A 288,358-nucleotide genomic window follows, 5' to 3' on the forward strand; every position below is an offset into this window, starting at 1 on the left:
AGTGTGATAGTTAATTTATGTGCCAACTTGGCTAGATCATGATCCCAGCTGTTTGGTCAAACACAAGTTAGATGTTTCCATGAAGGTATTTAAATATATATATATATATATATATATATATTTAAATACAATTTTGTATCCTGCTTTTATAAACATCACATTTGGAGCACTTTAGCATACCATTAAGTATTCTTCGAGGAAATGATTTTATTTATTTATTTATTTATTTGGTTGCACCAGCTCTTAGTTGCAGCAGGTGGGCTCCTTAGTTGAGGAACACAGGCCCTTTAGTTGTGGCATGCAAACTCTTAGTTACGGTGTGCATGGGGGATCTAGTTGCCTGACCAGGGATTGAAGCCAGGCCCCCTGCATTGGGAGCGCAGAGTCTTAACCCCTGAGCCACCAGGGAAGTCCCCACTGTGAAGGTGTATTTAAATGTGATTAGTATTTAAATCAGTAACTTTGAATAAAGCTGATTACCCTCCATAATGTCCATGAGCCTCATCCAGTCAGTTGAAGGTCTTAAGAGCAAAGACTGAGGTTCCCCAAAGTGGAATGAACTCTTTTCAAGACTGAAGCATAGAAACCCTGCCTGAGTTTCCAGACTATTGTCCTGGGGATTCAGACTCAAGACTGCAACATCAACTCTTCCCTGAATTTACAGCCTGCAGGCCCACCCTGCAGATTTCAGACCTGTTGACAGAGATAGATAGATAGATGATAGATGATAGATAGATAGATAGATAGATAGGTAACCTCATACTGTTTTTATTTCCCCTCTGGAGAACACTGACTAATAATTTTACTATATCCCCCCAGCAGGGCTATAGTTATGTTTCACTATATCCTGGCAACAGGGATATAGTTATGTTTATAATTATAGTAAAATATATTGTGGTAATCATCTCATAAGTCAAATCATTATGCTGTACACCTTAAAACTATACAGTGCTGCATGTCCATTATATCTCAATAAAACTGGAAGGAACAAAAAAGAATTTCAATTCGGGAGACACAGATTCACGTAAAACTGAGTGTTCCGAGAGAGAGTCAGGGGCTTATAAAGACAAAAAGCCACAGGCTGACAAAAATTGCCTGATGAGAATTATGACTGACTCTGATACGAGTCCGGAAATACTTGTCCTTAAGGGATCACAAGTTATTTTAGGGTAGGGCCCAAGAAGTATCTTGAGTTTCTGGCAGATGTTCTGGATGACTTCATTAGGACAATAAATGGTCAAAAGGTCAGATTGCATCCAGGCTGAGACGTGCATATGTCACACCCCTTAATGGCCTCCCAGCTCCACTTTAGAGAGCCCTCTTTAGGGAGCATTACCGACTCCATTTTTATTTTTCTTTCACAAAAGGCAGTATGAAATTTGTCCCTGACTTCTGCTGAAGTGAACAACTGTACAATACCACACAAAGCGAAGAAACTTCGTATTCTATTACAAGTTAATCACTGAGGGGATGTTGCCTACAAGCTTAAATTATACACAATGGCCCATCTCTGGGAACCCTGCCTCCCAGGTAATGAGCATTAAGCTAAAGTACCTTTGTTTAGCTCCCAGGAAGCATGCTGACCAGGCCCACCTGTGAATGACTGCAGGGAGGAAAAAGAGGAAAACAGTAACACCTCCCCTCAGGAGGCTGATGGGAACCAGGAAGTGTTTGACTTTACTCCCTCCCCTTTCAGTATAAAAGAAGCCTGAATTCTAACTCAGGCTAGATGGTTCTTTGGGACATGAGTCTCCCATCTTCTCAGCCTGCCAGCTTTGCAAATAAGGTCGCTATTCCTTGCTCCAACAACTCGTCTCTCAATTTATTGGCCGGTTCTGCAGCGAGCAGTATGACTAACACAGTGACCCCACCTCAGCTTGAAGCCATTCAGGTGAGCCTCAACTCACTGGCTAGTATTGTATGGATAACAGAGTTTGCCATAGATTCCTTCCTTGCAGGCGAAGCAAAGTCTGTGCCACTTGTAAATTAGCATCGCTACCTGTACTAAGGTATGTGCTGTCGGGGAGAAAAAAGACCTTCCTCTATCCTTCTAGGTTCGTCTGACTGGTCTCAGGATAAAATTGATGTGAGACAGATTAACAGGAGAAAAACAAAAAAAAGCTTACTAACATGTTTACTTCCTGTATACATGGGAGAGACCCAGGAAAATTGAGTAACTCACCAGAATGGCTAAAAACCTCCCCTTAAATACCATCTTCAGCTAAAGACAAAAGAGGATGTTATGGGTAGTGGTTTGGGACTACAAAGTGGAGGAAGGCAATTCACATGGAGATGGAAAAGCAAATGTTTGGAACTCCCTGTAAAAATCTGGAGTGCTCTTTACCGCACCTAACCCATATTCCTTCCAGGTGTCTCTGGTGATGGCGGTCTTTTTGGACCAGGCCCTTTATCTAAACTCTTCAACAGTTAAGGGGGTGGTAAAAAGAAAGACTTCCTGAGTCTTCCACTTCTTAAAATTATTCAGCCTAAAATAATTCTCGTGCCAAAGAGACACGTTTAGGGGTGACCAATTTTGCTTCTTTACAGTGCCTTGGGCCAGATAGCAAAGGTTAATATGGAAACACAAGGAGGAAGCCACCTGCCTTCCCAAGGTCGTCCCTAATGCTTTGGGGGACTCGGCTAGATGCCTGAACCTGAGATTTGGGGGACTTCAGCTGAGATCAACTTCTTTTGCTAAGTCAGGGTCCTGCTGATCGTAGCTCTGATTAAGTGTTGGCTAAGACAAACCCAAAGGATTTGGTGCCCACCAATTTTAGCTGGACTGGTTACAGTGGCCGATGTTCGGGCTAAAGTTCCTTCCGGAATGAGGGGTGGAATCGTGGGGAAGCAAAATTTCCTGGGATTTCTCAGCGATCTTGTAAAAAGCCCTGGCCCTCTGAGACTCTCTGTGCAGTGTGAGATTCACATCTACAGCCATTTGTCTAGTTAATTGCTCTGATCTGAAAGGATTCATAAAGTCTCATCCCCCCAGGAGGACCAAATAGTTACAGCTCTGAGTAGGTCCCCGAAGGTGCACCATCTCCCTAGGAATTCACATTTCAAGGAGGAATGAGGCCCAGAAACTTGGAGACTCCGGGTCTGGCTCCTGGAGAGATTTCATCACTGGCAAAGCCCATTAGCTGTTCCCAGGAAATAAAAATAGAATCTGGGTAGTAAAATAAAGTCTAACCTTTTTTGCCTTTGTGCTTAGTCTGCTTTCACTGGCTTACAGGGGGCTTCGTGCAGAGGCCTCGCATCCAGCACTTCAGACCCGAGTTCCGGGTGTGAAATATCTGCGCCAATGCTCCAGCTGGGGGTGGGAGGTCCGACCGTATGCAGGAACGCTGCACACAACACCCCCAATCAAGATGGCGGTGGCGGGCCATGTGGGCACTGCGATGGGGAGCAGCTGCGCCTGCGCCTGCCCCGCGAGAACTCCACCCCCTCCCCTGCTGAGGGGATCCCTGTGAAGCAGCCCCGCCCACGGCCTCTTGAGCGGGAGCTTGTGCCTCTGCATTCTTTGATCTAAGAGTAAAGCTTTCTTTTGCTTCTGGACCCAACTCATTCTACTGGTGGGGGCGACACTGGGCAGAAGGACCCTTGTTGGGATGGGTAACAGTTTTACTTACATACCAAAGGCCAGAGTGAGGAGGAGATGCTTCCCAGGAGAGAAGGGCGGCTAACTCCCGCCCCTTCACAAGCAGCAGGGAAAACCAGTTTCCTCCCGCCCTTCACCTGCTGACTTAGAACAACTGACCTGTTCTCACCATGTTGCCCCAGGTGCAGGCCTGGGCGAGGAGGGAAGGCCTGTGTATTTACTGTGAGATATTAATAAGAACTCTGTCTGCGATCACAATACGCTGTGGGTGCATTCAGGATGAAATTAAAGAGTATTAAAAGCCCAGCCAAAAGGAGAGAGTGTCTCAAAGAGGTCAGTTATACTGAATGCCAAGAGGAATGAGAAATTCAGTTAGACAAGGACTGGAAAGGTGTCACTTTGATTTAGCGATGTGGAAGTCATCGGTGACTTCGGAGTAGTTTTGAGAGAATGCGGGAAGGAGAAGACAGCCTAGAGCGGGTGGGGATACAGGCAAATCTTTCAAGAAGTTTGTCATGAGAAATGAGATTGCCTGGTACACATGAGAGGGAAAAAACAGGGTGAAAAGTTTACAGAGAGAGGAGATTTGAAATCGACATTGTGAAGAAAGAAGATGCAAATTAGCTAAATATAAGTAGTAGAATAACTTTCTTCAGCAGCACGTAGATGCCTGGGTGAAGGTAAGGGGGGAGAATGATAAGCAATCTCTTATGAAGTTCTGCCAACTAAGTACACTGAAAGGACAGAAGAAAAGGGAATAAAGGATGTAAGTAAGAGTCACTAACATTTTAGCTCTTGGAATTGTTGGGAAGGAAAACACTTCCTCTACCCTCTTACGTTCATTAATTGGGAATCTGCAAATTAAATTGACAAAAGCAGATTACCATGAGAAAAAAACATTTAACTGTGGATGACTACATGCAGGGGTTCACAAAGAAACGTGATTTGAAGGGCTGGCTACAACTGGGGGCTTATATACTACTTAAGTGAAAGGGAGTAGGAGAAAGGCATCTTCTGAAAAACATGACTTCTTGGTGGGCGGAGGGAAGGGCACTTATGGGAGAACAAATGACATTTAGGAAAGACAAATGTTACATTAGGAGAATATACGGGAGATATGGTAGTTTTAGGAAAATGTGTGAGTCTGGTGCTTGGAACTCTTCTCTAAGACTGTTTCCAAAAAGTAAGTAAGTAAATAAATAGAAAAGGTGAAAAGTCTTAGGGGAATTTTATTTCTCCATGAGGAAAGATCTATGAATCAGTGTTTAAAGTTATATATACTAAGTTTTATGGCACTAGAACAATTGTAATACATCCAAACATTGACAATAAGGACTTCCCTGGTGGCACAGTGGTTAAGAATCCTCCTGCCAATGCAGGGAACACAGGTTCGCCCTGGTCCGGGAAGATCCCACATGCCATGGAGCAACTAAGCCTGTGTGCCACGAATACTGAGCCTGCGCTCTAGAGCCCGCATGCCACAACTACTGAAGCCCGCGCGCCTAGAGCCCAGGCTCCGCAACAAGAGAAGCCACCACGATGAGAAGCCCGTAGCCCCCGCTCGCCGCAACTAGAGAAAGTCCGCATGCAGCAACGAAGACTCAACACACTCAAAAATAAATAATATTCAAAAAACCCCAAAACATTGACAATAGCCATAGCAGCAGTATATCCAAATGATGTCTGTCTAAATCTTTAGGTCTGTATATCGTGATAAAATTGGAAATAGAAAAAAGCTATCAATCAACACCACTATATATCAATGACAAGTTTGGTTGTCTGGGTGCTGGTATCAGGGCTCAGTTTGAGTATGTAAAACTCAACAGTGTTTTGATTCACAAAATCTTATTAAAAGTAAGTTAGATGCAGAGAAACATGGTTTAAAATAGTATATACATTTTCACCATACACATATAATACAAGAATATTTTCCTTTAATCCAGATTTTCACGTCATGTTTAATGGGAAACAACTAAAATGTTATGCAAACAACCCAGGAGGGAAATTTTTACTATTTATCTTTTAGATCATATAATCTTTCTTCAAAATCTGTACATATTCTCGTGATGTTTTCAAAACTAGATCTTGATTTAGATTTGACTCATCAGTAGCTCCTAGATGAGAAGCTCTATAGCATGCTGATTCAATTCAGCAGCAGCTGAAAAGAAAAAGAAAGGATTATATTCTTTACCTAAAATACTTGAGTTAACTAAATATATGTTAGTAAAAAAAAAAACCTGAGACCTTTCTAAGCATTCAGAAGAATGAAAAGTATCTATACACGACATAACACAAAATACAAGATTACTAGTATATAATTTGCCTGTGGTTGCACGATGAATTAATTGCTCTTGTGGCTGAGTATCAGAGCTTCTGGCTTTCTCATTCGTCATTCATTTACTCAACAACCATCTGCTAAGGTGCTGTGACAAGCACTGAAATTACAAGATGAAGGTGACACAGTCCACCCTGAAAAATCATACTATAAACTGGAAAAACAGACAAACAGGCAATTTCCATACAGAGTCATAAATACTATGACAGGTATAAAAGAGGGTACAAGGAACACTCAGAAGTGACACCCAGCTTTGTGTCAATACTGTCAGCTTTTTGGTGGAGGTGGTATGTAAGTGGATACCTGAAGGACAAGGGAAAAGTACGGGAGATGGAGGGAAGAGGCAAATACAAAGACTAAAGGTGAGGAAGAGCACCTGTGGGATTGCAAGCAGTCTATTTGACTAGATGTAGAGCAAAGGGGCAGAGGAAGGTAGTAAAGAGATAAGGCTGAATACTATGGCAGGACCCAAACTGATTTGGGTGTTTTTATTCCATGATAAGGAATTTGGAATTTTTCCTGAGAGCGAAAGATAAACCAATGACAAAGTCAATGACAGGAAATTTTAATGTCAGCCACTAAGTGACAGCTACACGAACGTGACTGCTTGAGTCTGGGTTTTTTGGCCTTAATCACTGCCAGAAACTTGAGAAGTTGATAAACCCCATGTTTTCTAATAGTGTCAGTGTGCAGGTTGACAGTTCCACAGGGATGGCAGAAGTAGAGAGGAAGGATATAGCCAGAAATAAAAAGAAATACATAGACTTTTTGAGATTTTTTTTAAAGCTGTGGAACATGATGAATAAATGAGGAATCAGGATATTTTTCATTATGAATGTTCATTCTTTCACATTTTTTCATTAGATATGTATAAGAAAAGATATTTAACCTATCAGTAGTATCTGTCATCCAAACAATGGAAAGAGATGCCATTTACTACTGAATATTTACAGTTTATTTCAGAAATCAATGTCTAAATTTAATTCATAAATTTCAGCAACATACCTTTTTCTAGTACTCTAGTTATATTTTTTCCATCTCCTGCCACATCTGAAATAAGTCAAATATTATTTAAGTTAGACATTTTTGTAGGAATGATGTATAGCTTATGAAATGTGGCCTTTAAATAATACTTCTAGAGACTAGACCTAATTTGAGGATTGCTTAAATAGAAAAATAATCACATCAATAAAATAAAATAAATTCCTACTTATTTTGATTCTAGATAATAAAGAACACATATATGTAATGTTATTTAGATTAATCGGATAAAAAGTACAATAAATATCAGTCTACTGAATATACATAATTTCAGAGGGTGATGTTTGATCTTATTGGTACAAACAAGTTTAAACGATTAAAGTCATATATATATTACAATGAATGCATTACTTTGCAATTCTTAGAAAAATTGCTCTTTCTAAAAGTTTAATCAGTTTTTTACTCTAATGGATCTTTCCTTAAAATGAGTTTTCCTTTCTTATACTTCTATATAACTAAAATTTTAAGGTATGTTCTATGGTAATAATTTTTCAACATAGAATCTTAAATACATAAAATGGAGAAAATGGTTCCGTTGTAATGTCATGTCAAAATTCTACTGGCAAAAAATTAAGTAAAGGTATTTTGCTGTCTATATTAGGACTGAAACATTTATTTCAGAAAATCTGCTTGAAGAAAGGAAAAGTAGAGGCTAGAGCCAGTTTTCAAACTCAGTTTCTGATTCATGACTTTCTAGAATTAGAAACAAGGAAAACAATACATAATTCTTTAACTGTAACTTTGTTTCCATTCTAGAAATTAGGGCCAACTTTTTGAAACATTTGACTAATTATAGTTATCTACTTAATTATGAAATGTGTGGGAACATTTCAAACTGTATTACAAGTGTCTCCACCTAGAGTGTCCTTTTAAAAATCTTTCCTATAAAAGGCACCCTCTCACTAAACAGGGTCTCAAATAGTATACTGAACATGACAAACACTGTGATGATAATGATATCATGATAGCCAACGCCTTTGTAAACTTTAGGTGCGAAGACAAATTTTTTGGCTAGCAGGTTTCCCAATATTTTCAGAGACTGTTTTCCATAACACTTTTCTGACAACAGCACTGTAGAGAGGCCCTATGAAATGAATAATGTGACAACATTACTAGACAGGTTTTGTGAAATTAATAACTCATAACAGATGAAGGAAGAAGCCTTTACTGAAATAATTTTGTATTACCATTAATAAACACTGCAAAATGTAGGTCACGTTTTTACATGCGTTGAATTAGGGAATGACCCGTGTAGATTACTCTCTTTTCCCCCAAAAGCTCTTTTCCTTCCAAGAGCCTTATGTTGATTTCTAGGTGAAGATCATGTTCACCTGGGGGAAGTAGTTGGAAGTCGAACATTAATAAGGAGAACAGGGCTTCCCTGGTGGCGCAGTGGTTGAGAGTACGCCTGCCGATGCAGCGGACACGGGTTCTTGCCGCGGTCCGGGAAGATCCCACATGCTGCGGAGCGGCTGGGCCCGTGAGCCATAGACGCTGAGCCTGCGCGTCTGGAGCTTGTGCTCCACAACGGGAGAGGCCGCAACAGTGAGAGGCCCGCGTACCGCAAAAAATAAATAAATAATAAGGAGAACACACCTGCATTTTTCTTTAAACTGTTCCATTTAACAAAAACACAGAAAGGTGAGAAAATTATACACAGGAAAATAATATATCAGCAAGTTTTAATTTTAAAGATTTTTAGTTAGAAGGATTCTCTCACAACTGGTAGTTTCCAAACTATATCCCATAGTAATGGAAGGTCCCCCACTGAGGACACTGCAGGACTGAAGGAAAAAGAAGTCACAGCTTCAGGGTCTCCACCACTCCTTTAGCTAAACAGCTCTATATTTGTCTCTGTTTTATATCATACAGTTTCATGCAAAAAAAAATTTTTTTTAAAAAGAAAGGTTCTTTTCCTTGAAAGAAAATTTTTTAAGGTATGAGAGTCATTGATTTAGTCAAAGTCCCTAATTTTACAAAAGAGGTAACAAAGGCTCAGAGAGACTTTGTCACAAAGCCAACGTGTCACAAAGCCAACGGCCTTCTCACTGAGTCTAGAGAGAGTTCTACGCCAGCTACTTCCTCAGATTAAGAAAAAGAAACACATAGATTTTTAACTATAACTCAGAGAAAATGAATATGTAAAACTTTGTCATGTAGCTCAATAACGTTTGATGCATGAGACATGAAATAGTAGCTTTCTAACTAAATTATATGTTTTAAAGGCATGAACAAGAATAAATGATCATAACTCCTATTAGTAGCAGTCAATATATTTAATTTATAAAGCACAGATTTTTTTTTTTTTAACCACAGGACAGGGAACTTGAAGGAGAAAATCTTTAGTTGAATCACACAGGCCAAAATTGAGGAGATTCTTCTTCTTTTTTAAATTATTATTTATTTATTTATTTTTGCGGTACGCGGGCCTCTCACTGTTGTGGCCTCTCTCGTTGCGGAGCACATGCTCCGGACGCGCAGGCTCAGCGGCCATAGCTCACGGACCCAGCCGCTCCGCGGAATGTGGGATCTTCCCGGACCGGGGCACGAACCCGTGTCCCCTGCATCGGCACGCAGACTCTCAATCACAGCGCCAGCAGGGAAGCCTGAGGAGAATTTTCTTTAAAAGGATATTCGTTTCCTCCAAATAAAACTTGGTTTACCGAAATGAGTCAACAAATGAATTATCCACGTTGTGGGTTATTTATGGCAAAATTTAAAACACAAAACAGATTTCTCTTTACTATCTAGCATACTTCAATCTCTCATCATTAGTTTGTATGTACAAAAAACATGAGTGTAATCTCAATTGGAATTTAAATCCAGTCAGAAATTACAGGCTAATTCCTTGGCCTAAAGTTTCAACGTGAGGACTTACACTCCTACCCTCCTCATGAGAGGAGGGGAGATTTACCCAATGCGTGAATTTGGGAGAAGGAACTAAGAAGTGCTGGCTTGCTTCCGAATCTCTTCTTTGAGAAGGTGTGTGTGCCCTCAGCACCGGGAACTTGGGTCTGCTCTCATGCCCGCAGTAAGCAGCCTGCCCTGGGGCGGGGGTCAAGCATTTGCTTCCTCCCCTTAGGCCTAATTTGGGATGAAGTATTCTGAGGCCCACTGTGACTGCACACCTAAAGCACGTCCTCCAATTCGTTAGTTATGTGTCAGTAACAAAGCTCCTTAGTTGATCTCCAGCTGCTGACTCCCGCGTGCTGAACTCAGAAGGGGAAGAGAAGTGTCATCTGCCACCTACCCACCACAGCTCCAACAAGGCAGAGGACCACACGACACTGAGGGAACGTTTTCTTCTTCTTCCCTGACTTTATAATTAATGTACATTGTTCAAGACAACCCCCACTATAAAGTAGGGGAAAGGTGAAAGGAACATTTTAGAAAGAAACGTAGTGAAGCCAGTAACAATATGAAGCACAACAAGTATGTGCTCGTTCACCCAACCGTAATATATTACTGTTAAATTATATCTGAGACTGCAGGCTGGAAAATAATGTTGCACTCTCTTTTTAAGACCAATTTGATAAATATATACACACCACACACATACACATGCACACTCGTTTCCAAAGTTAATTTATTTTCAGTAATTATTGATACTTTTAAAATTTGATATCACTCATTTTAAATGTCACGAAAATGTAATAAAATCAAGTCATTTAAACCACTTTAATTCATTATCCAATTGTAAACAGGCTAAGGTATGAAGGAAATTACACTTGGCAGTCTGTAGATATTAAGTACATATATTTTGCTGCAGAGAGAAGAACTGAGGAAGAATTTGTAGATCAAAGAGCTGAAAAACTAAGTACAGGAAAAAAAATGAATGAAAGAAAAAGAACTGTTAAGAAGTTGAACTATTACCTCTATCTTTCAAAAGATAAAATGCCTACTCATTTGTCCATGTGGACAAAATGAAGTGGGAACAAGAAGGATTATACTGACATAATAAACTGAGACAATAAACAAGTTTATTGAACTCTGCCTGTGCCTTATGAGAAACTAGCTCAACTACTGTGGTAATTTGATTAGAGTTAAAACTCAAGAGTGGATAGGCACTGCCTTGGTGATGTAAACACGAGGCCTATTTTTTTTAAAAGAAATGTGACTCAATATTCTGGTGAGACACAAAATGTTGTGTCATATAAAAAGTCAAAGTCTTAGGAATATTAATTGTTTTAGCTTCAGTGCATTTGTATGACCACATTTAGAAAGAGAGTTGCTAAACTGAATGGACATTTGAGCAATTTTTTAAATTACTTAAATAAATCATTAGAAAAATTTTCAAAGTGTCAGTAATGCACCAAAAGTCCAAAATCAGTCAATGTAAAATGTAATCCTCCTACTTAAGACAGATTTAAAGGGCATTTATTAACTACTGTGGCCATGCATCGTGTTCGGCACACAAATACCTAAAAACTCTTGAACATAAAAAAATCTTTAAACCAGTGAGATTGTGTCTGTTATAAAGTTGTCTGGAATAGATTTTTAAGTTTTCAGTTCTTGAAAAAATTCTATGTGCAAGAAAATCTAACAGTGATGTAGCTATTTTGGCTAATGTTAACTTTTTGTATTTTATAATAATATAATTAAATAACACAATTGAAAAAAACTGTAAAATTACTTCTGATATATAGGACCAAACATCCCAGAATTAACTAGAATGTGAAAACTGAGGGTAAAATTAGCAAGACAGATACGCAGTAATCTCCTACCCCCACAATGGTATCAACTGCTAAGACTGAACTTCATGTACTGGTGAGGGAGGTAATAAATCTAAGTATTACGTACATGGAGAAAGCTTGCTGCTACAACCAGCGCAACTGAAACCACACACCTAGAGCAGTACTTTGCTATAATTATTTTCCTTAAAGTTAGGGGAAAATGCTGAGTAAGATAAAACTTCACAGTAGGAATAGTCCAAAATGTTAAAACATTGCAAATAAAGGAGAATGATAAACAAATGCAATCTTAATGCCATTTTTAACATTTTACTTTGTAGAATCATAGCTAAAACCTTTAGAAGGCTATTGTTTTATCATGTCCCATCCAAAAACCCACCTCTTTCTATCATTTTAGACAGTACGTTAACACCTCTCATAGTATTATTTTATGTTTTCCTAGTAGAAATAATTATATTCCTAGCAATTCCAGAAGGCACCTTCTTTCTGTAAGTCTTACTAAGAATTAGGTGAACAACAACTGTATAATAACTCTTCCGTGGCATTCTGTAGTCATTATGGAGACATGTCTTTGCACCTTGATAGAGTTAAGTAGTGCTCTTCAATCTCTCTTATTAAAACCAGCACGATTTGGCAAAGACCCCACAAGGGAACTGTGTATACCTAGTAACTACAACATTGAGTTTAAAATAAACGATTTTTCGATTTATCTAGAATTACTAAAAAAATAAACGCCTCTTTCCTCCAAAAAAATTAAAGGAAAAAATTCCCGCAGAAATTTTCTCTCACATTGTTTTTGCATTCACACACTCTTTCATCTTCATCTTGTAAAATGATACATTGTTTGATTTTTTGGGTGACAACCCATGAGAACATTCTAAGTTTACATCATGCTTAGTAACTGACAGAGGGCTTGACATGCATTTTCTTTTCGACCCTGGAGTCCAGTTTCATGGCTCTGAAGCACTTAGACCCAATTTAGCCACAGCACTGTCTAAGAAACCTTAGCTTTGCTCTTCTATGATTTCTTACGATGTGAAGCCAAATGAGAAAACAGGTTGAGACTTCATTTAACAAGGCCTACTGTTCTCTGCATCAAGAACATCATGAAAACACCATCAAAACCATAACCCCGTGTGCACTGAGTGAGATGCATATTTTAATAACAATGATACACAATGAAAACTAGTTGCAATTTAAAGACTCCCCATCATAGTCATCATTCATCCAGGTGATGGCAAGATAGAGACATAAGTGGACTTCATTTTAAAAATTTAAAGATTTGCTTTATTTACGTATTTAGAAATGTTCTACAATTGCTCAGCAAGACATTTTATAAAAATTCAATAAAAATGCTCTAAGTAAAATAGCAATTAAGGATGCACTCTCATGTACGAAAATGACAAAAAAATTGAAATTAAAAACAGAAATTAACCTATTTAGTGCTACAAGTCTATTTAATTCACAAAAAGGATTTATCTAGGATTCCTTTAAATAAAAAAAAAATCCATGTATGGTTAAGTGTTTGGATGCCAATCATTCACTTATGCTTAGGGGTAGAAAAACTAGGGTGCAGCAAAACTTGAACATGATTATGAACCATTGCCAAACTGAAATCAATTAGAAAGTATATCTTTGGTTATTAGGCAATAATATTTAATTTCTAAAATAGAATTTAACTGCAGTTTTTCGAGAAATTTAAAATTTGTCAGTTTAATTACATTTACTGAATAAAGTTAATGATAAATCTCTCTTGAAAATGAGAAATCCAGGGACTTTAAAAAATCATAAAATTTCTGTCTCTTTATTAGCACAATTAATTATGGCTTTTACTTCGTGTGTGTAAGTCAAATAAACAATTCAGAATTTCACAAAATTAAAAACAAGAATTATTATCAGAAATCTGAAACCCAAGGAAAAAAGGGTAATATAACTAACCTTGGTCCAGTAAATCTCCATGCTCGCATGTGAAGGGCGCCAACTTGAGGTAGAAATCCCTAAGTTTTCTCCTGGAGTAAGATATCTAGTGAGCACTAAACGATTATTAATATTTCCTACACAAGGTGGCTTCAGGACTGGCCTCGTAGTAAGAGTGCTGAGTAAAGATCTGTTCTGCTCTTTCTCCACCAGTAGTTTGGTACTGACCTTTGCCAGCTTCTTATTAGTCCTGGGAAGATGGCAAAACACCAATTTCATTCATTGCATTTTCCATAAATGATTTGTAAATGATTTGCATTTCTTAAATTGCCATAATAGTAAATGGAATGAACCATTAAACCACGTTTTAACACTGAAAATGGGTCAGAGCAGACCTATTATAATCAATTCTAGGTGTAAAATTATTCTAAAGAAGTATATATGTGTCTGGGGGATCCTTAACTAACAAGTCAGTCAAAGTCGGGAGAGGAGAGAAATGGCGTCAGAGATGGAGACGGCTTAACAGGTGACGCTTGCTGCCTTCTGCGATGGCTGCACTTAGACACCCACCTTTAGTAAACCAGTCCAGGGATGAAAACACAAACCATCCCTCAAAGACATTTTCAAGCATTTGCTTTCACCACCCCTGTATACACATTTCGCTCATTACCTCAGAGGAATTAAGCATTCGGCACTGAGGAATAATCTAGAGCAGCGGTCCCCAACCTTTCTGGCACCAGGGGCCAGTTTCGTGGAAGACAACTTTTCCATGGATGGGGGTGTATGGGGGTTGTCAGGATGGTTCAGGCGGTAATGCGAGCGATGGGGTGCGATGGGGGGGCGGCAGGTGAAGCTTTGCTGGCTTGTCCACCGCTCACCTCCTGCTGTGCGGCCCGGTTCCTAACAGGCTGTGGACAGGTACCGGTAACACTGTTACTGAGGCACTGGGGGTGGGATCTGCCCTTGCGGTCTTCCACGCACACCCTCACGCAGGCCACCATGTTATTTTTAGACACTTTGTGAATTATACGGCCCTTCGCCCCTCTGTTACTTTCCCCTTATTTCACAAGCATGCCTTTATGTAGAGCAGAAAAACTTCAGATACAGTAGTTTGTCTCAGGGCGCCCTCTAGCGATGATACCAAAGATCATAATCAAGAAAGTAAATTTACCAAATGCTAAAATGTGACGCTTTGCGTTTAAGCGGTAATCTTCCCAAAAATAATTAAACTCGTTAATATTTCTATTTACGGGAATTCCAACAAGAAATTTTATCTCAATTACAAAGTTTCAAAAACACTTAGCTTAAAGACTAAATCAGGTTAACTATTGGGTTGGCCAAAAAGTTCGTTTGGGTTTTTCCAGTAACATCTTACGGGAAGACACATAGAACTTTTTGGCCAACCCAATATATGAAAATATAAAAAATAAAGTTATGTAAAACCAACAAAAAGGTGGGGAGATGCAAACTGGACTCACATTTTAAAGGTGACTTCACTTACTAACATCATTTTCCAAAGTTATACTATCTAGTTAGCTTTCACTTCCTACTAATCTCATGAACCTGGCTCAATAAAAATTATGCTTTAGAGGCAAATTAATGAGCTAAATTTAAATTTATTTTCTATGATTCTACGTTTTGACTTACTTCTTTAGTTTATTTGCCAATGACTTTCTAACTTTTAGTTCTTCGAGGTAGAGTTGCTTATATTTTTCCAACTCTGCTTTAGTAGAATCTTCTTGAAAAGTTTTCATTTTGGAGAGTTCAGATTCCAGATCTTTAATTCTCAGTTCCATTGGACTTCTTATTGAAGCATTATGATTCTCTCTTAACTGCTCTAAGTTTTCTTGAGATGCTGCTTGTGTCTAAAGTCAAATAAAAACATACATGTTTAAAATAATTATAACCTGAATAATTATAGTATATTTGTTCCCTTCAGTTTTGTGTCAATGATTCAGAGAGCAATTTTAAATGTGAAAAAAAAGCTGAACTTTAAAAATATTTATCATCAATGTAAACTGAGTTAAATCTTAATTATAAAATTAAAGTTGGATCATTCTTATATTCGTACTCATGTAATCTGATAATTCAAAGAATAATAGGATCAATTTTAAAATTTTTAAATTGAACAATACAGCTAAGAATAATCCAAGAGTATAGTACAATTTCTAAATCATAATATTTTCTTTTCATCCTAATAGTTTTGTTTTATACCAGGTGGTCTTAAAAATAAAATGATTCCCTAGTGAGAATCGTTCTGAAAGATCAATTTAGTGAGAATAATGATGGAAACTGAAATATTTAAAGGGAGAAACAAATGCCACCTTCCTTCCAGAAACTTAGAAAACAAACTGCTATAAGGGAAGTAGAAGAAACATATAAAATGTATACATCCGAAATGTAATTTATAAATGTGAAGTGAATTAAAGCACATTACAGATCAAAAAATTAACCTGTAAAAATAGGTTGATTTCTTTTAATTTTTCTATTATATCCTGTCTTGCTCTTTCTTCAACCTCCCGTTTATACTGCTCTACTTGACTGTGTTCTATCATATTCATTTCTATATGACTTCTGAGGTTCACTACTTCTTGTTCCAACTTCTTTTTATTCTTCTCTAGTTTTTCACATTTCTTTTGCATTACTTTCATAGATAATAACTCCTGTTGAAGAACTTGATTTTTTGCACCCAGATGTAGACATTTTGAAGATGCAGTTTCCAGTTCTGCTGTAAGGTCATCAATCTTCATGAATAAAATAAAATCGCTTGGTAATTAGGGATGTAGACTGAGAATAGCCTAACTCAAAACCAGTATCCACTTTTAAAATAAATTCAGTTACAATAAAATGGTGTCTATATTGTAGCGTGTAGGACCTTGAATTACTAAGAAAATGAAGAAAAAAGTTCAAACCACCAAGAGCCACAAATATATATCCTTCACTGTCATCATTGTTACACAAAATTTGCATTTGATTTTATACTTATATTCTTCTATTGTTTCATGCCTTTCCTCCATAAAATGACTATAGTCACCTCTTAGTAGAAAGCCTCTTACTCCTTCCCCACGCCCATCTTAACCCGCCATGATTTTTAAAGTTTTAGGGATATCATATTGAGTTATTTGGGGCTGAATTAATAAATGCCTCCCAGAATAAGACTCGGAAAGTCAGACTCTAATGAGTCTTCTAAATATGGCTACTAATACCATAAGCCTGTTTTCTGAACTACAAATATTTTATGCTAATTTGAATTGCATTCCAAGGAGAAATGCTTCGCAGGGTTAAGGAGAAATCACATCTCCCAGTGTAATAGTTTAGCGAGATGATCCATACATTTTTCTGAACAAAAAAATACCATTAATTCTTGTAATGCTTTGTTACTTTCCACATAATAAGAGAACAGAGTAAACAAAACAAACAAAAAAACTTGCTGGAATTTCAAGGACACTGAGTTGGGAAGAACTACTTCCCTTTAGACAGAATGATTATTTGGTCAGACAAGGCAAGTGGATGTGGTAGTTTAAAAACATGTCTACATGTTTTGAAACTGGTGGCGCAGTGGTTGAGAGTCCGCCTGCCGATGCAGGGGACAGGGGCTCATGCCCTGGTCCGGGAAGATCCCACATGCCGCCGCGGAGCAGCTGGGCCCGTGAGCCATGGCCGCTGAGCCTGCACGTCCAGAGCCTGTGCTCCGCAACGGGAGAGGCCACAACAGTGAGAGGCCCGCGTACCGCAAAAAAAGGAAAAAAAACCCATGTCTACAAATTCTTGGACACTTATGTCACGAAATTCTCAGGGCTTCGCAAGACTGTTAATGAAGCCTGACGGCCCTTGAAGAGGCTGAAGGTGACAGCTTCTAGGCAAGGGAAGAAAATGACACTGCAACCTGGAGGAAGGGGGACTCTAGCTACAAAGCAGCTGAAAGTAAAACTGATGAGAGGGATAAGCTAAAAAAAAAAGACTATTGAATATAAAGGATCCAGGACTCATTGCGTTCAAATATCTGTATCCCATTTACAGCATCTCCCCATGCCCAAATAATGCTAAAACAGAGAAACAGCTTCTGGGCTAAGATCAGATTTAGGGTGCTGCCAGGAAAACATGGTCTAAAGATGAGGCCAAGACTGTAGAACCCTTTATTAACACCCTGGAAAGACTTAAGTTGGTGCCTCAAATTCCTTTAAGGATCTTTAAAAAGCATAAGAATTTTAAAGGCATCATCCTACAAAGTTTCCCATCCTACCGTCCTACAACAGCTTCACAAGAAGCCCAAGGGGAAGAGCTTATCTCAAAAAGATTTGGGAGGGTAGCTTTTCCAATGTCATGAACCCCAATAAAATTCACAGGACATTCAAAGCTTTAAAGAGAACTGTGGTAGCAAAAACACTGCTTGCTAGCTTGCATTAACAGAGACCAAGACAGTACAAAATGAGAAGAGGCCTCTGGGATTTTCTTAGAAGTTCTGTAAGTCCCCCTTCCTCCAGGTTTCAGTGTCATTTTCTTCCCTTGCTGGCTTGAGAAACACTACTCAGCTGCAAACACAGGTCATTTCTTATGAAAAGGACGGAACAAAGAGCTCAGAGGGTACAGCAAAGGAGAATCACTTCCATGGTCGGGACTAAGTCCTAATCACAGAGCTGGCAGCAGGTATCAGGCTGTATTTCAGAACTGCTATGGACCAGCATGTCTTCCATTTTCCATTTCTGAAAGGGAGAGTCTTTAGCAGTTTAACAGAATGTTGGTTATGTGGGTGACAGAAGATTTGTCCCTTTAGTTCTCAAGTCTTAGTACTGAGAGGATTGGTACTCAAGGGGCTATACTCTAGAAACCACACCCAGGAGCCTAATCCCCATCCATACCTGGTGAAAAATGGTAAGATCCTGGACTCAAGCCTGAGCCTGACACCGTAACAATTGAGACTTGTGGGGGAACTGAGTAGGGATAAGTGTATTCTTCATGTGGAAGGAATATAAAAATTGTGGCCAGTGGGTAGATTATGCTGGTTTTTAAATGTATCCATAAGTTTTTGAAAAAAATTATCCCATAACAAAAGGTAGACTATGGGCCAAGCATAAGTGACTTATTCCTAATGAACAGAATATGGTGAAAGAGATGCTGTGTGAATTGCAAGGCAAGGTTAGACAAGGCAACACGGCTTCTGCCTGGCTCTTAACCTTGGAACCCAGCCCCATGTTGTGAGGAAGCTCAGGCCACAAAGAGAGCCTAGGTGTTCAGGGTAGGTGTTCCAACTGAGGGGAAGAGAGGCCAGCTGTCCTGGTTATGCTTTTCCTAAGTATAGATTGTGAACAAAATAAATGTTGCTTATTTCAGCTACTAAACTTTGAGGAGATTTTTAGGAAAAAACAGATAGAAAAGTGGATGAAAAAAAGAGATAATAAGAAACATAACTTAGACACAGTAGAAATTGGTTTCCTATAAACTGGAATCTAATAAATGTTGAGATTAATTTAAAATGACAAACAATGCTGATGAGAAGAAGCAGATAACTAGAAGAAAGACCTAAGAACTATTCAGGAGGAAGTTTTGGGCAGGTTCCCTTCACTTACAATTTCTTACAAATAGGCAGGTATGCCTCTTCAGAATTTCCCCTCAAGTTTGAAGATAAGGAAGATTGGTAAGCAAGGAGACATATGAAGTATAATAGTTGAAAAACAACTAGAAATCGTCAGTTTAATTACCAAAATCAGACTTTTTTACCTCATCTCAATTAACTGAAATTCTAAGGGATAGGCAACTTTGAATATGTATTAATCTAGGACTCAATCTTCATTGTCCTTTCCTCAGAGAGGAAATAAAACATCATGGAAGCATTTTTAATCTTCTCAGTAGTAAAACAAATGGAATGTCCTTTGGCAGTATATAATTAAATACAATTTTTCCTTTACCTTACTTAAAGCTTGTTTGTAAGGGAAGGTAGGATATCTCATTTTTACATTGTACCACAGTGCTTCTCTATATCATACACACTGGCTTTGAAATTTTGAAATTCAAATTACTAATCTATTATTTGTCCCAGATAAATTATTACCTTTTTTAAAAAAATTTATTTTATTTATTTTATTTATTTTTGGCTGTGTTGGGTCTTCGTTGCTGTGCACAGGCTTTCTCTAGTTGCGGCGAGCAGGGGCTACTCTTTGTGGAGGTGCACAGGCTTCTCATTACGGTGGCTTCTCTTGTTGTGGAACACGGAATCTAGGTGCATGGGCTTCAGTAGTTGTGGCACACAGGTTCCACAGCTGTGGCTTGCGGGCTCTAGAGTGCAGGCTCAGTAGTTGTGGCGCATGGGCTTAGTTGCTCCATGGCATGTGGGATCTTCCCGGACCTGGGCTCGAACCATTGTCCCCTGCATTGGCAGGCAGATTCTTAACCACTGCACCACCAGAGAAGCCCTACCTGGTTTTTAACAGCTATACTCTTAAAATTTTTTCTTTGGATGGGTTGAAATAGTTATTCTATTCGTTATGTGTTAAGCTATAAAGTACAGCTATGCATCTCTTTCTTTTTCAATCAAAGAAGGTAGATACAGGGAACTGTGGTTTCTGAGAATGCAGGATCTATGTCAAGAACAAGATCAGCACGAGTGTTATACACAAGAACCACATCAAAAGATGATTTAATTGTGAATTGCAACATGATGGCTTAGAGAGACTTCCAACAAGGAAAGCTGACAGCCCAGACTTAATCTTCTCCTAGATGGTGAAACCTATGGATGAGTCTATGAATTATAATGAGCTAAACATAATGAAGCAGATAGCAGACGAAGTCAGCAGATCTCGTGACCAAGATGTGATGGAAACTGGAGTGAAGTGGGAGGCACTGGGTGAGAGACTAAAGGTCTGAATGGAGGGAGAAAAAAAGGAATGGACTTTACCTTTGTAAACCTACTTCCCATTGTGTCATGGGGTCAGTGAGGCATAAGCTGGCCACAGGCTCCTTCAAGAGGCAAAAAACCTCCACGGAAGTAGAGTTAAAGACATTCCACTACACTGACTTTTTATTATTACATAAAACAACTGGTAAGATGCAAGATGACGAAGAAAGAATTCTCATAAAATCTGACTTGATGCTGGCATAGGACAGACATATAGATCAATGCGTTACCATTGAGGATCTAAAAGGAAAGCCCCACATTTACGGCCAACTGACTGTAAGAGTGCCAAATAATTGAATGAGACAAGAATAGTCTTTTTAACAAATGGTACTGGGACAACAGAATATCCACATACAAAAGAATAAAATTAGACCTCTACCTCATACCATATGTAGAAATTAAGTCAATATGCAAGAGCTAAAACTACAAAATTCTTAGAAGAAAACACAGGTGTTTATCTTCATGACTGGATTTGGCAATTCTTAGATATGACACCAAAAGACAAAAATCGACTAACTGAACTTCATCAATATTAAAGACTTCCGTGTTTTGAAGGACACCATCAAGAAGGGGAAAGGGCAAGGTCCTGAGTGAGAGAAAATACTTGAAAATCCTATATCCAATCGAAGACTTGTATCTAGGATACAAAAAGAACTCTTACAATTCAATAATAAAAAGACAATCCAACTTAAAAATGGGCAAAAAGTTGAATAGACAGTTCTTCAAAGAAGATACACAGATAGACAATAAGCACATGAAAAGTGCCTCAACCTTATTAGTCAACAGCGAAACGCAAATCAAAACCACAATGAGATGCCACTTCACACCTACTAGGATGGCTATAATCAGAAAGACGGGTAATGACAAGTGTTGGCGGGCATGTAGAGAAACTGGAATGCTTACACACTTTGGATAAAAATGTAAAATGGTGCAGCCACTCTGGAAAACAGTACGGCAGTTCCTCAAAAGTTTAAACAGGGTTACCATATGATACAGCAATTCCATTCATAAGTATATTCCAAAAAGAAAGGAAAAAAATATGTTCACACCGAAACCTGGACATGAATGTTCATAGCAGCATTATTAACAATAGCCAAAAAAGTGGAAACCACCCAAAGGTCTATCAACTGATGAATGGATAAATAAATGTGGTATGTCCATACAAATGAATATTATTCAGCAATAAAAAGAAATAAAGTATTGAACCACGCTACAAAACAGATGTGCCTTAAAAATATTATGCTGAATGAAAGAAGGCAGTCACAAATTACCCCATATTCTGTGATTCCACTGACATGAAATATCCAAAATAGGCAAATCTATAGAAACAGGGAGTACAGTCGTGGTATTAGGGCTGGGAATAGGAGGAAGGGAAAACTGGCACAGGGTGATGGCTAAAAAGTATAGGGTTTCTTTTTAGGGTGATGAAAATGGTCTAAAATTGATTGTGGTGATAACTGTATAACTCTTTGAATATACTAAAAGTCACTGAATTGTACAGTTTAAATGAGTGGACTTCATGGTATGTTCATTATATTTCAATAAAGCTGTCACCAAAAAATAATGGATGCTTTGGGGTAATGGTGTGCTGCTCAGCTTCAGATCCCTAGCCATGGTTCAAGACACAAACAGTCAACAGTGTGCCCTTTTTATGGAAAAAATATATAGGAAAAAGCTGTCTTTTTTACTGGTATCAAGTCTAAAAAATTAAGAGACAAATCTATGTTTCACTGCTCAAAGCATGGAGTGATTTATATTTCCCCCAATTAAGTGGCTTTTTGGTCCCAAAACTGATTAAAAATTACCTTATGTTTTAGCATGTTAATCTGAATATCCATTTCACTTTGACTGGTTTTTAAATCTCCATGGAAACTAAGCTCTCCATTTTCATATTCATTTAACTTCCTTCTTGCCATTTTTAAGAGTTTCTTAAGTCTGTAGAAATGTCTAGAATGAATAAGTCAAGTTCTTTAAGAGTAGATAATTAATAACTATTTAAACAGATATATGTTCTATCATATAAAATAAACTCTATAAATTATAATCCTTTCTCATCTGTTCTAATCTAATATGGTTTGAAAGCATAATAACTAACTTATAATCTTAGGTAAATAATATGAAGAAAAATTTTATGACACATGCTAAGTAAAGAGTTAATATAGTATGTGTATACATATATTATACGGTTCTTATAAGGAAGCTGTTATTAGTATCCATTTTTAGTATGTTAATATGAAATACTAACTTATTATTAAATACTAGTTATAAACCAGACATCAGTATCCAAGCTGAAGAAGAAGAGCATATCATATATGAATGTTTTGAAAAGACACAAAAAGACATTTTGGTACCTACTGACCACAGCCTCTACAAGAAGCAAAGAAATAACACACAAAAAATCATCGACACTCACTCACTCAAAATAGAAAAAGAAACAAGAACAATCTTTGGAGTCTGAGCTGATGGAGAAGAAAACCAGGCTGAGCTTCATAAAAAAGGAAATCAGCAGAGAGAGAATGTGTACCAGTCTCTTCAAGCTGTTTTAAGAGATCTAGAAATCTTGCCCAGCACAATGTTAACAAAATGCCAAGCAATGTAGAGAAAATTAAATGAGAGAAAAATACTAATGAGAATCAGGGAAGAACCATAAGTACAATACCAAAATCCACAGATGCTCAAGTCCTCCTAAGCACATACTCCTGTATACTTTAAATCATCTCTAGATCACTTATAATACCTAATACAAGGTAAGTGCTATGTAAATAGTTATAAATACAATGTAAATAAATTCTATGGAAATAGTTGCCACCTGAGGCCAATCCAAGTTTTGCTTTTGGGAACTCTCTGGAATTTTTTTCCCCCTGAATACCTTCAATCTGAGGTTGGTTGAATCTGTGGATGCTGAGGGCAAATTGTGCTCAGCAAATAACCAGAAAGGAAGCCATGTGGAGGCATCACAGACATTGGGAAACACTCTATTTTTTTTTTTTTATAATCTGAGTGGTCAAAACATGAACATTAATTTTATTATTCTTTAAGTCATACATATGTTTTTGTACGTATATTTTAGAACTAAACTTTTAGAGCAGAAAGAAAACATAAGCAAAATCAAGATAGTTTTTGATGTTGTTAAACAGTGACACAAATAGGTTTTTAGATATTAAAATACTTGAACGCTGAAGGCAGGATTACCCAAAAAGAGCAAAGATATCTTGCAGACATAAAAATTCAAGGTAGATGATGAAGAGCAGAGTGACATTACTATATGCAAGGCACACTATTGTTATTGTTTTAGAAATCATTAAAGAGGAACTGTAATACTGGGGCACTCAAAACAGTTTCAGATTGTGCTGTGAGTTTCTAAAGTAAACTTTTAAATAGGATGGATGATTTGTTTCAGTATGAATATACACATATAAAATGAATTTGTATCTAAGGTTTTAATAAAACAAAATTATAGTTAAATCAATTAATTGTTGAAATTATCAGAAATATTAAAATCTTACCCAGCAATCTCTTTTTCTAATTCAGTATTTTTCTTCATTACTCGATCCAAACTATATTCCAGAGACTGTTTTAGCTCAATATATTTCTTTAATTGCTCCTTTTCATCCTCAAAAAAAATTAATTAGTTTTTAAAACCTAGAGACTTACTCTTCTTTCTTAAAAATATTACTTCTCATGAGTTCATGAGTAATATACGCTTATAGTGAAACACAGTTTATAAACCTGATGCCAATAAGGACAGATTTCAAAAATAATGACTTTTCTTGAAACAGCTTATATTGATTTTTCATTTTCATCATTTCATCATTTTTCTAGAATTTAAATTGCCAAAATTTATTTGTTAAAAACAGATGTTTTGGGACTTCCCTGGTGGCATGGTGGATAAGACTCCATGCTCCCAATGCAGGGGGCCTGGGTTCAATCCTTAGTCAGAGAACTAGATCCCACATGCAGGCCGCAACTAAGAGGTTGCATGCCACAACTAAGGAGCACACCTGCTGCAACTGGGGAGCCCGCCTGCTGCAACCAAGACTTGGAGCAACCAAATAATAATAATAATAATAAATTAATAAGTAAATAAATAACACAGAGGTTTTTACACGTTAATGAAATTTTTTTAAAGAGTGGTTATATTTACGTTTTAGTTTCTAAAGATGCCCTAGAAACATTTTCATCAATGGTTTAAGATATTCCAGGTTTTGTTAAATCACATCTTACTAATATAATCTTTGAAAAATTCCCACACAAGATAAAGCCTTTCATTCTCTGTAAGCATTCTTCCATAGGTTACAATTTCTCCATTTCTATTAACCATTCTTCTCTTTAAATAAAGTTTAAGTCTTCTGTACACTAAATAAAAATGTAACTTCAGGCTTCTCTGGTGGCGCAGTGTTTGAGAGTCTGCCTGCTGATGCAAGGGACACGGGTTCGTGCCCCAGTACGGGAAGATCCCACATGCCTTGGAGTGGCTGGGCCCGTGAGCCATGGCCGCTGAGCCTGCGCGACCGGAGCCTGTGCTCCGCAACGGGAGAGGCCGCAACAGTGAGAGGCCCACGTACCGCATAAAAAAAAAAATGTAACTTCTTCTTGATTCTTGTAGCTTTTTCTCTCATCCTTTTTCTCCCTCACTCCCGCTACTGGACTCTTACATTCTTTTTTTAAATTAATTAATTAAATTTATTTATTTATTTTTGGCTGTGTTGGGTCTTTGTTGCTGCGTGCGGGCTTTCTCTACTTGTGGTGAGCAGGGGCTACTCTTCGTTGTGGTGCGTGGGCTTCTCATTGCAGTGACTTCTCTTGTTGCAGAGCATGAGCTCTAGGCACATGGGCTCAGTAGTTGTGCCTTGCGGGCTCTAGAGCGCAGGATCAGTAGTTGTGGCGCACAGGCTTAGTTGCTCTGCGGCATGTGGGATCTTCCCGGACCAAGGCTCGAACCCGTGTCCCCTGCATTGGCAGGTGGATTCTTAACCACTGCGCTACTAGGGAAGCCCGGGACTCTTACATTCTTTAACGCATGGTCTCATCCATAATTCATCTTTCATCACTTATTCTCTTCTTTTACACTAAATTGACTTTCAATCTTGTAACTCCACTAAAAGTTTTGAGGGTCATCAAGAACCGTTTCTTCTTCAGTCCTTACCCTGCTTCACTTCTCAGCAGCAACCGCGAACATGACCACACTCTGCCTCTGCTCCTCTGAGCCCACCTCAGTCTGAATGACAGTAACCCTTGATGTTCAGTCCTTGACCCTTTCTAATCCTCTTTCTAAATTCTCTCAGGGCTCCTTACATCTCAAGGCTTCGTACCAGATTCCCTAACCTACCTTTGCAGCCTTGACCCCTTTGCTGAGATCACCTGTACTTTTCTCTCCCCCTTCTTGCTCCTCATAGACAACATCCTCAGCCACACTCATGAGCCATTACTCAGTGTGGATTATCCTTGTACAGAGCTATTCTTGGACACTTTACGTTTATTCTTATTGGTGTTACTTTGAGTGTAGTGTTATTTTCTAATCTTGGGGGGCACCCTCACCCTTAGGATGTTGACCAGCATACTTTGTCTTTATTTTCTTTTACAATGTGAAAGTTTTTCACAAGGATCAGATTATCAATTATTTGCCCTTGTTTTCTTCTTCTTTTTTTTTTTTTTTTTTGGCTGCATTGGATCTGCGTTGCTGCGTGTGGGCTTTTTCTAGTTGAGGTGAGTGGGGGCTTCTCTTCACTGTGGTGCGTGGGCTTCTCACTGCAGTGGCTTCTCTTGTTGCAGAGCACAGGCTCTAGGAACGTGGGCTGCAGTAGTTGCAGCACATGGGCTCAGTAGTTGTGGCTCGCAGGCTCTAGAGTGCAGGCTCAGTAGTTGTGGTGCATGGGCTTAGTGGCTCCCCGGCATGTGGGATCTTCCCGGACCAGGGATCAAACCCATGTCCAATGCATTGGCAGGCGGATTCCTAACCACTGCACCAGGGAAGTCCCTGCCCTTGTTTTCTTTTGAATGATTTCCTACTCCATAGAGACCTGACCTTATGGAAGTCTTCTGACACTCCTTTCAGGTGAATACTCAACTATATTGTTTGGAGTCTTGAGTCAGCTAGAGCTCTCTCTTCTTCCCAGCCCAGATTCTTCATCTCAACACTGTGTTGACCATATATCTTAACTCAGGTTGGCTCTGGCCTGGGGATTCCTGAGATGAGAACTTTAGGAGAAGCCAGGGCTACTGACTGAGTTGGTGAAAAGCTCTCTCATTAAATTTTTGATTTGTGTAGACCTTAAAGTGGCCAATAATTCTATGTCATAATCCTAACTCATTTCTATAGGAATCTACAGAAAATCCCTCATTATTTTTTTTAATACGCTTACTCAGTGTGGGGTATCCTTACAAAATTTTCAATTTCTGATACCCGAATAGATGTGTTTGACAATGTAAGGGGACATCTGGCACTCTCATTCACATGAGACTCCTTTTGTCAACATATTGTGTTGTCACTCGTATGAAAAGTATGCTAATACAATGTGACTAATGCATATCAAGTCTAGAAAAAATAATTTTCAATGTTTCTTTGAACACAAGAAGGGCCAGTCAATAGAATGTTCTAGTCCCCCTGATAGGTATATCTGTATAATGACACTGCATGAATCTAACTATTGTGATGGAAAGAAACGAGTTGATAGGCGCATCTACCTCATCCCTCCAACTTAGGGTTCACAATAGAATCTTCTGATTTTTAAATCATAGGTAGCTTCCCTACAAAGGAGAGTATAAACGGCAGGAGAATTCCCTTCTGCTTGGTAAATAAATACATAGCTTTCACTATACATTGATAAATTGGAATCCTGGATTACACATCAGTCTTTTCTGAGACTGGCTGTTACACCTTTGAAAGGCTGATTAACTCAAGTGTCTGGGAGAAAAATTGTTCCTGAACTTGCCATGCTAGGAGCACCTGTTACTATGTAAGGCCCTGATTGAGCAGCCATTTCTGCTTTTTCACTGGCATCTCTTTTCTTTTTTTAAAGAAAAAAGGGGGACTTCCCTGGAGGTCCAGTGGTTAAGACTTTGCCTTCCAATGCAGGAAGTTTGATCCCTGGTCAGGGAGTTAAGATCCCACATGCCTCCTGGCCAAAAAACCAAAACATAAAACAGAAGCAGTATTGTATCAAATTCAATTAAGACTTGAAGAATGGTCCACATCAAAAAAATCTTTAAAAAATAAAGTACAATAAAATCCAAGAAAGGAAAAAATACATTCCTTTCAGAAAAATGCTTGCATAGTGACCTAGTATTCCTTCTTGATAAAGAAAATGAACTACAACATTAAAAGTAATTCATTCTCAAAATAGCACTGGAGGGTTTAGATTACAAGGGAAGTTCAGAATTCTAGATCAAATCATTACTCAATTTTCTGGACTGAAACAGATATTTGTGTACCACTGTTCATAGCAGCATTGTTAACAATAGCCAGATGGTGGAAAAATCACAGTGTTCACTGACAGATGAATGAATAAACAAAATGTGGTATATATAAAATATTGCTTTTGGACTGTCACCATCTTTTTAATTAAAGTCTTACTATAAAAATCAGTTTTATTATTTCAGTCAACTTCCTCTATAAAGAGGAATTATGCTACCAGTAGCAAGTAGTATCAATATAAAAATAAACTCTTTTATCAATGAGACTTTTCATATTGTCCAAAATATTCTTATATATTACTAGTAAAAAAATTAAAATTCCTTTTCAGCATGACAGAAATTAAGAGATTGACTTACTGAACTTGTACTTAACAGGTTTTTCTGAAGCTCTTCAATTTTATCCGCTTGCTTTTTGACTGTAGGTTTTAACTTGGCATTTTCAATTTCAAGCCTAAAATGCATATTTTTAAATAATTACTCTCACATATAGATTTTAAAATACCACACATTTTCTGAACAAACACCTGCAGGTTCAATTACATACATTCTTAGAATTTTGAAAAGTAGATGATTTGGCAATTGTGCCGTTTTCTAGTTGTGTTCTGTGGATAATGTGAAAAATTTAGAAATAATGGAGAAAAATTATGCATTTCAAAATAGCTCAAAGCTGAAATGTTTACCCAGCTTTACAATGATGTATTTATTGTCATAACTGATATAATTCTCATACTATACTGCTTATCTGCTCTATACTTATACTTAAGTTATTTTCTATGCTGCTTTAAATTGTACTTTTGGATGTGATCCTGCGTCTTCTCAGCACATCTCATGGCCTCTGTACATCGATCCTGTGCTTCTTGCAACTAAAAGGAAAAAATTTTTTTTTAAATTACTGATAATCTAGCAAATCCGCCATCATCTGTTTTTATGTCTTTCATCTGCATATTGTTTATGGCTACTTTCCTGCTGCAACAGCAGAGTTGAGTTGCTACAACAGACACCTTGTGAACCACAAAGCCTAAAATATTTACTATCTGGCCCTTTACAAGTTACTGACTTCTCGTACTAAACCACAACATCATTCATGCTTTAAATTATATTTTATCAAATAAATACACAAATTTATAAATTGGCCAAATGGGGAAAGACATTTATATTTTTTACTCCACGCTCTATACCAACTATAATTTTAAATATCCACATATGTGAATGACCACAGCTCTTTCAGTGATTATGAACGTTCACACTACAGACTACTGTTGGTGACAACCAGATGCTTCAGGGACTAGTGTGAGAGGTAGTATCTACACAGGAGCCAGAATGCGTGGGTCTGAGTCCCAATTCCACCACTTATTTGCTGTATGTCCTTGAGCAAATTACTTAAATTTTCTGTGTCTCAGTTTCTCCAGCCGTAAAATGAAGATAATAATAGCACTTGGGCCTCCCTGGTGGCGCAAGTGGTTGAGAGTCCGCCTGCCGATGCAGGGGATACGGGTTCGTGCCCCGGTCTGGGAGGATCCCATATGCCGCGGAGCGGCTGGGCCCGTGAGCCATGGCCGCTGAGCCTGCGCGTCCGGAGCCTGCGCGTCCGGAGCCTGTGCTCCGCAACGGGGGAGGCCACAACAGTGAGAGGCCCGCATACCGCAAAAAAAAAAAAATAATAATAGCACTGACCTCACTGGGATGTCGGGAAGATTAATTTGGGGTGGGGTGTACATAACGTATTTAGAAAAGTACGTGGCACATAGTAAATGCTAAGTGTTTACAATCAGAATTATTACTATTGCTGTATTTTATGTTCTAAACAATTTGATATTTTAGGCAGATGGCATGCCAACAGAAGTGGTCTCCTGTAAAAGTCACACTGAAATCATTCTCCATACCATTGAAATTGGCAGTAAACAGGGAGCATGAGGACCAGAATGTATGTGCCCAGTACTTCAAAAACTTTCACTGATTCCACTAGTCCTTTTTTCCACTTATAATAATTTATAACTTACTTCCTCTCTGTACTACTCAGTGGGCAGTGATCATGGACTAATATGCAAATAGCACCTCCTGGATTGAGTGGTACATAACTTACATGACCATCAGAGGAAGGGTTAAGTCACTGGCATGGAAATATCACCCTACTGCTAAATCAAAGTTCTGAATCAATTCACTCCCAGCAACTGGTTATGTCTAGAAAACACTCGGATGAGAAAATTAAGGTTATGTGGTATGGATATTGGAGAAGCTATCCACAGAGCTTTACAGTTGGTGAAATGCTATCAATGTGAAAATCCCCAGTTCTGGCTGCATAATGAAGGGAGGCAAATTTAGATTTTTTTTTCCAGAGTGAGGGGAAAAAAAAAAGAGCATTTAATTGAACAATTCTCCTCTATTAGATTAAGAGCTTTTAATTGTATATTTAATTGCTTAAAATACATTTTAATAAAAGATTATATCAATATCTCCAAGAAAAAGTTATTGGTATGGTATAAAGTACTTAATTGTATCCTAGCAACTGTTAAGCTAAAATATTTTCAATTTATGCAAGACAGGTGCCGTGCATATCAATAAATATTCCCTGTTAGACAAATTTATACTTAGACGCGATTCTCTCTCATGAAAAAACATTAAAACAGTGTAAAATTAAGGGCTAAAGCGTTCTTCACAGACTAGATGACAGGGTCAGTGAGAGCTAGGACAGTCAGAGAGAGAGCTTCATGGAGAAGACTGGGGGCCAGGTCTGAATAAATGGAGGATTAGGCAGGAGGAAAAGAAACTGTAAAGACAGAAAGGACAGCATGAGTAAAGGCCAAGAAAAGGTGAAATCAGCCAATTAACTCAGAGGATAAAACCCAACAGCAGGGAGATAAAAATTATGTCCACACAGTAACTTGTAAATGACTGTTCACAGCAGCATTATTAACAGCCCAAAGGTGGAAATAACCCAAAGGCCCATCAACTGATGAATGGATGAACGGCTTAGCCACATAACGTGCTGTTCGACAATATACAGAAATGGAAGTACTGATATGCGCTATAACATGGATGAACCTCGAAAATGTTACGTCAAATGAGAAAAGCTAATCACAAAGGACCACATACTGTGTCATTCCATTTATATGAAATACCCAGAATAGGCACATCTACAGAGGCAGAGATTAGACTGGTGGTTGCTGGGGCTGAGGGAGATGGGGGCCATGGGTGATGGCTAAGGGATGCAGGGTTTTCCTTTGGGGGTGATGGAGATGCTCTATAATTGATGCCAAGTGCATGACTCTCTGAATATACAAGGAGAGATTGAACTACACATTTTAAATGGGTGAATTATATGATATGTGAATTATCTCAATAGCTTTTTTAAAAATACAATGGCAGGATGTAGATAATTTTCTTAATTTTCTATTTTGGGTGTACATACTATACACGATCTGAGTATCTCTACGCTTTTACAATATATCTAAAATGAAAAGAAAATGAAGGCAGTGCCTAACTTCAACTGGTTTGTATAATGACCTTTCTGCACAAGTTATTCTGAAATCCATGAAATAAATATACACAGATACTATATCCATTCACGAAAGTGAAGATGAAACATGACAATTTTATGGAACATTCCATTAAACATTATCCTCTGATTTTATCTGGCTTGCTTCATCATGGTAGTAGAGATATCACTAAAAAATACTGTTTAATAGAAAAAAAAAAGTCTCTCAACTTCTGTGAGGAATCACACACAATTCTCAACTTTCCTAAGGGTAAATATTGTAAGAAAAAATATATAATGCAAATGGCAGGATGAAAGTCAGAGTTTAAGAAACAAGTGCATTATAAAGACAACAAAATTATAATAAATTTACTTGTAACGAAAATACAAAAGAAAGCCATCCATGAAAATGAGTGTCCTAAAACACTTTATCCTATACATTAAGTATTGACACGTTAAATTTCATACATACCTGACTTGTGACTTGATGTAATTTTTTCTTTAAATCCTGTGCCTCATCTTCTAAATTAGTACGATAACGTGACGTGGCCTCCAGTGAAGCCTCTGACATAGATTGCTTTATTAGGGTATCAGCCAGTTCTTGTTGAAGTTGTCTCACAAGTGCCTAATAAGATACTCTGTCACTGATTTTATAAATTACCTTATTATTAAGTTATGTTAATAATAGATAACTCCAACCTATGTACTTTGAAAACTATCACCAGAGACATCAATTTGTCTCCTTCTTCTTGTATGTGCACCTTCCTGCTCACTGAATTTGGTTTAAGACACAGAAGGTGTTACCCTCCGGCCTTATCGCTATTAAGTTACTTAGACAATGGATTCAGTCCCACTATCCACTCCCCGCCCTTCCCGATCAATTTGCTGAGCTTGAGGACCTCCTCAAGTCTCAGAAAGAAATGGGTGTGTAGGTGGGACGAGTGGTGGGAACATCTTCCCTCTTCTCTACTGGAGGTTTCCATTAACTTCAGAGATCCTCACATATTCAATGCAGTGCTCAATAGATTCCTATCTCAGAATTAAAATGAGGTCATTCCCATTTTAATTCCTAGAATTAAAATGAGACCTTCAGGGCCTCCCTCTGCCTCCTGATAGCAGCCCCTATGACCCTGTCCCCCACCCTATTCCTGCTACTCATGAATCTGCCACCCCTCACTAGTCTGAAAATGGGAGTCCAATGCCAAATTAATAAGTCACAGAGAGCTACAATTCTCTTTGTATTGGACAGATTTATATCCAAATGATAGTAACTGAGCCTTAAAATGAGAATTATGAGCAAATTATTTGTAAAAATGTACCAAGTAAATTATAAATAGAAGTGGGAAGATTAAATCAAGTATAGTTTTGCTAAAGCTCACTACTTTAATCCCAAATTATGATTTAATGAAAAGTAGATGCCTTTAATGAGCTGAGAGGTCATAAGAATACATGGTTTGAGGCTGAACTATTTCTCAAATTAATTCAAATTGACATGAATAAAAATAAAATTATATCAACTAAGAAGTTATGACAAGCTACTGAAGGAAAAGTACTATGAGATATGGCATCGACACATCAGTTCATTTGGGAAATCTGGAATTGACTGTCAAGGTAATACACACAACTGAACCTTAATTTCAAAATAATTCATTTTAGATCTGAGCGTTTCATTTATCTGCTTCATCATGATACTAAAATGTGGTGACATAAAGATTAAAATTATTAGCTTAGCAGTAGAAGAGTAAATTACTAATACCTGTCTATACCCATTAACAATTTATAACTTAATCTCTTAAAATTTCATAGGTGACACAATGTCTCTACTCAAAGTAAAGCACCTCTCAGGTCTAATTCTTTATTTGCTGGATACAAGGTATGCTTTTAGGCTGATTTACAGTCTATAGATTTATAGTCTATATATTATTTCTATTCAACTAGATTCAACATTTAGCCATAATCAAAATCACTTTGAATTTTCTTTCAGGAAGTCTGAGAATTACTTCTCTTCTTGGATACTTACTTCTCTTTCTGTTTTCTCATTTTCATACTGATACATTCTCTCTTTTAAATGATTACATTCATTGATTAACTCCTTGTTCCTTTCCTCCAGCATCAGACCTTGTTTTTCACTTTCAGCTTGAAGTTTTTTCACAATCTCCTGAAACTGGTCTTGGATGTTAATTACTGTCTTCTCTCTACTGTCAGCTTTGTTTTGCGCATCATCCAGTTGCTGTCTGAGCAATATGTTTTCACTCTGGAGTTGAGATAATCTCTCTTCTAAGGATTCCTGCTTTCCAATGTATTTATTCACTTTGCCTTGTTCGCTTAGATACATGTGTTCAAGTTCCTTCTTTTGACACTGTGCTTGGCTTAGGTCTCTCTGTACACATTCTAACACCAAAGTCTTTTCTCTGAGAGCATCCCTCGTGTGATGGAGCTTGGTTTTTAGGCTACTGAATTTACTTTCAGCTTTAGAAAGTTGCTGGGAAAGCATCTCATTGTTATCTTTCAGGTTAGACACATCAAAATTCATTTTGTCCTGCAAGCATAAGCACTCATCTCTTGGTCTCTGGAAGGCAAGTTCCAGGTCTCTTTTTGATGTCTGACTTTGATGGTGATCATGTATGGCAGCAGACAGTCTAGAACGGTAGGATTCCACTTCTGCTTCCAGTCTTTCTTTGCTTTGTTTTTCATTCTCCAGCTTAGAGTTTAGCATTGTATTCTCAGCTGTCAGAACATTAAGCTGTCCAGTATATTGGAATATTGTCTTTGTTAATGTTTCCTCATTCAGTTTTATTGTCTTTTGAAGATCATCATTCTTTTCTTTTACAATTTCAATGTCCTCAACATATTTCTTTTCCTTTTCCTGGTTCTGACATTTTATTGTGTCGATTTCCAGTCTTAGCATGGCAACTTCATCCTGCAACATGTGGTTTTTATGTAACAGATCTTTTTCTTTTTCAGGGCTATCGGACACCTAAGTGAAATAAAGGAGATTTTTAGCTAGTACGCAATAAATTGACATTTCACGATTTCCTCTGAAAGACTAACCTATATGTTGATACAATGAAAAGGCTGCAATAAGTGGATATCCAACTGGAAAAAATAGGGTTGGATACAAACCTCAGACTTCTTACAAGCAGAAATCTTCAAAAGTTCAAAAATTTAATTGAAGAAAATGAATCTATGAAAGTAAAAAACAAACCACAGGAGAATTTTTAAGAAGCTCAGAATTGGAAAGGCCTTTCTCTAAATTATAACAAACCCAGAAGGCTTAAAATAAAAGATTAATAAATCTGACTATACTTAAAAATTGCATCTGATGTGATATATTTATACAGTGGAATACTACTCTGCCATAAAAACAGAATGAAATAATGCCATTTGCAGCAACATGGATGGATCTAAAGACTATCATTCTGAGCGAAGTAAGCCAGACAGAAAGACAAATATCATATGATATCGCTTATACATGGAATCTAAAAAAATGATACAAATAAACTTATTTACAAAACAGAAAGAGACTCACAGACGTAGAAAACAAACTTATGGTTACTGAAGGGGAAAGAGGGGGAGGGATTCATTAGGAGGTTGGGATTAATATATACACACTACTATATAAGAAACAGATAATCCACAATGACCTACTGTGTAGCACAGGGAACTACACTCAATATTTGGAAAAAGAATCTATAAAGGTATATATATATATATATATATGTATATATATATATATATATATATATATATAACTCAATCACTGTGCTGTATACCTGAAAATAACACAGTATTGTAAATCAACTATACATCAATAAAAAATAAAATAAAATACCACCTGCTAGCTTAAAAAAAAATTACATCTGCTATCTAACCTATACAGCTACCCCATAGTAAAAGCCTTAGCTCTGTATATATTTTGACAGATTAAATTTCCTAAAATTTTTTTTTCCTGAGAATATTCCATAAATATTCTATGTTTCTAATATTTATATAGTCCTGAGAATATTTCATAAATATTCTACGTTTCTAATATTTTTATAGACAGTTACAAGAATCACATCTACTGATAACTGTACTAAGCACTTCTACAAACATCAATTAACTCATTTAGCTATGACAGTCCTGGAAATGAGGAAGTCAAAAATACAAGCAAGCTGCAGGCTTTTCTCCAGGTCTTCTGACTTTACTATGAGTCCTCTTACACCAAACCACAGCTAGTTCTCTAGTACAAACATATAAATATGAAATGAGCCTTATATTTCACTATGGTGCATACACTAGTGGTAAATAAGGTAAAATTTATAGAGATCTTAGAAAATCGTGAGATTATTCGCTGCTGCAATAACTTTTATTCTCTCTTCATAATGCTTAAAATAGTAAGGTAGGGGGAAGTACAATGAACTGTTTCACTAAAAATAAAATACTTATCAATAAATTATCACTAAATAAATATTATGGCATATCTATCACTATTTTCAAAAGTTCCTTGTACTGAAATAGGACACCACATGGAGCGAAGTGTTAATTTTCTCACAAGTAGAAGAATGACATCCAAAAGACGGTCTCTGAACTGGCTATACCTTTCCTCCTTACCATCAGTGGAAGGGATAAACTAACCTCTCTATTAATCTATCAAGGAAGTGAAATCACTGCCAAAAACCATAATGTTGTTTTGTTTGTTTGTTTGGGGGTTTTCTCTTTTTTTTTTGGTAATTTTGTAAGTTTATTCTAAGGAAATAATTTTTTTTAAGTGCTCAAAAATGTTTTTACGGGCTTCCCCAGTGGCGCAGTGGTTTAGAGTCCGCCTGCCGATGCAGGGGACACGGATTCGTGCCCCAGTCCGGGAAGATTCCACATGCCACGGAGCGGCTGGGCCCGTGAGCCATGGCCGCTGAGCCTGTGCGTCCGGCGCCTGTGCTCCGCAATGGGACAGGCTACAAAAGTGAGAGGCCCATGTACCGCAAAAAAAAAAAAAAAAAAAAAAAAAAATGTTTTTACAACTAATGTTGCAGCTTTTACGATACTGAAAAATTGTAAGTGATGTGAAAATGTCATTGATGGGGTACTGGTTAAAGAAATGACAGTGAAGCCAAGAACAGACTCTGATTTAGGCACTGAAAATGATGAGGTGCATAGTGATTGACATGTTCACTCCAAAGCAGAGGGCAAGAACGTATTCAGTGCTGGGATTTGGTCTGGTAGTGTGGTCGATGGTGGAGCACACATGGTCTTCCCTGCCTAAACCACCATCAGGGTGCAGACTTTTCTAGATGGTAGCAATAGTTTTGAGATTATGAAAAGTTCATCAGTTCCTATGGAAAATATTAAAAGCCTCTCCTTGGATGAGGCTATTGTATGTCACTGCTTGACTGTTGCAGACAAATGGATTTGAATTAAAAATACTACTTGAATTAAATTTAGTCAAATATAATTCAATTATGTTTGAATTAAAAATATTAAATATCCAATGGACAAGAAAGGTCAACCCCCACCCCAAAATATACTTAAATAGGTTTTAAATATCCTCTACACTGTCTGTGATGTATAGTATTTGTTTTTAAAAATATATACATATACAGATACATACACACAAATATTTGAAAATGATTAAAGAAAATACCTCAGAATTAATTTCCTTATTAGTCATTTCTATCTCCTTTTGTTTGGCAAGGTGACTGGTCAGGATCCCATCTTGTAAAACGTTGGCATTCTGCTCTCGAGAAAGCTGCCTCTGAGCATCATTTCGCTCTTCTACAACCTGGAGACACATTTCATGAGGTTTTTGGTCTCATACCATTAAAAAAAAAAGTCAAAAGCTTAAGAGCAGAATTAAAAAAAAACAAAACTGTTAAAAGGAAGTAGCCTTTTAAAATAAACACAAGGATATTTATCCCACATGAATAACTTAAGATTTTAATTTAAATGACTGCTAAACTTATCACAGAGCAAAAATACAGGGAGATATAGTATTGTGAAAGAAAATCTTTTTACAAAGCATTTAACTAGTTCCATCACAGTCTCAAGGCAATTTACCCTGTATTTTAACATAGAAAAGCCAAAATTAACACATGGATTGGAATTAAGAATATTACTTTCGAATGGACCAAAAATGCCAATCATTATGTTAATCATTAAGCTCAATTTACCTTCCATTCCTCCATTCAGAAAACATACACAGAGCATGTAGTAGAAGCTAAAAATGGCAAGAAATTAATAATTTAAGCTATAAGTGTCATAGTTCATATTTAGGATGAGATAACACTTTTTATTTGTTTTAAACCTAAATAATATATATTAAATCAAAGAGATATTACAAATAATACTGAGGAAATACTGTTGGAAATTTGAAATTTTCACCAAAGATTAACTTACCTGATTCAGATTATTTCTCACAGTCCTCAGTTCCATGTCTAGTGCTCTGAGAGTGAGTTCAAGTTGTTGTTTCATTTCAACTTCTTTACTGTATTGCTCTTCTTTTCTTCTTAACTGCTCCCTAATTTTTTCATATAACCTGTCAGCATTTCTTCTCTTCTTTTTTTCTTGTTTTAGGGTGAATCTGCAGTTAAAAATGCTTACCTTAAAATGTGTTTTGTTGGAAAATAAAAAGTTCATTTTATGATCTGGCTCTTCACCCGCTGATTTAGTATCCTAATGAAATTTCTGTTCTCTAGTTTTTTTTTTCCTTTCTAGGTCTCATATTTTTAATTCCTCACTTCAATCTCTTCATAAAGATATATATACTTGAAAGGTAGCAATGAAAAAACATTCTGCCACTTAAGTAAGTTTTAGTCAAGAGTAACTCTGGTGAATAGTGTAGGAAAGAAATTTTGAAATTATTCAGTGAAGTTAGGCCGAAAATTACCCTGTTTTCCACACTGTCATAATTACTCCTCCTTTAGGACAGATAATTTAGTTACTAGTTAAAAAGAGAAGCTGTTGTTTAGAAACAAGTTTATAAGTTCACTAGAAATAAAATTTCAACTTCATAAAATACTACAGGTACCCCTAAATGACTTACAGTGCCAGATAAAATCTGCAGATGCCTTTTACAGAACATATATCTTCAGATACTATAATCCAAGACTAGGCTAGGGAGTCTAATATCTGTTGCCCCACACTTTTTATGTTTCTTCTTTTGCAACCTTTTCAACTTGTTGTTTATTATCTATTTAATAAATAATTTTAAATCCCGTAAGGCAGGATCCATATTAATTAATTAGAGAGTATTTTGTGCTTTCAGCACAAACCTGTGAACTAATTTTATCTCTGTATGAAAGAGATATTGAATAAACTAATCAGTAATCACCTTCCATTTTTACCTTTTATTTCATCCATGCATATGTTAAGAAAAAAACTACATAAATTTTTTAAAAATTTTGTCTTCAGAAAAATGGCCATTTCATACTTCTGTTGGTCGGAGTGTAAAGTAATATAAACTTTCTGGAGAACAATTTAGAAACATGGATCAAAGACCTTTTTAAAAAGTTCTCATACTTTAACCAAATAACACAATATTAAAGAATTTATTCCAAATAAATAATCAGAAATGTAGAAATGAATTTATAGAAGAGACATTCCTTGTAGCATTAAATATAATACAGAAAAATGAAAAATAACTGAAATTCAATTAGCTAAAAAAAATAATGACCATAATTCAAAAAGACACATGCACCCCAATGTTCACTGAAGCACTATTTACAATAGCCAGGTCATGGAAGCAATGTAAATGCCCATCAACAGACGAATGGATAAAGAAGATGTGGCACATATATACAATGGAGTATTACACAGCCATAAAAAGGAACAAAATTGGGTCATTTGTTGAGACGTGGTTGGATCTAGGGACTGTCATACAGAGTGAAGTAAGTCAGAAAGAGAAAAACAAATATCATATATTAACGCATATATGTGGAATCTAGAAAAATGGTACAGGTAAACTGGTTTGCAAGGCAGAAATAGAGACACAGATGTAGAGAACAAACGTATAGACACCAAGGGGGGAAAGAAGGGGGGTGGGATGAACTTGGAGCTTGGGATTGACATGTATACACTAATATGTATAAAATGGATAACTAATAAGAGCTTGCTGTATAAAAAAATAAAATTAAAAAAAAGAGAGATTACAAAAAAATGAGGCTTTGTATGGAGGACTTCTATATGGCCATGAAAATGATGATTTGGAAATATATACATTAAATAATTAGTAGAAGTATCCACTGTTAAGAACTTGTTGTATTATTTCCAAGAATTTCACACTCCACAATACTAATGAAGTTTTCTCCCCTGTAAAATCCCAGCAGGTAAGTTAGCAAGTATAAAACTTCCCGTAGGGCTTCCCTGGTGGAGCAGTGGTTGAGAGTCCGCCTGCCGATGCAGGGGACAAGGGTTCGTGCCCCGGTCCAGGAAGATCCCACATGCCGTGGAGCGGCTGGGCCCGTGAGCCATGGCCGCTGAGCCTGCGCGTCCAGAGCCTGTGCTCCACAACGGGAGAGGCCACAACAGTGAGAGGCCCACGTACCACAAAAAAAAAAAAAAAAAAAAAAAAAAAATTCCAATAGTATTAAAGTAAATACACATCTGTAGTATTACAGTAAATAGAAACAGTTCAAATATTTCTTTAAAACCAAGACTTTCAATACCTCAAGCTGCAGAGCTCTTGTTCCCACTCCACTCTTTGATGCTCTAACTGGGATTTCATTTCTTTTGTTTCTGATAGCTCCTTTGGTAGCCCAGTAACCTTACTTTCCATTTTGTTGTTTTTTCCTGTAAGTAGTTCACAGTGATCTTTTTTAAGTTCTATTAATCTTTCATATGAAAGAACTGCATCCTGAATTTTCAATAAGCTAACAGAATCTGCATTAGGAAGAAAACAAAGATAGAAATAAAATATATGAGTAATTTCTATGTATAAAAGCACTGTGCCTTTTCACCTTCACTCATCCATAACAAAAAAAATACATTTTTGGGGGGGCCATGCCGCACAGCATGCGGGACCTTAATTCCCTGACCAGGAATTCAAGTGGCTAAATATACAATGCCCCAAAGAGGTGGAGGAAAGAAACAGAAAAAAAAATATTTGAAGAAAAGAATGGCCAACAACTTTCTAAACTTAATGAAAACTACAATCCCACAAATACAGGAGGATCTGGCAAGGAGAGAAGAAGTGGAAGTAAACTATTTTGTAATATTCTTATCCTATATATGATGTGGTACAATATTACTTGAAGGTGGACTGTGATAACCCTAAGTAAAATACTGTAAACCCTAAAGCAACCACTAAAATAGTGAAACAAAAGAGTTACAGTTAATAAAACAAAAAAACAAAAAAGAAATAAAACTACATCATAAAAATTACTTGATTAATCTAAAAGATGGCAGAAAAAGAAAAGGGGAACAAAGAACAGATGGAATAAACAGAAATCAAACAGCATAATGACAGATTCATACCTACTGTATCAATAATCACATTAAGTGAAAATGGTCTGAAAACCTCAATTAAAAAGCAGATTGTCAGGGACTTCACTGGTGGCGCAGTGGTCAGGAACCCACCTGCCAATGCAGGAGACACAGGTTTGAGCCCTGGTCCTCCCACACGTCATGGAGCAACTAAACCCATGCGCCACAACGACTGAGCCCACATGCCACAATTACTGAAGCCCATGGGCCTACAGCCTGTGCTCCACAGCAAGAGAAGCCACCACAATGAGAAACCTGTGCACCACAACGAAGGGTAGCCTCCACTCGCCGTAACTAGAGAAAGCCTGTGCGTAGCAATGAAGACCCAACACAGCCAAAAATAAATAAATAAATAAATTAATTAATTTTTAAGAAAAAGCAGATTGCCAGACTGGATCAAAAAGCAAGACCCAACTGTATGCCACCTATAAGAAATGCACTTTAAACATACAGACATAAATTTGTAATAAGGTTAGAAATAAGATATACCACACTAACATGTGACAAAACAAAGCTAAGCTAGACTGGCTATATTAATACCAAACAAAGTAGACTTCAGAGCAAAAAACATTATCAGCAACAAACAAGGTCATTTCATAATGAGGAGTGTCAATTAATAAGAAGCATAACAACCCTAAACGTTTATGCGCCTAGTAACTTCAAAATATATGAAGCAAAACTTGAGAGAACTGCAAAGAAAAATAGACAAATCCACAATTACAGTCTGAGATTTCAATACCCCTCAATGAATAAGTGATAGAAAGAGCAGGCAGAAAATCATCAAGGATACTGTAGACTTGAACACCACCATTCTTTTCAAGTAGCCATGGAACACTTACCAAAAGACTATATTCTGGGTTATAAAATATAGGAGTAAGTCAAAAGGATTTAAGTCATACAAAGTATGTTCTCTGACCACAAAGCAATCAAACTGGAAATCAAGAACAAAAATATTTCTGGAAAATACTCCAATATTTGAAAACTAAATAACACACATCTAAATCATCCTTGGATTAAAGAGGTAATGAAAAGAGGAATTACAAAGTATTTTGAACTGAATAAAAATGAAAACATAATATATTACAATTTGTGGAATGCTGCTTACTTGCATGAAAATTTATAGCACTGGATGTCTGTATTAGAAAAGAAGGTCTCAAATCAATGACCTTGGCTTCCAACATAAAAATCCAGAAAAAGAGCAAATTAGGGGACTTCCCTGATGGTTCAGTGGTTAAGGATCTGCCTTCCAATCCAGGGGACACGGGTTCGATCCCTGGTCGGGGGACTAAAACCCCACATGCCATGGGTCAAATAAGCCCGCCCACTGCAACGACTGAACACGCAAGCCACAACTAGAGAGCCAGCATGCCGCAACTACAGAGCCCACACACGCTGGAGCCCACACCCCATTTGGAGTGTCACAAATACTGAGCCCACATGCCACAACTAGAGAGAGAAGCCCACGCACTGCAACAAAAGATACCACATGCTGCAACTAAGACCTAACGCAGCCAAAAATAAAATAAATAAATAAATATTTTTAAAAAAAGAGCAAAGTAAACCCAAAGCAAGCAGAAGAAAGGAAATAAAAAGCATCAAAGAAAAAAATCAATGAGAAAAAACAAAACAAACAAAAGAATAAAGACATGGAAAAATCAATGAGGGACTCCCCTGGTGGCACAATGGTTAAGAATCCACCTGCCAATGCAAGGGACACGGGTTTGATCCCTGGTCCAGGAAGATGCCACATACCGCAGAGCAACTAAGCCTGTGTGCCCAAACTACTGAGCCTGCATTCTACCATCTGCAAGCCACAACTACTGAGCCCGTGTGCCACAACTACTGAAGCCCATGTACCTAGAATCCATGCTCCACAACAAGAGAAGCCACAGCAATGAGAAGCCCTCACACTGAATGAAGAGTAGCCCCTGCTTGCCGCAACTAGAGAAAGCCTGAGCACAGCAATGAAGACCCAACACAGCCAAAAATAAATAAATAAATAAATAATTTAAAAAAAAAACAGTGAAACCAAATATGTTCAGAAGATGAATAAAAGTGATAAACCTCTAGCCAGGCTGATAATGAAAAAAAAAAAGACAGAGAGAAGGCACAAATTACCAATTTCACAGAAATGAGTAAAGAGAAATTATTACAGATTCTATAGATATTAAAAGACTGACAGAGTAATATTATGAACATTATGTAAATAAATTTGACAACTCAGATGAAGTGGGTGAATTCCTTGAAAGAGGGAATATACCAAAGCTCAATCAAGAAAGAACAAATAGGGCTTCCCTGGTGGCGCAGGGGTTGAGAGTCCACCTGCCGATGCAGGGGACACGGGTTCGTGCCCGGGTCCAGGAAGATCCCACATGCCATGGAGCGGCTGGGCCCATGAACCATGGCCGCTGAGCCTGCGCATTGGAGCCTGTGCTCCGCAACGGGAGAGGCCACAGCACCGAGAGGCCTGCGTACCGCAAAAAAAAAAAAAAAAACAAAAAGAACAAATAAACTAAATAGCCCTATATCTAAAAAAGAAACTAAAGTCCTACTTAAAGACCTTCCCACAAAGAAAATTCCAGGCCCAAATGGCTACACTGGTGAATTCTACCAAATATTACAACAGTATACACAAAAATATACATATTTATACCATGGTCCTACCTTTACACTCCATGCCAAGTTGTTCTATTAGCAACATGGAATTCTTATAATTAGAGTAAAGCATCTGGCAATCCTCCAAAGCTGTTTCAGATGACTGAGTTAAGTCATCAAGGTCATCCATAGAATTAATTTGCTCTTTGACCTACAAATAAAACATACTATTTCACAATGTCCCCAAAATACTTATAAAATATACTAAGTGTACAGAGGTGATAAATATCTCTTTATTAAAGCAAAAACACAGATACTTCTTAAAAGAACAGATGTTTATCAAAGGGATAATTTTATCAACAGTGTTTCTAAGTTATTTTTTCAAAGTAAATGTTTCTACAACAAAGGAAGATTTTCTATTTTTCCACTATACCTTTCACAAAGTAATTTTTTACTACAGGATAATATTTTTTATAATTAATTTTTTACTCTACCTTGTTCTTTTCATTAGATGTTTCCTTTGTAGCCCTAAAAAAACAAACGATTCTTTTCAGGCAAATATTAAATACTTAAAATACAAAGAATACCTAAACCTATTGTTTTTTACATAAAATTTGCATTGGTAATTAATTTTCTATAAAAGAGATTAAACGATAAATAGAAAGAGTAACATTAAAGGACAAAGAAAATACACCATAATAATATTAACAAAGCATTAAATTAGATTAAGCTGACAATCAAAGGAAGAGGAAAAACATAATGTTACTTGCATTATTTGATAGGAAGAAATATACCAGGGTTTTTTGTTATCGTCATTTTCAATAAAAACTAACTTTATGGCACTAAAACCTATTTGGAAAGTATTAAGTCCTATATGAAAGAAACCCTTTTTTAATAATCATGATATTAGCTTTTCGAGGACTTACTATGTAATTGCTATGCATTATTATAAGCACCTTACATGTCTTAAAGGCATTTTAATCCTCACAACAATTCTGGTAGAGAGGTAATACATTAGGTCCTTTTTACACAGGAAGAAATGCAGCACAGAAAGGCTAAGTAACTTGCCCAAGCCCATACAGCAGATCAGCAGCTGACTCAGAATTCAAACCCAGGAAATCTGGCTTCAACACTTGTGTTTCACAATATGATGAGAAGGTAATATTTATTTTTAAGTGTTTTTAAGTAATATGATAGCAAATGAATCTGTATTATTATTCCATTTCTAGTTATAACTATAAATAATAATTTCTGAATCTTACACATATTTTTCAAAAATAAAAAGACTTTAGACCCAGGCAATATTGGAATTCTATTTTCAATAAAGATTTGCTTTTGTAAAGAAATTCATCAACCCATTGATGAGGGTTTCATTCACCCATTCATTCATTCACCCATTCAGCTGTTTATTCATACATTCAACATATACTTAGCGCACAATACGTGTTAATGACACTTTTGGTATAGGAAGCATGACTTTTGTAATTTAGAACTTTATAATCCAAAAGTAATAATCTGTGATAGATTGTTAATAGTTTTTTTCCTATCAAATATAAACAAAATCTTACCCTTTTCCCTGGAATCTAAACCACTATGAAGTTACCATAACCTGTTTTAGAGTACCTTACAAAACCATAGCCACTCATGATGATACTGTCATCTAGAATTATCAAGGAATGATTAAATCCTTTTCAGTATGGCCTAAATGTTTGTAAATTTGATTATATAATTTTTAAAAATCTATGTATGATAGAATAACTTTTAAGTACTCATCTGCATATTCAATTATATAAGAATATTACACTTCAAAATCAATGAACAAGCCCTTACCATAAAACTATACATGAATAGAAGTATTATGTACAATTGTTTACTCTAATATTTTAAAGATAATGTAATACAATAAATAAGCTTTCTAATATTGGACATGCAAACAAGATTAAACTGAATAAATGCATCCTCTACTGGCTCATTTCCAACAGCATACAAACATACTCTAAAAACTCCCATCTTAACATAAAAAGAGAAAGGAAACTCCCTTGAATTCCACATTCCTCTTCAGTTACCATCCAGTTCTCTATTGCCTTTCCCAGTAAATATTCCCTAAGGAGTCGTTTATACTTATTCACTACAGTCCAGCTTCCATGGGGAATATTCATTGAAACTACTTCTGGTCAAAGCCACTCGTCCTCATCTTAACCTTTCAGCAGCGTTCATCTGGTATAGTTGAGAATACTCCTGTCATGGCCTGTACACTATATTATGCTGTTCTATTTCCAGAAAAAGTATTCAGTGCTAATATTTCTTGACCTAAAAGAATTTGTAGATTTTACCTGCCATCATCCTGATCTACTCCACTTGAACTGCTGTCATCCTTCATGTGTAGCAGACCACCACTCAGTGAATCAGCCTTCTCAAACATTGGTGTAATCACACATTCTTTTGATGTCCATTTTTCATTTTCATTTTTCTTTACTTCCTTCATGTGCACGCCAGGACCGCTACTTTAAAAAATCCATTAAAAAGCCAATGTTTTATAATAATTCTACTGATAAAGAATAAAAAACCAATTTTTGTAAAATTCCAACTCTTACCCATCATAAGTCATTTATTAGTTCACAAAACAGTTATGAAGTACCAACCATATGCAAGCAAATACAAATTCTTGCTTCAAAGACAGATACACAATTATGATACAATGTGATATGTAAGAGTTTACATATGAAAGTTATAAGTGAACATAGGAAAGCTTTACAGAAGAGGTTAAATAAACAGAGGAGGTCATGAGGAAAAGAAAATGGAGAAAATCATTTTACTTGGTCATTAGAATGTGAGCACAAAGATTAGACACATGGAGTCTAGGTGTTTCCTAGAAACTTGGAAGGAAAAGTACAAAATACATGGAAGGAAGCAGAGAGATGAGTCTGGAAAGACATTCTGAAGAACCTCAAGTGCTACAATGAAAAGCTGGAGTTCACTGCCTAAAAGCAATGACTCTTAGACATGGGAGTAATAATTAGATTTCTACTATATATTTTTGTTTTGTTTTGATATATAATAATGTTTAATTTGCATGATGTTTAAAAATAACATGAGGTACATAAAACACGAAAGAAGAACTCAAGGAAATATCTCGGGGGGAAAATTTACTTTTAAACACCCACATGTTGGGGTCATGTCAGCATCAGGGCTGAAAAATAGGTACCTCATAGTATCCCTCCACCACCAGCAACAATTTGGCATCTATCCACAGACAAAAGTGGCTTTGTGGCAGTTGCAGGATCCAGCACCATAAACCAAGGGACCTGGGAAGAGTCCTGCCCACCCAAGTGGTAACAGACATACAGACCACAGCCCAGCTGTGGACCCTGCATGGCCCATGAACTGGCTCCAGCCACTCTTAGCAACGTCCAGGGAACCCCTGGAAAACACTGTCTTAGACAATCACCCACAGACGAGAGAGCCTTTGTGGAAATCCAGGTTTCCAGCAGAGAAGTGCCAGCATACCACTGGAACCAAAAAATGCAAGTTGGGATACATTGGAGAGGGCAGTTATTAAAGACTGGAAGAGGTGACTGCTACTTCAAATTCAAAGACAGCAATGCAAAACTTCAAGTAGCATTAAAAAAATCAAGAAAACATGACACTACCAAAAGATCACAATAATTTTCCAGTAACAAATCCCAAAGACACGGAGATCTGCAATCTACCTGATAGAGAATTCAAAATAGTAGTTTTAAGGAAACTCAGTGAGCTACAAGAAAACACAGAAAGACAACCCAATAAAATCAGGAAAGTAATACACAAACAAGATGAGGAGTTTAACAAAGAGATAGAAATAATAAAAAATAACCAAATGGAAGTTTTGGAGCTGAAGAATACAATGAATGAAAGGAAAAATGCAATAAAGAGCACTGACAGCAGAATGGATCAAACAGAAGAAAGAATCTGTGAGTTAAGAGACAGGAGCTTTGAAATTATCCAATCAGAGGAGAATAAAGAAAAAAAGAATGAAAAAGTGGGAAGAAAGCCTACATAAATTACCAGATACCATCAAAGGAAATACTTCCTAAATCATTGCAGTTCCAGAAAGAGAAGATAGGGAGAAGTTGGCAGAAGCTTATTTAAAGAAAAAACGGTTCAGAACTTCCAAAACCTGGTGAGAGATTTGCATATCCAAGTTCCTAAAGCTCATAGGTCACCAAACAAACTCAACTTAAAGAAATCCTCGCCAGGAGACATTATAACAAAACTGTCAAAAATCAAAGACAAAGAGAGAGTCTTAAAAGCAGCAAAAGTAAAGAGGCTTGTAGATTATAAGGGAACCCCCATAAGTCTATCAATGGATTTCAAGAGAGTAGGATGACATATTCAAACTGCTAAAAGAAAAAACCTGCCAACCAAGAATACTCTATCCAGAAAAGTTGTCTTTCAGAAATGAAGGAGAGATAAGGGCTTTCCCAAACAAAGCAAAGCTAAGGGAGGTCATCACCACTAGACCTGCCTCACAAGAAATGCTGAAAGGATGCTAATTAATAACATAAAATATATTTAAATATACAACACACTGGTAAAGGTAAGTATACAGTCAAATCCAGAATACTCTAATACTGTAATACGGTGCTGTGTTAACCAATTAACTCTAGTATTAAGGCTAAAGGACAAGAGTATTAGAAATAACTATAACCCTAGAAAAATATAAAATTTGTTAATCATGAACATTAGCTCAAATGAGAACTTGTTTTATAGGAAAATAACAATTACCTATTGTTAAATACTGACATAGGCTTACCTATCAGAATCTTCATTCTCCATGGTAGGAAACTGTTGGTTATTAGTTTTTCTGCTCTTTCTCTGTTGAATTAATCCACTATCATCAGCATCATATATGTTTTCTGATACTTCCATTTCACTACTTTTGTGCTGCTTCTTTGCTTCTTCAACCTTTAATGAAAGTTTGACACTACATATAATTGTTACTACCTTATTCATTATAAAGACCTTTTCATTGTCATTAATTACTTGACTCAGAGTTTGCCCCGGCTTTAAGCAATAAAAATAGTTTTGTGCTTACTTTAATTTTTTTAATTACAAGTCATTGAAATTTTTGTAAAGTCTGCTTCTTTCTGTTTGAGGAAAAGAAATAAAATTTTAAAAATTTCAGAAAGGGCTTTCTTAATGTGGTGCAGCTATTCACATCCACTCCTCCCTGTCTGATGGCAGAGACAGAGAAATAAAGAGACAAAGACACAAAATTTGTCCTCTTTGGTCTTTACCACCTGGATTTTGCATTAAACAGCCAAATTTAGAGGATGGGACACCTTGGTGCTTCAGTAACAAAAAGGAAACATCCTTCTTTCTGCACTGAAGCTATTCTTCCCCCACTGCCTTTTACAATTCTTTTTTTCATTTGGATCCTGGGAATATCAAAAAAGTGACGGTGTTCACTAAAATATATGAACCAAAGTTTACCAAAAAACAGGAGTAGAGTGAAATTGATGAATTGTTAGTTAGTGTGGAATTCTGGAAAATGAGTAATGCCTCCCAATTTCACATTCAATAACCATGAAATTTTATAGCTAAAGGGTATAGAAGTAATTATCTACTTTAGCCCCACTATTTACCAATAATGGGAATAAAACCAAGAAAGGTTCAATGATTTGTCCAAAGCCCCTAAAGTGGCATTTCCTATCATTTCATGGCACCAAAAGAGATGATACAATTCTGTAACCCTGAATCTGATAAATTACCAAATGAACTCATCAGATTAATCAGATAAGTTAAAAGTGTGACTTTGGCAAAGTAATTTAATGCCTCAGTTGGGGGTAGGGCTCATCTCATTTTCTTTTAAAGGAGAATATCTACAGATTTTTGTCTATCTTTAAAACTCAGTCAATGCACCTCTTACACAAAAGAGCAAACAAACAAATTTAAAAATCGATTATTGGAAGGAAAAAAAACCTCACTGCACGTGAAAACTCAGTTTTCTCCTTTGGAGATAAATACTGAATGTTTTTTGCTGAGGGTTTATACTACCTAAATGATAAAATCATACATGTCAAAACTTACCACATTTTATTAAACAACATAATGTAAAGGTCTGACTCAACAGAAACATCTGAGAGTGGTGACTAAAGAATATGTGGGAGTACATGTATTTGTTATTAAAAATATCTTGAAGTGGCCATGTTGGAATTCTAAGTGCCAAGCGATTGAGTAAAGCAAAGAAGATCGCATACACTAAAGCACAATAAAGAGATTAGTTTAGCAGGAATACGTGTTTATGTCCCTTCTTTCAGTCACTGCTTCCTTCCCATACTATAGAGTGTAATTTATATTTAAAACCCAATAGATTAAAAAAAAAACCCAAAACCCTAGCCTATTATATTTCTTAAGCAATTTCCTTTGTGGAAATTCTGGCTCAGAAGGTCACATGGTATGTAGCTAAATGAGTTTCCCAGTTCATATGAAAGACTGACAGAGAGAGACTTAGGTTGATTAAGGAACAAAAGCCATGAAAATAGTTTCCTATTATTTAGATGGCAGAAGTAATCTATTTCTACACAATTACCTATTTAGCTGACCCCATTTTATTACTAAGTGGAAAATCAGAATGGATCAGATCATTGATAAAGAGAAAGAACAAAGTAGCAGCAAATGAACCTCTACCTCTTTTTGAAGTTGAATTTTCTCTTTTCTGAAAGCCAGGAACTCTACTTGTAACATGCCTATCTCATTCTTAAGCCTTTGCATATCTTGCTGTAATTCTTCATTTAGATACACTTTGGATCTTCTGTTACTATTCAGTGGAGAAGAACTCCCATTTTCTAATTCAGGTTGCATGCTTTTAGAGTTATTAGCACTGCAATTATCTGCAAGCAATGGCTTCTGGAACCAGTCTTGTATTGGTTTGGTTTTCTTATAAGTATTTGTAACAGCAGAAATATCACGACTTTTTATTTGAATCATGTGTTTCATTTCATTGGAGCGGGCAAGCCATAAATCAAAAAGTCTTTTGGGATCACTAGACTGAGGTATACATCCGATGTCTAATTTCCAATTAGTGGTATTTTGGTTCATATTTTGTAACATTTGCATATCAAGTTCTTGGTCTTCTTGCATTTCAAATGTAACTACTGGGTCCCTTACTTTTTTATTTTCTGTATCATTATAAAAACTCTCCTCATTTTTGTTAAAAACATGTTCAGTGTCTGGTTTATCACTTTTATAGTCTAATTTAATTTCATTTAAATAAAGCTGTGAAGATGACGGGCAAGCATGTCCCCAAGACCCAGAGGTTAAATAAGATGGAAAAACATTTTCAAGACTGGGGTCTTTTTGTTCAGGAAATGCTTGGAATGCTAGAGAGACAGATACTCCAAATGCAACTTTTGCCTCACAGTCAGGTATATTATTTTTCAAATTAGAAGGTATTTCCTTTATGTTTGCTCCTTCTTTAGGGTTATCATGTAGTGGCTCTTCCTCAGGACAAACAGTAATTTTGTATTTTCCAAAAGTTCCACCAAACTTCCACTTTAACTTATTTGTGATGCGTTTGAAGTTATTTTTCCACCCTAATTTGCCTCGTTTGATCCACATTTCCTCATGCTTTTGTACACAAGGAAGTCCTGAACATACAGATATGTCCTCTCTATCACATTCCTTATTCATTTCTGGTTCTTGAGGCATTTTTTGCAGATGCAAAAGCAGAAGATCAATTGGCTTGATTTGATTTTCAGATGTCTTTTCTGTCAGGGTACATGTTTTTAAAATAACTTTATCCTTAAGTAATCAAGTACGGACAAAGAAAAATTAGAAAATAATTAAAATTTAACCGTTAAACTTCTTCATCTATGTTTAGCTACTCACAAATCACTGGATTACAGCTAAGAAGTGAAAAATAACTTGCCTTAGCCTGAAACAGGAGAAAAACATGAACTCACAAACCCAATTTTGTCACTGTTTGTTTGAACTAAATAATTCATATATGTTAAATCTACCAAAAATGAATTAGGAGATGATTTTTAATGTTACAAAGGCTTCCTTACTTAAAAATATTTCACCTCACCGTACCTTAAAAAGTCCCTATGTGCACGTAAGCATTTTTTTTTTTTTTAGGACTAGTAACTGGAGAATAGACAAACCTTAAATTACTAGGAGCCAAAATCAATTAACATCAATCAGAAAGAGGAACAAGTTCCTAAATTTTAATGCAAATTATATACTATGATAGTATTATACATTGATATAATACCTGCTTTCATTCAGTTATATTATATTCTAATATCCACTAATGAAAGTGGATAAAACATTGTTTAATATTATTTACTGGTTTCCTACCCTGAAATGAAATAAATTAGAAAGTTATTGTTTGTACCCTAACAACAAAGCTCCAATTCTGGAAGGTCTGCTTCCTTAATAGGCAATTGGGTTGATTGTATGACCCCTTCTCTCCCTGAATGTAGATCTTTAGGTCGATTACATAGAGGTCACAAGACAGAATAAATCTTTAATCTTGGCATTAGTGACTGGCAATTTGAAACTGCAAATTTTGAACAGCTGGGAATGATTTCTCCTTCCATGAATCTAACTCATGGACCATCACTGATATACTGTTCATAATTTCAACTGCTTAATCATACGATTCAGTATTTGATTATCACCTTCTTTATCATGTAAGGAAGAAGCAAACAATATTCAAGAAATTTTTTTGCCTCAATTCCAAGTACAAAGTTTAACTATAAATTATAATAGATTCTAACAATATTTTAAGCTTTGTAATTAAAGCACTATAAAAACTAACTATTAAATTATTATCTATCAATTTTAAGAGGTTAATTTTGAAAGGTAATTTCATTTGAACTCTGTTGTTAAAGCATAGAAAACAATACTGAGCCAGAAATTTACATTTACATTTTTACATACCTGTGAGTGGTTATTTTCACTTCCATCAAGCCTTTCTTGTGCTTCCTCCGATGTTATTTCTAAGTCTAGTTCTGCTGACAAATCTATATGTTTAGTTAAAATTAACTACTTAGAACAGTTAGTTAAAAGACATAATCTTTATAAAAATAGATTTAAAAAATTTTATCAAATGACAATTTAAATTAAGCTTAATCTTTAGCTGAATATTTACTTCTTTAAGAAATACTTCTAATTACCTAAAACTCCAACAAACCATCTGGGAAATACCAGATGTCACCAGGTTAGAGGCACACAAACATCTCAAAGATTCATTTACAAATTCATCCACCAAACATCAATGAACAGAACAATCAGAAACCAAACAAAGGGTTTCCCTCGTGGCGCAGTGGTTGAGAGTCTGCCTGCCGATGCAGGGGACACGGGTTCGTGCACCGGTACGGGAAGATCCCACATGCAGCGGAGCAGCTGGGCCCGTGAGCCATGGCCGCTAGGCCTGTGCGTCTGGAGCCTGTGATCCGCAGTGGGAGAGGCCACAACAGTGAGAGACCCGTGTACGCAAAACAAACAAACAAACAAAATTTAAAAATACAGGACAAACATAGAAAGTCACAATATACTCTGTTCTCTACTTCATAATAGTACCTATTTAAAAACACACCAAGCTTCAACTGCAACGTTATTCATGGTTTCCAAAATTACTGTTACTTTTCATGCTTTTATCAGTTCCTTAATGTGAAATGTTTCCTCTACTCTTCTGACAAAGTTCTTTTCACCTTTTAAGACTCAGCCTGCTTTGTGAAGTCCTCCTTGATTACAGGTCTCTTTCCCCAAATAGGTATCTCTTTCCTAGTAGCTACCTTAGTACTTTATAGATTTTTCTAGTGTATCTTCATCACCTGAACTGTAAATTATTTCTTCACGTCTATCCTCTTTGCTTCTAGACTGTAGAGGACAATCTCTTGAAATCATCTTTGTATAAACAGTCTTTGTTTTACTCAATAATTATTTATTGAGTTCCTGCTCAGTATTAAACATGGAGTTTAAAGAAGAATGTAGATAAAAGGTGTCAGGGATGGCTTTTCTAGAGATAATGCCTGAGCTGAGACTTACACAGTGAGGTCAGTCAGATTCAAGGGAATAGAGGGCAGGAAAGGGAGAGAGCATGGAAAGCTGTAGCAAGACAGGCAGAGAAGCATACATAAAACAGGGTGAATAGTTGTCTAAAATACAGGGATAGATGAGAGAGCATCACCAGCAGTTCAGAATTCCAGAGCAAAGGACAGACAGAAAGGGCTAGAGAGGGAGAGTCAGGTAGAAGTTAGATTATGAAAGCCTCGTGTCATTCTAAGATGGCTGGACATTAATGTGCTTTAAAGAGTGGTTCACGATCACTGGTGCACTTGAGATAGATCACTCTGAATGCTGCGGGAGGGATGAATTTGAAGGCCATACAAATAAATAGAGGGAGAAGAATTTGATGGCATTATAATGCAAAAAAAAAAAGATGATGCAGGCCTACACTGAGGGACTGTTTCCAGAAATATTTAGGATATAAAATTACCAGGACCCAGCATAGAATAAATCTTTATTAAATAAATAAATGCATGAATCCTGGGCCCCTCAAGAACTAGACTCTGCTTATTACTTTATAAAAGGTATCAACTGAGAAGAGAAATGATCTGCATGAACTGTTTTAAGTTGCTTGTATTTAGTTTCCAGTTTTCCTGTTTCACACCTTCCTGTGTTGAAGGGGCTCGTGTAGGTGTTTCGTTTGAATTTGTGCTTCTTGGACCTACCAAACTCATGGAGAAATGAGAGCAAACAAGTCACTTGTATAGATAAAAAAAACTTTGAGTTTATAGCTTGTAGTCACTACTCTAGGAGATAACTGAGAATCTTTTGTAAATGTAACATTAATTCCACAGGTAAGGAAAGACAAGAAGATAAAACTATAGGACTGGAAAAAGAAAACAGTGTATGATTTATTACTATAGCCCTGATCATATGACTGATTAAGGGCACTAAATTAATCGGTATTTATGTAGAACATATATTAGATGTGGTTAATCAATAGACTGGGCATCCTAGTAGAATTAGAATTGATTTTCCTTACACTATCTTTAAATGATCAGCACTCCTTAAAACCAATATCCCTTGTGAACTATTAATTCATTAAAAATAATAAGTTGGTATACTATGTGGACGCAGCTAAGAAGGAGGGACTATGTAGCAATCCCCAATGACTCCCATTACTGCTGGGAAAGCCAATTCTAAAATATATAAACTCATAGAAAATACAAGAAATAGTTTATTATTTGGTTTTGGAGGTGCTTGTTTCGTTACATTGAATATAGTTATAACTAATACTAATGAATTCAGAGCTAAACAAAAATAAAGCTAAGAAACTACATTTTGAGAAGGGAATATTGAGATGTCTGCCTAGGTTTCCCAACTAGTCCCAAAATTCTAAATATAATCTTGCTACCCACTCTCAGGTGTATGCTAAATACTAGTCTAACGAACCTATTCTCTCTCCTAATTCCCTTTGTTATTTATTATGTTGCTTTGGTCAGAGGAAGAATGCAAACGTCTTGCTAAAAGAAGTTTGGCTGCAGGTTGAATAAAAGGAGTAAACACAAAGCAGATTTTGCCACAAAATGATTTTGGAAACATCAGGATTATGGTGAAGCCATGCCGAGGTGGCCTATGGTTGAGTGCTCTGTGCTTATTTATTACATTGTTTGCTTTCTCTGTTTTCTGGCAGTTGTGACTCACACAGGTCACGGAGCGTGTAATCCCCTAACAGAAACAACACTCCGATATTAATCTTTTCTTTATCTGTTAAGGTCATCTGTCCAAATTCTGTGGATACTGACTGATTTTTGGTCATTCATTGTGACACAAATGGATATTTATCATCAACTTTCAAATGCCCGGCTCTTCGACAAGTCTCATTATTGAGCCACAAACTAGCAGAATCCCAACCTGAAAAATCTGAAAACAAAGTTTTCGTTTATTAGAATGTGAATACTAATACAAATTTGACTAACCTGAACAAATTCCTTCTTCAGAGAAGCAGTCCAATGTCCTCCTCTCCCCCCAAACACACTACTCCCTCATGGCTTATTGTACCTTAAACGTCATTGCCATTCATATAGATACGTTAACTATTGCCTCTCATTTTTTCTAATTTTTAATTTTCTAGTGTTACTTACTTTGATTCACTCATCAATCTCTATTACATATTCTGTATACCTTAAGAGCTTTATTAATAATTACATTTCTTCAACATATAAATTTTTTCATTAACAAAATTATGTCTAACCATTTATTTTATGTTTAAATATGCATGACAGTATTGTGTGTTCCAGAGACATGGGTTTTAAAAAATCTTTTAATGAATGGTACTACTTTAATACAATGAGATGGTCTTTCCTCAATGTACCAATATCTTCAGAACTAATTTTTTAAGGCCTGGATAAATATCATAAATTTACAAAAGAAATGATAGCCTTGAGTGACTAATTGTTTCCTGGCAAAAATAGGGTAAGTCTAGGTCCACACTAGATCCAAAGAGCATACAGTGTCATGACACAGGAAATGAATACATAACAAAAATATTTTCCTTTTTTTTAACGAAAGTAAAATTGTCAGATTTCAATTTCTTAAGACAAATAAGAGCTGAACCAAGATGGTGGAGTAGAAGGATATGCTCTCAGTCCTTCTTGTGAGAACACCAGAATCACTAGTAGGTGCTGGACAATCATCGACAGGAAGACACTGGAACTCACCAAAAAAGATACCCCACATCCGAAGACAAAGGAGAAGCTACAATGAGACAGTAGGAGGGGCGCAGTCACAGCAAAATCAAATCCCATAACAGGTGGGTGGGTGACTCATAGACTGGAGAACACTTATACCACAGAAGTCCACCCACTGGAGTGAAGGTTCTGAGCCCCACATCAGGCTTCCCAACCTGGGGGTCCGGCAATGGGAAGAGAAATTCCTAGGGAATCAGACTTTGAAGCCTAGTGGGATTTGACTGCAGGACTTTGACAGGACTGGGGGAGAAACAGACTCCACTCTTGGAGGGCACACACAAAGTACTGTGCAGAGTGGGACCCAGAAGAAGGAGCAGTGACCCCACGGGAGACTGAACCAGACCTACCTGCTAGTGGTGGAGGGTCTTCTGCAGAGGTGGGGGTTGGCTGTGGCTCATCATGGGGACAAGAACACGGGCAGCAGAAGTTCTGGGAAGTACTCCTTGGTGTGAGCCCTCCCAGAGTCTGCCATTAGCCCTACCAAAGAGCCCAGGTAGGCTCCACTGTAGGGTTGCCTCAGGCTAAACAACCAACAGGGAGGGAACGCAGGCCCACCCATCAGCAGTCAAGTGGATTAAAGTTTAACTGAGCTCTGCCCACCAGAGCAACCCAGCTCTATCCACCACCACTCCCTCCCATCAGGAAACCAGCACAAGCCTCATAGATAGCCTCATCCACCAGAGGGCAGACAGGAGAAACAAGAACTACAATCCTGCAGCCTGTGGAACAAAAAACACATTCACAGACAGATAGACAAGATGAAAAGGCAGAGGGCTATGTACCAGATGAAGGAACAAGACAAAACCACAGAAAAACAACTAAATGAAGTGGAGATAGGAAACCTTCCAGAAAAAGAATTCAGAATAATGATAGTGAAGATGATCCAGGACCTCGGAAAAACAATGGAGGCAAAGATCGAGAAGATGCAAGAAATGTTTAACAAAGACCTAGAAGAGTTAAAGAACAAACAAACAGAGATGAACAATACAATAATTGGAATGAAAACTACACGAGAAGGAATCAATAGCAGAATAACTGAGGCAGAAGAACACATAAGTGACCTGGAAGACAGATTGGCGGAATTCACTGAGCAGAAGAGAATAAAGAAAAAAGAATGAAAAGAAATGAAGACAGCCTAAGAGATGTCTGAGACAACATTAAACGTAACAACATTCGCATTATAGGGGTTCCAAAAGGAGAAGAGAGAGAGAAAGGACCAGAGAAAATATTTGAAGAGATTATAGTCGAAAACTTCCCTAACATGGGAAAGGAAATAGCCACTCAAGTCCAGGACGTGCAGTGAGTCCCATACAGGATAATCCCAAAGAGAAACATGCCAAGACACACAGTAATCAAATTGGCAAAAATTAAACACATGAAACATTACTGAAAGCAGCAAGGAAAAAATGACAAATAACATACAAGGGAACTCCCATAAGGTTAACAGCTGATTTCTCAGCAGAATCTCTACAAGCCAGAAGGGAGTGGCATGATGCACTTAAAGTGAGAAAAGGGAAGAACCTACAACCAAGATTATTCTACCCGGCAAGTATCTAATTCAGACTCCACGGAGAAATCAAAAGCTTTACAGACAAGCAAAAGCTAAGAGAATTCAGCACCACCAAACCAGCTCTACAACAAATGCTAAAAGAACTTCTCTAAGTGGGAAACACAAGAGAAGAAAAAGACCTACAAAAACAAACCCAAAAGAATTAAGAAAATGGTCATAGGAACATACATATTGATAATTACCTTAAACATGAATGGATTAAATGCTCCAACCAAAATACACAGGCTTGCTGAATGGATACAAACACAAGACCCATATATATGCTATCTACAAGAGCCCCACTTCAGACCTACGGACACATACAGACTGAAAGTAAGGGGATGGAAAAAGATATTCCATGCAAATGGAAATCAAAATAAAGCTGGAGTAGCAATACTTATTTCAGATAAAATAGACTTTAAAATAAAGAATGTTACAAAAGACAAGGAAGGACACTATATAATGATCAAGGGATCAATCCAAGAAAAATATATAACAATTATAAATATATATGCACCCAACATAGGACCACCTCAATATATAAGGCAACGGCTAACAGCTGTAAAAGAGGAAATCAACAGTAACACAATAATAGTGGGGGACTTTCACACCTCACTTGCACCAATGGACAGATCATCCAAAATGTAAATAAATAAGGAAACAGAAGCTTTAAATGACACAATAGACCAGATAGATTTAATTGATATTCATAGGACATTCCATCCAAAAACAGCAGATTACACTTTCTTCTCAAATGCGCACAGAACATTCGCCAGGATAAATCACATCTTGGGTCACAAACCAAGCCTCAGTAAATTTAAGAAAATTGAAATCATATAAAGCATCTTTTCTGACCACAACACTATGAGATTAGAAATGAATTACAGTGGAAAAACATAAAATACACAAACACATGGAGGCTAAACAGTAAATTACTAAATAACCAAGAGATCACTGAAGAAATCAAAGAGGAAATCAAAAAATACCTAGAGACAAATGACAAGGAAAACACAACAATCCACAACCTATGGGATGCAGCAAAAGCAGTCTTAAGAGGGAAGTTTATAGCTATACAAGCCTACCTCAAGAAACAAGAAAAATCTCAAATAAATAATCTAACTTTATACCTAAAGGAACTAGAGGAAGAAGAACAAACAAAACCCAAAGTTAGCAGAAGGAAAGAAAACATAAAGATCAGAGCAGAAATAAATGAAATAGACACAAAGAAAACAATAGCAAAGATCAATAAAACTAAAAGCTGGTTCTTTGAGAAGGTAAACAAAATTGATAAACCATTAGCCAGACTCATCAAGAAAAAGAGGGAGAGGACTCAGATCAATAAAAGTAGAAATGAAAAAGGAGAAGTTACAACAGACACCACAGAAAGACATAGAATCTTAAGAGACTACTACAAGCAACTCTATGCCAATAAAATGGACAACCTGGAAGAAATGGACAAATTCTTAGAAAGGTATAACCTTCCAAGACTGAACCAGGAGAAACAGAAAATATGAACAGACCAATCACAAGTAATGAAATTGAAGCTGTGATTAAAAATCTTCCAACAAACAAAAGCCCAGGAGCAGATGGCTTCACAGGTAAATTTTATCAACCATTTAGAGGAGAGCTAACACCCATCCTTCTCAAACTCTTCCAAAAAATTGCAGAGGAAGGAGCACTCCCAAACTCATTTTACGAGGCCACCATCACCCTGATACCAAAACCAGACAAAGATACGACAAAAAAAGAAAATTACAGACCAATATCACTGATGAATATAGATGCAAAAATCCTCAACAAAATACTAGCAAACAGAATCCAACAATGCATTAAAAGGATCATACACCATGATCAACCAGGATTTATCCCAGGGATGCAAGGATTCTTCAATATACACAAATCAATCAATGTGATACACCATATTAACAAATTGAAGAATAAAAACCATATGATCATCTCAATAGATGCAGAAAAAGCTTTCAACAAAATTCAACACCAATTTATGATAAAAACTCTCCAGAAAGTGGGCATAGAGAGAACGTACCTCAACATAATAAAGGTCATATATTACAAACCCACAGCAAACATCATTCTCAATGGTGAAAAACTGAAAGCATTTCCTCTAAGATCAGGAACAAGACAAGGATGTCCACTCTCACCACTATTATTCAACATAGTTTTGGAAGTCCTAGCCTCAGCAATCAGGGAAGAAAAAGAAATAAAAGGAACATAAATTGCAAAAGAAGAAGTAAAACTGTCACTGTTTGCAGATGACATGATACTATACATAGAGAATCCTAAAGATGCCACCAGAAAACTACCAGAGCTAATCAAAAAATTTGGTAAAGGTGCAGGATACAAAATTAATGCACCGAAATCTCTTGCATTCCTATACACTAATGAAGAAAAATATGAAAGAGAAATTAAGGAAACTCTTTCATTTACCATTGCAACAAAAAGAATAAAATACCTAGGAATAAACCTACCTAGGGAGACAAAAGATCTGTATGCAGAAAAGTATAAGACACTGATGAAAGAAATTAAAGATGATACCAACAGATGGAGAGATACACCATGTTCTTGGATTGAAAGAATCAATATTGTGAAAATGACTATACTACACAAAGCAATCTACAGATTCAAGGCAATCCCTATCAAATTACCAATGGCATTTTTTACGGAACTAGAACAAAAAATCGTAAAATTTGTATGGAGACAAAAACGACCCCGAATACCCAAAGCAGTCTTGAGGGAAAAAAACGCAGCTGGAGGAATCAGACTCCCTGACGTCAGGCTATATTACAAAGCTACAGTAATCAAGACAATATGGTACTGGCACAAAAACAGAAACATAGATCAATGGAACAAGATAGAAAGCCCAGAGGGAAACCCACACACCTATGGTCAACTAATCTATGACAAAGGAGGCAAGGATATACAATGGAGAAAAGACAGTCTCTTCAATAAGTGGTGCTGGGAAAACTGGACAGATACATGGAAAGAATGATATTAGAACACTCCCTAACACCATACACAAAAATAAACTCAAAATGGATTAGAGACCTAAATGTAAGACTGGACACTATAAATCTCTTAGAGGAAAACATAGGAAGAACACTCTTTGACATTAATCACAGCAAGATCTTTTTTGATCCACCTCCTAGAGTAACGTAAATAAAAACAAAAATAAACAAATGGGACCTAGTGAAACTTCAAAGCTTTTGCACAGGAAAGGAAACCATAAACAAGATAAAAAGACAACCCTCAGAATGGGAGAAAATATTTGCAAACAAATCAACGGACAAAGGATTAATCTCCAAAACATATAAACAGCTCATGCAGCTCAATATTAAAAAAACAAACAACCCAATCCAAAAATGGGCAGAAGACCTAGATAGAGAGTTCTACAAAGAAGACATACAGATGGCCAAGAAGCACATGAAAAGCTGTTCAACATCACTAATTATTAGAGAAATACAAATCAAAACTAGAATGAGGTATCACCTCACACCACTTAGAATGGGCTTCATCAGAAAATGTACAAACAACAAAGGCTGGAGAGGGTATGGAGAAAAGAGAACCCTCTTGCACTGTTGGTGGGAATGTAACTGATACAGCCACTATGCAGAACAGTATGGAGGTTCCTTAAAAAACTAAAAATAGAATTACCATATGATCCAGCAATCCCACTACTGGGCATATACCCAGAGAAAACCATAATTCAAAAAGACACATGGAGATACACCAGAAATACAGCTACACGTGCAACAACTCCTACAGAACAACTACTGAACGCTGGCAGAAGACCCCAGACCTCCCAAAAGGCAAGAAACTCCCCACATACCTGGGTAGGGCAAAGCAGAGAGATTCCCGCACAGAGGAGCGGTGCCGAGCGGCACTCACCAGCCCGAGAGGCTTGTCTGCTCCCCCGCCAGGGCGGGCGGCGCTGGAGCTGAGGCTCGGGCTTTGGTCAGAGCGCAGGGAGAGGACTGGGACTGGCGGCGAGAACTCAGCCTGAACGGGGCTAATGTGCCACAGCTAGCCGGGAGGGAGTCCGGGAAAACTCTGGAGCTGCCGAAGAGGCAGGAGACTTTTTCTTCCCTCTTGGTTTCCTGGTGCGCGAGGAGAGGGGATTAAGAGCGCCGCGTGGAGGAGCTCCAGAGACGGGCGCGAGTCGCGGCTGAGGGCGCGGAGCCCAGAGACGGGCGTGGGACGCTGGGGCTGCTGCTGCCGCCGCCGGGAGGCCTGTGTGCGAGCGCAGGACACTGTCCACACCGCCCTTCCGGGAGCCTGTGCAGCCTGCCACTGCCGGGGTCCCGGGATCCAGGGGCTGCTTCCCTGGGAGGGCGCGCGGCGCGCCCCGGGCTGGTGCAACATCACGCCGACCTCTGCCGCTGCAGGCACGCCCCGCACTCCGTGCCCCTCCCTCCCGCCCGGCCTGAGTGAGCCAGAGTCCCCGAAGAGGCTGCTCCTTTAACCCTGTCCTGTCTGAGCGAAGAACAGACGCCCTCCGGCGACCTACACGCAGAGGCGGGGCCAAATCCAAAGCTGAGACCCAGGAGCTGTGAGAACAAAGAAGAGAAAGGGAAACCTCTCCCAGCAGCCTCAGAAGCAGCGGATTAAAGCTCCACAATCAACTTCATGTACCCTGCATCTGTGGAATACATGAATAGACAACAAATCATCCCAAATTGAGGAGCCAGGAGTCAGTGCTGTGCCTCTGAGGTGGGAGAGCGAACTTCAGGACACTGGTCCACAAGAGACCTCCCAGCTCCACATAATATCAAACGGCGCAAATCTTCCAGAGATCTCCATCTCAACACCGGCACCCAGCTTCACTCAACGACCAGCAAGCTACAGTGCTGGACACCCTATGCCAAACAACTAGCAAGACAGGAACACAACACCACCCATTAGCAGAGAGGCTGCCTCAAATCATAAAAAGTCCGCAAACACCCCAAAACACACCACCAGACGTGGACCTGCCCACCAGAAAGACAAGATCCAGCCTCATCCACCAGAACACAGGCAGTAGTCCCCTCCACCAAGAAGCCTACACAACCCACTAAACCAACCTTAGCCACTGGGGACAGACACCAAAAACAACGGGAACTACGAACCTGCAGCCTGCAAAAAGGAGACCCCAAACACAGTAACATAAGCAAAATGAGAAGACAGAAAAACACACAGCAGGAGAAGGAGCAAGATAAAAACCCACCAGACCTAACAAATGAAGAGGTAATAGGCAGTCTATCTGAAAAAGAATTCAGAATAATGATGGTAAAGATGATCCAAAATCTTGGAAATAGAATAGACAAAATGCAAGAAACAGTTAACAAGGACCTAGAAGAACTAAAGACGAATCAAGCATCGATTAAAAACACAATAAATGAAATAAAAAATACTCTAGATGGGATCAATAGCAGAATAACTGAGGCAGAAGAACGGATAAGTGAGGTGGAAGATAAAATAGTGGAAATAACTGCTGCACAGCAAAATAAAGAAAAAAGAATGAAAAGAACAGAGGACAGTCTCAGAGACCTCTGGGACAACATTAAACGCACCAACATTCGAATTATAGGGGTTCCAGAAGAAGAAGAGAAAAAGAAAGGGACTGAGAAAATATTTGAAGAGATTATAGTTGAAAACTTCCCTAATATGGGAAAGGAAATAGTTAATCAAGTCCAGGAGGCACAGAGAGTCCCATACAGAATAAATCCAAGGAGAAATACACCAAGACACATATTAATCAAACTGTCAAAAATTAAACACAAAGAAATCATATTAAAAGCAGCAAGGCAAAAACAACAAATAACACACAAGGGAATCCCCATCAGGATAACAGCTGATCTCTCAGCAGAAACTCTACAAGCCAGAAGGGAGTGGCAGGACATACTTAAAGTGATGAAGGAGAAAAACCTGCAACCAAGATTACTCTACCCAGCAAGGATCTCATTCAGATTTGATGGAGAAATTAAAACCTTTACAGACAAGCAAAAGCTGAGAGAGTTCAGCACCACCAAACCAGCTTTACAACAAATGCTAAAGGAACTTCTCTAGGCAAGAAACACAACAGAAGGAAAAGAACTACAATAACGAACCCAAAACAATTAAGAAAATGGGAATAGGAACATACATATCAATAATTACCTTAAATGTAAATGGACTAAATGCTCCCACCAAAAGACACAGACTGGCTGAATGGATACAAAAACAAGACCCATATATATGCTGTCTACAAGAGACCCACTTCAGACCTAGAGATACATACAGACTGAAAGTAAGGGGATGGAAAAAGATATTCCATGCAAATGGAAACCAAAAGAAAGCTGGAGTAGCAATTCTCATATCAGACAAAATAGACTTTAAAATAAAGACTACTAGAAGAGACAAAGAAGGACACTACATAATGATCAAGGGATCAATCCAAGAAGAAGATATAACAATTGTAAATATTTATGCACCAAACATAGGAGCACCTCAATACATAAGGGAAATATTAACAGCCATAAAAGGAGAAATCGACAGTAACACAATCATAGTAGGGGACTTTAACACCCCACTTTCACCAATGGACAGGTCATCCAAAATGAAAATAAATAAGGAAACACAAGCTTTAAATGATACATTAAACAAGATGGACTTAATTGATATTTATAGGACATTCCATCCAAAAACAACAGAATACACATTTTTCTCAAGTGCTCATGGAACATTCTCCAGGATAGATCATATCTTGGGTCACAAATCAAGCCTTGGTAAATTTAAGAAAATTGAAATTGTATCAAGTATCTTTTCCGACCACAATGCTATGAGACTAGATATCAATTACAGGAAAAAAGCTGTAAAACATACAAACACATGGAGGCTAAACAATACACTACTTAATAACGAAGTGATCACTGAAGAAATCAAAGAGGAAATTAAAAAATACCTAGAAACAAATGACAATGGAGACACGACGACCCAAAACCTATGGGATGCAGCAAAAGCAGTTCTAAGAGGGAAGTTTATGGCAATACAATCACACCTTAAGAAACAGGAAATATCTCGAATAAACAACCTAACCTTGCACCTAAAGCAATTAGAGAAAGAAGAACAAAAACATCCCAAAGTTAGCAGAAGGAAAGAAATCATAAAAATCAGATCAGAAATAAATGAAAAAGAAATGAAGGAAACGATAGCAAAGATCAATAAAACTAAAAGCTGGTTCTTTGAGAAGATAAACAAAATTGATAAACCATTAGCCAGACTCATCAAGAAAAAAAGGGAGAAGACTCAAATCAATAGAATTAGAAATGAAAAAGGAGAAGTAACAACTGACACTGCAGAAATACAAAAGATCATGAGAGATTACTATAAGCAACTCTATGCCAATAAAATGGACAACCTGGAAGAAATGGACAAATTCTTAGAAATGCATAGCCTGCCAAGACTGACTCAGGAAGAAATAGAAAATATGAATAGACCAATCACAAGCACTGAAATTGAAACTGTGATTAAAAATCTTCCAACAAACAAAAGCCCAGGACCAGATGGCTTCACAGGCGAATTCTATCAAGCATTTAGAGAAGAGCTAACACCTATCCTTCTCAAACTCTTCCAAAATATAGCAGAGGGAGGAACACTCCCAAACTCATTCTACGAGGCCACCATCACCTTGATACCAAAACCAGACAAGGATGTCACAAAGAAAGAAAACTACAGGCCAATATCACTGATGAACATAGATGCAAAAATCCTCAACAAAATACTAGCAAATAGAATCCAACAGCACATTAAAAGGATCATACACCATGATCAAGTGGGGTTTATTCCAGGAATGCAAGGATTCTTCAATATACGCAAATCAATCAATGTGATACACCATATTAACAAGCTGAAGGAGAAAAACCATATGATCATCTCAATAGATGCAGAGAAAGCTTTTGACAAAATTCAACACCCATTTATGATAAAAACCCTGCAGAAAGTAGGCATAGAGGGAACTTTCCTCAACATAATAAAGGCCATATATGACAAACCCACAGCCAGCATCGTCCTCAATGGTGAAAAACTGAAACCATTTCCACTAAGATCAGGAACAAGACAAGGTTGCCCACTCTCACCACTCTTATTCAACATAGTTTTGGAAGTTTTAGCCACAGCAATCAGAGAAGAAAAGGAAATAAAAGGAATCCAAATGGGAAAAGAAGAAGTAAAGCTGTCACTGTTTGCAGATGACATGATACTATACATAGAGAATCCTAAAGATGCTACCAGAAAACTACTAGAGCTAATCAATGAATTTGGTAAAGTTGCAGGATACAAAATTAATGCACAGAAATCTCTGGCATTCCTATATACTAATGATGAAAAATCTGAAAGTGAAATCAAGGAAACACTCCCATTTACCATTGCAAAAAAAAGAATAAAATATCTAGGAATAAACCTACCTAAGGAGACAAAAGACCTGTATGCAGAAAATTATAAGACACTGATGAAAGAAATTAAAGATGATACAAATAGATGGAGAGATGTACCATGTTCTTGGATTGGAAGAATCAACATTGTGAAAATGACTCTACTACCCAAAGCAATCTACAGATTCAATGCAATACCTATCAAACTACCAATGGCATTTTTCACAGAACTAGAACAAAAAATTTCACAATTTGTATGGAAACACAAAAGACCCCGAATAGCCAAAGCAATCTTGAGAACGAAAAATGGAGCTGGAGGAATCAGGCTCCCTGACTTCAGACTATACTACAAAGCTACAGTAATCAAGACAGTATGGTACTGGCACAAAAACAGAAAGATAGATCAATGGAACAGGATAGAAAGCCCAGAGATAAACCCACGGACATATGGTCACCTTATCTTTGATAAAGGAGGCAGGAATGTACAGTGGAGAAAGGACAGTCTCTTCAATAAGTGGTGCTGGGAAAACTGGACAGGGACATGTAAAAGTATGAGATTAGATCACTCCCTAACACCATACACAAAAATTAGCTCAAAATGGATTAAAGACCTAAATGTAAGGCCAGACACTATCAAACTCCTAGAGGAAAACATAGGCAGAACACTCTATGACATAAATCACAGCAAGATCCTTTTTGACCCATCTCCTAGAGAAATGGAAATAAAGACAAAAATAAACACATGGGACCTAATGAAACTTCAAAGCTTTTGCACAGCAAAGGAAACCATAAACAAGACCAAAAGACAACCCTCAGAATGGGAGAAAATATTTGCAAATGAAGCAACTGACAAAGGATTAATCTCCAAAATTTATAAGCAGCTCATGCAGCTCAATAGCAAAAAAACAAACAACCCAATCCAAAAATGGGCAGAAGACCTAAATAGACATTTCTCCACAGAAGATATACAGACAGCCAACAAACACATGAAAGGATGCTCAACATCTTTACTCATTAGAGAAATGCAAATCAAAACTACAATGAGATATCATCTCACACCAGTCAGAATGGCCATCATCAAAAAATCTAGAAACAATAAATGCTGGAGAGGGTGTGGAAAAAAGGGAACACTCTTGCACTGCTGGTGGGAATGTGAATTGGTACAGCCACTATGGAGAACAGTATGGAGGTTCCTTAAAAAACTACAAATAGAACTACCATATGACCCAGCAATCCCACTACTGGGCATATACCCTGAGAAAACCATAATTCAAAAAGAGACATGTACCAAAATGTTCATAGCAGCCCTATTTACAATAGCCCGGAGATGGAAACAACCTAAGTGTCCATCATCGGATGAATGGATAAAGAAGATGTGGCACATATATACAATGGAATATTACTCAGCCATAAAAAGAAATGAAATTGAGCTATTTGTAATGAGGTGGATGGACCTAGAGTCTGTCATACAGAGTGAAGTAAGTCAGAAAGAGAAAGACAAATACTGTATGCTGACACATATATATGGAATTTAAAAAAAAATGTCATCAAGAACATAGGGGTAAGACAGGAATAAAGACACAGACCTACTAGAGCATGGACTTGAGGATATGGGGAGGGGGAAGGGTAAGCTGTGACAAAGTGAAAGAGCGGCATGGACATATATACACTACCAAACGTAAGGTAGATAGCTAGTGGGAAGCAGCCGCATAGCACAGGGAGATCAGCTCGGTTCTTTGTGACCGCCTGGAGGGGTGGGATAGGGAGGGTGGGAGGGAGACGCAAAAGGGAGGGGATATGGGAACATATGTATATGTATAACTGATTAAATTTGTAAAATAAAAAAAAATAAAAAAATAAAAAAAAAAAAAAAGACACATGCACCCCAATGTTCACTGCAGCACTATTTACCGTAAGCAGGTCATGGACGCAACCTAAATGCCCATCGACATACGAATGGATAAAGAAGATGGGGTACATATATACAATGGAATATTACTCAGCCATAAAAAGGAATGAAATTGGGTCATTTGTTGAGACCTGGATGGATCCAGAGACTGTCATACAGAGTGAAGTAAATCAGAGAGAGAAAAACAAATATCGTATATTAACGCATATATGTGGAACCTAGAAAAATGGTACAGATGAACTGGTTTGCAGGGCAGAAATTGAGGCACAGTTGTAGAGAACCAACGTATGGACACCAAGGGGGGAAAACCGCAGGGGGTTGGGGATGGTGGTGGTATGAATTGGGAGATTGGGAATGACATGTATACACTGATGTGTATAAAATTGATGACTAATAAGAACCTGCTGTATACATTAAAAAAAAGACAAATCAAAGAAGAAAGCAAGAAATGTAAAAGTGAAAGTTTAAAGCCTGTTTCATCACAAGCGTCCCTTTATCATTTCACATCCATGAGCTCTGTAAATGGTTTAAAACAGTGGTTCTCAAGTGTCACCTGAGCATCCCTGGAGTGCCAAGACTCAACCGTTCAAGGGGTCCAAGAGGTCAAAACTATTTTCACAATAACAGTAAACGTTATTTCCATTCTCATTCTGTTTTAAGTGTACAGAGCAGTTTTCCAGAGACAAGATATGTGATAACATCATACTTCTAATGGCTAATAGAATGTATGATTGTGTGTGCTTGTATTTTAAATTTTTCAGTTTTATTTTCCAATACAGTAAACATCAGTAGATACAACCTACTTAAACAAAAGTTCCTTGGAATTCTCAATAATTTTTAAAAGTATAAAAGGATCCTATATCTGCATCATAAAAAATAACAAACAAATAAATAAAAGGATCTTAAAGCCCAAAACTTTCAGAATTACTGTTTTACAAGATTGTGTCTATCAAATCGTCATTAAGGTATGATTACTTTCCCCCACTTTTAATAATCAAAGACCACACACACACACACACACACACACACAGAGTCTGCTAATCAAAACATCTGGTTGGCTTAAGCTCATCCGTGTAACACCACTAAAATGAAATAATTAAATTTGAAATACAATTGACACGTTAGCAAGTGAAGCTTTACTCTAGGTTAAGGTCAGAATTCAAATAAGCATTTTATAAAACTGGAAAAATCTTAGAATCTAATAATTAACCTCTGAGAATCCCTAGGAAGTACAGCTATTCCAAACTGAGAACCATAGGGTATTGAAACGTACATAGAAATATCTGAGTTAAAGCTTACATTTTAAAAATATCTTTTTATTATGCTTGTAAATATCTTTTTTTCAAAACATGGATGCCAACAATAACATGTGCCTTATTTATGTCAAATCCTTCAATTAAACTTGCAAAAACAAAAGAAAAAAGAATTAGGAATATGAAGGCTGTGAGCGTTTCAAATATTTTAGTGTACCTCTTTCCAGAGTGAAATTTGCACTGCAAAATTTACCTGATCTGGATGTTTGTAAATCCTTCATTCCTACTGCTTTATTAGGAACAGAATCTTTCACTCCAACTGCAGGCTGAATGGGTTTTGAAACAAGTTGATTAATAAATAATGTACATTTGATACAATCTGTAGTTAATAATTCAAGACAAAAATATAAGTTTTTACCTTCAAGTGAGGATATTTTTCAGGAGAATCTAAAAGGCAAAAGGGACATAGAATCAATTACACGTAACTATGAAAGCCAAGTATATATTCATGCAGTTAGTACTGAGCAGAACCCTCATGCTTGGCCTTGGCAGTGAATACTTTAGGTTTTGGTGTTTTGTTTCTTGGGGGAAGTTAGGACTGCAACAAGACAGACATATGAATCCACTATAGATACTGAAGAAAAAATAGGAGTACAGGTTTAACAAAACATGCAGTTAAGATTTCAAAAGTAAGATTATGTTCCAAAAGCCTTTATAAAATAGAAAAATGCACATGTACCAATGTGAACATGCTGATTGATGAGGAGAAAAGTGATCTTTAATCAGAGGAACAAATCATGACCCCGAGAAGGTAAATGTGAAAGCTGATGGTAAAATGCAACAGCATATCTTGAATGCAATACAGCAGCATCATTTACACCATTATATTACAAGTATTTATCATGTTCTTCAATTTGTCCTGTAATTTAGGAAGTGCACAGTTGGGATGACAGTTCAGTTAAATGTATAATTCATTTCTCATCAGAGAAAGTGTTATGAACTGATCAGCTTGGATATACACTTGTAGAATAATAGTTCATAAAAATATTCATGTTTTTCCATACCCATGTGGGCTACTGGTATGCCTACATTTCTTGGATCCTCTAGTTTAGTCATCTTAAAGTTTCTCGATCCACTCATGCAAGAAGGTATATAAGGCACATCTAAGAAATAACGTATTATAAGTTTTCAACATCGAAGTACGATTATCAAAAAGGAAAAAGTAAATTTTACTGCCACAGAATTATTAGATATTAAAAATCTTTCATATTTCAAAATCAGTGTAGTATTTACTGAAAGTAACAATTTTAGCATTTAGGAAATGAACCCTATTAACTTCTTTTGTTTCCAAAATTAGTTTGGTTCAGTATATCATGCTAATGTTTAAAAGGATTTTTGTGAAACAATTATCATCAAAAAATTAGCTATCTTAGGGACTCCCCTGGCGGTCCAGTGGTGAAGACCCCATGCTTCTACTGCAGGGGGCACGGGTTCAATCCCTGGTCAGGGAAATTAAGGTCCCACATGCCAAGCCAAGCAGCCAAAAAAAAAAAAAAAAAAAAAAAACCTATCTTAAAAAACAAAAAACAGCCAATGCTTCCATATTCAAATTAATCTCATTTGAATAACACATACCAACACAACATGTATCTTTGATGCCTGATAGTTACAAGGAGGAGCTGGGGTTTACCTCAATTCTAGCACCCACTCCTGCTTCCAGTATTCTCTGGAGCAGCAATGACCTAACCTTGTCTCAGTGTAAATACACTGAAGTCATCTAACGAGAGTTCTCTCAAGTTTCCTCATCACCTCCACAATCACCTCCCTAACACCCTTCTTTCCCCCCTCTTTCCTTTCACTATATTCTTTCCTCTTCAAAGGTAGTCTCTGGATCTGTGGTCTTAATTCTCCCCCTTTGACATTCTTTTTATGGATCATCCCCACCACTTCTTTTTTCCTCTTTGCTTAGCAGTGGCACCTTACCTCTATAAGTTCTACTTCAACGCTTTGCTATCCTCTGGCTATAAACACACTCAGAAAGAAAATCAAAATAATGCTTTTCCTTGATCCTGTTCTGTCTTGAACTATCCAGTGGCTCCTCTTCCAGATTTCTCTCAATGCAAGCCTACACCCTTGCTACTCTGAGAGCTTGTCAGAAATGCACAATCCCAGACCTGCTGCTCAGCATGTGCACTTTTCACAAGGTCCCCAGGGGACTAATTAAAATTTGAGAAACTCTGATCTATCAGTCTGCTTCTACATTCCCACAGTAAGAGTGGGAAAGCTTTGCTGTTCGTCTCTGACAAGTTTTGGTGCTGGAAGCTCACTTCAAATTTGTCTCACGTTTCAAATACTCTTCTCTACCCTTTTCTAAAGACCTATTTTACTTTGCCCCCGTCCTCCACAGACCCCTGCTTCCTTTTCCTTCATTTACTCCCTGTAACTTCTGCCTCTCTCATTCTTTAGTCCTTCTTTCCTCTTCCTCATTTCCCAACTTTCCTTAGGTTGTAGAGTATCTTGAAACGGAACTAATAATTTAGCTCCTTAAAGGGGACTCTCAATTTAATCTGTGGCTGACACCAGATAAGATACACAGCTTCCCTCCGTTTCTCGTCTTTTTCCTCACTATGCATTTGACAGGTGATTTTCTTTTCTTTTTTTTTTTTTTTTTTACATAAACAGTGTTATATTTTTTAATACTTTTCAGAATATAAGCTGCATAGCTTTTTAGAATAAAAAATGATATAACTTCAGGTACATGCTTTAGGAAACTTGGTTATACAACAAGCAAACTGTGTCTTTGAGGACCACCTCAAAAGGGTGGCACACTTCACAGTGTAACTTGGTAACAGACATGGAGATAGATGATTATATCATGGCATGCTGTCTACAAAAGAACATCTGGACAGTCAGAACTTAAATAGAACACAGCACACAGTTAAGTATTCAAGCACTGCTTTTTGGCCAAATAAAAACTGCCTAAAACCTGCTGATGGATTTATTTATTTATTTATTTTTTCTGCGGTACGCGGGCCTCTCACTGCTGTGGCCTCTCCCGTTGTGGAGCATGGGCTCCGGACGCGCAGGCTCAGCGGCCATGGCTCATGGGCCCAGCCGCTCCGGGGCATGTGGGATCTTCCCGGAATGGGGCACGAACCCGTGTCCCCTGCATCGGCAGGCGGACTCTCAACCACTGCGCCAACAGGGAAGCCCTGTTGATGGATTTTTGACGAGAAAAAAAGATGTAGCTGCTTAGTTCTTCTGATACAGCACTTCTTTTCCAGAATGAGACAGGCTCAGTTCAACTTGAAATCAGTGTGAGGAATGATTCTTCCTCTTAACCGACAGGTGATTTTCTTTGGCTATTAGAATATATCAGAATTCCCATTTTAAATCAACATGCTGTCAAATGACTTTTTCATAAAAATATAGTTCTTACCTTCTACTTGTCCATTTAATATATTTTTTCCTCTTTGACCTGCAGCTCCAGATAAATGATCAACATACTTCTCTGGAAGACTCTCAGAGATACTCTGTTAAAATTGATATTAATAATGAGTTGCATAAAGCTTTCCTAATCCCCTTCTAATAGCTGAAAATACCCTACTTTTTAAAAATTTCCTACTTTACAAGCAATTAGATTTAAAAATAAGAGAAGCATGCATTGAAAACCCAAACATTGAAATAGAAAACTTCATATACACTCTCTAGATCAAGTCTATCTTTTATCCTCATTTGGCTACTGACTCTGTAAACTGAGCATGGAAAGCCAGAGGAATTATTTTCACAGACAAAATATGTGCCTGACTTACAGGCACATTTCAGCAAAGAATTAACTTCAAAACACCTAACTCTACTTTACACTCCTTGTCAAAAGAAGAGAGTATTTTTAAAAAATATGTGTTTAAATAAATGCTTTAATAAGTACACTTGCTATAAATTTAAAATATTTCTAAGGACAAAAATTTTTTAGTATTAAAATAATATACTTGGCATGAAAAAAACCCATGAAGTATGTCATGTTGAGCATAAACAGAACACTGTAGAAGCTGCTTCATTTAGGTAAACAAGGGCTTATAAGAATCTGTTATTTGATAAAATTTTTATTGATAGGAAAAATAGTTGAATAAAATAGCGAAGTAGTAAGAAAAACTTTTATGTTTAAATCATAGCAGAAAATTTAAATATAGTTATGCAACGCTTCAAAAAAGTACAGCAAGCTTTAATAAGAGAAGAATAAGAACTTTTATTTATTAATCATCTAAATGTGCCAAGCTTTTCTTATGCACATTTTATTTTCTACATACAACAACAAGGATAAAAGTGATTGTAAGGACAGTTACCCCACTTCCTGTTTCCTGGTCATTCCAAGATGCGAGAGTGTAATGACGAACAGGTGGGATCCGCTGCTCTCTCTGTCCAGAATGTCCGTCCCCTGGACCCTCACGTGACTGGCTCCTTCCCATCCTCCCCTTGGTAGCTTTTCTCACATGCAGATCTTTTCTGACTACCTAAATTCCACTCCCACCCCCATCCCCATCCTAACTACGAACTCTCTCAATGTTGTCTGACCTAACATTCTCCATGTTCTTTGCCTCTCACTGTTGTGGGCTCTCCCGTTGAGGAGCACAGGATCTGGACGCGCAGGCTTAGCGGCCATGGCTCACAGGCGCAGCCGCTCCACGGTACGTGGGAACTTCCCGGACCGGGGAACGAACCTGTATCCCCTGCATCGGCAGGTGGACTCTCAACCACTGTGCTACCAGGGAAGCCCTCTCCATTTTCTTTACATGAAGGACTTAACAGTGACTTATAAAGGATTCCTGTTTGGTTTTATGTTCCCACCACTACAGCCTAACCCCTCAATTGGTACAGTCAGTGTCTAACTGCCCAGTACATAGTTGGTATTCTATAACAGGAATTTATTTAAGATCAAAACATTTAAAATGTCGAGAGGACCTCAAGTACCAAAGCACTTGATACCTATAGGAGATCTCCGATAACAGTCTATAGAAACTTAACATACCCCAAGCTAGAAATCCACATGCCCGTTCTAATTTTCCTATTCTTAACACTACTGTCATTTTATTGTCCTTCAGGTTTTAAAAAAGTGCCCCAGCATTTAGTGAGTCACTAATTGCCACTGTGATCATTTTTGTCTTACATTTCTATAGCACCCTTTCCAGTTTACAAGGTGTGTTCACAGCTGTTACCACATCTGTTCCCTACACCTACCTGAGAAGTGGGTACCAGTACCATTTTTACGAAGGAGGTCACTGACGCTCAACCAGGGTAGACAAGTTTTTCCGAGATCCCACAGCTCGTGACAGAACCAGGATGCTACCATGTCTTTTGACTTTAAACAAAGTGCTGTATCACTGCAGCAGCTGCCTATATCTAACAGATCAGGCCCTTCTTATCTCTTTCCATAGCTGTCACCTTACAACAGGTCATCATTACTTTATATTTACGTTACTTCAAGTATGGCTGCCATAAAGGTACTCAACGCACACTAGTTTATCCAAAATGGTGTGTACTTATTAAAACATCGCTAAACCAAACTGTTGTTATTATAACGCCACGTACTTATTATTCCCCATTCTTTTGCTTCTCTTGAAACGTTCCTTGCAGATCTATTTGAAAATCCAAATGTAATAATACTTTCAAGTCTCAGGCACTATCTTTTTCAGGTCTAAGTGGTAAAAAACTACATTTCAACCTGTTTCTCTCTGAACCTCACTAGGAGTTTTACACATCCATATGTACCAAAGAGACATACATTTGCTTGGGAGACTGGGACTGACAGATACATCCTACTATATATAAAATAGATCAATAATAAGGACCTACTGTATAGCACAGAGAACTCTACTGAATACTCTGTAATGGCCTATATGGGGAAGGAATCGAAAAAAGAGTGGATATATGTATAACTGATTCACTTTGCTGTATATCTGAAATTAACACAACATTGTAAATCAACTATACTCCAACAAAAATTTTTTAAAAAAAGAAAAGAAAAAAGAAACATACATTTGGCCATAGGCTGACCTGGAATAATGCTTCAGTTTTTAGATAAATTTAACTTCAGAACCCAAACTGATTCCTTATGGCTTCTAAGCCTTGGTTTTTGCTCTGTGCTACACTGGTTTCATTAGGTGAATCTTGCAAATTAACAAAAGTGCACTATGTGGTAGTTATTATACTTAGCACACAATTATTTAATTAATTACAGGTTAAAAATGTAAGGAAAAACTTTTGATGGGCAAATGCAAAGGTGAGAAAGTAAAGTCAAAGCACCCCCCCTTTTATGTTTTAATATCACTCAGTGCTTATATTTTAAAATAAAAAAAAAAATAATAACAATAGAAGCCAGTACCTCAGAATCCCAAGGTGATTCTATACCTTCCTCTTCTCCTAATCCTAACGCTGACATCATATCTGTAAAATGCAGCCACAGATACATTAATGAGAACATTTACTACTATGAAATTTAAATACATATATGTCTATCTCCATCCACAAATATTTAAATAAAATAAAGTAGCAGAAAAGAATTTCAGAGGGTTGAGGCATTTTCAGGAAGAAAAAGTTGGTAGTAGTTGGGATACTTCTGAAGAAACGGAGCAAAAGAAACATACTCAAAAAGAAATGGAAAAAAAAAAAGGGCTTCACTTGTGGCGCAGTGGTTGAGGGTCCGCCTGCCGATGCAGAGGATACGGATTTGTGCCCTGGTACGGGAAGATCCCACATGCCGCAGAGTGGCTGGGCCCGTGAGCCGTGGCCGCTGGGCCTGCGCGTCCGGAGCCTGTGCTCCGCAATGGGAGAGGCCACAGCAGTGAGAAGCCCGCGTACTGCAAAAAAAAAAAAAAAAAAAAGAAAGAAAAAAATGGATAGTATATTTGGATCTACACACTTTAGATGTTTTTAGACTAGCCTTTAAGCATAGAAAAAAATTCATAAATATTCACTAAATTACCACTCCTATTATTTTTCTGAGCTCCATCAAAAGAAGTCAAATTGGGCTTCCCTGGTGGTGCAGTGGTTGAGAGTCTGCCTGCCGATGCAGGGGACACAGGTTCGTGCCCCGGTCCGGGATGATCCCACATGCCGTGGAGCGGCTGGGCCCGTGAGCCATGGCCGCTGAGCCTGCGCATCTGGAGCCTGTGCTCCGCAACGGGAGAGGCCATAACAGTGAGAGGCCTGCGTACCGCAAAAAAAAAAAAAAAAAAAAAAAGAAGTCAAATTGTTATGATCTGTTTGCTCCTGTGGAGCACGTTCAATATCAGTATCATTTTCTTTTTCTCCAATTTCTGGATTTGTTGCTCCTTCCTATAAAAACAAAACAAAACAAACACCTCATTCCAGAAAACATCATATTCATACATTTGGTCATTCAATCAATCAGTAAGACCACAAACATTTACTGGATCTGTCAAATCATAGGCACTATCCTGGGAGAAAAGCTGGAAATATAAATAGAAGACCGCTTCTGCTCTGTATTCCAGGAGAAGTAGAGCTACATGAAAACAAGTAAGAACAGCAAAGTATCATTCAAAAGCTCTACAACTGATGTGACCAGAGTACAGGAAGGGCACACAAGAAAGAGGAGTCAGCTGTATCTGGGTAGCTCAGGAAATGCTGCAAAGACAGGTCTGTGTCTTAAAAGACACACACAGTGTAGAGCGGGGATGTGAAGGGGATTCTAGAAAAGGCAGCCTGAGCAAAAGGACGAGGCGTGAAACAACATAACAAGTCACATGGAAAACTAGAACACAGTTACCGGGAATGGTATGGAGAGACAAAACTGGAGGATCAGAGCCAAACCAAAAAAAGCAAGTGTCCTCCTAGAACATGAACTTTCTCCTTCATGTGATGGGGATCCACTACATAAGTAGAGGTGTTACATCTTCACAAATATACTTTAGAAAGGTCACTCTGGCAGCAACGTAAAGATGAACATCAGGGGAGCAAAACTAGAAAAGAGCATTTCAAAATTATAAGTGAGAAAGTAATAGGAAATGAAAAATGGTAAGCAGGTAGAAAATACTGAACTTGATGAGCAACAGGATGTGGTGATTTCAGGGAGGGATGGAGTCCAGGATTTTTCCTGCTTTGGTATTTCAGTGATGTTATCTACTAGGATGGGGAAGACAGATGACAGAGTAGCTTACAAAGAGTCAGGAAAGAGGAAAGCATCAGGGACAATGTCTTCAGTTTGGGGCATAACAAATTTGAGGCACCCAGGGGACTTAGAGGAAAGATTTGGATAAATGCATTTGGATTAGTAATAGATAAACTTATTCAGGAAAAGCATATGATGTTAAGATAAATATCTGTAAAATATACTAACCTGGTATAATTAAATGATACAAACCTATGCAGAGTTCTGAACTTTTGAAAATATAAACAAGACTGGGGAAGAAAACTATGAGATTCAATTTTTTGATTATATATTGCAACATTTGTTTAAGGATATAAAATATACTCTTTCACGAATATGCGCAAATATTCATTTCTGGGATATTATAGCAATAAGCATTTTTAAGTTTAATGAAAAGATTTAATTGTAGAACACCAACTCAAGAGACTACAGGAAAACTCCTTTTCAAAAATTAATCGTAAAAGATAAGTTTTAAATTGTAGAATAGAATGTTTATGTGATTATGGAATTATAAGGCATTTTTAAGTACTACTATGATGTACGAAAGAAATATAAAACCCTATTTTGAGTGTTGCTGTAGATCAAAAAATTGTTTCTTAAAGTCATATAAGACATTCTGGAAGTCTAGGAGCAAATAATTTGAATTGGTAAACTTGAAAATATTTTTCAAAAATTAGTCGGGGACTCAAGCTTTTTGTGTCAGGTCATCTCTTCCTAACTAGAAAAATTAATATGAAGGTATGTAACCACAGATGACTTGGTGATTTATTCTTAACACTTTTATTGAAGTGCACTGGCATTTTAAGAAAACAGTTAGAGATGCCTTATCATTTTGGCCATTAAAAAGATCAATCCCTTTTCTTTGCTGTTAGTAAGATTAACGATAAACAGTTTTGCATAGAACATTTCTACATGTGTGCTGTTTTAATTTTCAATGAAAAGGTCCTTTTTTTTTATACTAGTTTTAAGCCCAACGAAGGAGTTATCATCATAGGAGCCACAAACTTCCCAGAGGCATTAGATAAGTAAGTATTAAAATTTTTGTGATATATTCTAGAATAGTGATGAACTTTAAAAATATTGTGCTAAGTGAAGGAAACCCATCACAAAACATCACATATTATATGATTGCTTTTATATGAAATGTCTAGAATAAGCAGATCCATAGCAACAGAAAGGAATTTAGTGGTTGCCAGAGGTTAGGGAAAATGGGGAATAACTGCCAGTAGATTTGGGGTTTCTTTCAGCTGGAGAAGAGAGGGAGGGGGTAAAAATTCTCTAAAATTAGATTGTGGTGATGGTTGGGCAACTCTGAATATATTAAAAACCACTGGGTTACACTACCAAACGTAAAATAGATAGCTAGTGGGAAGCAGCGGCACAGCACAGGGAGATCAGCTCGGTGCTTTGTGACCACCTAGAGGGGTGGGATAGGGAGGGTGGCAGGGAGGGAGATGCAAGAGGGAGGGGATATGGGGACATATGTATATGTATAACTGATTCACTTTGTTATACAGCAGAAAATAACACAACATTGTAAAGCAAATTATACTCCAATAATGATGTTAAAAAAAAACAACACTGGGTTTTCAACTTCAAATTCTATGATATGAAAATTGTATCTAAGTAAAGCTGCTAAAAGAATCTTCTCACAACTTAAACATCACAAAGCTTTTGGGTGGGGGGTAGAGAGGATTTTTAGAATAAAATTTACTATAGTTTAAAATTTTTATTGGTTTTATTATATAGAAGTTATTCATACTTTCATTTGATCTAATAGTTGGTTCTTGCCTAAGACTCTAGTTTAACATTTTGTACTTAATAGCAGTAAGATGCATGTGTAGCTCTCATAATAGGTTGCTGTAGAATTATTTGCTCCTTGACTGGCTGACTTGCATGTCTTTGTCTCTGAAGGGTTGTATGCTATCTAGATGCACACATTTATCTATATGAACCTTTGTTCTGCCTTCTGGTTATTGAAACTGTTTTTTGGGCCACATTTTATAAGGAACTAATCTGAATACTTATGTTCAAAATAAATATTGGTTGCCATTGTCTTTCCATCTTCTCTTTAGGATGTCAGTCCTGTTTAACTTGACCTTCAGCACAGTCAGCTTATTAATTTATATTTTCTTTTTGTATTCTCCCTTTAGCGCCTTAATACGTCCTGGTCGTTTTGACATGCAGGTTACAGTTCCCAGGCCAGATATAAAATGTCGAACAGAAATCTTGAAGTGGTATCTCAATAAAATAAAGTTTGATCAGTGTAAGTCTTAATTCGACGATACAGACATTATCTCCATAAAATGGTAATATATCAATCCACCCTGTTCGTGGTCCTTACTCAGGATGGCTTAAAAGACAAATTCCTTTAAATGTCTATTTTTCTCTCCTCTTGTTTGTCCATAAAGTCCATTTCTCAATTAATGTGTGTCCAGAGATTCTGTCATTTTGAATCCCGATTCTAAAGAAAGTTTTCTTTTGAGTACTTAGATAATACTTGATGAAATCTATGTATAAATGTTTCTTTAGATGAATGTAAAATATAAAATCATATAAAAAGCACTTGTATATTATGAGCATAGTACCTCATGATATAGTCACTTTGGGGCCAAAAGAGGGGAAGCAAACTATAAAACAAAACACATGGAAATATTATGGAACTACCTGAGTAATAAAAGCAGCTATGAAAGCTGCAGTATTTTCAAAGATACCTGAATCAATTCTTAAAACCAAATATGTTTCCGATAATAAGGGGGGCTTTTATGTCCAAAGTTATTTCAAGATGAAATTCTGAAAACAAAATCTCTATGAATGTGCTTTTTCAGTTTGTGGTTAGGCCATAATTAAAGGTTTGTAAATCGTTATCTGGCAACTCTACCTTTCTCTGTTTATCACAAAGTTATTTAAATATAAGAACTTTTGTGATTTGTCCCAATGACAATTTTAATGGTGTGTTTACTAGCAGTTTTGGCTTTTTCCCCTTAGAATTTAGTGAAGTAAGCTTTTGTAAAATTACAGTTCATGATGGCTATCTTCTTTTTTCTTTTGCAATGTGAGTTCATTATGAAGAGCTTCTTATTAGCTCTTCTGAAATTTTAATATTGTGTCCTGTCTGCATATAGCTGTTGATCCAGAAATCATAGCTCGAGGTACTGTTGGCTTTTCTGGAGCAGAGTTGGAGAATCTTGTGAACCAATCTGCTTTAAAGGCAGCTGTTGATGGAAAAGAAGTGGTAACCATGAAGGAACTAGAGTTCTCCAAAGATAAAATCCTAATGGGTAGGTTTTCTTTTTTTTCCCCCCTATGTTATACTGTTCATTATGTTACAGAAAAAATTCTCTTTTTTTAAAATTGCCACTTGGTAATTTTTGGTTTGGTGGTAATTCACTCTTTTTTAAAATTTTTTATTTATTTATTTATTGGCTGCATTGGGTCTTCGTTGCTGCATGCGGGCTTTCTCTAGGTGAGGCAAGCAGGGGCTACTCTTCATTGCGGTGCATGGGCTTCTCATTGTGGTGGCTTGTCTTCTTGTGGAACGTGGGTTCTAGGTGCGTGGGCTTCAGTAGTTGCGGCTTATGGGCTCTAGAACTCAGGCTCAGTAGCTGTGGTGCATGGGCTTAGTTGCTCCTCGGCATGTGGAGTCTTCTTGCACCAGAGCTCGAACCCGTGTCCCCTGCATTGGCAGGCGGATTCTTAACCACTGCGCCACAAGGGAAGTCCGAGAAAAAACTCTTAATTTTGAGAGAAAGTTTATAAAAAAGAAAGGTATAGAAACATGCAAATATATACTCTAACAGAGCAACACAGTTTGGCCTGTTACAGAACAAATATATTATAACTTATATTACACTCTTTGCGGGGCATGAGTGCCCATGTCTTTCCTCTTGTCTGATATTGCTGATAAAAGAATAGTTAATTTTACTGTTTTTCAGAATTTAATTTTTATTTTAAATCTTGAATTGCCTTCAAAACAGCTTAGTTATGATATTCCTGTTAAATTAGAAGTTTATTTTCTAGAAATAGAAAAAAGCTTTTCCTTTTGATATAAGGATTAAGATGATAGTTTTTACAGTTTGGTTTTCAGTTGACAAATTATGGTTTACATGTGTTGTAGAGTGGAATCTACTCATTTTTTAAACTTTCAAACTTTTAAAGTATTTATTAATGATATTAAATCATACGACTCTAAGAATGACTTTGAGACAAAGGAGCTTCATTCATTTAAATATACCTTCTTAATGGAGTATTTTACTTAAGCAAATTTTTATTCTTAGGGCCTGAGCGTAGAAGTGTGGAAATTGATAACAAAAACAAAACAATCACAGCGTATCATGAATCTGGTCACGCTATTATTGCATATTACACTAAAGATGCTATGCCTATCAACAAAGCTACAATCATGCCACGAGGGCCAACACTTGGACATGTATCTTTAGTTTTTCTTTTCTTTCAAATAGTGCTCCCCAGGAGCTTATGTAGGAAATTGCTGATGAAAACATTTCAAAAGAAAATTCAGCTACTTCCTAGGTGTGTTGATACTTTCTTCTTGAACTTCCTCAACTGTCTTGAAATCAGACATACTTGTGAAATTTACCTGCTAATAAAGGATATCCTTAATATTTCAGATAATATATTTACATTATGAAATGTAATTCAGGAATGACAGCAAAATATAATTCTTAAATATGTAGTTGCTCTTTTCCCCTCGAAAGAAATTATGTATCATAGTGACTGGTTCAATAGTTTTTCTAAGTTTTTTCTCATTGAGTACAAGTTTCATTTTCATACCTTTCTAATTATAGACGTTTATTTTTATTTATTTATGTTTTAAATTTTATTTTTGGCTGCGTTGGGTCTTCTTTGCTGCACGCGGGCTTTCTCTAGTGGAAGCGAGAGGGGGCTGCTCTTCATTGCGGTGTGTGGGCTTCTCATTGTGGTGGCTTCTCTTGTTGCAGAGCACAGGCTCTAGGTGTGCGGGCCTCAATAGTTGTGGTACATGGGCTCAGTGGTTGTGGCTTGCAGGCTCTAGAGCACGGGCCCAGTAGTTGTGGCGCACAGGCTGAGTTGCTCCGCGGCATGTGGGATCTTCCCAGACAAGGGCTCGAACCGTGTCCCCTGCATTGGCAGGCAGATTCTTAACCACTGCACCACCAGGGACGTCCCTATAGACGTTTTAAACATTTTTGTGCAACGAGGGACAAACAGTTGTATTGCAACATTAAATACTTATTATTTATAAACTTCACTTTTGCTTTCCTCATTTTATACATAGCTGGTTAGGTAATCAATCACCATGACCATCTCTATTAAATGCCGCTGAGCTTTCAGCATCATGGTATTAAGTAAGGTCATGAGAGACAAATGATAATTCAGGTTATTAATGTAAGTGTTTCAAAACTGTGTCTGAATTTTTTCTTTGTTTTTCAATTGTCTGTGTGTACCTGTTGCCTGAAAATGATCGACGGAACGAAACTAGAGCTCAGCTTCTTGCTCAGATGGACGTCAGTATGGGAGGAAGAGTGGCCGAGGAACTTATATTTGGAGCTGATCATATTACAACAGGTTGGCTGTAAAGAACAGCTTTGGTTCAAATTTTGTTTGTTGGTTTAAAGATTTTTTTTAACTTGAGTTTTATGTATATTTCAAAATTTTAGGTGCTTCCAGTGATTTTGATAATGCAACCCAAATAGCAAAGCAGATGGTCACCAAATTTGGAATGAGTGAAAAGGTAATGGCTAATTTTAATCCTTCCTCATGTATCAAATGTTGATGTGCCAAGTGTCTCTTTGTGAGAGAGGATTCTCATTATAAATTGATAGATTTTCCCCTGTCTCATTCCAAATGGATTTAACAAAGCTGACTCTAAACTAAATGTCATTTTCTGAGAAATGTAACATACTCTTTCCATTCCAGCTGCTCAAACAGTAAGAGTTATTACTTCATGAATTAACCAAATGATAATATAAATTCTTTAGCATTTTTTATTCATATGACATCGAAGACCTACTTGTTGAGCTTGCTTACTTTGTCCTTTCCACATACTTCACGTTCTTACATTATCACTGTGGCTCCATAAAGCAATTCCAGTACTCTGTGAATTGTGGATTTCTGGACTAGAATAGCTGCTAAGGTTTTCTAAGAAGGTACTCAGAACGATACTTAGGATTTAAAATTTTCCCTCTTGCTCACACTTTTTAGTATTATACTTTCAGAAGAAGAATGAAGTTTTTTTGCCCTCAAGGGCATTTTTATATTGTATTTTTTCCTTGCCCCCATGATATTTATTTTCTTATGTATAGGATAGTACTTCCTCTGTTACATACATTAGTGTTGGAGGTTTTTCTGTTGGATTTCTTTCTTTTCATTGATTTTAGCTTGGAGTTATGACCTACAGTGATACAGGGAAACTGAGTCCAGAAACTATATCTGCTATTGAACAGGAAACCAGAATCCTTCTGAGGGTAATGATCTTTTTTTAAATGTTTATTTATCTATTTAGTCAAAATGTGCCTAAATATTTGGGTGCTTGCAAAAACACTAAACTTCCTCTGTTTTATAAAGTTAATAGGTGCACCGTTGCTGCCGTGATTAACTATGTCATAGACTGGATCTTTGACATAGACTGGAACCCCTGATCATAGACTGGATCTTTATTTTATTCTGGCCATAGGCTAAGAACAATTTATATATATATATATATATATATATATATATATATATATATTTATTTATTTATTTATTTATTTATTTATTTGTGCTTCTCCTAAGGTTTCTGCCTCTTACATATCTGCTTTGTATTTCAGGATTCATATGAGCGAGCAAAACATATCTTGAAGACTCATGCAAAAGAGCACAAGAATGTAGCAGAAGCTTTACTGACCTATGAGACTTTGGATGTCAAAGAGATTCAGATTGTTCTTGAGGGGAAGAAATTGGATGTGAGATGATAGCTCTTGATGCATTGCTGGTTTTATTGCAAGACCATAAGTAGCACTGCAGTAGTCGTATTTTGCAACACTTTTCTCCCATTCTTGGTATCACTCAAGGGTGTGAAACACTTTGTCAGTCTTTTGTCACATTTATCTAATTTTGATTATTCTCATGATGGACACCTACTGCAAACAGCAATTTATTAAAGAAAATAAAGAACTATCAGGATTGAAAACAGCTTGTTTGAGAAATGTCAATCAGTTATTAAGTTGAAAATAAGTAATGATTTTATGGTTGGTTACAGTGCTAGACGTGAATAGAAATTGTGCCTTTAGCTCTTGGAAGTATTTTTACTTAGGAAAATAAAATTCTTGAAGGATTGTCTTTATTTCTAGATAGTACCACTGATCTTTGATAAAGAAATGATGCTATTTGGCTATTGGTAAATCATATTTCTACATACATCAGTGGAAACTTCATTAAGATGCACTTAATTATGATCTAGATTGACCATATATAAAGTGTTTTTTTAAAAAAATCTAAGAGTAGAGAATTGTGAACCTACAGATACAATCGGAATTTAAATGATTATTATAAGCTTTTTAAAATGCAGCTTGCATTTTCATGTTCTTTTTTTTTTAACATTACTATCACTCTGAAAATGAAGTTTACTTCAGAGCAGCAGTATTTTGTTAAATAAACAAGTAACACACCTCAAATTATGAATAACTATGTAATTATGCTTTGCGTTAAAACCAAAATAAAACCAAAAACCCAGTCCCATTCAAAGTGAACTTTTGAATTATGCTGTGTTAGAAATGGAAAGTTGTGTTTATTTTTCAGTCAGATTTTGTGAATATGAATGTGTTGTTACAGAATTTACAGATGACTTTATTTAACTCAGTAGAAAAATTATTTTAGAGCACATTGTAGTGGTTTTACAACCATACTATATTCTTGAAGTGATTTTATTAAAATTACCTACAGTTTTCTAGTAACTTTTAAGCTGTATATGGTCTTCGTTGAGGTTGGTAGAGGGAGCTTGCTACATGATATTCTTGCCCTTTATTTGGGTAGTTTAAAATTTTGATGTACTTTCAAACTTAGAGAAACATTACCAGAATAATACAAGGAATTCTCATATACCCTTGATTCTGATATACCAGTTATTTTCATTTGCCCGTTTTTTATGGCCTCTGCTTCCTTTCTCCCTTCCTCCTCTCTTCCCTCCCTCCCTCCTTCCCTCCCCTTCTCTCTGTGTTTATATATATATGAGTATACATGTCTTTGCGTGGACACGTTTTCATTTGTCTTGGTAGACTTCTAGAAATTGCTGTGTGATGTGGTGAGTTTCTGTTTAACTTCTTAAGAACCTGATGAACTGTTTTGAAAGTAACTATATAATTTAATGTTCCAACTACCAGTGTATGAAGGTTCCCGTTTCTCCATATCTTGTACAGTGTTTCTTATAGTCTTGTCTTTTTGACAAAGCCAATCTAGTGGGTATGAAGTAGAATCTCATTGTGGATTTAATTTACATTTCCCTAGGACTAGTGATTTTGAACATCCTCTGCTAGGCTTTTGGTCATTTGTATATCGTCTTTGGAGAAATGTCTGTTGAAATCCTCCCTCCCCTCTTTGGGTTGTTGTCTTCTGTGTTGTAAGAGATCATATATTCTAAAGACATGTCCTTTATCATATGGATCTTGTTTTTTTGTTTGTTTGTTTGTTTTTTGGCGGTACACGGGCCTCTCACTGTTGTGGCCTCTCCCATTGTGGAGCACAGGCTCCGGACATACAGGCTCAGCGACCATGGCTCATGGGCCCAGCTGGCCGCGGCATGTGGGATCTTCCCGGACCGGGGCATGAACCCAGGTCCCCTGCATCGGCAGGTGGACTCTCAACCACTGCGCCACCAGGGAAGCCCAATCTTGTTTTTTTTAAATCCAGTCTGAAAATCTCTGTTGTTTGAGTAGGGTGTTTAGTTCATTCATATTTAATATTTATGTAGTTGCTTTTACATCTGCCATTTGCTATTTGTTTTCTGTTTTTCTCATATCTAAAGAGATCCCTGTGTTCCTCTTCTTCTTTTTTGGCTGCACAGCATGGCTTGTGGGATCTTAGTTCCCCAACAGGAATTGAACCCGGGCCCTTGGCAGTGAGAGCACGGAGTTCTAACCACTGGACTAACAGGAAATTCCCTGTTCCTCCTATTGTGAGTTATGTCTTAGCAGTTGCTCTGGGGATGACAGTACACATTTATCACTCTTAATCACAGGCTCCTTCAAAATAATACAAGTTTAATTCTGTCACAATGCAGTCAGTTTGTTCCAGTATATCTCCCTTTCTTTCCTTTGTGCTATTGTTGCCATGTTACATCTGTACGTGTTACAACAACTTAATACAATTATTAACTACTGGTTTATATAATCTTAAGTCCTCTGTCTTTATCTGGGGATGTCTTTATTTTGCCTTGTTTCTTTGTTTGTTTTGTCTTTTTGCAGTACACGGGCCTCCCACTGTTGGGCCTCTCCCGTTGCGGAGCACAGGTTCCGGACGCTCAGGCTTAGCGGCCATGGCTCACGGGCCTAGCCGCTCCACGGCACGTGGGATCTTCCCGGACCGGGGCACAAAGCCACATCTCCTGCATCGGCAGGTGGACTCTCAACCACTGCGCCACCAGGGAAGCCCAACAGTTTATTCTTTAATCACTTTGAGTGTGTCGTCCCACAGCCTCTGATTTCCATTATTTTTGGTGAAAAGTCAGCTGTTAATGGTAATTTTGGTCTCCTTTTCCAATAGGTTTTCTCTTGATGCTTTCAAGAATTTTTTCTTAGTCTTGTCTTTTAATAGTTTGACTATGATGTGTATAAGTGTGGATATCCTTGAGTTTTTCCTACTTGGGATTCGTTGAACCTCTTGCATCTGTAGATTAATGTTTTTCATCAGATTTGAGACGTTTTTGGCAATTATTTCTTCAAATATATTTATTTGCCCTTTCTCTCTTCTTCTGGGATTCTCCTTTCACATATGTTGATCTGGTCTCTGAGGCTTTGTTCATTTTTTTCATTGCTTTTCTCCCTCTCCTCTTCAGATTGAATACTTTCTGTTCATTCAGCTTCAAGTTCACTGATTCTTTCTTCTTCTTTCAACTGAATTTTTCATTTCAGATATTATATTTTTCAGCTCCAAGTTTCTATCTGGTTCTTTCATATACCTTGTATCTCTTTACTGAGATTCTTCATGCATTGCACCATTTTCATCATAGCTCTCATTAATTCTTTAAACATGAATTCCATTAGTTCTTTGAACCTGTTCATAATAGCTGCTTTTAAGTCTTTGCTCATTCTAACATCTGGAGATACTCAGTTCCTATTGAATGCTTTTCTTCCTCAGTAAGGGTACACTTTCTTCTTTCTTTGCTTTGTAATCTTGTTGAATTTCAGATAATGTAGCAATTACTCATTCTGAATTTTTCCCCCGAGGGTTGTTCTTGTTTTATTTAGTAACTTGCCACCAGTAAATTTGTGAAATCTGTCTCCACGGCAGTGTGCAGTCACCGATGTCTCTACTCATTTTTTAAAATAATAAATCTTGCTTCCTAAGCATTGCTGCTGGGTTGCATAGCTTAGCATATAGCCAAAGACTGGACAGAGGTTGTGTTCAAACCCCATCAGTCAGGCCTCCACTCTGCCAATGGATCTGTGTGGGCTGGCAAGTACATACAGTGTTCAGGTCATTGTCAAGTCTGCTCTGGTCTGAGCTTTCTGATGGGCTTTTTTGCTTCTCCCTTGTGCATATGTGCAGGCTTTGGCAACCATGGGTATGTGGGTGGCCTGAATCAGCTTCAGTTTCCGCTTTGCATGCCTGGACATCTGGAGTATATAGAGTGCTTATCCAACCCAGATGGCTGTCTTACCTCCTAGAACTTCCAGTGAAATCCCTAGCTACTCTGTTGTTTGCCCCAAACAGGACTACAACCTCACTGAGCCTTGTTTGCTTACCACTGAGCTCCCAGGTTAACTTACAATGCATCATATCAAATGAGTCCCCTCTGGCAGTGACAACAAGTCTTGTTCCCTGGGTCTGTTGTTGCCCTGGTTGAACTACTGCACCCGTAGACCTGGCCCGGGATGTGGCAGCACAGTAATCCCACAGGCTCACAGGTTCTTTCCCTAACTGGGTTTCATGAATAAGCACTTCTTAGTTTGTTGTAGATCTTCAGTTAATTTCCAGAGTGCTGAAATGGCTGTTTTATTAAACAGTTTATCCAAATTTATAGCTGCTTTTTAAAAAATGGAGATGATTTGTCAACCTCCTCCCCTCATCATGCCGAAAGTATATTTCCCCAGCTTATTCTGAATCACATTTCAACCAAATCAGTTTAATAAGGATGGACTTTGAGAGGACTTGTAAACTTTTTAAAGCTGTCCATTGAAAGCTACCACAATGCCAGAGTTTTACAAGTAACCTATACCTATTAAATAGATTACTTGTGGTCATTGATACATGTTTTATTTTTAGATATTCTTTGTTCATATTCATTTTAAAGTAAATACGGAGTTACTATAATCTGGCTAGTTATAAGCATTTTTCTTAATGTAAGTATGTAATATTTTAATAAAATATGTTGGAATGTAGATTTGATCTTTGAATTGAAAAAATAACACCTATTCGTGGACATAAAATTTGGAGAGTTGGGCCTCCCTGGTGGCGCAGTGGTTGAGAGTCCGCCTGCCGATGCAGGGGATACGGGTTCGTGCCCCGGTCTGGGAGGATCCCATATGCCGCGGAGCGGCTGGGCCCGTGAGCCATGGCCGCTGGGCCTGCACATCCGGAGCCTGTGCTCCGCAACGGGAGAGGCCACAACAGTGAGAGGCCCGCATACCGCAAAAAGAAAAAAAAAAAAAATTTGGAGAGTTGATACATTTGAACTGAGGATTTTATTTCTATGCAGATTCTCCCCTGCCCCCATTTTGTCACATGAATCCCTATTCTTTTGGGCAAGAATGTGATTCCCCAACACACACCCCTCCCCACCTTTTAAAACAGAAACTTAATTTAGTTATGTATCAATGCTTCATATGGGAATATAATGGGTAGCTAATCTGTTATGAATTTGAGAATGTATTTCATGAAAAAAGAAATTACAGAGCTGCCAAAGACAGAGGGTGAGAGGGAGAGAGGTTGTAAAACCTGGTTTGGGGAACTCGATATGAATCTAATCTCCCGCAGTTCTGGGAGCAGGTATGTAACTCATACCCAGGGAACCTGGAATCTGAAGGAACTCGTAGGTTACTTTGGCTCAGGACAGGAGAAGAACTGCTAATGTGTTGAGACTGTTCTGCACTCTCAGCATTTGCTTTGACAAAGACTGTTTGAGTGCTTATCGAGGACCAGATGTTAGTCAAGCGTGAAAGAGAGAAAATGAGCCCTGGTGGTGGATCCACATTGGATACCGCACAAAAAGCCACTTAGAGGCGTGAACAGGCCTCAGAACAGGATAGTCCAAAGTGGGGCTCTGGATTCCTTAAGAGCTAAGAAGAAAGAATGGATTACATTCACTTAGGTCAAGGGAGTTACAGGTGAGAACAGCTGTGGGCACGGAAATGCCCCTGAGAGAGAGAGTCAGCTTTAAAACAATTGCCAGATCCAGACTGCTCAAAACCATCTCACATAAGAACTCTACCGCCCCCTGCAGTTTTGAACCTGGCAGCATGGGAAACCATGATTAGCCAGCTGGAGGAGGAAGGATGGGATGAGGCAGGAAAGGAGGGGACCATGCCTGCCTTCCACCCCTACTGCAGGTGGTCTGCCTGTAGCATGGCCTAGCTGATTAACTCTGACTTGGCATTTTTATAGTTCTGTATGTTATGTGGGGCTGGACATTGTTTTTCAGTGCTTTGTGAGTTAAAGCAACTCTGGACTTCTTATTACTTGAGAGTAAGGGTTTTCAACCTGGGTTGGGAGAAGAACCTCTGAATATTTAAAAGGGTAGTGGGAGATGAAGTTGCCTTCTAATTATATCCCATGAGTCAAAAATAGTGGTTACATATATTAACAGATTTTTGTTTGAACACTTTTCTGGGTGATCTAATTCTATTCATACGATTTTTCAAAATTGAAATATTTGTGTAATTTCCATCATAATCATGTATGGGATATGTGTGTGAGTAACTATTTTAACAAAGCTTCTAATGTCTTGGTATTTTTTAAAATTTTTATGGAAGTATAGTTCATTTACAGTGTTGTATTTCAAGTGTACAGCAAAGTGATTCAGTTATACATATATATCTATATATATTCTTTTCCAGATTCCTGTCCATTATAGGTTATTACAAGATATTGAGTACAGTTCCCTGTGCTATACAGTAGGTCCTTATCTGTTTTATATATAGTAGTATGTATATGTTAATCCCAAACTCCTAATTTATCTCCCACCACCGCCCCCCTGCTATCCGCTTTGGTAACCATAAATTTGTTTTCTATGTTTGTGAGTCTGTTTCTGCTTCGTAAATAAAGTAAGTTCATTTGTATCATTTTTTTTAGATTCCACATATAAGTGATATCATGATGTCTTTCTCTGACTTGACTTCACTTAATATAATCTCTAGGTCCATCCATGCTGCTGCAAATGGCATTATTTCATTCTTTTTTATGGCTGAGTAATATTCCATTGTATATGTATGCTACATCTTCTTTATCCAGTCACCTGTCAGTGGACATTTATAGAAAAGATACATGCACCCCGGTGTTCATAGCAGCACTATTTGCAATATCCAAAACATCATGGAAGCAACATAAATGTCTTGGTATTTTTATATGATTTTATTTCCTCTTCCCCCTTATATGATATTTTATTGTACTATATTATGGTTCAGTATTCTTTCCCCTTAAAATTCCTATGCAATTTAGTCATGTTATATTTCCATAATCATTATCAGTTTAATACTTTTAATATTGAAATAGCTAATCTAGGGATTTAGTAGAATGATCTATTTATTGTTAAAATGGGGACAAGAGAAACTGCTTTTAGTTGATTACAGCTCTTATTTCCCCCTTTATTCTGTTGATAACATTTTTATGATTATGTTAAAATTCAGGAATTATTTTGTGGGATCTTATTCTTTGCTCTCCATTTTATGTTGGTAAACTCTAAGGTTATATATCCTTGGTCCTTTTAGCTTCTCTCTATATTTTTGTATCATCTGTATGCTGATGACTTCTTAGTCTTGCTCTATAGCCCTTTTCCATTTAGGCTACGTGTCCAACTGTTTTTCTCCATAGCATTTGATTTGTATGTTCATAAGAAGCTGTTATTGGGGACTTCCCTGGTGGTCCAGTGGTTAGGACTCCACACTCTCAATGCAGGGAGCGCAGGTTCAAACCCTGGTCAGGGAACTAAGATCCTGCGTGCCACATGGCGCGGCCAAAAGAAAAGAAGAAGAAGAAGAAAAAAGCTGTTCTCTAATTTATTGTTTCTGTGTCTGCCTTTTCCCACCTGGTGTTGAGTTCTAGGAAGGAGTCTTGAACACTAGTATCTCTAAGACTAAATGCAGTGCTTTATAAGTAGACAGCTAAAAAATCTTCAATGAGTGAAAGAATAATAGGCATTCAGTAGATTGATCCTAATTCCCCCATCAGGCAGAGCACTGGAACAGATGGGTCAGATTCTCCATAGATGGTTAAATAATGCCATAGAGAATATGAGTAGTAAGTGTTTTTTTCGTCTTTGAAAATATCGCAGTGACTGTAACAATAAAGAAGATGGAATGTCTTCCTGAGGAAAATCTGCCTTCTTTTTTGGAAGATAAAATGTGCAAGGTGGGACTGAGTGCCAGGCTAACAGTATCTTTTACATAGAAGGATCTGTTAACTGGATAAAAAGATAACTTTAAGACCTGCAGCATGTGAAACTCCTTAAGTATTCTGGATTGATTTCATACAAGATGTGTTTTATCTTTGATCAACCAGTTGCCTCCATTCACAGTCCTGAGGCATGTTAAAGACCAGTTGTTGGTAAACTTGAGATGTTAGGAATGTCCGTATAACTCTCCTGGAAGTTCTGAACTAGGTGATGAAAGAGACAGAGGTGCGAGAAGACAGAGAAAGAAGAGACAAAATATGGAGGATTGGAGAAGATGGTTGCTAAAAGATTTCCAGGAAGAACAAAAGAGAGACTGTTTATATTATTTGGAAATAAGCATCGTTATCTAAAAAGAAACCTAAATCAACTATAACCAAAATATCAAATGACTGAATGATTATAAGAAATTTGTGAATCAAACTATGCAAAGCCTGGGGCTTCCCTGGTAGCGCAGTGGTTGAGAATCTGCTGCCAATGCAGGGGACACGGGTTCGATCCCTGGTCCTGGAAGATCCCAAATGCCTCGGAGCAACTAAGCCCGTGTGCCACAACTGCTGAGCCTGCACTCTAAAGCCTGCAAGCCACAACTGCTGAGCCCACGTGCCACAACTACTGAAGCCCACGCTCCTAGAGCCCGTGCTCTGCAACAAGAGAAGCCACCGCAGTGAGAAGCCCACGCACCGCAAGGAATAGTAGCTCCCGCTCGCTGCAACTAGAGAAATCCCGTGTGCAGCAATGAAGACCCAACGCAGCCTAAATTAATTAATTAATTAATTTTAAAAAAAACTATGCAAAGCCTGATGCACAATGTTTCCTGGTGGAGGGAGCATAGCTCCCACCAAGTAGAAGCATCTTGTCAGCATTAACTCTGCTAGGCCAAAAGGTTCATAATTTTTTATTTTTAATTTTGCTGGAAGATAATGTTTTATACTGTTATAGCACAAAGAAAACTGACTTCAAAATTTATCAAAACTTAATGTGATTTTTTTTCTTCCTGTTTGGGAAGTTGATAGGAGGGCAAGTGCATACTTGTACCCTGGTTCCGCTTTCTGTATGCTTCTTCATCCTTGTTAGATTTTAAGATTCTTAGGTTCATGCTTCTTCTTAGTGTCATAAGATCTCAAATCCTCTCATATAAAATTTGAAGAAAGAGTTGTTAAAGGAGTACATATAAGGTAAAAAGAATGTCTCTCTTGGTTGGGTTTTATTAAAAGTACACCTGATTTTTAAATATACCTTTTCTAAAAGTGAACTGTTACTATGCTTCTCAGTACCCCGAATCACAAATTTCATTTATCCACCAAAGCTGCTGTTGGTCACTGTTAGAACTGATTATATGGTTAGCATTACATTTTGTAAATTACCTGTGATGCCAAGGTGATGTTTAGGATTTGTGCTTAACTCTGGGGGAAATATTTCTTTAAATGGATAATGCTGATTTTTTTAAGAGGGTTAACATAAATCATAACAGTGGGAAAATAAATTTTGACCAGAACTTTCAAACTATCTCCTATTTCCTATGCACCTAATACCATCAGCATGAAGTCATCCACATAATGGGTAAATTTGATGTCCTGTAAGGTAGTGAGAACATCAAGATCTCGGTGGATTAAATTACCACAGAATTATCAGCATTTGATGAGCAAATGTTGTCTTGAAGCAAGATGATGAAGTTGAGCCCCTATCCATATCAAGTAAGAGTAGAAAGCTTCTGGTACCCATGGTTAATTTGTGAACTGATTGTATCCTTTGATCATTAAAAAAAAAATTTAGGGGACTTCCCGGGTGGTGCAGTGGTTAAGACTTCGCCTTCCAATGCAGCGGGTGTGGGTTTGATCCCTGGTTGGGGAGCTAAGATCCTTCATGCCTCACAGCCAAAATAACCAAAACATAAAACAAGCAATATTGTAACAAATTCAGTGAAGACTTTAAAAATGGTACACATAAAAAAATCTTTTGAAGGGGCTTCCCTGGTGGCGCAGTGGTTGAGAGTCCGCCTGCCGATGCAGGGGACATGGGTTCGTGCCCCGATCCGGGAAGATCCCACATGCTGCGGAGCAGCTGGGCCCGTGAGCCATGGCCGCGGGGCCTGCATTCCACAACGGGAGAGGCCACAACAGCGAGAGGCCCGCGTACAGCAAAAAAAAAAAAAAAAAAAAAAAAAAAAAAAAAAAAATCTTTTGAAAAAATTTAGTTCCTTGATTGTAAACAATGTTTTATTAATTATTACTATTAAGTATTTTATTATTTATTAATAAAATTAATTAATTTTATTAATTATACATGTTAATGCCTTATCTGTATTTGCATTTATACTTTTTTTTTTTTTTTTTTTTTTGCGGTACGCGGGCCTCTCACTGCTGTGGCCTCTCCCATTGCGGAGCAGAGGCTCCGGACGCACAAGCTCAGCGGCCATGGCTCACGGGCCCAGCCGCTCCGTGGCATATGGGATCTTCCCGGACCGGGGCACGAACCCGTGTCCCCTGCATCGGCAGGCGGACTCTCAACCACTGCGCCACCAGGGAAGCCCCATTTATACTTTTTGTGTGTGTGTGGCTGCACCGGCCCTGGCAGCGAAAGCACCAAGTCCTAACCACTGGACTGCCAGGGAATGCCCTATACTAAATTTTTTGGTCACAAATTTTATGTGGCCAAATGTACTGATATCTTCTTTTGACACTTGCATTGTTTTTGTTTGAAAAATCTTCAAAAACTTACAAATAATACCACTCATCCATATTTTCTTCTAAAATATTTAGTGGTTTCATTAAAAAGACTAAACATTTTTACTAACCTGGAGTTTCTTTTGGTGTATATGTTGAGATATGTAGTTAACTTCTTATCACGAATTGATTTTTCCCAAACCATTTATTAATAATCTATATCATTCTCATTGATTTGTATAGTTTCTCTTATGTTAATACATTCTCACCTCTTACTGTTTTCCAGTAATATGCTTATTCTTCTGTAGGCTAGTATTTAATAATTATATTTTTATATTTACTAATAATATATTTTATAATCTAACAGAAAATATTTATCTTAACTTTCTTTGAACATATTTAAAGCTATTTTATTTTAACTAAAAACAAATCACTATATGTCTATGCAAAAGCAACATATGTTTATTGCTGAAAAGTTAGAAAATATAAATAAGAAAATAAATATGAAAGAAGGAACACCTTAGTAGTGAGTGGATGTAACTATGCCTCATTCCCCTAACACTGGGTCCCCCACGTGCAAGGTTCTGAGGGGTGATGTTAAGCTTTTGCCCTACCTCCTTCCCCTCTTAGAACCCACTTGGGTCCCAGGTTGGTGACTGAGGTGCTTAATTTGTTTCCAGTGAAAAAAGTTTGGCCACAAAGGGGATGGCCATTACACCTTTCTTGGTACCAACTCCCTATAAAACTAAGAGGTCCTATGTTTGCCACAGACTCTGGAGCAAAAAACGGCTTAAGACTTTATGAAGTAGAGATGCCAACTCATTTTTCTTCTAGATGGAAGTGCATTGCTGGCTGACTGTAGTCATGAGAAAATAAGCTCAGTACCAATAAGAGAATAATAAGAAGAATAAGAGAAAATAAGCTCAGTGCCTTCTCCTCATAGGAAGCAAAGACCCTCATTGGAAGGGCTAAAGTAGGCACGTTGCCAACTGACGCTCCATATCCTCACAATGCTGGGGGGTCAGGGACACAGGGGATAGTCTGGATTCTATGGGAGAGAAGTATGGAAGTAAAACAGCTGAAATTTTAACTTGCATTCCTAGTGAGTTTCAATGTTTGAGAGTTACAAAGAAAAGTTACAAACACCCCAGTCTGCCTATGGAATCTCAGGAGTCACAGATGGTGTCTACTCTGGCTAGGTAGCGAAGGTAGGAAGAGGGTGAAAACTTTTTCCAGCTATAAACTGCCATGATAAGCAGAAATTATCCTAAGGGGGCCACAGAGATGAGGGGTATGTTGGGCACGAAAATGCTCAGATCAGGTCTCCAGTGCTAGGGACAGGGTAACCAACCATGCCAGTTTTCCCAGGGCTGTCTTGGTTTTATCACTGATAGTCCTGTGTCCCAAGAATGCCCCAGTCCTGGACAAACTGGGGAACCTACTTGGGACACATAGTAGACTGACAGCCCCAGCAGCTGTCCTTCTGGATCCATGTCTGCGTCTGTCCTATGCCCATGCTTCCCACGACTGCTCCCAGCCATTGTACCCACAATAGGGGTAAAATACAGGCCCACTCCTGGAAGATGCAGGATTTATTTATCATATGACTTTGGCTCCAGGATTCCCCTTTGGCCTGGCCAGAAATGTTGTTAGAACTGTGCTGCAGTTTTAGACTCTCTCTACCCAGTCCTCTTTGTTGCCCTCTATCTTCACTTCTTCCATTCTTCCTAGCTCCCTCCCTCCATAATTTGCTATGGCCACTTAACATATTACCACAAATTTCGTGGCTTAAAACCACACATATTTATAGTATAGTTCTGGAGGTCAGAGGTCTGAAATGATTCTCACTGAGCTAACATCAAGGCTGCATTCCTTTCTGGAGGTTCTAGAGGACAATTAGTTTTCTTGTCTTTTCCGACTTGTAGAGGCCACCTGTATTCCTTGGCTTGTGGCCCCTTCCATCTTCAAAGCCAGCAATGACCTGTCGAGTCTTTCTCACATCATTCTGACACTCCTGCCTCCTCCTTCCACATATGAAGGACCCCTGTGATTACACTGGATCCACCTGAATTTGTTAAGGCATCCATAACATGTTTTTCATCATAAAACAGGTATTACGCTGACATTATTAATTCCATTAACATATGTTAAATAAATATTAAATAAATAATTATTAAATAAATATGCAGGAAACCACCAGGGCATTATTTGAGTCTTAGATAGGCATGGGAGCTCTAAGCAACAACTTTACTTAAAAACTATTTATTTATTTATTTGGCTGTGCCAGGTCTTAGTTGGCAGCACTTGGGCTCTTTTAGTTGCAGCATGTGGCATCTAGTTCCCTGACCAGGGATCGAACCTGGGCCCTTGGCACTGGGAGCGTGAAATCTTAACCCCTGGACCACCAGGGAAGTCCCCAAGCAACAACTTTCTAGAGGGCATCTGTTTGCAAAGAAATCTGGGAATCTTAGCTTTCAAGTGCTTGGGGATCCAGGTAGCATTTGACAAGGACATACAGAAGTTCAGAGTTGGCCTAGCATATACTCCTTGAGTATCTCTGGTCTATACAGAAACACTAGAGTCAACCAAATCTTGACAACCTACCTGGAGTCCTGGTGTGTGGTTCTTATCTCCCTACAGCCTGGTAGTGTCTTTGACCCTCATTCCAGGCTGCATCAGCAAGTGTCAGAGTCTTCTTCAGATGTCACAATAGGGAGCCTTTACTGGTCTCATAGGTCACACTGGGGAGTACTGCGGAGACAAATAGAGGACAAAAGATTATTCTCTGGTTGGGCTATTATAGGAAGAAAATTGTGGGTGATCAGAGTTGAAACCAGTCACACACATCAAAACCATTTGGTGCAGCTAAGCTGGATAGACCTGAGAAATGTTTTTTTGTTTGTTTTTTGTTTTGTTTTTGTTCATTGCTCTTTCACCAGTGAAGACACTGTCCTGGAACCAGCTATCACTTCAACAGGGACCCTGCCTCCCTCCAGAGTTTTTCGGCACAATTGCTTGCTTTCTTTCTTTCTTTTTATTTTTTGGGCTGTGCCGCGTTCCCCAACCAGGGATGGAACTCGTGCTTGCTGCAGTGGAAGCGAGGAGTCCTAACCTCTGGACCTCCAGGGAATTCCCCCAGCAGCAATTTCTGCTGAAGGTCTGGACACCTGACTTCTGAGTCACTAATTCCAAGCAATTTGTTGTCAAATCATTCAACCTACAAAGCACAAAATGGCATTAAACGGCCTCTGAAGAATAAGTACCTAAATTAATATCTACGCATTTGTCTTGCTGTAAAATATGGCTGCCAAACTTTCAAATTTTGCTGGTGCATCTTGTGCAATGGTGGTTAATCAAAATTTGGTTAATCAAAATTCTTAAAATCATTAACATGATTTTGATCTTGAAATCATCAACAAATGTAATAGGAACCTGCTGAGTTTTGGGATAGCTGGTTTTGTATTAACTGTTGTTGTGAGCCTGCTTCTGCTTCTGTCTGTTTCACCCACAATACCAGGTTTGGTTTAATTGTATTGTAACTGTATAATTACAGTAATTGTATAATTACTGGATCAAGTACTACATTAAAAGGAGTTTCTGTATACAGTCGCCTGTTTCTACCAGTATGGAGTATGGAGTCAACCTATTTTGCTTTATTCCTAAGAAATGGAATAAAGATGGAAACACAAATTGCAGATAGAGAAAGATGGAAGCAAGGGAAAAGATTATTTAAAGTTTGGGAAATTTTAAAGATATGGGACAAGGATAAAGCATAAGAGGTTTCATAACAATGGAGATGATAAGATTCCATAAGGTCACTATGATGATTAGACTGAGGAGTGGGAAACAGATTTGGGTGGATAAAGCAGAGGAGCAAAGAGACTATTAAGAGGAAACACGAAAGTTAGATGTCCCTATTAGTTAGCTAATTACTGAAAAATTTGGCTAATAGAATTTTAGGGAAATTTAGCTATATTGATTTTTTAAATTTGTAGCAACGATCTTATACTTCAATAAAAAACAGAGTACTTGTTTGCATTCTACTTGATTTTTTTCATCTGCATACTATTCTTCAATATTCTTCAATCTATACCAACCAGTTTGTGCCTTCCTTAAGTACTGCCAGAAACTATCAACTCTTTCTCCTGTTACAAAATTATAGCTTAAAAAAGTTCTTCACTCTTGTTGTCAAACGAATACACAGATATCAAACAATAATCGTTTACAAATTAGAATGAAAGAATAATATACCATTACAGAAAAAAAAGCGCCCAGATACAGATATATCAAGAAGTGTACAGGATTTACATAATGAAAAAAGCTACCAAAGGCTAATGAAGGACATAAAATAAGACAAATTGAGAGACATAACATGTACCTGGATACACTGATACAAGAGACTGATTCTCAGTTAAAATTCTCTTCACCTAATTACAATCAAAATCTCACTAAGATCTCTCTTTAGCTTGGCATAGTGATTAAAAATTCATCTCAAATAATGTAGAGGTAAACATTTCCAAGAGAATACTGAAAAGGAAGACTAAGGAGGGAAACCTTGGACCTGTAATAGGTATTTATATTTTACAGACTACTGACGCTAGAAGAAGCAGACCAGAATGGAAAACCCAGAAACAGAAAAAACATCCGAGAATTAAATGTAAGATTAAGGGGTAAACTAGGTGAGGAAAGATGGATTGTTTGGGACAAGTGGATAACCATTTTTTAAAAAGTTCTCATATGGTACACCATGCTCCAAAATAAATCTTGAATTTAGAGACTTAATTAGGGGAAAATAAAAGCAAACACTAAAATATAGGTGAAGAAAATGTGCAGACGGAACGCTGGGCCACAGGGGAGGGTCAGGAGGCACGCGGAAACGCGTCTTCATTTCATCTGGAGAAACTGCGTTGGTTTCTCCTAAGTTTGCACTTGATGACACCTGTCGCCACAATCTCTGGAACCATGAAAACAGCTTTCTGTAGTTACATCTGTTAAATTCCATGGAGAAAGCCTGGGGCCCAGAGGGATGTGGAAAGGAATAAACTGAGGGATAAGGAGATTTACAGAGTATTTTTAGGGGAGCTCTCTGGGGGACGAGACCTTCTGCATCCTGAAGCTCCACGCCACTCTAGCCCCAGTCGCATGCGAAGACGACTCTCTCGCGGGAGATTCTAAAATTTCCAAATGTCCAGAAACGCCCAGCCAGCTCGCACCATCGTTGTGTTTTCCAACCAGCGCGTCCCACAAACAATCGCAGAGATTTGTGACGGTTGGACCTCGCACATGCGCACTGGGCACTCCTGCGCTCCGTGCCTCTGTGCGCAAGCGCAGTGACGCCGTCTTACAAGGCGTGCACGCGCACTGTGTTTAGCTGTATCGCTTGGCTACGGTTATTCTGGGCTGAAAGATGAGAAACCGCGGAGCTTCCCAGCTGGGATGTTGTGGCTAGACCGCGTTGGCTTATCTGTACCGCTAGTGTTAGGCTCAGGAGACTGTGAGAAGCCGAGGGGGAGGTGAGGTGTGTCTGAAGCGTGTAGGCTCTGCGATGAAGAAGATTTTTGGCTTCGGAAGTAAGAAGGGCGAGTCGCTCTTCGGCTCCTCCACCAGCCCGCGGAGAGAGAGCGGTAATCGGGTCAACTCCCGGCCCGAGTACCACATCCGACCCAAGGATCTCGGGAAGGTCCACAAAGCTGCCAGCGTGGGCAACGTAGCCAAAGTGCAGCAGATTCTGTTGCTTGGGAAGAATGGCTTGAACGACAGGGACAAGATGAACAGGTAACCGGGGCGGGCGGGAGGAGGCGGGGCGGGCCTGGGTGGGGCCCCTGCTGTCAGTTTCCCCTCCGAGGCTCGTGGACACCTACGTGGGGTCCCGCGCCCCGCAGACTTTATAGGCAGCAAAAGCCTTAGCTGGTTTCGGACCCGCTCATGATTCCCCTTATAGAGCACTTTACTGACAGTTTTAAAGTCATTTGGCTGAATGTCAGTAATCACAGAAACGAAATTAAACATGAACAGCATCTTATTTTTAATGTACACATTTTTATACCGTAATGTTATATGTTACAGAGAAGTGCATAATGAGGAAAATAATTCTCATGACAGATCAACTTCTGGACTAAAAATCCTTCAGATACAATCCCGTATCTTTAAAAAAAAATAATTTATTTATTGCTGTGTTGGGTCTTCATTGCCGTGCACGGGCTTCTCATTGTGGTGGCTTCTCTTGTTGTGGAGCACGGGCTCTAGGCGTGTGGGCTCAGTAGTTGTGGCTCGCGGGTTCTAGAGAGCAGGCTTAGTAGTTGTGGTGCACGGGCTTAGTTGCTTTGTGGCACGTGGGATCTTCTGGGATCGGGGCTCGAGCCTGTGTCCCCTGCATTGACAAGTGGATTCTTCACCACTGAGCCACCAGGGAAGTTCCATAATTTATAATATTATACATCACCTATACTTAAATTTTAAAAAATGGCAACTTTAGGCACAGAGATATTATGATAATTAGACCAACAGGAAAAATGAGAACTGAACAAACAAAAAATGCTACCAATTATAGTTGTAAGACATCGTGAATTATAAATTTCATTCCAATGTCAGAGATGTTAAAATGTGAGAAAGTGAGCATATTAGAATCATTGAAGTACAGTGTTCTCTCTAGTCCTCAAGACATATCTTCAAAAGAGGTATAATATCCTTTTACTTAATTGAAATGTTGCCCTTGTAAAATAGTAGTAATAGTAATAATTATGATAATATTACCTAATAATTATTGAGCTGTTATCTGTGCGAGGAACTGTTCTAAACCCTTTGCACGGGTTCTCATTTAAGCATCACAGTGGTGTCCTGTGAGGTAACTACTGCTCTATCCCCATTTTGTTGATGAGGAAATTGAGGCACAGAAAGGCTAAGTGACAGCTAATAAGTGACACAGTTATAGTCAAATTCAAACCCAAGTTGAGCTGAATCTCAAGGTCATGCTTTTTCTATTCAAGCAGATTGTTCTTTGGTTAATGTGGAGAGTAAGAAGAGCTAATATATATTGTTCTTTCTCCAGAAGAAAACTAAATATTTGTTTTCAAGGGATAGGAATAGCATGCTATTAAATGTTTTCAATTACATGAACAATTGTATGTTTTGAAATAGTGCACTACTAATTTCCTAAAAACTCCTCTCGGTTTCGTAGGACTGCTCTCCATTTGGCCTGTGCCAATGGCCATCCGGCAGTGGTAACTCTCCTAGTGGAGAGAAAATGCCAGCTTAACCTCTGTGACAACGAAAACAGGACAGCGCTGATGAAGGTACATAGTAGCCAACCATGTCAGCGTGAGATGGATTTGATTTAACTACTTAGAATAAAAATGGATTTATCTCATTTAAATATAACGAATTGGTGAAACTTCTGGAATGTTTACTTTGAATTCCTAGAATTTACAGTCTGTTTCTTGGCATAACACTTATAGGCCATACAATGCCAGGAAGAGGAGTGTGCAACTATTCTGCTGGAACATGGTGCCGACCCAAATGTCATGGACGTCAGTGGCAACACTGCTCTCCACTATGCTGCCCTTTATCAGAATATATCACTCGCAGCAAAGCTGCTTTCACATGACGCCAACATTGAAGCAAGCAACAAGGTATAGCTCAACTATATTTACAAAATATTTGCCATACATGGTTGTTTTTTTGTTTGTTTTAGCTGCAGATGTTTTATCTATAATAATATGTACACTGAATACCACCCATCAGGCCCTGTTACCATGGAAACAACTCCAAAGGCAAGTCACGGGCTGGAGAAAGGTGGTGCTCACAGAAAGAGCACAATTCTGTCTCCCAGCCACCCTTCTACCCCAGAAGGAAAATCTTCCCATTAGGATATGCCTGGGAGTGGGTGGTGGGCTCAAGAGCCCACACAAGACAAAGACCTGGGGGGAGTGAGGTGAGGTGGAGGCTGGCTGCTTGCAGGGGCTCAGGGAATGGGTGCTGTTGGGGATGGATGGGAGGAGGAAGGAGACCCAGTACCCAGCAGGGAGAGCTGGGTGAGTCCCGGTGGCCAGGGCAGGCAGCAGGCCCTGAGCCCTCCAGGACCCCAGGTTCTAAGATCGGGGAAAGTGGGGCAGGTCGTGTTTGACACCCAGCAAGGGTGTTCACTTATGCTGGTGGCCATTTGGTCCACCATGTACACCTTGGGGTCTTCCACGCTCAGCCTCGGGTGGCTCCTCAGCAGGGTTGTAGCTGTGCATGGGGAGCAGGTGATGGCGAAGCTGCTGTTCCTGCTTTTTCTTTGGGACACACATTACCTCCTCCCACTGCAGCCCCGCCAGGAACTCCCTCTGCTGACATACATGGGGTCAGTTTTACATATTTGGAAGCTCAAGCATTCCCTGAGTGAAAATATTTTGAAATAACTTAATTATCTAAGATTTCACTTTAAATCATTATATTTCTAAAGAAACATTAGAGAGTATAGCTTTCTTTTATGTGTCTATGGCAGATATTTGTGAAAACATTGCATGTTAAAGGTAAGACTTTTTTTTTTCCCCAAATATTTTTTCCCCCGCTGAAATTTTTTTTCTGATTAGTGTAAAACAACAGAGAAATGCAAAACTTGCCTTGGAGATAGACTTTGTCCTAAAACTCAAACAAAACAAAAGCATTTTACAATATAATAGCAATCTTGCTGCTGTTGACAAGTTCCTATTTTATTAAAAAATGATTTATGTCAAAATGATTTCTCTCTCATTGCCTAAGGCTTCAGAGGGAAAAAGGAATAGGAAAAGGAGAGAGCAGTTGAAATATGCAGGCCGGGCTTCCCTGGTGGCTCAGTGGTTAAGAATCTGCCTGCCAATGCAGGAGACACGGGTTCGAGCCCTGGTCCAGGAAGATCCCACATGCCGCGGAGCAACTAAGCCCGTGAGCCACAACTACTGAGCCTGCGCTCTAGAGCACGCGAGCCACAACTACTGAAGCCCGCGCGCCTAGAGCCCGTGTTCCGCAACAAGAGAAGCCACCACAATGAAAAGCCTGCTCACCACAAGGAAGAGTAGCTCCCGCTCACCGCGACTAGAGAAAGCCCACGCGCAGCAATGAAGACCCAACGCAGCCAAAAATAAATTAATTAATTAAATTAAAAAAAAAAGAAATACGCGGGCCAATTTGGAAATTTGGCGGTTAGGAAATGCCAAGAAGAGGTTTTTGGGGTTTTCTTTTCCCTTCAGTTTATGTATTTAGGCAAAGTTCTTTTCAGGTTTCGGGGATAATAATTCTTATTTGGGGAAAGAGCCTAAGTGAACTGTAACCTTGCCTGGAGATCAATTTTAGGAGGACTCAGAGGAAATCAGATTGGCAATGAACGTGTGGTGATTAAATGGGAAATAAGGGAGAAGAACAGATAATTAACTGACATCCTGTTTTGGCAGAAACAGCCACTTAGATAAGAGTCTAGAGTCTGCTCTCAAATCTAGAATGTCTTGATGGGAAGTAAAGGGTTTATAAGTAATGAGATCAAGTTGCATTTTCAGTTTACTTGTCCCTGTTCTACCTACTTACCCAGAAAAATTAAATGTAGTTTTGGTGACTCTGATCTCTTACACTTTTCTTTTTTTTTTTTCAAATCCTCAATTGAGAAAAGGAATTGGCCATGTGGGTAGAGATGAGACTGACATGGTTGCTACACTAATTCTCAGCTAGAATTGTGCTCGTGAACCACAGTCACCTGGGAGAACTTATAAAAAATTTACAAGCCTAGGCTCTCCCCTGAAGATTTTGATTGAATAAATCTAGCAAGGCCCGGACATGTGTGTTTGGAAATATTTCCTCGAGATTCTGTTACAGCCCTTGGTTAAGAACAATGGAATGGATGAGTGTGATTTATAAATTCACAGATCTCAAAAATAAGAAATCTCTAGAAGAGTTGGAGTTTGATAGATGCTACTTCCATCAACTCCCTCCTTTCCAACAATATTAGCCTGACTTTTATCTTTCTCTGCCTCTGTAATTGAGAAGGTAAAAGGGATATTATTGGCAATATCTATTGGCTTGAAGAATAACTCCTTTTTCCTTCCAACCACTAATCATTCACTGGCACTCAGAGAGTCTTTAGAAATTTGCTTATGGTGAGTCATTTAATAAGTAGAGTGTGACCCTTTGTGGATTTTGCACCTTTTGTTATCATCCAGGTCATTAGGTCAACAGATGTTTATCACAAACAGGGTTTTCCTGACTGCAGTAAGAGTAAAGCATGAGCCTTCTTTTGGTGAAAGCTGCATGACAGAGTCTTGCAGTGTGTCTGTTAGGTTCACTGGTCCCTGGCATAAGCAAGATGATAGTTTTAAACATCAAAACCCATGAAGTTAGTAACAGTACAGATAGGAATTGTTTTAATAATTTAGTTTCAGCAGTCTTATGAACTAATTATCCATTTGGTTAACATCAGGGAGAATTATAGAAATAGATTGTAGTTTTAACAGGCATTGGAAACATTCTTGAAGTGGGTATTATGAATCTTAATAGCAATTTTTATTACACGTTGGGACCCACTTTTTTTTGTAAAACACATGATACTAAAGAAAGGAAAGTTTTTTTGTTTTTTTTGCGGTACGCCGGCCTCTCACTGTTGTGGCCTCTCCTGTTGTGGAGCACAGGCTCCGGACGTGCAGGCTCAGTGGCCATGGCCCACGGTCCCAGCCACTCCGCGGCATGTGGCATCTTCCCAGACAGGGGCACGAACCCATGTCCTCTGCATCGGCAGGCAGACTCTCAACCACTGCGCCACCAGGGAAGCCCTAAAGAAAGGAAGGGTTTTACATGCAAATATTTGCTTTATACCCACCCGTTTGGAAACACTCACAGCAAACATAAAAACACAAGTGGGCTATAGACTAAACTTGGCCCCTGGATGTGTTTAGCTTTCCTCCACAAATTGAGTCAGCATTTAAAATTTAGGAGACTCATGCAGAAATCTGCATTTCAGGCTTCTCTTAAGGAATCCAATCTGGTCCCCCTTGAGCCCATGCTACTGTTTGGTCTGCCGTGCAAAGGGTGCCCCTTCTGTATGGGGCGCGTTCTCCAGTTTGCTGGCCTCACCTGGGTTCTTCACTTACTTGGGTCACCTACTTGGCCTCCATAAGCATCTGTGTTTCCAATTCCTGTATTACAGTTTATTTTGATAAATATTTCTAGATTTTAAAACAGTCATTAATTTCTAATCTATTTCATATTTTAAAAGAATCTAAGAATGGGATTGAATTTTTCAAGTTAGAATTTATAAGTTGGTTTTTTAAAAAAACCCTTTTCTTTACATGTTCATGTGAAGAATCATATTCCCATTGGACTGTCTGTAAACCTTATGAGGTTAATTGGTTATCATTGGATAGGTTATGCATGTTGCAGACAGTATTATATCTTTCTCCTCAGCATTGTTCCTAAAATATGCAGTTGATTTAATAGTTAAATGATTATCTCTAGAGGAGTGTTTAGAGTGTATAGACTAGTATAGAGCAATAAAATAACTACAGTATACCTGATAAATACTGTGATAGAAGCAAAGATCCTTGGAACCGGTAAATGTTGGAAGTGAGTTTTAGAGAATGACTTTGCAGTTAATCATGTGAAGAAGTGAGGAGGAGCATTTTAAAGAGAAGGAAGCAGCACAGGGTGGGTGAGAAGGAAGGGGCTCCTTTTTATTTACTTTCTATATTAGATGTTTAAGTTCAGAGAATCTATTATAAGTTTTAAAATTCAGTTTAGAAATATGTAACTTTGTACATTCTATATAAAGTGTTTCTTCTGTTTTACAGGAGGGCTTCACACCACTTTTACTTGCTGTAAGTGAAAACAAGCAGCAAATGGTGGAATTTTTAGTAAAGAAAGAAGCAAATATACATGTAGTTGATAAGATGAAAAGGTACAGTAGTTTGTTCTTTTTCTTTTTAAAAACCTTAGTGCTGTTCTAGAGTGGTGACAGAAAGATTGAATTAGTAAGAAGAGATTAATGTATAATCAACACATCATCAGGTCGAAAAGCAATTATTCTGACTGTGTATCATGAAAAATAATATAGCAGGATTCATATTCCTTTATAATATTGACTGATGTCATTTGCCACCTGATTTTTTTCTTTTTTTTGGTCATACGATCTTATAATAGCTAAGGGGTTTCATATTAGTTTTATTAGCTTTATAAAGTATGGATTCTACTTTTTAATTTACCTTATGACACAGTATTGAATTTCTTAATTCTTTAATAATAATTTTTTAACCTCTACTTTGTATACATTTTTCCTTAAAAGATGCATGTCTTTGGGATGACTCTTTGCTTTAAATTACTTTCTTTGAAGAATACTGATGTTATTAGGTTATCACAAAGTGATTGTTAATCACTATTACCAGATACTGTGGGCTCATCAGTTTTTATCCTTTTTCATTTCTAGTACTTTTTTTTTTTTTTTTTGTGGTACGCTGGCCTCTCACTGTTGTGACCTCTCCCGTTGCGGAGCACAGGCTCCGGACGCACAGGCTCAGCGGCCATGGCTCACGGGCCCAGCCACTCTGCGGCATGTGGGATCTTCCCGGACCGGGGCAGGAACCCGTGTCCCCTGCATCGGCAGGCGGACTCTCCACCACTGCGCCACCAGGGAAGCCCCATTTCTAGTACATTTTGATGTTCTTATTTTTAATTGGTGAAGGTAGAAGGAAGAAAGATAGCTTTAATTGGATAAACAGTTCCTTCAATGAAGACAAGTCATAGGTGGGTGATAAAGAGGAAAATGATGGGCTTTAGATTCAGACTGGGTTTAATTCCTAGCTTTCCTACTTATTAGGTGTATGACCTTGGGAACGTTACTTATTATCAGCAAATATGTTTCCTGATATGAAAAGGAGGATAGTAGTATATCCTTCAAGGGTGGTTGTGTGGAAGAAAGATTACATATATAGTATTTCATTTAGTGCCTAGCACATGCTTATCAGCATCCTTAACTGCAACCATGACTGTTTTTATTTCATTATTATTAATATTATTGTTTTAAGCCTGCAAATAGCTTATCCTTAACCTGACCTCTAGCTGATTTTGAAGTATAATATAACAGACTAAGGAAGAAATGGGGAATTCTTCCTTTATATACTCACCTGCTTCAGATAAGTGACCTCAGCATAGCTTCTTGTCCATCAAGGACTTTCAATTAGCAGTTTCTACTACATGCCATCTGAGTGGGACAGGAGGCTTCTTTTTTGTCCCTTCATTTTAGCCTTGGAGGTAATTTACAAAGATGAACACTTGAACGTGTAGATGGTCAGTTCTACATGGATTGGCAAGATATTAACTTGGTAAAGTATATTAAATTAGCTGTTAAAGTAAGTTAGCTAAAGTTCCTAAGGGTGAAATTATCTCTCTGTTATTTTAGAACAGCCCTCATACTTGCTGTAAACAATGATTCAACAAATATAGTCAGGCTTCTTCTTCAAGAAGGTATTGATGTCTTTTCTCAAGATTTCTGTGGAAGGACCGCAGACGAATATGCTCGTATTTATGGTTTTCATATGTAAGTGTTTACATTAAAATGCCAGTTATCACTAAACTGTGGTTAAAAATAATTTAACTGTTACTTGTTATGTGACAGGTGAGAGTTCTAGTTTGGTGCAGGCAGTTTGGGAATGGTGGTGAGATGTTCCCTATCATCAGCTGGAACCCAGCCAAAAGGCCAGACGAGTTAGATGTAGCAGTGGGCACAGGGTTCTTTATCTCAGGACTTTAAGACTTTATATCCTTAAAGATCCTAACATTATCCATTTCATTCCAAGTGTAACCCCTATGCATGGGGTACAAGTAGTGTCACAGCTCTGATTTTTCTAACTTGTTATTTGGGTCTTGAAGTGTTTAGTTCAGCAGACTATCCTATATTTTCTCTTGGGGACTTACTTCTATACTCTCCCTCTTAACTTTTGCAAGAACCTAAGGGATTCCCTAAGATCAAAGAGACAGTCCTCTTCCATAATTCATCTGGAGGGGAAAAAAAAGGGCATTCTCATCATTCTGTTGATTGCATTGATTCTGTTGCTGCAGTGTTGCTACTAAAACTGGTCTTAGCAGGGTCTCCTTGGCAGCTGGATCTGGAGTCTGGATGTTGCTCTATAAAGACCTTTAATAATTTTAAAAGAAAAAAAGAAACCGGGGGCCTCCCTGGTGGCGCAGTGGTTAAGAGTCCGCCTGCCGATGCAGGGGATACGGGTTCATGCCCCACTCTGGGAGGATCCCATATGCCGCGGAGCGGCTGGGCCCGTGAGCCATGGCCGCTGGGCCTGCGCATCTGGAGCCTGTGCTCCGCAACGGGAGAGGCCACAATAGTGAGAGGCCCACATACCGCAAAAATAAAAATAAAAAAAAAATAAAATAAAATAAAAAGAAACCGGTCCTGCAGTCGGGTCACGATTGACCTTTGCTCCCAGGATGCCCTTGCTGATTCAGATTCCTCAGTTTTCATGGTGATGCACACTTAGACTTCAAAGTGACAACTTTTTTAGTTCTCATACATATGCCTGTAGCTCAGCCACTGTTCCAAAGCACCAGCACCCAGTTCTGGCACCTGGGCCTCCTAGCCTTAGCCACACACCCCCTCCCCGACACACTCAAAAACCTTATGGAGAGCCCACATCTTAGCCCAGATCTTCACGATGAGTTACCCTTTGAGGCTAGCAGATGTCAATGGGAAGCGTTATAGGCTGTCAGAGAGGTTCAAATGCTCCTGCCGGGGGAGAGCAGACTTTCCTTTTTCCTTTGTTACCAGACCTGAACCTCAAGGCTGCTTTATATCCTGTGGGGCACTTTTTCTTAGGTTGTGGAAGGTCCCATATCATCCTCCTCAGAGTAGTGGGTGCCAGCTTGCCTGAGATTCCATAACTGAGGTTGGCCCCTCAAGTGATCTGTTTTCCATGATAATGAAAATCTTCTAAATGATTTACATCTGCCTCAGCCTTCAAAGTATTTTCAGATTCTGCCTCATAAGGAACCCATTCACCAGAAATCCCTGAATCTCAAGTAGGTTAGTTGGCATTAGGAGAGGTAAGCCCCGTCCAGGACTTGTCAGCATCCATGGTAAAAGTAGGGTTATGTCTTCCAAGTGAACTGGCGATGAACATGGAGCTTAAGCATCCTTCTAAGAAAGATCTGCTGGTTCAGAGTTTGAGTAGGTAGAGAAGGAGTAGTAGTGGTCCAAGCCAGGCCTGGACTTCGATTAGTTTTCTACTCTTGGTGCGATTAGCTGCAATAATGGGGGGCAGTTATGTTATCTAATTTAATGAGGTCATATATTTATAAATAAATTCAGTTACAAATTATAGAATAGCTGAGAGTCCCTGAATTACAAACCACCAAGAAAGGACAGCTAATCACCCTGATTACTGACGTTTTCCCTGAAAACTGCAACATTAGAATGTTAAACCTATGAAAGGACACACACATTGGGATTTTAATATGATTTTTACAAATTAATTTATATATTATTTATTTTTGGCTGCATTGGGTCTTTGTTGCTGCACGCGGGCTTCCTCTGGTTGTGGTGAGCGGGGGCTACTCTTTGTTGCGGTGCGCGGGCTTCTCATCGCGGTGGCTTCTCTTGTTGTGGAGTTCGGGCTCTAGGCATGTGGGCTTCAGTAGTTGTGGCACGTGGGCTCAGTAGTGGCTCGCGGGCTCTAGAGCTCCGGCTCAGTAGTTGTGGCGCACGGGCTTAGTTGCTCCGCAGCATGTGGGATCTTCCCGGACCAGGGCTCGAACCCGTGTCCCCTGCAATGGCAGGCGGATTCTTAACTGCTGCGCCACCAGGGAAGTCCCACAATCGAAGTTTTGGTAATAGCTCTGACATTGTCTGAAGTGATCAAAGAATTTAATATATTTGGTAATTGTTTTTCATATTAGTATTAAAATAGTAATGTTATTTATCACATTTTTAATACATAGCAACTGCCAACTGATTTCTGAATATAAAGAAGAAAAGAGACCTAAAACTCCTTCTCAAAATAGCAACCCAGGTAAGACGTCTGATAGTGAATTACTCTTGGTGACCCTACCATAGATAAAGTAAGAGTGAGGAAGTTTTAATAATGAAAAAGCAATGAAAAAAACCAGTGTGTAAACTGCATGTATTTTTTTATTTTTTAAATTAATTTCTTAATAGTCTAGTATTCAGAATTGTTTAAGAAGTTAATTGTAGGTAATTTAAAATCAGACAGTATTGTCTGAAAAGAAATCCACATATTTAATCATGGCCCCTAAAATCCCATATTAAATCTTTGCGTAAATAAGAAAAAAGATTTTTTGGTTAGTACGTTGTATGTTTCCTCTATAATCACATGAATATTAGTTATTGTATAGTGATTAGCCTCAGGCAGGCTGGCACCCACTACTCTGAGGAGGATGATATGGGACCTTCCACAACCTAAGAAAAAGTGCCCCACAGGATATAATGCAGCCTTGAGGTTCAGGTCTGGTAACAAAGGAAAAAGGAAAGTCTGCTCTCCCCCGGCAGGAGCATTTGAACCTCTCTGATAGCCTAAAACGGTTCCCATTGACATCTGCTAGCAGAAAAGACAAGTAAGAGCCTCAAAGGGTAACTCATCGTGAAGATCTGGGCTAAGATGTGGGCTCTCCATAAGGTTTTTGAGTGTGTCGGGGAGGGTGTGTGTGGCTAAGGCTAAAAAAGTTACCATCTTTAAGCCTGGGAACTCAACAGTACCTTCCTGGTACTTTAAACAAATGGCAAACAAGAAGAACTGCAAAGCTGAGCCAGTGTGCAGTGTACCAAGAAGAGATTATTTTTGAAAGCTACCTACCGATAGTACAGAAGTCAGAAAAGCAATGCCTGGTAGCGAAGCACTGGTTGTTTTCCATATTATTGTACCAGCGAGGTCTCGCTATTACCAACTTCATTCCTCACAAGTCCAAACAGAGTGAGATAGGCTGACTTCATTAGAACCAGATGTTTTCTTCTGTGTGTTGGATAATTGTCATGACACTATAATTTTGTTAGAACGAGATGCTCTGTTGCCATTAGTTAAAGGATTATCATAGTATTCAAATAGCCCAACTGGAGACTCAGCAAATTCTAATAAAAGCACAAAGATACTTCACATTAAGAAATACACTATTGTGTTCCCTAGATGTGGCACCTAGCGCATTGTACAATCTGTATGAGGACACCTCTAACATAGTAGACCTCTGTCCATCAAAGAACTTCTGTAGGTTGGTTTTACACGTTAGAGGAGATACAGAAATGAAATAGAGCTTTGGTCTTCAAGGTGCTCATAATAGAGTTGTCCCTGGTTAATTTCAGTATTTTTTTAAATGGAATTTTCAAAGAAAATATTCTTATCTATTTGTTAATTTGTCCACTTAACAAATAACTATCAAGTATCTTTTAGGTACTAGGCACTATTCTGATGTCACAGGATGCAAGCATTTAAAAAACGCAGTCCTTGGGCTTCCCTGGTGGCGCAGTGGTTGAGAGTCCACCTGCCGATGCAGGGGACACGGGTTCATGCCCCGGTCCAGGAGGATACCGCATGCCGCGGAGCGGCTGGGCCCGTGAGCCATGGCCGCCGAGCCTGCGCGTCCGGAGCCTGTGCTCCGCAACGGGAGAGGCCACAGCAGTGAGAGGCCCGCATACCGCAACAAAACAAAACAAAACAAAAAAAACACAGTTCTTGGGCTTCCCTGGTGGCGCAGTGGTTGAGAGTCCACCTGCCGATTCAGGGGACACGGGTTTGTGCCCCGGTCCAGGGAGATCCCACATGCCACGGAGCGGCTGGGCCCGTGAGCCATGGCCTCTGAGCCTGCGCGTCCGGAGCCTGTGCTCCGCAACGAGAGAGGCCACAACAGTGAGAGGCCCGCGTACTGCAAAAAAAAATTAAAACAAAAATTTAAAAAATAATAAAAAACACAGTCCTTGCCCTCTAGGAGCTTGTTATTATAATGATCATTTTTATTATTTAGTATACTTTATTCTGTGCTTACTATGTCCCAGAGCCCACTAGGAGTTTATAAATTGTCTTTATGTATTTTTTTAAGTTGGTGTTTCATATGTGCCAGATATTTTAAGTCCATGGTGAGGAATTAGAGTTTTTAAAAAGTGCGTGGACTTTAAGGTAAGCGTGCAGAGTGAGGAGAAGTTTGCCAGGTAAAGAGGCAGAAGGACAGCGTTTGGCTGGAGGAACATCTATCAAGATCACATGTTTTGCAGAAAGAACAGCAGTGCACAGGCTGAGATGTACGAGTGGACTTGGCAGGATTTATGAGCAGTTCAGTTTTGCTGGTGCAGAAAGGGTGCTGTGGGGATGGTTGGTAAAGAACACTTGAGGAGGGGCTGGAGAAAAGTAGGGCAGGCACTGAGCTCCACAGCGGGACAAACGGAAGGTCTGCTGGGGACAATCTGAGTCACATACTGCGGGGATCCTCCTCAAGGAATTTGAGTACCAGCCAATGACGAAAAGATATCAGTGGAATTACAAAGCCCTTAACTGAGGACTGAGGGTCTTGAGATGGAGGGAAGTAGCATTATTCCACATAGATCAGTCTCTATTTTTTAAAAAAGTATTTATTTATTTATTTATTTTGGCTGCGTCAGGTCTTAGTTGTGGCGTGCAGACCCCTTGTTGCAGTGTGCGGGCTCCTCTCTAGTTGTGGCGTGTGGTAGATCAGTTCCTATATTTGTTCATCTGAGTGTGCTAAATAAAACTCTCATTCAAAATAAAAATTAAAAAGGAAAAACAAAAAAAAGAAAAGTAGGAGAGGATGGTGGTGATGTTGCAAAAAAATTTTTTAATGAAAATTTCAAGGAGGGAGTATCAATTATATCAAGTAAAATTACTGAAAAGAAAGTTGGATTTAACTCTTAAAAGTTCTTTGGTGGTAACCTTTTCATAAGGACAATTTAAGAGTCATAACATCTACTTTTTACATGAGTGGTACTTCTGATGTCCAAATATGGAAAAATCATCACATCTACCAAGGTCCTACCTAAGTTTTTCATAACAGCGGCAGCTGCCCACGCAGGGTCAGCAAAAACAGTCTGGCCTGGTGAGTACGCTTGCCCGCGTTTTCCCAGAGTTGTCAAAACCTGGGAGTGGGACTTCCCTGGTGGTCTAGTGGTTAAGACTTCTTGCTTCCACTGCAGGGGGCATGGGTTTGATCCCTGGGGAACTAAGATCCTGCATGCCGCTCGGTGTGGCCACAAAAACAAAAACAAAACAAAAAACCTGGGAGTCAACTGTGAGGAATTAAATCCTGCTTAGTTGGAGAAAATTAACTGATCTTTTCATTTTCTTTATAGGAACTTTCATACTTTAGAACATATTATCAATCATCAGAATTCTTTGGTTTTTTTCTGGTTGAAATAGGATTGTGGTTTGTTTCAATTACTTTCTGACGTCACTGTTTCATCTATCCCTTTTATGCCTTTATTCAAATGTGTATAGAAATACAGGCAAATACCAAGAAAAACAGATTTGAGGAAGGTTATTCTGTGAAATAACCTGACTGTAATCACATATAACACATCCACCCAAATAATACAGACTTCATGTTAACAATGCAACTGTTTGAGAGGTTCCCCAAACCACACCAGGTTCGGCTCTTCCATAGAACTCCCAGGACTCAGCATGTGGTTGTACTCATGCTTGTGATTTATTACAGTGAAGGAATACCAAGCAAACTCAGCAAAGGGAAAAGGCGCACGGTGCGAAGTCTGAAGGAAACCAGGCGCCAGCTTGCAGGTGTCCTCTCCCTGTGGAGTTACTGCGTGTGCTTCGTTCCCCCAGCATCAGATTATGACAACACACGTGAAATGTTGTCCAGCAGTACCAGAGTCTCTCCCTCCCTCCTCCCCTCCCTCCCTTTTTTTGTTCATCAGCTTAAGAAACAATGACATATGCCTTACAAGCTGAAAAAGCATGATTTCTGTAATCATTTGCCACATAATGGGAAGGGTTGAGAAAAATGACATCCCTCACTACTACACAGCACTAACTGTTTGGACCATGCTGCTCTATGTGGTGGTGGGTCCAGATAGACTGTCGAGCAATGGAAGGAGACAGTCTCAAGAGATTATACTTTTAAAATGTATATATATTGAAAACTTAAAAAAAATTCAACTTCTCCATCCTCACCATCCAGTTGACCCCATTTGCCCTCCCCCGCCTCCCTTTCAGGAGATTATCCTTTATAAAACTGGAATTACAAAGTCTTTCATGCTTATCTTGCAATTGGAAATAGGGCCAGAAAGAGTTTGTTTCCTGTGTTTTGCCATGCTCTAAAGTACAGCACCTGTAGACCAGGCTTCCTTGTGACAGGGCGTTTTCACCCTGAACTGAAGAGCCGGAGAAGTTGTGTTACGTGATGGCAAAATACATGTATTCTGTACGCACTGCTCTGAGTGATGGAAGTCCAGAAATATCATGCTATTTAAGTTTGCTATTGTCAGTTTATGGTACTGATTCTACTAATGATACCATTTTCTGTCAGTCTCACAGTTTGGTTAGGATTATGGTCATTGTAAACAGCACTTCACTTTTAGGTAACAAATTTTGATAAATACTGTTCTTTTTTTTTGCATATGATAAATGTAAAGGAGGGGAAATGGCTCTCATGCATAATTGCCTAGCAGTGGTATAATCAGCATTCACTCTAGTATACTGTCCAGGTGTGATTCCAAAGGAATACTTTTTTTAAAATTAATTAATTAATTAATTTTATTTTTGGCTGCGTTGAGTCTTCGTTGCTGCACGCAGGCTTTCTCTAGTTGCGGGAGTGGGGGCTACCCTTTTTTGCGTCGCGCGGGCTTCTCATCGTGGTGGCTTCTGTTGCGGAGCACAGGCTCTAGGTGTGCAGGCTTCACTAGCTGCAGCACGCGGGCTCAGTAGTTGTGGCTCGTGGGCTCTAGAGCTCAGGCTCAGTAGTGTGGCACACGAGCTTAGTTGCTCTGCGGCATGTGGGATCTTCCCGGACCAGGGCTCGAACACGTGTCTCCTGCATTGGCAGGCAGATTCTCAACCACTGCGCCCCCAGGGAAGCCCACAGAGGGATACTTTTTAACAAAGCATCAGTCTTACACTTTTAATATTCTGTATTTTTCTATTGTTGATTTAAAATGTGTTTTACTTTTTCCTTTAACAGTGGTTAAGAATTCTGAAGAAGAGTCTTTAAGCAGGTAGGATCTTATGGATTTTTAAAACTTGTTTGTTTAACTAAGGGAACATGGAGAAAAGAAACTAATGTTTGTTGAGTGTTCTACTCTGGGTTAGACACTGTATTATGTGCTTAAATTTGTTACATCATAGAGTCATCACAATCGCTTTACAAAGTAGCTGTGCTATATAGCTTACTTTAATTAATTAGGCAGCTGTGGTTTGGAGGGCTTGGTTAATTGACCCATGATTCCATAGACAACAAGTTGCTGACCTGTGATGTGACGGTCAGCCTCAGATCCACTCTCATGTCCTTCAGCAGAGATTGATAAGTACCCGTGTAGCACTGGGGTCAAGATACAGACCCAAATCAGATCAACTCAGAAAGTCAAATTTAGTTATGTACTAACTCTGATTTAGAGTTTTCCTAAGAAGCCTGGTTAGTCCAAGCCTTTGTCCTGATATATTTGACAATTGCAGTGGTAACTAGTACCTTGTATTTACCATTAAGGTGTTATGGCAGATCTCAGGTAGCTGAGGCCTCAGAACCATAGGGTTTTATACAAGCAAGACCTCATTAGGCAGGTCTCCTTAGATATAACGATGTTTACTCTCCTTAAGGTGAATTAGTTTTCTATAAGAGAAGAGTATCTGCCTATAGACCATGTTATGTTAATTAAATTCAACATCTACATGGAGCATCTGTCTAGTTGATTTCTCTACTTACTGCCTTCCCAGTCTGGTTTTGGTTTTCCCTTCAGGGTAGTACCCTTGCCTGGTTCTCTGAAGTTTTTTTTTTTTTCCTAGAGTCTTTTTTCTTTTCTTTTTTTTTTTTAAATAAATACATTTGTTTATTTGTTTATTTTTGGCTGCATTGGGTCTTCGTTGCTGCGCGTGGGCTTTCTCTAGTTGCGGCGAGCAGGGGCTACTCTGCGTTGTGGTGCACGGGCTTCTCATTGCAGTGGCTTCTCTTGTTGCAGAGTGCTCGGGCTTCAGTAGTTGTGGCACGTGGGCTCAGTAGCTGTGGCTCATGGGCTCTAGAGCACAGGCTCAATAGTGTGGCGCACAGGCTTAGTTGTTCTGGGGTATGTGGGATCTTCCCAGACCAGGGCTCGAACCCGTGTCCCCTGCATTGGCAGGCGGATTCTTAACTACTGTGCCACCAGGGAAGTCCCGAGCCCATCCTTGATTCAGGAACCATTGCCTTCACAGGCTGAAATCTTAAAGGTTGGAGACTGCCATTGAGCAGGCCTCAGGGGTGAGTCACAGGGGTGATTTGGGAGGGGAGCCTATAGGAAGGAAGATATTTAGGCAGTACATAGGGAAAGAGAGGCACAGCTGCCAGGACTCTGTTTCTACAGCACTGTCTCTGCTTGGGGATCTGAGTGCCTATGAGGGTTTTTAAGAGCTAGCTATTCATGTGGACCTGAATAAGGCAGGACCTGTATAGGAAAACGAAGTAGACTTTATAATTTTTAATGTTTTAATCTCTCTGGGAATGGTTTAACATATAAATTAGACATATAAATTTGTTCTTTGACTTTTGTACATTTAACTTTCAAACATTTCAGGGGACTCCCTGTACTGTTTTAGAGTAAAGGGAAGGAATGGGGCCTTCTTTTTTTTTTTTAATACATTTATTTATTGATTTATTTAATTTTTGGCTTCATTGCTGCACACGGGCTTTCTCTAGTTGCGGTGAGTGGGGGCTACTCTTCGTTGTGGTGCACGGGCTTCACATTGTGGTGGCTTTTCTTGTTGCGGAGCATGGGCTCTAGGCATGCGGGCTTCAGTAGTGGTGGCGTGTGGGCTCAGTAGTTGTGGCTCGCCGGCGCTAGAGTGAAAGCTCAGTAGTTGTGGTGCACGGGCTTAGCTGCTCCACGGAATGTGGGATCTTCCCGGACCAGGGCTTGAAGCCATGTCCCCTGCATTGGCAGGTGGATTCTTAACCCCCTGCGCCATCGGGATAGCCCCGGGAGCCTTCTTTAATAAGTGGTTTCCCTGCTGGAGAACCAAGACTGCCATTTTTGATGGACACAGATTACTCTTTGAACCAGGCACGGACAATGGAGAAGGAACAGCATATCCTTCTACTTTGTTTTAGGTCATCAGGTTTGTTCCAGTTCTGGTAAACAAAAGTTATGTTACCCATTAATTGGGTTTTCAGTTCAGGTTTTAGGACTTTTGGTGAAAACAAATTATTCTTAGGCTCTGCCAGTGTATTGGCTGTCACCCTTTGTTATGGGAACTAAGAATGGGTCTTAGCTAGATATTTCATAGGTTGGGAGAGATGGAAGCAGAAATAGGTAACTAAAAGCTTTTCCAAAACAGAGGCCACATTTTAATGATGTCAGCAAACATCATTTAATATATAGATAACCAACCTTTCACTTGATTTTGTTTGTTTGTTTTCGGTTAAAGAAATGAAGTCACTCATTTTTGTTATATATTTTTGCTCTGAAGCCTTTCCAACAAACCTGGTGTTGATGATTCATGGCCTACATCAGAGGATGAAGACTTAGATTTTGATACCAAGGTAAAGTTCTCTCCTGTGAAATTAGTTTTCCTGCTTTGAATTTAGTTTTGTGTAGTATTAACTTTTAAAGTTTAGCAGTGGTCTACCTCTCATTGTTTTATGTTTGTAGTAGAAAGTTGGTCAGAGCAAACCATTTTATAAAAATATGACTAGTTGAATTTTTTTTACTTTGCTAAATACTGAAGGTCGGGGCTGAAGAGGAAATGGGCTGGGAAGTAGATAGTGAGAGGAAAAGTGTATTGGGAAGCACTTTCCCACAAGGGAGGAAATAAGAAATTTGGTCAAGGATAAGGATTCTTACTGTGACTTTTCAACCATACTGACGTGATTTATATATACTCATGCTTAAATGAAATCTTTAGTGGATACAGTTACTTACTGTAATAATCATAGAATTTTCCTGGGGCCTTTCAGTTCCAAAACTATGTAGCATATATCATCTAGTTCTTTTTTCTTGGACAGTTTTTATTTTGGTATCATAGAGTTGTTAGGAGAGAGCTTTTTTTTTCTCTGTTTCTGTCTTTGGTTCTGCATTAAGCCTAAAATAACAGTCGAAATTATGGAAATTTAGAAATTAAAATTCTGTTTCTCAAAATCCATATTATGAAGGGATTTCGCTGTGTTTTCTGAAGCATTCCATTAAGCGTATATTCAGAGAATTCCCTGGTTGTCCAGTGGTTAGGACTCCACGGTCTCACTGCCAAGGACCCAGGTTCAATCCCTGGTCGGGGAATTAAGATCCCACAAGCAGTGCAGGATCTTATTTCCCCGACCAGGGGTTGAACCCATGCCCACTGCAGTGGAAGCATGGAGTTTTAACCACTGGATCACCAGGGAATTCCCAATACTTCTTATTCTTAAAGCTCTTGTTTTCTTCTCTAGAATGTCCTGAAACCAAGTTTAACAAAGCTAATGAGTGCTTTTCAGCAATCCAAGAAAAACAGTAAGTTATTTGAAGACTGTCCTTCTTGTGTTATTCACTGATTTGAAATTACGGATGTTCTCATGTACTCCACCTTGTTTTCACTATAGTAGAAGCAAAATGTGGCATCGTGAGACCAGAAGAGAGAACCTTCTTTGAGCACAATAGTTCTGATAGTGGAAATGAAGATGTGGCCAAAACCTTTCCCAAACCATCAATCCAGGGGGTCACTCATCCTGCTTTCCCATCACCTGAACCTCTCCCAAAACCTCTCAAGTCTTTAGCAGGCCTTGGTCTTACAAAGGTAAGTTGTTCTGTTTTGTTTTTAACTTTTTTTTTCTGTGCTTTTTCACATACCAGCCCCCTGATTCTTACAGTGATGAAAAGGATCCCTTACAGAAATGGAATTCCTCAAGATCATGATAGAAAACAGTGTAATAACAAGAGCAATATATGTGCAGGATTGAGATTTATGAACGTTGGTGGCAGTAAACCATTCTGAAGTATGCCATTATGAAAGGAAAGAATGAGAAAGCAACTAGAAAGAACAACTAGATGAATATGAAGATGGGGAGGGGGATGAAGGGGAATAATTCATTTAAGAAGGACAAGATGAATTTAAAGATTGAATGAGGGTCAAGATGAGAGAGATTATTATACAAACAACAGAAATAGTGGGGTTAAGTGAGAGCAGGAACTCTATATTATAAAATATGATAGAAATTATTTCAAATTCAAATTAACAAGAGAAAATCAGGTCATGGGAAAAAATGCTCATACTCTTTTGAATGACATATAGTTGATTTTTATGAAGAACTGAAAGAGAATTTGATCCTTACCTTTTTTTGGTTGTTGTTGTTTTTTAATTGAAGTGTAATTGATTTACAATACTGTGTTAGTTTCAGGTGTACAGCAAAATGAGTTGGTTATACATATATATGTATATATCTATATTCTTTCCAATTCTTTTCCATTATAGTTGATTACAAGGTATTGAATATAGTTCCATGTGGAAGTTAGTTTTAATTTGAAGTTTTTTCCTTTTTAAAAAATTCTCACTTTTAAATTAATAAGGTTATGTCTTATATTTAATCTAGCAAAACCTTTGTTCATAGATAATGCAAGAAGAGCTCTGTTTTAGGCCTTATCAGATTTATTATGAATTAAGAATTTGGGGCCCTTCTGATTCTTGTGGTTTCTTACTTACTGTTTGGTATATACTTAACTAATTTATCTTACTGTTTGGAATCCTCTTGGTAGGTGTTTTAGATCTTTTTGAGAATAAACAAAGAGGAAGTAAATAAATATTTTATCTAGTCTTTCACTAAGATTATAATTTCTAATTGTGTAAATGAGGTTCTTAATTTCAAGTCATTAAATGAGAAAATTTTAAACTGCAACAGTATTAAAGAAAAAAATATAGAAATCATTTTTTCTGAGAGATTCTGATTTATCTTTTCCTAGTAATATCTGCACATAATGGGCACATATACACACATCAAATGAATGAAAGCACAATTTATGATTTTTTTCTAATATAAACTACTTGTTATTATAAAATAATAAGGAAGGAAAAATTACCAGAAGAGTGTACAAAATTATCTTTGCAAGATAATTTTTTACTTTTTAAAATATCTCCAGCAGTAGGTACATTTCATGTTATTCTTGAGAAACTTTATTAACTTCAGTATTTATGGTTAAACTAGCATGTAAAAATTTTGTTATACAAGTTAAACTAACATGTAAAGTTTTTTCATATCTAAAACCCAGGAATCCTGGTTACTTGATTTTTTAGTCCCTTTGTTCTTCCCTCATGTGAATATTGGGTCCTGTTTGTTAATCATAGATGTATCTGAGAACTTTTAAATCTCCAACTTGGATAATCATAGTTTTACTAATTTTTTTTAGTTCTATATCATTTCCCCAATCTTTAACTACCATTCTGTAAGGCGTAGATAGTAAGAGTTATTAGCGTGCTGTTCACAGGTGAATAAGGAAACCATGTGAATTTTAAAATAGGGTTTTATATTTCTTCCGTACATCATAGTAGTACTTAAAAATGCCCCATAATTCCATAATCACATAAACATTCTCTTCTACAATTTAAAACTTATCTTTTACGATTAATTTTTGAAAAGGAGTTTTCCTGTAGTCTCTTGAGTTGGTGTTTTACAATTAAATCTTTTCATTAAACTTAAAAATGCTTATTGCTATAATATCCCAGAAATGAATATTTGCGCATATTCATGAAAGAGTATATTTTATATCCTTAAACAAATGTTGCAATATATAATCAAAAAATTGAATCTCATAGTTTTCTTCCCCAGACCAGTTTATATTTTCAAAAGTTCAGAACTCTGCATAGGTTTGCATCATTTAATTACACCAGGTTAGTATATTTTACAGATATTTATCTTAACATCATATGCTTTTCCTGAATAAGTTTATCTATTACTAATCCAAATGCATTTATCCAAAACTTTCCTCTAAGTCCCCTGGGTGCCTCAAATTTGTTATGCCTCAAACTGAAGACATTGTCCCTGATGCTTTCCTCTTTCCTGACTCTTTGTAAGCTACTCTGTCATCTGTCTTCCCCATCCTAGTAGATAACATCACTGAAATACCAAAGCAGGAAAAATCCTGGACTCCATCCCTCCCTGAAATCACCACATCCTGTTGCTCATCAAGTTCAGTATTTTCTACCTGCTTACCATTTTTCATTTCCTATTACTTTCTCACTTATAATTTTGAAATGCTCTTTTCTAGTTTTGCTCCCCTGATGTTCATCTTTACGTTGCTGCCAGAGTGACCTTTCTAAAATATAGTTGTGAAGATGTAACACCTCTACTTATGTAGTGAATCCCCATCACATGAAGGAGAAAGTTCATGTTCTAGGAGGACACTTGCTTTTTTTGGTTTGGCTCTGATCCTCCAGTTTTGTCTCTCCATACCATTCCCGGTAACTGTGTTCTAGTTTTCCACGTGACTTGTTATGTTGTTTCACGCCTTGTCCTTTTGCTCAGGATGCCCTTTCTAGAATCCCCTTCACGTCCCTGCTCTACACTGTGTGTGTCTTTTAAGACACAGACCTGTCTTTGCAGCATTTCCTGAGCTACCCAGATACAGCTGACTCCTCTTTCCTTGTGCCCTTCCTGTACTCTGTTCACATCAATTGTAGAGCTTTTGAATGATACTTTGCTGTTCTTACTTGTTTTCATGTAGCTCTATTTCTCCTAGAATACAGAGCAGAAACGGTCTTCTATTTATATTTCCAGCTTTTCTCCCAGGATAGTGCCGATGATTTGATATATCCAATAAATGTTTGTTGTCTTACTGATTGATTGAATGACCAAATGAATGAATATGATGTTTTCTGGAATGAGGTGTTTGTTTTGTTTTGTTTTGTTTTTATAGGAAGGAGCAACAAATCCAGAAATTGGAGAAAAAGAAAATGATACTGATATTGAAAGTGCTCCACAAGAGCAAACAGATCATAACAATTTGACTTCTGTTGATGGAGCTCAGAAAAATAATAGGAATGGTGAGTTAGTGAATATTTATGAATTTTTTTCTATGCTTAAAGGCTAGTCTAAAAACATCTAAAGTGTGTAGATCCAAATATACTATCCATTTCTTTCTTTCTTTTTTTTTTTTTTTTTTTTTTTGCGGTACGTGGGCCTCTCACTGCTGTGGCCTCTCCCGTTGCGGAGCACAGGCTCTGGACGCGCAGGCCCAGCAGCCACGGCTCACGGGCCCAGCCGCTCTGCGGCATGTGGGATCTTCCCGTACCAGGGCACGAATCCGTATCCCCTGCATCGGCAGGCGGACCCTCAACCACTGTGCCACCAGTGAAGCCCTTTTTTTTTTTTTTCCATTTCTTTTTAAGTATATTTCTTTTGCTCCGTTTCTTCAGAAGTATCCCAACTACTACCAACTTTTTCTTCCTGAAAATGCCTCAACCCTCTGAAATTCTTTTCTGCTACTTTATTTTATTTAAATATTTGTGGATGGAGATAGACATATATGTATTTAAATTTCATAGTAGTAAATGTTCTCATTAATGTATCTGTGGCTGCATTTTACAGATATGATGTCAGCGTTAGGATTAGGAGAAGAGGAAGGTATAGAATCACCTTGGGATTCTGAGGTACTGGCTTCTATTATTATGTTTTTTTTATTTTAAAATATAAGCACTGAGTGATGTTAAAACATAAAAGGGGGGTGCTTTGACTTTACTTTCTCACCTTTGCATTTGCCCATCAAAAGTTTTTCCTTACATTTTTAACCTGTAATTAATTAAATAATTGTGTGCTAAGTATAATAACTACCACATAGTGCACTTTTGTTAATTTGCAAGATTCACCTAATGAAACCAGTGTAGCACAGAGCAAAAACCAAGGCTTAGAAGCCATAAGGAATCAGTTTGGGTTCTGAAGTTAAATTTATCTAAAAACTGAAGCATTATTCCAGGTCAGCCTATGGCCAAATGTATGTTTCTTTTTTCTTTTCTTTTTTTAAAAAATTTTTGTTGGAGTATAGTTGATTTACAATGTTGTGTTAGTTTCAGATATACAGCAAAGTGAATCAGTTATACATATATCCACTCTTTTTTCGATTCCTTCCCCATATAGGCCATTACAGAGTATTCAGTAGAGTTCTCTGTGCTATACAGTAGGTCCTTATTATTGATCTATTTTATATATAGTAGGGTGTATCTGTCAGTCCCAGTCTCCCAAGCAAATGTATGTTTCTTTGTACATATGGATGTGTAAAACTCCTAGTGAGCTTCAGAGAGAAACAGGTTGAAATGTAGTTTTTTACCACTTAGACCTGAAAAAGATAGTGCCTGAGACTTGAAAGTATTATTACATTTGGATTTTCAAATAGATCTGCAAGGAACGTTTCAAGAGAAGCAAAAGAATGGGGAATAATAAGTATGTGGCGTTATAATACCAACAGTTTGGTTTAGCGATGTTTTAATAAGTACACACCATTTTGGATAAACTAGTGTGCGTTGAGTACCTTTATGGCAGCCATACTTGAAGTAACGTAAATATAAAGTAATGATGACCTGTTGTAAGGTGACAGCTATGGAAAGAGATAAGAAGGGCCTGATCTGTTAGATATAGGCAGCTGCTGCAGTGATACAGCACTGTGTTTAAAGTCAAAAGACATGGTAGCATCCTGGTTCTGTCACTAGCTGTGGGATCTCGGAAAAACTTGTTTACCCTGGTTGAGCGTCAGTGACCTCCTTCGTAAAAATGGTACTGGTACCCACTTCTCAGGTATGTGTAGGGAACAGATGTGGTAACAGCTGTGAATACACCTTGTAAACTGTAAAGGGTGCTATAGAAATGTAAGACAAAAATGATCACAGTGCATGGACATATATACACTACCAAACGTAAGGTAGGTAGATAGTGGGAAGCAGCCGCAGAGCACAGGGAGATCAGCTCGGTGCTTTGTGACCGCCTGGAGGGGTGGGATGGGGAGGGTGGGAGGGAGGGAGATGCATGAGGGAAGGGATGTGGGAACAGATGTATATGTATGACTGATTCACTTTTTTATAAAGCAGAAACTAATTAAAAAAATGATCACAGTGGCAATTAGTGACTCACTAAATGCTGGGGCACTTTTTTAAAAGCTGAAGGACAATAAAATGACAGTAGTGTTAAGAATAGGAAAATTAGAATGGGCATGTGGATTTCTAGCTTGGGGTATGTTAAGTTTCTATAGACTGTTATCAGAGATCTCCTATAGGTATCAAGTGCTTTGGTACTTGAGGTCCTCTCGACATTTTAAATGTTTTGGTCTTAAATAAATTCCTGTTATTGAATACCAACTATGTACTGGGCAGTTAGACACTGACTGTACCAATTGAGGGGTTAGGCTGTAGTGGAGGGAACCAAACAGGAATCCTTTATAAGTCACTGTTAAGTCCTTCATGTAAAGAAAATGGAGAGGGCTTCCCTGGTGGCGCAGTGGTTGAGAGTATACCTGCCGATGCAGGGGACACAGGTTCGTGCCCCGGTCCGGGAAGATCCCACGTACCGCGGAGCGGCTGCGCCCGTGAGCCATGGCCACTAAGCCTGCGCGTCCGGATCCTGTGCTCCTCAACGGGAGAGGCCACAACAGTGAGAGGCAAAGAACATGGAGAATGTTAGGTCAGACAACATTGAGAGAGTTTGTAGGTAGGATGGGGATGGGGGTGGGAGTGGAATTTAGGTAGTCAGAAAAGATCTGCATGTGAGAAAAGCTACCAAGGGGAGGATGGGAAGGAGCCAATCACGTGAGGGTCCAGGGGAGTGATGTTCTGGACAGAGAGAGCAGCGGATCCCATCGGTTCGTCATTACACTCTGGCATCTTGGAAGGACCAGGAAACAGGAAGTGGGGTAACTGTCCTTACAATCACTTTTATCATTGTTGTTGTATGTAGAAAATAAAATGTGCATAAGAAAAGCTTGGCACATTTAGATGATTAATAAATAAAAGTTCTTATTCTTCCCTTATTAAAGCTTGCTGTACTTTTTTGAAGCGTTGCATAACTATATTTAAATTTTCTGCTATGATTTAAACATAAAAGTTTTTCTTACTACTTCGCTATTTTATTCAACTATTTTTCCTATGAATAAAAATTTTATCAAATAACAGATTCTTATAAGCCCTTGTTTACCTAAATGAAGCAGCTTCTACAGTGTTCTGTTTATGCTCAACATGACATACTTCATGGTTTCTTTTCATGCCAAGTATATTATTTTAATACTAAAAAATTTCTGTCTTTAGAAATATTTTAAATTTACAGCAAGTGTACTTATTAAAGAATTTATTTAAACACATATTTTTAAAAAATACTCTCTTCTTTTGACAAGGAATGCAAAGTAGAGTTAGGTGTTTTGAAGTTAATTCTTTGCTGAAATGTGCCTGTAAGTCAGGCACATATTTTGTCTGTGAAAATAATTCCTCTGGCTTTCCATGCTCAGTTTACAGAGTCAGTAGCCAAATGAGGATAAAAGATAGACTTGATCTAGAGAGTGTATATGAAGTTTTCTATTTCAATGTTTGGGTTTTCAATGCATGCTTCTCTTATTTTTAAATCTAATTGCTTGTAAAGTAGGAAATTTTTAAAAAGTAGGGTATTTTCAGCTATTAGAAGGGGATTAGGAAAGCTTTATGCAACTCATTATTAATATCAATTTTAACAGAGTATCTCTGAGAGTCTTCCAGAGAAGTATGTTGATCATTTATCTGGAGCTGCAGGTCAAAGAGGAAAAAATATATTAAATGGACAAGTAGAAGGTAAGAACTATATTTTTATGAAAAAGTCATTTGACAGCATGTTGATTTAAAATGGGAATTCTGATATATTCTAATAGCCAAAGAAAATCACCTGTCGGTTAAGAGGAAGAATCATTCCTCACACTGATTTCAAGTTGAACTGAGCCTGTCTCATTCTGGAAAAGAAGTGCTGTATCAGAAGAACTAAGCAGCTACATCTTTTTTTTCTTGTCAAAAATCCATCAGCAGTTTTTAGGCAGTTTTTATTTGGCCAAAAAGCAGTGCTTGAATACTTAACTGTGTGCTGTGTTCTATTTAAGCTCTGAGTGTCCAGATGTTCTTTTGTAGACAACATGCCATGATATAATCATCTATCTCCATGTCTGTTACCAAGTTACACTGTGAAGTGTGCCACCCTTTTGAGGTGGTCCTCAAAGACACAGTTTGCTTGTTGTTTAACCAAGTGTCCTAAAGCATGTACTGAAGTTATATCATTTTTTATTCTAAAAAGCTATGCAGCTTATATTCTGAAAACTATTAAAAAACATAACACTGTTGATGTAAAAAAAAAAAGAAAATCACCTGTCAAGTGCATAGTGAGGAAAAAGACGAGAAAAGGAGGGAAGCTGTGTATCTTATCTGGTGTCAGGCACAGATTAAATTGAGAGTCCCCTTTCAGGAGCTAAATTATTAGTTCCGTTTCAAGGTACTCTACAACCTAAGGAAAGTCGGGAAATGAGGAAGAGGAAAGAAGGACTAAAGAATGAGAGAGGCAGAAGTTACAGGGAGTAAATGAAGGAAAAGGAAGCAGGGGCCTGTGGAGGACGGGGGCAAAGTAAAATAGGTCTTTAGAAAAGGGAAGAGAAGAGTATTTGAAACGTGAGACAAATTTGAAGTGAGCTTCCAGCACCGAAACTTGTCAGAGACGAACATCAAAGCTTTCCCACTCTTACTGTGGGAATGTAGAAGCAGACTGATAGATCAGAGTTTCTCAAATTTTAATTAGTCCCCTGGGGACCTTGTGAAAAGTGCACATGCTGAGCAGCAGGTCTGGGATTGTGCATTTCTGACAAGCTCTCAGAGTAGCAAGGGTGTAGGCTTGCATTGAGAGAAATCTGGAAGAGGAGCCACTGGATAGTTCAAGACAGAACAGGGTCAAGGAAAAGCATTATTTTGTTTTTCTTTCTGAGTGTGTTTATATCATTTTTTATACCAATGCTTCCATATTCCATATTTAAATATTCCATATTTAAGAGGGTAGCAAAGCGTTGAAGTAGAACTTATAGATGTAAGGTGCCACTGCTAAGCAAAGAGGAAAAAAGAAGTGGTGGGGATGATCCATAAAAAGAATGTAAAAGGGGGAGAATTAAGACCACAGATCCAGAGACTACCTTTGAAGAGAAAAGAATATAGTGAAAGGATAGAGGGTAGAAAGAAGGGTGTTAGGGAGGTGATTGTGGAGGTGATGAGGAAACGTGAGAGAACTCTCCTTAGATGACTTCAGTGTATTTACACTGAAACAAGGTTAGATCATTGCTGCTCCAGAGAATACTGGAAGCAGGAGTGGGTGCTAGAATTGAGGTAAACCCCAGCTCCTCCTTGTAACTATCAGGCATCAAAGATATATGTTGTGTTGGTATGTGTTATTCAAATGAGATTAATTTGAATATGGAAGCGTTGGCTGTTTTTTTTTTTTTTAAGATAGGTTTTTTTTTTTTTTTTTTTTGGCTGCTTGGCTTGGCATGTGGAATCTTAATTTCCCCGACCAGGGATTGAACCCGTGCCCCCTGCAGTAGAAGCATGGGGTCTTCACCACTGGACCGCCAGGGGAGTCCCTAAGAAAGCTAATTTTTTGATGATAATTGTTTCACAAAAATCCTTTTAAACATTAGCATGATATACTGAACCAAACTAATTTTGGAAACAAAAGAAATTAATAGGGTTCATTCCCTAAATGCTAAAATTGTTACTTTCAGTAAATACTACACTGATTTTGAAATATGAAAGATTTTTAATATCTAATAATTCTGTGGCAGTAAAATTTACTTTTTCCTTTTTGATAATCGTACTTCGATATTGAAAACTTATAATATGTTATTTCTTAGATGTGCCTTATATACCTTCTTGCATGATTGGATCGAGAAACTTTAAGATGACTAAACTAGAGGATCCAAGAAATGTAGGCATACCAGTAGCCCACATGGGTATGTAAAAAAATGAATATTTTTATGAACTATAATTCTACAAGTGTATATCCAAGCTGATCAGTTCATAACACTTTCTCTGATGAGAAATGAATTATACATTCAACTGAACTGTCATCCCAACTGTGCACTTCCTAAATTACAGGACAAATTGAAGAACATGATAAATACTTGTAGTATAATGGTGTAAATGATGCTTGTGTATTGCATTCAAGATATGCTGTTGCATTTTACCATCAGCTTTCACATTTACCTTCTCGGGGTCATGATTTGTTCCTCTGATTAAAGATCACTTTTCTCCTCATCAATCAGCATGTTCACATTGGTACATGTGCATTTTTCTATTTTATAAAGGCTTTTGGAACATAATCTTACTTTTGAAATCTTAACTGCATGTTTTGTTAAACCTGTACTCCTATTTTTTCTTCAGTATCTATAGTGGATTCATATGTCTGTCTTGTTGCAGTCCTAACTTCCCCCAAGAAACAAAACACCAAAACCTAAAGTATTCACTGCCAAGGCCAAGCATGAGGATTCTGCTCAGTACTAACTGCATGAATATATAGTTGGCTTTCATAGTTACGTGTAATTGATTCTATGTCCCTTTTGCCTTTTAGATTCTCCTGAAAAATATCCTCACTTGAAGGTAAAAACTTATATTTTTGTCTTGAATTATTAACTACAGATTGTATCAAATGTACATTATTTATTAATCAACTTGTTTCAAAACCCATTCAGCCTGCAGTTGGAGTGAAAGATTCTGTTCCTAATAAAGCAGTAGGAATGAAGGATTTACAAACATCCAGATCAGGTAAATTTTGCAGTGCAAATTTCACTCTGGAAAGAGGTACACTAAAATATTTGAAACGCTCACAGCCTTCATATTCCTAATTCTTTTTTCTTTTGTTTTTGCAAGTTTAATTGAAGGATTTGACATAAATAAGGCACATGTTATTGTTGGTATCCATGTTTTGGAAAAAACATATTTACAAGCATAAGAAAAAGATATTTTTAAAATGTAAGCTTTAACTCAGATGTTTCTATGTACGCTTCAATACCCTAAAGTTCTCAGTTTGGAATCTCTGTACTTCTTAGGGATTCTCAGAGGTAAATTATTAGATTCTAAGATTTTTCCAGTTTTATAAAATGCTTATTTGAATTCTGACCTTAACCTAGAGTAAAGCTTCACTTGCTAACATGGCAATTGTAGTTCAAATTTAATTATTTCATTTTAGTGGTGTTACACGGATGAGCTTAAACCAACCAGATGTTTTGATTAGCAGACTCTGTGTGTGTGTGTGTGTGTGTGTGTGTGTGTGTGTGTGTGTGGTCTTTGATTATTAAAAGTGGGGGAAAGTAATCATACCTTAATGACGATTTGATAGACACAATCTTGTAAAACAGTAATTCTGAACGTTTTGGGCTTTAAGATCCTTTTATTTATGTGTTTGTTATTTTTTATGATGCAGATATAGGATCCTTTTATACTTTTAAAAATTATTGAGAATTCCAAGGAACTTTTCTTTAAGTAGGTTGTATCTACTGATGTTTACTGTATTGGAAAATAAAACTGAAAAATTTAAAATACAAGCACACACAATCATACATTCTATTAGCCATTAGAAGTATGATGTTATCACATATCTTGTCTCTGGAAAACTGCTCTGTACACTTAAAACAGAATGAGAATTGAAATAACGTTTACTGTTATTGTGAAATAGTTTTGACCTCTTGGACCCCTTGAACGGTTGAGTCTTGGGACTCCAGGGATGCTCAGGTGACACTTGAGAACCACTGTTTTAAACCATTTACAGAGCTGATGGATGTGAAATGATAAAGGGACGCTTGTGATGAAACAGGCTTTAAACTTTCACTTTTACATGTCTTGCTTTTTTCTTTGATTTGTCTCTTTTTTCATATATATACAGCAGGTTCTTATTAGTCATAAATTTTATACACATCAGTGTATACATGTCATTTCCAATCTCCCAATTCGTTCCACCACCATCCCCAACCCCCTGCAGTTTTCCCCCCTTGGTGTCCATACGTTTGTTCTCTACAACTGTGCCTCAATTTCTGCCCTGCAAACCAGTTCACCTGTACCATTTTTCTAGGTTCCACATATATGCGTTAATATACGATATTTGTTTTTCTCTTTCTGACTTACTTCACTCTGTATGACAGTCTCTGGATCCATCCAGGTCTCAACAAATGACCCAATTTCATTCCTTTTTATGGCTGAGTAATATTCCATTGTATATATGTACCCCATCTTCTTTATCCATTCGTCTGTCGATGGGCCTTTAGGTTGCTTCCATGACCTGCCTACGGTAAATAGTGCTGCAGTGAACATTAGGGTGCATGTGTCTTTTTGAATTATGGTTTTCTCTGGGTATATGCCCAGTAGTGGGATTGCTGGATCATATGGTATCTATTTTTAGTTTTTTAAGGAACCTCCATACTGTTCTGCATAGTGGCTGTATCAGTTACATTCCCACCAACAGTGCAAGAGGGTTCTCTTTTCTCCATACCCTCTCCAGCTTTTGTTGTGTGTACATTTTCTGATGAAGCCCATTCTAAGTGGTGTGAGGTGAAACCTCATTCTAGTTTTGATTTGTATTTCTCTAATAATTAGTGATGTTGAACAGCTTTTCATGTGCTTCTTGGCCATCTGTATGTCTTCTTTGGAGAACTGTCTATCTAGGTCTTCTGCCCATTTTTGGATTGGGTTGTTTGTTTTTTTAATATTGAGCTGCATGAGCTGTTTATATGTTTTGGAGATTAATCCTTTGTCCGTTGATTTGTTTGCAAATATTTTCTCCCATTCTGAGGGTTGTCTTTTTATCTTGTTTATGGTTTCCTTTCCTGTGCAAAAGCTTTGAAGTTTCACTAGGTCCCATTTGTTTATTTTTGTTTTTATTTACATTACTCTAGGAGGTGGATCAAAAAAGATCTTGCTGTGATTAATGTCAAAGAGTGTTCTTCCTATGTTTTCCTCTAAGAGATTTATAGTGTCCAGTCTTACATTTAGGTCTCTAATCCATTTTGAGTTTATTTTTGTGTATGGTGTTAGGGAGTGTTCTATTATCATTCTTTCCATGTATCTGTCCAGTTTTCCCAGCACCACTTATTGAAGAGACTGTCTTTTCTCCATTGTATATCCTTGCCTCCTTTGTCATAGATTAGTTGACCATAGGTGTGTGGGTTTCCCTCTGGGCTTTCTATCTTGTTCCATTGATCTATGTTTCTGTTTTTGTGCCAGTACCATATTGTCTTGATTACTGTAGCTTTGTAATATAGCCTGACGTCAGGGAGTCTGATTCCTCCAGCTGCGTTTTTTTCCCTCAAGACTGTTTTGTGCATTCGGGGTCTTTTTTGTCTCCATACAAATTTTACGATTTTTTGTTCTAGTTCTGTAAAAAATGCCATTGGTAATTTGATAGGGATTGCATTGAATCTGTACATTGCTTTGTGTAGTGTAGTCATTTTCACAATATTGATTCTTCCAATTCAAGAACATGGTTTATCTCTCCATCTGTTGGTATCATCTTTAATTTCTTTCATCAGTGTCTTATACTTTTCTGCATACAGATCTTTTGTCTCCCTATGTAGGTTTATTCCTAGGTACTTTATTCTTTTTGTTGCAATGGTAAATGAGAGTGTTTCCTTAATTTCTCTTTCATATTCTTCATCATTAGTGTATAGGAATGCAAGAGATTTCGATGCATTAATTTTGTATCCTGCAACTTTACCAAATTCTTTGATTAGCTCTAGTAGTTTTCTGGTGGCATCTTTAGGATTCTCTATGTATAGTATCATGTCATCTGCAAACAATGACAGTGTTACTTCTTCTTTTGCAATTTATATTCCTTTTATTTCTTTTTCTTCCCTGATTGCTGAGGCTAGGACTTCCAAAACTATGTTGAATAATAGTGGTGAGAGTGGACATCCTTGTCTTGTTCCTGATCTTAGAGGAAATGGTTTCAGTTTTTCACCATTGAGAATGATGTTTGCTGTGGGTTTGTAATATATGACCTTTATTATGTTGAGGTACGTTCCCTCTATGCCCACTTTCTGGAGAGTTTTTATCATTAATTGGTGTTGAATTTTGTTGAAAGCTTTTTCTGCATCTATTGAGATGATCATATGGTTTTTATTCTTCAATTTGTTAATATGGTGTATCACATTGATTGATTTGTGTATATTGAAGAATCCTTGCATCCCTGGGATAAATCCTGGTTGATCATGGTGTATGATCCTTTTAATGCATTGTTGGATTCTGTTTGCTAGTATTTTGTTGAGGATTTTTGCATCTATATTCATCAGTGATATTGGTCTGTAATTTTCTTTTTTTGTCGTATCTTTGTCTGGTTTTGGTATCAGGGTGATGGTGGCCTCGTAAAATGAGTTTGGGAGTGCTCCTTCCTCTGCAATTTTTTGGAAGAGTTTGAGAAGGATGGGTGTTAGCTCTCCTCTAAATGGTTGATAAAATTTACCTGTGAAGCCTTCTGCTCCTGGGCTTTTGTTTGTTGGAAGATTTTTAATCACAGCTTCAATTTCATTACTTGTGATTGGTCTGTTCATATTTTCTGTTTCTCCTGGTTCAGTCTTGGAAGGTTATACCTTTCTAAGAATTTGTCCATTTCTTCGAGGTTGTCCATTTTATTGGCATAGAGTTGCTTGTAGTAGTCTCTTAAGATGCTTTGTCTTTCTGCGGTGTCTGTTGTAACTTCTCCTTTTTCATTTCTAATTTTACTGATTTGAGTCCTCTCCCTCTTTTTCTTGATGAGTCTGGCTAATGGTTTATCAATTTTGTTTATCTTCTCAAAGAACCAGCTTTTAGTTTTATTGATCTTTGCTATTGTTTTCTTTGTGTCTATTTCATTTATTTCTGCTCTGATCTTTATGTTTTCTTTCCTTCTGCTAACTTTGGGTTTTGTTTGTTCTTCTTCCTCTAGTTCCTTTAGGTATAAAGTTAGATTATTTATTTGAGATTTTTCTTGTTTCTTGAGGTAGGCTTGTATAGCTATAAACTTCCCTCTTAAGACTGCTTTTGCTGCATCCCATAGGTTTTGGATTGTTGTGTTTTCATTGTCATTTGTCTCTAGGTATTTTTTGATTTCCTCTTTGATTTCTTCAGTGATCTCTTGGTTATTTAGTAATTTACTGTTTAGCCTCCATGTGTTTGTGTATTTTATGTTTTTCCACTGTAATTCATTTCTAATCTCATAATGTTGTGGTCCAAAAAGATGCTTGATATGATTTCAATTTTCTTAAATTTACTGAGGCTTGGTTTGTGACCCAAGATGTGATTTATCCTGGAGAATGTTCTGTGCGCACTTGAGAAGAAAGTGTAATCTGCTGTTTTGGGATGGAATGTCCTATGAATATCAATTAAATCTATCTGGTCTATTGTGTCATTTAAAGCTTCTGTTTCCTTATTTATTTACATTTTGGATGATCTGTCCATTGGTGCAAGTGAGGTGTTAAAGTCCCCCACTATTATTGTGTTACTGTTGATTTCCTCTTTTACAGCTGTTAGCCGTTGCCTTATATATTGAGGTGGTCCTATGTTGGGTGCATATATATTTATAATTGTTATATATTCTTCTTGGATTGATCCCTTGACCATTATGTAGTGTCCTTCCTTGTCTTTTGTAACATTCTTTATTTTAAAGTCTATTTTATCTGATATGAGTATTGCTACTCCAACTTTCTTTTGATTTCCATTTGCATGGAATATCTTTTTCCATCCCCTCACTTTCAGTCTGTATGTGTCCGTAGGTCTGAAGTGGGGCTCTTGTAGACAGCATATATATGGGTCTTGTGTTTGTATCCATTCAGCAAGCCTGTGTCTTTTGGTTGGAGCATTTAATCCATTCACATTTAAGGTAATTATCAATATGTATGTTCCTATGACCATTTTCTTAATTCTTTTGTGTTTGTTTTCTTTTCACACTTTAAAAACTTTATTTATATAAAAAAACTCATTTGTTTTTAAAAGCATTAACAAGAGAGAAAGAAAAACAGAAAGGGTATGGAGCAGAAGACATGCCCCTTAGTAGTGTTCGGTGGGAAGGTGGGATTTTTGGTTCTCTGAAATTGAACGTTCTGTGTTCATATAAATGAAAAGGAAAAAACAAACAGTTAAAGGTCCCCCAAAGCCCATGGCTGTTCTATTACCCACACCCCACCGACAAAAAGAGCACCAGGAAAAGAGCAGCAGAAGACAAGAGAAATGAAGAGTGGAGCCACATCTGGATGGGGGCGATTTCCCTTGTGCAGTATGCTCTTAGGGTCACAGAGAGGAAAAGGCTCCTTTTTGCCAGAAAAGGAGTGGGACGAAATGTGAAGGGGAAAAGGGGTAAATAAGGAATTTTAATGCAGAGGGGAAGGGGGATGGTGGGTTGTGCACTTTTCTCCTACCCCAAAGCCTCAATATATAAAGGAAGGGGTAGGGAGGAGGATAAAGATTTCCATTTGCATTAAACAGAGCTTTTAGATTAAGGGGAGGAGTAAAAGGCAAATAAGGGAAAGAGTTAAAAAAAAAATCAACCGCATAACAGCTGATTCCTCTAGCCCAACCTGCTAATATACACTAAACTAAAAGGAGGAGGTACAGGGGTGGTGGGGGGTCGGGGAGGGGGATATGGACACGACTTCCCTATAACCCCTTCAGAGACGACAATCATTCTGGGCAGCTAAGGAGTAAGAGCCACACCACTCACTCCTCCCACCAATCTCACCTGGAGGTTCATCAGAACAGGATTTTTGCAAAATCCCAACATATACAGTTGAGAAAAACCTTCTGTGGCTAAAATTAGAGGCTATTCCAATTCCCAGTGGAGAGACTGAGGTTCTCTAGGTCACCTCTCCTCTTCTTTCTGCTATTTAGGGCCAAGAAGTAGGTAAGAAAGCAACAAATTTACTACATTTTGAAAGAATTAAACTTGTATTATTTTGAAGGAGCCTGTGATTAAGAGTGATAACTGCGTACTGTCATCCCTAGAGCAACTGCTAAGACATAACTCACAATAGGAGGAACAGGGAAGTTCCGGTCAGTCCAGTGGTTAGAACTCTGTGCTCTCACTGCCTAGGGCCCGGGTTCAATTCCTGTTGGGGAACTAAGATCCCACAAGCCATGCTGTGCAGCCAGAAAAGAAGAAGAGGAACACAGGGATCTCTTTAGATATGAGAAAAACAGAAAACAAATAGCAAATGGCAGATGTAAAAGCAACTACATAAATATTAAATATGAATGAACTAAACACCCTACTCAAACAACAGAGATTTTCACACTGGATTAAAAAAACACAAGATTGGGCTTCCCTGGTGGCACACTGGTTGAGAGTCCGCCTGCCGATGCAGGGGACATGGGTTCGTGCCCTGGTCCGGGAAGATCCCACATGCCGTGGAGCAGCTGGGCCCATGAGCCATGGCCGCTGAGCCTGCACGTCCGGAGCCTGTGCTCCGCAACGGGAGAGGCCACAAGAGTGAGAGGCCTGCGTACCGCCAAAAAAACAAACAAAAAAAAAAAAAAAAAAAAAAAACCCCCAAGATCCATATGATAAAGGACTTGTCTTTAGAATATATGATCTCTTACAACACAGAAGACAACAACCCAAAGAGGGGAGGGAGGATTTCAACAGACATTTCTCCAAAGACGATATACAAATGACCAAAAGCCTAGCAGAGGGTGTTCAAAATCACTAGTCCTAGGGCCTCCCTGGTGGCGCAGTGGTTGAGAGTCCGCCTGCCGATCCAGGGGATACGGGTTCGTGCCCCGGTCTGGGAGGATCCCATGTGCCGCGGAGCGGCTGGGCCCGTGAGCCATGGCCGCTGGGCCTGCGCATCCGGAGCCTGTGCTCCGCAACGGGAGAGGCCACAACAGTGAGAGGCCCGCATACCGCAAAAAGAAAAAAAAAAAAAAAATCACTAGTCCTAGGGAAATGTAAATTATATCCACAATGAGATTCTACTTCATACCCACTAGATTGGCTTTGTCAAAAAGACAAGACTATAAGAAACACTGTACAAGATATGGAGAAACGGGAACCTTCATACACTGGTAGTTGGAACATTAAATTATATAGTTACTTTCAAAACAGTTCATCAGGTTCTTAAGAAGTTAAACAGAAACTCACCACATCACACAGCAATTTCTAGAAGTCTACCAAGACAAATGAAAACGTGTCCACGCAAAGACATGTATACTCATATATATATAAACACAGAGAGAAGGGGAGGGAAGGAGGGAGGGAGGGAAGAGAGGAGGAAGGGAGAAAGGAAGCAGAGGCCATAAAAAACGGGCAAATGAAAATAACTGGTATATCAGAATCAAGGGTATATGAGAATTCCTTGTATTATTCTGGTAATGTTTCTCTAAGTTTGAAAGTACATCAAAATTTTAAACTACCCAAATAAAGGGCAAGAATATCATGTAGCAAGCTCCCTCTACCAACCTCAACGAAGACCATATACAGCTTAAAAGTTACTAGAAAACTGTAGGTAATTTTAATAAAATCACTTCAAGAATATAGTATGGTTGTAAAACCACTACAATGTGCTCTAAAATAATTTTTCTACTGAGTTAAATAAAGTCATCTGTAAATTCTGTAACAACACATTCATATTCACAAAATCTGACTGAAAAATAAACACAACTTTCCATTTCTAACACAGCATAATTCAAAAGTTCACTTTGAATGGGACTGGGTTTTTGGTTTTATTTTGGTTTTAACGCAAAGCATAATTACATAGTTATTCATAATTTGAGGTGTGTTACTTGTTTATTTAACAAAATACTGCTGCTCTGAAGTAAACTTCATTTTCAGAGTGATAGTAATGTTAAAAAAAAAAAGAACATGAAAATGCAAGCTGCATTTTAAAAAGCTTATAATAATCATTTAAATTCCGATTGTATCTGTAGGTTCACAATTCTCTACTCTTAGATTTTTTTAAAAAAACACTTTATATATGGTCAATCTAGATCATAATTAAGTGCATCTTAATGAAGTTTCCACTGATGTATGTAGAAATATGATTTACCAATAGCCAAATAGCATCATTTCTTTATCAAAGATCAGTGGTACTATCTAGAAATAAAGACAATCCTTCAAGAATTTTATTTTCCTAAGTAAAAATACTTCCAAGAGCTAAAGGCACAATTTCTATTCACGTCTAGCACTGTAACCAACCATAAAATCATTACTTATTTTCAACTTAATAACTGATTGACATTTCTCAAACAAGCTGTTTTCAATCCTGATAGTTCTTTATTTTCTTTAATAAATTGCTGTTTGCAGTAGGTGTCCATCATGAGAATAATCAAAATTAGATAAATGTGACAAAAGACTGACAAAGTGTTTCACACCCTTGAGTGATACCAAGAATGGGAGAAAAGTGTTGCAAAATACGACTACTGCAGTGCTACTTATGGTCTTGCAATAAAACCAACAATGCATCAAGAGCTATCATCTCACATCCAATTTCTTCCCCTCAAGAACAATCTGAATCTCTTTGACATCCAAAGTCTCATAGGTCAGTAAAGCTTCTGCTACATTCTTGTGCTCTTTTGCATGAGTCTTCAAGATATGTTTTGCTCGCTCATATGAATCCTGAAATACAAAGCAGATATGTAAGAGGCAGAAACCTTAGGAGAAGCACAAACCCTAAATGAGATAAAAAGCCTTTATGCACCCTAAAAAAACTATAAAATCTATTGACTTCTAGTTATGAAAGATAAACGCATTTAAAAGCTTGGTTCCCTAAAGATAACTCTTTCATACTTTCAAATGTTACATTTTTAACCTCAAAGTCTATCATAGAGATAACTGAGGACTACTTAAACAAAAAGCTACTTAAGAAATAAAAGTATACACTGTACTCATCTGCTTTCTAAATAAGGTCTGTGAACACAGAAATCTATTTCTCTTTTCAGTATACGTGCTAAAAGGAAAGGGAGTTTGCTCCTTTTGCCTCTTGAGATTTCACCAATTTACTCAATCTAGAATGGCCAGAAAAGATATAATTTCCATTCTTTTACTTGGTAACACACTCACCTCTCAAAACTGTAATACAGTTTCATTAGAGGTGATCCCTGACTTCCATACATTTGATTTTTTTTTGCAACCCACCTTGAACTTTTCATTTAAATCCTTCAACTCTCTTTCCAAAGGTGAGTCTGAATTAAGTTTATCAGCTTATGAATAACGGCAGTAATAACAGTTCCTTTTTGGCAGTGTCGTATTCGCCTGTACAATGTTTATGCCAATATTTTACTAGCGAATTATATTTTTGTCCTTATAAAATTGGGTGGAAAATGTAAAAGTGAATTTACCAACACCAAGAAGCACAGGTCATATAAACACAATACAATTACTAGACATTTTGAACATAACCATGTCCAAGTAAAATAATCAAATTTAAAAAAATACATAAAATATTAGAAATATATCAGCTAAAGAAGAACTGAATATTTAAATCACAATGTAAATTGTTCTGGGCTTCCCTAGTGGCACAGTGGTTAAGAATCCGCCTGCCAATGCAGGGGACACGGGTTCAATCCCTGGTCCGGGAAGATCCCACATGCCGCGAAGCAACTAAGCCCACACGCCACAACCACTGAAGCCCCACACCACAGCCACTGAAGCCCGTGCCCTAGAGCCCATGCTCAGCAACAAGAGAAGCCACCGCAATGAAGAGCAGCCCCTGCTCGCTGCAACCAGAGAAAGCCCACATGCAGCAACAAAGACCCAATGCAGCCAAAAATAAAATAAATAACTTTATTTAATAAATATATATATATACATATGTGTGTGTATATATATATATTTATATATATATATACATAAATAAATAAATATATATATATATATATATATATATATATATATATATATATATATATATATATATATAAATTGTTCTTAGCCTATGGCCAGAATAAAATAAAGATCCAGTCTATGATCAGGGGTTCCAGTCTATGTCAAAGATCCAGTCTATGACATAGTTAATCACGGCAGCAACGGTGCACCTATTAACTTTATAAAACAGAGGAAGTTTAGTGTTTTTGCAAGCACCCAAATATTTAGGCACATTTTGACTAAATAGATAAATAAACATTTAAAAAAAGATCATTACCCTCAGAAGGATTCTGGTTTCCTGTTCAATAGCAGATATAGTTTCTGGACTCAGTTTCCCTGTATCACTGTAGGTCATAACTCCAAGCTAAAATCAATGAAAAGAAAGAAATCCAACAGAAAAACCTCCAACACTAATGTATGTAACAGAGGAAGTACTATCCTATACATAAGAAAATAAATATCATGGGGGCAAGGAAAAAATACAATATAAAAATGCCCTTGAGGGCAAAAAAACTTCATTCTTCTTCTGAAAGTATAATACTAAAAAGTGTGAGCAAGAGGGAAAATTTTAAATCCTAAGTATCGTTCTGAGTACCTTCTTAGAAAACCTTAGCAGCTATTCTAGTCCAGAAATCCACAATTCACAGAGTACTGGAATTGCTTTATGGAGCCACAGTGATAATGTAAGAACGTGAAGTATGTGGAAAGGGCAAAGTAAGCAAGCTCAACAAGTAGGTCTTCGATGTCATATGAATAAAAAATGCTAAAGAATTTATATTATCATTTGGTTAATTCATGAAGTAATAACTCTTACTGTTTGAGCAGCTGGAATGGAAAGAGTATGTTACATTTCTCAGAAAATGACATTTAGTTTAGAGTCAGCTTTGTTAAATCCATTTGGAATGAGACAGGGGAAAATCTATCAATTTATAATGAGAATCCTCTCTCACAAAGAGACACTTGGCACATCAACATTTGATACATGAGGAAGGATTAAAATTAGCCATTACCTTTTCACTCATTCCAAATTTGGTGACCATCTGCTTTGCTATTTGGGTTGCATTATCAAAATCACTGGAAGCACCTAAAATTTTGAAATATACATAAAACTCAAGTTAAAAAAAATCTTTAAACCAACAAACAAAATTTGAACCAAAGCTGTTCTTTACAGCCAACCTGTTGTAATATGATCAGCTCCAAATATAAGTTCCTCTGCCACTCTTCCTCCCATACTGACGTCCATCTGAGCAAGAAGCTGAGCTCTAGTTTTGTTCCGTAGATCATTTTCAGGCAACAGGTACACCTAGACAATTGAAAAACAAAGAAAAAATTCAGACACAGTTTTGAAACACATTAATAACCTGAATTATCATTTGTCTCTCATGACCTTACTTAATACCATGATGCTGAAAGCTCAGCGGCATTTAATAGAGATGGTCATGGTGATTGATTACCAAACCAGCTATGTATAAAATGAGGAAAGCAAAAGTGCAGTTTATAAATAATAAATACAACTGTTTGTCCCTCGTTGCACAAAAATGTTTAAAACGTCTATAGGGACGTCCCTGGTGGTGCAGTGGTTAAGAATCTGCCTGCCAATGCAGGGGACACGGTTTGAGCCCTGGTCTGGGAAGATCCCACATGCCGCGGAGCAACTCAGCCTGTGCGCCACAACTACTGGGCCCGTGCTCTAGAGCCTGCAAGCCACAACCACTGAACCCATGTACCACAACTACTGAAGCCCGCACGCCTAGAGCCTGTGCTCTGCAACAAGAGAAGCCACCGCAATGAGAAGCCCACGCACCGCAATGAAGAGCAGCCACCTCTCGCTTCCACTAGAGAAAGCCCGCGTGCAGCAAAGAAGACCCAACGCAGCCAAAAATAAAATTAAAAAAATAAATAAATAAAAATAAACGTCTATAATTAGAAAGATATGAAAATGAAACTTGTACTCAATGAGAAAAAACTTAGAAAAACTATTGAACCAGTCACTATGATACATAACTTCTTTCGAGGGGAAAAGAGCAACTACATATTTAAGAATTATATTTTGCTGTCATTCCTGAATTACATTTCATAATGTAAATATATTATCTGAAATATTAAGGATATCCTTTATTAGCAGGTAAATTTCACAAGTATGTCTGATTTCAAGACAGTTGAGGAAGTTCAAGAAGAAAGTATCAACACACCTAGGAAGTAGCTGAATTTTCTTTTGAAATGTTTTCATCAGCAATTTCCTACATAAGCTCCTGGGGAGCACTATTTGAAAGAAAAGAAAAACTAAAGATACATGTCCAAGTGTTGGCCCTCGTGGCATGATTGTAGCTTTGTTGATAGGCATAGCATCTTTAGTGTAATATGCAATAATAGCGTGACCAGATTCATGATACGCTGTGATTGTTTTGTTTTTGTTATCAATTTCCACACTTCTACGCTCAGGCCCTAAGAATAAAAATTTGCTTAAGTAAAATACTCCATTAAGAAGGTATATTTAAATGAATGAAGCTCCTTTGTCTCAAAGTCATTCTTAGAGTCGTATGATTTAATATCATTAATAAATATTTTAAAAGTTTGAAAGTTTAAAAAATGAGTAGATTCCACTCTACAACACATGTAAACCATAATTTGTCAACTGAAAACCAAACTGTAAAAACTAACATCTTAATCCTTATATCAAAAGGAAAAGCTTTATTCTATTTCTAGAAAATAAACTTCTAATTTAACAGGAATATCATAACTAAGCTGTTTTGAAGGCAATTCAAGATTTAAAATAAAAATTAAATTCTGAAAAACAGTAAAATTAACTATTCTTTTATCAGCAATATCAGACAAGAGGAAAGACATGGGCACTCATGCCCCCCAAAGAGTGTAATATAAGTTATAATATATTTGTTCTGTAACAGGCCAAACTGTGTTGCTCTGTTAGAGTATATATTTGCATGTTTCTATACCTTTCTTTTTTATAAACTTTCTCTCAAAATTAAGAGTTTTTTCTCGGACTTCCCTTGTGGCGCAGTGGTTAAGAATCCGCCTGCCAATGCAGGGGACATGGGTTCAAGCTCTGGTCCAGGAACACTCCACATGCCGCGGAGCAACTAAGCCCATGCGCCACAGCTACTGAGCCTGAGTTCTAGAGCCCATAAGCCGCAACTACTGAAGCCCACGCACCTAGAGCCCATGTTCCACAAGAAGAGAAACCACCACAATGAGAAGCCCATGCACCGCAATGAAGAGTAGCCCCTGCTCGCCTCACCTAGAGAAAGCCCGCATGCAGCAACGAAGACCCAATGCAGCCAATAATAAATAAATAAAAATTTTTTAAAAAAGAGTGAATTACCACCAAACCAAAAATTACCAAGTGGCAATTTAAAAAAAAAGAATTTTTTCTCTAACATAATGAACAGTATAAGATAGGGAAAAAAAAAAAAAGAAAACCTACCCATTAGGATTTTATTTTTGGAAAACTCTAGTTCCTTCATGGTTACCACTTCTTTTCCATCAGCAGCTGCCTTTAAAGCAGCTTGGTTCACAAGATTCTCCAACTCTGCTCCAGAAAAGCCAACAGTACCTCGAGCTATGATTTCTGGATCAACAGCTATATGCAGACAGGACACAATATTAAAATTTCAGAAGAGCTAATAAAAAGCTCTTCATAAAGAACTCACATTGCAAATGAAAAAAGAAGATAGCCATCATGAACTGTAATTTTACAAAAGCTTACTTCACTAAATTCTAAGGGGAAAAAGCCAAAACTGCTAGTAAACACACCATTAAAATTGTCATTGGGACAAATCACAAAAGTTCTTATATTTAAATAACTTTGTGATAAACAGAGAAAGGTAGAGTTGCCAGATAACGATTTACAAACCTTTAATTATGGCCTAACCACAAACTGAAAAAGCACATTCATAGAGATTTTGTTTTCAGAATTTCATCTTGAAATAACTTTGGACATAAAAGCCCCCCTTATTGTCGGAAACATACTTGGTTTTAAGAATTGATTCAGATATCTTTGAAAATACTGCAGCTTTCATAGCTGCTTTTATTACTCAGGTAGTTCCATAATATTTCCATGTGTTTTGTTTTATAGTTTGCTTCCCCTCTTTTGGCCCCAAAGTGACTATATCATGAGGTACTATGCTCATAATATACAGGTGCTTTTGATATTATTTTATATTTTACATTCATCTAAAGAAACATTTATACATAGATTTCATCAAGTATTATCTAAGTACTCAAAAGAAAACTTTCTTTAGAATCGGGATTCAAAATAACAGAATCTCTGGACACACGTTCATTGAGAAATGGACTTTATGGACAAACAAGAGGAGAGAAAAATAGACATTTAAAGGAATTTGTCTTTTAAGCCATCCTGAGTAAGGACCACGAACAGGGTGGATTGATATATTACCATTTTATGGAGATAATGTCTGTATGATCGAATTAAGACTTACACTGATCAAACTTTATTTTATTGAGATACCACTTCAAGATTTCTGTTCGACCTTTTACATCTGGCCTGGGAACTGTAACCTGCATGTCAAAACGACCAGGACGTATTAAGGCGCTAAAGGGAGAATACAAAAAGAAAATATAAATTAATAAGCTGACTGTGCTGAAGGTCAAGTTAAACAGGACTGACATCCTAAAGAGAAGATGGAAAGACAATGGCAACCAATATTTATTTTGAACATAAATATTCAGAGTAGTTCCTTATAAAACGTGGCTCAAAGAACAGTTTCAATAACCAGAAGGCAGAACAAAGGTTCATATAGATAAATGTGTGCATCTAGATAGCATACAACCCTTCAGAGACAAAGACATGCAAGTCGGCCAGTCAAGGAACAAATAATTCTACAGCAATCTATTATGAGAGCTACACATCCATCTTACTGCTATTAAGTACAAAATGTTAAACTAGAGTCTTAGGCAAGAACCAACTATTAGGTCAAATGAAAGTATGAATAACTTCTATATAATAAAACCAATAAAAATTTTAAACTATAGTAAATTTTATTCTAAAATCCTCTCTACCCCCCACCCAAAAGCTTTGTGATGTTTAAGTTGTGAGAAGATTCTTTTAGCAGCTTTACTGAGATGCAATTTTCATATCATAGAATTTGAAGTCGAAAACCCAGTGTTGTTTTTTTTTTAACATCATTATTGGAGTATAATTTGGTTTACCATGTTGTGTTATTTTCTGCTGTATAACAAAGTGAATCAGTTATACATATACATATATCCCCATATCCCCTCCCTCTTGCATCTCCGTCCCTGCCACCCTCCCTATCCCACCCCTCTAGGTGGTCACAAAGCACCAAGCTGATCTCCCTGTGCTGTGCCGCTGCTTCCCACTAGCTATCTATTTTACGTTTGGTAGTGTAACCCAGTGGTTTTTAATATATTCAGAGTTGCCCAACCATCACCACAATCTAATTTTAGAGAATTTTTACCCCCTCCCTCTCTTCTCCAGCTGAAAGAAACCCCAAATCTACTGGCAGTTATTCCCCATTTTCCCTAACCTCTGGCAACCACTAAATTCCTTTCTGTTGCTATGGATCTGCTTATTCTAGACATTTCATATAAAAGCAATCATATAATATGTGATGTTTTGTGATGGGTTTCCTTCACTTAGCACAATATTTTTAAAGTTCATCACTATTCTAGAATATATCACAAAAATTTTAATACTTACTTATCTAATGCCTCTGGGAAGTTTGTGGCTCCTATGATGATTACTCCTTCGTTGGGTTTAAAACTATTATTAAAAAAAAAGGACCTTTTCATTGAAAATTAAAACAGCACACATGTAGAAATGTTCTATGCAAAACTGTTTATCGTTAATCTTACTAACAGCAAAGAAAAGGGATTGATCTTTTTAATGGCCAAAATGATAAGGCATCTCTAATTGTTTTCTTAAAATGCCAGTGCACTTCAATAAAAGTGTTAAGAATAAATCACCAAGTCATCTGTGGTTACATACCTTCATAATAATTTTTCTAGTTAGGAAGAGATGACCTGACACAAAAAGCTTGAGTCCCCGACTAATTTTTGAAAAATATTTTCAAGTTTACCAATTCAAATTATTTGATCCTTGACTTCCAGAATGTCTTATATGACTTTAAGAAACAATTTTTTGATCTACAGCAACACTCAAAATCCAGTTTTATATTTCTTTCGTACATCATAGTAATACTTAAAAATGCCTTATACTTCCATAATCACATAAACATTCTCTTCTACAATTTAAAACTTGTCTTTTCAGATTAATTTTTGAAAAGGAGTGTTCTTGTAGTCTCTTGAGTTGGTGTTTTACAATTAAATCTTTTCATTAAACTTAAACATGCTTATTGCTATAATATCCAGGAAATGAATATTTGCACATATTCGTGAAAGAGTATATTTTATATCCTTAAACAAATGTTGCAATATATAATCGAAAAATTGAATCTCATAGTTTTCTTCCCCAGTCTTGTTTATATTTTCAAAAGTTCAGAATTCTGCATAGGTTTGCATCCTTTAATTATACCAGGTTAGTATATTTTACAGATATTTATCTTAACATCGTATGCTTTTCCTGAATAAGTTTATCTATTACTAATCCAAATGCATTTATCCAAATCTTTCTTCTAAGTCCCCTGGGTGCCTCAAATTTGTTATGCCTCAAACTGAAGACATTGTCCCTGATGCTTTCCTCTTTCCTGACTCTTTGTAAGCTATTCTGTCATCTGTCTTCCCCATCCTAGTAGATAACATCACTGAAATACCAAAGCAGGAAAAATCTTGGACTCCATCCCTCCCTGAAATCACCACATCCTGTTGCTCATCAAGTTCAGTATTTTCTACCTGCTTACCATTTTTCATTTCCTATTACTTTCTCACTTATAATTTTGAAATGCTCTTTTCTAGTTTTGCTCCCCTGATGTTCATCTTTACGCTGCTGCCAGAGTGACCTTTCTAAAATATATTTGTGAAGATGTAACACCTCTACTTATGTAGTGGATCCCCATCACATGAAGGAGAAAGTTCATGTTCTAGGAGGACACTTGCTTTTTTTGGTTTGGCTCTGATCCTCCAGTTTTGTCTCTCCATACCATTCCCGGTAACTGTGTTCTAGTTTTCCACGTGACTTGTTATGTTGTTTCACGCCTCATCCTTTTGCTCAGGCTGCCTTTTCTAGAATCCCCTTCACTTCCCCGCTCTACACTGTGTGTGTTTTTTAAGACACAGACCTGTCTTTGCAGCATTTCCTGAGCTACCCAGATACAGCTGACTCCTCTTTCCTGTGTGCCCTTCCTGTACTCTGGTCACATCAGTTGTAGAGCTTTTGAATGATACTTTGCTGTTCTTACTTGTTTTCATGTAGCTCTACTTCTCCTAGAATACAGAGCAGAATCGGTCTTCTATTTATATTTCCAGCTTTTCTCCCAGGATAGTGCCTATGATTTGCCAGATCCAGTAAATGTTTGTGGTCTTACTGATTGATTGAATGACCAAATGAATGAATATGATGTTTTCTGGAATGAGGTGTTTGTTTTGTTTTGTTTTTATAGGAAGGAGCAACAAATCCAGAAATTGAGGAAAAAGAAAATGATACTGATATTGAACGTGCTCCACAGGAGCAAACAGATCATAAGAATTTGACTTCTGGGTCTCCCTGGTGGCGCAGTGGTTGAGAGTCCGCCTGCCGATGCAGGGGATACGGGTTCGTGCCCCGGTCTGGGAGGATCCCATATGCCGCGGAGCGGCTGGGCCCGTGAGCCGTGGCCGCTGGGCCTGCGCATCTGGAGCCTGTGCTCCGCAACGGGAGAGGCCACAACAGTGAGAGGCCCGCATACCACAAAAAAAAAAAAAAAAAAAAAAAAAAAAAAGAATGTGACTTCTTTTTTTTTTTTTTTTTTTGCGGTACGCAGGCCTCTCACTCTTATGGCCTCTCCCATTGCGGAGCACAGGCTCCGGATGCGCAGGCTCAGCGGCAATGGCTTACGGGCCCAGCCACTCCGCGGCATGTGGGATCTTCCTGGACCGGGGCACGAACCCGTGTCCCCGGCATCAGCAGGCAGACTCTCAACCACTGCGCCACCAGGGAAGCCCAATTTGACTTCTTTTGATGGAACTCAGAAAAATAATAGGAGTGGTAATTTAGTGAATATTTATGAATTTTTTTCTATGCTTAAAGGCTAGTCTAAAAACATCTAAAGTGTGTAGATCCAAATATACTATCCATTTCTTTCTTTTTTCTTTTTTTTTTTTTTTTTTTGCGGTACGTGGGCCTCTCACTGCTGTTGCCTGACCCGTTGCAGAGCACAGGGTCTGGACGCGCAGGCCCAGCGGCCACGGCTCACGGGCCCAGCTGCTCTGCGGCATGAGGGATCTTCCCGTACCAGGGCACGAATCCGTATCCCCTGCATCGGCAGGCGGACCCTCAACCACTGCGCCACCAGTGAAGCCCCCTTTTTTTTTCCATTTCTTTTTAAGTATACTTCTTTTGCTCCGTTTCTTCAGAAGTATCCCAACTACTACCAACTTTTTCTTCCTGAAAATGCCTCAACCCTCTGAAATTCTTTTCTGCTACTTTATTTTATTTAAATATTTGTGGATGGAGATAGACATATATGTATTTAAAATTCATAGTAGTAAATGTTCTCATTAATGTATCTGTGGCTGCATTTTACAGATATGATGTCAGCATTAGGATTAGGAGAAGAGGAAGGTATAGAATCACCTTGGGATTCTGAGGTACTGGCTTCTATTGTTATTATTATTATTTTTATTTTAAAATATAAGCACTGAGTGATGTTAAAACATAAAAGGGGGGGTGCTTTGACTTTTCTTTCTCACCTTTGCATTTGCCCATCAAAATTTTTTCCTTACATTTTTAACCTGTAATTAATTAAATAATTGTGTGCTAAGTATAATAACTACCACATAGTGCACTTTTGTTAATTTACAAGATTCACCTAATGAAACCAGTGTAGCACAGAGCAAAAACCAAGGCATAGAAGTCGTAAGGAATCAGTTTGGGTTCTGAAGTTAAATTTATCTAAAAACTGAAGCATTATTCCAGGTCAGCCTATGGCCAAATGTATGTTTCTTTTTTCTTTTCTTTTTTTAAAAAATTTTTGTTGGAGTATAGTTGATTTACAATGTTGTGTTAGTTTCAGATATACAGCAAAGTGAATCAGTTATACATATATCCACTCTTTTTTCGATTCCTTCCCCATATAGGCCATTACAGAGTATTCAGTAGAGTTCTCTGTGCTATACAGTAGGTCCTTATTATTGATCTATTTTAAATATAGTAGGGTGTATCTGTCAGTCCCAGTCTCCCAAGCAAATGTATGTTTCTTTGGTACATATGGATGTGTAAAACTCCTAGTGAGTTTCAGAGAGAAACAGGTTGAAATGTAGTTTTTTACCACTTAGACCTGAAAAAGATAGTGCCTGAGACTTGAAAGTATTATTACATTTGGATTTTCAAATAGATCTGCAAGGAACGTTTCAAGAGAAGCAAAAGAATGGGGAATAATAAGTATGTGGCGTTATAATACCAACAGTTTGGTTTAGCGATGTTTTAATAAGTACACACCATTTTGGATAAGCTAGTGTGTGTTGAGTACCTTTATGGCAGCCATACTTGAAGTAACGTAAATATAAAGTAATGATGACCTGTTGTAAGGTGACAGCTATGGAAAGAGATAAGAAGGGCCTGATCTGTTAGATATAGGCAGCTGCTGCAGTGATACAGCACTGTGTTTAAAGTCAAAAGACATGGTAGCATCCTGGTTGTGTCACTAGCTGTGGGATCTCGGAAAAACTTGTCTACCCTGGTTGAGCGTCAGTGACCTCCTTCGTAAAAATGGTACTGGTACCCACTTCTCAGGTAGGTGTAGGGAACAGATGTGGTAACAGCTGTGAACACAACTTGTAAACTGTAAAGGGTGCTATAGAAATGTAAGACAAAAATGATCACAGTGCATGGACATATATACACTACCAAACGTAAGGTAGATAGATAGTGGGAAGCCGCAGAGCACAGGGAGATCAGCTCGGTGCTTTGTGACCGCCTGGAGGGGTGGGATGGGGAGGGTGAGAGGGAGGGAGATGCATGAGGGAAGGGATGTGGGAACAGATGTATATGTATGACTGATTCACTTTTGTTATAAAGCAGAAACTAATTTAAAAAATGATCACAGTGGCAATAAGTGACTCACTAAATGCTGGGGCACTTTTTTAAAAGCTGAAGGACAATAAAATGACAGTAGTGTTAAGAATAGGAAAATTAGAACGGGCATGTGGATTTCTAGCTTGGGGTATGTTAAGTTTCTATAGACTGTTATCGGAGATCTCCTATAGGTATCAAGTGCTTTGGTACTTGAGGTCCTCTCGACATTTTAAATGTTTTGATCTTAAATAAATTCCTGTTATAGAATACCAACTATGTACTGGGCAGTTAGACACTGACTGTACCAATTGAGGGGTTAGGCTGTAGTGGTGGGAACATAAAACCAAACAGGAATCCTTTATAAGTCACTGTTAAGTCCTTCATGTAAAGAAAATGGAGAGGGCTTCCCTGGTAGCACAGTGGTTGAGAGTCCACCTGCCGATGCAGGGGACACAGGTTCGTGCCCCGGTCCGGTAAGATCCCACGTACCGCAGAGCGGCTGGGCTTGTGAGCCATGGCCACTAAGCCTGCGCATCCGGAGCCTGTGCTCCTCAACGGGAGAGGCCACAACAGTGAGATGCAAAGAACGTGGAGAACGTTAAGTTAGACAACATTGAGAGAGTTTGTAGTTAGGATGGAGTTGGGAGTGGGAGTGGAATTTAGGTAGTCAGAGAAGATCTGCATGTGAGAAAAGCTACCAAGGGGAGGATGGGAAGGAGCCAGTCACGTGAGAGTCCAGGGGAGGGACATTCTGGACAGAGAGAGCAGTGGATCCCGTCATTACACTCTGGCATCTTGGAATGACCAGGAAACAGGAAGTGGGGTAACTGTCCTTACAATCACTTTTATCATTGTTGTTGTATGTAGAAAATAAAATGTGCATAAGAAAAGCTTGGCACATTTAGATGATTAATAAATAAAAGTTCTTATTCTTCCCTTATTAAAGCTTGCTGTACTTTTTTGAAGCGTTGCATAACTATATTTAAATTTTCTGCTATGATTTAAACATAAAAGTTTTTCTTACTACTTCGCTATTTTATTCAACTATTTTTCCTATCATAAAAATTTTATCAAATGACAGATTCTTATAAGCCCTTGTTTACCTAAATGAAGCAGCTTCTACAGTGTTCTGTTTATGCTCAACATGACATACTTCATGGTTTCTTTTCATGCCAAGTATATTATTTTAACACTAAAAAATTTCTGTCTTTAGAAATATTTTAAATTTATAGCAAGTGTACTTATTAAAGAATTTTTTAAACACATATTTTAAAAAAATACTCTCTTCTTTTGACAAGGAATGTAAAGTAGAGTTAGGTGTTTTGAAGTTAATTCTTTGCTGAAATGTGCCTGTAAGTCAGGCACATTTTTTGTCTGTGAAAATAATTCCTCTGGCTTTCCATGCTCAGTTTACAGAGTCAGTAGCCAAATGAGGATAAAAAATAGACTTGATCTAGAGAGTGTATATGAAGTTTTCTATTTCAATGTTTGGGTTTTCAATACATGCTTCTCTTATTTTTAAATCTAATTGCTTGTAAAGTAGGAAATTTTTAAAAAGTAGGGTATTTTCAGCTATTAGAAGGGGATTAGGAAAGCTTTATGCAACTCATTATTAATATCAATTTTAACAGAGTATCTCTGAGAGTCTTCCAGAGAAGTATGTTGATCATTTATCTGGAGCTGCAGGTCAAAGAGGAAAAAATATATTAAATGGACAAGTAGAAGGTAAGAACTATATTTTTATGAAAAAGTCATTTGACAGCATGTTGATTTAAAATGGGAATTCTGATATATTCTAATAGCCAAAGAAAATCACCTGTCGGTTAAGAGGAAGAATCATTCCTCACACTGATTTCAAGTTGAACTGAGCCTGTCTCATTCTGGAAAAGAAGTGCTGTATCAGAAGAACTAAGCAGCTACATCTTTTTTTTCTTGTCAAAAATCCATCAGCAGTTTTTAGGCAGTTTTTATTTGGCCAAAAAGCAGTGCTTGAATACTTAACTGTGTGCTGTGTTCTATTTAAGCTCTGAGTGTCCAGATGTTCTTTTGTAGACAACATGCCATGATATAATCATCTATCTCCATGTCTGTTACCAAGTTACACTGTGAAGTGTGCCACCCTTTTGAGGTGGTCCTCAAAGACACAGTTTGCTTGTTGTTTAACCAAGTGTCCTAAAGCATGTACTGAAGTTATGTCATTTTTTATTCTAAAAAGCTATGCAGCTTATATTCTGAAAACTATTAAAAAACATAACACTGTTGATGTAAAAAAAAAAGAAAATCACCTGTCAAGTGCATAGTGAGGAAAAAGACGAGAAAAGGAGGGAAGCTGTGTATCTTATCTGGTGTCAGGCACAGATTAAATTGAGAGTCCCCTTTCAGGAGCTAAATTATTAGTTCCGTTTCAAGGTACTCTACAACCTAAGGAAAGTCGGGAAATGAGGAAGAGGAAAGAAGGACTAAAGAATGAGAGAGGCAGAGGTTACAGGGAGTAAATGAAGGAAAAGGAAGCAGGGGTCTGTGGAGGACGGGGGCAAAGTAAAATAGGTCTTTAGAAAAGGGTAGAGAAGAGTATTTGAAACGTGAGACAAATTTGAAGTGAGCTTCCAGCACCGAAACTTGTCAGAGACGAACAGCAAAGCTTTCCCACTCTTACTGTGGGAATGTAGAAGCAGACTGATAGATCAGAGTTTCTCAAATTTTAATTAGTCCCCTGGGGACCTTGTGAAAAGTGCACATGCTGAGCAGCAGGCCTGGGATTGTGCATTTCTGACAAGCTCTCAGAGTAGCAAGGGTGTAGGCTTGCATTGAGAGAAATCTGGAAGAGGAGCCACTGGATAGTTCAAGACAGAACAGGGTCGGGCTTCCCTGGTGGCGCAGTGGTTGAGAGTCTGCCTGCCGATGCAGGGGACACGGGTTCGAGCCCTGGTCTGGGAGGATCCCACATGCTGCGGAGCAACTGGGCCCGTGAGCCACAACTGCTGAGCCTGCGCGTCTGGAGCCTGTGCTCCGCAACAAGAGAGGCCAAGATAGTGAGAGGCCCGCGCACCGCGATGAAGAGTGGCCCCTGCTCGCCGCAGCTGGAGGAAGCCCTCGCACAGAAACGAAGACCCAACACCGCCAAAAATAAATAAATAAAAAAAACAAACCGATGAACCGACATTAAAAAAAAAAAAAAAAAAAAAAACAAAAAAAACAAAAAAAACAAAAAAACAACAAAAAAAAGACAGAACAGGGTCAAGGAAAAGCATTATTTTTTTTTTCTTTCTGAGTGTGTTTATATCATTTTTTATACCAATGCTTCCATATTCCATATTTAAATATTCCATATTTAAGAGGGTAGCAAAGCGTTGAAGTAGAACTTATAGATGTAAGGTGCCACTGCTAAGCAAAGAGGAAAAAAGAAGTGGTGGGGATGATCCATAAAAAGAATGTAAAAGGGGGAGGATTAAGACCACAGATCCAGAGACTACCTTTGAAGAGGAAAGAATATAGTGAAAGGAAAGAGGGGGGAAAGTAGTGTGTTAGGGAGGTGATTGTGGAGGTGATGAGGAAACTTGAGAGAACTCTCGTTAGATGACTTCAGTGTATTTACACTGAAACAAGGTTAGATCATTGCTGCTCCAGAGAATACTGGAAGCAGGAGTGGGTGCTAGAATTGAGGTAAACCCCAGCTCCTCCTTGTAACTATCAGGCATCAAAGATATATGTTGTGTTGGTATGTGTTATTCAAATGAGATTAATTTGAATATGGAAGCATTGGTTGTTTTTTGTTTTTTAAGATAGGTTTTTTTTTGTTTTTGTTTTTTTGGCTGCTTGGCTTGGCATGTGGGACCTTAATTTACCAAACCAGGGATTGAACCCGTGCCCCCTGCAGTAGAAGCATGGGGTCTTCACCACTGGACCGCCAGGGGAGTCCCTAAGATAGCTAATTTTTTGATGATAATTGTTTCACAAAAATCCTTTTAAACATTAGCATGATATACTGAACCAAACTAATTTTGGAAACAAAAGAAATTAATAGGGTTCATTCCCTAAATGCTAAAATTGTTATTTTCAGTAAATAGTGCACTGATTTTGAAATATGAAAGATTTCTAATATCTAATAATTCTGTGGCAGTAAAATTTACTTTTTCCTTTTTGGTAATCGTACTTCGATATTGACAACTTATAATACGTTATTTCTTAGATGTGCCTTATATACCTTCTTGCATGATTGGATCGAGAAACTTTAAGATGACTAAACTAGAGGATCCAAGAAATGTAGGCATACCAGTAGCCCACATGGGTATGTAAAAAAATGAATATTTTTATGAACTATAATTCTACAAGTGTATATCCAAGCTGATCAGTTCATAACACTTTCTCTGATGAGAAATGAATTATACATTCAACTGAACTGTCATCCCAACTGTGCACTTCCTAAATTACAGGACAAATTGAAGAACATGATAAATACTTGTAGTATAATGGTGTAAATGATGCTTGTGTATTGCATTCAAGATATGCTGTTGCATTTTACCATCAGCTTTCACATTTACCTTCTCGGGGTCATGATTTGTTCCTCTGATTAAAGATCACTTTTCTCCTCATCAATCAGCATGTTCACATTGGTACATGTGCATTTTTCTATTTTATAAAGGCTTTTGGAACATAATCTTACTTTTGAAATCTTAACTGCATGTTTTGTTAAACCTGTACTCCTATTTTTTCTTCAGTATCTATAGTGGATTCATATGTCTGTCTTGTTGCAGTCCTAACTTCCCCCAAGAAACAAAACACCAAAACCTAAAGTATTCACTGCCAAGGCCAAGCATGAGGATTCTGCTCAGTACTAACTGCATGAATATATAGTTGGCTTTCATAGTTACGTGTAATTGATTCTATGTCCCTTTTGCCTTTTAGATTCTCCTGAAAAATATCCTCACTTGAAGGTAAAAACTTATATTTTTGTCTTGAATTATTAACTACAGATTGTATCAAATGTACATTATTTATTAATCAACTTGTTTCAAAACCCATTCAGCCTGCAGTTGGAGTGAAAGATTCTGTTCCTAATAAAGCAGTAGGAATGAAGGATTTACAAACATCCAGATCAGGTAAATTTTGCAGTGCAAATTTCACTCTGGAAAGAGGTACACTAAAATATTTGAAACGCTCACAGCCTTCATATTCCTAATTCTTTTTTCTTTTGTTTTTGCAAGTTTAATTGAAGGATTTGACATAAATAAGGCACCTGTTATTGTTGGTATCCATGTTTTGAAAAAAAGATATTTAAAGGCATAAGAAAAAAAATATTTTTAAAATGTAAGCTTTAACTCAGATGTTTCTATGTATGTTTCAATACCCTAAAGTTCTCAGTTTGGAATCTCTGTACTTATTAGGGATTCTCAGATGTAAATTATTAGATTCTAAGATTTTTCCAGTTTTATAAAATGCTTATTTGAATTCTGACCTTAACCTAGAGTAAAGCTTCACTTGCTAACATGGCAATTGTAGTTCAACTTTAATTATTTCATTTTAGTGGTGTTACACGGATGAGCTTAAGCCAACCAGATGTTTTGATTAGCAGACTCTGTGTGTGTGTGTGTGTGTGTGTGTGTGTGTGGTCTTTGATTATTAAAAGTGGGGGAAAGTAATCATACCTTAATGATGATTTGATAGACACAATCTTTTAAAACAGTAATTCTGAAAGGTTTTGGCTTTAAGATCCTTTTATTTATTTGTTTGTTATTTTTTTATGATGCAGATATAGGATCCTTTTATACTTTTAAAAATTATTGAGAATTCCAAGGAACTTTTGTTTAAGTAGGTTGTATCTACTGATGTTTACTGTATTGGAAAATAAAACTGAAAAATTTAAAATACAAGCACACACAGTCATACATTCTATTAGCCATTAGAAGTATGATGTTATCACATATCTTGTCTCTGGAAAACTGCTCTGCACACTTAAAACAGAATGAAAATGGAAATAACGTTTACTGTTATTGTGAAATAGTTTTGACCTCTTGGACCCCTTGAACGGTTGAGTCTTGGGACTCCAGGGATGCTCAGGTGACACTTGAGAACCACTGTTTTAAACCATTTACAGAGCTCATGGATGTGAAATGATAAAGGGACCCTTGTGATGAAACAGGCTTTAAACTTTCACTTTTACATTTCTTGCTTTTTTCTTTGATTTGTCTTTTTTTTTTAATATATGCAGCAGGTTTTTATTAGTCATCAATTTTATACACATCAGTGTATACATGTCATTCTCAATTGCCCAATTCATCCTACCACCGTCCCCAACCCCCTGCGGTTTTCCCCCCTTGGTGTCCATACGTTTGTTCTCTACAACTGTGCCTCAATTTCTGCCCTGCAAACCAGTTCACCTGTACCATTTTTCTAGGTTCCACATATATGCGTTAATATACGATATTTGTTTTTCTCTTTCTGACTTACTTCACTCTGTATGACAGTCTCTGGATCCATCCAGGTCTCAACAAATGACCCAATTTCATTCCTTTTTATGGCTGAGTAATATTCCATTGTATATATGTACCCCATCTTCTTTATCCATTCGTCTGTCGATGGGCCTTTAGGTTGCTTCCATGACCTGCCTACGGTAAATAGTGCTGCAGTGAACATTAGGGTGCATGTGTCTTTTTGAATTATGGTTTTCTCTGGGTATATGCCCAGTAGTGGGATTGCTGGATCATATGGTAATTCTATTTTTAGTTTTTTAAGGAACCTCCATACTGTTCTGCATAGTGGCTGTATCAGTTACATTCCCACCAACAGTGCAAGAGGGTTCTCTTTTCTCCATACCCTCTCCAGCTTTTGTTGTGTGTACATTTTCTGATGAAGCCCATTCTAACTGGTGTGAGGTGATACCTCATTCTAGTTTTGATTTGTATTTCTCTAATAATTAGTGATGTTGAACAGCTTTTCATGTGCTTCTTGGCCATCTGTATGTCTTCTTTGGAGAACTGTCTATCTAGGTCTTCTGCCCATTTTTGGATTGGGTTGTTTGTTTTTTTAATATTGAGCTGCATGAGCTGTTTATATGTTTTGGAGATTAATCCTTTGTCCGTTGATTTGTTTGCAAATATTTTCTCCCATTCTGAGGGTTGTCTTTTTATCTTGTTTATGGTTTCCTTTCCTGTGCAAAAGCTTTGAAGTTTCACTAGGTCCCATTTGTTTATTTTTGTTTTTATTTACATTACTCTAGGAGGTGGATCAAAAAAGATCTTGCTGTGATTAATGTCAAAGAGTGTTCTTCCTATGTTTTCCTCTAAGAGATTTATAGTGTCCAGTCTTACATTTAGGTCTCTAATCCATTTTGAGTTTATTTTTGTGTATGGTGTTAGGGAGTGTTCTAATATCATTCTTTCCATGTATCTGTCCAGTTTTCCCAGCACCACTTATTGAAGAGACTGTCTTTTCTCCATTGTATATCCTTGCCTCCTTTGTCATAGATTAGTTGACCATAGGTGTGTGGGTTTCCCTCTGGGCTTTCTATCTTGTTCCATTGATCTATGTGTCTGTTTTTGTGCCAGTACCATATTGTCTTGATTACTGTAGCTTTGTAATATAGCCTGACGTCAGGGAGTCTCATTCCTCCAGCTGCGTATTTTTCCCTGAAGACTGCCTTGGGTATTCGGGGTCTTTTTTGTCTCCATACAAATTTTACGATTTTTTGTTCTAGTTCTGTAAAAAATGCCATTGGTAATTTGATAGGGATTGCATTGAATCTGTACATTGCTTTGTGTAGTATAGTCATTTTCACAATATTGATTCTTCCAATTCAAGAACATGGTTTATCTCTCCATCTGTTGGTATCATCTTTAATTTCTTTCATCAGTGTCTTATACTTTTCTGCATACAGATCTTTTGTCTCCCTACGTAGGTTTATTCCTAGGTACTTTATTCTTTTTGTTGCAATGGTAAATGAGAGTGTTTCCTTAATTTCTCTTTCATATTTTTCATCATTAGTGTATAGGAATGCAAGAGATTTCTGGGCTTAATTTTGTATCCTGCAACTTTACCAAATTCTTTGATTAGCTCTAGTAGTTTTCTGGTGGCATCTTTAGGATTCTCTATGTATAGTATCATGTCATCTGCAAACAGTGACAGTTTTACTTCTTCTTTTGCAATTTATATTCCTTTTATTTCTTTTTCTTCCCTGATTGCTGAGGCTAGGACTTCCAAAACTATGTTGAATAATAGTGGTGAGAGTGGACATCCTTGTCTTGTTCCTGATCTTAGAGGAAATGGTTTCAGTTTTTCACCATTGAGAATGATGTTTGCTGTGGGTTTGTAATATATGACCTTTATTATGTTGAGGAAATTTCCCTCTATGCCTACTTTCTGCAGGGTTTTTATCATAAATGGGTGTTGAATTTTGTCGAAAGCTTTCTCTGCATCTATTGAGATGATCATATGGTTTTTATTCTTCAATTTGTTAATATGGTGTATCACATTGATTGATTTGTGTATATTGAAGAATCCTTGCATCCCTGCGATAAATCCCAGTTGATCATGGTGTATGATCCTTTTAATGCATTGTTGGATTCTGTTTGCTAGTATTTTGTTGAGGATTTTTGCATCTATCTTCATCAGTGATATTGGTCTGTAATTTTCTTTTTTTGTCATATCTTTGTCTGGTTTTGATATCAGGGTGATGGTGGCCTCATAAAATGTGTTTGGGAGTGCTCCTTCCTCTGCAATTTTTTGGAAGAGTTTGAGAAGGATGGGTGTTAGCTCTCCTCTAAATGGTTGATAAAATTTACCTGTGAAGCCATCTGCTCCTGGGCTTTTGTTTGTTGGAAGGTTTTTAATCACAGCTTCAATTTCATTACTTGTGATTGGTCTGTTCATATTTTCTGTTTCTCCTGGTTCAGTCTTGGAAGGTTATACCTTTCTAAGAATTTGTCCATTTCTTCGAGGTTGTCCATTTTATTGGCATAGAGTTGCTTGTAGTAGTCTCTTAAGATGCTTTGTCTTTCTGCGGTGTCTGTTGTAACTTCTCCTTTTTCATTTCTAATTTTATTGATTTGAGTCCTCTCCCTCTTTTTCTTGATGAGTCTGGCTAATGGTTTATCAATTTTTTTTATCTTCTCAAAGAACCAGCTTTTAGTTTTATTGATCTTTGCTATTGTTTTCTTTGTGTCTATTTCATTTATTTCTGCTCTGATCTTTATGTTTTCTTTCCTTCTGCTAACTTTGGGTTTTGTTTGTTCTTCTTCCTCTAGTTCCTTTAGGTATAAAGTTAGATTATTTATTTGAGATTTTTCTTGTTTCTTGAGGTAGGCTTGTATAGCTATAAACTTCCCTCTTAAGACTGCTTTTGCTGCATCCCATAGGTTTTGGATTGTTGTGTTTTCATTGTCATTTGTCTCTAGGTATTTTTTGATTTCCTCTTTGATTTCTTCAGTGATCTCTTTTTTATTTAGTAATTTACTGTTTAGCCTCCATGTGTTTGTGTATTTTATGTTTTTCCACTGTAATTCATTTCTAATCTCATAGTGTTGTGGTCAGAAAAGATGCTTGATATGATTTCAATTTTCTTAAATTTACTGAGGCTTGGTTTGTGACCCAAGATGTGATTTATCCTGGAGAATGTTCTGTGTGCACTTGAGAAGAAAGTGTAATCTGCTGTTTTTGGATGGAATGTCCTATGAATATCAATTAAATCTATCTGGTCTATTGTGTTATTTAAAGCTTCTGTTTCCTTATTTATTTACATTTTGGATGATCTGTCCATTTGTGCAAGTGAGGTGTGAAAGTCCCCCACTATTATTGTGTTACTGTTGATTTCCTCTTTTACAGCTGTTAGCCGTTGCCTTATATATTGAGGTGGTCCTATGTTGGGTGCATATATATTTATAATTGTTATATATTCTTCTTGGATTGATCCCTTGATCATTGTATAGTGTCCTTCCTTGTCTCTTGTAACATTCTTTATTTTAAAGTCTATTTTATCTGATATGAGTATTGCTACTCCAACTTTCTTTTGATTTCCATTTGCATGGAATATCTTTTTCCATCCCCTCACTTTCAGTCTGTATGTGTCCGTAGGTCTGAAGTGGGGCTCTTCTAGACAGCATATATATGGGTCTTGTGTTTGTATCCATTCAGCAAGCCTGTGTCTTTTGGTTGGAGCATTTAATCCATTCACATTTAAGGTAATTATCAATATGTATGTTCCTATGACCATTTTCTTAATTCTTTTGGGTTTGTTTTTGTAGGTCTTTTTCTTCTCTTGTGTTTCCCACTTAGAAAAGTTCCTTTAGCATTTGTTGTAGAGCAGGTTTGGTGGTGCTGAATTCTCTTAGCTTTTGCTTGTCTGTAAAGCTTTTGATTTCTCCATGGAGTCTGAATGAGATCCTTGCGGGGTAGAGTAATCTTGGTTGTAGGTTCTTCCCTTTTATCATTTTAAGTGTATCATGCCACTCCCTTCTGGCTTGTAGAGTTTCTGCTGAGAAATCAGCTGTTAACTTTATGAGAGTTCCCTTGTATGTTATTTGTCATTTTTCCCTTGCTGCTTTCAGTAATATTTCTTTGTGTTTAATTTTTGCCAATTTGATTACTGTGTGTCTCGGCATGTTTCTCTTTGGGTTTATCCTGTATGGGACTCGCTGCACGTCCTTGACTTGAGTGGCTATTTCCTTTCCCATGTTAGGGAAGTTTTCAACTATAATCTCTTCAAATATTTTCTCTGGTCCTTTCTCTCTCTCTTCTCCTTTTGAGACCCCTATAATGCGAATGTTGTTGCGTTTAATGTTGTCTCAGACGTCTCTTAGGCTGTCTTCATTTCTTTTCATTCTTTTTTCTTTATTCTCTTCTGCTCAGTGAATTCCACCATTCTGTCTTCCAGGTCACTTATGTGTTCTTCTGCCTCAGTTATTCTGCTATTGATTCCTTCTAATGTAGTTTTCATTCCAATTATTGTATTGTTCATCTCTGTTTGTTTGTTCTTTAACTCTTCTAGGTCTTTGTTAAACATTTCTTGCATCTTCTCGATCTTTGCCTCCATTGATTTTCCAAGGTCCTGGATCATCTTCACTATCATTATTCTGAATTCTTTTTCTGGAAGGTTGCCTAGCTCCACTTCATTTAGTTGTTTTTCTACAGTTTTATCTTGTTCCTTCATCTGGTACATAGCCCTCTGCCTTTTCATCTTGTCTATCTGTCTGTGAATGTGGTTTTTGTTCCACAGGCTGCAGGATTGTAGTTCTTGTTTCTCCTGTCTGCCCTCTGGTGGATGAGGCTATCTACGATGCTTGTGCAGGTTTCCTGATGGGAGGGAGTGGGGATGGGTAGAGCTGGGTGTTGCTCTGGTGGGCAGAGCTCAGTAAAACTTTAATCCACTTGACTGCTGATGCGTGGGGCTGGGTTCCCTCCCTGTTGGTTGTTTAGCCTGAGGCAATGCAACAGTGGAGCCTACCTGGGCTCTTTGGTAGGGCTAATGGCAGACTCTGGGAGGGCTCACGCCAAGGACTACTTCCCAGAACCTCTGCTGCCCGTGTTCTTTTCCACACGATGAGCCACAGCCACCCCCCGCCTCTGCAGGAGACCCTCCAACACTAGCAGGTAGGTCTGGTTCAGTCTCCCGTGGGGTCACTGCTCCTTCTTCTGGGTCCCACTCTGCACAGTACTTTGTGTGTGCCCTCCAAGAGTGGAGTCTGTTTCTCCCCCAGTCCTGTCAAAGTCCTGCAGTCAAATCCCACTAGGCTTCAAAGTCTGATTCCCTAGGAATTTCTCTTCCCATTGCCGTACCCCCAGGTTGGGAAGCCTGATGTGGGGCTCAGAACCTTCACTCCAGTGGGTGGACTTCTGTGGTATAAGTGTTCTCCAGTCTATGAGTCACCCACCCACCTGTTATGGGATTTGATTTTGCTGTGACTGCACCCCTCCTACTGTCTCATTGTGGCTTCTCCTTTGTCTTCGGATGTGGGGTATCTTTTTTGGTGAGTTCCAGTGTCTTCCTGTCGATGATCATCCAGCACCTAGTAGTGATTCTGGTGTTCTCACAAGAGGGACTGAGAGCATATCCTTCTACTCCACCATCTTGGTTCAGCTCTTATTTGTCTTAAGAAATTGAAATCTGACAATTTTACTTTCGTTAAAAAAAAGGAAAATATTTTTGTTATGTATTCATTTCCTGTGTCATGACACTGTATGCTCTTTGGATCTAGTGTGGACCTAGACTTATCCTATTTTTACCTGGAAACAATTAGTCACTCAAGGCTATCATTTCTTTTGTAAATTTATGATATTTATCCAAGCCTTAAAAAATGAGTTCTGAAGATATTGATACATTGAGGAAGACCATCTCATTGTATTAAAGTAGTACCATTCATTAAAAGATTTTTTAAAACCCATGTCTCTGGAACACACAATACTGTCATGCATATTTAAACATAAAATAAATGGTTAGACATAATTTTGTTAATGAAGAAACTTATATGTTGAAGAAACATAATTATTAATAAAGCTCTTAAGGAATACAGAATATGTAATAGAGATTGATGAGTGAATCAAAGTAAGTAACACTAGAAAATTAAAAATTAGAAAAAATGAGAGGCAATACTTAACGTATCTATATGAATGGCAATGACGTGTAAGATACAATAAGCCATGAGGGAGTAGTGGGTTTGGGGGGAGAGGAGGACATGGGACTGCTTCTCTGAAGAAAGAATTTGTTCAGGTTAGTCAAATTTGTATTAGTATTCACATTCTAATAAACGGAAACTTTGTTTTCGGATTTTTCAGAGTGGGATTCTGCTAGTTTGTCGCTCAATAATGAGACTTGTCAAAGAGCCGGGCATTTGAAAGTTGATGATAAATATCCATTTTTGTCACAATCAATGACCAAAAATCAGTCAGCATCCACAGAATTTGGACAGATGACCTTAACAGATAAAGAAAAGATTAATATCGGAGTGTTGTTTCTGTTAGGGGATTACACGCTCCGTGACCTGTGTGAGTCACAACTGCCAGAAAACAGAGAAAGCAAACAATGTAATAAATAAGCACAGAGCACTCAACCATAGGCCACCTCGGCATGGCTTCACCATAATCCTGATGTTTCCAAAATCATTTTGTGGCAAAATCTGCTTTGTGTTTACTCCTTTTATTCAACCTGCAGCCAAACTTCTTTTAGCAAGACGTTTGCATTCTTCCTCTGACCAAAGCAACATAATAAATAACAAAGGGAATTAGGAGAGAGAATAGGTTCGTTAGACTAGTATTTAGCATACACCTGAGAGTGGGTAGCAAGATTATATTTAGAACTTTGGGACTAGTTGGGAAACCTAGGCAGACATCTCAATATTCCCTTCTCAAAATGTAGTTTCTTAGCTTTATTTTTGTTTAGCTCTGAATTCATTAGTATTAGTTATAACTATATTCAATGTAACGAAACAAGCACCTCCAAAACCAAATAATAAACTATTTCTTGTATTTTCTATGAGTTTATATATATATATATATATTTTTTTTTTTTCTTTTTGCGGTATGCGGGCCTCTCACTGTTGTGGCCTCTCCCGTTGCGGAGCACAGGCTCCGGACGCGCAGGCCCAGCGGCCATGGCTCACGGGCCCAGCCGCTCCACGGCATATGGGATCCTCCCAGACCGGGGCACGAACCCGTATCCCCTGCATCGGCAGGCGGACTCTCAACCACTGCGCCACCAGGGAGGCCCTGAGTTTATATATTTTAGAATTGGCTTTCCCAGCAGTAATGGGAGTCATTGGGGATTGCTACATAGTCCCTCCTTCTTAGCTGCGTCCACATAGTATACCAACTTATTATTTTTAATGAATTAATAGTTCACAAGGGATATTGGTTTTAAGGAGTGCTGATCATTTAAAGATAGTGTAAGGAAAATCAATTCTAATTCTACTAGGATGCCCAGTCTATTGATTAACCACATCTAATATATGTTCTACATAAATACCGATTAATTTAGTGCCCTTAATCAGTCATATGATCAGGGCTATAGTAATAAATCATACACTGTTTTCTTTTTCCAGTCCTATAGTTTTATCTTCTTGTCTTTCCTTACCTGTGGAATTAATGTTACATTTACAAAAGATTCTCAGTTATCTCCTAGAGTAGTGACTACAAGCTATAAACTCAAAGTTTTTTTTATCTATACAAGTGACTTGTTTGCTCTCATTTCTCCATGAGTTTGGTAGGTCCAAGAAGCACAAATTCAAATGAAACACCTACACGAGCCCCTTCAACACAGGAAGATGTGAAACAGGAAAACTGGAAACTAAATACAAGCAACTTAAAACAGTTCATGCAGATCATTTCTCTTCTCAGTTGATACCTTTTATAAAGTAATAAGCAGAGTCTAGTTCTTGAGGGGCCCAGGATTCATGCATTTATTTATTTAATAAAGATTTATTCTATGCTGGGTCCTGGTAATTTTATATCCTAAATATTTCTGGAAACAGTCCCTCAGTGTAGGCCTGCATCACCTTTTTTTTTGCATTATAATGCCATCAAATTCTTCTCCCTCTATTTATTTGTATGGCCTTCAAATTCATCTCTCCCGCAGCATTTAGAGTGATCTATCTCAAGTGCACCAGTGATCGTGAACCACTCTTTAAAGCATATTAATATCCAGCCATCTTAGAATGACACGAGGCTTTCATAATCTAACTTCTACCTGACTCTCCCTCTCTAGCCCTTTCTGTCTGTCCTTTGCTCTGGAATTCTGAACTGCTGGTGATGCTCTCTCATCTATCCCTGTATTTTAGACAACTATTCACCCTGTTTTATGTATGCTTCTCTGCCTGTCTTGCTACAGCTTTCCATGCTCTCTCCCTTTCCTGCCCTCTATTCCCTTGAATCTGACTGACCTCACTGTGTAAGTCTCAGCTCAGGCATTATCTCTAGAAAAGCCATCCCTGACACCTTTCATCTACATTCTTCTTTAAACTCCATGTTTAGTACTGAGCAGGAACTCAATAAATAATTATTGAGTAAAATAAAGACTGTTTATACAAAGATGATTTCAAGAGATTGTCCTCTACAGTCTAGAAGCAAAGAGGATAGATGTGAAGAAATAATTTACAGTTCAGGTGATGAAGATACACTAGAAAAATCTATAAAGTACTAAGGTAGCTACTAGGAAAGAGATACCTATTTGGGGAAAGAGAGCTGTAATCAAGGAGGACTTCACAAAGCAGGCTGAGTCTTAAAAGATGAAAAGAACTTTGTCAGAAGAGTAGAGGAAAACATTTCAGATTAAGGAACTGATAAAAGCATGAAAAGTAACAGTAATTTTGGAAACCATGAATAACGTTGCAGTTGAAGCTTGGTGTGTTTTTAAATAGGTACTATTATGAAGTAGAGAACAGAGTATATTGTGACTTTCTATGTTTGTCCTGTATTTTTAAATTTTGTTTGTTTGTTTGTTTGTTTTGCGGTATGCGGGCCTCTCACTGTTGTGTACTCTCCCACTGCGGAGCACAGGCTCCAGACGCACAGGCCTAGCAGCCATGGCTCACGGTCCCAGCGGCTCTGCGGCATGTGGGATCTTCCCAGACTGCCGCACGAACCCGTGTCCCCTGCATCGGCAGGTGGACTCTCAACCACTGCGCCACCAGGGAAACCCTTTGTCTGGTTTTTGATTGTTCTGTTCATTGATGTTTGGTGGATGAATTTGTAAATGAATCTTTGAGATGTTTGTGTGCCTCTAACCTGGTGACATCTGGTATTTCCCAGATGGTTTGTTGGAGTTTTAGGTAATTAGAAGTATTTCTTAAATAAGTAAATATTCAGCTAAAGATTAAGCTTAATTTAAATTGTCATTTGATAAATTTTTAAAATCTATTTTTATAAAGATTATGTCTTTTATCTAACTGTTCTAAGTAGTTAATTTTAACTAAACATATAGATTTGTCAGCAGAACTAGACTTAGAAATAACATCGGAGGAAGCACAAGAAAGGCTTGATGGAAGTGAAAATAACCACTCACAGGTATGTAAAAATGTAAATGTAAATTTCTGGCTCTGTATTGTTTTCTATGCTTTAACAACATAACAGAGTTCAAATGAAATTACCTTTCAAAATTAACCTCTTAGAATTGATAGATAATAATTTAAGAGTTAGTTTTTATAGTGCTTTAATTACAAAGCTTAAAATATTGTTAGAATCTGTTATAATTTATAGTTAAACTTTGTACTTGGAATTGAGGCAAAATAATTTCCTGAATATTGTTTGCTTCTTCCTTACATGATAAAGAAGGTGATAATCAAATACTGAATCGTATGATTAAGCAGTTGAAATTATGAACATTATATCAGTGATGGTCCGTGAGTTAGATTCATGGAAGGAGAAATCATTTCCAGCTGTTCAAAATTTGTAGTTTCAAGTTGCCAGTCACTAATGCCAAGATTAAAAATTTATTCTGTCTTGTGACCTCTATGTAATCGACCTAAGGATCTACATTCAGGGAAGAAGGGGTCATACAATCAACCCAGTTGCCTATTAAGGAAGCAGACCTTCCAAAATTGGACCTTTGTTGTTAGGGTACAGACAATAACTTTGTAATTTATTTCATTTCAGGGTAGGAAACCAGTAAATAATATTAAACAATGTTTTATCCACTTTCATTAGTGGATATTAGAATATAATATAACTGAATGAAAGCAGGTATTATATCAACGTATAATACTATCATAGTATATAATTTGCATTAAAATTTAGGAATTTGTTCCTCTTTCTGATTGGTGTTAATTGATTTTGGCTCCCAGTAATTCAAGGTTGGTCTATTCTCCAGTTACTAGTCCTTAAAAAAAAAATGCTTACGTGCACATAGGGACTTTTTAAGGTACGGTGAGGTGAAATATTTTTAAGTAAGGAAGCCTTTGTAACATTAAAAATCATCTCCTAATTCATTTTTGGTAGATTTAACATATATGAATTATTTAGTTCAAACAAACAGTGACAAAATTGGGTTTGTGAGTTCATGTTTTTCTCCTGTTTCAGGCTAAGGCAAGTTATTTTTCACTTCTTAGTTGTAATCCAGTGATTTGTGAGTAGCTAAACATAGATTAAGAAGTTTAATGGTTAAAGTTTAATTATTTTCTTATTTTTCTTTGTCTGTCCTTGATTACTTAAGGATAAAGTTATTTTACAAACATGTACCCTGACAGAAAAGACATCTGAAAATCAAATCAAGCCAATTGATCTTCTGCTTTTGCATCTGCAAAAAATGCCTCAAGAACCAGAAATGAATAAGGAATGTGATAGAGAGGACATATCTGTATGTTCAGGACTTCCTTGTGTACAAAAGCATGAGGAAATGTGGATCAAACAAGGCAAATTAGGGTGGAAAAATAACTTCAAACACATCACAAATAAGTTAAAGTGGAAGTTTGGTGGAACTTTTGAAAAATACAAAATGACTGTTTGTCCTGAGGAAGAGCCACTACATGATGACCCTAAAGAAGGAGCAAACATAAAGGAAATACCTTCTAATTTGACAAATAATATACCTGACTGTGAGGCAAAAGTTGCATTTGGAGTATCTGTCTCTCTAGCATTCCAAGCATTTCCTGAACAAAAAGAACCCAGTCTTGAAAATGTTTTTCCATCTTATTTAACCTCTGGGTCTTGGGGACATGCTTGCCCATCATCTTCACAGCTTTATTTAACTGAAGTTAAATTAGACTATGAAAGAGATAAACCAGACACTGAACATGTTTTTAACAAAAATGAGGAGAGATTTTATAATGATACAGAAAATAAAAAAGTAAGGGACCCAGTAGTTACATTTGAAATGCAAGAAGACCAAGAGTTTGATATGCAAATGTTACAAAATATGAACCAAAATACCACTAATTGGAAATTAGACATCGGATGTATACCTCAGTCTAGTGATCCCAAAAGACTTTTTGATTTATGGCTTGCCCGCTCCAATGAAATGAAACACATGATTCAAATAAAAAGTCGTGATATTTTTGCTGTTACAAATACTTGTAAGAAAACCAAACCAATACAAGACTGGTTCCAGAAGCCATTGCTTGCAGATAATTGCAGTGCTAATAACTCTAAAAGCATGCAACCTGAATTAGAAAATGGGAGTTCTTCTCCACTGAATAGTAACAGAAGATCCCAAGTGTATCTAAATGAAGAATTACAGCAAAATATGCAAAGGCTTAAGAATGAGATAGGCATGTTACAAGTAGAGTTCCTGGCTTTCAGACAACAGAAAATTCAACTTCAAAAAGAGGTAGAGTTTCATTTGCTGCTACTTTGTTCTTTCTCTTTATCAATGATCTGATCCATTCTGATTTTCCACTTAGTAATAAAATGGGGTCAGCTAAATAGGTAATTGTGTAGAAATAGATTACTTCTGCCATCTAAATAATAGGAAACTATTTTCATGGCTTTTGTTCCTTAATCAACCTAAGTCTCTCTCTGTCAGTCTTTCATATGAACTGGGAAACTCATTTAGTTACATACCGTGTGACTTTCTGAGCCAGAATTTCCACAAAGGAAATTGCTTAAGAAATATAATAAGCTAGGGTTTGGGGGTTTCTTTTTAATCTGTTGGGTTTTAAATATAAATTACACTCTATAGTATGGGAAGGAAGCAGTGACTGAAAGAAGGGACATAAACACATATTCCTGGTAAACTAATCTCTTTATTGTGCTTTAGTGTATGCGATCTTCTCTGCTTTACTCAATCGCTTGGCACTTAGAATTCCAGCATGACCACTTCAAGATATTTTTAATAACAAATACATGTACTCCCACATATTCTTTAATCACCACTCTCAGATATTTCTGTTGAGTCAGACCTTTACATTATGTTGTTTAATAAAATGTGGTAAGTTTTGACATGTATGATTTTATCATATAGGTAGTATAAACCCTCAGCCAAACAAATTCAGTATTTATCTCCAAAGGAGAAAACTGAGTTTTGACGTGCAGTGAGGTTTTTTTTCCTTCCAGTAATAGAGTTTTAAATTTGTTTGTTTGCTCTTTTGTGTAAGAGGTGCATTGACTGAGTTTTAAAGATAGACAAAAATCTGTAGATATTCTCCTTTAAAAGAAAATGAGATGAGCCCTACCCCCAACTGAGGCATTAAATTACTTTGCCAAAGTCACACTTTTAACTTATCTGATTAATCTGATGAGTTCATTTGGTAATTTATCAGATTCAGGGTTACAGAATTGTATCATCTCTTTTGGTGCCATGAAATGATAGGAAATGCCACTTTAGGGGCTTTGGACAAATCATTGAACCTTTCTTGGTTTTATTCCCATTATTGGTAAATAGTGGGGCTAAAGTAGATAATTACTTCTATACCCTTTAGCTATAAAATTTCATGGTTATTGAATGTGAAATTGGGAGGCATTACTCATTTTCCAGAATTCCACACTAACTAACAGTTCATCAATTTCACTCTACTCCTGTTTTTTGGTAAACTTTGGTTCATATATTTTAGTGAACACCGTCACTTTTTTGATATTCCCAGGATCCAAATGAAAAAAAGAATTGTAAAAGGCAGTGGGGGAAGAATAGCTTCAGTGCAGAAAGAAGGATGTTTCCTTTTTGTTACTGAAGCACCAAGGTGTCCCATCCTCTAAATTTGGCTGTTTAATGCAAAATCCAGGTGGTAAAGACCAAAGAGGACAAATTTTGTGTCTTTGTCTCTTTATTTCTCTGTCTCTGCCATCAGACAGGGAAGAGTGGATGTGAATAGCTGCACCACATTAAGAAAGCCCTTTTTGAAAATTTTAAAATTTTATTTCTTTTCCTCAAACAGAGAGAAGCAGACTTTACAAAAATTTCAATGACTTGTAATTAAAAAAATTAAAGTAAGCACAAAACTATTTTTATTGCTTAAAGCCGGGGCAAACTCTGAGTCAAGTAATTAATGACAATGAAAAGGTCTTTATAATGAATAAGGTAATAACGATTATATGTAGTGTCAAACTTTCATTAAAGGTTGAAGAAGCAAAGAAGAAGCACAAAAGTAGTGAAATGGAAGTATCAGAAAACATATATGATGCTGATGATAGTGGATTAATTCAACAGAGAAAGAGCAGAAAAACTAATAACCAACAGTTTCCTACCATGGAGAATGAAGATTCTGATAGGTAAGCCTATGTCAGTATTTAACAATAGATAATTGTTATTTTCCTATAAAACAAGTTCTCATTTGAGCTAATGTTCATGATTAACAAATTTTATATTTTTCTAGGGTTATAGTTATTTCTAATACTCTTGTCCTTTAGCCTTAATACTAGAGTTAATTGGTTAACACACCACCGTATTACAGTATTAGAGTATTCTGGATTTGACTGTATACTTACCTTTACCAGTGTGTTGTATATTTAAATATATTTTATGTTACTAATTAGCGTCCTTTCAGCATTTCTTGTGAGGCAGGTCTAGTGGTGATGACCTCCCTTAGCTTTGCTTTGTTTGGGAAAGGCTTTATCTCTCCTTCATTTCTGAAAGAAAACTTTTCTGGATAGAGTATTCTTGGTTGGCAGGTTTTTTCTTTTAGCACTTTGAATATGTCGTCCTACTCTCTTGAAATCCATTGATAGACTTATGGGGGTTCCCTTATAATTTACAAGCCTCTTTACTTTTGCTGCTTTTAAGACTCTCTCTTTGTCTTTGATTTTTGACTGTTTTGTTATAATGTCTCCTGGCGAGGATTTCTTTAAGTTGAGTTTGCTTGGTGACCTATGAGCTTTCGGAACTTGGATATCCAAATCTCTCGCCAGGTTTAGGAAGTTCTCAACCATTTTTTCTTTAAATAAGCTTCTGCCACCTTCTCCCTATCTTCTCTTTCTGGAACTGCAATGATTTATGAATTATTTCTTTTGATGGTATCTGGTAATTCATGTAGGCTTTCTTCCCACGTTTTCATTCTTTTTTTCTTTATTCTCCTCTGATTGGATAATTTCAAAGCTCCTGTCTCTTAACTCACAGATTCTTTCTTCTGTTTGATCCATTCTGCTGTCAGTGCTCTTTATTGCATTTTTCCTTTCATTCATTATATTCTTCAGCTCCAAAACTTCCATTTGGTTATTTTTTATTATTTCTATCTCTTTGTTAAACTCCTCATCTTGTTTGTATATTACTTTCCTGATTTTATTGGGTTGTCTTTCTGTGTTTTCTTGTAGCTCACTGAGTTTCCTTAAACCTACCGTTTTGAATTCTCTATCAGGTAGATTGCAGATCTCCATGTCTTTGGGATTTGTTACTGGAAAATTATTGTGATCTTTTGGTAGTGTCATGTTTTCTTGATTTTTTTTATGCTACTTGAAGTTTTGCATTGCTGTCTTTGAATTTGAAGTAGCAGTCACCTCTTCCAGTCTTTAATAACTGCCCTCTCCAATGTATCCCAACTTGCATTTTTTGGTTCCAGTGGTATGCTGGCACTTCTCTGCTGGAAACCTGGATTTCCACAAAGGCTCTCTCATCTGTGGGTGATTGTCTAAGACAGTGTTTTCCAGGGGTTCCCTGGACGTTGCTAAGAGTGGCTGGAGCCAGTTCATGGGCCATGCAGGGTCCACAGCTGGGCTGTGGTCTGTATGTCTGTTACCACTTGGGTGGGCAGGACTCTTCCCAGGTCCCTTGGTTTATGGTGCTGGATCCTGCAACTGCCACAAAGCCACTTTTGTCTGTGGATAGATGCCAAATTGTTGCTGGTGGTGGAGGGATACTATGAGGTACCTATTTTTCAGCCCTGATGCTGACATGATCCCAACATGTGGGTGTTTAAAAGTAAATTTTCCCCCCGAGATATTTCCTTGAGTTCTTCTTTCGTGTTTTATGTACCTCATGTTATTTTTAAAAATCATGCAAATTAAACATTATTATATATCAAAACAAAACAAAAAAATATAGTAGAAATCTAATTATTACTCCCATGTCTAAGAGTCATTGCTTTTAGGCAGTGAACTTCAGCTTTTCATTGTAGCACTTGAGGTTCTTCAGAATGTCTTTCCAGACTCATCTCTCTGCTTCCTTCCATGTATTTTGTACTTTTCCTTCCAAGTTTCTCGGAAACACCTAGACTCCATGTGTCTAAACTTTGTGCTCACATTCTAATCACCAAGTAGAATGATTTTCTCCATTTTCTTTTCCTCATGACCTCCTCTGTTTATTTAACCTCTTCTGTAAAGCTTTCCTATGTTCACTTATAACTTTCATGTGTCAACTCTTACATATCACATTGTATCATAATTGTGTATCTGTCTTTGAAGCAAGAATTTGTATTTGCTTGCATATGGTTGGTACTTCATAACTGTTTTGTGAACTAATAAATGACTTATGATGGGTAAGAGTTGGAATTTTACAAAAATTGGTTTTTTATTCTTTATCAGTAGAATTATTAGAAAACATTGGCTTTTTAATGGATTTTTTAAAGTAGCGGTCCTGGCGTGCACATGAAGGAAGTAAAGAAAAATGAAAATGAAAAATGGACATCAAAAGAATGTGTGATTACACCAATGTTTGAGAAGGCTGATTCACTGATTGGTGGTCTGCTACACATGAAGGATGACAGCAGTTCAAGTGGAGTAGATCAGGATGATGGCAGGTAAAATCTACAAATTCTTTTAGGTCAAGAAATATTAGCACTGAATACTTTTTCTGGAAATAGAACAGCATAATATAGTGTACAGGCCATGACAGGAGTATTCTCAACTATACCAGATGAACGCTGCTGAAAGGTTAAGATGAGGACGAGTGGCTTTGACCAGAAGTAGTTTCAATAAATATTCCCCATGGAAGCTGGACTGTAGTGAATAAGTATAAACGGCTCCTTAGAGAATATTTACTGGGAAAGGCAATAGAGAACTGGATGGTAACTGAAGAGGAATGTGGAATTCAAGGGAGTTTCCTTTCTCTTTTTATGTTAAGATGGGAGTTTTTAGAGTATGTTTGTATGCTGTTGGAAATGAGCCAGTAGAGGATGCATTTATTCAGTTTAATCTTGTTTGCATGTCCAATATTAGAAAGCTTATTGATTGTATTACATTATCTTTAAAATATTAGAGTAAACTAATTGTACATAATACTTCTATTCACGTGTAGTTTTATAGTAAGGGCTTGTTCATTGATTTTGAAGTGTAATATTCTTATATAATTGAATATGCAGATGAGTACTTAAAAGTTATTCTATCATACATAGATTTTTAAAAATTATATAATCATAAATTTACAAACATTTAGGCCATACTGAAAAGGATTTAATCATTCCTTGATAATTCTAGATGACATTATCATCATGAGTGGCTATGGTTTTGTAAGGTACTCTAAAACAGGTTACATTAACTTCATAGTGGTTTAGATTCCAGGGAAAAGGGTAAGATTTTGTTTATATTTGATAGGAAAAAAAACTATTAACAATCTATCACAGATTATTACTTTTGGATTATAAAGTTCTAAATTACAAAAGTCATGCTTCCTATACCAAAAGTGTCATTAACACGTATTGTGCGCTAAGTATATGTTGAATGTATGAATAAACAGCTGAATGGGTGAATGAATGAATGGGTGAATGAAACCCTCATCAATGGGTTGATGAATTTCTTTACAAAAGCAAATCTTTATTGAAAATAGAATTCCAATATTGCCTGGGTCTAAAGTCTTTTTATTTTTGAAAAATATGTGTAAGATTCAGAAATTATTATTTATAGTTATAACTAGACATGGAATGATAATACAGGTTCATTTGCTATCATATTACTTAAAAACACTTAAAAATAAATATTACCTTCTCATCATATTGTGAAACACAAGTGTTGAAGCCAGATTTCCTGGGTTTGAATTCTGGGTCAGCTGCTGATCTGCTGTATGGGCTTGGGCAAGTTACTTAGCCTTTCTGTGCTGCATTTCTTCCTGTGTAGAAAGGACCTAATGTATTACCTCTCTCCCAGAATTGTTGTGAGGATTAAAATGCCTTTAAGACATGTAAGGTGCTTATAATAATGCATAGCAATTACATAGTAAGTCCTCGAAAAGCTAATATCATGATTTTTAAAAAAGGGTTTCTTTCATATAAGGACTTAATACTTTCCAAATAGGTTTTAGTGCCATAAAGTTAGTTTTTATTGAAAATGACAATAACAAAAAACCCTGGTATATTTCTTCCTATCAAATAATGCAAGTAACATTATGTTTTTCCTTTTCCTTTGATTGTCAGCTTAATCTAATTTAATGCTTTGTTAATATTATTATGGTGTAGGGCCTCCCTGGTGGCGCACTGGTTGAGAGTCCGCCTGCCGATGCAGGGGATACGGGTTCATGCCCCGATCTGGGAGGATCCCATATGCCGCGGAGCGGCTGGGCCCGTGAGCCATGGCCGCTGGGCCTGCGCATCCAGAGCTTGTGCTCCGCAACGGGAGAGGCCACAACAGTGAGAGGCCCGCATACCCCCAAAAAAAAGTAAAAAAAAAAAAAATTATTATGGTGTATTTTCTTTGTCCTTTAATGTTACTCTTTCTATTTATTGTTTAATCTCTTTTATAGAAAATTAATTACCAATGCAAAGATTTTATGTAAAAAACAATAGGTTTAGGTATTCTTTGTATTTTAAGTATTTAATATTTGCCTGAAAAGAATCGTTTGTTTTTCTAGGGCTACAAAGGAAACACCTAATGAAAAGAACAAGGTAGAGTAAAAAATTAATTATAAAAAATATTATCCTGTAGTAAAAAATTACTTTGTGAAAGGTATAGTGGAAAAATAGAAAATCTTCCTTTGTTGTAGAAACATTTACTTTGAAAAAATAATTTAGAAACACTGTTGATAAAATTATCCCTTTAATAAAAATCTGTTCTTTTAAAAAGTATCTGTGTTTTTGCTTTAATAAAGAGATATTTATCACCTCTGTACACTTAGTATATTTTATAAGTATTTTGGGGACATTGTGAAATAGTATTTTTTATTTGTAGGTCAAAGAGCAAATTAATTCTATGGATGACCTTGATGACTTAACTCAGTCATCTGAAACAGCTTTTGAGGATTGCCAGATGCTTTACTCTAATTATAAGAATTCCATGTTGCTAATAGAACAACTTGGCATGGAGTGTAAAGGTAGGACCATGGTATAAATATGTATATTTAGATGTATATTTTTGTGTATACTGTTGTAATATTTGGTAGGATTCACCAGTGTAGCCATTTGGGCCTGGAATTTTCTTTGTGGGAAGGTCTTTAAGTAGGACTTTAGTTTCTTTTTTAGATATAGGGCTATTTAGTTTATTTGTTCTTTCTTTTCTTTTTTTTTTTTTTTTTCTGTACTCAGGCCTCTCAGTGCTGTGGCCTCTCCCGTTGCGGAGCATAGGCTCCGACGCACAGGCTCAGCGGCCATGGTTCATGGGCCCAGCCGCTCCATGGCATGTGGGATCTTCCTGGACCCGGGCACGAACCCATGTCCCCTGCATCAGCAGGTGGACTCTCAACCCTTGCGCCACCAGGGAAGCCCTATTTGTTCTTTCTTGATTGAGCTTTGGTATTTTCCCTCTTTCAAGGAATTTACCCACTTCATCTGAGTTGTCAAATTTATTTACATAATGTTCATAATATTACTCTGTCAGTCTTTTAATATCTATAGAATCTGTAGTAATTTCTCATTACTCATTTCTGTGAAATTGGTAATTTGTGCCTTCTCTCCGTCTTTTTTTTTTTTTCATTATCAGCCTGGCTAGAGGTTTATCACTTTTATTCATCTTCTGAACATATTTGGTTTCACTGGTTTTTTTAAAACATATTTATTTATTTATTTATTTTAGGCTGTGTTGGGTCTTCATTGCTGTGCTCAGGCTTTCTCTAGTTTCGGCAAGCGGGGGCTACTCTTCGTTCAGTGTGCGTGCTTCTCATTGCTGTGGCTTCTCTTGTGGTGGAGCATGGGTTCTAGGTACATGGGCTTCAGTAGTTGTGGCACGTGGGCTCAGTAGTTGTGGCTTGCGGATGATAAAATGCAGGCTCAGTAGTTTTGGCACACAGGCTTAGTTGCTCTGCGGTATGTGGCATCTTCCTGGACCAGGGATCAAACCCGTGTCCCTTGCATTGGCAGGTGGATTCTTAACCATTGTGCCACCAGGGGAGTCCCTCATTGATTTTTCCATGTCTTTTTTGTTTTGTTTGTTTTGTTTTTTCTCATTGATTTTTTCTTTGATGTTTTTTATTTCCTTTCTTCTGCTTGCTTTGGGTTTACTTTGCTCTTTTTTTTAAAATATTTATTTATTTATTTAATTTTTGGCTGCGTTAGGTCTTAGTTGCAGCATGTGGGATCTTTTGTTGCAGCGCGTGGGCTTCTCTCTCTAGTTGTGGCATGTGGGCTCAGTATTTGTGACACTCCAAATGGGGTGTGGGCTCCAGCGTGTGTGGGCTCTGTAGTTGCGGCATGCTGGCTCTCTAGTTGTGGCTTGCGTGTTCAGTCGTTGCAGTGGGCGGGCTTATTTGACCCATGGCATGTGGGGTTTTAGTCCCCCGACCAGGGATCGAACCCGTGTCCCCTGGATTGGAAGGCAGATCCTTAACCACTGAACCATCAGGGAAGTCCCCTAATTTGCTCTTTTTCTGGATTTTTATGTTGGAAGCCAAGGTCATTGATTTGAGACCTTCTTTTCTAATACAGACATCCAGTGCTATAAATTTTCATGCAAGTAAGCAGCATTCCACAAATTGTAATATATTATGTTTTCATTTTTATTCAGTTCAAAATACTTTGTAATTCCTCTTTTCATTACCTCTTTAATCCAAGGATGATTTAGATGTGTGTTATTTAGTTTTCAAATATTGGAGTATTTTCCAGAAATATTTTTGTTCTTGATTTCCAGTTTGATTGCTTTGTGGTCAGAGAACATACTTTGTATGACTTAAATCCTTTTGACTTACTCCTTTATTTTATAACCCAGAATATAGTCTTCTTTTGGTAAGTGTTCCATGGCTACTTGAAAAGAATGGTGGTGTTCAAGTCTACAGTATCCTTGATGATTTTCTGCCTGCTCTTTCTATCACTTATTCATTGAGGGGTATTGAAATCTCAGACTGTAATTGTGGATTTGTCTATTTTTCTTTGCAGTTCTCTCAAGTTTTGCTTCATATATTTTGAAGTTACTAGGCGCATAAACGTTTAGGGTTGTTATGCTTCTTATTAATTGACACTCCTCATTATGAAATGACCTTGTTTGTTGCTGATAATGTTTTTTGCTCTGAAGTCTACTTTGTTTGGTATTAATATAGCCAGTCTAGCTTAGCTTTGTTTTGTCACATGTTAGTGTGGTATATCTTATTTCTAACCTTATTACAAATTTATGTCTGTATGTTTAAAGTGCATTTCTTATAGGAGGCATACAGTTGGGTCTTGCTTTTTGATCCAGTCTGAATATCTGCTTTTTCTTAAATATTTATTTATTTATTTATTTATTTATTTATTTATTTATTTATTCTTGGCTGTGTTGGGTCTTCATTGCTGCGCACAGGCTTTCTCTAGTTACGGCGAGCGGAAGCTACTCTTCGTTGTGGTGCACAGGCTTCTCATTGCGGTGGCTTCTCTTGCTGTGGAGCACAGGCTGTTGGCCCATGGGCTTCAGTAATTGTGGCATGTGGGCTCAGTCGTTGTGGCGCATGGGTTTAGTTGCTCCATGACGTGTGGGAGGACCAGGGCTCAAACCTGTGTCTCCTGCATTGGCAGGTGGATTCCTGACCACTGCGCCACCAGCGAAGTCCCTGACAATCTGCTTTTTAATTGAGGTTTTCAGACCATTTTCACTTAATGTGATTATTGATACAGTAGGTATGAATCTGTCATTATGCTGTTTGATTTCTGTTTATCCCATCTGTTCTTTGTTCCCCTTTTCTTTTTCTGCCATCTTTTAGATTAATCAAGTAATTTTTATGATGTAGTTTTATTTCTTTTTTGTTTTTTTGGTTTATTAACTGTAACTCATTTGTTCACTATTTTAGTGGTTGCTTTAGGGTTTACAGTATTTTACTTAGGGTTATCACAGTCCACCTTCAAGTAATATTGTACCACATCATATATAGGATAAGAATATTACAAAATAGTTTACTTCCACTTCTTCTCTCCTTGCCAGATCCTCCTGGATCTGTGGGATTGTAGTTTTCATTAAGTTTAGAAAGTTGTTGGCCATTCTTTTCCTCAAATATATATTTTTTCTGTTTCTTTCCTCCACCTCTTTGGGGCATTGTATATTTAGCCACTTGAATTCCTGGTCAGGGAATTAAGGTCCCGCATGCTGTGCGGCATGGCCAAAAAAAAAAAAAAGGTATTTGTTCAATGTATGGATGAGTGAAGGTGAAAATGCACAGTGCTTTATACATAAAAATTACTCATATATTTTATTTCTATCTTTGTTTTCTTCCTAATGCAGATTCTGTTAGCTTATTGAAAATTCGGGATGCAGTTCTTTCATATGAAAGATTAATAGATCTTAAAAAAGATCACTGTGAACTACTTACAGAAAAAAATAAAAAAATGGAAAGTAAGGTTACTGGGCTACAAAAGGAGCTATCAGAAACAAAAGAAATGAAATCAGAGTTAGAGCATCAAAAAGTGGAGTGGGAACAAGAGCTCTGCAGCTTGAGGTATTGAACATCTTGGTTTTCAAGAAATATTTGAACTGTTTTTATTTACTGTAATACTACAGATGTGTATTTACTTTAATATTACGGGAAGTTTTATAATTGCTAACTTACCTGCTGGGATTTTACAGGGGAGAAAACTTCATTAGTATTGTGGAGTGTGAAATTCTTGGAAATAATACAGCAAGTTCTTAACAGTGGATACTTCTACTAATAATTTAATGTATATATTTCCAAATCATCATTTTCATGGCCCTACAGAAGTCCTCCATACAAAGCCTCATTTTTTTGTAATCTCTCTTTTTTTAATTTTATTTTTTTATACAGCAGGTTCTTATTAGTTATCCATTTTATACATATTAGTGTATACATGTCAATCCCAAGCTCCAAGTTCATCCCACCCCCCTGCTTTCCCCCCTTGGTGTCTATACGTTTGTTCTCTACATCTGTGTCTCTATTTCTGCCTTGCAAACCAGTTCACCTGTACCATTTTTCTAGATTCCACATATATGCATTAATATATGATATTTGTTTTTCTCTTTCTGACTTACTTCACTCTGTATGACAGTCCCTAGATCCAACCACGTCTCAACAAATGACCCAATTTTGTTCCTTTTTATGGCTGAGTAATATTCCATTGTATATATGTGCCACATCTTCTTTATCCATTCGTCTGTTGATGGGCATTTACATTGCTTCCATGACCTGGCTATTGTAAATAGTGCTGCAATGAACATTGGGGTGCTTGTGTCTTTGTGAATTATGGTCATTATTTTTTTAGCAAATTGAATGTCAGTTATTTTTCATTTTTCTGTATTATATTTAATGCTACAAGGAATGTCTCTTCTATAAATTCATTTCTACATTTCTGATTATTTATTTGGAATAAATTCTTTAATATTGTGTTATTTGGTTAAAGTATGAGAACTTTTTAAAAAGGTCTTTGATCCATGTTTCTAAATTGTTCTCCAGAAAGTTTATATTTCTTTACACTCCCACCCACAGAAGTATGAAATGGCCATTTTTCTGAAGACAAAATTTTCAAAAACATTTATGTAGTTTTATTCTTAACATATGCATGGATGAAATAAAAGGTAAAAATGGAAGGTGATTACTGATTAGTTTATTCAATATCTCTTTCATACAGAGATAAAATTAGTTCACAGGTTTGTGCTGAAAGCACAAAATACTCTCTATTTAATTAATTAATATGGATCCTGCCTTACGGAATTTAAAATTATTTATTAAATAGATAATAATCAACAAGTTGAAAATGTTGCAAAAGAAGAAACATAAAAAGTGTGGGGCAACAGATATTAGACTCCCTAGCCTAGTCTTGGATTACAGTGTCTGAAGATATATGTTCTGTAAAAGGCATCTGCAGATTTTATCTGGCACTGTAAGTCATTTAGGGGTACCTGTAGTATTTTATGAAGTTGAAATTTTATTTCTAGTGAACTTATAAACTTGTTTCTAAACAACAGCTTCTCTTTTTAACTAGTAAGTAAATTATCTGTCCTAAAGGAGGAGTAATTATGACAGTGTGGAAAACAGGGTAATTTTCGGCCTAACTTCACTGAATAATTTCAAAATTTCTTTCCTACACTATTCACCAGAGTTACTCTTGACTAAAACTTACTTAAGTGGCAGAATGTTTTTTCATTGCTACCTTTCAAGTATATATATCTTTATGAAGAGATTGAAGTGAGGAATTAAAAATATGAGACCTAGAAAGGAAAAAAAAAACTGGAGAACAGAAATTTCATTAGGATACTAAATCAGCGGGTGAAGAGCCAGATCATAAAATGAACTTTTTATTTTCCAACAAAACACATTTTAAGGTAAGCATTTTTAACTGCAGATTCACCCTAAAACAAGAAAAAAAGAAGAGAAGAAATGCTGACAGGTTATATGAAAAAATTAGGGAGCAGTTAAGAAGAAAAGAAGAGCAATACAGTAAAGAAGTTGAAATGAAACAACAACTTGAACTCACTCTCAGAGCACTAGACATGGAACTGAGGACTGTGAGAAATAATCTGAATCAGGTAAGTTAATCTTTGGTGAAAATTTCAAATTTCCAACAGTATTTCCTCAGTATTATTTGTAATATCTCTTTGATTTAATATATATTATTTAGGTTTAAAACAAATAAAAAGTGTTATCTCATCCTAAATATGAACTATGACATTTATAGCTTAAATTATTAATTTCTTGCCATTCTTAGCTTCTAATACATTCTCTGTGTATGTTTTCTGAATGGAGGAATGGAAGGTAAATTGAGCTTAATGATTAACATAATGATTGGCATTTTTGGTCCATTCGAAAGTAATATTCTTAATTCCAATCCATGTGTTAATTTTGGCTTTTCTGTGTTAAAATACAGGGTAAATTGCCTTGAGACTGCGATGGAACTAGTTAAATGCTTTGTTAAAAGATTTTCTTGGGCCTCCCTGGTGGCGCAAGTGGTTGAGAGTCCGCCTGCCGATGCAGGGGATACGGGTTCGTGCCCCGGTCTGGGAGGATCCCATATGCCGCGGAGCGCCTGGGCCCGTGAGCCATGGCCGCTGAGCCTGCGCGTCCGGAGCCTGTGCTCCGTGACGGGGGAGGCCACAACAGTGAGAGGCCCGCATACTGCAAAAAAAAAAAAAAAAAAAAAGATTTTCTTTCACAATACTATATCTCCCTGTATTTTTGCTCTGTGATAAGTTTAGCAGTCATTTAAATTAAAATCTTAAGTTATTCATGTGGGATAAATATCCTTGTGTTTATTTTAAAAGGCTACTTCCTTTTAACAGTTATTTTTTTTAATTCTGCTCTTAAGCTTTTGACTTTTTTTTTAATGTTATGAGATCAAAAACCTCATGAAATGTGTCTCCAGGTTGTAGAAGAGCGAAATGACGCTCAGAGGCAGCTTTCTCGAGAGCAGAATGCCAGAATTTTACAGTCACCTTGCCAAACAAAAGGAGATAGAAATGACTAATAAGGAAATGAATTCTGAGATATTTTCTTTAATCATTTTCAAATATTTGTGTCTATGTATCTGTATATGTATATATTTTAAAAACCAATACTATACATCACAGACAGTGTAGAGGATATTTAAAACCTATTTAAGTATATTTGGGGGGGGTGACGTTTCTCGTCCATTGGATATTTAATATTTTTAGTTCAAACATAATTGAATTATATTTGATTAAATTTAATTCAAGTAGTATTTTTAATTTAAATCCATTTGTCTGCAACAGTCAAGCAGTGACATACAATAGCCTCATCCAAGGAGCGGCTTTTAATATTTTCCATAGGAACTGATGAACTTTTCATAATCTGAAAACTATTGCTACCATCTAGAAAGGTCTGCACCCTGATGGCGGTTTAGGCAGGGAAGACCATGTGTGCTCCACCATCGAAAACACTACTCGACCAAATCCCAGCACTGAATACGTTCTTGCCCTCTGCTTTGGAGTGAACATGTCAATCACTATGCACCTCATCATTTTCAGTGCCTAAATCAGAGTCCGTTCTTGGCTTCACTGTCATTTCTTTAACCAGTACCCCATCAATGACATTTTCACATCACTTACAATTTTTCAGTATCAAAAAAGCTGCAACATTAGTTGTAAAATCATTTTTTTTTTTTTTTTTTTTTTTTTGCGGTACGTGGGCCTCTCACTGTTGTAGCCTCTCCCATTGCGGAGCACAGGCTCCGGACGTGCAGGCTCAGCGGCCATGGCTCACGGGCCCAGCCGCTCTGCGGCATGTGCAATCTTCCCGAACCAGGGCACGAACCCGTGTCCCCTGCATCGGCAGGTGGACTCTAAACCACTGCGCCACCAGGGAAGCCCGTAAAAACATTTTTGAGCACTTAAAAAAAAAATATTTCCTTAGAATAAACTTTAAAAATTACCAAAAAATAAAGAGAAAACCCCAAAACAAACAAAGAAAACAACATTATGGTTTTTGGCAGTGATTTCACTTCCTTGATAGATTAATAGAGAGGTTAGTTTATCCCTTCCACTGATGGTAAGGGGGAAAGGTATAGCCAGTTCAGAGACCGTCTTTTGGATGTCATTCTTCTACTTGTGAGAAAATTAACACTTTGCTCCATGTAGTGTCCTATTTCAGTACAAGGAACTTTTGAAAATAGTGATAGATATGCCATAATATTTATTTAGTGATAATTTATTGATAAGTATTTTATTTTTAGTGAAACAGTTCATTGTATTTCCCCCTACCTTACTATTTTAAACATTATGAAGACAGAATAAAAGTTATTGCAGCAGCGAATAATCTCACGATTTTCTAAGATCTCTATAAATTTTACCTTATTTACCACTAGTGTATGCACCATAGTGAAATATAAGGCTCATTTCATATTTATATGTTTGTACTAGAGAACTAGCTGTGGTTTGGTGTAAGAGGACTCATTGTAAAGTCAAAAGACCTGGAGAAAAGCCTGCAGCTTGCTTGTATTTTTGACTTCCTCATTTCCAGGACTGTCATAGCTAAATGAGTTAATTGATGTTTGTAGAAGTGCTTAGTACAGTTATCAGTAGATGTGATTCTTGTAACTGACTATAAAAATATTAGAAATGTAGAATATTTATGGAATAGTCTCAGGACTATATAAATAGTAGAAACATAGAATATTTATGGAATATTCTCAGAAAAAAAATTTTTAGGAAATCTAATGTTGAAATATATACAGAGCTAGGCTTTTACTATGGGGTAGCTGTATAGGTTAGATAGCAGATGTAATTTTTTTTAAGCTAGCAGGTGGTATTTTATTTTATTTTTTATTGAAGTATAGTTGATTTACAATACTCTGTTAGTCTCAGGTATACAGCACAGTGATTCAGTTATATATATATATATATATATATATATATATATATATATATATATATATATATATATATATACCTTTATAGATTCTTTTTCCAAATATTGAGTGTAGTTCCCTGTGCTACACAGTAGGTCATTGTGGGTTATCTGTTTTTTATATAGTAGTGTGTATATATTAATTCCAACCTCCTAATGAATCCCTCCCCCTCTTTCCCCTTCAATAACCATAAGTTTGTTTTCTACATCTGTGAGTCTCTTTCTGTGTTGTAAATAAGTTTATTTGTATCATTTTTTTAGATTCCATGTATAAGCGATATCATATGATATTTGTCTTTCTGTCTGGCTTACTTCGTTTAGTATCATAGTCTCTAGGTCCATCCGTGTTGCTGCAAATGGCATTATTTCATTCTTTTTTATGGCTGAGTAGTATTCCACTGTATAAATATATCACATCAGATGCAATTTTTAAGTATAGTCAGATTTATTAATCTTTTATTTTAAGCCTTCTGGGTTTTTTATAATTTAGAGAAAGGCCTTTCCAATTCTGAGCTTCTTAAAAATTCTCCTGTGGTTTGTTTTTTACTTTCATGGATTCATTGTCTTCAATTAAGTTTTTGAACTTTTGAAGATTTCTGCTTGTAAGAAGTCTGAGGTTTGTATCCAACCTTATTTTTTCCAGTTGGATATCCACTTATTGCAGCCTTTTCATTGTATCAACATATAGGTTAGTCTTTCAGAGGAAATCATGAAATGTCAATTTATTGAGTACTAGCTAAAAATCTCCTTTATTTCACTTAGGTGTCCGATAGTCCTGAAAAAGAAAAAGATCTGTTACATAAAAACCACATGTTGCAGGATGAAGTTGCCATGCTAAGACTGGAAATCGACACAATAAAATGTCAGAACCAGGAAAAGGAAAAGAAATATGTTGAGGTCATTGAAATTGTAAAAGAAAAGAATGATGATCTTCAAAACACAATAAAACTGAATGAGGAAACATTAACAAAAACAATATTCCAATATACTGGACAGCTTAATGTTCTGACAGCTGAGAATACAATGCTAGATGCTAAGCTGGAGAATGAAAAACAAAGCAAAGAAAGACCGGAAACAGAAGTGGAATCCTACCATTCTAGACTGGCTGCTAAGATACATGATCACCATCAAAGTCAGACATCAAAAAGAGACCTGGAACTTGCCTTCCAGAGAGCAAGAGATGAGTGGTTACGCTTGCAGGACAAAATGAATTTTGATGTGTCTAACCTGAAAGATAACAATGAGATGCTTTCCCAGCAACTTTCTAAAGCTGAAAGTAAATTCAGTAGCCTAAAAACCAAGTTCCATCACACGAGGGATGCTCTCAGAGAAAAGACTTTGGTGTTAGAACATGTACAGAGAGACCTAAGCCAAGCACAGTGTCAAAAGAAGGAACTTGAACACATGTATCAAAGTGAACAAGGCAAAGTGAATAAATACATTGGAAAGCAGGAATCCTTAGAAGAGAGATTATCTCAACTCCAGAGTGAAAACATATTGCTCAGACAGCAACTGGATGATGCGCAAAACAAAGCTGACAGTAGAGAGAAGACAGTAATTAACATCCAAGACCAGTTTCAGGAGATTGTGAAAACACTTCAAGCTGAAAGTGAAAAACAAGGTCTGATGCTGGAGGAAAGGAACAAGGAGTTAATCAATGAATGTAATCATTTAAAAGAGAGAATGTATCAGTATGAAAATGAGAAAACAGAAAGAGAAGTAAGTATCCAAGAAGAGAAATAATTCTCAGACTTCCTGAAAGAAAATTCAAAGTGATTTTGATTATGGCTAAATGTTGAATCTAGTTGAATAGAAATAATATATAGACTATAAATCTATAGACTGTAAATCAGCCTAAAAGCATACCTTGTATCCAGCAAATAAAGAATTAGACCTGAGAGGTGCTTTACTTTGAGTAGAGACATTGTGTCACCTATGAAATTTTAAGAGATTAAGTTATAAATTGTTAATGGGTATAGACAGGTATTAGTAATTTACTCTTCTACTGCTAAGCTAATAATTTTAATCTTTATGTCACCACATTTTAGTATCATGATGAAGCAGATAAATGAAACGCTCAGATCTAAAATGAATTATTTTGAAATTAAGGTTCAGTTGTGTGTATTACCTTGACAGTCAATTCCAGATTTCCCAAATGAACTGATGTGTCGATGCCATATCTCATAGTACTTTTCCTTCAGTAGCTTGTCATAACTTTTTAGTTGATATAATTTTATTTTTATTCATGTCAATTTGAATTAATTTGGGAAATAGTTCAGCCTCAAACCATGTATTCTTATGACCTCTCAACTCTTTAAAGGCATCTACTTTTCATTAAATCATAATTTGGGATTAAAGTAGTGAGCTTTAGCAAAACTATACTTGATTTAATCTTCCCACTTCTATTTATAGTTTACTTGGAACATTTTTACAAATACTTTGCTCATAATTCTCATTTCAAGGCTCAGTTACTATCATTTGGATATAAATCTGTCCAATACAAAGAGAATTGTAGCTCTCTGTGACTTATTAATTTGGCATTGGACTCCCATTTTCAGACTAGTGAGGGGTGGCAGATTCATGAGTAGCAGGAATAGGGTGGGGGACAGGGTCATAGGGGCTGCTATCGGGAGGCAGAGGGAGGCCCTGAATGTCTCATTTTAATTCTAGGAATTAAAATGGGAATGACCTCATTTTAATTCTGAGATAGGAATCTATTGAGCACTGCATTGAATATGTGAGGATCTCTGAAGTTAATGGAAGCCTCCAGTAGAGAAGAGGGAAGATGTTCCCACCACTCGTCCCACCTACACACCCATTTCTTTCTGAGACTTGAGGAGGTCCTCAAGCTCAGCAAATTGATCGGGAAGGGCAGGGAGTGGATAGTGGGACTGAATCCATTGTCTAAGTAACTTAATAGCGATAAGGCCGGAGGGTAACACCTTCTGTGTCTTAAACCAAATTCAGTGAGCAGGAAGGTGCACATACAAGAAGAAGGAGACAAATTGATGTCTCTGGTGATAGTTTTCAAAGTACATAGGTTGGAGTTATCTATTATTAACATAACTTAATAATAAGGTAATTTATAAAATCAGTGACAGAGTATCTTATTAGGCACTTGTGAGACAACTTCAACAAGAACTGGCTGATACCCTAATAAAGCAATCTATGTCAGAGGCTTCACTGGAGGCCACGTCACGTTATCGTACTAATTTAGAAGATGAGGCACAGGATTTAAAGAAAAAATTACGTCAAGTCACAAGTCAGGTATGTATGAAATTTAACGTGTCAATACTTAATGTATAGGATAAAGTGTTTTAGGACACTCATTTTCATGGACGGCTTTCTTTTGTCTTTTCATTACAAGTAAATTTATTATAATTTTGTTATCTTTATAATGCACTTGTTTCTTAAACTCTGACTTTCATCCTGCCGTTTGCATTATATATTTTTTCTTACAATATTTACCCTTAGGAAAGTTGAGAATTGTGCGTGATTCCTCACAGAAGTTGAGAGACTTTTTTTTCTATTAAACAGTATTTTTTAGTGATATCTCTACTACCATGATGAAGCAAGCCAGATAAAATCAGAGGATAATGTTTAATGGAATGTTCCATAAAATTGTCATTTTTCATCTTCACTTTCGTGAATGGATATAGTATCTGTGTATATTTATTTCATGGATTTCAGAATAACTTGTGCAGAAAGGTCATTATACAAACCAGTTGAAGTTAGGCACTGCCTTCATTTTCTTTTCATTTTAGATATATTGTAAAAGCGTAGAGATACTCAGATCGTGTATAGTATGTACACCCAAAATAGAAAATTAAGAAAATTATCTAGATCCTGCCATTGTATTTTTAAGAAAACTACTGAGATAATTCACATATCATATAATTCACCCATTTAAAATGTGTAGTTCAATCTCTCCTTGTATATTCAGAGAGTCGTGCACTTGGCATCAATTATAGAGCATCTCCATCACCCCCAAAGGAAAACCCTGCATCCCTTAGCCATCACCCATGGCCCCCATCTCCCTCAGCCCCAGCAACCACCAGTCTAATCTCTGCCTCTGTAGATGTGCCTATTCTGGGTATTTCATATAAATGGAATCACACAGTATGTGGTCCTTTGTGATTAGCTTTTCTCATTTGACGTAGCATTTTCGAGGTTCATCCATGTTATAGCGCATATCAGTACTTCCATTTCTGTTTATTGTCGAACAGCACGTTATGTGGCTAAGCCGTTCATCCATTCATCAGTTGATGGGCCTTTGGGTTATTTCCACCTTTGGGCTGTTAATAATGCTGCTGTGAACAGTCATTTACAAGTTACTGTGTGGACATATTTTTTATCTCCCTGCTGTTGGGTTTTATCCTCTGAGTTAATTGGCTGATTTCACCTTTTCTTGGCCTTTACTCATGCTGTCCTTTCTGTCTTTACAGTTTCTTTTCCTCCTGCCTAATCCTCCATTTATTCAGACCTGGCCCCCAGTCTTCTCCATAAAGCTCTCTCTCTGACTGTCCTAGCTCTCATTGACCCTGTCATCTAGTCTGTGAAGAAGAGTTTAGCCCTTAATTTTACACTGTTTTAATTTTTTTCATGAGAGAGAATCTCGTCTAAGTATAAATTTGTCTAACAGGGAATATTTATTGATATGCATGGCACCTGTCTTGCATAAATTGAAAATATTTTAGCTTAACAGTTGCTAGGATACAATTAAGTACTTTATACCATACCAATAACTTTTTCTTGGAGATATTGATATAATCTTTTATTAAAATGTATTTTAAGCAATTAAATATACAATTAAAAGCTCTTAATCTAATGGAGGAGAATTGTTCAATTAAATGTTCTTTTTTTTTCCCTCACTCTGGAAAAAAAATCTAAATTTGCCTTCCTTCATTATGCAGCCAGAACTGGGGATTTTCACATTGATAGCACTTCACCAACTGTAAAGCTCTGTGGATAGCTTCTCCAATATCCATACCACATAACCTTAATTTTCTCATCCGAGTACTTTCTAGACATAACCAGTTGCTGGGAGTGAATTGATTCAGAACTTTGATTTAGCAGTAGGGTGATATTTCCAAGCCAGTGACTTAACCCTTCCTCTGATGGTCATGTAAGTTATGTACCACTCAATCCAGGAGGTGCTATTTGCATATTAGTCCATGATCACTGCCCACTGAGTAGTACAGAGAGGAAGTAAGTTATAAATTATTGTAAGTGGAAAAAAGGACTAGTGGAATCAGTGAAAGTTTTTGAAGTACTGGGCACATACATTCTGGTCCTCATGCTCCATGTTACTGCCAATTTCAATGGTATGGAGAATGATTTCAGTGTGACTTGTACAGGAGACCACTTCTGTTGGCATGCCATCTGCCTAAAATATCAAATTGTTTAGAACGTAAAATACAGCAATAGTAATAATTCTGATTGTAAACACTTAGCATTTACTATGTGCCATGTACTTTTCTACATAAGTTATGTATACCCCCCTCCAATTTAATCTTCCCGACATCCCAGTGAGGTCAGTGCTATTATTATCTTCATTTTACGGCTGGAGAAACTGAGACACAGAAAACTTAAGTAGTTTGCTCAAGGACATACAGCAAATAACTGGTGGAATTGGGACTCAGACCCACACATTCTGGCTCCTGTGTAGATACTACCTCTCACACTAGTCCCTGAAGCATCTGGTTGTCACCAACAGTAGTGTGTAGTGTGAACGTTCATAATCACTGGAAGAGCTGTGGTCATTCACATATGTGGATATTTAAGATTATAGTTGGTATAGAGCGTGGAGTAAAAAATATAAATGTCTTTCCCCATTTGGCCAATTTATAAATTTGTGTATTTATTTGATAAAATATAATTTAAAGCATGAATGATGTTGTGGTTCAGTACTAGAGGTCAGTAACTTGTAAAGGGCCAGATAGTAAATATTTTAGGCTTTGTGGTTCACAAGGTGTCTGTTGTAGCAACTCAACTCTGCTGTTGCAGCAGGAAAGTAGCCATAAACAATATGCAGATGAAAGACATAAAAACAGATGATGGCGGATTTGCTAGATCAGTAATTAAAAAAATTTTTTTCTCCTTTTAGTTGCAAGAAGCACAGGATCGACATACAGAGGCCATGAGATGTGCTGAGAAGACGCAGGATCACATCCAAAAGTACAATTTAAAGCAGCACAGAAAATAACTTAGTATAAGTATAGAGCAGATAAGCAGTATAGTATGAGAATTATATCAGTTATGACAATAAATACATCATTGTGAAGCTGGGTAAACATTTCAGCTTTGAGCTATTTTGAAATGCATAATTTTTCTCCATTATTTCTAAATTTTTCACATTATCCACAGAACACAACTAGAAAACGGCACAATTGCCAAATCATCTACTTTTCAAAATTCTAAGAACGTATGTAATTGAACCTGCAGGTGTTTGTTCAGAAACTGTGTGGTATTTTAAAATCTATGTGTGAGAATAATTATTTTAAAATATGCATTTTAGGCTTGAAATTGAAAATGCCAAGTTAAAAGCTACAGTCAAAAAGCAAGCGGATAAAATTGAAGAGCTTCAGAAAAACCTGTTAAGTACAAGTTCAGTAAGTCAATCTCTTAATTTCTGTCATGCTGAAAAGGAATTTTATTTTTTTTACTAGTAATATATAAGAATATTTTGGACAATATGAAAAGTCTCATTGATAAAAGAGTTTATTTTTATATTGATACTACTTGCTACTGGTAGCATAATTCCTCTTTGTAGAGGAAGTTGACTGAAATAATAAAATTGATTTTTATAGTAAGACTTTAATTAAAAAGATGGTGACAGTCCAAAAGCAATATTTTATATATACCACATTTTGTTTATTCATTCATCTGTCAATGAACACTGTGATTTTTCCACCTTCTGGCTATTGTTAATAATGCTGCTATGAACAGTGGTACACAAATATCTGTTTGAGTCCAGAAATTTGAGTAATGATTTGATCTAGAATTCTGAACTTCCCTTGTAATCTAAACCCTCCAGTGCTATTTTGAGAATGAATTACTTTTAAAGTTGTAGTTCATTTTCTTTATCAAGAAGGAATACTAGGTCACTATGCAAGCATTTTTCTGTAAGGAATGTATTTTTTCCTTTCTTGGATTATATTTTACTTTATTTTTTAAAGATTTTTTTGATGTGGACCATTCTTCAAGTCTTAATTGAATTTGATACAATACTGCTTCTGTTTTATGTTTTGGTTTTTTGGCCAGGAGGCATGTGGGATCTTAGCTCCCTGACCAGGGATCAAAGTTCCTGCATTGGAAGGCAAAGTCTTAACCACTGGACCTCCAGGGAAGTCCCCCTTTTTTCTTTAAAAAAAGAAAAGAGATGCCAGTGAAAAAGTAGAAATGGCTGCTCAATCAGGGCCTTACATAGTAACAGATGCTCTTAGCATAGCAAGTTCAGGAACAGTTTTTCTCCCAGACACTTGAGTTAATCAGCCTTTCAAAGGTGTAACAGCCAGTCTCAGAAAAGACTGATGTGTAATCCAGGATTCCAATTTATCAATGTATAGTGAAAGCTATGTAACTATTTACCAAGCAGAAAGGGATTCTCCTATCGTTTCTACTCTCCTTTGTAGGGGAAGCTACCTATGATTTAAAAATCAGAAGATTCTATTGTGAACCCTAAGTTGGAGGGATGAGGTAGATGCACCTACCAACTCGTTTCTTTCCATCACAATAGTTAGATTCATGCAGTGTCATTATACAGATATACCTGTCAGGGGAACTAGAACATTCTATTGACTGGCCCTTCTTGTGTTCAAAGAAACATTGAAAATTATTTTTTCTAGACTTGATATGCATTAGTCACATTGTATTAGCATACTTTTCATACAAGTGACAATACAATATGTTGACAAAAGGAGTCTCATGTGAATGAGAGTGCCAGATGTCCCCTTACATTGTCAAACACATCTATTCGGGTATCAGAAATTGAAAATTTTGTAAGGATACCCCACACTGAGTAAGCGTATTAAAAAAAATAATGAGGGATTTTCTGTAGATTCCTATAGAAATGAGTTAGGATTATGACATAGAATTATTGGCCACTTTAAGGTCTACACAAATCAAAAATTTAATGAGAGAGCTTTTCACCAACTCAGTCAGTAGCCCTGGCTTCTCCTAAAGTTCTCATCTCAGGAATCCCCAGGCCAGAGCCAACCTGAGTTAAGATATATGGTCAGCACAGTGTTGAGATGAAGAATCTGGGCTGGGAAGAAGAGAGAGCTCTAGCTGACTCAAGACTCCAAACAATATAGTTGAGTATTCACCTGAAAGAAGTGTCAGAAGACTTCCATAAGGTCAGGTCTCTATGGAATAGGAAATTATTCAAAAGAAAACAAGGGCAGGGACTTCCCTGGTGCAGTGGTTAGGAATCCGCCTGCCAGTGCATTGGACATGGGTTTGATCCCTGGTCCGGGAAGATCCCACATGCCGGGGAGCCACTAAGCCCGTGCACCACAACTACTGAGCCTGCACTCTAGAGCCTGCAAGCCACAACTACTGAGCCCATGTGCTGCAACTACTGCTGCCCACGTTCCTAGAGCCTGTGCTCTGCAACAAGAGAAGCCACTGCAGTGACAAGCCCACGCACCACAGTGAAGAGAAGCCCCCACTCACCTCAACTAGTAAAAGCCCACATGCAGCAACGCAGATCCAATGCAGCCAAAAAAAAAAAAAAAAGGAGAAAACAAGGACAAATAATTGATAATCTGATCCTTGTGAAAAGCTTTCGCATTGTAAAAGAAAATAAAGACAAAGTATGCTGGTCAACATCCTAAGGGTGAGGGTGCCCCCCAAGATTAGAAAATAACACTACACTCAAAGTAACACCAATAAGGATAAACGTAAAGTGTCCAAGAATAGCTCTGTACAAGGATAATCCACACTGAGTAATGGCTCATGAGTGTGGCTGAGGATGTTGTCTATGAGGAGCAAGAAGGGGGAGAGAAAAGTACAGGTGATCTCAGCAAAGGGGTCAAGGCTGGAAAGGCAGGTTAGGGAATCTGGTACGAAGCCTTGAGATGTAAGGAGCCCTGAGAGAATTTAGAAAGAGGATTAGAAAGGGTCAAGGACTGAACATCAAGGGTTACTGTCATTCAGACTGAGGTGGGCTCAGAGGAGCAGAGGCAGAGTGTGGTCATGTTCGCGGTTGCTGCTGAGAAGTGAAGCAGGGTAAGGACTGAAGAAGAAACGGTTCTTGATGACCCTCAAAACTTTTAGTGGAGTTACAAGATTGAAAGTCAATTTAGTGTAAAAGAAGAGAATAAGTGATGAAAGATGAATTATGGATGAGACCATGCGTTAAAGAATGTAAGAGTTTGGGCTTCCCTGGTGGCGCAGTGGTTGAGAGTCTGCCTGCCGATGCAGGGGACGCGGGTTCGTGCCCCGGTCCGGGAGGATCCCACATGCCACGGAGCGGCTGGGCCCGTGAGCCATGGCCGCTGAGCCTGCGTGTGCGGAGCCTGTGCTCCACAACGGGAGAGGCCACACAGTGAGAAGAGCGTGTACCGCAAAAAAAAAAAAAAAAAAAAAAAAAAGAATGTAAGAGTCACAAAAGCCCAGGACCAGATGGCTTCACAGGCGAATTCTATCAAGCATTTAGAGAAGAGCTAACACCTATCCTTCTCAAACTCTTCCAAAATATAGCAGAGGGAGGAACACTCCCAAACTCATTCTACGATGCCACCATCATCTTGATACCAAAACCAGACAAGGATGTCACAAAGAAAGAAAACTACAGGCCAATATCTCTGATGAGCATAGATGCAAAAATCCTCAACAAAATACTAGCAAACAGAATCCAACAGCACATTCAAAGGATCATACACGATGATCAAGTGGGGTTTATTCCAGGAATGCAAGGATTCTTCAATATACACAAATCAATCAACGTGATACACCATATTAACAAATTGAAGGAGAAAAACCATATGATAATCTCAATAGATGCAGAGAAAGCTTTCGACAGAATTCAACACCCATTGATGATAAAAACCCTGCAGAAAGTAGGCATAGAGGGAAATTTCCTCAACATAATAAAGGCCATATATGACAAACCCACAGCCAGCATCGTCCTCAAGGGTGAAAAACTGAAACCATTTCCACTAAGATCAGGAACAAGACAAGGTTGCCCACTCTCACCACTCTTATTCAACATAGTTTTGGAAGTTTTAGCCACAGCAATCAGAGAAGAAAAGGAAATAAAAGGAATCCAAATGGGAAAAGAAGAAGTAAAGCTGTCACTGTTTGCAGATGACATGATACTATACTTAGAGAATCCTAAAGATGCTACCAGAAAACTACTAGAGCTAATCAATGAATTTGGTAAAGTTGCAGGATACAAAATTAATGCACAGAAATCTCTGGCATTCCTATATACTAATGATGAAAAATCTGAAAGTGGAATCAAGGAAACACTCCCATTTACCACTGCAACAAAAAGAATAAAATATCTAGGAATAAACCTACCTAAGGAGACAAAAGACCTCTATGGAGAAATTTATAAGACACTGATGAAAGAAATTAAAGATGATACAAATAGATGGAGAGATGTACCATGTTCTTGGATTGGAAGAATCAACATTGTGAAAATGACTCTACTACCCAAAGCAATCTACAGATTCAATGCAATCCCTATCAAACTACCACTGGCATTTTTCACAGAACTAGAACAAAAAATTTCACAATTTGTATGGAAACACAAAAGGCCCCGAATAGCCAAAGCAATCTTGAGAACGAAAAATGGAGCTGGAGGAATCAGGCTCCCTGACTTCAGACTATACTACAAAGCTACAGTAATCAAGACAGTATGGTACTGGCACAAAAACAGAAAGATAGATCAATGGAACAGGATAGAAAGTCCAGAGATAAACCCACGGACATATGGTCACCTTATCTTTGATAAAGGCGGCAGGAATGTACAGTGGAGAAAGGACAGTCTCTTCAATAAGTGGTGCTGGGAAAACTGGACAGGGACATGTAAAAGTATGAGATTAGATCACTCCCTAACACCATACACAAAAATAAGCTCAAAATGGATTAAAGACCTAAATGTAAGGCCAGACACTATCAAACTCTTAGAGGAAAACATAGGCAGAACACTCTATGACATAAATCACAGCAAGATCCTTTTTGACCCACCTCCTAGAGAAATGGAAATAAAGACAAAAATAAACAAATGGGACCTAAAGAAACTTAAAAGCTTTTGCACAGCAAAGGAAACCATAAACAAGACGAAAAGACAACCCTCAGAATGGGAGAAAATATTTGAAAATGAAGCAACTCACAAAGGATTAATCTCCAAAATTTATAAACAGCTCATGCAGCTCAATAACAAAAAAACAAACAACCCAATCCAAAAATGGGCAGAAGACCTGAATAGACATTTCTCCACAGAAGATATACAGACTGCCAACAAACACATGAAAGGATGCTCAACATCTTTACTCATTAGAGAAATGCAAATCAAAACTACAATGAGATATCACCTCACACCAGTCAGAATGGCCATCATCAAAAAATCTAGAAACAATAAATGCTGGAAAGGGTGTGGAAAAAAGGGAACACTCTTGCACTGCTGGTGGGAATGTGAATTGGTACAGCCACTATGTAGAACGGTATGGAGGTTCCTTAAAAAACTACAAATAGAGCTACCATATGACCCAGCAATCCCACTACTAGGCATATACCCTGAGAAAACCATAATTCAAAAAGAGACATGTACCAAAATGTTCATAGCAGCCCTATTTACAATAGCCCGGAGATGGAAACAACCTAAGTGTCCATCATCGGATGAATGGGTAAAGAAGATGTGGCACATATATACAATGGAATATTACTCAGCCATAAAAAGAAACGAAATTGAGCTATTTGTAATGAGGTGGATGGACCTAGAGCCTGTCATACAGAGTGAAGTAAGTCAGAAAGAGAAAGACAAATACTGTATGCTGACACATATATATGGAATTTAAGAAAAAAAATGTCATGAAGAACCTAGGGGTAAGACAGGAATAAAGACACAGACCTACTAGAGAATGGACTTGAGGATATGGGGAGGGGGAAGGGTAAGCTGTGACAAAGTGAAAGAGCAGCATGGACATATATACACTACCAAACGTAAGGTAGATAGCTAGCGGGAAGCAGCCGCATAGCACAGGGAGATCAGCTCGGTGCTTTGTGACCGCCTGGAGGGGTGGGATAGGGAAGGTGGGAGGGAGACGCAAAATGGAGGGGATATGGAAACATATGTATATGTATAACTGATTAAATTTGTTATAAAGCAAAAAAAAAATTTAAAAAATTTTAAAAAAGAAGAAATAAACTTTTTGATAATAATAATAAAAAAAAAGAATGTAAGAGTCCAGGGCTTCCCTAGTAGTGCAGTTGTTAAGAATCCACCTGCCAATGCAGGTTCGAGCCTTGGTCCGGGAATATCCCACATGCTGCCGAGCAACTAAGATTGTGACCACAAGTACTGAGCCTGCTCTCTAGAGCCCGCAAGCCACAACTACTGAGCCCATGTGCCTAGAGCTCATGCTCTGCAACAAGAGAAGTCACTGCAATGAGAAGCCCATGCACCACAACGAAGAGTAGCCCCTGCTCACCACAAGTAGAGAAAGCCCGCACGCAGCAACAAAGACCCAACACAGCCAAAAATAAATAAATAAAATTAATTAATTAATTTAAAAAACAATGTAAGAGTCTAGTAGCGGGGGTGAGGGAGAAAAAGGATGAGAGAAAAAGCTACAAGAATCAAGAAGAAGTTACTTTTTTTTTTTTTTTTTTTGCGGTACGCGGGCCTCTCACTGTTGCGGCCTCTCCCGCTGCAGAGCACAGGCTCCAGTCGCGCAGGCTCAGCGGCCATGGCTCACGGGCCCAGCCATTCCAAGGCATGTGGAATCTTCCCAGACCGGGGCACGAACCCGTGTCCCTTGCATCAGCAAGTGGACCCTCAACCACTGCGCCACCAGAGAAGCCCGAAGTTACATTTTTATTTAGTGTATAGAAGACTTAAACTTTACTTAAAGAGAAGAATTGTTAATAGAAATGGAGAAATTGAAACCTATGGAAGAATGCTTACAGAGAATGAAAGGCTTTATCTTGTGTTGGAATTTTTCAAAGATTATATGAATAAGATGTGATTTAACAAGACCTGGAATATCTTAAACCACTGATGAAAATGTTTCTAGGGCATCTTTAGAAACTAAAACGTAAATATAACCACTCCTTAAAAAACTTTCACTAACGTGTAAAAACCTCTGGGTTATTTATTTACTTATTTATATATTATTATTATTATTATTATTTGTTTGCTCCAAGTCTTGGTTGCAGCAGGCGGGCTCCCCAGTTGCAGCAGGTGTGCTCCTTAGTTGTGGCATGCAACCTCTTAGTTGCGGCCTGCATGTGGTATCTAGTTCTCTGACTAAGGATTGAACCCAGGCCCCCTGCATTGGGAGCACGGAGTCTTATCCACCATGCCACCAGGGAAGTCCCAAAACGTCTGTTTTTAACAAATAAATTTTGGCAATTTAAATTCTAGAAAAATGATGAAAATGAAAAATCAATATAAGCTGTTTCAAGAAAAGTCATTATTTTTGAAATCTGTCCTTATTGGCATCAGGTTTATAAACTTGTTTCACTGTAAACGTATATTACTCATGAACTCATGAGAAGTAATATTTTTATGAAAGAAGAGTAAGTCTCTAGGTTTTAAAAACTAATTAAAAAAAATTTTTTTTGAGGATGAAAAGGAGCAATTAAAGAAATATATTGAGTTAAAACAGTCTCTGGAATATAGTTTGGATCCAGAAATGAAGAAAAATAGTGAATTAGAAAAAGAGTTTACTGGGTAAGATTTTAATATTTCTGATAATTTCAACAATTAATTGATTTAACTATAATTTTGTTTTATTAAAACCTTAGATACAAATTCATTTTATATGTGTATATTCATACTTAAATCATCCATCCTATTTAAAAGTTTACTTTAGAAACTCACAGCACAATCTGAAACTGTTTTGAGTGCCCCAGTACTACAGTTCCTCTTTAATGATTTCTAAAACAATAACAATAGTGTGCCTTGCATATAGTAATGTCACTCTGCTCTTCATCATCTACCTTGAATTTTTATGTCTGCAAGATATCTTTGCTCTTTTTGGGTAATCCTGCCTTCTTTTAGTTGTGTTCTTCCCCTTCAGCATTCAAGTATTTTAATATCTAGAAACCTATTTGTGTCACTGTTTAACAACAACAAAAACTATCTTGATTTTGCTTATGTTTTCTTTCTGCTCTAAAAGTTTAGTTCTAAAATATACATACAAAAACATATGTATGACTTAAAGAATAATAAATTTAATGATCATGTTTTGACCACTCAGATTAAAAAAAATAATAATAAGAGTGTTTCCCAATGTCTGTGATGCCTCCACATGGCTTCCTTTCTGGTTATTTGCTGAGCACAGTTAGCCCTCAGCATCCGCAGATTCAACCAACCTCAGATTGAAGGTATTCAGGGGGAAAAAATTCCAGAGAGTTCCCAAAAGCAAAACTTGGATTGGCCTCGGGTGGCAACTATTTCCATAGAATTTATTTACATTGTATTTATAACTATTTATTGTATTAGGTATTATAAGTGATCTAGAGATGATTTAAAGTATACAGGAGTATGTGCTTAGGAGGACTTGAGCATCTGTGGATTTTGGTATTGTACTTATGGTTCTTCCCTGATTCTCATAAGTATTTTTCTCTCATTTAATTTTCTCTACATTGCTTGGCATTTTGTTAACATTGTGCTGGGCAAGATTTCTAGATCTCTTAAAACAGCTTGAAGAGACTGGTACACATTCTCTCTCTGCTGATTTCCTTTTTTATGAAGCTCAGCCTGGTTTTCTTCTCCATCAGCTCAGACTCCAAAGATTTTTCTTTCTTGTTTCTTTTTCTATTTTCAGTGAGTGTCGATTTTTTGTGTGTGTTATTTCTTTGCTTCTTGTAGAGGCTGTGGTCAGTAGGTACCAAAATGTCTTTTTGTGTCTTTTCAAATCATTCATATATGATATGCTCTTCTTCTTCAGCTTGGATACTGATGTCTGGTTTATAACTAGTATTTAATAATAAGTTAGTATTTCATATTAACATACTAAAAATGGATACTAATAACAGCTTCCTTATAAGAACCGTATAATATATGTATACACATACTATATTAACTCTTTACTTAGCATGTGTCATAAAATTTTTCTTCATATTATTTACCTAAGATTATAATTTAGTTATTATGCTTTCAAACCATATTAGATTAGAACAGATGAGAAAGGATTATAATTTATAGAGTTTATTTTATATGATAGAACATATATCTGTTTAAATAGTTATTAATTATCTACTCTTAAAGAACTTGACTTATTCATTCTATGCATTTCTACAGACTTAAGAAACTCTTAAAAATGGCAAGAAGGAAGTTAAATGAATATGAAAATGGAGAGCTTAGTTTCCATGGAGATTTAAAAACCAGTCAAAGTGAAATGGATATTCAGATTAATATGCTAAAACATAAGGTAATTTTTAATCAGTTTTGGGACCCAAAAGTCACTTAATTGGGGGAAATATAAATCACTCCATGCTTTGAGCAGTGAAACATAGATTTGTCTCTTAATTTTTTAGACTTGATACCAGTAAAAAAGACAGCTTTTTCCTATATATTTTTTCCATAAAAAGGGCACACTGTTGACTGTGTCTTGAACCATGGCTAGGGATCTGAAGCTGAGCAGCACACCATTACCCCAAAGCATCCATTATTTTTTGGTGACAGCTTTATTGAAATATAATGAACATACCATGCAGTTCACTCATTTAAACTGTACAATTCAGTGACTTTTAGTATATTCAAAGAGTTATACAGTTATCACCACAATCAATTTTAGACCATTTTCATCACCCTAAAAAGAAACCCTATACTTTTTAGCCATCACCCTGTGCCAGTTTTCCCTTCCTCCTATTCCCAGCCCTAGTACCACGACTGTACTCCCTGTTTCTATAGATTTGCCTATTTTGGATATTTCATGTCAGTGGAATCACAGAATATGGGGTCCTTTGTGACTGCCTTCTTTCATTCAGCATAATATTTTTAAGGTACATCTGTTTTGTAGCGTGGATCAATACTTTCTTTTTATTGCTGAATAATACTCATTTGTATGGACATACCACATTTATTTATCCATTCATCAGTTGATGGACCTTTGGGTTGTTTCCACTTTTTTGGCTATTGTTAATAATGCTGCTATGAACGTTCATGTCCAAGTTCTGGTGTGAACATATTTTTTTCATTTCTTTTTGGAATATACTTATGAATGGAATTGCTGTATCATATGGTAACTCTGTTTAAACTTTTGAGGAACTGCCGTACTGTTTTCCAGAGTGGCTGCACCATTTTACATTTTTATCCAAAGTGTGTAAGCATTCCAATTTCTCTACATGCCCGCCAACACTTGTCATTACCTGTCTTTCTGATTATAACCATCCTAGTAGGTGTGAAGTGGCATCTCATTGTGGTTTTGATTTGCGTTTTGCTGTTGACTAATAACGTTGAGGCATTTTTCATGTGCTTATTGTCTATCTGTGTATCATCTTTGAAGAACTGTCTATTCAACTTTTTGCCCATTTTTAAGTTGGATTGTCTTTTTATTATTGAATTGTAAGAGTTCTTTTTGTATCCTAGATACAAATCTTCGATCGGATATAGGATTTTCAAGTATTTTCTCTCACTCAGGAGTTTGCCCTTTCCCCTTCTTCATGGTGTCCTTAAAAAACACGGAAGTCTTTAATATTGATGAAGTTCAGTTAGTCGATTTTTGTCTTTTGGTGTCATATCTAAGAATTGCCAAATCCAGTCATGAAGATAAACACCTGTGTTTTCTTCTAAGAATTTTGTAGTTTTAGCTCTTGCATATTGACTTAATTTCTACATATGGTATGAGGTAGAGGTCTAATTTTATTCTTTTGTATGTGGATATTCTGTTGTCCCAGTACCATTTGTTAAGAAAACTATTGTCTCATTCAATTATTTGGCACTCTTACGATCAGTTGGCCGTAAATGTGGGGCTTTCCTTTTACATCCTCAATGGTAACGCATTGATCTATATGTCTGTCCTATGCCAGTATCAAGTCAGATTTTATGAGAATTCTTTCTTCGTCATCTTGCATCTTACCAGTTGTTTTATGTAATAATAAAAAGTCAGTGTAGTGGAATGTCTTTAACTCTACTTCCGTGGAGGTTTTTTGCCTCTTGAAGGAGCCTGTGTCCAGCTTATGCCTCACTGACCCCATGACACAATGGGAAGTATGTTTACAAAGGTAAAGTCCACTCCTTTTTTTCTCCCTCCATTCAGACCTTTAGTCTCTCACCCAGTGCCTCCCACTTCACTCCAGTTTCCATCAAATCTTGGTCACGAGATCCGCTGACTTCGTCTGCTATCTGCTTCATTATGTTTAGCTCATTATAATTCATAGACTCATCCATAGGTTTCACCATCTAGGAGAAGATTAAGTCTGGGCTGTCAGCTTTCCTCATTGGAAGTCTCTCTAAGCCATCATGTTGCAATTCACAATTAAATCATCTTTTGATGTGGTTCTTGTGTATAACACTCATGCTGACCTTGTTCTTGACATAGATCCTGCATTCTCAGAAACCACAGTTCCCTGTATCTACCTTCTTTGATTGAAAAAGAAAGAGATGCATAGCTGTACTTTATAGCTTAACACATAATGAATAGAATAACTATTTCATCCCATCCAAAGAAAATTTTTTAAGAGTATAGCTGTTAAAAACCAGGTAGGGCTTCCCTGGTGGTGCAGTTGTTAAGAATCTGCCTGCCAATGCAGGGGACAATGGTTCAAGCCCAGGTCCGGGAAGATCCCACATGCCATGGAGCAACTAAGCCCATGCGCCACAACTACTGAGCCTGCACTCTAGGGCCCGCAAGCCACAGCTGTGGAACCTGTGTGCCACAACTACTGAAGCCCATGCACCTAGAACCCGTGTTCCACAACAAGAGAAGCCACCGTAATGAGAAGCCTGTGCACCTCCACAAAGAGTAGCCCCTGCTCGCCGCAACTAGAGAAAGCCTGTGCACAGCAACAAAGACCCAACACAGCCAAAAATAAATAAAATAAATAAAATAATTTTTTTTAAAAAAGGTAATAATTTATCTGGGACAAATAATAGATTAGTAATTTGAATTTCAAAGTTTCAAAGCCAGTTTGTATGATATAGAGAAGCACTGTGGTACAATGTAAAAATGAGATATCCTACCTTCCCTTACAAACAAGCTTTAAGTAAGGTAAAGGAAAAATTATATTTAATTATATACTGCCAAAGGACATTCCATTTGTTTTACTACTGAGAAGATTAAAAATGCTTCCATGATGTTTTATTTCCTCTCTGAGGAAAGGACAATGAAGATTGAGTCCTAGATTAATAAATATTCAAAGTTGCCTATCCCTTAGAATTTCAGTTAATTGAGATGAGGTAAAAAAGTCTGATTTTGGTAATTAAACTGACGATTTCTAGTTGTTTTTCAACTATTACACTTCATATGTCTCCTTGCTTACCAATCTTCCTTATCTCCAAACTTGAGGGGAAATTCTGAAGAGGCATACCTGCCTATTTGTAAGAAATTGTAAGTGAAGGGAACCTGCCCAAAACTTCCTCCTGAATAGTTCTTAGGTCTTTCTTCTAGTTATCTGCTTCTTCTCATCAGCATTGTTTGTCATTTTAAATTAATCTCAACATTTATTAGATTCCAGTTTATAGGAAACCAATTTCTACTGTGTCTAAGTTATGTTTCTTATTATCTCTTTTTTTCATCCACTTTTCTATCTGTTTTTTCCTAAAAATCTCCTCAAAGTTTAGTAGCTGAAATAAGCAACATTTATTTTGTTCACAATCTATACTTAGGAAAAGCATAACCAGGACAGCTGGCCTCTCTTCCCCTCAGTTGGAACACCTACCCTGAACACCTAGGCTCTCTTTGTGGCCTGAGCTTCCTCACAACATGGGGCTGGGTTCCAAGGTTAAGAGCCAGGAAGAAGCTGTGTTGCCTTGTCTAACCTCGCCTTGCAATTCACACAGCATCTCTTTCACCATATTCTGTTCATTAGGAATAAGTCACTTATGCTTGGCCCATAGTCTACCTTTTTTTATGGGATAATTTTTTTCAAAAACTTATGGATACATTTAAAAACCAGCATAAACTACCCACTGGCCACAATTTTTATATTCCTTCCACATGAAGAATACACTTATCCCTACTCAGTTCCCCCACAAGTCTCAATTGTTATGGTGTCAGGCTCAGGCTTGATTCCAGGATCTTACCATCTTTCACCAGGTATGGATGGGGATGAGGCTCCTAGGTGTGGTTTCTAGAGTATAGCCCCTTGAGTACCAATCCTCTCAGTACGAAGACTTGAGAACTAAAGGGACAAATTTTCTGCCACCCACATAACCAACATTCTGTTAAACTGCTAAAGACTCCCCCATTCAGAAATGGAAAATGGAAGACATGCTGGTCCATAGCAGTTCTGCAATACAGCCTGATACCTGCTGCCAGCTCTGTGATTAGGACTTAGTCCCGACCATGGAAGTGATTCTCCTTTTCTGTACCCTCTGAGCTCTTTGTTCTGTCCTTTTCATAAGAAATGACCTGTGTTTGCAGCTGAGTAGTGTTTCTCAAGCCAGCAAGGGAAGAAAATGACACTGAAACCTGGAGGAAGGGGGACTTACAGAACTTCTAAGAAAATCCCAGAGGCCTCTTCTCATTTTGTACTGTCTTGGTCTCTGTTAATGCAAGCTAGCAAGCAGTGTTTTTGCTACCACAGTTCTCTTTAAAGCTTTGAATGTCCTGTGAATTTTATTGGGGTTCATGACATTGGAAAAGCTACCCTCCCAAATCTTTTTGAGATAAGCTCTTCCCCTTGGGCTTCTTGTGAAGCTGTTGTAGGATGGTAGGACGCGAAACTTTGTAGGATGATGCCTTTAAAATTCTTATGCTTTTTTAAGATCCTTAAAGGAATTTGAGGCACCAACTTAAGTCTTTCCAGGGTGTTAATAAAGGGTTCTACAGTCTTGGCTTCATCTTTAGACCATGTTTTCCTGGCAGCACCCTAAATCTGATCTTAGTCCAGAAGCTATTTCTCTGTTTTAACATTATTTGGGCATGTGGAGATACTGTAAATGGGATACAGATATTTGAACCCAATGAGTCCTGGATCCTTTATATTTAATAGTCTTTTTTTTAGCTTATCCCTCTCATCAGTTTTACTTTCAGCTGCTTTGTAGCTAGAGTCCCCCTCCCTCCAGGTTGCAGTGTCATTTTCTTCCCTTGCCTAGAAGCTGTCACCTTCAGCCTCTTCAAGGGCTGTCAGGCTTCCATTAACAGTCTTGCGAAGCCCTGAGAATTTCGTGAGATAAGTGTCAAAGAATTTGTAGACATGTTTTTGTTTTTTTCTTTTGTTTTGCGGTACGCGGGCCTCTCACTGTTGTGGCCTCTCCCGTTGTGTAACACAGGCTCTGGACGCGCAGGCTCAGCGGCCATGGCTCACGGGCCCAGCCGCTCCGCGGCGGCATGTGGGATCTTCCCGGACCGGGGCACAAGCCCGTGTCCCCTGCATCGGCAGGCGGACTCTCAACCACTGCGCCACCAGTTTAAAAACATGTAGACATGTTTTTAAACTACCACATCCACTTGCCTTGTCTTACCAAATAATCATTCTGTCTAAAGGGAAGTAGTTCTTACCAACTCAGTGTCCTTGAAATTCCAGCAAGTTTTTTTGTTTGTTTTGTTTGGTATGTTCTCTTATTCTGTGGAAAGTAACAAAGCATTGCAAGAATTAATGGCATTTTTTTGTTCACAAAAATGTATGGATCATCTCGCTAAACTATTACACTGGGAGATGTGATTTCTCCTTAACCCTGTGAAGCACTTCTCCTTGGAATGTAATTCAAATTAGCATAAAATATTTGTAGTTCAGAAAAAAGGCTTATGGCATTAGAAGCCATATTTACAAGACTCATTAGAGTCTGACTTTCCGAGTCTTATTTTGGGAGGCATTTATTAATTCAGCCCTAAATAACTCAATATGATATCCCTAAAACTTTAAAAATCATGGAGGGTTAAGATGGGAGTGGGGAAGGAGTAAGAGGCTTTCTACTAAGAGGTGACTTATAGTCATTTTATGGAGGAAAGGCATGAAACAATAGAAGAATAAAAGTATAAAATCAAATGCAAATTTTGTGTAACAATGATGACAGTGAAGGATATATATTTGTGGCTCTTGGTGGTTTGAACTTTTTTCTTCATTTTCTTAGTAATTCAAGGTCCTACACACTACAATATAGACACCATTTTATTGTAACTGAATTTATTTTAAAAGTTAATACTGGTTTCGAGTTATGCTATTTTCAGTCTACGTCCCTAATTACCAAGCGATTTTATTTTATTCATGCAGATTGATGACCTTACAGCAGAACTGGAAACTGAATCTTCAAAATGTCTACATCTGGGTGCAAAAAATCAAGTTCTTCAACGGGCGTTATTATCTATAAAAGTAATGCAAAAGAAATGTGAAAAACTAGAGAAGAATAAAAAGACGTTGGAACAAGAAGCAGTGAACCTCAGAAGTCATATAGAAATGAATATGATAGAACACAGTCAAGTAGAGCAGTATAAACGGGAGGTTGAAGAAAGAGCAAGACAGGATATAATAGAAAAATTAAAAGAAGTCAACCTATTTTTACAGGTTAATTTTTTGATCTGTAATGTGCTTTAATTCACTTCACATTTATAAATTACATTTCGGATGTATACATTTTATATGTTTCTTCTACTTCCCTTATAGCAGTTTGTTTTCTAAGTTTCTGGAAGGAAGGTGGCATTTGTTTCTCCCTTTAAATATTTCAGTTTCCATCATTATTCTCACTAAATTGATCTTTCAGAACGATTCTCACTAGGGAATCATTTTATTTTTAAGACCACCTGGTATAAAACAAAACTATTAGGATGAAAAGAAAATATTATGATTTAGAAATTGTACTATACTCTTGGATTATTCTTAGCTGTATTGTTCAATTTAAAAATTTTAAAATTGATCCTATTATTCTTTGAATTATCAGATTACATGAGTACGAATATAAGAATGATCCAACTTTAATTTTATAATTAAGATTTAACTCAGTTTACATTGATGATAAATATTTTTAAAGTTCAGCTTTTTTTTCACATTTAAAATTGCTCTCTGAATCATTGACACAAAACTGAAGGGAACAAATATACTATAATTATTCAGGTTATAATTATTTTAAACATGTATGTTTTTATTTGACTTTAGACACAAGCAGCATCTCAAGAAAACTTAGAGCAGTTAAGAGAGAATCATAATGCTTCAATAAGAAGTCCAATGGAACTGAGAATTAAAGATCTGGAATCTGAACTCTCCAAAATGAAAACTTTTCAAGAAGATTCTACTAAAGCAGAGTTGGAAAAATATAAGCAACTCTACCTCGAAGAACTAAAAGTTAGAAAGTCATTGGCAAATAAACGAAACAAGTAAGTCAAAACGTAGAATCATAGAAAATAAATATAATTTAGCTCATTAATTTGCCTCTAAAGCATAATTTTTATTGAGCCAGGTTCATGAGATTAGTAGGAAGTGAAAGCTAACTAGATAGTATAACTTTGGAAAATGATGTTAGTAGGTGAAGTCACCTTTAAAATGTGAGTCCAGTTTGCATCTCCCCACCTTTTTGTTGGTTTTACATAACTTTATTTTTTATATTTTCATATATTGGGTTGGCCAAAAAGTTCTATGTGTCTTCCCGTAAGATGTTACTGGAAAAACCCAAACGAACTTTTTGGCCAACCCAATAGTTAACCTGATTTAGTCTTTAAGCTAAGTGTTTTTGAAACTTTGTAATTTAGATAAAATTTCTTGTTGGAATTCCCGTAAATAGAAATATTAACGAGTTTAATTATTTTGGGGAAGATTACCGCTTAAACGCAAAGCGTCACATTTTAGCATTTGGTAAATTTACTTTCTTGATTATGATCTTTGGTATCATCGCTAGAGGGCGCCCTGAGACAAACTACTGTATTTGAAGTTTTTCTACTCTACATAAAGGCATGCTTGTGAAATAAGGGGAAAGTAACAGAGGGGCGAAGGGCCGTATAATTCACAAAGTGTCTAAAATTACCACGGTGGCCTGCGTGAGTGTGTGCGTGGAAGACCGCAAGGGCAGATCCCACCCCCAGTGCCTCAGTAACAGTGTTACCGGTACCTGTCCGCAGCCTGTTAGGAACCGGGCCGCACAGCAGGAGGTGAGCGGTGGACGAGCCAGCAAAGCTTCACCTGCCGCGCCCCCATCGCACCCCGTCGCTCGCATTACCGCCTGAACCATCCTGACAACCCCCATACATCCCCATCCATGGAAAAGTTGTCTTCCACGAAACTGGCCCCTGGTGCCAGAAAGGTTGGGGACCGCTGCTCTAGATTATTCCTCAGTGCCGAATGCTTAATTCCTCTGAGGTAATGAGTGAAATGTGTATACAGGGGTGGTGAAAGCAAATGCTTGAAAATGTCCTTGAGAGATGGTTTGTTTTTTCATCCGTGAACTGGTTTACTAAAGGTGGGTGTCTAAGTGCAGCCATCGCAGAAGGCAGCAAGCGTCACCTGTTAAGCCGTCTCCATCGCTGGCGCCATTTCTCTCCTCTCCCGACTCTGACTTACTTGTTAGTTAAGGATCCCCCAGACACATATATACTTCTTTAGAACAATTTTACACCTAGAATTGTTTATAATAGGTCTGCTCTGACCCATTTTCAGTGTTAAAACGTGGTTTAATGGGACATTCCATTTACTATTGTGGCAATTTAAAAAATGCAAATCATTTACGAATCTTTTAGGGAAAATGCAATTAATGAAATTGGTGTTTTGCCATCTTCCCAGGACTAATGAGAGGCTGGAAGAGGTCAGTACCAAACTGCTGGTGGAGAAACAGCAGAACAGATCTTTACTCAGCACTCTTACTACGAGGCCAGTCCTGAAGCCACCTTGTGTAGGAAATATTAATAATCGTTTAGTGCTCAATAGATATCTTACTCCAGGAGAAAACTTAGAGATTTCTACCTCAAGTTCACGCCCTTCACATGAGAGCATGGAGATGTACTTGACCAAGGTTAGTTATACTATCCTTTTTTCCTTGGGTTTCAGATTTCTGATAATAATTCTTGTTTTTAATTTGGTGAAATTCTGAATTGTTTATTTGACTTACACACACGAAGTAAAAGCCATAATTAATTGTGCTAATAAAGAGACAGAAATTTTATGATTTTTTAAAGTCCCTGGATTTCTCATTTTCAAGAGAGATTTATCATTAACTTTATTCAGTAAATGTAATTAAACTGACAAAATTTAAATTTCTTGAAAAACTGCAGTTAAATCCTATTTTAGAAATTAAATATTATTGCCTAATAACCAAAGATATACCTTCTAATTGATTTCAGTTTGGCAATGGTTCATAATCATTTTCAAGTTTTGCTGCACCCTAGTTTTTCTACCCCTAAGCATAAGTGAATGATTGGCATCCAAACACTTAACCATATATGGATTTTTTTAATTTAAAGGAATCCTAGATAAATCCTTTTTGTGAATTAAATAGACTTGTAGCACTAAATAGGTTAATTTCTGTTTTTAAGTTAAAATTTTTTGTCATATTCGTACATGAGAGTGCATCCTTCATTGCTATTTTACTTAGAGCATTTTTATTGAATTTTTATAAAATGTCTTGCTGAGCAATTGTAGAACATTTCTAAATACGTAAATAAAGCAAATATTTAAACTTTTAAAATGAAGTCCACTTATGTCTCTATCTTGCCATCACCAGGATGAATGATGACTATGATGGGGAGTCTTTAAATTGCAACTGGTTTTCATTGTGTATCATTGTTATTAAAATATGCATCTCACTCAGTGCACACGGGGTTATGGTTTTGATGGTGTTTTCATGACGTTCTTGATGCAGAGGAAAGTAGGCCTTGTTAAATGAAGTCTCAACCTGTTTTCTCATTTGGCTTCACGTCGTAAGAAATCATAGAAGAGCAAAGCTAACGTTTCTTAGACAGTGCTGTGGCTAAATTGGGTCTAAGTGCTTCAGAGCCATGAAACTGGACTCCAGGGTCGAAAAGAAAATGCATGTCAAGCCCTCTGTCAGTTGCTAAGCATGATGTAAACTTAGAATGTTCTCATGGGTTGTCACCCAAAAAATCAAACAATGTATCATTTTACAAGATGAAGATGAAAGAGTGTGTGAATGCAAAAACAATGTGAGAGAAAATTTCTGCGGGAATTTTTTCCTTTAATTTTTTTGGAGGAAAGAGGCGTTTATTTTTTTAGTAATTCTAGATAAATCGGAAAATAGTTTATTTTAAACTCAATGTTGTAGTTACTAGGTATACATAGTTCCCTTGTGGGGTCTTTGCCAAATCGTGCTGGTTTTAATAAGAGAGATTGAAGAGCACTACTTAACTCTATCAAGATGCAAAGACGTCTCCATAATCACTACAGAATGCCACGGAAGAGTTATTATACAGTTGTTGTTCACCTAATTCTTAGTAAGACTTACAGAAAGAAGGTGCCTTCTGGAATTGCTAGGAATATAATTATTTCTACTAGGAAAACATAAAATAATACTATGAGAGGTGTTAACGTACTGTCTAAAATGATAGAAAGAGGTGGGTTTTTGGATGGGACATGATAAAACAATAGCCTTCTAAAGGTTTTAGCTATGATTCTACAAAGTAAGATGTTAAAAATGGCATTAAGATTGCATTTGTTTATCATTCTCCTTTATTTGCAATGTTTTAACATTTTGGACTATTCCTACTGTGAAGTTTTATCTTACTCAGCATTTTCCCCTAACTTTAAGGAAAATAATTATAGCAAAGTACTGCTCTAGGTGTGTGGTTTCAGTTGTGCTGGTTGTAGCAGCAAGCTTTCTCCATGTACCTAACACAGATTTATTACCTCCCTCACCAGTACATGAAGTTCAGTCTTAGCAGTTGATACCATTGTGGGGGTAGGAGATTACTACGTATCTGTCTTGCTAATTTTACCCTCAGTTTTCACATTCTAGTTAATTCTGGGATGTTTGGTCCTATATATCAGAAGTAATTTTACAGTTTTTTTCAATTGTGTTTTTAATTATATTATTATAAAATACAAAAAGTTAACATTAGCCAAAATAGCTACATCACTGTTAGATTTTCTTGCACATAGAATTTTTTCAAGAACTGAAAACTTAAAAATCTATTCCAGACAACTTTATAACAGACACAATCTCACTGGTTTAAAGATTTTTTTATGTTCAAGAGTTTTTAGGTATTTGTGTGCCGAACACGATGCATGGCCACAGTAGTTAATAAATGCCCTTTAAATCTGTCTTAAGTAGGAGGATTACATTTTACATTGACTGATTTTGGACTTTTGGTGCATTACTGACACTTTGAAAATTTTTCTAATGATTTATTTAAGTAATTTAAAAAATTGCTCAAATGTCCATTCAGTTTAGCAACTCTCTTTCTAAATGTGGTCATACAAATGCACTGAAGCTAAAACAATTAATATTCCTAAGACTTTGACTTTTTATATGACACAACATTTTGTGTCTCACCAGAATATTGAGTCACATTTCTTTTTAAAAAATTAGGCCTCGTGTTTACATCACCAAGGCAGTGCCTATCCACTCTTGAGTTTTAACTCTAATCAACTTACCACAGTAGTTGAGCTAGTTTCTCATAAGGCACAGGCAGAGTTCAATAAACTTGTTTATTGTCTCAGTTTATTATATCAGTATAATCCTTCTTGTTCCCACTTCATTTTGTCCACATGGACAAATGAGTAGGCATTTTATCTTTTGACAGATAGAGGTAATAGTTCAACTTCTTAACAGTTCTTTTTCTTTCATTCATTTTTTTTCCTGTACTTAGTTTTTCAGCTCTTTGATCTACAAATTCTTCCTCAGTTCTTCTCTCTGCAGCAAAATATATGTACTTAATATCTACAGACTGCCAAGTGTAATTTCCTTCATACCTTAGCCTGTTTACAATTGGATAATGAATTGAAGTGGTTTAAATGACTTGATTTTATTACATTTTCGTGACATTTAAAATGAGTGATATCAAATTTTAAAAGTATCAATAATTACTGAAAATAAATTAACTTTGGAAATGAGTGTGCATGTGTATGTGTGTGGTGTGTATATATTTATCAAATTGGTCTTAAAAAGAGAGTGCAACATTATTTTCCAGCCTGCAGTCTCAGATATAATTTAACAGTAATATATTACGGTTGGGTGAACGAGCACATACTTGTTGTGCTTCATATTGTTACTGGCTTCACTACGTTTCTTTCTAAAATGTTCCTTTCACCTTTCCCCTACTTTATAGTGGGGGTTGTCTTGAACAATGTACATTAATTATAAAGTCAGGGAAGAAGAAGAAAACGTTCCCTCAGTGTCGTGTGGTCCTCTGCCTTGTTGGAGCTGTGGTGGGTAGGTGGCAGATGACACTTCTCTTCCCCTTCTGAGTTCAGCACGCGGGAGTCAGCAGCTGGAGATCAACTAAGGAGCTTTGTTACTGACACATAACTAACGAATTGGAGGACGTGCTTTAGGTGTGCAGTCACAGTGGGCCTCAGAATACTTCATCCCAAATTAGGCCTAAGGGGAGGAAGCAAATGCTTGACCCCCGCCCCAGGGCAGGCTGCTTACTGTGGGCATGAGAGCAGACCCCAGTTCCGGTGCTGAGGGCACACACACCTTCTCAAAGAAGAGATTTGGAAGCAAGCCAGCACTTCTTAGTTCCTTCTCCCAAATTCACGCATTGGGTAAATCTCCCCTCCTCTCATGAGGAGGGTAGGAGTGTAAGTCTTCACGTTGAAACTTTAGGCCAAGGAATTAGCCTGTAATTTCTGACTGGATTTAAATTCTAATTGAGATTACACTCATGTTTTTTGTACATACAAACTAATGATGAGAGATTGAAGTATGCTAGATGGTAAAGAGAAATGTGTGTTGTGTTTTAAATTTTGCCATAAATAACCCACAACGTGGATAATTCATTTGTTGACTCATTTCGGTAAACCAAGTTTTATTTGGAGGAAACGAATATCCTTTTAAAGAAAATTCTCCTCAGGCTTCCCTGGTGGCGCTGTGATTGAGAGTCTGCGTGCCGATGCAGGGGACACGGGTTCGTGCCCCGGTCCGGGAAGATCCCACATTCCGCGGAGCGGCTGGGTCCATGAGCCATGGCCACTGAGCCTGCGCGTCCGGAGCCTGTGCTCCGCAACGAGAGAGGCCACAAGAGTGAGAGGCCCGCGTACCGCAAAAATAAATAAATAAATAATAATTTAAAAAAGAAGAAGAATCTCCTAAATTTTGGCCTGTGTGATTCAACTAAAGATTTTCTCCTTCAAGTTCCCTGTCCTGTGGTTAAAAAAAAAAATCTGTGCTTTATAAATTAAATATATTGACTGCTACTAATAGCAGTTATGATAATTTATTCTTGTTCATGCCTTTGAAACATATAATTTAGTTAGAAAGCTACTATTTCATGTCTCATGCATCAAACGTTATTAAGCTACATGACAAAGTTTTACATATTCATTTTCTCTGAGTTATAGTTAAAAATCTATGTGTTTTTTTTTCTTAATCTGAGGAAGTAGCTGGCGTAGAACTCTCTCTAGACTCAGTGAGAAGGCCGTTGGCTTTGTGACACGTTGGCTTTGTGACAAAGTCTCTCTGACCCTTTGTTACCTCTTTTGTAAAATTAGGGACTTTGACTAAATCAATGACTCTCATACCTTAAAAAATTTTCTTTCAAGGAAAAGAAGCTTTCTTTTTTAAAAAAAAATTTTTGCATGAAACTGTATTATATAAAACAGAGACAAATATAGAGCTGTTTAGCTAAAGGAGTGGTGGAGACCCTGAAGCTGTGACTTCTTTTTCCTTCAGTCCTGCAGTGTCCTCAGTGGGGGACCTTCCATTACTATGGGACATAGTTTGGAAACTACCAGTTGTGAGAGAATCCTTCTAACTAAAAATCTTTAAAATTAAAACTTGCTGATATATTGTTTTCCTGTGTATAATTTTCTCACCTTTCTGTGTTTTTGTTAAATGGAACAGTTTAAAGAAAAATGCAGGTGTGTTCTCCTTATTATTTATTTATTTTTTGCGGTACGTGGGCCTCTCACTGTTGCGGCCTCTCCCGTTGTGGAGCACAGGCTCCGGACGCGCAGGCTCAGCGGCCATGGCTCACGGGCCCAGCCGCTCCGCAGCATGTGGGGTCTTCCCGGACCGGGGCAAGAACCCGTGTCCCCTGCATCGGCAGGCAGACTCTCAACCACTGTGCCAACAGGGAAGCCCTGTTCTCCTTATTAATGTTCGACTTCCAACTACTTCCTCCAGGTGAACATGATCTTCACCTACAAATCAACATAAGCGTCTTGGAAGTACATATTGAGGAAAAGAGCTTTTGGGGGAAAAGAGAGTAATCTTACACGGGTCATTCCCTAATTCAACGCATGTAAAAACGTGACCTACATTTTGCAGTGTTTATTAATGGTAATACAAAATTATTTCAGTAAAGGCTTCTTCCTTCATCTGTTATGAGTTATTAATTTCACAAAACCTGTCTAGTAATGTTGTCACATTATTCATTTCATAGGGCCTCTCTACAGTGCTGTTGTCAGAAAAGTGTTATGGAAAACAGTCTCTGAAAATATTGGGAAGCCTGCTAGCCAAAAAATTTGTCTTCGCACCTAAAATTTACAAAGGCGTTGGCTATCATGATATCATTATCATCACAGTGTTTGTCATGTTCAGTATACTATTTGAGACCCTGTTTAGTGAGAGGGTGCCTTTTATAAGAAAGATTTTTAAAAGAACACTCTAGGTGGAGACACTTGTAATACAGTTTGAAATGTTCCCACACATTTCATAATTAAGTAGATAACTATAATTAGTCAAATGTTTCAAAAAGTTGGCCCTAATTTCTAAAATGGAAACAAAGTCACAGTTAAAGAATTATGTATTGTTTTCCTTGTTTCTAATTCTAGAAAGTCATGAATCAGAAACTGAGTTTGAAAACTGGCTCTAGCCTCTACTTTTCCTTTCTTCAAGCAGATTTTCTGAAATAAATGTTTCAGTCCTAATATAGACAGCAAAATACCTTTACTTATTTTTTTGCCAGTAGAATTTTGACATGACATTACAACGGAACCATTTTCTCCATTTTATGTATTTAAGATCCTATGTTGAAAAATTATTACCATAGAACATACCTTAAAATTTTAGTTATATAGAAGTGTAAGAAAGGAAAACTCATTTTAAGGAAAGATCCATTAGAGTAAAAAACTGACTTAAACTTTTAGAAAGAGCAATTTTTCTAAGAATTGCAAAGTAATGCATTCATTGTAATATATATATGACTTTAATCGTTTAAACTTGTTTGTACCAATAAGATCAAATATCACCCTCTGAAATTATGTATATTCAGTAGACTGATATTTATTGTACTTTTTATCCAATTAATCTAAATAACATTACATATATATGTTCCTTATTATCTAAAATCAAAATAAGTAGGAATTTATTTTATTTTATTGATGTGATTATTTTTCTATTTAAGCAATCCTCAAATTAGGTCTAGTCTCTAGAAGTATTATTTAAAGGCCACATTTCATAAGCTATACATCATTCCTACAAAAATGTCTCTTGTCTAACTTAAATAATATTTGACTTATTTCAGATGTGGCAGGAGATGGAAAAAATATAACTAGAGTACTAGAAAAAGGTATGTTGCTGAAATTTATGAATTAAATTTAGACATTGATTTCTGAAATAAACTGTAAATATTCAGTAGTAAATGGCATCTCTTTCCATTGTTTGGATGACAGATACTATTGATAGGTTAAATATCTTTTCTTATACATATCTAATGAAAAAATGTGAAAGAATGAACATTCATAATGAAAAATATCCTGATTCCTCATTTATTCATCATGTTCCACAGCTTTAAAAAAAATCTCAAAAAGTCTATGTATTTCTTTTTATTTCTGGCTATATCCTTCCTCTCTACTTCTGCCATCCCTGTGGAACTGTCAACCTGCACACTGACACTATTAGAAAACATGGGGTTTATCAACTTCTCAAGTTTCTGGCAGTGATTAAGGCCAAAAAACCCAGACTCAAGCAGTCACGTTCGTGTAGCTGTCACTTAGTGGCTGACATTAAAATTTCCTGTCATTGACTTTGTCATTGGTTTATCTTTCACTCTCAGGAAAAATTCCAAATTCCTTATCATGGAATAAAAACACCCAAATCAGTTTGGGTCCTGCCATAGTATTCAGCCTTATCTCTTTACTACCTTCCTCTGCCCCTTTGCTCTACATCTAGTCAAATAGACTGCTTGCGATCCCACAGGTGCTCTTCCTCACCTTTAGTCTTTGTATTTGCCTCTTCCCTCCATCTCCCGTACTTTTCCCTTGTCCTTCAGGTATCCACTTACATACCACCTCCACCAAAAAGCTGACAGTATTGACACAAAGCTGGGTGTCACTTCTGAGTGTTCCTTGTACCCTCTTTTATACCTGTCATAGTATTTATGACTCTGTATGGAAATTGCCTGTTTGTCTGTTTTTCCAGTTTATAGTATGATTTTTCAGGGTGGACTGTGTCACCTTCATCTTGTAATTTCAGTGCTTGTCACAGCACCTTAGCAGATGGTTGTTGAGTAAATGAATGACGAATGAGAAAGCCAGAAGCTCTGATACTCAGCCACAAGAGCAATTAATTCATCGTGCAACCACAGGCAAATTATATACTAGTAATCTTGTATTTTGTGTTATGTCATGTATAGATACTTTTCATTCTTCTGAACGCTTAGAAAGGTCTCAGGTTTTTTTTTTTACTAACTTATATTTAGTTAACTCAAGTATTTTAGGTAAAGAATGTAATCCTTTCTTTTTCTTTTCAGCTGCTGCTGAATTGAATCAGCATGCTATAGAGCTTCTCATCTAGGAGCTACTGATGAGTCAAATCTAAATCAAGATCTAGTTTTGAAAACATCACGAGAATATGTACAGATTTTGAAGAAAGATTATATGATCTAAAAGATAAATAGTAAAAATTTCCCTCCTGGGTTGTTTGCATAACATTTTAGTTGTTTCCCATTAAACATGACGTGAAAATCTGGATTAAAGGAAAATATTCTTGTATTATATGTGTATGGTGAAAATGTATATACTATTTTAAACCATGTTTCTCTGCATCTAACTTACTTTTAATAAGATTTTGTGAATCAAAACACTGTTGAGTTTTACATACTCAAACTGAGCCCTGATACCAGCACCCAGACAACCAAACTTGTCATTGATATATAGTGGTGTTGATTGATAGCTTTTTTCTATTTCCAATTTTATCACTATATATAGACCTAAAGATTTAGACAGACATCATTTGGATATACTGCTGCTATGGCTATTGTCAATGTTTTGGGGTTTTTTTAAATATTATTTATTTTTGAGTGTGTTGGGTCTTCGTTGCTGCATGCGGACTTTCTCTAGTTGCGGCGAGCGGGGGCTACAGGCTTCTCATCGTGGTGGCTTCTCTTGTTGCGGAGCCTGGGCTCTAGGCGCGCGGGCTTCAGTAGTTGTGGCATGCGGGCTCTAGAGCACAGGCTCAGTAGTCGTGGCGCACAGGCTTAGTTGCTCCATGGCATGTGGGATCTTCCCGGACCAGGGTGAACCTGTGTTCCCTGCATTGGCAGGAGGATTCTTAACCACTGTGCCACCAGGGAAGTCCTTATTGTCAATGTTTGGATGTATTACAATTGTTCTAGTGCCATAAAACTTCGTATATATAACTTTAAACACTGATTCATAGATCTTTCCTCATGGAGAAATAAAATTTGCCTAAGACTTTTCACCTTTTCTATTTATTTACTTACTTACTTTTTGGAAACAGTCTTAGAGAAGAGTTCCAAGCACCAGACTCAAACAGACATTTTCCTAAAACTACCATATCTCCCGTATATTCTCCTAATGTAACATTTATCTTTCCTAAATGTCATTTGTTCTCCCATAAGTGCCCTTCCCTCCCCCCACCAAGAAGTCATGTTTTTCAGAAGATGCCTTTCTCCTACTCCCTGTCACTTAAGTAGTATATAAGCCCCCAGTTGTAGCCAGCCCTTCAAATCACGTTTCTTTGTGAACCCCTGCATGTAGTCATCCACAGTTAAATGTTTTTTTCTCATGGTAATCTGCTTTTGTCAATTTAATTTGCAGATTCCCAATTAATGAACGTAAGAGGGTAGAGGAAGTGTTTTCCTTCCCAACAATTCCAAGAGCTAAAATGTTAGCGACTCTTACTTACATCCTTTATTCCCTTTTCTCCTCTCCTTTCAGTGTATTTAGTTGGCAGAACTTCATAAGAGATTGCTTATCATTCTCCCCCCTTACCTTCACCCAGGCATCTACGTGCTGCTGAAGAAAGTTATTCTACTACTTTTAGCTAATTTGCATCTTCTTTCTTCACAATGTCGATTTCAAATCTCCTCTCTCTGTAAACTTTTCACCCTGTTTTTTCCCTCTCATGTGTACCAGGCAATCTCATTTCTCACGACAAACTTCTTGAAAGATTTGCCTGTATCCCCACCCGCTCTAGGCTGTCTTCTCCTTCCCGCATTCTCTCAAAACTACTCCGAAGTCACTCACCGATGACTTCCACATCGCTAAATCAAAGTGACACCTTTCCAGTCCTTGTCTAACTGAATTTCTCATTCCTCTTGGCATTCAGTATAACTGACCTCTTTGAGACACTCTCTCCTTTTGGCTGGGCTTTTAATACTCTTTAATTTCATCCTGAATGCACCCACAGCGTATTGTGATCGCAGACAGAGTTCTTATTAATATCTCACAGTAAATACACAGGCCTTCCCTCCTCGCCCAGGCCTGCACCTGGGGCAACATGGTGAGAACAGGTCAGTTGTTCTAAGTCAGCAGGTGAAGGGCGGGAGGAAACTGGTTTGCCCTGCTGCTTGTGAAGGGGCGGGAGTTAGCCGCCCTTCTCTCCTGGGAAGCATCTCCTCCTCACTCTGGCCTTTGGTATGTAAGTAAAACTGTTACCCATCCCAACAAGGGTCCTTCTGCCCAGTGTCGCCCCCACCAGTAGAATGAGTTGGGTTCCGAAGCAAAAGAAAGCTTTACTCTTTCTTTGATCAAAGAATGCAGAGGCACAAGCTCCCGCTCAAGAGGCCGTGGGCGGGGCTGCTTCACAGGGATCCCCTCAGCAGGGGAGGGGGTGGAGTTCTCGCGGGGCAGGCGCAGGAGCAGGCGCAGGCGCAGCTGCTCCCCATCGCAGTGCCCACATGGCCCGCCACCGCCATCTTGATTGGGGGTGTCGTGTGCAGCGTTCCTGCATACGGTCGGACCTCCCACCCCCAGCTGGAGCATTGGCGCAGATATTTCACACCCGGAACTCGGGTCTGAAGTGCTGGATGCGAGGCCTCTGCACGAAGCCCCCTGTAAGCCAGTGAAAGCAGACTAAGCACAAAGGCAAAAAAGGTTAGACTTTATTTCACTACCCAGATTCTATTTTTATTTCCTGGGAACAGCTAATGGGCTTTGCCGGTGATGAAATCTCTCCAGGAGCCAGACCCGGAGTCTCCAAGTTTCTGGGCCTCATTCCTCCTTGAAATGTGAATTCCTAGGGAGATGGTGCACCTTCGGGGACCTACTCAGAGCTGTAACTATTTGGTCCTCCTGGGGGGATGAGACTTTATGAATCCTTTCAGATCAGAGCAATTAACTAGACAAATGGCTGTAGATGTGAATCTCACACTGCACAGAGAGTCTCAGAGGGCCAGGGCTTTTTACAAGATCACTGAGAAATCCCAGGAAATTTTGCTTCCCCACAATTCCACCCCTCATTCCGGAAGGAGCTTTAGCCCCAACATCGGCCACTGTAACCAGTCCAACTAAAATTGGTGGGCACCAAATCCTTTGGGTTTGTCTTAGCCAACACTTAATCAGAGCTACGATCAGCAGGACCCTGACTTAGCAAAAGAAGTTGGTCTCAGCTGAAGTCCCCCAAATCTCAGGTTCAGGCATCTAGCCGAGTCCCCCAAAGCATTAGGGACGACCTTGGGAAGGCAGGTGGCTTCTTCCTTGTGTTTCCATATTAACCTTTGCTATCTGGCCCAAGGCACTGTAAACAAGCAAAATTGGTCACCCCTAAACATGTCTCTTTGGCATGAGAATTATTTTAGGCTGAATACTTTTAAGAAGTGGAAGACTCAGGAAGTCTTTCTTTTTACCACCCCCTTAACTGTTGAAGAGTTTAGATAAAGGGCCTGGTCCGAGAAGACCGCCATCACCAGAGACACCTAGAAGGAATATGGGCTAGGTGCGGTAAAGAGCACTCCAGATTTTTACAGGGAGTTCCAAACATTTGCTTTTCCATCTCCATGTGAATTGCCTTCCTCCACTTTGTAGTCCCAAACCACTACCCATAACATCCTCTTTTGTCTTTAGCTGAAGATGGTATTTAAGGGGAGGTTTTTAGCCATTCTGGTGAGTTACTCAGTTTTCCTGGGTCTCTCCCATGTATACAGGAAGTAAACATGTTAGTAAGCTTTTTTTTGTTTGTTTTTCTCCTGTTAATCTGTCTCACATCAATTTTATCCTGAGACCAGTCAGACGAACCTAGAAGGATAGAGGAAGGTTTTTTTTCTCCCCGACAGCACATACCTTAGTACAGGTAGCGATGCTAATTTACAAGTGGCACAGACTTTGCTTCGCCTGCAAGGAAGGAATCTATGGCAAACTCTGTTATCCATACAATATTAGCCAGTGAGTTGAAGCTCACCTGAATGGCTTCAAGCTGAGGTGGGGTCACTGTGTTAGTCATACTGCTCGCTGCAGAACCGGCCAATAAATTGAGAGACGAGTTGTTGGAGCAAGGAATAGCGACCTTATTTGCAAAGCTGGCAGGCTGAGAAGATGGGAGACTCATGTCCCAAAGAACCATCTAGCCTGAGTTAGAATTCAGGCTTCTTTTATACTGAAAGGGGAGGGAGTAAAGTCAAACACTTCCTGGTTCCCATCAGCCTCCTGAGGGGAGGTGTTACTGTTTTCCTCTTTTTCCTCCCTGCAGTCATTCACAGGTGGGCCTGGTCAGCATGCTTCCTGGGAGCTAAACAAAGGTACTTTAGCTTAATGCTCATTACCTGGGAGGCAGGGTTCCCAGAGATGGGCCATTGTGTATAATTTAAGCTTGTAGGCAACATCCCCTCAGTGATTAACTTGTAATAGAATACGAAGTTTCTTCGCTTTGTATGGTATTGTACAGTTGCTCACTTCAGCAGAAGTCAGGGACAAATTTCATACTGCCTTTTGTGAAAGAAAAATAAAAATGGAGTCGGTAATGCTCCCTAAAGAGGGCTCTCTAAAGTGGAGCTGGGAGGCCATTAAGGGGTGTGACATATGCACGTCTCAGCCTGGATGGAATCTGACCTTTTGACCATTTATTGTCCTAATGAAGTCATCCAGAACATCTGCCAGAAACTCAAGATACTTCTTGGACCCTACCCTAAAATAACTTGTGATCCCTTAAGGACAAGTATTTCCGGACTCGTATCAGAGTCAGTCATAATTCTCATCAGGCAATTTTTGTCAGCCTGTGGCTTTTTGTCTTTATAAGCCCCTGACTCTCTCTCGGAACACTCAGTTTTACGTGAATCTGTGTCTCCCGAATTGAAATTCTTTTTTGTTCCTTCCAGTTTTATTGAGATATAATGGACATGCAGCACTGTATAATTTTAAGGTGTACAGCATAATGATTTGACTTATGAGATGATTACCACAATATATTTTACTATAATTATAAACATAACTATATCCCTGTTGCCAGGATATAGTGAAACATAACTATAGCCCTGCTGCTGGGATATAGTAAAATTATTAGTCAGTGTTCTCCAGAGGGGAAATAAAAACAGTATGAGGTTTCCTATCTATCTATCTATCTATCATCTATCATCTATCTATCTATCTCTGTCAACAGGTCTGAAATCTGCAGGGTGGGCCTGCAGGCTGTAAATTCAGGGAAGAGTTGATGTTGCAGTCTTGAGTCTGAATCCCCAGGACAATAGTCTGGAAACTCAGGCAGGGTTTCTATGCTTCAGTCTTGAAAAGAGTTCATTCCACTTTGGGGAACCTCAGTCTTTGCTCTTAAGACCTTCAACTGATTAGATGAGGCTCATGGACATTATGGAGGGTAATCAGCTTTATTCAAAGTTACTGATTTAAATACTAATCACATTTAAATACACTTTCACAGAGGGGACTTCCCTGGTGGTGCAGGGGTTAAGACTCTGCGCTCCCAATGCCGGGGGCCTGGGTTCGATCCCTGGTCAGGCAACTAGATCCCCCATGCACACCGTAACTAAGAGTTTGCATGCCACAACTAAAGGGCCTGCGTTCCTCAACTAAGGAGCCCACCTGCTGCAACTAAGACCTGGTGCAACCAAATAAATAAATAAATAAATAAAATCATTTCCTCGAAGAATACTTAATGGTATGCTAAAGTGCTCCAAATGTGATGTTTATAAAAGCAGGATACAAAACTGTATTTAAATATATATATATATATTTAAATACCTTCATGGAAACATCTAACTTGTGTTTGACCAAACAGCTGGGATCATAATCTAGCCAAGTTGGCACATAAATTAACTATCACACTGGGCAGATATTTTAACTATCAATTTTAAGAAGAATATTGAAATATTCTAATATTTTTCCAGTTCTAGGCTAGGTTTTATGGAGAACCTATAATGCAACCTGTATGTTCCTTCCTGCCCCCCTGCAAGAGTTTTTTATTGTTTTACTTTTTAAAATTTTTTTATTAGAGTATAATTGCTTTACAATGTTGTGTTAGTTTCTGCTGTACAATGAGGTGAATCAGCTATATGTATACCTATATCCTCTCCCTCTTGGACCTCCCTCGCCCCGACCCCCATCCCACCCACCTAGGTCATCACAGAGCACCGAGCTGAGCCTCCTGTGCTTTATAGCATGTCCCCACTAGCTAGCTATTTTACACATGGTAGTGTATATATGTCAATCCTGATCTCCCAGTTCATCCCACCCTCCCCTTCCTTCCTGTGTCCACATGTCCATTCTCTACATCTGTGTCTCTGTTCCTACCCTGCAAATAGGTTCATCTGTACCATTTTTCTAGATTCCACGTATATGCATTAATATATGATATTTGCTTTTCTCTTTCTGGCTTACTTTACTCTGTATAACAGACTCTAGGTCCATTCACATCTCTACAAATGACCCAAATTCATTCCTTTTCGTGGCTAAGTAATATTCCATTGTATATATGTACCACTTCTTCTTTATCCATTCTTCTGTCATTGGACACTTAGGTTGTTTCCATGTCCTGGCTATTGTAAAGAGTGCTGCAATGAACACTGGGGTACATGTGTCCTTTTGAATTATGGTTTTCTCGGGGTATATGCCCAGTAGTGGGATTGCTGGGTCACATGGTATTTCTGTTTTTAGTTTTTTAAGGAACCTCCATACTGTTCTCCATAGTGGCTGTATCAATTACATTCCCACCAACAGTGCAGGAGGGTTCCCTTTTCTCCATACCGTCTCCAGCATTTATTGTTTGTAGATTTTTTGATGATGACCATTCTGACCGGCGTGAGGTGATACCTCATTGTAGTTTTGATTTGTATTTCTCTAATAATTAGTGATGTTGAGCATAGGAGTTTGTTATTGATTTTGTTACCAAAGCAAACTTGGGTCCACTTGCCCAATGCACAACAAAGATAATCTACTGACACCAGGTTGTGATGAAGGAAAGTGTGGCGTTTATTCCAAGGTGCCCAACGTGGCGCCAAGCAAGGAGAACAGACGGCTCAGGCTCAATAGACCCAAACTGTCCGATAGCTTTCAGGGAAGGGTTTTTAAAGGCAACATTAGGGGTGAGGATGTAATGTGCCAGATGAGCCTGTGTACATCCTTCTGGATTGGTTGGCAGTGAGGTAACAGGGTGGTGTTTTGTGAATCAACATCAACCATCAGGTTCCAACCGGTCTGAGGTCTGTGGGCTTGTGGTCAGCATGCAGTTAACTTCTTCCACCTGGTGGGATTTTCAGTGTCTGCAAAACAGCTCAAGGGTATATATGGCTTAGAATATTATCTATAGCCCTTGAGGAGGAACTAAAGGTCCTTGACTTTGTTTTATGGCTAAACTATTATTATTTTGTCTTGCTTCACTATTTTCCTTTTTTCCCACTTCCCTAATTACATTTGCTCTTTGGAACTGGGGGAAAGCCTAGGAGGCTAAAGGTTTTCTACAAACAAGAGGCAGGGGCCATGGGGAGGTCCCCACTGGGTCCTGCTCCATTGCAATTAGTTTTTCTTTTTAACAGTGTTTCCCCCCTTACTTTTAATGGATTCAAGATGAGGGGAGAGGGGGGTTCCTAGTTAGTTTTTCAGTCATAACCCACCTACACTGGAAGGTCTAGAAAAATCTCTCTCCTTAAAATAAAATAATCTGCGTGTCATATTCCCTCACCTCAGATAGTAAATGCGTGTTATATCATTCGAAAAGCCACAAAACCAAAACCAGCCAATTCCAGAGCTCTAGTCTATGTGCTGGATGCTAGAGATGCAACAACAAATAAAATGTGGCTTCTTCTCTCTAATTGTTTGTTACCGGTTGTCATTTTGAGCCTTATGCTAATGACTCACTGGAGTAAATAAAACAAAATCACTTTATGAACCTGCAAAGAAAATGGGAAGGAAGTCGTAGGAAAGACCACTTAGCTTCTGAGATATTTATTAGGAGTTGGAGAGATTTGTTCTAAAGGGATATAAAGCCTTGTTCCAGCAGGAAACAATTAAAAAAAAAATTTTATTGGAGTATAGTTGACTAACAATGTTGTGTTAGTTTCAGATGTATAGCAAAGTGAATCAGTTATATATATATATATATATATCATACCTATATAGATCCATTATTTTTCAGATTCTTTTTCCATATAGGTTATTACAGAATATTGAGTAGAGTTCCCTGTGCTATACAGTAGGTCCTTATTAGTTAGTTATCTATTTTATATGTAGTATTGTGTATATGTTAATCCCAGTCTCCTAATTTACCCCTCCCCCCTATGCTTCCCCTTTGGTAACCATAAGTTTGATTTCAAGATCTGTGAGTTGGTTTCTGTTTTGTAAATAAACTCATTTGTATCATTTTTAAATTAGACTCCACATATGAGTGCTATCATATGATATTTGTTTTTCTCTGTCTGACTTACTTCACTTAGTATGATAATCTCTAGGTCCATCCATTTTGCTGCAGATGGCATTATTTCATTCTTTTTTTTGTGGCTGAATAAAATTCCATTGTGTATGTGTACCACATCTTCTTTATTCCTTTCTCTGTCAATGGGCGTTTAGCTTGTTTCCGTGTTTTGGCTATTGTAAATAGTGCTGCAGTGAACGTTGGGGTGCTTGTATGTTTTTGAATTATGGTTTTCTCAGGGTATATGCCCAGAAGTGGGATTTCTGGATCATATGGTAGTTCTATATTTAGTTATTTAAAGAACCTCTATACTGTTCTCCATAATGGTTGTACCAATTTATATTCCCACCAACAGTGTAGGAGGGTCCCTTTTCTCCAAACCCTCTCCAGCATGTATTGTTTGTAGATTTTTGATGATGGCCATTCTGACCGGTGTGAGGTGATACTTCATTGTAGTTTTGATTTGCATTTCTCTAATGATTAGTGATGTTGAGAAGCTTTTCATGTGCCTACCGGCCATCTGTGTGTCTTCTTTGGAGAAATGTCTATTAAGGTCTTCGGCCCATTTTTTGATTGCATGGTTTGTTTTTTGATATTGAGCTGCATGAACTTTTTGTATATTTTGGAGAGTTCCTATTCATAAGGCCACACATTAAGCCTTTTAACCTTATCTGCAAGTGGGACCCAGCACAGCCTCACTGAACCACAGTAAAGGATTGAAGAGAGATGCCCAGTGAGGATGTTAACCTTCAAATCCTGTTACCAAACCACAAAATCTACTATGTGCTTGTTTTGATCACCTCCCATTCACCTCATTAGTGAAGGAGGGATCCCCAGCCCTAAATAAATATATTGGTTTGGTCAAAAAGTTTGTTCGGGTTTTCCATAAGTTGTTACTGAATGAACTTTTTGGCCCACCCAGTACAACGCCCTACACTGGACCGATGAGATTGGCATAAGTTTATTAATTACATATACTCACAGCCCAGGGGGCGGAGGACACAGCACCTTGCAGGGCCACATGGGGACTGCACTCAGGAACAGAGTGAACAACCAGGAGCTGTGAGAGGCAGGCTTTGTAGTGACAAGATAGTGATGTGACCGCTGGTTCCAGTGGGAGGATGTGTTGGTTTGCTGAATAACTCCTTGGGTTGGTAGGGAAGTAAGGACCCTGTGCGGCAAAGCTGATGCCACTGGTAGGGGAATTGGCTGGGTGAGGACCCTTTTCCCACTGTGTGAGGGGTACATCTGGTGAGGTATTTGGGGCCCTGTGAGGCTCAGAGATGTCAAGGCAATGGCAGCACTTGAAATTTTATGTCTTACAAATTCAGAGCTCTGAATTCATAATGTTTAATCTTGTGATGATCTTGTGAACAGTATATTTATAATCAAATGTTTTGGTATGTGTTAAAGGAATTAATATGAGAAATGTAAATATTTGAAATATTCCATAATTTCTTTTTAAAAAAATTCTATCCATATGTCTTCATCAGCTCGGGCTCCCATAACTCAATTCACAGACTGCGTGGCTTAAAAGATGGAAATTTATTTTCTCACAGTTCAGGAGGCTAGGAGTTTGAGAGCAGGGTGTCAGCATGGTTGGGTCCTGGTGAGAGCTTTCTTCCTGCCTGGCAGATGGCCACCTTCTCACCATGTCCACATGGAGAGAGAGAGCTCTCTGGTGTCCCTTCTTATAAGGGCACTAATCCCATCATGAGAGCTCTACCCCCATGGTCTCATGTAAACCTAATTATCTCCCAGTGACTCCATCTCCACCTTCTATCATACTGTGGGGCTTAGACCTTCAACGTATGAATTTAGGGAGGACACAGTTCAGTTTCTAGCACCATACAATGCCATATCATTCAATAATAAAAAGAACAGACTACCTGAGCACACAAGCATGTGGGTGAATCTCAAAATCATTATGCTAAATAAAAGAAGCCAGACAGAAGACTATACACCATGTGATTCCATTTATATAACATTCTACAAGAGACAAAACTGCAGGGACAGAAAGCCGCTCAGTAGTTGCCAAGGGTTGGGTATTGGGGAAGGGGATTTACTGCAAAGGAGTAAGAGGGAAGTTTTCTGGAGTGATGGAACGGTTCTGTACCCTGACAATGGTCATGGCTACCCCACTGAAGGCATTTATCATAACTTATCTAACTGTACAGTTTAAAAGCATGGACTTTATTGCATGTGAATTGTACCTCACTAAACCCCCCCAAAAAGTCACCTTCCACTTGGATAATGCTTTACAGTTAACCATGCCTTTCTCATCCATTACTTTGTTGATTTTCACAACTTGGTAAGGTAGGCAAAGTGATATTATTATCTCCACAGGGTTTGGGGAGGTTGGGGACTTCTGAGCTTGTTCAGCCTGCAGAAGAACTGAATGTTCTGAGTCCTAAACAAGAGTTCTTCCCCCTCTACCCCGAAAATCTGGTCAGTCAGTAATGTCAGTGACAGGCTCCATCACCTACTCTGGGTTGTGCTCTGTGATACATGCTTTCCATTCATTCATTTATTTTATTTTCTTCTCACAAATAAGCTCTAAGGAAGTGTCATGATCCCACTTTACAGGGTAGAAGAGAGAAAAGTAAATTAATTGTTCTGAGGCAAGACAGTAACAGCGTCATGATTTGAACCCACGTCTGAATGGGTGGGTAAACCTGTGCTTTTCACCACTAAGTCCCAAACTTCTCAAAACAACTTTAGTTCCAAATAAGAGCCCCAAACACAGAAATCTAGAACAATCCAGGGAAATAATTATGAGCACCTTCAAGTGGGGAAGGCTAGCTTTTGCTTCAAATGGGGAAGGCTAGTTTAGCACTGTCTTCAGTGCTAAGCAGTCTTTTAGGTATCTATTTTAGTCCATCGGTCTAAAATTTTTCAAACTCTCCAGACACTTCCTGAAAGACTCTGCATCCAGCAAATTAACCGTCTTTCTTAATGCCCCATCCACCTCGCCTAGACTTTCTCTTCTGTTCAGAGCACATTCCTGAGTTGACTGCAAGTTGATCAGCAAAAGGCGAGAATGCAGGGCAGGACCAAGAGGCGCTTAGCATCAGCAGAGTACTCTGAAAGTGGATGCTGGTGGTCCTTCTGCAACTGTTGCGAATAACCCCAGAGCCCAGGATGCAGCCTCTCACTGCCCCTCCCGACAGGGGCCATGTGTAAGCATCTTTCCAATGGAAGAAGCAGGTCATGATTTGAGAAGAGACCAGATCTTTTCTTTGCTTTTGTCATCTGGGTGACTGTAAGCTTTACAGACATCTCCATGGCACCCCAAGACCTGAACATGAAGGAAGCAGATTCTGTTTTGCAGATGGAGGATCTGGGGCAAAAGAGGAAGAACATTCTGCCTGGTTCCTTGCAGCAGGAGGAAAGAAAAAATTTTCCAAGTGCCTTTTGTGTGCCAGGAACTGTGCTATGAATTTCATGCTCCATACTATTACTAGTTCACAACTGTGGAACACTTCCTATATGTCAGGAACACTTTCTGTATATCCATATGGCTATGGGACACTTTGTATGTGTCACTTTTATATACATCATCTCATTTAATCCACTCAACAACCTTATTTGATAAGTACCATTACCGCCTCCACAACTGAAGTTTATAATATTTGAGTGACTTGCTGAAGGTCACACAGCTACCACATGACAGAGAGGGACTTCAAACCCAGGGATGCCAGCCCCAAAGTCCCAATTCTTTGCATTACACCACCTCACCTACTGTGCTTGACCCCCTAGTCCGCTGTTTCTATTTCCTGAACCCCATCTAACACAAGAGAGAGCAGAGGCTGGTATTTTAAAGGAATGAGTATTTTCCACTACTCTTTTCCCTGGAAACAACCCTGTATATCAACTAATATTCTACATTTTCTGAGCTTCAACTTCATCCCAGGCGCTGTGCTAGATGCCGCCACATTATGTTACATGAGAGATGATATAGAATTTTGGGAACAGCCAATACATGACCCCACACTTAGCAGACATGCCTAATTAATCAGGACACTCATTCTGGGTGAGTCTAAATGCAGCCTCAGAGTCTTTCCCAACACAGAGGTGCAAGAAACTGCTGAAATCAACCAGCATCAGCACACACTAGATGAAGCCTATTGGCCCTTCCTGCTGCAGAATTCCACCGGCAGAAATGACAGTGACATGGCCACAAGGAATAATGGGATGGAATCGTTTGAGCAGAAGTTCTGAGATCAAAGCCTTGTTCTACTCAAAGTCTTGTTCACTAGCTGGGCACCAGCAAGTAAATTAAACTCTCTGAGCCTGATTGTCTTCTTCATCCAAAATGGTGATGATAATCAGATCTCATCTATGTCACAGGATGGTTGGATGCAGAATTGTTGGTGACAGTGAGAAGCAAGAGACCATAAGACCAAAAGTCTGGAGTAAGGGTACTGGCAAGAGACAAGACAATGAGAGAACACAGAATATAGATTTTTGCCTGGGAAATAGTCTCAGATTTTCTACAAAGGGGTTGTGTTGGAGGTGGGGTGACTTCAAGGTCTTAATGCCCTGTGTTACACCACAGGGTTTATTATGGTTAATGGTGGTGGCTTCATGAGTAAGTGATGGGGCTAAGCCATGGCCCTAGAGCTACCCAAGCAAGACAGCATGGCAGAAACAGGCAGGCTGGGAGCTCCTGGTGTGATCACACACCAGCTATGTGATCTTGGGCAAGTCCTTTAACCTCTCTGAGGATCAGTTCCATCCCCTGAGAAATGAAGACAACGATCTGCTTCATGGTAAAGATGAAACAAGATAGTTCCAGACACATAGTGGGCAATTTTCCATCATGGTACAGGGAGGAGCTGACAGCAGGCTCTGCACGTATCCTTTGCACTGAGATCACGCAACATGGCAGCTGGCACAAAGTAGGTGCTCATCAGCATTTACGGGTTCGTTGTTTGGTTGATTGGGTACCACTTAGGAAGTCACTGAAAGGCTTTAAGCAGAGGAAGAACATGATGGGTTTTAAAATTTTGAGGACATCACTCTATCTGCTTTGGGGAGAAGAGGGTAGGGGGACAGGCATGGGAGTAGGAAGTCCACTTTGTTGCCCTCCTCCAGGACAGGGACCACGTGGACAGGAGGTCCGGATTCAGTGGAAGAACAGGGTCCTGAGCAAGTGGATGGGCTGGAGACTGGGACGTTCAGAACTAAGATTTCTGATGAGGTGCTTTTTCTGGTGGTGACAAGATGCAGGGTGTAAGCAAGGCAGGGTTGGCTAAGATGCCATGTGATAAAAAGGCTGGTGATGATTGGAAGCTGGAGAAATTGAGAAGCTGGAATGTGGATGTGTCACTCTTCATGGACAGTCTCTCATTTCCTTCTCAAAGCAAAGCTGCTGCGGCACGATTGCCCTCCTTTAACAGACGATGAAGGAGAGACTTAAAACATTCACAAGCATATACTAAACTGGGGGTATGTGGGAATTCAGGCACTTGTTTATAGACTCAATAACTGCAAAGGATTTATGGTTTGTGAAAGACTTGCACCGTGGAAAAGATAATAAATTGAAGACATTATTGTGTGGAACTGTGCTGATTTTTGTTGATAACACTCCACTAAGAACACTATATGTTTTCTGGAGAGCTGTGGAAGCTGTCTTCTTGCTTAACTGCAATATAAGAAATAGTGATGTTTTGGAAATAAGTTGTCAACAAATTTCTTTCTATTTTATATTGTTTGTCATATTTTTATGTAGTTTGATATGGTTAAATGTTCTAATATCAAGATTAACAAATATAAATTGTTAAGGTTAAGTGACAGGCCAAGGACAAGAAAGTCACAGAGTTGGGCTTCGACCCAGCGAGGTCTGACTTTACAATGACCATGGTCTTTCTCCTGTTTGTCATTGACATAGCTGTGATCTGTGCCCCGTCAAGCCTCACCACGCCCAGAAAGCCTCACCACACCCGGACAACATCTGTCTTCCTCCGATTTTCTGCTTTAGTGGCTGCGCTAAGGATGTCTCATGGGCTGGAAGGAAAGGAAAGGAAGCTGCAAAAATACAAAGATGCAAATTCACAAGAAAAACAGTGAGGGCTACAGTCCAGGAGGCTTTTGCCCTTGGCCACCCAGAGGAGAAGGCTATCCTGCCCCTCCCAAATACAAGGGTGTGCCCTCTCTATGTGTCACCAGCTCCTGCAAAGCAAAGCATTGGGGTCACTAAAGCATCAATCATTCTCCAAATACAGCATTAAATGATGTATCTGGGCCATAAATACTGTACAAGCACTTTGCAAACGGGTCCATTTTTGTCACCATTTCATTCCTTTTATACAACATTACTTACTCTGACCTTTTAGAGCCAACTGTTTGAGAAATAGAAGCACAGCCCACAGCTAGCAGCAGCCCCTCTTGCATGGTATGTTTCTCAGAAGATTTCACAGGGTGACAGTGATGGGGAATGATGGGGGCAGATATTTACCAACCTCAGATCTGCTCACACTCCTGCCTGGTCAACTGTGCCCAAGTGGACTTAACAGGCTTCATGTGAGCATCGCTGTGGCCATTGGGCACCTGGCTGTGAACCAGGGATGTAAAGCTTCGTGATAGAAGGGGAAGCAATTACTCTCTGAGATGGCCAGCTCTGCCTGGAGACTGCATTGTAACACTCACCCAACTTTGCTGGCTAGAGGCCCCAACACCAGAGAAATTGTGTCCATTGTCTTTCATGTAAAGAGAATGCTAGCTGTCCCGAGCTCCACCACGGAAGTGCCAGTGTAACTTAGCTGAAAGGTAGAGAGGTTTCAGAGGTACAGCCTAGTTCAGGGAAGAGTCACTGGGAGGAGGCCAATTTCTCAAATGACTCAATTAGCATCGGAATTCCAGGTTTGGTTTCTCCACATCTTAATGTAGGGGAGTTCTGGTAAAAGTGGATTAGCATGTGGCAGAATGACCTTCCTACTAAAACAACTGGAGGAATAAAAGATATTTAAAATACCTGTTTGAAGGCATCAGAGAGCTGCCAAGGAAGCAGGGACTTGAGGGACCAAGAGCCCACAGTGAAGAGAAGTGCAGGGTGAGCCATCATTTGAGAGCCCTTCTCCCACTGCAGCATTTGCCAATTCCAGTGCAGTGACTGGTAGGGGAAAGGCTGAACAAAATGTAGGCATCTTAAGGGCTTCAAAGGAGTAAAGTTGGAGTTCAGAGCCCACCAAGCAGCAAGGGCTCGGAAAAGCAGCCTTTCAGCTGAGAATTCCAAATGGCTCCCTGCAAGGAGTGGGGTGAACAGGATACAGACCAGGGTCCCAGAGACTAAAGGCCACATTCGAAAGATCCCAGCCCCCAAGCACTCCATGCAGCCACTTCCAGTCGACTGGAGCTGGCACACGAGGTGGAGGCCTGTGTGTCCTGTGAAGCACTCAGGCTTTAGAATTAGAAAGACCTGGAAGCTCTATCACAGACCATTGTATTTCTAGGTTCCTTAACCATTGTGCCCTTCAGTATCCTCCTCTTAACACAGAGGCTGACTCATTGAAAAGAATGAAATAATGTCATGTGCAGCAACATGCATGGACCTGGAGATTATCGTACTAAGTGAAGTAAGTCAGACGGAAAAGACAAATAGCATATGATATCGCTTATATGCGGAATCTAAAAAAAATGATACAAATGAACTTATTTACAAAACAGAAACAGACTCACAGACTTAGAGCACCAACTTATGGTTACCAGGGTGGAAGAGTGGGGGGGAAGGGAGAGATTGGGAGTGTAAGATTGACATGCACACACTGCTATACTTAAAATAGAAAACCAACAAGGACCTACTGTATAGCACAGGGAACTCTGCTGAGTATTCTGTAATAACTGAAATGGGAAAAGAATTTGAAAAAGAGTAGATACATATATATGTTTAACTGAACCTCTTTGTTGTACACCTGAAACTACCACAACATTGTAGATCAACTATACTCCAACATAAAATTTTCTAAATTTATAAAAATAAAAAGAGGAATAAAAACAATAACAGAGGCTGGCTGAGGCAGCACTGGAGACGTGCCTAGTACCTTGCCAAGAACATCCTCAGCGCTTGGGAAACAGAAGCAGCTGGCGAGGGGGGAGGAGCAGCGCCCTGGGAGGAGACAGGACACCTGGACCAGTGCCAGCCTTGCTAGTGCCTGGCTGTGTGATGTTGGGTAAATCACTTAGCATCTCTGAGTCTCAGTTTTCTCACACATTCATAAGAGGTTGCATTACAACTTCAGGGACCACCCGTGACTTTAAATTCTCTGTTTCATCTTGCAAATGGGGGGGGGGCGGTGAAGGGAGAGAGAAAAAAGATAGCTATAGAGATAGATATGGAAATAGTTATATGAATGTATATACACACATAAATATATATATACACATAGACATGTATACAAATAAATATAAATCTTTATATGAAGGCAGATGTTTACACATTTTTATGTATATACTATATATATGCATTTTTTTAGATTTTTATGTCGTCTCAAAAACACTTTCATTAAGGACTTCTTTTATCCGAGGACCTCCAGCAGACATCACATGGCATGGGGCGGGGGGTGGGTGCAGGGAGACATATCTGCCTGCACCTGAGTACCAGGTACAGAGCTCAGGACCCTCCCAGATCATCCCACTCCAGGTACAGCATTCTCCCCCTACATCAGAACTGTCTCCTGCCTCAGGCTACTGAGGGCTCAGAGCCAATGGAAGAGGAGATAAAGTTGATAGAAAAGTGCTACGAGTCTCCCCTGACTTTAGCACCAAAGAGCATTACACTTGAACCCGTAGCTTCTCTGTTAGGGAGCTAGAATTCCCAGGGGCTCTTACTGAGACTGGACTTGTGTAGGTGCAGGGGCCACAAGGAAGCATCTGGAGATTGTGCTGAGTTCCGCAGGCCCCAGAGGTTAGAGTTGGCTGGGGGCCAAGAGGAGAGATGACAGCGTCCCCAGCGCAGCCCTTTAGGGAAACATGTTGAGAGAAGGTGGGAGGTGTTGCCAAGTGAAGGGCGAGTCGAGGACTTGGGGAGTAGAGGGCAGCCAGGATGAACTCACCCAGGATCCCAGCTTCCTTCATGGAGTTCTGGCAGAGAAACTGAACATTTTCCTCCAACAGAACTATGTAATGGCTTCATTGCTACTAGAAGATTCAGCATCAGCGTATTGATTAAAAGTGTAAACTCTTGAGCTAGACTGCCTGGATTTGAATCCCAGCTCTGCCACTTTTACCTGGCTGACCTTGGGCAAGTCACTTGACCTCTCTGTGCTTCAGTTTCTTCATCTGTAAAATAAAGATGAAAATAGTATAGGCTTCATAGAGTTATGGAGGACTAAACTAGTGATAAGAACACTCGGCCCTTAGTAAGATCTATACATGTATGAATTATTATTAGAAGGGTCTTGTTTAGAGTTGCTACAGTGCCCTTGATGTAGACAAATGTATCTCTTCTGGCTGATCACTTACAATTTCTCCCTCGACTCCTGGGCATACCATGGTACAACTTCAGCATTTTCTTCTCACTCCTCTGGGTGACTGCCCCTTATCATTTTTTTCTCTCTCTCCCTGATCCACCCAGGAAATAACTCGTATTTGCCCTCAGTCAGTGGGGGTAGAATCACTTCCCCAAAGCAGCCTTCTGTTCACTGAGCCACCTGCTGACAGCTCCAGCCACAGCCTTTCGCTCTGTAGATTCCCAAATTTGAGATAGATGTCAGTCCACTGTAGTTTTCAAGAACCAGGGGATGCATGCTGAGATCTTTGAGAATTCCCACTAGCATCCCTCTCAATAGATTTGGGATCAGAAAGTATCCCCTGACCCTCTGCCATCAAGGATAAAAGTCACTGCCCAGCTCTTTCCAAAAAATGCTCCAATTTCCAATCACCTCCCTTCCCACCTTTCCAACTTCTCATGTCCTGACTTTATGCCCCTTTTGATGCTCTCCAGTGGGTGTGGGTTTAAGGCTCCAAAACCAGTTAGTTTCCTATCACATCCTTTGTCAGTCCACTACCATCTCACTTTGCAATATGGAAATAGTTGGCCTTTATTTTCTTAACTGAACTTCGGCTGAAAAGGAGTTGAGTCCCATTTTAAGATCCTTTTGAGAGAAAAAGTGTTCATGAGCAAAAAGCACTTGCTTAGTGTAAATACTTAAAGGAAAATGTCCTGGGAACCTCGCTGGATGGCCAGAATGACTCCCAGGATTTAGGGTTGAAGGAAGGCGGATATTTCCTCCTTAGTGTGAGGCCATTTCCTTGCCAGCAGAAGCAGGCTGCAAGGGGCCTTGAAGTTAAGGCTAAATCTGCACAGGAATATTTTCCACCAGCTGCCTGCTCACTTGCCTTAGAGGCTGAGTTCATTATCCTCTTAAAAGCCTCTTTTCTCATGCAGACGAGCTTGGCCGACCGGAGAGTCTGGTTCTTTAGTCAAGGCCTGTTGCTTTCATAAGAACTTATTTGAACAAACCACTGCTCAAGCCCAAGGCGGCTCCCACCCCTGTGCCCCTGTTCGGGGACTGGGATGGGGGGAGGGTGGGGGGCGTGGACATGTGGCTGTTCGCTGTTCTCAGTTCTTCTGGGTCCAGCTGCCTTTCCAGAGGTCCCTGACTGTCAGGCATCCTAGGTTCCAATTCTGGCCTTCCTACCTGCCAGCACTGAGACCTCCAGCAAGTCATGTAACTTCCATAGACCTCAGTTTCCTGCCCTGCTCCTTCCTTAGAGGCTGTGGTGTGTGTGTGATATGATATTGTACACAAAGCATAGAACACAGTGCACGAAACACAGTCGGGTCTGAGACACTGCGTTCCCTTTCCTCTGGGTTATGCTGTAATCCAAGAGTTCTTATATCACTGTTCATGCCACAGGTCTTAACACCATGCTTATGCCAGTAACAACAAGAAGTAAAAATATTGTCCTATAGCAGAAAAATACTCACCCATAACCGTTCTCATCCACATTTGTAAGGACATGAATTAGGTACTGATAGGGTCATAGAGAGGACTAGGCCAACAACATTTTATTTCACAAATGAAGACACTCAGGGCACAGAGAGAATGCACAGTTTAGTCCACAGAGGCACTTTTCTTTTAAGATTTTTTTTTGATGTGAACCATTTTTAAAGTCTTTATTGAATTTGTTACAATAGTGCTTCTGTTTTATGTTTTGATTTTTTGGCCGTGAGGCCTGTGGGATCTTAGCTCCCTGACCAGGGATCGAACCCGCACCCCCTGCATTGGAAGGCAAAGTCTTAACCACTGAACCACCGGGGAAGTCCCCATAGAGGCACTTAATTGAAGATCTGGCCCAGAAGTCAGGCTTCCTGCCTAACTTGGGACTGGGCATCTGATCACCTTATTTCTGGGAATAGCCAGGCGTAGCCTGATCAACTCCAGCTAGAAGAAAGGGGCAGTGTGGAAGGAACCAGAACCAGATTAACAAGCTAGAGGAGGGCAGCCATGGAAGAGACAGAGTCACATATGACAATAACAGTAGACTTCTCCTCATTACTAGGCATTTCCTTTCTGCCCACTCTAAGCTACATGTATCATGTATATGATCATATTTAATGCTAAACAATTCTTTAAGATTACTATCACCATTCTCATCTCAACATGGGAAATCGGAGGTTCTTGGAGATGAGGTAACTTGACCTACATCCTACAATGGGAAAATAGTGGAGCCAGGATTTGAACACAGGTCTATCTGGTTCCCAGTTGTAGGCATCCAGAGTTCAACCTGGCAGCAGCATATCCAAAGCATCCAGAAACCATCTGTCCAGGCAAGTTCATGATACTGAGTGTCCAGGAGGAAGTCACAAGGATATCTCCATAGGATGGTACACCGCAGAATGTGTTCATTCATTCTTTCACTCTCTTTTTCTTTCTTCCATTATTGAATAAGCACTAACCTATGTTCCAGCTAATACTGAGAAACTCCATCCAGGATCTTTACTGTCCTGTCCTTGAGAACATCCCTTCCCCACTTCATCCCCTGAAAGTCATGGAAATGTCCAAAACACCCAGGTGAGAGCTTGTGGGGCTTGTTATGGGTTAAATTGTTTCCCCTTAAAAAAATGATGTATCAAAATTATAACCCCCAGTAAAACTCAGTATATGACCTTATTTGGAAATATGGTCTTTGCAGAATTAACCAAATTAAGATGAGGTCATTAGGGTGGGTCCTAATCCCAAATGACCTATGATAAACCATAATGGAAAAGAATATTTTTTAAAAAGAATGTATATATATGTATAACTCAATCACTTTGCTGTACAGGAGAAATTAACAAAACATTGTAAATCAATGTAAACATTGTTACATTGTAAACATTGTAAATCAATCTACCTTCCAGAACTGTGAAACAATCAATTTCTTTTCCATAAGCCACCCAATTTGTGGTACTTTGTTACAGCAGCCCTAGCAAAATATAGGGATATCCACATACCCCATGCTCAGCCCTCAAATCCTCCCCATCAAGCTCAGAAGCATCTATGCCTATTGCTCTAAGAGCTCCTAAATGCTCTTTGGCAATAAAGCTGGCCTGGCCCTCCATGTCTCTTCATTCATTCATTCATTCCTTTACATTTTCCAAGTACCAATTTTATGCCAGATATTATTCTGGTTGATGGGGTCACAAACATGTAATCACAAAAAACCTACCTCTGCCATCAAGGAGTTCATATATGAGGGAAAGAAACATACTCAGAAATTCAGGCAGGCAGCTCACAGCACCCTTCACAAAGAGGGTGTCCATGTGGAGGCTATAGAGAGGGAGCCAGACTGGCCTGCCTTCTTAGAAGGCTGGGATGTTAGGCAATGTTATGTACCCAATTCAAACAGAGGCCCAGCCGGCAGAACAGGAGTGACTCTAGAACCCAAATGAGAGGCAGTGCTTCAGGAAGACGAGGCTGCTAAAAATCCTCCTACTTAAAGATTGTTCTAGAGGCCAAAGCAGGGCTGACCCTACAGTGGGGAGGCACACGGCATCACCATTACTGTGAGAACCAGACAGTGTGCAACTGACCCCCCATCCCTTAACACCCCAGGCTGCTTGAAACCCTCACCTGCAGTGGGCACACGACACTATCCTCCTGTCTAAAGAAAGGCACAGATTTGGAAGAAACTTGGCAAAGGTATCTCAAATTGGTCAACCATCCTAAAAATTTACCATGTTACCAATAAACAGTTGCAAAGCCGAGAGGAACGTTTCTAAGCTTTCAGTTATAAAAAGCCAGCTTGATCGACCACACTAGAAGGAAGACTGCATCATCTTTACATTTGATTTTTAAAGGCTCTCTATAAATATATTACAAAATCATTGTCATGTGAAAAGGAAATCCAAGAATCCACAGCCCAAAACTTGTAGGGAAAAAAAGTAGGATAAAGAGTGGGCAGATAATTGATTTAAAAAATATATCATGTTCCCTTTCTAGATTGTGTGATGTCTGAACTATTTGGCAGCTTTTGTTTTTTTAATTAATAGACCTTTTTTTTTCTTTTTTTTTTTGGTTGTAGGTCCACAGAAAAATTGAACAGAAAGCACAGAGAGCTCCCCCTCACACACTCCCACCTCCAGTTTATCTGGCAGCTTTTTAAAATGTGTAATCTGTTGTGATTTCTCATCCTAAAGAAAAATCTACTCTGTGTCTAATTTTATGTCTGTTGTTTTATGTCCTTTTTCTTTAAGAGTGCCTTCACAGTCTCGCAAGCTTCAAGCCCCACAAAACCCAGACCCCTTCCTGTCCCCTCTTAAGTCTGTTTTATTCTCACTGCAATGCCACAAGGTGGACATATCAGAGCAAAACTGGGAACTGAGCTATGGGGAGGGTGAACAATGTGGCCTGGAGGCACAGAATGAGTCACTGGGGCCCAGAACTAGCACCCAGATTCTTCTAGACAGAGCCCTGCCATCAGTCCTCTCCTGCTGAGTGCCGAGGCCAGCTCACCTCTGCAGGCAGGTGGGCAACTTCACCTTCTCATCTGGGAACAGGGACCAAAATAGCAACAGGCTCGTGATCCCTTAGCCACACACCTGAAATTAAAGAATCGCAGAAAACTGAAAGTTTTTCCATACTCAACAGCAGCAGAATCTGACTTGAATGGATCAGAGGTTATGGCTTATCCTCATTGACCCAGTTTTGTGTGAATATTTATATGTTTTGCTGTCTGATTTCAAATGCTGCCCCTGAACCCACAAGGGCTGTTATGTCATACACAAGACAAGCACTGTAGTTGCTTTTCTCAAGTCTGCAGAGCTCTGAATTCTAAAATACATCTGGCCCCAGGGGCTTTCAGAAGGGCTTCTAAACCTGAATCTACTTCATGGGGTGGTGGTAAGGATGGAAATTGGTAAAGCATAGAACAGGCTTGCAGAAGTACATGGCGCTCAGCAGATGTAGGTGGTGGTGGTAGTTGTAACTGTGACCGTCAGTACCATTACTGCCCTCGGAGCAGACAAGAAAGGAGGGAGAAGCCTCAGTTCAATCTGAGTAATGTGTCCTCTTAAAACAGAGAGGTTTTAAAACTTGAGAGCTGAGCTTGACACCTGGACACTGACACCAACTCTACACCCGTTTGGAGTACACTCACTCCGGGCCCTCGGAGCTCCTTCACACATCTGGATTCTGATGAAGTCTGGTACCTGCAAGGGTAGCAGGAACCTGAGGTCCACTCCCAGGGCCCCACTGATTAACCAGGCTACCTCAAAGATCTCTGGGGCCCCACTCCTCTTCTCTAAAGGATGGGGGATGATAGCTAATCATGGTCTGTGTTATAGGCTGAATTGTGTTCCCCCCACCAAAAAAATTCATATGTTGACATTATCTCAGAATATGACCCTATTGGGATATGAGATCTTTATGGAGGCCATCTTGTTAAAATGAGCATTGAAATAAACCTAATATGACTGGTGTCCTTATAACAAGAGGAAATTTGGACACAAAGACATAATGTGAAGAGACACACGGAGGCCACCTACCAGCCAAGGAGAGAGACCTGGAACAGATCCCTCTCTCCCAGGTTCTGAAGGAAGCAATCCTGAAGACACCTTGGTTTGGACTTCTGGCCTCTAGAAGTGTGTGCAATGGGGGAAGGGCAAAGGACAAATATCAGAAAGAGCAGATAAAGTCTAAATCACAGAGAAAAGTAGAGTGAAGGACACACAGCAGACAGGGAACTCATACCGGATCCACAGTCAAGGGCTCTTCAGCCAAAGCCCTCTGCTGGGGTGGGCTCACAAAACACATTTTAAAAATACATCCCGTATCAGGATCTCTAGGGCTGGCAGGATAAGGCAAATACACTCAGGTGCATCTCTCTGAGTACATCGCACTGTGTTCCTTTTTGAGCATACTTCCACAGGTCTTAAAAACACCATGCCAAACAGCCAAGTCCTAAACTCCTTGCTCACCAGGGAAAGGAAAGGTCAATTTATCACACACACACACACACACATACACACACACACACACACACACACACCTTTTTAGAGTAGATCTGACTTACTGGATCTTGAGGGATTGAAATGTCTTTGGTTGGTGGAGAGGTGGGCTTGCTCAGAAGCAGCAAAGGGTCTACAAGGCCAGGATCTGTAAAACCCTTAAGCCAGGTCATCTTTGACTTCACAAGAGCTGTCTGGAATGAACTAAAAGAGCATCTCCATCCAAGGTCCCCTAAAAGAACTCATTCTCTACAATGTCCCCACTGGTGATCAATGCAAACTCTTGGTGCTCAGGGCTGCAACTGATTAGTTCAGAGGTAATACATAGAATAACTAAATCCTCTCAGAAGAGGAAATTGCCTTTTTTTTAAAAAGATGACACCTTTGCCTCCCAAGAGCCCTACCTGCGTCTGGAGCTCCCTCTTCCCAGGCACCAAGATTCAGCCTATTTGTCAGCAACTGAAGCATATGTCTGAACTTCTAAGAATGCCCCCCTACCTTTCTCTGTGACAGGGACAGAGAGTGAGATATTAGATACCATTATCTAGATTTATTTATGTAAAATGCCTGGAAAATCATCACCCACCGTGGGCCAATCAATAAAGCCTGCTAGCAAAGTAGAATATACTAATTTGCAGCCCTGGACCAGTTCAGCGCTGCTATCAGGTTTGCCTGCCTGAGCTCCACTTCCCAGCCTGGAACGCCAGACCCTCCAGTGAGCACGCAAAGCTTGCTTTTCCATTAAGCAAAGATCAAAGAACAAAGATGAAAAATGGCAAGAAATTCCCAGGGAACATACCCATGTCAGCACTCCGAGCTCCAGGCGTGTTGGCAGGGCCTGTAATCCTGCTCAAGGTGCTCAGAGCCACCTGGGCCCCCAAGGCCCAGCTCACCGATGTGCTTCCTGGCCCGTGTAATAGGCTCTGCGATTCAAGCGTCCCTGCATGCATCTTCAGGGGCCCTCTGGACGCCCGCCAGGCCGTTTAGTCTCTGTTCTTGATTTCAAAGGTGCCTCCAGGTCGCCTATCCCAGCAAAGATGGACAGGGAATGTCAGCAACTGCCCACTCACATACTTTCCCACCAGCTGAGACAGAGTTCCTTCCCCTCACCCTGCAGGGTGCATGGTGACAGATTCCCAAAGAGCACATCACCTGAGCACCAAGTTGGATGAGAGCTGGGCTGGCCCTCTTATGTTCTTTACCTGAGACCACATTTGCTCAGGAAGACATTTCCCACAGCCAAGTGTCTGCTTGGCTGAGGGAAGATACCATGACAGGGCAGGTGCCCATCTGGTAGAGGCAAACAGCCTGCCAGGCATGGGCCTGGTGGGGTAAGGCGTTGGTGACAATTAGCTGCTTACAGCTGGGACACCAAAAGATTCAGCTGTTCCTCCGTGTAAACTTGGATGGTCCCCTGAGAAGCAGAAGGAACAGAACAACACCACCAGAGCCAACAAATAGTTGCTGGATGAATGAAAGACCCTTTAGTGTGAGTAGGCCAGGACTCCATGCTTCCCTGCTAATTATTCAAGTGTAGGACACGCTGCCCCATTTCACGCAAAATTTAGCAGAATACATCAGGAAAACGGGTCCTACGACACGAAGCTCCTGTTGTAGTAGTGGAAGGTTTAACGTGGTCACTGAGGTTTAGTTTACCTTAACTCCCCTCTGAGTGCTGCAGAGCAACCCCTCCTACTGCAGGTCAACCCCCTCTCCCTGCCTCGAACACTGAACCACCCCACCTTGTGCACATCTTAGAACAGGTGTGCCGGCTCTGTGCCCGCTCAGAACTACATTTCCCAGAATTCCTTTTCCTTGTGTGTTTCCTGTTAGCATGGGCTCCAAGAAAGAGTCTCTAGGGAGAGTTGCAAGACAGAAGGGAAGCGGCAGCTATTTTGTAGCACAGAGGTTGTTGCCGATCAGCTGACTCACCTCTTTGATGTGAAGCAGCAGCTGGTCTTGTCATTGCTCTCTTCTCCCCCTGAATTTTCCTTCCCTGTCTCTGACTCCTGGGCCAGGGATATGTTTGTCCAGCTCCATGAGGAAGGGCTCTGGCTCCTGCAGGATATCCTTATCATCAAGGTCAGAGGCAATAAGTACAGATGTGGAATTCAGTTCATCCTTATGGGATTCTAGCTTACGCACATGGGGTTCCAGCCTGCTTGTGATCTCCCCTTCCTGACCACTTGCCTGGGGGCTTCAAGTTCTAGCACTGGACTGAGACAGTCTTGCCGAGATAGCCTATCCAGTGTCTTTAATCACATAAGCCAAGTCCCTGTAGAACATGAATTATCTATTTATTCTGATTCTTGAGATGAACCCCATCCAATACAACAAGCAAGGGACTTTAGAGGCAAAATCCCTTTTAAAAAAGGGATAGGTGGAGAGGCTCACGCAAGATATAAAAATCAGCCAGCACAGATTATGGCATATAGTCAAAACTCAGTAAATATCAGCCAATTTTAAATGGACAGGGTTTTTGTGAAGATGAAAGAATTAATGTTTGTGAAAATGTTTTGAGAACTATGAAATACTATTCAAATGCCAGTTTTTTTTTTCTTTGCTACTTTAGAACTATTTTTCTTTATTGCAGTATAATTGCTTTACAATGATGTGTTAGTTTCTGCTTTATAACAAAGTGAATCAGCTATACACATACATATATCCCCATATCCCCTCCCTCTTGTGTCTCCCTCCCACCCTCCCTATCCCACCTCTCTAAGTGGTCACAAAGCACCGAGATGGTCTCCCTGTGCTATGGCTGCTTCCCACTAACTATCTATTTTACATTTGATAGTGTATATAGGTCCATGCCACTCTCTCACTTCATCCCAGCCTACCCTTCGCCCTCCCCGTGTCCTCAAGTCCATTCTCTACGTCTGCGTCTTTATTCCTGTCTTGCCCCTAGGTTCTTCAGAACCTTTTTTTTTTTTTAGATTCCAGATATATGTGTTACCATATGGTATTTGTTTATCTCTTTCTGACTTACTTCACTCTGTATCCGGTTTTCATTATTTCTACACTTAGTGATGTTACTTATATTATCAGTAATCTGGACAAATCTCTTAATGTATCTGAGGAGACAAGTTCTAATTCTTTCAGATTAGTAACATGTCATTTGGAAAACGTATTTCTGTACCAAATGCCACCTTCTGTGAACTCCACCTGTGTGCTCTGTTCTGCTTCTGCTGAGGCTCACACATGCTCCCAGACCAGTCTCAGCATGGGCAGGGTATGCACGGTTGCCTCCTGTCTACTTCTCCTTCCCCCAGTGGGACATGAAATGAAGCCCTGTTTCCTGAACTGGCATCCAGTGGCGAGATCCCACTGTTGGGCTCCTACTCTATGAACCAAATAGTCTTGTTTCCAAACACACTTGATAGCTAGTGTCCTCGGAGAGCTGTGGAACCAGTCACACTCTTTCTTCTCTCCAACACGGGATAAACCCACCATCTCCAACCCAGTCCCTTCTGTTTCATTTTTTGCCTGCTATTCTACTTCCAACAAATACTCCTAATTGGGCTGGGGTCCTGGGGCCATCCTCCCCAACCCACAAGACCTGACATTTTGTTGTCTTCTTACGGTGACTCTCCTGGAATGACTGTTATTTCCCACTAGGCTCTAGAGGATTCCACTGCTGCCTTTGCAGCCACAGGATGGCATGACCTGGCACAGTGCACTTCTAGAATTAGGAATGAGACCACTCTGCCCCTTGGGGATTGTGACCGGTCCATTCAGGTGCCCTGTCCCAACGCAGCCCAAGAGGCCAGGTTAGTCCTTTCTAGTTAACTCTCCCTGCACTCGGCCGCAACTAGCAGATAGAGCCATAATGCCTTAGATCCCAAGTTTACCTTTGTTACCTTAGTTTTCGTCTCCCAACGTAGAAAGACACCGGAGGTAGCCCCAGGGAGGTGTCTGTGCTTCAGGAAAAACATTCAGTGATTGATCCTGATTCAAACCAACCAACCACAAAGGACATATTTAAGACAATCAGGGAAAAGTTAATATGGGTATTAGATGGTATGAAGGGAACCACTGTTAATTGTTTTGGGTGTGATAATTGCAAGGCAGTTTTTTAAAAGTCCTTAACAGTTAGAGATTTATGTTGAACTACTTACAGGTGAAATGATATGGGATTTGTTTTAAAATAATGCAGAAAAAATGAATGGGGGAAAGAGATTCAAACAAGATGGGCAAAATGGTGATAATTGTTAGATCTGGGTAAGGGTGTATGGGGTTCAAAAAACTATTCCCTCTATAGCAGAGATTAACAGAACATTGTACATCAACGATACTTCAACTTAAGAAAAATGTTTTAACTATTCTCTCTATATTTTGTACTGATTGAAATTTACCATGTTAAATTTTTTGTTGTTGTTGTTGAAAACATACAGAGACTTTCTACCTACAGCTGAGTTTCTACCCTATCAGTGCTCGTGAGGACCCCCAACTCCAATCAGGAAATAAGAATCCAAAATGGACAGAGAAAATCTGGGTTTTCTCCCAGAAAAAATGGCACCAGGAGTGAATGAACACAGAATCCTGGAGTTCTCTTTTAAGCTTACTCTCCCTGGATTCTAAAAGCTGCAATTTATTGACCAACTTTTAGCGGCTACGTCCAAGACTATCAGACTCTTAAGTGGAAGTAAAGGCTAGAAATAAGAATGCACAAAGCAGTTCAGATTTTTTAAAACGAATTTACTTTTAGTATGTCTTGAAATATATGTGTAATATCATAAATGTATTTACAATAAAGAGTAATTACTGTTTGAGGAAGCAATGAAACATGTTATCAAGTTCAAATTGCCCTCAAATGTTAATAAACATATAGGCAACAAAAGCTACTATCCATATTAGATTTGACCATTAATATGAAATAGAATGCCAACCTGCACTGTCAAACAGAAAATTTTTCACTCTTTCAGATTATATTGTTACCCAATAAAAATACTAGTACATTTTGATTCCTAATGGAGTTTTCAAGGGGTTCTAAGCCAGAGTTAGGATTTCCAAAATCATCCTGAAAAATTTCACCTCGTCTTTCTTAATAGATATCTAGCTTCCACTTTCTTACACAGTGTTGGAAACTCACCCTGCACAGTGGATGGTATATGTGTGTGGAAATCCTCATCTCTTTTCCTGTGAGATGACAATCCAATTACGATACCATCAGCCCCTCTTGCCCAATGGTCAATGAGTCATTCAATCAGCAAATAGGTATTGAATTGCTATGATGTTTCAGGCACTTCCAGAGGCAGAGGCTTTAAGGAAATGGGCATATTCCGTGACACAGTAATGAAAGCTAACATTTGAAGCATATTTTTGCAGCTCACAAAGTACAAAGAATAGAACTCTTACTATCTGAACGAGTCTCTGAATTGCAGTTTTCTCATTTGAAAAGGAAGGACAATATTATCACCCAGCTGAACAGTTTTGGGAGTGTTTAGGTTTTGGGGGTTTTGTTGGGCTTTTTTTTTTTTCTTTTTTGCTTTTATTCAAAAAATGAAATTGTTGAGCAACCACTTTGCGCCAGTGGCTATATTTCTATTGCTATCACAGACAGTTGCTGTAATGATCCTATGAACTGTGATAGTACCTAGCACCCAGCTTGGCTGAGCGCAAGTCATTCACTACCCATTCACTAATTTCATTGGATTCTTTCCCGAGACCCCCTCCTGGCCCACGTTCCCAGCCTGCCTCTTGGGCAGTTATTCAGTCTCCTTTCTGCCACTCCTCCTCAGGCTTCCAAGTCCAGTCCACCGTGGGAAGCATCCAATGTCAGCACAGCACCCTGATGGGCCGGGCTCCCACCATCACTGCCAACGTGACCCAGACGGGGTGGTAGGCTGTGGAACTGGAGACAGGAGGAACCAGTCAGTTCCACTGTAGTGAATTAGACTAAACCTTTTAACTGCTTCTGATGCTGCTGAATTCTTGGGAACCACCTGAATAAGTAGTGCTTTGTGTTTTCTCATTCTTGGCAAGGCTGACCCACAAAGAGGGCTCCCTCAGAGCCTACAAGGGGGATCGGGGCGGGGAGAGGCCCTGAATGGCTAGGCAGGCTTTCCCATTGGAAACCAGGAGTCCCACTCCCCAGCCATTAGTAACAGCAGTCCCCATTTTCCCTGTCACATTGTCTTAGTTCTCGCTTCTGACCAAGGAACCCCATTAATTTTCTGTGATGTACATTCCAAATGCCATCACCTCGGTTCTTTGAAATTCAAAGAGCTGGATTAGTGAACCACAAACTTCAAGCAAATTGGCTGTGTAATCCATCACATCTGACCGTAGCTTTGCCACTGCCTCGAATTCCAAAGAATGGCAGGAATTTCCCAGGCTGCTTTTGAAAATGAACACAGAAGCCTGAAACAGCAGCCTATGCTGCGTTCATCCTTTCTAGAACCGTTATGTGTCTTCTGTGTGCTGGAAATTAAATGGTCTCATTCTCCCCCTGGTATTTTATTGTTACAAATTTAACCTGTTCAAATGTTATATTAAATTCCAGTCTTTTCCAGAATAATCTACATTTAATTCCTCATTCCGCCAACTATTCAAAATATCCCTCTTGGCAGAAAAGCTATGTGAATTGCAAACTCTTTTAGATTTCGTTGAAGTCTTAAGAACACTACTTACCCATGTATTCAACTGAGGCCCTTTTATTCCATTTCATTTCCCCAAACTCCTCTCATACAGTGTCAGGGTCACAAAAAACAGGAGCAGTGACTGGCCACGGTCATTCACCTTTCCTTCAGTGGTGAAAATGGCATTAAAGTCTGCAAATGAAAAAATATATATCAAATTAATTACTGTCTTTTCCTCCAAAGCAAAAGATAATCTAACACCATTCTTTTGGACATAATGCCATTTATGTCACATAAGGGGGTTTTTGTGTGCTCAAAAATGATGGTGTTTGGGCCTCCCTGGTGGCGCAGTGGTTGAGAGTCCGCCTGCCGATGCAGGGGATACGGGTTCGTGCCCCGATCTGGGAGGATCCCATATGCCGCGGAGCGGCTGGGCCCGTGAGCCATGGCCGCTGGGCCTGCGCATCCGGAGCCTGAGCTCCGCAACGGGAGAGGCCACGACAGTGAGAGGCCCGCATACCGCAAAAAGAAAAAAAAAAAAAAAATGATGGTGTTTAATACATGTGAATCAAAACCCAAATTAGCTAATTAACTGATGTGTCTGAGAATGAAATGAAGAATCCATATGCTGTGAAAATTGTCAAAAGCACAGAAGAAATGTCATGACAGGTGAGACTAGTTTAGAATTTCTCTGCCGGTGGAACAAAAGATGCTTTTTTTTTTTTAAAGCACCATAGCATAAAACTTTGGTTAGCTGGGATGGTCAGGAAATGAATCATTGGTGGATTGTTAAGTTGTCCAGAGAGCTGAAGACAAGGTTTTTTGTTTTGTTTTGTTTTTTTGTCCACACCACGCAGCATGTGGGATCTTAGTTCCCCCACCAGGGATCGAACCCACACCCTCTGCATTGGAAGGGCAGAGTCTTAACCACTGGACCACCAGGGAAGTCCCTGAAGGTAAGTTCTTTAAGTAACCAAGTTTTTTTGTTTCTCTTAATCATTTCCCTATTAACATGGCTTGCTCATTCAGAATCATCACTATGAACACCAAAAATTATTTACTGAAGGCCTAGGGACTATGAATTGGGAGGGTTCTGTCCCTTCATAAGTTGCCCCAGATGGTGCTCGATTTGCCCGAGGATGACCTCAAAACTGAATTCTGTGTGTCCTGACTCTCAGGTTGGGCTCTAGAAGACTGAGTCCCAGACAGTTGACATGATGCTGGGGTGACGTCCAAGGTATCATTTCTGATGATGAAGTATTTGCCTCCCCCAGATTCCTGATCTTCAGTAAGAGTTGGTTAAGATGTACATCATGTAGAATGTATGCAAACTAAAAGCTCCCATCATGTTATTTTTTGCAAGAAGAAACCCCTGCAGAGATCGTTTCTTTAATAGTCACCATCATCTACAGGGTGTGATGGGGAATCCCAGTCCTAAGTAATCCAATCTTGAGTTACAGAGGAGAAAAGACAAAATTAGATTCTCAAGTAGAGCTTACTGGCTCTGGCAGTCAAATGCCTCACTGAAAGTTCTAGAAAACCACAGGAAAAGTCCAGGCTGACAGAGAAAACTGACAACATCAATACCACTGAAATGTTACCAGGTAACACTTCAAGATAAACTGATCCATGAATTTAACTACTGGTATAACATCTCTGTGTTTCTGATTTGTAAAAATTTTTGGAGTGCCAAGTTCTAAACATTTATATCTGGACTTCAGTGTGTATAAATTTTCCAGAAACCTGAAGCTGTTTAAAGTGATTACAAACATTTTATTTTTCCCATTTTGTGGGGAGGTCAGTACATTTCAAAACACATCATGTGGTTTCTTGCCTGCTTAACCAAGAGAGACAGGGCCTCAATTTTTCTTCTCTCAGGGTCACGGGCATACCTATGTACACCTTGTACTTGATCACAGAGCAATGAGACAGTGCTCCTTGGGATTTTCTTCCCAGTTGGGTAATTTGAGGAATATTTCTGAATATGTTTTTTATCTGTGAAATACAGAACATAATAGTACCTACCTCAGAAGGTTAGTGTGACAGTTAACATAGACAATGCAAGTAAACAGACAAGCATGATGTACCCACTAAAAGGAAGACGAACTTTCTTGGCCTCTATATCAATTTATCCTGGATTCTGTGCCTTCTCTAGTTCTTCTGTTTTCTCCTTGATCATGTAGCTGCCATCCAGCTCTTTTCATGTTTCTGGACTACCTGCTCTTTTTAATTTTCCATTTCATATTTACTGTGGGTTGCCAAAATAAAATGCAACTTCTTAGAAGTGTGTGTAAAGCAAGAGAAAATAGGCCCTGAATTAGGGTCTCTCCTCTGCCCTAAAATCCTTCCTGAGAGACTTTATGACAGTTATGTCCGGTGGATACTGGATAGTAGTCTACTTCCCTTTCCCAGCAGCCATGTCCTGGATGGCTGTGATTTCCACAAGTCTGACCCATCAGGTATGATAAAAGACCATGTCTCCATGTCATCTTCCCAAAACATTCCTCACATGATCAATCTTGCCCCAGAATTAGGACCTGGTATCAATGCATACTAATGAAACATAGAATTTTTTCAAAATGTTGTAGGTTAAAGAAAGTGCAAAATTTTACCTATGCGGTATTTTTTATATAAATTTATTTATTTTACTGATTTATTTTTGGCTGCGTTGGGTCTTCGTTACTACATGCAGGCTTTCTATAGTTGTGGAGAGCAGGGGCTACTCTTCATTGTGGTGCATGGGCTTCTCATTGTGATGGCTTCTCTTGTTGTGGAGCACAGGCTCTAGGTGCATGGCCTTCAGTAGTTGTGGCATGCGAGCTCAGTAGTTGTGGCTCATGGGCTCTAGAGCACACAGGCTTAGTTGCTCCACAGCATGTGGTGTCTTCCCAGACCAGGGATTGGACGTGTGTCCCCTGCATTGGCAGGAGGATTCTTCACCACTGCACCACCAGGGAAGTCCACAGTATTTTTTGTTAAAGTACCTGAATCTAATCAAGCCTCTAAACCTAACCCTTTTTCTTAGAAGGAGAAACTATTATAAATTGAAAGAGATATAAGAGCTGGACCAACGAAATGCAGTGTGAAGGCATTGTTTGAAATCTAATTGGAATAATCGAACCAAAAGAATCGAAACATTTTGAGACTTCCCTGGTGGCGCAGTGGTTGGGAGTCTGCCTGCCAATGCAGGGGACACGGGTTCGAGCCCTAGTCCGGGAAGATCCCACATTCCACGGAGCAACTAAGCCCGTGCACCACAACTACTGATCCTGCGTGCCACAACTACTGAAGCCCACGTGCCTAGAGCCTGTGCTCTGCAACAAGAGAAGCCACCGCAAAGAGAAACCCATGCACAGCAATGAAGACCCAATGCAGTCAAAAATAAATAAATAAAATAAATAAATTTATTAAAAAAAGAATCAGAGCATTTTGATACAATCATGGAGCATTAAACACGAAAGAGGTATTCTATGATATTAAGGAATGATTGTTATTTTTGTTGTGATGATGATATTGTGGTTATTTTTTTTAAATCTTTGTCTATTGAAGATACATACATATATATTCACAGGTTAAATGATAGGATAATTGTTATTTTTGGTGAAGATGATATTCTAGTTATATATATATATATATATATATATATATATATATATATATTAAGTCTTTTTCTATTGAAGATACATACAAATAAATTCACAGGTGAGTGATACGATGCTTAGAATTTCCTGTATAGCTCTCTAGCCAAAAAAGAATGTGTATGTGTGTGTGTGTTTGTGTTAAAGGGATAGAAAATGAAAATAACAGGATATTGATGTCTTGAAACTGAGGAAGGATATGTAGGGATTTACTATACTCTTCTCTTAACCTTTTGTAAGTTTGAAATTTTTCCAGATGAGCCTTTAAATTTATACGCTGATACATTTTTAGAATTTCATCTTAGCTCACACATTAAAGCACCATGCTCACTGGGATGGAAGACCAACCGAGCCTTCCATCATCACTCATTTAGCACCTACTATGCCCCCAGCCAGGCAGCTCTGAGACATCGAGCTCATTAGCAACCATTCCTAATGTATCCTTTGACACTTGGATACATTTCTTTTTATCTAATCAATTTTGCAAAATCATGATCACCATGAGATTCTTATTTGAGGTTAGCACAATTTGAGAAACAATTCAATGAGTCATTTTTGACCTTGTATCAAATCGCAAGTATTTTTAATTAATCTATAGACACATATAAAGGCAGCATCAATTGTTATTAACTAAGTTAATGAAAATTTATACAATGAAACAGCTCACCTCTCTCAATCTTCTTTGGCTTCAGTTCCTTTGGCCTTTCCAATCTGTTAAGCACCGATAAGGCTTTTTTTTGGAATCCCTCATTACTTCCAAATAAAGAGTCTCAGTTCTTTAATACTTTGAGTCTAGCAAAAACAGCATGTACCTGAGAATCAGGAAATAGAAACTCATGCCCAAGACTCTGCCAGCATGAAGTTTGTGACTTGAGAAAGTCACTTTTCTGTTCTGAGTCTTGGTTTCCGAATGTAGGAAGTAAGGCTAATTGTACCTGTCACACATTATAAGGATTATAGACTATTAGACTGACCCCTATATTATGAGGATTATGCAAAAATATACAAGCCGTGAAAAGTAATGTTTAATCACTTGAGAGGCAGGAACTGACACCTCAAGGCACCTGAGACCTCAGTTCAAGCCTTCCTACTCTCAAAGCAAAAATATCCATGCCCTGGGCCACCTTCATGTTCATTTGGATACTGGAGTTCTTGTGCCTCTGAGAACACCGTGAGGGATAAATACAGTGGCAGCATGTCCTAGAGGCATCTGGGGTGATGCATGGCTGGGCTTACACCCAGTTAACTCCAGAGATGGTTAAACAGCATTCCCCCACCATGTTCTTCACCTCGGCGACCCGTGATGGTGCCTCACTGCTGCACTGCAACTCAGTGAGGACATATCAGAATTCCGGGGGTGTCTTTGTATAAGCTCCCCTGATAGTACTTCTCTAAGACTTCCTTTGTTGTATAACGCCAGTACCGCTGATGCAAAATATCAAAGGAAATAAATCTGCCCCTCACATCCCGCACCAACTCTATGAGAGTAGTGCACTCAGGCAACAGACACAAGCATTCACCCCAAGACAATTCTCTATGGGCAAGGAAATCCAATGATCCAAATAAGAGGGGGTCAGGAAAGGAAATGAATGTCTTATCTAACAGGATCATGAAAACCTTGCAAGTGGCACCCAGGAGGACTGGAGGGGTGTTAAGGATGAATAGAACATTGTATAAAGATGAATAGTGGCCGTCCCTGCAGTGTTGAGTTAAACCAGTGGCCAAGAGCCACCTCGGATAACTTCCCTGGAAACTCAGCCTCGTGAGCTGAGCCCTAAAGCACATGGGTAGGCAGGTGGCCTCGGACCTTCCAGTGAAGGAGTCTAGAATAAGTGTCAGTGTCTCAGAGCCCACATCTGTTCGCAACACCAGCCTTGAGTCAGCCCTGGTGTGCCCACCCCCAGGCCACCCCCCTGTCCCAGCACCCCCAGGCCTTACACAGCCTCCCAGCGCCCCCTTCCCCTGCCTGATGGGGCGAGACCACTGTGATCTGAGAACAATTCCTTCCACATACATGGTACTGGATTTCGGTTCTTTCTAATAAACAGGAGCAGATCTCTACCCGGTCAGCCTGCCCCTTCCCATCCTCACTCTGAATTAGATTTAGAACCTTACAAAGTTGGAGGGGTCTCTAAGAGACCAGATCCCTTGTATCCCTTGGTTCTGTTCTGCTCAGACCCTGAGCAAGAGTCTCGCCATCCCCTCCTCAAACATGAATGATTCCATGTGCATTCTGGTTACTCTCCAAAGCTTTCCGTGTAGCTTCCCTCCCTGGACTTTCGGTACACACAGAGCAGTGTTGAAAATACGCAGTCACAGCTGCGATCTGGACATTTGGAGAGCTCTGGGTTCCACCTAGCAAGGGGGGGCGATGGATGGGCCCCCAAACTAGAGCGCATCTGATGAGGTGGAATGAGTGCACGGCACCCTCCAACCTCCCGAGTGGAGCGGAACTGTGCAGTTGGAGAACCAGATAGGAGTCGGAGGCAGCTCCAGTTCTGCTGAGCCTGGGGTCAACTTCCGCCTGGACACCCAAATGAAGGGCACATGGAAGAGAAAATCTCCATGGGGAGATTTTGATCGTTAGGCAGACAGCCAATGAGGAGGCTTCTCTGATGCAAAGAAAATGTGGAGCTCAGGCTGCTGCTGCAGAATGTAGGTCCAGAACCTCCCCTCCCATTCCTGACACATGAACCCTCACCTTGCCCACCCCCTCCCTTTAGGGTAAGAACCTCAGCTGGCAGAGTTAAAAACAGACCAAGCCACTCCTGTTGCAGCCTCTTCCCTGTCCGTTCTACACACTGGGAGGGGGTAGAGGATGCTTTCTTCCAGTATCAGTCCCCAAATAAAAACCCTCTATACAAACATTAGTTTGAATTTGTTTATCATAGCAGGTATGATAAATAAAACTTTTCCACCTTACGTGTGATGTTGAGGTTTTTCTCCAAAATTAAAACCCATGGGGACAGATCTCCCCACAATGTGCTGAGGGCAGTGAAAGTGCCCATCATACCCTCATGTGGCCATGACAAACGATGGACAACAAATAAACTCACAGACAACACTGCAAAATCACCTCTCCCCAGCTTCTCTGAGGGCAGCATCTCCATTCCTGAGCCTCAAACTCACCATGAGCTGGAAGGATGAAAACATCTCCTGGCCCCAAGGGAGAGAGCCTGGGGTAGCTCTGACATTTCAGGCAGCCAATTCAAGAGTCACCAAATCCCCAATCTCAGGGCTCCTCAGGTGTCAGAGGGTGTCTATCAAGATAAAGTATCTGCAGAGTAGCGGGCAAAGAGGTAAAGCCTGGGAAGAACAATTTCACCACGATTTTAGTTATGGCTGGGAGAATGCCATAGCATCATCTAATTGGTGTTAACATTTCATTGCTCCAAAAATATTATTGGGCGAGCATTTTGTCTGGTTTCCTTAAGAAGACAAAAGAAATAGAAGCAGGGTTCACCACTGAAGATGTCTGCATTTGGCTGGCCAGGAAAAAAGACCCAGGGTTAGGTAAAAACCTAAGGTCCAACAGCGTAGTAATCCCTGTAAGGTCACTGGCAGGTCTGTGAAGCAGACTAGAAAAAGATGCATGAAGAGAAAGCTTGAGCTTATTCAGAGCTAACACTTATTTAGCTTTTACTATGTGCCATGCCATATGGTAAATTCCTCACCAGGCTTTGAGAAAGATACTATTATTATCTCCCTTTTACAAAGGAGTAAAAGACACTTAGAAACATTGTCACCAAGGGTCAGCTAGGCCACGAAGAAATTAGGCATCACCCAGACCTCTCTGATTCAAAAGCCTGTTTCTCTAACCACCATATTTTATTACTCAGTCTCCCATAATGTTACCATCCTCCAAGAGGCCAAAGGGGAGAGCGAAAGGGCTAAAATGGAGTTGAAGGTAGAAGAGGGGAAGAGATTTGCACAAAGAGATGGTGTCCTGTCCTAGTTTGAAAGCAAGCATTTCCTTTCTAACTACAAAGACCTTCATTGTTTTCCCTGTGCTCATCTACGTTTGCAAAATTTCTCTGATGAACACATAAAGGTGTCTAAAACATCAGGCAATATTGTATTAAAATTGTCAGTGGGGCAGATTTGGAGAGCTTTTAAGCAGAGGAATCAAGGTTCGTAACATTCTGCTAATGGCATCACTTCATATCATGGAGGAGAACACTGGGGTCCCAGAACAGGAGACACCTTGCTCAGTGACACAGCAAGATGAAGGCAAAGGGGTGAGAAACCAGGGATGTACCTGGTGGGGGCTTTTTCCATCTCACCGTGTTTTGCTGAATTTTTCCAACAGGGAAGCATCAGGAAGCCAGAGACAGTTCAGGAAGATTAGCAGAGTGGCAGAGTGGAGGGTGGATTGGAATTGGGAGCGGCTGCCAGGAGAGAAACTACTGGAAGAAAGGGATGGCCAGGCTCCAGACTTGGCCTCAAGTGGGAGGCTTAGGGACAAGGGGCAGCAAAGAGAAAACGTCAGACCACAGTGAAGGAAGACATGACAGAACCCAGAAACCAGGTGTGTCTACAACATGAAAGAGTGACAAGGGTGAGAGATGTATGTTCTGGAATAGAAGGCAGTGGTGCAGTAGTTGACCTTCCTGACTGGTCTATGACCCAGATATCAACCAATGTTGAATTCCAAAATCCTGAAAGCCAAGAGCAGAAGCACCTGCTGCCTCCCAGTCTGCCTCCACTGCCACAGTTCAGGACACTGAATTGGCAGTTCTCAACATTTTCCCTTCAGCTGCACACCCGACATTTGTTATTTCCATATACAACATGCCCCTCAAATTTTGATGAAATCATAAAGAAAAATTTGTGGAAGTAAAATGCTACCCAATATTTTATTGTTGCAGCTATTAGAAGAAATTTCATTGTGGGAAGTGGCTGTTGTAAGATAGTCCCTGTGGCTCCTGATGTGTTATCTGTACCCCTGACCATTTTTTTCCAGTTCAAGAATGTACATCAGAACATAAGTCAGTAAGTTTTCATAGAGACATAATCTTGAATCTAGTTCACTTTATTGAAAAATTGATAAGCATTGATTCTTTCACTATTGTTACAATGAATGACTTGTGAGCCCCACTCTACCTCATCAAGACTGTGTCTCTGGATGGCCCACTTGGGGATCCTTAACCTCCTAGCTATCCCCTGACCTCCTGACCACTAGGGGGCAGTTGCTTAGGCATGTTCCTAACCTGGACACTACCCTGACCTCAGTCATTTTCTGACTTCCCATCTCCTGATAGATGCCAGACACTGTCCATCCCACCGACGCCCAACATTCTGGCTCCATGGATCCACCCTCCTGATCAGAATCATTGACTTTCTTCCATTAGCTCATTTGCCCTGATCCTCAACCTCTCCACCCATTCCACCTTGGGCAGGGATAGTATGACATCATATGGATTATTCAGTATTCTCCATGACATAGTCATTAGTAAGAGATGGTAAGGGGAGATATTGATTAATGAAAGAAAGATACGGTAACAGGCAACAGAGAAGCTAGAGCTACAAAATGGCTAAAGGGAATGAAGATAAGAGAGCTTGCAAAACAGTAAACACATAGACTGCAGGCTCCCAGCCCCACCTACCTTCTCAAGGGTCAGCCCCACATATGACACTCATGCTCTTTCCATAACAGTTGCTCATGCGGCCCCTGGTCTGCCGTGTTACTGTGTTCCAAACAGCTGTGCTCTCACTTTACTTCCCCGGCAGATATAATTAGGTGAACAATGCATAGCTCAATTCCGTTTGTCCAAACACACTTTAACAATGTTTGTATGGTTTCACCCTAACCAACAGCCAATACTCCCCCAGTGCTACTCACTGCTCAGATGGCCCAGTCTCATTTAGATGCAACACAGAAAGAAATGGGATCCCAAATAAGAGGATTCTGTTTTCCAGGAAAATTATGGCTTTGGAGCTTGGAATAATTGATGGCCTTCAAGCAGAGATTTTTCCATTAGGAAACTGGAAATATGTTTATAGGAGGAATTTAAGAAGTCCCAGACACTATTATTAATATTATACTTATTTTATTCTTGTAAGCAAGAGAAACCTGGTATGAATTTATCAAAACTTTCCAGGACCTGTTCATGCAATGACCATATTATCCCAACTGAACTGACTATTAAATATACTTCTGGGAGCAAGAGGACAGAATATTTGAATTCAGGAAGGGCCTTAGGCATAAAAAAGTTAAAGTATATAACTTTTATATCTGTGATCTGAGCACATTTTCCCAACCATTACACAGGGAGAAATTTCCTGGCATAATCATTATTGTTGTTTCCTTCAACTGTTGAATTAACACTTCAGATTTCCACCTTCTACAGTCTTTAAAGCAGGGAGCCATGTGTACTCACCACCTGAATTATGTAATTTGTAGCTATCAATCTTTCCTCCTTTTCTTTGATTGGTTTTTGTGTCTAAGCAGATTTTTCGGACACTCTTTAACTTGAATCTGAATCATAGAGCCTGAGAGCCCCAGCCAGGTGATGAAAGGGAGAGAGAGTCACACACCAGATTAGAAAGCTTTTCCCTTGTATTCTGCCCCATCAGCAGTAGTCCATGTCCACCTCACAAGAGACATAAGGAACAAGCTGAAATAAGAAGGAAAACATTCTTTCATAGGGAAGGGTGATCTCTTGCAAGATACCCCTCAGATCACTGTAACTTAAGGTGTTTGCTTAACTGTGAGACAAATGTAAATGAATCGGGGGCAAATTGGATCCATGATTGGATCTCAGAAACAAGATCATCACTGTCATTTTACAGATGAGTAAAATGGTGTCCGGGAGGGAAGGTAGGATGTTTGTGCAAGTCAAGGACCCATGATCACGTAGCATCCTCCCATCCGAGCTGGTTGGCACCCCCTCCCCAATCCCAATAACTACATCACTTATTCATCCTTCATTGACTCAGTGTTTATTAAGCATCTAATAGGCACCAGGTCTTCATAACCACGATGTGGTTGCTACTGAAGAAGCTGCTGGACTAACAGGGGAGAGAAACACACAACTGCCAGCCCTGTGAGGACAGTGGATTTGAGCCCAGCAGGTCACAGCAGGGAACGCAGGTGGAAAGCCATTGCAGTGACCTCTGGGAGCAGTGATGAGGGCCTAAGCCCTGATCATCACAACAGAGAGGAAGGGAGGTGCTCAAGAAACATTTCACAGGTAACATAGCAGACTCGCTGATCGACGGGATGAGGGAGGTAATGCCAAGGGGGATTTTGAATGCAACCCCCCAACCCAGAATTTCCTTGTCTTGAGTGTCTGGTCACCTAACTTAAAATTGGGATGTAGTGAGGAAAATTGGCAGGTTATCCAGAATGAAAGTTAAAATGGGAAAAGTAAGAGAGAGCCACACACAAATACCATGAAAGGGGACAGGAAGGAGAGATTCGCTCCAACTGGGAAGGTTTCCCGACAGAAGTGACCTCTGAGGCTTCCCTGGTGGCGCAGTGGTTCAGAGTCCGCCTGCCAATGCAGGGGACACGGGTTCGTGCCCCATCCAGGAAGATCCCTTCTGCCGCGGAGTAGCTGGGCCCGTGAGCCATGGCCGCTGAGCCTGTGCGTTCAGAGCCTGTGCTCCACAACGGAAGAGGCCACAGCAGTGAGAGGACCACGTAGCACAAAAAAAAAAAAAAAAAAAAAAAGAAGTGTCCTCTGAACAGAGTCCTGAAAACGGAGTGGGATTTGAAGAGGTGAGAATGAGAGGGCAAGGCATTCTGGGTAACAGCCCGAATGAGCAAGAGGAGGAGTGTTTGGGGGATGAAGTGGAGCCCAGTGTCGCCCAAACAGAGGATGGGAGGGATGCACCATGGGAGGCATACCTGGCTAGGGTGCCCACTCCCCATGTGGGGTTTCAAAAGCCAGTAGGAAGGGTTTGGATTGTCCCCTGGGCAGGGGGGAGAGCAGGAAGACGACAAGATCAAAGCAGAGCTTTGGAAGATACTTCCCCAATTTTTCAGAGTTAGTGAGACTTATATTATCCTTCTGAGCCTAATCCAAAGCAGAGGAGTCAATTCTACTGCTTTGGAGGCTTGAAAATGAATAGAATTGAAATTAAATAAAATCCTTTCCACATTCCTTGGGTTGGCATCTCTCCAAAAAGAGCAGATAGAAAGAGGGAGCAAAGATAATGTTTGCCCTTTTACACTGCACAGTGACCAAGCTGCCCCACGGAGCTTCCTAGGTGGGTCTCGGATAAACTGATGGACATAAAGGAGTACCTAGTGACCAGAGACAATGTCCACCCTCCGAGGAAAGGGAGAGCTTTTCGGAGAAGGTGGCGTGAGGATGTGGCCTTCTGGAGTCCTCTAACAAAGACTTGCAGGTGGAGAGAAGGGGTGGCGTGGAGGAAGACATCGCCTCGCTTCTGGCAGTCCTGGCTGCATCCAGGGAAGGAGCTGGCCAGCGGACAGGGGCCTCATGGCACTGAATTGGACCCAGCCAGTTGGCACTGGATTTGTGCAAGGGAGATGCAGGATTACAAAGGAAGGGAATGAAGTATCTGGGATGAGAAAAGACCTAGGAATCCTGCAGAATGGAATGCAGTAAGTGCCTCAGTGCCTGGTGTCCTAGCACAGGTTGCACCCCAAATCCAAAGTCTGGTGTCCTTGAGGTCACCAGCCAAGTGAAACTGACCCACTTACCTGTCAGTCTCTCTTCCTCAATTTGGGACTCCCTGGCAACAAGGACCACCAAGACTGGTACCTGGTCTCCATCTTGGTGTTAGAACCTCACACAGCACCTGGTAGAAGCCAGACAGACTGGCTGACCCAGGTGGTGACAGAGAGGGAGCTGGGCAGGAAGGTGAGAGCTGCAAACAAATTATGCCAACAAATTAGTGTCTGTTAGTAATGGGTAACTTTAACGAATCATGTCAATACAAAATATTCTACTGTAATCCTAGTTACATGTGTATGTATATATATATATATATATATATATGATTACATACATACATACATATATATACATACGTATGTGTGTGTATATATATATACATATTTGTGTGTGTGTGTGTGTATATATATATATATATATATGTATGACAAAGTGATTAAATTATGCTATTTCTTAGTCTATTTTTTTGTCCAAATCTTAACTGCTGTTTTGGAGTAGTTTCTTTATTAGACTTTATAATTTTTATGGAAGTAAACGCTGCAAACCCTGTAGTGGAGATTTGGAATTCTTGCACACCCACTGCATCATCGACTGTTTGTACTCCTGGCAACTGTGACCCAGATTCCTTTTATGAACATCAATTTGCCCTAATTTGCTTGTTGGAACCATCAACCAGAATGACATCCTCTCCCCTGGCTGAAGGGTTGGGGCCATCACCAAGGCCAGACAAACTAACTCTCTCTCTTTGGGGACTTGGTGTCAGGCAGAGTGATACAAGGAAAGAAATAAATTATTAGACTTTTATTAAAAAGAATATCAACTTTATAATTCTCACACAAAATAATTCATAATATTTAAAAACAAAAAACAGTGATTCCACGTCACTCCTGAGCCTGCAGGGGAATTGTTAGGAGGACTGTGATAACCAAAATCACAGACAGGGAATGAGGGTGCCAGTGACTCAAGTGCTGTGACTCAGCTCTGTACCGTGGAGAGATCGAGGGGCCGGGAATATGGCCACCCTCCCTTTCTTTCACCTTCCTCCTGCCCAAAACTTTGTCATATAAGCCAACAAAGTCTTAGTCACTGATTATTACATGGGGATAGAGAAAGTCATAGAAGGACTTGTCTATATCTAGACAAGTTATAATCCTTGTCTTTTGTATTCGTTCCTACCACATCAGGCGTGATGAATATACATAGTATACAGTTTAATAAAACAAACCCACCATGTAGGGTCTATTATGCACATTTCAGAATATAATTGGGGAAATAAGGCACAGGAAGACCACAATTCCCTATCCAAATTCTGACATGAGTGTAGCACACCACAGAAATAATTCTGTCGGTAGATGAAGTTGTTTGGCCATTGAGGTTATCTTATAGCCCATAGGGGTTCTTTGTAGATACAATGTGCTAAGTAAGCATTTATCCATAAAACCCAAACATATTAGGCACAAAACAACAAAACCAAACCACCAGGTTTTATTAACTATTGGGTAGTTAATAGGAAATTAACTAACCAGTACTCAGAGATTAATATTGAAGGCAACACCACACATTGGGCTGCATACTGAACTTAGGATTCACAAGAATGAATGTCCTCATGTCTGTTATATCTCATAAGGAATAGGAGGATAGAGTAACTGCTGGGCATGGGGGTAATATATGGGCTGGCCCTCTGATGTGCCACTGTCCCTTTGTCAGCTGCTCATATCAGAGTCTTGGCAGGGGGATCATATTTGAAGGCTGGGTCTGAGGGAGTGGCACCTTCAGAAATGCCAGGCCTATTTCCTTTAGTGAAGAAATATTCAGGGACTTCCCTGGTGGCACAGTGGTTAAGATTCCACCTGCCAATGTAGGGGACACAGGTTCGACCCCTGATCCAGGAAGACCTCACATGCCGCAGAGCAACTGAGCCCACGTGCCACAACTACTAGAAGCCCGCACACAGCAACGAAGAGTAGCCCCTGCTCGCCGCAACTAAAGAAAACCCGCACAGCAATGAAGATCCAATGCCGCCAAAAAATAAATTAAAAAAAAAAAGAAATATTCAAAACCTTTGGTTCATTCATCCCTATGGAAGTGCCTGTCAGGTAAGTCCTGGATTCTTATTGTTTACTAATCCAGACTCTCCAGCCTTCCCTGTGCACCTGTAAACTCCAGATAGCCACATACATTAGCCAGACTCAGTTTCTGTTGCTTGAAACCAAACACCTGCTTCCTGGGGGACCCAAATCAGAACTAAATAAACAAACCGTCAGGCTACCAATGGAGGCAACAGTCACCTTCAGCAGATACTGTGACCTTGAACAGGTGGAACATTTAAGTCTCTAGAACACCCTTCTTTCAATCAAGAACCATAGAGGGCTTCCCTGGTGGTGCAGTGGTTGAGAGTCCACCTGCCGATGCAGGGGATGCGGGTTCGTGCCCCGGCCCAGGAGGATCGCGCATGCCGCGGTGCGGCTGGGCCCGTGAGCCATGGTCGCTGGGCCTGCGCGTCCGGAGCCTGTGCTCCACAATGGGAGAGGCCACAACAGTGAAAGGCTCGCGTACCGCAAAAAAAAAAAAAAAAAAGAAGAACCATCGAATGAGCACCCACTATGTTCAGCAACCCATGACAACCATTTTCAGAGAAACAGACAATAAAGGAAACATTTTTGTCCTATACTACCTGCCCTGTTGTTAAGCATTTCCTTCAGGTTACAGAGCCCACAGGAGCTGTTGGCACAGATTATGTTTCAGTCAGTTTTCTTGCAATTCAGTATTAAATAATTCCCTAAAACGTGCTAAGTAGGGCAACACTCTGCTTTGATTGTTGTTACCCTCTTGTTGCAAGATTTTGGAATGTATTTTCTTGGAGGCTGAGTTGAGCAAACACAGACTACCTAAGGGGTTAGTATGGGAAGCACAAAATTCAAGTGTTTCTACAGGGGAAAAAAGTAATACATGTTTGAGCATTTCAGTCTAACAAAATGGAGCACAGTGGAAAGGTACAGGTTTTTCATGTTTTTAGTGACTATCGTAATATTAGCGTCTTTTTCTTGAGTGCTCACTCACTATATACCTGCAGCTATTTTAGGTTCTTTTTATTTGTTATTTCATTTAATCCTCACTGGTAAAGAAGCAACTCAGAGTGACTGAGATGTGTCCAGTGGCTCTGAGACATTGAGCAGGACAAGCAGGGATTTAAATTCAGGTCTTTCTCCATAAGAGAACAGACTGGTGGTTGCCAAGGAGGAGTGGGTTAGGGGAAGGATGCAATGGGAGGCTGGGGGTTAGCAGATGTGACCTTTCATATATAGAATGGGTAAACAACATAGTCCTACTGTATAGCACGGAGAACTATAGTCAATATCCTATGATAAACCATAATGGAAAAGAGTCTAAAAAAAAAGAATGTATATGTATGGATAACTGAATCGCTTTGCTGTATCGCAGAAATTAACACAACATTGTAATCAACTATACTTCAATTTAAAAATTGAAAATAAATTAAATAAATAAATAAATTCAGTTCTTTCTGATTCCAAAGCCTAGGGCTTTCTCAGCCTCCCTATTTAATCCTCATAATAAATGACATTTTGTGATATGTGGTGCCTCCAATGTGGTTTCATACAACCCTCTCTTTTGATAAATGAGAACAGTGAGGCCAGGGGGCTCTTGACTAGCATCAGAATAAGCACTAGGACTTGGGTGTCCTGAACCCCAAACCATTCCCCTTCCCACGACCTCACCCTATAAGAAACCCTCCGTAAATCCATCATGGTGCTTATTAGCTTATTAGTCCTAGTTATTCCAATCCTACAAATAACAAAACTCATATGAGGCACGCATGAATCCCCGTTCCTCTTTCCTTCTCCCCTATGTTTCTATCTTTGCAGCTTCTCCTTATTTGAATCACCTCCCTGTTCCTCCCGCCCTTTCACCAGAGCAGCTGTGGCAGGCCCGTTTTGGAGGCTGGAGTCATTCGGGAGTGACCAGGACAGTGGGAAAGCCAGAGAGGAGCCAAGCAGGGCTGGTTTCAAGGACAAAGGAACGGTTGGTTCCTGGTACTGGAGGTGGCCACTGCCAGACTGGCGAGGGCAGAGCAGGCCCTGGGGAGCGAGAGGGAGCAGACGTCTGGCTGCAACTGTGCAGATGATGAGAGACACATGGAGCAGAGCCACCCCCATGACCAGAGCCTGGAAAAGAGCTGTCCCGGTTAACTCACAGATCTTCAACAAGAAAAACCACTCAACCAAGCCCAGCCCCACTCAACTGAGATCAGCAAAACCCTAGAAAATATGAACACGAATAAATGATTGACTTTGGGTTTTGTTTGTTCTTCTCTCTCTAGTTGTTTTAGGTGTAAGTTTAGGTTGTTTATTTGAGATTTTTCTTGTTTCCTGAGGTAAGATTGTATTGCTGTAAACTTCCTCAGAAGCAATCTCAATGTCCATTGATAGAGGAATGGATAAAGAGGTTGTGGTACATATATACAATGGAATATTACTCAGCCATAAAAAAAGAATGAAATAATGCCATTTGCAGCAACATGAATGGACCTAGAGATTACCATACTAAGTGAAGTAAGTCAGACAAAGACAAATATTATACGATATCACTTATAATCTAATCTTAAAAATGATACAAACAAACTTGTTTCCAAAGCAAAAACAGACTCACAGACTTCAAAAACAAACTTATGGTTACCAAAGGGAAAAGGTGAGAGGGAGGGATAAATTAGGAGTTTGGGAGTATTACACACTACTGTATATAAAATACATAATCAATAAGGACTACTGCGTATCACAGGGAACTCTACTCAATATTCTGTAATAAGCTATATGGGAAAGGAATCTGAAAACGAATGGATATATGTATATGTATAAATGAATCACTTTGCTGTACACCTGAAACTAACACAACACAGTAAATCAAGTATACTCCAATATAAAGTAAAAGTTAAAGTAAATAAATAAATAACATCCCTGAAACAGAAAAAAAAAAAAAAAGAATAAATGATTGAGGTGTTCTTAAGCTATTGAGCTTTGGGACGGTTTGTTATATAGCATTACTACAATAGCTAACCGATACACTTGTATCTATAAACACACACTCATAAAGCATCTCTCATAGAACCAACTGTATAGTGGATGCTCAATAAATAGTAATTTCCTTCCCTTTCCCTACTATGTTTCAAACACTGTGCTGTACAGTGGGAATACAGAGAAAAAGAAACCTCAGAGGAACTTCCAGGTTGGTGGAAAAAGAACTATAAGACATCAGTTCAAGTCCTAGGTCCCTCGTAAAAAATTAACAGGAGCCATGGAAAAGAAAAGCAATGAGCAAATGCCTTCTCTTCCTCAATTTTTCCCTAAAATATGATAAAATTGATGTTCTCTCAAAACAGATTTCTATTTCCTGAGACCACGTCTATCAGATATTTTTATGACTTTAGAAAGAAAGACTCCTTTAAGACGGGGAGAGCTTTTTGGGTTGTGTCTGTTCTTTGCCTTATATTAAGTTTCTGATGGAGACTCCTCGGGAAGCAGCCTGGTTTTGGTGGGGTCAGAGAATGTTGCAAATCCAGCTAACCTGAGCTCGAAGCAGAAAAGGCCTTCAAGGGAGATAAAAGGGCTTTTTTCTTTATCTATGTTGAAGAAAGTAGTTCAAAACTGGACCTATTTTTCTGAAGACAAAGCATACTCTCTGCAGCTGCCTACCCTCATGAAAGGAAACAGTTCTTGATAGGGACTTTGCCATGGAAGAATCAAATCCACTAGCAAGTAAAGCATGAAGATATTAGGGATTTTATCTCTAACCATGTAATACCTGTCATTGAACGTTCATCCAGTAATGGGACAGCCCAAGAATACCCTTCCATGTCCTTAAATCTCTCCTGTCAGGGAAGCTTTAAGGATCGTTCCTATGCTTTACCCCTTTGAAATGTCCATACAATGGTTTGCTGTGAGAATAGCCTCCGCCTGACAGAGAATTACTGGCTTATTACTTGTCAGCTCCGAGGAAATGGCTATGTGATAACTGGCAGCTGAGGCAGCTGGCAGACAAAAGGGCACTGAGACGTGAAGCTTAGAGTCCACAGGGAACGGTGTTGTCCAGAATACACTCCTGCCTCTGCTCCAGTGAGGGCTGGCCACCTCCAGGAGAGGGACTTGGCTTCAGAGAAAGGACTCGAAGATGTGTTTGCATGACCAGACTCAGTTCAGGAAAAGTCAGAGCCGTGGACAGCATTTCCCTGTCACTCTGATGAACAGAGAATTCCCTTCCAGCCATATGGCTCTACCCGTGTCATCCTTCTTATACGATGGACTACATAACACTCTCCCCTATGTCAGTTACCTGAAGCTTTGCTATTTATATCACCCCATGTGATTTATCATGTTACATATTAGACCACATGAAACTGCAGCTATTGGATTCATTTGATCCACCAAAACTTCAATTTCAAGAAAAGTGTTAATTTCTTGTTAGGTTTTTTTTTTTTTAATTTATTTATTTTTGGTTATGTTGGGTTTTCGTTGCTCCGTGCAGGGTTTCTCTAGTTGCGGCGAGTGGGGGCTACTCTTCGTTGTGGTGCGCAGGCTTCTCATTGCAGTGGCTTCTCTTGTGGCAGAGCACAGGCTCTAGGCGCGCGGGCTTCAGTAGTTGCAGCACGTGGGCTCAGTAGTTGTGGCTCACGGGCTCTAGAGCGCAGGCTCAGTAGTAGTGGCCCACGGGCTTAGCTGCTCCGCAGCATGTGGGATCTTCCCAGACCAGGGCTCGAACCTGTGTCCCCTGCGTTGGCAGGCGGATTCGCAACCACTATGCCACCAGGGAAGCCCTTGTCAGGTTTTTTATGCACAGTAAAATTCAAACTTCTTTATACACAGTTCTGTAAGTTTTGGCAAATGCACATAGTCAATAACCACACCCACAATCAAGATATAAGACATTGCCGGAACCCCCAAAATTCCCTGATGCCCCTTTGTAATCAGTCCCCTCCCCCCACACCCAGCCCCTTGCAACCACTGATCAGTTTGCCCTCCCTATAGATTTGCCTTCTTTAGAATGCCATAGGGATGGAGTCATACCGTAGGTAGCCTTCTTTGACTTAGCATCATACACTTGAGATGCATCCATGTCATTGCAGATATCAGCAGTTTGTTCCTCTTTACTGATGAGCAGAATTCCAATGTATGGATTCACCACATTTTTTATTCCTTCACCAGTGGACAGACAATTGGGTTGTTTCCAGTTTGGGGTGGTTATTAATAAAGCCGCTATAAACATTTGCAAACAGGTTTTTGCGTGGGTGAATATTTTCATTCCTCTTGTGTAAATACCTAGCAGGGGTCACAGGGTGGTAAAATAAGTGTACTTAACTTTATAAGAAATTGCTGAACTATTTTCCAAAGTGATTGTTCCACTTTGCATTCCCAGCAGAAGCTTCAGAGGGTGCCAGTCCCACATCGTCGCCAACCTTGGTCAGACTGGCAGGGACTGGGGATGGTCAGCCATTTTAATGGGTATTGGAGTGGCAGCTGATTGTGACTTTAATTTACCTTTCCCTAGTAACTACTAATGCTGAACAACTTTTCATGTGCTCACTTTCTACCCATATGTTTTCTTTGGTGAAGTATCTGCTCAGGACTTTTGCCCATTTAAAAAAAAAAAAAAACTGGGTTATTTGCTTTCTTATTTTGAATTGTTACAGTCCTTTATCCAAGGTCTTTCTTCACAAAGTTAATACCAGAATGCTACTCCCTTATCAGATATTAGTTTTGCAAATATTTTCTCCAAGATTGTCTTGTCTTTTCATTTCCTTAAAAACAGTGTCTTTTGGGAATTCCCTGGCAGTCCAGTGGCTAGAACTCCACACTTTCACTGCTGAGGGCCTGGGTTCGATCCCTGATTGGGGAACTAAGATCCCACAAGCCCCACAAGACACATGGCATGGCCAAAATCAAAATCAAACAAACAAAAAAGAGTGTGTTTCAAAAAGCATAAGTTGGGCTTCCCTGGTGGCGCAGTGGTTGAGAGTCCGCCTGCCGATGCAGGGGACGCGGGTTCGTGCCCCGATCCCGGAGGATCCCACATGCTGCGGAGCGACTGGGCCCGCGAGCCATGGCCGCGGAGCCTGTGTGTCCGGAGCCTGTGCTCCGCAACGGGAGAGGCCACAGCAGTGAGAGGCCCGCGTACAGCAAAAAAAAAAAAAAAAAAAAAAAAAAAGCATAAGTTGTTTTTTTGTTGCTGTTGTTGTTGTTTTTTTGTTTTTTTTGTTTTTTTTTGCTGTATGCGAGCCTCTCACTGCTGTGGCCTCTCCCGTTGAGGAGCACAGGCTCCAGACGCAGAGCCAGACAAGACGCTCACCTTCATTGCCAACAATAGTACCATTGGCTTGTGAACAAGAAAGCTTGAGACGGTTTTCTGATGGTGGTGGTGGCCAGGGCCAGTCCACCCACTCTCTGGGCTCCCCATGAACAGGGATAGGCACTGATGAGGAGGTGGCCTGGGTCACACATGGAAGCTGAGGCCAGGGATGCTGCACTGCACACCACACACACAGGGATCATGCCTGCCATCTTGGTGTGTTTCCACTGAGCTCTGACCACGTGATGACAAGTCTGCATCCCACGTGCTGAAGCAACCAGGGTGGGTCATTCTGCAGGGGAGGGGTCACTGGAAGACCTCAGGAGCTAGAAACAAAACTGAACCCAGAAGTCACAGGAGGGACAAGGCCGAAGTCTCAAAACTGCATACACAGGGCTTCCCTGGTGGTGCAGTGGTTGAGAGTCTGCCTGCCGATGCAGGGGATGCGGGTTCATGCCCCGGTCCGGGAAGATCCCACGTGCCACGGAGCAGCTGTGCCCGTGAGCCATGGCCGCTGGGCCTGCGCGTCCGGAGCCTGTGCTCCGCAATGGGTGAGGCCACAACAGTGAGAGGCCCGCGTACCGCAAAAAAACAAACAAAGAAAGAAAAAAACAACAACAAAAACACTTCATATACAGCCTGAAGGAGAGCACAGCCCAAGTCCCACAGGCATGCCCAGTGGCAGGTGGAACACATTTGCAGACATAGGTCTGGACTCTTCCCTCTTCGTGCACCTGCTTCGGGTCCTCCACTCACGCCTGCCCGCTCTCCTCCTCCATGCCTCCCGCTGACATGCTGTCTACCCTATTCACCCCCTTCTTAGAGTTCCTGATTCATTTCCCAAATGTTGATCAGCCTCCTCCCCGCTTACAGCAAGTCTCACTGGCCACATCTAAGGGGCCACTACATGTCAGCCTCAGCTGAGGACACGCTGACCTCACATGCCCCGCATCTTTACCCCCAGCACAGCCTGAGAAAGGCTCATTCCACCACTGGGAGGGTGCAGGTGGGATTCCAATCCCTGGTCCAGGGCTGGCAAATATCTCCTAGATATGTCTCAACTCTCCCAAACTTTACCTTCGACAGACATGGCATTCTTTCCTGCTGGGCCAAAGTTAGTGGAGTTCAGCCTGAGACCCAGATCAGAGACAGGGTGAGAGCATCAGTTTCAAAGCTGAGAGTCCCGAATCCCAGGAGACCCCTCAGTCCCAGGTGACCACCAGGACACTTGCTCATCTTAGCAGACGACATCACATCCAACGAGGCCTGTGCAAAAGCCACCATCACGGAGTGAGCTGGGGGCTAAGGTAGGAAGCAGGACCAGAAGCTCTGCAGACAGTTCTAGAAATTGAACAGTCACTTCTTACATGAAGAATCCATACTAGGCATGATAGACTCCCTGGGGTAACGAACAGTCCCCAAGTCTCAGTGGCTTAAGGTGACAAATGCTTATTCCTTGTTCACATCACAAAGCACTGGGGGCTGGCAGGGGGGGGCCCTGGTCCACATTCAGGGATATGGGCCCCCCTCTGAGGAGCGGCTTGGCACCTTTTAGGGCAGAATCCCCCCGGGTCCTCTGTGCTCAGTCACAGACACAGAAGGGGAGAGGAGAAGAGAACTGTGCCAGGCCTGGCAGTGGGCTTCGTGATGAAGCCCGGCTGGATCAAAGTCACCTGCCGAAATCTAACCTTGGGGAGGCAGGAAAATACAGCTGATATAGCTGTGAGCCAAAGCAGAATGGGAAATGGGTCATTGGCTGTCTGTGCAGCTCTCCTCTGCCTACAGAACTCATTAGTCATAAAAGTAGGACCCTCATGGAGAACAGTCTTGAGGTTCCTTTAAAAAATGAAAATAGAGCTACCATATGATCCAGCAATCCCACTCCTGGGCATATATCCAGAGAAAAACATGGTTCGAAAGCATGTGTGCACCCCAGTATTCATTGCAGCACTATTTATAGTAGGCAGGACATGGAAGCAACCTAAATGTCCATCAACAGAGGAATGGATAAAGAAGATATGGTACATATATACAATGGAATATTACTCAGCCATGAAAAGGAACAAAATAATCCCATTTGCTGCAACCTAGAGATTCTCATACTGAGTGAAGTAAGTCAGACAGAGAAAGACAAATATATGATATCACTTATATGTGGAATCTTAAAAAAGGCTACAAATGGACTTATCTACAAAGCTGAAATATTGTTACAGATATAGAAAATAAACTTATAGCTACCAGGAGTTAAGGGTGGGGAGGGATAAATTGGAATATTGGGATTGGCACATACACACTATTATATATAAAACAGATAACTAATAAGGACCTACTGTATAGCACAGGGAACTCTATTCAATACTCTGTAATGGCCTATGTGGGACAAGAATGGATATATGTATTTGTATAACAGATTCATTTTGCTGTATACCTGAAACTAACACAACACTATAAATCAGTTATACCCCCCCCCAAAAAATATGTTTTAAGTAGGACCCTCAGTGGTCAGAGGGTCCAAATGCCCCCCTTATCCTCCTTATCCTTTATGTACCTGGGCTAAAACATGAGAAAATTGTGGCGTGGCAGGAAAAAAAGGAAGAGAACCCAACAACTCCACTCCTGGATGTATAGCCAAGAGAAATGAAAACATGTTCACACACAAACTTGAACACAAGTGTTCAAAGCAGTATTATTCACAAGAGCCAAAAAGTAGAAACAACCCAAATGGTCATCAATGGACAAATGGATAAACAAAGTGTGGTCTATTCATACAATGGAATATTATTCAACCATTAAAAAGGAAACGAGGTACTGATACATGCTGCAATAGGGATGAAATCTAGAAACATTTTGCTAAGTAGAGAGGCCAGGCACAAAAGGGCAAATATTACATGATTCCACATATATGAAATGCTCTGGGTAGGGAAATCCATGGAGGGGTACGTGGGAATGGAGAACGACTGCTAATAAGTACAGGGTTTCGATTTGGGGTGACGAAAATGTTCTGGAATTAGGTAGTGGTGATGGTTTCATCACTTTTGAATATACTAAAAATCATTGAATTTTATTGGATGGATTTTATACTATGTGAATGTCTCAATAAAAAAGAGAGAGAAAGAGAAGGAAAAGTTGCCACTCTGCTTCCCACCCAGACCCTCCCACACCTGCTTTAGTGCTCCCTGCCATCCCCATTGGCCCCTCCATAGGCCTCTGGCACTGCTCTTGCCCCACAGCTGGTTGGTGGGTAGCAAGGGAACACACATACACAGCAGGTGCCATGGTGACATGTGACAGGTCCAAGCCTCATTTCTGCTCTTTGTCTCCAAAGCAGGTGGGCAGCTGTGTCCAGGACGGGCACAGATGCATTGATGGCACGTGGCATCATTGATCTTCATTTCTGCAGGGCACTGCCAGGGCACCAGGGTTTCTAACTGAACCATGGAGCTTCTGGAAACAGTAGCCTAAAAGGTTTCTCTGCCATCTGGTCATTTAATGACCCTTCAGCTCAAAAGCCAAGGCTTCCAGAGAAGCAGTCTGGACTAAAATGCTAGTTTTTCTTCCTGGGGCAGCTGCAGAAAGAAAGCTCTGAAGACAAAGGCAATCTGAGATTCTTTCGTTTCAGTAGAACTGCCCCTGAATAAGAACAACCCCTTCTTTTTGTGTGTGTGGTTTGCATACTTACTTATTTTTTAAATTAATTTTTTTGGAGTACAGTTGATTTACAATGTTGTGTCAGTTTCTGCTGTACAGCCAAGTGAATCAGTTATACATATACAGATATCCACTCTTTTTTAGATTCTTTTCCCATATAGGTCATTACAGAGTATTGAGTAGGGTTCCCTGTGCTGTACACTGGGTTCTTATTAGTTATCTATTTCATATATAGTAGTTTGTATATGTCAGCCCCAATCTCCCAATTTATCCCTCCCCCCCTTTTCCCCTTGGTAACCAGAAGTTTGTTTTCTACATCTGTGACTCTATTTCTGTTTTGTAAATAAGTTCCTTTGTACCATTTTTTTAGATTTCACATATAAGTGATATCATTTGTCTTTCTCTGTCTGACTTCACTTAGTATGACAATCTCTAGGTCCATCTGTGTCATTGCAAATGGCATTCTTTCTTTCTTTTTTATAGCTGAGTAATATTCCATTGTATGTATGTACACCACATCTTCTTTATCTACTCCTCCGTCAATGGACATTTAGGTTGCTTCCATGACCTGGCTATGGTAAATAGTGCTGCAGTGAACACTGGGGTGCATGTATCTTTTTGAATTATGGTTTCCTCTGGATGTATGCCCAAGAGTGGGATTGCTGGATCATATGGTAGCTCTATTTTTCGTTTTTTGAGGAACCTCCATACTGTTCTCCATAACAACCCCTTATTTTTGATTCACCATCACATCACTCCTCACAGTAATTGTATGGGGTAGGTGTTATTAAACCTATTTTACAGCCAAGGTGAGTGAGACACAAAGGGAAGAGGTCTGCTTAGGGTCAGCTGCTCAGAAACAGTAGAGCTTGGTCTCAGATAACATTGGAGTCAAATGAATCTACACATTCTCAAGTCTAAGCCCTTTACGTTACAAAGGAGAGAACTCACATTTAGGAGGTTAAGCGTCTGGTCTGCAGTCACACAGCTGGACCCGCACTTTGGGTCTTGTGCCTCCCAGCACAATGCTCCAGTGGGGCCACCACAGCACTCTTGAGGAAAATCTGCGCCACAAACATGCCAATGAGCTCTGCAGTCATCATACTTGGAAAGCTTCCCTTGCCTAGAGGATAATCAGCCACCCTCTCCTCCGTACACCCAGGGCACATGGCACTTAGCAGATAGGACTCCACCTGTCTCTCTACGTGTAAGTTGTCTTCACTAAACCAGGAGCCACCTGTGGGCAGGAACCTTATCTTCTTTATTTTTCCATCTCCGAATCTAAAACAATGCCCCAATATGGTGTCATGTTGACTTTATTCATTCATTCATTCATTCACCCATCCATCCATTCACAAATGTTAACTGAGCACTTACTATGTGCTGAGATTTATTCAGGGCTGGCAAGGCTGTGGTGAACAAAACAACCCAGGTACTGGACTTCGTGGGGCTTGTGGGCCTGTGGGATGGGGCAAACAATAAACTAGTCACTGAACGAATAGGTAAATAGATAATTTCAAATGGTGATCACTTCATAGACAAAAAGAAGGAGAAAAACTAAGATAGGGATGGAAACGTGATATCTGAACGGAAACCTGAGTGATAAGAAGGATCCAGCCCTGCCAGAGCTTCTCGGGCAGAAGGAACCAAGAGTGCAGAGGGGGTGGTGCCTCCAAAAATGCAGAAAGATGACCAGGCAGCTGGAGCACAGTAAGCAAGGAGGAGAGTGATGCAAAACAAGGTCAGAAGGTAGGCAGGGGCAGACCGTGCTGAACTAGGAAGGTCATGGCAAGGAGTCTGGAATTTCCTGGGAGTGATGAGAAGCCTTGGGACAGGGGGTAAGCAAAGGAAGGTCCTGACGTGATTGACACCGTCAGAATATCCCCCTGACCACTGTGGGAAGAGAAGAGACTGTAGGAGGCGTACAGCTCATAGCTGCAGGAGCCACAGGAAGGGTTCCCTGTCCAAGGCGTGGTACCTCAGCCAGGAGTTCCAGCTCAGCATCTCCAGGAACAGGACCACCTGACAACACGTGCCAGCTGCAGTGACGCAACAGGAAGGACACCAAATCACCCAGCTTGCATTCTTGCCAAAATGTTGAACTTGAATCTAATCATACGGAAACAAAAAAACTGATCCAGGGTCATGGGCATTCTACAAAGCAGACGAACTGGGCTGTTTAAAAAAAAAAAACCTCAAAATTCTGGAGAACAGCTCTAGAAAAAAGTGTGACTAAAGAGACATGACCACTAAATGCAGTGCATAGTTCTTGAATGGAGTCTGGATGCGGTTTGAAGATCCCTGCGAAGAACATACCTGGGATTACAGAGGTTATTTAAATATGGACTGTATATTACATAATATTAATGTATCCATGATAAACTTGTTGAGGGTGACAATGATGTCGTGCTCATGTGGAAAAATGTCTTCATTTTTAGGAGACGCATGTTGAATTGCTGGGAGGTGAAACAGCAGGATGTCTGCAACTGACTTTAAAATGTTTCAGCCAAAAAAAGAGAGTGAGAGAGTCAGAGAATGAGAAACAGAGAGACAGAGGCACAGACAGAGACAGAGATAAGATAAATGTAGTTAAAGGTTAATAATCAACCAATACAAGTGAAGAGCAAGCAGGTGTTAATCTTCCTGCTTGTCTATAGGTTTGAATTTTTTAGAATAAAAAATGGGGAGGATGGGAAATAAGTAAACAAATGAGTCAGTTGATTAAACAAGAGAGATCGGAGGAGTTTCTTTCCTTAACAGCTCTAAGACCAGGATGTTCACATTGATTCTAACGTGGACGGTTCTGGAAGGATGGGGGCAGGACCAGAATGAAGGATCTTTCTTGGTCTTCTCCAGATTGCAGATATTTTTTTAATTTGGAAATTCCCAGAGCAGCAGGGACAAGGTGTGTAATGTTTTAGTGGCTGCTGCCATCTTGTGGATCTCAGAGTCGCGGAGAGGATGGAAGCCAAACCTTCAGGGTCGCCTTATGCTAATGAGTTGCGCTCCTCCTCCTGGTGGCCAACTCGCTGGAGGTTGAAGGTTTAAGCACTTCTGTTAACTTCCTTCCAGAATGAGCACCAGTGAAACGCAACCTCCATCCTTCAACCCCGTATGCCCAGCGTCTTTTGCCTTTAAAATTACCAGGCCTAGCAGAACTCTCATTGATTCTTTGCGTGTGTGTGAGAGAAGCCATCTTTATTATATATTTTTTAACATCTTTATTAGAATATAATTTCTTTACAATGGTGTGTTAGTTTCTGCTTTATAACAAAGTGAATAAGTTATACCTATACATATGTTCCCATATCTCTTACCTCTTGCATCTCCCTCCCTCCCACCCTCCCTATCCCACCCTTATAGGTGGTCACAAGGCACCTAGCTGATCTCCCTCTGCTATGCAGCTGCTTCCCACTAGCTGTCTGTTTTACGTTTGGTAGTGTATATATGTCCATTCCACTCTCTCTTTGTCACAGCTTAACCTTCACCCTCCCTGTGTCCTCAAGTCCATACTCTAGTAGGTCTGCATCTTCATTCCCATCTTGCCCCTAGGTTCTTCTGACCATTTCTTTTCTTTTTTAAATTTCGATAAATATGTGTTAGCATTCGGCATTTGTGTTTCTCTTTCTGACTTACTTCGCTCTGTATGACAGTCTCTAGGTCCATCCACCTCACTACAGATAGTTCAATTTCGTTCCTTTCTATGGCTGAGTAATATTCCATTGTATATATGGGCCACATCTTCCTTATCCATTTATCTGTTGATGGACTCTTAGGTTACTCCCATGTCCTGGCTATTGTAAATAGAGCTGCAATGAACATTTTGGTACATGACTCTCTTTGAATTATGGTTTTCTCAGGGTATATGCCCAGGAGTGGGATTGCTGGGTCATATGGTAGTTCTATTTTTAGTTTTTTAAGGAACCTCCATATTGTTCTCCATAGTGGCTGTATCAATTTACATTCCCACCAACAGTGCAAGAGGGTTCCCTTTTTTCCACACCCTGTCCAGCATTTATTGTTTCTAGATTTTCTGATGATGGCCATTCTGAAGGGTGTAAGATGATATCTCATTGTAGTTTTGATTTGCATTTCTCCAACGATTAATGATGTTGAACATTCTTTCATGTGTTTGATGGCAATCTGTATATCTTCTTGGGAGAAATGTCTATTTAGGTCTTCTGCCCATTTTTGGATTGGCTTGTTTATTTGATATTGAGCTGCATGAGATACTTGTATGTTTTGGAGATTAACCCTTTGTCAGTTGCTTCATTTGCAAATATTTTCTCCCATTCTGAGGGTTGTCTTTCATCTTTTTTTTTTAAACATCTTTATTGGAGTATAATTGCTTTACAGTGGTGTGTTAGTTTCTGCTTTATAACAAAGTGAATCCGTTATACATATACATATGTTCCCATATCTCTTCCCTCTTGCATCTCCCTCCCGCCCACCCTCCCTATCCCACCCCTCTAGGTGGTCACAAAGCACCGAGCTGATCTCCCTGTGCTATGCAGCTGCTTCCCACCGGCTATCTATTTTACGTTTGGAAGTGTATATATGTCCATGCCACTCTCTCACTTTGTCCCAGCTTACACTTCCCCCTCCCCATATCCTCAAGTCCATTCTCTAGTAGGTCTGTGTCTTTATTCCCGTCTTACCCCTAGGTTCTTCATGACATTTTTTTCTCTTAGATTCCATATATATGTGTTAGCATATGTTATTTGTCTTTCTCTTTCTGATTTACTTCACTTTGTAGGACAGACTCTAGGTCCATCCACCTCACTACAAATAACTCAATTTCCGTTCTTTTTATGGCTGAGTAATATTCCACTGTATATATCTGCCACATCTTCTTTATCCATTCATCCAATGAGGGACACGTAAGTTGCTTCCATCTCCTGGCTATTGTAAATAGAGCTGCAATGAACATTTTGGTACATGACTCTTTCTGAATTATGGTTTTCTCAGGGTATATGCCCAGGAGTGGGATTGCTGGGTCATATGATAGTTCTATTTGTAGTTTGTGAAGGAACACTGTTCTCCATAGTGGATGTACCAATTCACATTCCCACCAGCAGGGCAAGAGTATTCTGTTTTCTCCACAACCTCTCCAGCATTTATTGTTTCTAGATTTTTTGATGATGGTCATTCTGACTGGTGTAAGATGATATCTCATTGTAGTTTTGATTTGCATTTCTCTAATGATTAATGATGTTGAGCATTCTTTCATGTGTTTCTTGAAAATCTGTATATCTTCTTGGGAGAAATGTCTCTTTAAGTCTTCTGCCCATTTTTGGATTGGGTTGCTTGTTTTTTTGTTATTGAGCTGCATGAGCTGCTTGTAAATTTTGGAGATTAATCCTTTGTCAGTTACTTCATTTGCAAATATTTCCTCCCACTCTGAGGGTTGTCTTTTGGTCTTGTTTATGGTTTCCTTTGCTGTGCAAAAGCTTTGAAGTTTCATTAGGTCCCATTTGTTTATTTTTGTTTTTATTTCCATTTCTCTAGGAGATGGGTCAAAAAGGATCTTGCTGTGTTCTGCCTATGTTTTCCTCTAAGAGTTTGATAGTTTCTGGCCTTACATTTAGGTCTTTAATCCATTTTGAGCTTATTTTTGTGTATGGTCTTAGGGAGTATTTTAACCTCATACTTTTACATGTACCTGTCCAGTTTTCCCAGCACCACTTATTGAAGAGGCTGTCCTTTCTCCACGGTATATTACTGCCTCCTTTGTCAAAGATAAGGTGACCATATGTGTTGGGTTTCTCTCTGGGCTTTCTATCGGGTTCCATTTATCTATCTTTCTGTTTTTGTGCCAGTACCATACTGTCTTGATTACTGTAGCTTTGTAGTATAGTCTGAAGTCAGGGAGCCTGATTCCTCCAGCTCCATTTTTCGTTCTCAAGATTGCTTTGGCTATTCAGGATCTTTTGTGTTCCCATACAAATTGTGAAATTTTTTGTTCTAGTTCTGTGAAAAATGCCAGTGGTAGTTTGATAGGGATTGCACTGAATGTGTAGATTGCTTTGGGTAGTAGAGTCATTTTCACAGTGTTGATTCTTCCAATCCTAGAACATGGTATATCTCTCCATCTATTTGTATCATCTTTAATTTCTTTCATCAGTGTCTTATAATTTTCTGCATACAGGTCTTTTGTCTCCTTAGGTAGGTTTATTCCTAGATATTTTATTCTTTTTGTTGCAATGGTAAATGGGAGTGTTTCCTTAATTTCACTTTCAGATTTTTCATCATTAGTGTATAGGAATGCCAGAGATTTCTGTGCATTAATTTTGTATCCTGCTACTTCACCAAGTTCATTGATTAGCTCTAGTAGTTTTCTGGTAGCATCTTTAGGATTCTCTATGTATAGTATCATGTCATCTGCAAACAGTGACAGTTTTACTTCTGCTTTTCCAATTTGGATTCCTTTTATTTCTTTTTCTTCTCTGATTGCTGTGGCTAAAACTTCCAAAACTATGTTGAATAGGAGTGGTGACAGTGGGCAACCTTGTCTTGTTCCTGATCTTAGTGGAAATGCTTTCAGTTTTTCACCATTGAGGACGATGTTGGCTGTGGGTTTGTCATATATGGCCTTTATTATGTTGAGGAATGTTCCCTTTATGCTTATTTTCTGGAGGGTTTTTATCATAAATGGGTGTTGAATTTTGTCGAAAGCTTTCTCTGCATCTATTGAGAGGATCATATGGTTTTTCTCCTTCAGTTTGCTAATATGGTCTATCACGTTGATTGATTTGCATATATTGAAGAATCCTTGCATTCCTGGGATAAACACCACTTGATCATCGTGTATGATCCTTTCAATGTGCTGTTGGATTCTGTTTTCCCGTATTTTGTTGAGGATATTTGCATCTATGTTTATCAGTGATATTGGCCTGTAGTTTTCTTTCTTTGTGACATCTTTGTCTGCTTTTGGTATCAGAGTGATGGTGGCTTCGTAGAATGAATTTGCGAGTGTTCCTCCCTCTGCTATATTTTGGAAGACTTTGAGAAGCATAGGTGTTAGCTCTTCTCTAAATGTTTGATAGAATTCGCCTGTGAAGCCATCTGGTCCTGGGCTTCTTTTGTTGTTGTTGGAATATTTTTAATCACAGTTTCAACTTCAGTGCTTGTGATTGGTCTGTTCATATTTTCTATTTCTTCCTGGTTCAGTCTCAGAAGGTTGTGCATTTCTAAGAATTGGTCCATTTCTTCCAGGTTGTCCATTTTATTGGCATAGAGTTGCTTGTAGTAATCTCTCATAATCCTTTGTATTTCTTCAGTGTCAGTTGTTACTTTTCCTTTTTCATTTCTAATTCTATTGATTTGAGTCTTCTCCCCTTTTTCTTGATTAGTCTGGCTAATAGTTGATCAATTTTGCTTATCTTCTCAAAGAACCAGCTTTTAGTTTTATTCATCTTTACTATTTTTTCCTTCATTTCTTTTTCATTTATTTCTGATCTGCTCTTTATGATTTCTTTCCTTCGGCTAACTTTGGGTTTTTTTTTGTTCTTCGTTCTCTAATTGCTTTAGGTGTAAGTTTACGTTGTTTATTTGAGACGTTTCTTGTTTCTTAAGGTAGGATTGTATTGCTATAAACTTCCCTCTTAGAACTGCCTTTGCTGCATCCCATAGGTTTTGGGTCATTTTGTTTTAATTGTCATTTGTTTCTAGGTATTTTTTGATTTCCTCTTTGATATCTTCAGTGATCTCTTGGTTATTACATAGTGTTTTGTTTAGCCTCCATGTGTTTGTGTTTCTGAGAGATTTTTTCCTGTAATTGATGTCTCGTCTCATAGCATTGTGGTCAGAAACGATACTTGAAATGATTTCAATTTTGTTAAATTTACGAAGGCTTGATTTGTGACCCAAGATATGATCTATCCTGGAGAATGTTCCATGAGCACTTGAGAAGAATGTGTATTCTGTTGTTTTGGGATGGAATGTCCTATAAATATCAATTAAGTCCATCTTGTATAATGTATCATTTAAAGCTTGTCTATCCTTATTTATTTTCATTTTGGATGATCTGTCCATTGGTGAAAGTGGGGTGTTAAAGTCCCCTGCTATGATTGTGTCACTGTAAATTTCCCCTTTTATGGCTGTTAATATTTGCCTTATATATTGAGGTGCTCCTATGTTGAGTGCATAAATATTTACAATTGTTAGGTCTTCTTCTTGGATCGATCCCTTGATCATTATGTAGTGTCCTTCTTTGAATCTTGTAATAGTCTTTGTTTTAAAGTCTGTTTTGTCTGATATGAGAATTGCTACTCCAGCTTTCATTTGATTTCCATTTGCATGGAATATCTTTTTCCATCCCCCCTCTTTCAGTCTGTATGTGTCCTTAGGTCTGAAGTAGGTCTCTTGTAGACAGCATATATATGGGTCTTGTTTTTGTATCCATTCAGCCATTCTAAGACTTTTGGTTGGAGCATTTAATCCATTTACATTTAAGGTAATTATCGATATGTATGTTCCTATTACCATTTTCTTAACTGTTTTGGGTTTATTATTGCAGGTCTTTTCCTTCTCTTCTGTTTCCTGCCTAGAGAAGTTTCTTTATCATTTGTTGTAGAGCTGGTTTGGTGATGCTGAATTCTCTTAGTTTTTCCTTGTCTGCAAAGGTTTTAATTTCTCCATCAAATCTGAATGAGATCCTTGCTGGGTAGAGTAATCTTGGTTGTAGGTTTTTCTCCTTCATCACTTTAAATATGTCCTGCCACACCCTTCTGGCTTGCAGAGTTTCTGCTGGAAGATCAGCTGTTAACCTTATGCGGATACCCCTATGTGTTATTTGTTGTTTTTCCCTTGCTGCTTTTAATATTTGTTCTTTGTATTTAATTTTTGATAGTTTGATTAATATGTGTCTTGGAGTGTTTCTCCTTGGATTTATCCTGTATGGGACTCTCTGTGCTTCCTGGACTTGATTGACTATTTCCTTTCCCATATTAGGGAAGTTTTCAACTATAATCTCTTCAACTATTTTCTCAGTCCCTTTCTTTTTCTCTTCTTCTTCTGGCACCCCTATAATTCAAATGTTGGTGCATTTAATGTTGTCCCAGAGGTCTCTGAGACCGTCCTCAATTCTTTTCATTCTTTTTTCTTTCTTCTTTTCTGCAGTAGTTATTTCCACTATTTTATCTTCCAGGTTACTAATCCGTTCTTCTGCCTCAGTTACTCTGCTCTTGATCCCTTCTAGAGAGTTTTTAATTTCATTTATTGTGTTGTTCATCACTGTTTGTTTGCTCTTTAGTTCTTCTAGGTCCTTGTGAAACGTTCTTCTATTTTCTCCTTTCTATTTCCTAGATTTTGGTTCATCTTTTCTATCATTATTCTGAAATCTTTTTCAGGTACATTGCCTATTTCCTCTTCATTTGTTAGGTCTGGTGGGTTTTTTCCTTGCTCCTTCACCTGCTGTGTGTTTCTCTGTCTTCTCATTTTCCTTAACTTACTGTGATTTGGGTCTCCTTTTTGCAGGCTGCAGGTTCGTAGTTCCCGCTGTTTTTGGTGTCTGCCCCCAGTGGGTAAGGTTGGTTCAGTGGGTTGTGTAGGCTTCCTCGTGGAGGGGACTAATGCCTGTGTTCTGGTGGATGAGGCTGGATCTTGTCTTTCTGGTGGGCAGGTCTACGTCTGGTGGTGTGTTTTGGGGTGTCTGTGGACTTATTATGATTTGAGGCAGTCTCTGTGCTAATGGATGGGGTTGTGTTCTTGCCTTGCTAGTTGTTTGGCATAGGTTGTCCAGCACTGTAGCTTGCTGGTCGTTGAGTGAAGCTGGCTGTTGGTGTTGAGATAGAGATGTCTGTGAGATTTTCGCAATTTGATATTATGTGGAGCTGGGAGGTCTCTTGCTGACCAGTGTCCTGAACTTGGCTCACCCAGCTCAGTGGCACAGCACTGACTCCTGGCTGCAGCACCAAGAGCCTGTCCTCCACACAGCTCAGAATAAAAGGGAGAAAAAAAAGAAAGAAAGAAGAAGATAAAATAAAATAAAGTTATTAAAATAAAAAATAATTATTAAGAAAAAAATTTTTAAGTAATTTAAAAAAATGGACAGAACCCTAGGACAAATGGTAAAAGCAAACCTATACAGACAAAATCACACATAGAATCATACACATACACACTCACAAAAAGAGAAAAAGGGAAAAAATAATCTATCTTGCTCCCAAAGTCCACCTCCTCAATTTGGGATGATTCACTGTCTCTTCAGGTGTTCCACAGATGCAGGTACATCAAGTTAATTGTGGAGATTTAATCCGCTGCTCCTGAGGCTGCTGGGAGAAATTTCCTTTCTGTTCTTTGTTCGCACAGCTCCCGGGATTCAGCTTTGGATTTGGCCCCGCCTCTGCGTGTACGTCGCCTGAGGGTGTCTGTTCTTCGCTCAGGCAGGAGGGGGTTAAAGGAGCAGCTGATTCAGGCGCTCTGGCTCACTCAAGCCGAGGGGAGGGAGGGGTACGGACTGCGGGGCGAGCCTGCGGCGGCAGAGGCCAGCATGACGTTGCATCAGCCTGAGGCGCACCGTTGCATCAGCCTGAGGTCCGCCGTGCGTTCTCCCGGCTAAGTTGTCCCTGGATCACGAGACCCTGGCAGTGGCGGGCTGCACAGGCTCCCGGGAGGGGAGGTGTCGAGAGTGACCCATGCTCTCACACAGGCTTCTTGGTGGCAGCAGCAGCCTTAGCGTCTCATGCCCGCCTCTGGGGTCCGCGCTTTTAGCCGCGGCTCGCGCCCGTCTCTGGAGCTCCTTTAAGCTGCACTCTTAATCCCCTCTCCTCACGCACCAGGAAACGAAGAGGGAAGAAAAAGTCTCTTGCCTCTTCAGCAGCTGCAGACTTTTCCTGGACTCCCTCCCGGCTAGCCGTGGCGCACTAACCCCCTTCAGGCTGTGTTCACGCCGCCAACCCCAGTCCTCTCCCTGCACTCCGACCGAAGCCCGAGCCTCATCTCCCAGCCCCGCCCACCCCGGCGGCTGAGCAGACAAGCCTCTCAGGCTGGTGAGTGCTGGTCGGCACCGATCCTCTGTGCGGGAATCTCTCCGCTTTGCCCTCCGCACCCCTGTTGCTGTGCTCTCCTCCGGGCTCTGAAGCTTCCCCCCTCCGCCACCCGCAGTCTCTGACCGCGAAGGGTCTTCTAGTGTGTGGAAACCCTTCCTCCTTCACGGCTCCCTCCCACTGGTGCAGGTCCCGTCCCTATCCTTTTGTCTCTGTTTATTCTTTTTTCTTTTGCCCTACCCAGGTACGTGAGGAGTTTCTTGCCTTTTGGGAGGTCTGAGGTCTTCTGCCAGCGTTCAGTAGGTGTTCTGTAGGAGCTGTTCCACGTGTAGATGTATATCTGATGTATTTGTGGAGAGGAAGGTGATCTCCGCATCTTACTCTTCCGCCATCTTGAAGCCCCTCAGTCATTGATTTTATTGTATAAAACTTGAGCCAGGGAGCCAGTTAGTGGGATTTTACTGCCCTTTGCACACTGTATTGACTTGTTGACATTGTTTTCTTATTTGCGACGGCTACTCAAAATGATACTGGGCACTTTTGCTACTGCCTCTTCAAAGCTTAACTAGTTCACAGACAAAACTCAGAAAACAGGAATGGGAAGGTTCCCCTTGATCGAGAGATGACCACGAGAGGGAGAAGGGGTGGACTGCCTTGGAAAAAAAGAGTGTTAGGTGGAGCTGGAAATAAAAGTAGATTCTGGATTTTCTTTACAGGCAGGATGAATGTGGTGCAAGCTCTGAGGACTTCGGGGCTGGGATGACTTGGGTGTGTATTTCAGCTTTGCAAGGCTGGGTTTGGGTCAGTTTGAACATGTTACCTTCCTAAGGGTTCGTTATCCACGTGGTGATGATAACACATAGGATTGTTGAAAGGATCAAGGATGTTTTAGGCAGTGCTTCTCAAACTTGAAGACCTAGAGGGTTAAAACATGGACTTTTGGGCCCACCCCCATAGTTTCTGATGCACCAGATCCCAGGTGGCCTAAGAATGTGCATTTCTTTCTTTTTTGGCTTAAACAACAGAAATTTATGTTTTCACAGTTCTGGAGGCTAGAAGTCCAAGATCAAGGTGTAAGACAGAGTGGTTTCTTCTTCTTTTTAAAGTATTTTATTCAACTATAATTGACTTACAATGTTGTGTTCATTGCTACTGTACAGCAAAGTGATTCAGTTATACATATATACATTCTTTTTTTTTTTTTTTTTTTTTTTTTTTTGCGGTATGTGGGCCTCTCACTGTTGTGGCCTCTCCCGTTGCAGAGCACAAGCTCCGGACATGCAGGCTTAACGGCCATGGCTCACGGGCCCAGCCGCTCCGCGGCATGTGGGATCTTCCCAGACCGGGGCATGAACCCGTGTCCCCTGCATCGGCAGGCGGACTCTCAACCACTGCGCCACCAGGGAAGCCCTACATTCTTTTTCATATTCTTTTCCATTTTGGTTTATCACAAGATACTGAATGTAGTTCCCTGTGCTATACAGTAGGACCTTGTTGTTTATCCATCCTATATGTAATAGTTTGCATCTGCTAACCCCAAACTCCCAATCCATCCCTCTCCCACCCCCCTCCCCTTGGCAACCACAGGTCTGTCCTCTATGTAGTCTGTAGTCTGTTTCATAGATAAGTTCATTTGTGTCATATTTTAGATTCCACATATAAATGGTATCATATGGTATTTGTCTTTCTCTGTCTTATGTCACTTAGTGTGATAATCTCTAGGCCCATCCATGTTGCTGCAAATGGCATTATTTCATGCTTTTTTAGGGCTGAGTAGTAGAATGTGCATTTCTATCTAGTTCCCAGGTGATGCTGATGCTGCTGGCCTTGGTGCCATGTTTTTGGAACCATTGTTTAAAGGATTAATCGCCACAAATATCAGGTGAACACCTAGCAGGTAAACTGACAGGCAATAAAATGTCTGCCTGACATCTCACCCCACTCCACCCTACACACCCTTGTTCCAACCTTGGAGTTGATACAAGCATTTCTGAGACCAAGGCCATCTCTAAGAGCATGCAGCAAAGTTCTTCCTAAAGGTACTTCACAGCATGTAGTGGGTGGATTACTGCCCCCCAAAATGCATGTCCACATGGAATCTCGGAACGTGACCTTATTTGGAAGTAGGGTCTTTGCCGATGTAATTCAGGTAAGGGCCAAGATGAGATAATACTGGGTTGAGCAGCTCCTAAATCCAATGAGAGTGTCCTTAGGAGAGAAAAGGACACACAAAGAGATACACAGAGGGAAGACAGCCATGTGGAGACAAAGGCAAAGATTGGAGTGATGCTTCCACAAAACAAGGAACCCGAAGAACCACCAGAAGTGGGAAGAGACAAGGAAGAACTCTCTTCCAGAGCCTTCAGAGGGAGCATGTCCCTGCCAATACCTTGATCTCTGACTTCTGGCCTCCAAGACTGTGAGACATTCGATTTGTACTGTTTTAAGCCACTAAGTTTGTGGTCATTTGTTACGGCAGCTGAAGGAAACTCATACACAGCCTCTTAGAAGAAACACTTAGTATTGACTGGTTCAGCTCTGGCACCTTCCCCAAGGAGCCTGAAACAGGAGTGTAACCCAGACCTACTCATCCAGATGACTTGTCTCCACACCTTTAACCTTCACTAGTATTTTCACCTCCATCCCAAGGGGACCACCCCTCTCGGCAGGTCACTCTGTGCTTGCCCAGAAAGAGACAGGTGGCAGGTTCCCACCTTCCAGGAGCTGGCAAATCTGGAGAAACCAGAGTCAGTTTATCGGATACGGAGAAAGGACGGCCACCGAGACAACTTGGGTGCAGAGCTCCTCCATAATGATGGTGGTGACCAGGGTGGGGTGGGGATGAGCATCCCAAAAAATGTTAGGTTTTATGTGCAGAACTATGTCAGAGGGGACATGATTTGGCCCCTCTAAGTAACAACCATGGTGGTAACATCAGTTATCTTGCATCCGGTAACTGATGTACTCTTAAAACTTTTGTAAATCCAGCCTCACTTCCAACATGCTAGGAGGGTTCCACCCATAAATGATAACCGCCCCATTGCCTCAGTGTTCTGTACATTTTCCTCTCTGTCATTTATCCCTGAAATCCTTACTGACCATCAGCCTCCAGGTTCTATCCGTGGGCCCATAGTCAGATCCATTTTAATTGGTTGAGGAGGGAGAGGCTTCCTGTCAAAGCCAGGTTCATGTCAAACCTCCCCCTACAGTTTTCTTCTGATGCTTGTCTTACTTAAGGTAACTTTGGCAGGTCTATCTCTTTGGTGGAAGCATATCTTCAAGACAAAGCAAGACAGTCCTTCTGGATCCCTGTTTTTTGAACTTTTTCCAGTTTCCTACACCTGAGGCCCAAAGGAGAAAAGTGGTTCTGACTTCAGTCTTAGCTGAAAACGAATGTAGGAAAACATGGTTCACGATGAGAGACCCTTCTGTCCATCCTTATGACGCAGCATCCAGCTGTATCTTCCCCCAACAGGAAATCCAGAGCTGCCAGCCAATAGGGATGAATATCAAGGGCTTAAATTCTTGTAAATGCTGATTTCACTAGGGAGTGAGGCTGGAGGGTTGAGAAAGGAAGGAAACTTTTGGCCACCTCTATGGTCCTTTGGGGTCCAATAAATCAGCAAGAATCCAGGGAAACTGTAGGTTTCTGGCAGGATCAGTTGCCAAGGCTCCTTCCAGGAGATTTTATAAATAGGAAGATGGCAGCCTGCCTCGAATTAGCCAAGAACTTACCCACCATCTGCATGATTCCTCATTTCTACCCTGACCTCCTGTTCAAGATAGCCTTTCCTTGGGTTCTTCCTGGATAGACATCTTTTGGACCCATGTGTTGGTTGTGCCAAAGCCCTTCCCTCACATGTATAGTACCTGGATCCAGAGTCCAAATGGAGGCCACCCCTCATGTAAACAAATATCTAAGAGCCAGTGGACTTCCCTGGTGGTGCAGTGGTTAAGTATCCGCCTGCCAGTGCAGGGGACATGGGTTAGAGCCCTGATCCAGGAAGATCCCACATGCCGCGGAGCAACTAAGCCCGTGCACCACAACTACTGAGCCTGCACTCTAGATCCCACGAGCCACAACTACTGAAGCCTGCGCACCTAGAGCCCATGCTCCGCAACAAGAGAAGCCATCGCAGTGAGAGGCCCGCACACCGCAACGAAGAGTAGCCCCTACTCACCACAACTAGAGAAAGCCCGCGCACAGCAACAAAGACCCAATGCAGCCGAATTAAATTAATTAATTAATAAACTAAAAAAAAAGTATACTAAAGGATCCATATTTAAAAAAAAAATAAATCAAGCCAACAAACCACCAAATGACATGTTCTAGCCTCCTGCCTTAACAAATACACATTCATATTGACTGGAAAGCCAGATTTGACTTCCAAATCTCAGGACTCATTAGGATTAGTTTCTGGAATATGGCAACCTGGGAAAATCCAGCCCCTAACTCCTTCACAACAGCACCCAGCCCACCCCTGCTCAGCGCAGCCCCACCCTGCTCCTCAAAGGGCCTCACATGCATGCATGCAAGCGGACACCCCAGCCCACAGGTCCAAGCTCCATCGGCACCCTCTACCACCTGTCACCCCTAGATCAGCCCCAAAGGCCTAGGGTATACACACTAGAGGTGCGGTCTGCCCTCAGGAGCTGGCCCCAGGGAAGAGACATACATGGGCCCTGAAAGTGGGCTTGGGCCACCAGGCAGGTGACAACAGGCACAGTGTGGTATGGCACAGGTGTGTAGGGTGCAGTCCCTTGGCCCCCACCCTTTGGGACCCCACCCTGAAGCAGGACCAAAGAAGGGCCCTCTAAAGCACAGGGACCAGGCTGTGGGCCCCTCTTGCTCAGGTCTAAGACAGCACTGTTTTGCCTACCCAACACCCATGTCCCCATCTCTGGGGAACAGCATCTCAATTTCTCTTTAGGGAACCCCTCTTTCCCCACCACCCCAGTCCCTGTGGTTCATGTGGGCCTCACTCCTGCCACGGGAGGTTGAAGAGTTCATGCCCCACACAGAGGTGTGTGGTCCAGGGAGTGAGTGGGGCTGAAATCCAGCTGGGCTCTGCTGACCAAGCATGAGTGGCTTAAGTCCAGTGGAACAGGCACAGTTGTTTTATTGACCTGCCCTAAACGGCCACCCCATCAGCTCTCCAGGACCCAGGCCCACTGCATCCCTGGTCACAACCATCAAGAAGATCACCAGCAAAAACACCTGGTAGAGGAGATCATTTCAAGAGCAGTGTGTGCAGAAAAGACCTAAGGGCTCAGTTCTTCCATAAGCCCAATGAATCAACCAATGATGGGTGAAGCTGTCCCAAAAAACCTTTTTAAAGCAAGAGCCATCTTCAACCACCTTTATGGAAGTCTAGCCTGCAGATCAAAGGGAGATACAGACCCCAAGTGGTTTACACGGATCAGGCTAGATTGAAAAACTCACATCCTGAATAACAAATTAGCTCTATGAGAGACTAAAAACAGACAATAATCAAAAGCAGCCTCCAAACGCAGGTGATGAGTAAATTCTATGTGTTCTTTAAAGGTTTAACACAGAAGATCTTAACCCTAGCTGCACATCAGATTCAACAGGGGAGCTTTTAAAAATATTAGTGCCAGAGACCCCCTACCCCAGGGACTCTGATTTAATTGGTCTGGGGTGGGGCCCAGGTAAAGTATTTTTTTAAAAGCTCCCCTGGTGATTGTAATGTGCAGTCAGAAATAAAATCCACTGTTTAAATATGAGGTAGACCCTTCAGGAAATGTGCACATTAGCTAAATAGTGCAAATATCACCTAACCCAGGAGTTCCCAACCCAGAATGATGATTAAAACACCTGAGGCCGGGGCTTCCCTGGTAGCACAGTGGTTAAAAATCTGCCGGCCAATGCAGGGGACACGGGTTCGAGCCCTGGTCAGGGAAGATCACACATGCAGCGGAGCAACTAAACCCATGCGCCACAACTACCGAGCCCATGTGCTGCAACTTCTAAAGACCCTGTGCCTAGAGCCCGTGCTCCTCAACAAGAGAAGCCACAGCAATGAGAAGCCCGCGCACTACAATGAAGAGTAGCCCCCGCTCACCGCAACTAGAGAAAGCCTGCGCGCAACAACGAAGACCTAACACAGCCAAAAATATAACTAAATAAAATTAAATAAAAGAACACCCGAGGCCATTTTTTTCAACTTCAGGTCACTGGTCTGACTCTTAGTCTACTGAATCAGAATCTTCTCCAATGAGGCCCAGAACTCAGCATTTTTTCAAAGTTCCTTGCTTCATTTCAGTAGTCAGCCAGTGACATATAATAACATTTTTTCTGCTGGGGATGCATGTTAACCTCCTCTGGGGCTCAAGCCAAGTGTAGTAAATAAGTATGGAGGCTGAGAATCAGTATTCTAGAAATTCCCCTTCCCTGTGCTTTATTTATGCACCCCTTTGAGATCGTTAACTGGGGTTAGGACAATTATAATAATAAACATACTGTAATGGCTACTGTGTCAGTTAGCTACTGCGCATAGCAAATTATCCCAAACTTACTGTCCCAAAAACAGTTGTTGTCTCACAGTTTCTGTGGGTCAGGAATCCAAGTGTGGCTTAGCTGAACCCTCTGTGTCTGGGTCTCTCCCAGGCGGCCTTGAAGGTATGGCTGGGGCTGCACTCATCTGGACCTGATTCCAAGCTCACTCAAGTGATTGGTGTCAGAATTCTGTTCCTCTCAAGCTGTTGGACTGAGGACCTCAGTCCCTCACTGGCTGTTGCCTGGAGACCTTCCCCTGGTCCTTGCAACATGGACCTCTGTGGAGGGCAGCTGGTGAACAGAGAGCCAGAAAGAGAGAGAGAGCTAACAAGATGGGAGTCACTGTCTCTCGTAACCTAATCACAGAAGGGGCACCCTGTCACCTTTGTGGTGTTCTATGTATTAAATCGAGCCACTAAAACAACACAAAGGACTATTACACACCTATTAGAAAGCCCAGAATCTAGAACACTGACAACGCCAAATGCTGGGGAGGATGTGGAGTAACAGGAACTCTCCCTTATTGCTGGTAAGAATGGAAAATGGGGGCTTCCTGTTGGCGCAGTA

At 39.1% G+C, this 288,358-nt stretch overlaps 2 protein-coding genes and 3 long non-coding RNA genes across 20 annotated transcripts; 3 read left to right on the plus strand and 2 right to left on the minus strand.

The window, feature by feature from the left end:
• Nucleotides 1-4,844: 4,844 nt before the first annotated feature.
• Nucleotides 4,845-100,146, minus strand: LOC132488552 (ankyrin repeat domain-containing protein 26-like). 16 transcript variants are annotated; one of them, XM_060096848.1, is made up of 27 exons: nt 100,000-100,146; nt 97,504-97,650; nt 76,252-76,475; nt 75,652-75,713; nt 72,712-72,805; nt 70,337-70,435; nt 69,691-69,719; nt 69,526-69,598; nt 52,339-52,421; nt 50,083-51,195; nt 48,206-48,357; nt 45,747-45,914; nt 43,908-43,941; nt 43,483-43,624; nt 40,002-40,215; nt 37,735-37,918; nt 36,983-37,120; nt 33,383-34,339; nt 31,835-31,987; nt 28,680-28,750; nt 28,245-28,338; nt 23,981-24,087; nt 22,280-22,421; nt 15,230-15,447; nt 13,604-13,832; nt 6,939-6,983; nt 4,845-5,756 (listed from the first exon to the last, which is right to left on the minus strand). In XM_060096848.1, exons 3-26 carry the CDS (start codon nt 76,460-76,462, stop codon nt 6,957-6,959), a joined length of 4,794 nt encoding a protein of 1,597 aa, XP_059952831.1. In that variant the 5' UTR covers nt 76,463-76,475; nt 97,504-97,650; nt 100,000-100,146; the 3' UTR covers nt 4,845-5,756; nt 6,939-6,956. The 16 variants fall into 16 exon arrangements, with proteins under 16 accessions (XP_059952831.1, XP_059952832.1, XP_059952830.1 ...); XM_060096849.1 differs by having other exon boundaries at nt 22,280-22,409; nt 45,747-45,917; XM_060096847.1 differs by having other exon boundaries at nt 45,747-45,917.
• Nucleotides 78,394-80,644, plus strand: LOC132487413 (uncharacterized). Its single transcript, XR_009531638.1, has 3 exons — nt 78,394-78,461; nt 79,590-79,702; nt 80,562-80,644. It is a non-coding gene; the product is annotated as an uncharacterized LOC132487413 (long non-coding RNA).
• On the plus strand, nt 82,964-83,883 carry LOC132488948 (uncharacterized). The gene is made up of 3 exons (XR_009531827.1): nt 82,964-83,001; nt 83,094-83,167; nt 83,814-83,883. It is a non-coding gene; the product is annotated as an uncharacterized LOC132488948 (long non-coding RNA).
• Nucleotides 100,147-100,243: 97 nt separating the features above from the next.
• LOC132488554 (ankyrin repeat domain-containing protein 26-like) lies at nt 100,244-216,574 on the plus strand. The gene is given in 39 exon segments (XM_060096864.1): nt 100,244-100,674; nt 102,077-102,191; nt 102,354-102,527; nt 106,689-106,795; nt 110,842-110,912; nt 116,050-116,083; nt 118,524-118,596; nt 119,479-119,539; nt 119,629-119,822; nt 122,933-123,059; nt 123,604-123,665; nt 126,722-126,815; nt 128,900-128,998; nt 129,616-129,644; nt 129,737-129,809; nt 130,126-130,134; nt 162,794-163,042; nt 165,933-166,015; nt 169,998-170,149; nt 172,438-172,608; nt 174,651-174,684; nt 174,968-175,109; nt 178,415-178,628; nt 180,487-180,670; nt 181,504-181,568; nt 181,570-181,622; nt 184,264-185,222; nt 186,618-186,770; nt 189,610-189,680; nt 190,021-190,114; nt 197,303-197,409; nt 198,985-199,114; nt 205,062-205,352; nt 205,941-206,158; nt 207,555-207,783; nt 209,143-209,152; nt 214,421-214,456; nt 215,639-215,647; nt 215,650-216,574. Coding segments are annotated over 39 exon segments (5,331 nt in total). The 5' UTR covers nt 100,244-100,444; the 3' UTR covers nt 215,775-216,574.
• Nucleotides 143,349-145,628, minus strand: LOC132488555 (uncharacterized). Its single transcript, XR_009531772.1, has 3 exons — nt 145,562-145,628; nt 144,321-144,433; nt 143,349-143,461 (listed from the first exon to the last, which is right to left on the minus strand). It is a non-coding gene; the product is annotated as an uncharacterized LOC132488555 (long non-coding RNA).
• Nucleotides 216,575-288,358: the final 71,784 nt, after the last annotated feature.

Source organism: Mesoplodon densirostris, chromosome 4 (assembly GCF_025265405.1).
Source record: "Mesoplodon densirostris isolate mMesDen1 chromosome 4, mMesDen1 primary haplotype, whole genome shotgun sequence".
Lineage (NCBI taxonomy): Eukaryota > Metazoa > Chordata > Mammalia > Artiodactyla > Ziphiidae > Mesoplodon > Mesoplodon densirostris.

Bases quoted from the DNA above. Each gene is read 5' to 3' on its own strand.
- LOC132488552 (XM_060096847.1), bottom strand. From the start codon at position 76,462: ATGGCCTCTCCCGTTGCGGAGCACAGGCTCCAGATGCGCAGGCTCAGC. The intron at 48,358-50,082 runs GTAGAGGTTCAT...CTTTCATTAAAG, and splicing joins AAATTCAACTTCAAAAAGAG to GTTGAAGAAGCAAAGAAGCA. The intron at 37,121-37,734 runs GTAAGTTAATCT...ATGTGTCTCCAG, and splicing joins TGAGAAATAATCTGAATCAG to GTTGTAGAAGAGCGAAATGA.